The 288358-nt window shown below is 42.8% G+C and overlaps 1 protein-coding gene and 1 long non-coding RNA gene across 5 annotated transcripts; one reads left to right on the forward strand and one right to left on the reverse strand.

The window, feature by feature from the left end:
- Positions 1 to 249: 249 nt before the first annotated feature.
- On the reverse strand, positions 250 to 191562 carry COL8A1 (collagen type VIII alpha 1 chain). 4 transcript variants are annotated; one of them, XM_075542423.1, is made up of 5 exons: positions 191413 to 191560; positions 186357 to 186457; positions 76705 to 76767; positions 6496 to 6826; positions 250 to 2553 (listed from the first exon to the last, which is right to left on the reverse strand). In XM_075542423.1, exons 4-5 carry the CDS (start codon positions 6824 to 6826, stop codon positions 644 to 646), a joined length of 2241 nt encoding a protein of 746 aa, XP_075398538.1. In that variant the 5' UTR covers positions 76705 to 76767; positions 186357 to 186457; positions 191413 to 191560; the 3' UTR covers positions 250 to 643. The 4 variants fall into 4 exon arrangements, with proteins under 4 accessions (XP_075398538.1, XP_075398537.1, XP_075398539.1 ...); XM_075542422.1 differs by having other exon boundaries at positions 76648 to 76767; XM_075542424.1 differs by lacking the exon at positions 186357 to 186457 and having other exon boundaries at positions 191413 to 191562.
- Positions 191563 to 218405: 26843 nt separating this feature from the next.
- LOC142441418 (uncharacterized) lies at positions 218406 to 229909 on the forward strand. The gene is made up of 3 exons (XR_012782900.1): positions 218406 to 218548; positions 224151 to 224291; positions 227183 to 229909. It is a non-coding gene; the product is annotated as an uncharacterized LOC142441418 (long non-coding RNA).
- The last annotated feature ends 58449 nt before the right edge of the window (positions 229910 to 288358 follow it).

Consider the following 288358-nt stretch of genomic DNA (forward strand, 5'->3'; position numbering starts at 1 on the left):
AGCAGTAGCTGAGTGCTTAAATATTTGCACCACCTAAGGACTCTGGAGAGAGACAAAATTTCTGAGCAGGGCTACCTTCATTAACTGACAGTCTCTTGATAAGGGAACAATACCCATTGGATAGTGTCATAGCTCCGGGGCCCTCAGCTTCTGCTGGGTACTCACAGCGATTCCCCCCACCCCCACCCCCACCCCACCTCAGAGAGTCTTCACCAATACCGAGAAAATTGTGTACGTAAATATGGTAGGTAATTGTTCTCATTTACGTATCTTTAAGCCCGGACTTGCAGATACTTGAACGTAAACAAGATGACTGCTCTTCCACACTGAACTGTGCTGACCCATCTGAAGGAGCGGGTTATCATGGGAACCTAAAACATACAGCGGCTAGGAGGATTCCGGTGGGCACCACACACGTGTGTCAGGATACAATACAGAAATCACATCATTTTCAGTTACAAGCTGCTGCGCACAGGGCTGAGCATGCATTTTCATTTTTATTTGTACACGACGGTCCAAATTGCCACTTAAGTAAACGCTTCCAACTTTATAAACATTTTGAAGCAGTTGTGTTTTCATTTGGATTTTTTTAGTGTGCCATCGTCGCTTTGCCCCTCCTCTTGAAGCTATCTCTTTCCTCCCTTCACATGGGATATAGTAAATATCCAGAGAAGGAGGAGTGCACGTACTGGCCGGCGTACAGCCCGGCCGCCTGCTCCGAGGGCATCTGCAGGAAGACGCGGTCCCCGGGCCGCAGCAGCAGCACCGCGCTCCCAGACGCCTGGTCCAGAAAGCCTTTCTTGTACTCGTCGTACGTGTACATCACGGGCTCGTTGTTCTGGAAGAGCGCCACCCACACGTTGCCCCCCTTGCAGTGCACGTGGTAGGCAAAGTAGTAGACGCCAGGGACCTCGCAAGTGAAGATGCCCGTCTGTGGGTTGTAATTCTGCCTGCCGTTGTACAGGAGCTTGTCAAACTTCACGGGCGCCCCCACGGGGGGGAAGGGCGAGGTCAGCTCCGCGGTGAAGGCGGGCATCTCGTAGGCCGGTCCTCCGTTCTTGCCTTTCTTGGCCCCGTAGGCATGGGGCGTTTTCACGCCATCGATGCCCAGCCCCATGTCTGGCAGATACTCTCCGTGAGGTGGTGGCGTCGGGGGCATCGCAGCCGGGGGCCCTGGGGGTCCTGGAGGGCCTGGGGGTCCCGGAAGACCAGGCTGGCCTTGAGGTCCTAGGGCACCAGGCTTCCCTGGGGGGCCATGAAGTCCTGCCATGCCGGGTTTCCCTACTCCCGGGAAACCTGGAGGCCCTGGGAGACCCGGTTCCCCTTTGGGGCCTGGAATGCCGGGTGGTCCAATGGGGCCACTGGAGCCTGTAATCCCTGGGATCCCTGGGGGCCCCTGTAAACCCTGTTCCCCTGGGATTCCTGGTTCTCCCTTAGGTCCCAGCAGTCCTGGTGCTCCAGGGAGCCCGGGTAAGCCTTTATGGCCTGCCTCCCCCTTGGGTCCTAGGGGGCCTGGCAAACCTCTCATACCTGGGGGCCCCACTTCACCAAGGAAACCTGGCTTTCCCGGGAAGCCTTGAAGCCCGGGCTCACCCTTGGGGCCTGATGGTCCCTGAGGCCCCACAACCCCGCCTTCTCCTTTAGGTCCAGGAAAACCTATAACACCTGGGGGGCCCATAGGACCTGGGATGCCAGGTAGGCCTGGTTCTCCTGGAGGGCCTCCCATCCCAGGGGGACCGGCTGGTCCTTTCTCCCCTCTTGGCCCCAGGACCCCAGGGATTCCCCCTATGCCACGGTCCCCTTTGACTCCCGGGAAGCCTGGCTTCCCCATCCCTGGAAGGCCTGGGGGGCCGGGCAGCCCTGGCAGCCCTTGCTCACCTTTGCCACCTGGAAATCCGGGCTGGCCAGGGATTCCATCCTGGCCTGGTTTCCCAACACCAGGTATCCCAGGAGGCCCTTGAATCCCGGGGACCCCAGCAGGGCCTTGTGGTCCAGACTCTCCTGGAGGGCCTGGCTTTCCCAGGGGGCCCTGGGGTCCCGGAAAGCCCGTCACTCCTGGCTTGCCCACTCCCGGCAGTCCAACGGGGCCCGGTGGGCCGTGCGCCCCTGGAGGGCCTTTCAGCCCAGGCAGTCCTGGCATCCCGAAGCCCTTCTCACCTTTAGGACCCTGAAGGCCTGGGGGTCCTGGCGGCCCTTTGGGTCCGCGTTCACCCTTTGCTCCGGATGGCCCTGGCAACCCTGGCCCTCCCTGCTTTCCAATGCCAGGAAGTCCGTGGGGCCCCGGAGGTCCCTGTGGTCCTGGGATTCCCATGGGCCCACTCTCCCCCTTGGGTCCAATATCACCTTTAGCCCCAGGCATTCCCATGGCTCCTGGCTTTCCTGGCATTCCAGGCATCCCTGGCTTTCCAATTCCTGGATATCCCTGTGGCCCTGGTTTTCCTTTGATCCCAGGTATTCCATGGCCTGGTAAACCAGGGGGGCCAGGGGGACCTCTTGGACCAGGCTCTCCACGGGGACCTTGCTCCCCACGTAAGTTGGCTAATGGTATTTCTCCTGCAGAAGAGAAAGAAAGGGACAGGGAGGCAGAAAAATCATACCGATTAGTTCAATGAAGGTATGGCATTCATGACTTAGTTCTGATGCATGCGCCTCTTTAGCAAGAAGAAAGATTGGGAACAATGTGGGGATCTTCCAGGATTGAATAAGGATTTAAAGGACAACCAAGCCGGCGTTCCTCTGACATCACTGGGGTATGGTGAGAAATAATACGATACAGCTGCGTTCTTCAGTGATAGCCAAGTAAAAAAGCAACAAAGCAGCATTTCCCCAAGTATATACTCGGGGATATTAGGGTATGTTGACATGCAAATTTTGGAAAATTCATAGTAGCATAAAGAAAAATAATGCTATCATTCCACTACTCATTTATAAAAACTTCACGCTTATATGAATTTCCATCTAGTGGATTTTAGATGTTTGTGTATATACATGTGTATTTTAACCAATGTTGGAGTCCTTCCCATTTAAATTTTTTCTCTGCTTAATGGTATAATTTTTGGCTAAGTAATGTTTTCTCACACGCTGAAAGCTAGAGTGACGTGGATGATGATGTTCTGTGATCTCAGGGAAGTGCGTTAATTTGAAAGTGCGTTATTTTGTTTGTAGTTTAATCACATCAATCCACATCCGTCTTCCAGAGTCAAAGAGATTTGCTTACATTCTTTAATGTGCTATAGGATTTCATGAATCTCAAATATGAATCATATAATAAGAGATTATTTCTCATTTACAGATTTGGCTTCTACATAGGACAGTTGCATATGCTCTTTTAGGATGACAAAGTGTGTGGGTAAGGAAGAGAGCCGGATGTTGGAGCAGGGAGAGCTGACTTCTCTTCCTGGCCTTGACATGAGACCTTGAGGTTGTCCTTCAGCTACTGGCAGCTCTACTTTCGTGTGTGTGCAGTGAGAACAGTGCACCCCTCCCACGAGATTAGGTCATGCAAATGAAAGGAAGTGTGCTTTTCTGAATCATTATTGGAAGTACTAAGCACCTGAGGTTAATTATGATCTGCCCTGCAGATGAACATCACTCTGTATATCCCATGCTACTAGGAGTTCAGGATAGCATGCAGAAGTGAAGTTTCTCTAGAAGCAGGAAATCCGAGTTCTGACTGGAGACTATGTTTTACTGTGCGCTGTGTCATTGGCGACGTTTTTGTAACCCACCCTGTGCTTTGATGTACTTGCTTAATAAATTAACACATAATGCCCTCTATAAACCACTTTCACTGCCTCTTCTTCACAGTTTCTTCCCTATAATGTTTGGGTATTGGTGCCCAATTTGAATGGTCTCTACTCACAATGCATATATTGTTTTATTGTTAAAAAAAGAATAGAAAATTCTAGTGGCAAATCTAGTGCCAATGGTATGATTTTAACCAGTAGTAGAATCTTAGTTTGGACCACTGTATTTTTTTAAGCTACTGGCATTCTTCCCATTTGCTCCCTAGGACCCATCTGAATAAGAGAAGCAAGCCCCGAAACCAGACAAGCCATTCATAAAAGGATGGAGAGCAAATAAGCTCTCAAATCCCCTAAGTGAAATATTAGGCTGTCAGTAGAATAAAATTGGGAATACTCCTTATATGATTCTTGGATGCTGTTGTGTGCCTTCAAGTCAATTCTGACTCACAGCAGCCCGATGTGACAGAGTAGAACTACTCCATAGGGTCCCGAGGCTATAATCTATACGGGTCTTTTATTCGGTAGCGTCTCTGGCGGGGTTTGAGCCATCAACCTTTTGATTACTAGCTAAACACTTAACCAAGTGCCAACAGAATTCCTTCTTTTATGTTCAAGTCGTTATTATAGTGCGATTCGGGCATGTTCTTTCTAACCAGAAAATTGCAACTATGCTTTATAGAGGGAACATCTGGGGCAGCCACCAATTGTCCAATCCAACCATAGTAGTTTCTATTGCCTCACAAGCATGGGAATGCTGGACAATCTGCAAGGGAGAGCAGAGAAGCACTGATGCCTTTGTATGATGGTGCTGGCGAAGGATCCTCCTATCGAATGTGCCATGAGCTGCTAGGCGAAAGCACACATTGTCTTGGAACAAGGAGGTTCAGAATGCTCCTTAGACATGAGGTCGTGAGCCCTGGTCTCACACCCATGGGACACGTCATCAGGAGAGACCAGTCTCTGGAAAAGGGCATCCTGTTTCGGGAAGTAGAGGGTCAGGGAAACAGAAAGGCCCTGAACAAGATGACTGGCACCGTGGCTGCCCAATGGCTCAAACAGGATGGCGATTGTGAGGCTGGCACAAACCCAGGCAGTGTGTGTTTTGTTCTGTTGCACACAGTGTCATTAGGAACCCGAACCAACTCAACAGCACCTAATAACAACAAACACATCTGTCTTATTCTTTAAGATCGTGCCTTACTCTTTATGAATCCCTGGGGTCCAGGATGGTGCCTAGACCCTGCTCTTTTCTTCCTGGGAGTACCTGGAAAGCTGTTAAAGAACTTAGGGTGCTTTAGCATGTATTCAGCATTTTTTGTTTATCTTATGTCGATTCTCTGGGCAACCTTATTTTGCAGGTGAAGAAAGGTAGGCTCAGAGAATTTGTTTCTAACATTCTCATTCCTGACATCTAGTGCTTCTTTGCTAATTCCAGGGGTTCTCCAGAGTTGGAGCTGCCGGCTTGAAGCTGTGGCCTCTCTTTCCTGCAGGAGGATTGCTTACTCTGATATAGCTACCTGCCTACAGGTGTTCTGAGCAACCGCATGCATTCTCTTCTTCCCTTTTAAAGACATCAGGTCTTTGCAGCATTGTTCTCCTAGTTCAGAAGACTGACCTGTCAGTTTTGGAGATTTTGGTGTGGTTTTTTTTTTTCTCACTGCTCTCTCCCTCAGAACCTGGCCCAGAGTCTAGCCCCTGAATCAATGCTCATTCAGTTATTGCTGAACATTTGAACAAATGAATACTGAGGAAATAAATTATTTGTTATTAAAATATTTTGTTTCATTGGATACAATTGAAATTTCATGGCAAAACTAAAATAATAATTCCATCTTTTTTTTTCTTTAGGGTTTGAACAGAGCAGTAGTGTCAGGTCAGTGGTAGAATTCTTATGTTCCTTTTTCTTTTCTTTCTTTTTCTTTTTCCCCCCTTGTGTTTCTTAAGGGAGAACATGGTTCCATTCTGTGGTGGTTAGATTTTATGTCAACTTGAACCTGTGTGGAAAGTGTATGGGTGGACTCAACCCTGTCAGTCAGGTAATGCCCACATGGGGGTGTAGTCTTTTTATCAGAGAGACAGTGAGACATTTTCTCTCTCACCTTTCACCTTCTTCTTCCACTAGGACTCTGTGTCCACCTCCAGGGGTGGCCCCTTGTGGGCCAATGACCTGGAGTGCTGTCCGTGTCCTGCCATCTTCCTACGGACCTTGGATCCATGTGACTCTGAGCCTACCCCGCTCCTGCTTCCCACTTCAACTTTCTGTATCATTGACCTGCAGCTATGTGAGTCTGACCCATGGACTTGAGATGGACTGGGCTGGGAGGCCTTCTGAATATAAAGTTATTTCATATGTACAAATATGTATGTGTGTGTATATATGTATATATATGTATGTGTATATATACATACATACATACACATATGTCACTGGTTTAGTTTTCCAGACAACCAGCCTAACACAGTTTCGGACTATGCACCTCATGCACAGCCATTCATTTGCTAGTCAAGGCATGTGTGTGTTGCTGTGATACAAGACAGGTTTCAGCATAACAATATGATTCACATGTACTTGGGGCCCTCACGGGGCCACCCTGAAGGCCGTTAAGAATAGCAAAGCCTTTGATAGTCTACTCAGAAATAGCAGCAACAAGTGCTGAAGTGAAATTTTCCACAATTTAGGTCCCTCCTTTGATCTCGTAATTTAAGATTTTGGAAAACGGAGCTTTTAAACAAAACAGGACTATGTTACCTTTGCCTTTCTTGGGTGCCACTTCCTTGCCCATTCTTGGCACCGGCGGAAGTTCCTTCATGTACTGGGGAAGGTGGGGATACTCTTTGCCATACTGCATGTGGGGCAGCTCCTTGCCCATGGCAAGGCCATCTTTGCCCAAAGGCCTGTGAGGCGCTTGCTGACCCAGAGGCTGATACTGCGGAATCTGTGGTGGCATCTGAGGAGGAATTTGAGGTGGCAGTGGCTTGAGGCCATAGTAGGCACCAGCCTGAATGAGCCGGATGCAGCCCAGGGCAATGGTAAACAGTGCTCCCAACAGAGGCAGAGGGGTGGGCGGGCCAGCCATCATCTGTGGGAAAAAGGAAAGCAACCGTGTGGTGAAGACCTGTAGGCCAAGTGAGCAGAGTTTATTTAGAGGCAAAGGGGAGAACAGGCGGGCAATGGTCTATTCTGTAAAAACTTCACAGATGAAAATAAGTGAAAATGAAGATGCTGCTTTTCATTAGTACCGACCCCTACCACCACCTCCCCTCCCCACACACAATCTCATCTAATCAAACAGGCCAGGAAAAAGCGCAGGATGTGGGGATGTGGCAATATAGACTATAAGAAAGACTGCTAGCTGCCCGGAACGTCCATGCTGCCCGTCTTCTGTCCTGCTGGAGGCACTGGTTAACAGCTGGGACGAAGCAGCCCAGGGTGAAGATGATGTTTCTGCTTAGCGTGACCACATGACAAAATGTGGTCCGATGGGATGTCATTATAATGTGTGCAATTTCCAAGAAGAGGAAGTCCTCCCCTGCCTGCCTCGTTTCCTCCTTCCGGTGGGCCGGCAAGTGGACATATTATCTGGGATTGGGCCAGAGATCTTGGATCACACAGTGAGCGCTGAGCCTGGCTGAACACGGAGGCTCGAGAGCCGTGGAGTATCAAACTGCTGACCTTGGGGAGGCAGCCCAGCCTGTCACCACTACACAACCAGGGTTCCTGTCCATAAAGACTACAGCCTTAGGAACCCTACAAGACAGTGCTACTCCATATCATAGGGTGGCTATGAGTTGGAATGATCTCTAAGGCAGTGAGTTTGGCTTTGGATTTTTATCAGTTTATAAAATGTGGTTTGAGAAGGCCTCCGTCTGGAAATGGTCAAGGCTGGGAGCTCAAGGCAATGCAGCGTCATCAAATGCCCACTAGAGGGCAAGTGCGGTTCACACAAGTTGGCTCAGTCCCGCCCAGTGTGGTGCTAATACTGGGAATGCAGGAGCCTTGCTTGCATACCTCCTCAAGGGACTTAATGAAAATCAGAACCTCAGCGAAGGGTCACGATGCTGCCTGTCGCTCAGAGAGAGAAACGGCAAGTCTCTCACAACATTTAATGTGTCTTCTGGGAAGGTCTGGCAACACTGTCTATAAATAATTTAATTTCCATTCTCCTGGGAGTTATTTTTTCTCCTGGTTCTGCCTTACTTTATTTTAGACCACATTTTTCCACTCTTCAGAGCATGTGCATTGACTTTGTGACATCCTATTCACGAGTAAAGCCAGGTGTGTGACCAGGCTGCGGAAGGATTGATTCATAAGAAACACCTGAGAAAATATTTAATATAAGTCCCTACCACAAAATGCACTGCTTTGCAATTTTCCTAAATATATTTTTCACCCCTTTGGGGAAAAATGAAGACGCATTTGTCAGCATATGAGAATGATAAAGTGCTCTCTGTTTCCTGAATCTGAATAGGTCAGGGAGTGTTTATTTTAAGGGCGCTCTAAATGATCGTTGTACTAGCAAAATGGAGGACGGTAGGGAGCTGTTATTTTCTGGCCTTCGAAGAATGATTACCAGGTGATGCAACAGCTACTCTGTGGGAGAAAGGTGAGGCTCTCTGATTCCTGTGTCTTGAAAACTACAGGGTCACCATGAGTTGATGGCAGGGGATGCTTTTTTTGGTAAGAAAGAGACATGGTCACAAACCAGTTGGAAAAAGCCACGAATTAATATTAGCCTATACTCATTAAGAGTAAAATTAGTTTTCAATGGAAAGAGAACACATCATAAGTATGCACACAACAAACTGAGAGCTTCCCAGGCACAATGCTCAGCCCAGGGCTGGCAGAGATGGATGTGCTATGTGAAGCGAATGTGATGATGCATATAAGATGGTCAGTAGAGCCTGCCCTCAAGTGGCTTGCACTCTCTTAGTAGAAACGGCAACTTAATGAGTAGCAGAGAATGCCCAGAAAGAAGCCCATTTCGGAACATCAGTTAGTTTGAAGCAATTACTTTTCTTGTTTATTCTCCATGGATAAACAGAGCACTCTTAAGAATTCACTGTCATCCAGGTGATAAATGCCAACTCACAGCAACTGAGCAGAGCCACTGAGCAGAACCGCTCCTGTGCGCTTCTGAGGCTGCAAACCTTTACTGAAGCAGAAAGTCTTATCTTTCTCTAGCTGGGGAATCTGACCTGCCGCCCCAGTAGATTTCCCAGAGCCCCTTCACAGAGACAGTCTCGGAATACGCAAACATGTTCCTCTAACATCCCACCTGGCTTTACCTTGCGTCTCTCACTCGGACATCCAGAATTGCTTCCCTCATTCTCATGTTGGAAAGATCTCTTCAACTTCATTCGTTTTAAAAAAAAACACACAAAAAAGAGGACGCAGGAAAGTCCTCGTTGTTCCTCATATCCCATCTAGCTCAGACATCTGATGTGTCCATGGGGGTCACTCGTGCTGACAGTGTTACTGCACCCCAGTAACACTGGGGCGATAGGGGTTGTTGCAGATGTTTTACCTTTGGGGATGAATACAGCTAATGACTGAGCCCCAAACTAGGGGTGATGTCTTTCACAAGAAACTCGTATGGTTGCCTCTTCAGCTTTCCATTGATTCACCGATGCGTTGGATTATATTTAACCGTCAGAATCAGGACCAGCTAACGAATACTGGAAAGCTGGAAGGAGGCTGAGTGCCTGGAAGAGGACCAGTGAATACCAACCCCCAGTGGAATCCTGCCTCATTACAATGATTTCCTCTGACAGCCTTGTCTTTTCTTTTCCCAAAACCACCTTGGAAGGTGCCATTTCTTTGTCTCTTTGTTTACACAAATGTTGTTCAGTTTAACTTGAATGTTTATGTAGGGTCCCTGGTTAGAATTTACCCTACTAATTTCTTTCCTGTACCCGAGGATATTTTTGGTGGTCAATATGGTATGGTGCAGCTTCCCAAATTGCTTGAAAGAAAATCAGATTTGTGTAACACTGTACCAGCACAGTTGTGTGAGTGTGTGTGTGGGGGGGTGGTGGTGCTTTGAAACTCCCATTGAGAAGAGAGTGTGGTAATTGGCTTTCTGCTCTGTTTGATTCTTTTTCTGAAGACATAAAACACAACAATGTTGTGGGTCCTGTTTGATGCCCCCTTAGATTTCTCATGGTCACTGGACACGTGTGTGTGCATGCAAGCTCGTGTGCACATGCATACATGTGAGTCTGTGTGAACTCAGTGCCTGGACCCTGACTCTTTGGTAGCCATCCTGGTTTAGTGATGGCATCATGTCATATGGTAAAAGCATCATAGGAGAAGCAAAGAGACCTGGGTTTGAACTTTAGCTCTGCCATTCAACCTGGTTTTGACCTTGGAAGAACCCCTTAGCTTTGCTGAGCCTTGGTTTCCTCATTTGTAAGACAGAAATGCGAATCGTCACCTATCCCACAGAGCGGTGTGCCCTCATGGAGGGGCAGATGATAGCACGGATTCTTTAGAAGCGGAAAATCACCATTCAAATTCAAGTTACTATTAATGGAGCTTGACCAGAAAGACAAATCAAAACCAACTGAAATGTGAAAGACGTTCACAGAAGGATAGTCGCCAAAGTAAATGTGAGGCCAACTGCAAAAACGATAAACCTAACATGAATGAAACAATAATGGCCATTAAAACGTACTTGCACAAATTGGCAAAAGAATGGCCGGACCAAGTCAGTGATCACCAACGGGGATCATTTTGAACAGGCCTGATGGCTTCCTCTACTTGGGCCAGACTGTGCAGCTTTTTAGTTTCCACATCTGAGCTGTAATATATATAATAGAGTGATGTGATCTTTATTTTTTTAGATGCTCCTTATTATTGATTTAGATGCTTTATTATTTTAGATGCATCTATTTGAATGTTTATTTGTTTGAGGAGGTGGCTTGCTGTCCCAAAGAATGTGTAAGTATTTAAACTCCAATCCTTTTGAATATGCCCTAAACCCAAATTTCCCCATTACATAAGGCTAACCCAGCATGTCCGTGTGCGCGCACGTATATGTATGTGTGTATGTGGTGTATACAAGTGTCTTATGTTCTCTGGGGCTGCTCCTCCCCGGTGCCCGTTATATGTCCCCTGAACAAGCTTTGCAGTTTCTCACCAGCCTCATCCACACCACCCTCTGAAATGAGGGAAAGTCAGGCAGAAACCTCCTACATGAGTCACCAGGATTGCCTTCTTGACATTTTCTTCGCAAAGAAAATTCTCTCCTAAGTACATTTCCTTGGGCAATTCACTCACTAGATATAGATATTTATTGGGCACATACTAATTGTTAGTAATCATTCTGGGTTTTGGGGTGACTGTGGTGCATAAGAGAGATGGAATCCCTGATCTCAATAAACTCATAATCCAGCAAAAGCAGAAAAAACGTTAAGATAAATGTTAAAATTTCAGTTATGAGTGCTATGGAGTAAGAAAACCACTGTCAAAGGCTAGAATGGCTTGAAGCAGAAGGATCTGAACCGTCAACCTGTCAACAGGGATCCTTTGTTATAGAATATAATGACAAATTCCCTCCTTCAACTCCTCAAAATGAAAATCTCCACAACGCCCAATCTTTTTGCAGGATTGGGCTATTTTAGGGCAGGGAGAAGCATAGTTCAGGGCTGACTGTTGTTGGGAAAACTTAGTGACCGCATGTGACAAAACTGGAGCCAGCAATGGTTGCGGTAGAGGAGCAGGTTGGGAGAGAGTACCACCTAAGTAAAAAAAAAAAAAAAAAGTTACATTTTTGAGCACTTACTTTGTCCCAGAGCCATGAACATATGTGAAATATGTGATTGTATCAATCTCGAGGCCCGATGGCACAGTGGTTACATGCTTAGCTGCCAATCAAAAGGTTGGCAGTTCAAACCCGCCAGTCACATTGCAGAGAAACATGTCATCTTGTTTCTGTCAAGATTTATAGCCTCATTAGAAACCCTATGAGGCAATTCTACTCTGTCCTAGGGGGTCTCTATGAGTGAAAATCAACTAGATGGCAGTGGGCTTGTTTCCCCATCCGATATTTATATGAGATGATATTACCAAGATTCAAGACTAGGGTTTTATTTCTGTTACATCTCAAGTTAGACATTGAAAATTGTGATGTCAGTACTTTTAAGAACTGTCATCCAATGCAGTCACACATCTTTCCCCTTTCTTTTCTTTTTTTTTTTTTAACATTTTATTAGGGACTCATACAACTCTTATCACAATCCACACGTGCAACAATTGTGTAAAGCACATGTGTACATTTTTTTGCCTTCATCATTTTCAAAGCATTTGCTCTCTACTTAAGCCCTTTGCATCAGGTCCTCTTTTTTTCCCCATCTCTCCCCATTCCCCCCTCCGTCATGAGCCCTTGATAATTTATAAATTATTATTTTGTCATATCTTGCCCTGTCCAGCGTCTCCCTTCACCCCTTTCTCTGTTGTCCGTCCCCCAGGGAGGAGGTCACATGTAGATCCTTGTAATCAGTTCCCTCTTTCCAACCCACTCACCCTCTACCCTCCCAGTATCGCCTCTCACACCCCTGGTCCTGAAGGTATCATTCGCCCTGAATTCCCTGTGCCTCCAACTCCCTTGTGTACCAGTGTACATCTTCTGCTCTATTCAGACTTGCAAGTTAGAATTTGTAGTGTGTGTGTGTGTGTGTGTGTGTGTGTGTGTGTGTGTGGCAGGAGGTGGGGCGGGGAAGGAAGTATTTAAGAACTGGAGGAAAGCTGTATTCTTCATCGGTGCTACATCGCACCCTGACTGACTCATCTCCTCCCCTAGACCCCTCTGCAAGGGAATCTCCAATGGCCGACAAATGGGCTTTGGGTCTCCACTCTGCACTTCCCCCTTCATTCACTATGGTAAGGTTTTTTTTGTTTTTCTGATGATGCCTTATACCTGATCCCTTCCACACCTCCTGATGGCCTCGTTGTTTTCTAAGGTAACGATTTAACTGCACTGTCACCGTTCTCCATCTTGCTCCCCAATGATCAAAGTTGCCTTTTGTTTGAAACAAATTATTTCTCTGATACATAGGATGAAAATCTGGATTAAATCCTTTACTGTTTGTGTGCTAGGGATTAAAAGGCTTAAAAGCCGTTAATAAGGTGAACCTGCTGAAACACGGTCAAAAGAAATTCATCAGATGTTCATCAGCCAATCCCATAGAAGCAGTGGGCAGGACCATCTAATAAACATCCATTGGTCTTGGCTAACTTTCCTGTCTACACCTCTCAGATCTGATGTAAATGCACAAAGGGGGCAGAATTATAGACTTCACTCATGAATCCTGAGCTCTACTGTATTGAACAGCAACCAACAATCTCACTATGGCTTCATGAAACCATAGGAACTTGCGATGTCAGTTAGACTGTGCCCCAGTTTTAGAGATGGGCCACACACATAGCACAGCACCTGCCCCCCCACCCCCACCCCAACAATCAGATAGCCTACCACCACATTCCACAAGTTCTTTGGAGAAGGAGATTGAGCATTCCATAGTAACCAGTTTCAGGGGTTCACAGACATAAATTTCTTAATATCTAATCTGAATCTCTCCTGTTGAACTTTAAGCTTATTTCCTCTTTTTCTAGTCTCGGAGGAGGTGGGAAACATCTGGAGAGCATTTTCCTTAAAATAATAGCTTACATATTTGAAGTCTGCCATTAACTCCTTTTGCTTCTCCAACTGGAATAGTGTCAGCTGCTAAATAGTTTTAAAAACACTTGAGAAAACAAACCCAAACCAACACCCCCTCTACCCCCTATTGCTGACAAGTCTATGCCTACCACAGCAACCCTATAGGACAGAGTAGAATTGCAGCCTCATTTTTCTCAGAGTAGCTTGCAAATTTGAACTGCCAACCTGACAGCAGCCCAGCACATAAGCCACAGCGTCACCAGGGATGCTTACCTACTTGTTAGGAGCACTAAAAGAGAAGCTTGTAAAAGAAAATCATTTTACCACTCACTGTCGGAGAATATTCTGGTTCTCTTAGTGTCGAGTATGGAAGTTCTAGATGTGATGTAAGCAAGTCATTGTCAAGGCTGCGCATCATGGCTACAGAGTGGGGACACTGGTTAGATGCTGTCACAGTCACATCTATTTTTAAAATGTCCTAGGAACTGTGAACATGAAGAGCGTGACCGAGTGTTATAGATAAACTAACTCATGTGAGTAAGTACTTAAGCCTTTGGATGTTAGAAAGACAAATCTTGCACTTCTAATTACTTTTCAATATTTCACTCTCCTTTCTCACGATTATGCATGCAACAAGGAAAGCCTGACCAAGTCCCCTGTCATACTCCTCTGGTGTATCTGACCAGAAATCAAAGGAAGAATTGAAAAATAAAACACATTTCAAGGGTTGAATAAAAGTGTGAAGCTTTACGGTGCAATCTTTAAAAAGTGGTTACAAATGATGAAAAGCTTCCTTCGATGGGTGGGTTCACTAAGTCACCTCGGGGCCATCCAGCAAGTGTTGGTGTTGTGACTCCTACTGAAACCCACACGAAGGCTGAACATGATAGTGGGACAAGAGGAAAGTAAAAGGAAATAGAGGAAAGAACTGGGAGGTAAAGGGTATTTATAGAGGTCTAAATACAGGTATGTACATATGTAAATATACTTATTTAGGATGGTGGGGAAATAGATCTATGTGCATGTATTTATAGGTTTAGAATTTCAGTAGCAGATGGACATTGGGCCTCCATTTAAGGACTCCCTCAGTGCAAGAACACTTTGTTCTATTAAATTGGCATTCCATGATGCTCACCTTCCCGACACGATCGCTTAAGAAAAAGTGGGTGCATAAGCAAATATGGTGAAGAAAGTTGATGGTTCCCGGCTATCAAAAGATATAGTGTCTGGGGTCTAAAGGCTTGAAGGTAAACAAGTGGCCATCTAGCTGAGAAGCAATAAAGCCCACATGGAAGAAACACACCAGCCTGTGTGATCATGAGGTTTTGAAGGGATCAGGCATCAGGCATCAAGGGAAAAAAATATCATTGTGGATGAGGGGAAGTGTATATTGGTGGCCCATGTGTGGGCAACTGGACATTCCCTTACAGAAGGGTCACAGGGAGGAGATGAGCTAGTCAGGTTACAGCTTAGCAATGAAGAAACATACAACTTTCCTCTAGTTCTTAAATGCTTCATCCTCCACCCCACTCCCACTATCATGATCCCAATTCTACCTTACAAATCAGGCTACACCAGAGGATGTACACTAATCCAAATAGGAACTGGAAACACAGGGAATCTAGGAAAGATAAACCCCTCAGGACCAGTGGCGAAAGTGGCGATACTGAGAGGGTGGGCTAGAAAGGGGGAACCAATTACAAGGATCTACATATAACCTCCTCCCTGGGTGATAGAAAACAGAAAAATGAGTGAAGGGAGATTTGAACAGTGTAAGATATGACAAAATAATCATTTATAAATGATCAAGGGTTCATGAAGGGAGGGTGGGTAGAAGAAATGGGTTTTGAATAATAGTGTTTTAGGAACTACAACCATTTTTGTCTTGAATAGAGAACAGAGGCTCTAAAATCAGGACGCTGCTCTACAGTAAAGCAAAGGAGGCAACGTTGAGAGTTTCTCGAGATGTGGTCCTCCCGAACTCATGGCCCCACGGCTCTCACTGGTCTGCCCCAAGTGGATGTTGCTAGGATCCTGGGAGGTACATGACCAGTATTTCAAGGGTCAACAAGGCAACCCATGGTGAACTGGCTTCAGTAGAAAGAATGTCCAGGCTAAAATAGATTAGCAAGAAAAGCCTGATGATGTACCTCTGAAAATTAGCTGTGTTTGACCAGAGAAACAAATCTAGACACACTCATATGTGTATAAGAGAGAGCTTTATATCAAAGAGTAGTTGTACATTGAGAAAACATCCCTGGCCAGTTCAGAGCAAGGTCATAAGTCAGATAATAGCCCATATGTTTGATATCAGTCTATACATTCTTCTTCAGACTCATGCTACACATGCAATAATACTGAATGCAGGAAGTTCACAGGCTAGTGGGTGATACGTCTTGTGGATCCAGTGGTGGTGGAAGCATATCAGAGCTGGCGTGGGTCTCCACGTGTCTTCTCCAGCTCCAAGGCTCTGCCTCTATCAGCTTAGCTTCATAGCTTGTCAACAGGAATGTCAAGCAGGGAGAGTGTATATCCTGCCTCCAGGGAGGAAGACAGGAGTTCCCAGAATCCTCAGGAGAAGGCCATGCCCTCACAGAATCATCATTGACAGGCTAGCCTCCACTCCTTCACTCAAGTTGACAGGAGATTATGTAACTGCCATAAACTCTATGGATTACAACCAAATATCCTCTTTTATAATGTGGACAGGTGAGTCTCTACTTTGAAAAGCACTCCATAGCACAGTGGCCCAACCCACTGACTCCACACTCCAGTACTTGTGACGACAGCACTGGATCCAGTCACATTTCCTTCTACTGTAAGTGGGTCACTCTGCGGCAGAACTAATGACATGGCAACTGCCAACTCACAACAAGAGAGTGGGCCCAGGGCAGCGTGTAGTTGTGGGAAGAAGGTACGGAAGGAGAGAGGGTTTGCTCGCAGACCCAGACTCTTCCTGAGCAAGGCCATCAGAGGAGAAACTGGCTGTTGCTGTTTTCTGTAACTTTGCGTGCTTTGTAGGTACCTGACCGATGAGCTCACTGAAGATCAGATGGAAGTCAACTTAGTTGTTTCCCCCACTTCTTTCCTGGCACGGTGGTGCAGGCAGATGGAAGAGCATGGGAGGTTCTCTTTCCTCTGCTCCATTCTGTTTGCTACTTTTAACTTTACACGCATATTCAGAAGATTAAGTGAGTAAATCACCTTTCTGGGTGACTTCTGTTAACAAGCTAGTAATGTCATAGGTGATTAATTTTTGTATATTTATAAGGAACTAAAATAAGCAAGCATTCTCTGAACCAAGAAATAAGTGATAGCCTAATTCATCTATCCAAAACACCCAAACATTTAGACAATGCATTCCATTCATTGAAAATACAATGGATTAAATAACTGTGTGCATGCATGTGTGTCTCTGTCGGTTGAGAAGTAGGTGGAAGGGGCAAGAAGCAGCCAACAGTTCACCCATTTTCCACATTTGAGCTGGTTATTTTGGAGTCAAAGTGTTGCGCTTTCATTTTACCTAGATTATTTTAAGCCACTGGATATTAAAAGTCAAGCCCTGAACTTAATTCTAGCCCTAATTTAAGAACAATTAGTTTTTATGACATGGTCCTGCTTGATGCTCATTCTCATGAAGAGATCACTGAGGATATATGCTGGTTAGAGCAAAGTGTGGTGAAAAACTAGATGGTGCCTAGCTATCAGAAAGCATAGCAACTGGGGTCTTAAAGGCTGGTCTTCAAACATGCATCCACATAAGTGAGGCATAAACTAAATCCACAGGGAAGAAGCCCAACAGTCAGTGGGATCCAAGGATTGTAAAGATATAAACCATTGTAAAGGAGGGAGCAGCATCTTAGCTTAAATTGCGAACACCTGGTTTTCAGGAGTCTAGGAATGACAATGGAGCCCAAACCATTTGCAGGGCCACCACATGGACTAAAGCCTCCTGTGAATCCGCTCAGATTATAGTTGAGGGGTAGGAATAACCCTGTTATCAGACAGAGAGCAGTGGAAAGTCAATTATGCTAGATGTAGTAAGCTTAAAATGTAAGATCTGATCATTTAATCTTCCTTTTGGCCCATTTTAAAACAGTTTCAGGTGTTTTTTTTTTTAATTGAAGGGTAAAGACACATGGATTAAGTCCCTGGTGAGTCCCCTCTGACCATAGAATAGGATGTGAATAGTCCAGGTGAGTCCCCTCTGACCATGGAGTAGGGATGTGAATAGTCCAGGTGAGTCCCCTCTGACCATGGAGTAGGGGTGTGAATAGTCCAGGTGAGTCCCCTCTGACCAGGGAGTAGGATGTGAATAGTCCAGGTGAGTCCCCTCTGACCATGGAGTAGGATATGAATAGTTCAGGTGAGTATCCTTCTGACCAGGGAGCAGGATGTGAATAGCCCAGGTGAGTCCCCTCTGGCCATGGAGTAGGATGTGAATAGTCCTGTTAGCAGGCAGACTGCATTGGAGAGTGGATCGTCTCAGATGCAATGAGTTTAAAATTTAGCATCCTATCATTTAATCTCCCTTATGGTCCCTTCAAATTTGTTCTAGTTTAGGATATTTTCTGTTTTCTATTTGATTGAGGTTTTTATATATTTTAGTTTGTTACTCTTGTTAGTTTTTCTGTATATGAAATGAACAATACTTCCCTGCACATGAAATCCAACATAGGTAAATCTCTCGAGACAGAAACTGGATTAATGGTTACCCGAGGGGATGGCAGGAGACGCTGGGGGAACACGGACAGGTCATGATGATGAGTATAAGAATGAAGACAAAGCTGTAAAGCTGGTCATGGTTATGATTGTACAATTCTTCTTGATGTGATTTAACTAAAGAATTGTAGGATATATGAATTATATACCAATAAAATTGTTGGGGGGGGGGAACCCAAAGCACTAAGCCCCAATGCAAAGCATGTGAAATGAAATCAATGGTACTTGGGAAATAGCCACTTTCTTTAAAAGTCCATTCCCTTCACTCATCCACAAAGCTAATCCCCATCGGAATAGCACTCCAATTAAAGTTACAATGTTTAAGTCCTAGAAACTCCTGAGGAAGAAAAGAACCACAGCAAAACTCTAACAATTTCTTAGTCACTGAAATGTGAATTTTCTCTTTCTCTGACATATCTCAAAGTAGCAAGTATTAGTCCACAGAACTATCCTCAAAATTGAATTTAAATGATTTTCTTTAAAGTCCTGAAGATGGGGCTGAGCCTAAAACACTACATTTTGATAAATTGTCAGCTACAGAGAGGACGACCACCGAAATCCACCTCTTTTCAACCACAGGTCCGTCTAAATAACGAGCCTGTGTGGTAACATCCTGCCCTTTGAGCATCAGCGAGGTCCAGAGAGGAACGCGACCACAGCTATCTCGGCATGGAAAGCTTCGTTTATTTAAGGGGTGGAATTTATTCTGAGGGAGAGAAAGATGGATGTGCTGTTTGGGAGGAAAAATCATAAGGTTTTCACAGTTAATCCACTACTCATTTTTCAGAGAAAATTGAAGTGGAGAAAGGACAAAGGATTATGTAATAAATGCCAGCTCTTTGAAAAAATAGTTTTGTTGGTGCCCGCTTCACATATAATACAATCGAATCATTCAATTATATTAAGAGCTGTGCAGTCATCGCCACAGTCAGGGAGTTTCTTCTCCTCTTCCTTGTTGTTAGTTTCTTATTTCCCCTATCCTCTCCTCCACTGCCCCTGAGCAATTATGGATCCAGTTACCATCTCTATAGAGCTACTGATCCGGGATTTCATACAAAACACCAACAGGAAGAAAACAAACGAAAAACAATCCACCACATGACTAGAAAAGCAAAGAAATCTCCCAACAGAAAGGAAAGCATATTAAAAAGCGATATACCATCCGACAAATGTGCTTGACACATAGATGGATGTATGGATTGTGATAAGAGCTGTATGAGGCCCCAATAAAATGATTAAAAAACAAACAAACAGATAACAGCGGCAATTCCTGGGGAGGGGAAATGAGATGGAACAGTGGTTATGAGGGACTTTAATTGTTTAATTTTTATAGTGACAATATATTCATGCAATACTTATATAATTAAAAAGAAATGAAATTAAATTTTAAAAAGATAATACTTTAAAATGGGTCAGAAGGGAGATCAAATGATCAGGTATTACATTTTAACCTACCACCATCTGCTATAATGAACTTTACAATGCTTTCCGTCCGGTAGCAAGATTATTCATCTCCGTGGACTATGTTCAAAGGGGACTCACTGGAGGCTTCATCCAGGGGGGGTTCCGGCAAATAGATTTCTAGGTTTCCATAGCCTCTGCAAACCAAGTGTTCACAAGTTCTGCTAGGAGCACGGAACACATGATTAAATGGTAATCTGAAAGAACTGAAGACAAATTTCAAGCCTTGAGCTGAAATATTGAAAGCTTCTATGGGCAAAATAGTGGATGATGCAGGAAGCATAAAAAGAAGATGGAAGCATACACAGAGTCACTGTATCAAAATGAACTGGTCAATATTCCGCTCCAGGCAGTAGCATGTGAGCAAGAGCCAATGGTACAGAAAGAAGTATAAACTGCACTGAAAGCATTAGCCCAAAACCAAAGTTCCAGGAATTGATGGAATGCCAATCGAAATGTTTCAACAAGCTGATGAAGCGCTGGAAGCACTTCCTCGCTTATGCCAGGAAACTTGGAAGAGAGCTGCTTGGCTAACTGCCTGGAAGAAATCCATATGTGCACCATTCCAAAGAAAGGAGACCCATTAGGATGGTCAAATTATAGAACAATGTCATTGATATCACAGGCCAGTAACATTGTGCTGAAGTTCATCATCCAACAAGTCACAGCAGTATATTGACAAGAGGTTCAGGCTGGATTCAGAAGAGGACGCGGAAAAAGGGATATCCTTGCTGATGTCAGGTGGAGCTTGGCTAAAACCAGAGAATATCAGAAAGATGTTAACTTGTGTTTTAATGACCATGCCAAAGAATTCCACTGTGTGGATCGTGACAACCTATAGATAACCTTGAGAAGAACGGGAATTCCAGAACATTTAATTATACTCCCGAGGAACATGTGCATGGGTCAGGAGGCAGTGTGTGAACAGAACAAGGGAATACGGCATAGTTTAAAACCAGGAATGGTGTGCGTCACTGTTGTGTCCTCTCACCATATTTACTCCGTCTCTGTGCTGAGCAAATCGTCAGAGAAGCTGGACTCCATGAACGCGAATGCCTCGTAAGGGTCGAAGGAAGGCTTAAAACAACCTGAGATACGCAGATGACACAACCTTGCTTATTGAGAGTGAGAAGGAATCAAAGTACTTGGTGACAAAGATCAATGATTGCAGCCTTCTCTATGGATTACAACCCAGTTGTGACCCGAATCCTCACAACTGGGCCTCACAATAAATGGAGAAAAAGTGGAAGTCAAGGATTTTGTCTTACGTACTTTGAACTTGTTGTCAGGAGACCAGTCCCTGAAGAAAGACACCGTGCTTGGTAAAAAAGAAGGGACAGTGAGAAAGAGGAAGGCCCTCAGTGAGATGGATTGACATTGTGGCTGCAACTATGGGCTCAGACAAAGGAATAATTCTGAGAATGGTGCAGGATCAGGCAGTGGTTCCTTCTGATGTGCATAGGGTTGATATAGGTCAGGGTTGCTCCGGGTCAGGACCGACTTGCTGGCGTCTAACAGCAACAGAAGCCTTGATGGCATAGTGTTTATGAGTTGGGCTGGTAGCCTCAAGATCATCAGTTCAAAACCATCAGTCACTCTGTGTGGGAAAGATAAGGCTTTCAGCTCCAATAAAGAGTTACAATCTCAGAAACCTTCAGGGGCAGGTCTACCCTGTTTTTATAGGGTTGCTATGAGTTGGAATCAACTCACTAACAGTGAGTTATGAGCTTTGCCAATCCCTCCTTTGGATTTTGATTTTATTATTTACAATCTTAGGATCACATGGGCTGGTGTGCTTCTTCCATGTGGACTTAGTTGAGCCTTAGATGGCTTCTTGTTTTAAGGCAAATCTTTAACTCCCCCAGATGCTGTTCTTTCTGATAGCTGGGCACCATCTGGTTTCTTCAACGTATTTTGTTATTGCACCCATATCTTCAGTGAATTCTTTATGAGAATTCATTATTAAGGAACATAACATCCTTCATAGGCCACATCAGAAGGATTTGATGTGGAAACACCACTAAGTGAACTGGGCTTTACCTCAAAATCACTTGTAGCAGATTTAAGGAACTGACATACTCCACTGGAGTTAGGACTACACTGTATAATATGAGAAGAAGCAGATGGCTACTATTCCACTATGAAATGGGGGGCCATTGGACTTTGTTTTGGATCTCTTGCGTTAAGGATGCCCAATGAATGGTGGCTAGGACTACTATATATTTACTATTTTAATGCCCTCCTTACTTTCTTATGACATCTCTTAGTCTGGTAGGTAAGGTTCTGCCTTTGTGAATGAATGTTTTTGAGAATTTTACCTAATTAGCAGTCCCACAGCTCGTGTAAGTTGTGTTGAGTTTAATGTGTACAAGTCAACAATTCATATATTACAGTTCATAGCTTGTCTGATTTTCCTTTCTCAATAGTGTTTTAAGTTCTATATGATTGGCTGAATTAATGACACTATCAATAGAATTAGGTTAAGCCCGGGGGGGGTGATTTATAATTTTCTCTACTATAAAATGAAAATGTGAACCAGAGACATATGTAAACCATAGAATAGATTTTGGATCACACTTAATCCTAGTCCCCATCCAAGAACAATTCATTTTTTCTGACTCACTCTCATGAAGAGGTTATTGAAAATATGGGTGCTATAGCAAAGTGTGGTGAAGAAATCAGATGGTGTTCGGCTATCAGAAATAATAGTGTCTGTGGTCTTAAAGGCTTGTCTTTAAACTAGCGCCATCTAAGGGAGGCATCAACAAAGTCCACATGGATGATAGACATCAGCTTGTGTGATCTAAGGATTGTAAATAAAAAAATCCAGATCCGAAAGAGGGAATAGTATCAGAGTGTAAATTGTGAATAGCCGGTTTTCAGAAGGCTAGGGATGACAGTGGAAGCCCTAAATCCACTTGCATGGTACACATTTGGATTAAACACCAGTTCATATGGACGTATCAATTAAGGCAGATGGGGATGTGTAAAAGATTTTTCATTTCAGGAGGTAAGCACCAAAATTCATATAAACACATGGACCTCCACTGGTAAACATGCTTCACAAATTGGGACTAAGAATGTAAATGGAAAGCTGAATTGAGATGGCAGACTTAGATTGAAGTCACTTTTCTGTCACTCTGTACTTAGGCACGTTCCAAGTCCTCCTCTTCCTCGGCTCTAAAGTGAGGGGAGTGAGATAAATTGAGGCAAGAAGTCCCCCAAAGCTTAGAAGAAGCAGGAAAGGCATTTGCATCTCATTGAAGGATCCACGTTTGCAGTTGTTAAAGATTAAGTTGAAACTCTAAACTCACTGCCATTGAGTCAGTTCTGACTCACAGTTACCCTCTAGGATGCAGAAGACCGGCTTCTGTGGGTTTCTGAGACTATAACTCTACCATAGAGGGAGGAGAAAGACTCCTTTCTCTTGAGGAGCAGCAGGTGGTTTTGAACTGGTGACCATCATCAAAGCTCCTAAAGATTAAGTTAGATTTCCCTAAGATACATGGTGGAAATACCCTTTGATTTTATCCTTTTTGGATACCCTTACCAAATACCCTTTGATTTTATCCTTTTTGGATCTAGGAATTTGTTTGTTGTGTTAACAAGGCCATTTCAATTGTAGAGTGTGCCCTAAGCCTAAATAGCTCTGAGCTATAGTATAAGGAATTTACTAGTAGCTCAAGGGGTGGGGTGGTGGCAATCTACTTCACTAAAGATTACAGCCTTATAAACTCTCTGGAGTAGTTGTACTCTATTGTCTGGAGTTGCTATGAGTCAGAATTTCCTTGATGGCAATGGGCTTATTTTGTTTTTTATTATTATTTGCTTGTTTTGTTTTTTAAAACTTTTATAGATGCAATGAGAATCAATCACATCCGTGGGAAATAGAGTGCCTTCTGATGACAGAGGGGAGATAGGTCTATAAACCCAGATGTATTGGCTATTAGAAGTTTAAATAAATAAAGGAAGGGTCTCTGTCTAGACCTCCACTCTGAATTTTGGATTCTGATCTCCTAAACTGTGAAAAAATAAATGCCTATTCTTTAAAGTCACCCATCTGTGGTATTTCTGTTACAGCACTAGGGAACCAAGACAGTGGTGAGCTGGCGAGTCCTACCTCACTTCCCATTGATCTTAGCAATGTGTGTCTAGTGTGGGCAAATCTTCCAACTTTTCAAGAGGAGGCCGAAATGTAAACATTTTGGAGAATCTCTCCATTTATGAATTCTGGCACAATTTTTATTTTAACACTGTCTAGTGAAAGAGAAAAAAAAAGTCCCTCTGTGGGTAGGATCCAGATCTTTGTACCAGATGGTTCCTAGCATTTCTCTACTTGAAAACACGTAGGGGATTTCCTATGTCTTTATTTGCTTCGGTGACAATGTCCTGGCACTATTTCTCACAACTCTGTCAGTTGGTTCATCTATTTAACTAATTCTACATTCTCATATGTTAGTGGTTGGAAATCGACTTTTAAAAGTGGGGGTGATGTAAGGACCTACTCTTAAGGAGTCTCCAGCCAACATTACAGGTTAAGATTTTAGTCTAGTAGGATCCATGCTTCAATACAGACAAGACAGACTTTAACCTGGATGGGGTTGGGAGTTTGGAATCGATCAGGGGGAGTACCAGAACAAAGGCTTGAAGGATACATGGAAACTATCCAGTGAAGGGAGGACAGGAATTGATTGTATCTTAAATCATCTAGGGTAGCCAAATTGGCTAATGATCAACTCTGAGTGACATTCCCTGAATTAAATCCTAATTCTATCACTTACTAGCTCTGATTTTAAGCAAGTTTCTTAACTTCTCTGTGCCTCAGTTTCCTTACCATACATTGGAGATAATGATAACATTCTCTGTCTCATGGGATTTATGATAATTAAGCAACCAATATAGGTAGAGTGCTTAGGAGAGTTCCTAGACATAGAAATACCAACTCAAAGTAAATTCACTGCCATCGAATTGATGCTGACTCATAGCAACCTTATAGGACAGGGCAGAACTGTCCCTTTGAGTTTCCCAAGACTGTAATTCTTTAGGGGAGTAATTTTGAACTGCTGACCTTGAGATTCGAAGTGCAACTCATAAACACTGTGCCACCAGGCTCCAAGCAGGCAACGAATGCTGCTATTTTTGAAGTAAAAGAAGAAGGGATAGTGAACACATATTCCACAGCACATTGCTTTAGTTTAGGCTTGTTTTGAGGATTTAAAAGATGGTTTTTGTTCTGTTCCAGACCTATTATGAAAATTAGGGTAGCCAATTGTCCACTCACCTGACATTCCAAAGATAGACAAAGCAGAGACAAGTATCCCTATGGGTTGAATTGTGTCCCCCCAAATATATTTAATCCTAATCTGTGGGTGTAATCCTGTTTGGAAATTGTGTTTATGATGTTAATTTGAGAGACCATTCACTGGAGAAGGACATCCTGCTTGGTAAAGAAGAAGGGCATCAGGGGGATGAATAACAGACATGTGGGTGGAGGGAGCCAATGGACAATGTAAGACATGAAACAATAGTAATGTATAAATGATCAAGGATTCATGAAGGTGGCGGGGGTGGGATGGGATGGGAGGGGAGGGGAAAAAAGAGGAGCTGATACCAAAGGCTCAAGTAGAAAGAAAAGGTTTTGGAAGTGTTGATGGCAACATGTGTACAAGTGTGCTTAATACAATTGAATGTTGGATTGTTATAAGATTTGTAAGTGTCCCCCCTCCCTCCCAGTAAAATGATAAATAAATAAATACATGTACTTAGGAACCTGCTATTGAAAAATATTGAATAAAGTATATGGGTGATGAAAGAGGAAGAAGAAGAAGAAGAAGAAGAAGAAGAAGAAGAAGAAGAAGAAGAAAGAGAAGGAGGAGGAGGAGGGGAAAAAGAAGGAGGAGGAGGAGGAGAAGGAGGAGGAGGAGGAGGAGGAGGAGGAGGAGGAGGAGGAGGAGGAGGAGGAGGAGAAGAGCAGTGATGACTTTCACCAGAGAGATCGACACGGTGGCTGCAACAATGGGCTCGAACATAAGATCAATTGTGAGGATGGAGTAGGACCAGGCAGACTCAGTGCCACCTAACTACAACAATTTGATGATGCCCAAATACAGAAGATGCTAAATCTGCACTGAGACACCTACAGACAGGGTAAGGGAGGGAGAGACGTCTTGTGAGGCTTGTCTACAAACCATGGAACCAAGGAATGCCCGCTCAGCACTACCTGCATAGTAGGTAATGTGTTGGGATGCTAACTGCAAGGTCCACAGTTGGAAACCACCAACTCTGCTGTGAAAGATGAGGCTCTTTTACTCCCGTAAAGAGTTCCAGTCTCAGAAACCCACCAGAGCAGCTCTACAGGGTCCTATAGTGTTGCCATGAATCAGAATCAACTTGATGGTAGTGAGTTTGGTTTTATTTTACCTACAAGGAAGGAACGACATGGTTGGGCACTTGGTTTCGATTATAAACACTTCTGATTGTGAGAAGTAAATTTGTGTTCTTTAAAGTCACTTACTTGTGTTATTTCTGCTACAGTAAACTAAGATTAAACAAACAAACAAAGCAAACGCACTGCCATTGGGTCAACCCCCACTCAGAGTGACCCCATAGGGCAGAGTAGAACTGTTCCTTTGGGTTTCTGAGACTTGAACTCTTTTTTATTTTTATTTTAATTTTTATTTATTTATTTTTTTGACTTGAACTCTTTATAGGAGGAGAGAGCCTCATCTTTTTCTCTCAAGGAGTGGCTGGTAGATTTGAACAACCTACCTTCCAGTTAGCAGTTCAACCCTTAACCCACAGCACCATCAGGACTCCTTGAAATTAAGATCATTTTAATAAATATAGTTCTAATAAATATATCTGCTTCCCACCGCCTTCTCTGCAGCCTGCCCCCACTGTTTGCCATATGCAAACACAAGCTCAAATGCTGGTTTCTTTGTCATTCACTTGCGTCAGCAAGGACTGGTCAATTCACATGTATAAGACACGAAATAACCTCTTCGGATTTTGGATGTTGAATCTTTGGCTTTTTGGTTTGGCCCTGAAATGTAGAGAACGGAAGACATTTCTGTGAGGTGATAGTGACAGGATGGTCTTGTGGAAGTGAATGTGTGATTTGGCTGACATTTTTATGTCAACAGAAATAAAATTAGCAAGCAATACTACCTATAAACATATTAAGTCAGAACAACAGTCAACATAGAATCACTTTTTAAGAGATTGTTTTTGCTACCTTTACTTTTAACATACATAAAAAGAAGCAATACTTTAATTGTAACTCCGCCAATACCCTTCTCTAGAGACATGATACCTTATTTGTATCTTAGATATTTTTTAATCCTCTAAAAAGGATTTGTTTGTTTGTTTTCCTGATTGAGTCAGAATATTGTATTCCTCCTTGTCAAATACTCATGGCTTTGAGACTTTGAATTGGTAAATATTGATGATGTGCAGGGAATAAAACCCCACATGAATCCATACTGTGTGAGCGCAACCACCTAAAATCCTATCACTCAGAAGTTTATGAACATGCATAGGATGTAGAACCTGTAGCTGCCACGTCAAACTGTAACTATCAAATCATCCAAAGCATTTTGATGCTTTTTGTGCTCTTGCCTTTCAGGTTTCTATAACACACAAAAAAGCTTGAAGAGAAACAAAAGTATGGACTCCTTCATTGTCTGTAGAATAAGGTTAGCTTGCTGACACCTCAAAAAAAATCACTCTTAGATGCTAGATTGACTTATGTCATTTTTGAGGACTTGAGTAATAAGAGTATTGCTAGTTTACTACTAATATCGCCAGCTATGTAGTGTTTAGTAAGCTGTCAGTCTGTCAGAACGATTCACCTGTTACTCTTCATAGACCTCTGCAATTCAGTCTAGACTAAAATTTGTATATGAAGAAATACAGCCCCAGATATTTAAATTCAATATACTGGTATTTCATAGTAAGTGCAAAGCAAAGATTCATAGCTGTTGATTGAATTCATACTCAGAGTGAGCTTATAGGACAGAGTAGAACTGCCCATTTGGGTCGGGGCATAAATCTATGTAAGCAGACAGCTCTATTTTTCTTCTGAAAAGTGCCTGATGGATTTGAACCCCTGACATTTTAGTTAGCTGCTTAGTGTTTAACAACCACATCAATGGGGCTCCTTAATTCAATGTAGTATTCGCAGTCAAAAATACCAAATGAATGACAAACTGTAGTTAGTCAGTCACTGGCATTTATTTAAATACAAAATGCTAATTTCCAAATAATGAAGCGATTTGGTAATGGACTGTATTTTGTAAAAGGAATTATTGAACATAAATTCTAGGATCAGATTATGGGGAAGAGAGCCCCATTAAGAGTTCCCTGATGTGCCTGGAGGTTTAGAATCAGGTCTTCATCTTGGGGAATTTTCTTTGCATCTAGTTCCTAACTGTGAATAAAGTAGGTATTATAAATGCTTGCCAAATGAAGATAGACATGGCACCATGCTTTCATCTTGTCTCCTCTCCCTTGTTCCGAAGGTTAAATCAAGCTCTTGGGAGGTCTGCTGACTACGAGAGCAGCCTGGCTCCGCACACTTCATCAACATCATTTTTTCTCGTCCAACCACTTTCATTCCCACTGCCCTGATTTTGTATCTTGGTGCCAGCTATTGGTGCACAAATCTCAGTGGAACATCTTAGACTTCCTTAGAAACTGATAAATTGAAATTTTCTTGAGAGGTTAATCAAGAGTATTATTTGACTTCAAAACATCTGTAAAGAACAGGGAGATTTTGATTAACAGTAAAATGATCCTGAGTTTGGGGACAGTTTGTATCCACTTCCAGGGAGGTAATAAGATTCTCTCCATGACTGGACTGGACTGGAATTGAGAGATGGGATCAGGGGTGTGTGTGTGGGGGGGGGATATTTTCCAGGCTCTATCTCCAGGTTACTTAGCACTGAAGACCCCTGGGAATATCTCTGAAGTCTTGTCTTTGGCAAAAATAATCTCCAGAGTCCCTGCTTCTCAGGAAAAATGAAAGTATTGGGCTAGAGTTATTTTCAGATCTAAAAACTCCACTGCCTTTGGCCCATTTGGGAGCCCTTTTAGGAGAATCAGAATTGTTCCCATTGCACCATGGCCTGGAGAGAGTTGGGCACTAAACTGCAGAGGTGAGTATTGAAATGAATGTGGAGGGCGGTGCGGAAAGGGAGATCCAGCATTGCCTTATTCCACACAAGTGTGAACTCTCTAACGGCACTTTGCAAAGTTCCACGATTGCTTGTTTTGTGGGCCGCATTCTTGCCACGAATTCCCGTCTCTTTGCTGTGGAAACCATCCAAGGACACATGATTGACCACCTGCTCACTTTCTTCCACAAGGCGACTCCCCAGACTTATTTTCTTTGCTTTCTCCTCCTGCTGGTTTATGGCTTTCCCTTATGTAGCAATAAAACTCTTGGGGAGTCCTCTTAAGGATGAATGAATGCCACTTCAGTATATTTCTGTTAGCTGCCCTTTGATGGCTATGTTTAAAAATAAAGGGGGAGTTGGGGCAGCTTGGTGCTTATTGAAATTTTCCTTTCCTCTGCTTTCAAGTTAGCAGGCTTCAGAAACTCTAAGTTACACCCCACGAGAGCTTTGCAAACAATTCTAAAATGTCTGGGAAACACTGTCAGAAGAGAAATGCCCCATCGGGCAGTCATTTTTTTTCCCACTGGGAAAGGATTGATGTTCTAAGAGACCCACCGTCGCCTGCGTGAGCTTTCCCTGCATTTAAGTACCAGACAGACAGTGTATCTGGACTCCCAGAGAGCAGAACACAAGCTTGTTCCCCGCCCACCCCCGTACTCACAGAGGAAGGATCTATTGTCTCGACTCCATGTCTACTTCGTGTTGTCTGTGATGCATGTTGCCTTTCCCCACTTTCTACGTTGCAACAAGCCATCTGCATTCATATTTAATGTATGTCACCTCTGGGACAGAACATCCTAGGAGTGACGGTCCCCTTCACTCTTTGTGAAGTCTTAGGCCCGGGAATTGGACAATAAGAATCTAGCTACTTGGTGGGAGGGAAAAGTGGGGGTGTGTGTGCCTGGCTGTTTCTTTCAAGATTTATAGCTTTGGACACCCTATGGGTAGTCCTACTTTGTCCTCATGAAATCCACTTGACCTTGAGTATGAGATCCTGAGCTTGACACTGGCCTCTCGGTGACCTTGGGGAAGCCCCCCACCTTCTCCAAGCTCCTGGTTTGATCACACGATTGTGGCACCTGGATGTCAAGGAGACATTTTCCCAAGGAGAGGTCCTTACTGATTTTAGGAACCAATAGAAGGAGCGACTTTCTGTCAGTCTTTCTTTTGTCCATTTGAAAAATGAAGCTAGCCAGATGCAGTGCCCTCCGGATTGGGAGAGTGTCACTATGACCCGCTCCGCTGAGCTCATTAGCACATTCCATTTTAGTTTCCCAGTTTGTTCCATTCAGCGAATGGCTTGTGAATTGTTGTGCCAGGAACTACAGAGGGTTTAAGCATGACTGGGGTGCCACCCCAGCTGCAATGGAAAGCCAAGGCGGAGAGGTTGTCGTTTTTGTTGCCGCAGAGTCAATTCCGACCCTGTGACCCCGTGGGTGCCGACATAGTGCAGGGCATTCCGTACGATGGCCCTTCCAGCTGTCTGAGTCCCATCAAAGGACTAGGAGGTGCTGCGCCCGTGAGACGTGTGTGGCTCACCAGGTGGCTGGGGTAGCTGTCAATCATGACGCTGAGTTGCACAGCCTTCTTGTGGAGGTGGGCCCACACAAACAAGATGTACGGAACCCCGATGAGGGGATACTCCATCTTTGTCCTCCTGCTATGCTTTACATGAGTCATTTCAGAGGAAGAATGTGTGTGTGTGTGTGTGTGTGTGTGACATGCGCACCAAGAAAGATAAACCAGGAATGGATTGTGCCCTTTGCACTCTGGATCTGCATTTAAAACAAAACAAACACCATCCACCCCTCATATCCTGTCTGACCTCTCGTGACCCTCTAGCACAGAATAGAATTGCCTCTGTGGGTTTCCAAGAATGTCCGTTTTTAAGACAGCGCAGAGTCTTATGTTTCTCCAGTGGATTGGCTGGTGGTTTTGAACCGCTGACTTTGCAATTGACAGCCCAAATCAGGGGTCCTTAAACTTTTTACACAGGGGGCCAATTCACTGTCCCTCAGGCCCACTGGAGGGCTGAACTATAGTTTTAAAACAAACTATGAACAAATACCTATGCACACTGTACATACCTTATTTTGAAGTAAAAAAATCTAAATGGGGCAAAAACACCCGGCGGGCTGGATAAATGTCCTCGGTGGGCCGCAAATGGCCCACGGGCAGTAGTTTAAGGACGCCTGGCCCAAAGCATAACCACCCCTCCAGCAGAGCGCCCTCATTCCAGGGGTCAGATAGCTGTGACCCCAGAGATGGCGAGGGGCCGCAGCAGAAAAACAGTGGCAGCGGAGGCAGCAGAAGCAAGAGAGGAGCAGGAGAGAGAGAGTGGTGGGCTTCTCAGCCCACAGAGTGAGAAAGCTTAAGGCAGGCGGCTTGCTGGAGGAGTGGCATGTTTACGACCAGAGTGGGATGCCTCTAGGCACTTAAAGGCAGAGCTAACAGGCAGAGAGCGGTCATGTTGCTGAGGGCCAGAGAGAGTCATGGCTGAGAAGAGGCTGTCCTGAACAAAGAACTGTATTCCGAGCCATTTTAGACCCTCACTATCACCTGCACTCCCCTTGTACACTGATAGTCTTGAACTTCACCGGGTCAAAGTCAGAGCCAGTGAAAAGGTTGGATGGAGGGTGGAGGCATGTCCGACCGTCACCTCATCGGCTGTTAATCTTGACTCTTCTCCCCTTTGGTGACGTTAGAAGAAGTCAGGTGACTCTACCAGGCCATTCGCACAACAGAGTGGAACTGCTCCACCGGGGTTTCAAGTTTATGACCATTAGGAAGCAGATGGCTAGGCTCGCCTTCCAAGGCATCACCGAGTGTAGTTGAACCAGCAACCCTTCAGCTACTAATTGCTCGCTTCACTTTCGTACCCTCCCCGCGTCTGGGCAAAGACAGACACATCGACCAAATGCAAAGGCACTGCTCCGGCTTCCTTTCCCACGCTGCCTTTCAGTTTCCTTCTTTGCCTGCAAGCCGCTTCTTTCCTTCCATCATCCTCCCCACCGTCCGTCCATCTCGAGCACCTTTGATCCTCTCCCCAGGTCTCTGACCTTAGGTTCAAATCAACCCTAATGCTCTTCAGAATCATCGTGGGTCAAAGAACGAAACCGAGGCCCACATGGACACAGAAAACTCACCAAGACCACTGAGCACTATAAAATGTCCCCCACAGCAGGTTAAAAAAAAAGAATGTGGAGACATGATGACCAGGTAGGTTAATGGATTCTCCTCGGTGAACCAGGCATCTGTTAACCAAAAAAAATAGCTCCAAGTTTACCGGAAGACATAAACTTCCCATGGTTCCTTTGCTTTCTGAAAGATAACTCTTGAAAATTCCCTGAATAATTAAGCTATCCTTATTATTGAGAAACCTCCAACTAGGTCTGGAGATTTGTGCAAATGAATGCATGAGCCAGCCAGGCCTTGTCATTGGATAGCAGATCATCTTGGGAAGAGGGGCATGGGTCACTCAATCACATTCAAATGAGCTAAAAGTTAATTTTCAATTCTGTTTCCTCCTCATTAAAGTCTTGATTACAGCTCGTTTGCTTTGAGTCAATTACTTTTTAAGAAGCTGAATGGTGTCCCTGTAAGCAAGTGGATTAACTGGTCCTATAAACGATATACTTTAATATCATTGTGTTTTGATTCATGTTTGACACATGGGATCCAAGCATCATAACTGTGCAGCCACCGAAGCCCCTGAATTCTGAAGGAGACTTGGATGCAAGGAGTAGGTGCCCATGTGGAATGACTGCTGGACTATCCTTGTAAGTTGGCAGTGACTTGGTTCCTACTCGTGGTGACCTTACTATGTAAGAGAACCAAACACTGCCCAGTTTCCCACCATCCGCATGATCTTTGATTTATGGTGGTATGATAATGGTGTGATTCAGGCAGCATTTAAAAGCATCTGTCCCTTACCTGGAACCGGAAGACCATCAATGAGATGGATTGACCCCATGGCTGTAGCAATGGGCTCAAATATAGCAATAATGGTGAGGACGGCAAAGGACAGGGCAGGGTTTTGTGCTTTTGTATATCAGGGTCTCTGTAGCCAGGACCAACATGACTTCACGCAACTACAACAAGGGTCTCCTCTGTGAGTGACATTTCTCTGAAAGGCCTAGAATCAGAAAGAGCCAAACATTGGGAGATTTTTAAGACGGGTGAACAGCCCATATGGAAAAGAGGTATGGGACTCAGGGCATTTAGGAGCATGGGACTTTGTGTACTCTAGGAGACCTGAATGGGTTGTCCTGGTTGAGAATGGGCAGAGCGTAAAGCCCAAGGTAACAAGTGTTTTACAACTTGCAGAGGCATGAGATAAAGGGACGCTTGCCAGGAAGCCTCTCCAGCAATTCCAGGGGAAGAGGCAGGCCCTGAGCTGTGGTGAGCTTCTATCTCCCACAACCACTGTGAACCAGGGTGACTGACTGTGTTCACAGGCGAGCCTTGGCAGGCTAGCCTTCCAGAATAGGGAACCTCTCATACAGTTCAATGGATTTCCTGGCTATCACCCAAGCCTGTGCTTATGATGAATTATCCAGGTTCTCTTCAAGGGTAGGGCTCAGCCCTCCCTCCCCTCATACCAGGAGAGAAGATGGTGCTTCTCACACACGCGGATTGGAGGAGGAAAGGCTACCACGAGAGGACCACCCATACAACTAGAGTCGAAAGGCTTGGACAGCAACATGATACATGAGTGGCCCTCATAGGGCTGGGGTCAAGGTTCTGCTGGGTTACCTCGCTGTTCTACTTGAGCTTCTGCTCCAATGAGGGGAAGAGTTAATGCTCTCTAGTCACATGCAGTTTAAAAGTCTGACAGTATTTAGACTTCTATAAGTATCCTTTGCCTCCTAGTTCTTTCCTCTATTTCCTTTTACTTTCATCTTGTCCCATTATCATGTTCAGCCTTCATTCGGGTTCCATTGCCCTTGATTAAGCCCTACCAGACATTCTACACCCTTTTTGCCATTGATTTTAGATCACTTGTTGTTTCTTTGTCCCTGGGTTTGTTGGGTCCCCACTACCTTTCCCCTGCCTCCTCCTATCCCATGTCCCCCCAGAACTGCTGGTCCCGTTGTTTTCTCCTCTGTTTCTCCCTCAACACAAAAACACTTTGTTCTAATAATCTCGCATTCTGTGATGCTCACCTTACCAATATGATTGCTGAAGACTAAATGGGTGCCTAAGCTAATGTGGTAAAGAAAGCTGATGGTGCCCTGCTATCAAAAGATATAGCATTTGGGTTCTTAAAGGCTTGAAGATAAGCAAGCAGCCACCTAGCTGAGAAGCAACAAAGCCCACATGGAAGAAGCACACCAGCCTGTGTGATCATGAGGGGTCCATGGGATCAGGTATCAGGCATCAAAGACCCAGAACAAAAAACCGTATTAATGTGAATGATGGGGAACTCAGAGTGGAGACCCCAAACCCATCTGTAGACAATTGGACATTCTCTCACAGAAGGGTCACAAGGAAGAGACGAGCCAGTCAGGGTGCAGTATAGCACCGATGAAACATACAACTTTCCTCTAGTTCTTAAATGCTCACTATCATGACCTCAGTTCTACCTTACAAATCTGGTTAGACCATATATGTACACTGTTACAGATAAGAACCTGAAACACAGGGAATCCAGGACAGATAAATCCCTCAGGACCAATAATGAGAATAGAGATACCAGGAGGGTAAGGGGCAGGTGGGGGGGAGAAAGCGGGAGTCGATCACATTGATCTACATATAATCTCCTCCTGGGGGACGGACAACAGAAAAGTGGATGAAAGGAGACAGCGGTCGATGTAAGCCATGGGGGGAAATGTATAAATTATCAAGGGGTTCATAAGGGAGGGAGGGTGGAGGAGGGAAAAATGAGGAGCTGATATCAAGGGCTCAAGTAGACAGAAAATGTTGAATATGATGATGGCAACATATGTACGAATGTGCTTGACACAATGGATGCAAGTATGGATTGTGATAAGAGCTGTAAGAGCTCCCAATAAAATGGTTAAAAAAAATTATGCCAGGCAAGGGGGCAGGTCTTCTCCTGGAGTCTGACTTCCAAACCTACTATCTTTTTTTCTGGACCATCCTAGTCTGCAATGTTCCAAGGGGAACACAATTCAGATGTCACCTCAGTGCTTTACTTGGGGATTGAAAGACTGCAGAGAAATGTTCTTCCCCATTAACTGATGATTTCATTCAAGCTTATTCAGAATGTATCAAGTGCCACACACTGTGCAAGGTGTTAGAGTCACAAAGGTGTCAGCGAGTTAGGGAATGAGGCTCCTGTCCCGGAACGACTCAGTCTCGAGGGGCTGTCCTGTTGAGGAGCTGACTGCTCCCTCCCTCCCTATGTCCCCGCCTGTGGGAGTTATATCATCTCCTGTCAACTTGAGCGAAGGGGTGCAGTCTGTCCAGCCAATCAGGTCACAGACAATGAGGCCTCTGTGTGGGCATGGCCTTTTCCTGAGGATTCTGGGAACTCCTGTCTTCCTCCAGGGAGGTGGGAAACACAGTCTCTCTGATACACATTCCCATTGACAAGCCACTTGGAGCTATGCTGATGGCAGCTAGAGCCCTGGAGCTGGAGGAATCACGTGGAGACTCATGCCAGCGCTGAGATGCTTCCACCACCACTGGATCCACAAGACTCTCCGCCCTCTGACCCTTGATCTTCCTGCATTTGCCATCATTGCATATGTGTGTGAGCCTGAAGAGGAATTAATAGACTGGTATCGGACATATGGGCTAATATTGGACTTATGGACTTGATTTGGACTGGCCAGGGCTGTTTTCTAAATATACAATTACCCTTTGATATAAATCTCTCTTGCACACATATTGGTGTCTCTGGATTTGTTTCTCTAGTCAACCCAGACTAACCACTGACTTGGATGGGAACTGCAGAGTTGTACATACAACCTCACGCTGGCTCCCCTCCATTTCCCAGTGCGCAGCGTGGTCAGGCTTACTTCATCTCTACTCCAGGCCTTGATGTGTGTCCACCAAAAACAAGCTCATTTTACTATCTGTCTGAACAACACTGGCAAAGAATGCAAATACAAGACATCGCCGAGCAAATATAAATAACCTTTGAATTATCTCCCTGAATGCCTGGACTTAGAAGCACCCCACAGGAAAGAATGAGATGTCTAGAAAGACGCTGAGGCTGGAAAAAAATAACTGTTTGGCACAGAAAGATATTCTAACCTTCAAGAGGGATTCTAGTCGCCGTTATTTTGAAAGCCAAACTCTGTTGATTGTTGTTTCTACCCAAATCAAAGGACCCCCGACTTTGCGAAGAAAATGACTGTTTATGGGTCTGCCGTCCACTTGGAGGCCTGGTGGTGCTGCTGGTAAGGCATTGGGCTGCTCCCTGCAAGGGCAGAAGTTCAAACCTACTCCGGAGAAAGATGCGGTTATCTACTCCTGTAACAATTTACAGGATCAGAAACCGAAGGAGTCTGAATCAACTCAATTACAGGTTTTGGGTTTTCTCATTCACCCGTTTTATGTACTCATATATTTATTCATGTTTCAATCTATTACTTCCCTCCCCATCTACCTATCAATGTGGGCATATTGGTACACACACACACATACACACACACACACACACACACACACACACACCAGTTCTATCAAGCTGATTCTGATTCATGGCAACTGGTGTGTGTCAAAGTAGAACTGGGCTTCATCCAGTTCTCAATAGCTGATTCTTCTGGAGTAGATTGGTAACTCTTTATTCTAAGGTACCGCAGGGTGGACTTCAACCTCCAACCTTTAGTTTAGCATCTGAGCACATTAAATAAAGGTTAATTATCTGCTTGGGCTTCTGTTCCAGCTGGCTTAGAAAAGGGAATTTAAGTGGCTGAAATGGTTCTTTTCGATCAAACACATAACACATCAAACATATAGTTTATAATTCAGATGACATTCTTTTTTTCAAGAGCTCAAATTACTGTAAAATTACCTTTAGAATAAGGGTCCTACATAAATAGAAATTATAGTTGTATGAATTTCAATTTATTTTGTGTCTTGTCAGACAGATGGGATACAGACGGGCACATAACTTCAGAGCAGGAACACCATACTAATGAACAACGCAGTCTTGTCAGATAAAGGTTTGTCTCCTTTCTGGCCAGCACGGCCTGTAAGAGCTGGGCCTCCTGCTTTCTGTGATAGGAAGGCCAGGCCTTTCCTGCAGCCCTCGATTGTGGCACTGCTGCTGTAAAATCAGTTGATTTTAGACTCATAGCAAATCCACAGTACAGAGACACAGTACAGACACAGTACAGACACAGTACAAATCACAGTACAGAGACAAATTGCCTCTGAGGTTTCCAGGCTGGACTCTTTCGGGAAGCTGAGTACCACAGCTTTTTCTGGGACCTGCTGGGTGCTAAGCACCAACTTTCTAGCTAGCTGCTGAATTCCTCTTAATCACCGGTGGCAACCAGGGCTCCTTCAATGGACACTTGTGGGTTCATTGAAGTCCTGTTATTACTAAGGACTTATGGATTGAATTGTGTGTCCCCAACAGAATTCCTACCCCTTACACTTGTGGTGGTAAAGAGCCGTGGTAGTGTCATGACTAAGCGCTTGCCTGCTCACCAGGCAACGTTGCAGGTTGGCTGTTTGCCAGAGTTGAGAGCTTCATCTTTCTTCCAAGGAGCAGCTGGTGATTTTGAACTGGTGACCTTCTGGTTAGCAGCCCAACAGGTTATGCACTACTGCACCAGGGCTTTCCCTAAAGGCCTATCAGGTAGTTTTATGCTGTCCTGTAGGGTCGCCACGACTTAACTCTCTTGGATAGCAATGGGTTTGTGTATCTTGAGTCCACCTGCTAGAAAAGAGCAGACTGAGTCCAGATGAAACATAGAGTAAGAGATGACAGAAGACAGGCCACGCCATGCAATGCGAAGGTCACCAAGGAGACAAGAAGCAGAAGCTGAAGAGAGATAAGGACCATCCCTTAGGACAGAGCGTCTTCGCCACCGAATGCTGTGCTGAACTCAGAATTTTCACTCATGAGCTGGGAGTTAATTCCTGTTAATGAAGGCCACCTACCCGTGGTCTGTTGCAGCCACGCCAGTGAACCAAGACAGAGGCTTAGATTGTGTTTAGCACTGCTGGACTCTGTGGAAGGAGCCCTGGTGACACCGTGGGTGACTAACCACAGGGTGGCTGCTCACCACCAAGGCAGCAGTTCAAACCCAACAGCTGCCCCAATGGAAGACGATGAAGCTCGCTGCTCCCATGAAGGAAGCCGGGAATGCGGTGAGTCGGACGCGCCTGGATGGCAGGGAGTTTTTGAAGACTCTGGTGGGGACACAGGTGGTTTAGGAGTAGAATCCCCACCTTCCATGCTTGTCTTTCGGCCTAGGTGGTCTTTCCCCAGCTCTGCCTGGGGCTGCTCTGTGTCATGTCATGAAGATCTCCCCTAAACCTGAGACCACTGCCTCAGCGAAGCTCTTCATGGACAAGGCCCCGCTTCCTCTCTAGCACATTGCTTCATTCATAGCCATTCTCAAGTGTGGCAAGGGTCCTGCTGTATAACTTATTCAGGGCAGATACCTTCTACGGGAGAAATTCTGGGTGAGCTGCTTCTGGCAGATGGGCAGGTGTCATCGAGTTCAACCAAGCACAGAGATCCTCTGTACAGCAGAAGAGAAACACTGCCTGGTCCTGCCCGCCCCCCCACCCCCAACTGCTCGTGTGTCTGAGCCCATTGGCACAGCCTCTGTGTCAATCCATCTTGTGGAGGGACTACCTCTTTTAAGCCGCCCCTGGGCTTTACCAAGCACGGCGTCCTCCCAGGACCGGCCTCTCCTGACAACATGCCCACAGTGCATAAAGTCTGTAAAGACTGCAGCCTAGGCAGCCCTGTGGGGACAGCTCTCCTGTATCACAGGGGCAGCTAGTGGTTGAAATGGAGTCAATGACACCCAACACCAGTATCTTCCCAGCTGTGACTATAAACTCTATCAAAGAAGAGACCTGGCCTCTCACACTGACTGTGCTGTTGTTCCCTCATTGCCTGACACATGGTAAGCACACAGGCAAAAATGTGTAAAATGAATGATTGCATGATGATACCGTGGATGGGAAGCCATGGTTCTAGAAGTAGGCCTATTCCTTGCAGGTGCACATGCTCTCCGCTAGGGGGAAGCCACCCCTGCTACCAGGTAGCCCAGGGCACTTCACTGGCTTCCCTCCCCTCCATCCCCCTCCTGCATTCACCAGGGTTTACCACAACATCTAGCAGTAGTTATTGGATACGTATTGAGTGAGTGGGCAAGACAGCAGGCAATGGTGACAAGTCTTTTTGAAAAGCAGGTGGGGCCATTTGGGCACATAATCTAGCCTCACATCAAGATTATAAACGAAGTGGCAGCGGCATTCCAAAGTCTACGCTGGCCAGGCCTCCTTTTCCGGCAAGTGCGCAAATGGGATGTCAGCTGCCAAGGAAGCAGAGAGCAGAATGGCTTCCCTGCTACTATCCACAAGGGCAAACATAGCCAATCTAGTTTCCCTGGCAACAGGACAGTCCATGCCACCCAGTTCTGGTGGGCTAGAAAGTGCTGGCATGCACAGCATGCCTCCCAGGCACTGAGTTAGGTGCTGGTGTCCATCATCTTATTTGATTGTGCTAGATGGGAAGACGCAGCCCATTTCCCCTTAAAAACAGAGGCGCTGGCCATTGTGTTACATGGCCTACTTCATGCCATGCGGCTACTGGACAGAACTAGGATGTCAACTTCTTTCCTATTCCAAAGATGAAGCGTTTTACACTAGACCAGCCACCAAAACAACCAGGACAGAACAAAATCCCCTCCTAAACTATGCCTGTAGGTAATCAGCTCTCTGTTGACATGCAAACACCTTCTCATAAGGTTAAACTACAAAGGAGTCTCACAGGGGTAATTAACTTTTAACAGAGGGCTCTTGGGTAGTACAAAGCCTTAGGGAGTTTAGCTGATAACCAACAGGTTGGCAGTTCCCCAGAGGCCACTTGGAAGAAAGAACTGGAGATGTACTCCCCCACCCCCCCCTCCGTCCCCCCTCCCGCCCCCCCGCCCCCCCCCCCCCCCCGCCAAATTGGTAGAACATATCTACTCTGACACTCATGGATTTCCATAAGTCCAAAGCACCTAGTGGTGGGATTCTCCAATAGAGATACTTATTCTAGTGAGCAGGAACAACAAGTTGGAACGGATGGCGGGGCAGTCGCAGGCAGAGCATTTCTGGGGGTCTGACATCTCCGGAGAGGCTCAGGATTAAGCTTTGCTGATAAGAAAGAGCATAGCTAGGTGGTGACATATGTGGAATCTAGATCAGACCCTTCCATCTCAAAGCCGCCTCCCCTATTCACGTTCTATGTGACTTGGGCCAAGTTCTTCACCTCCTGCACATCATCCTCTTAGCTAAAAGGGTGATACCATTAATATGTATCTCCCCTGCGTGGTGTCAGGGGCAAACTTAATCCATATGCAATGCCTGGTCTCTTGTTGTTCTGAGTTATTCAATTGGCTCTGACTCATCACGATCTACATCACAGAACAAAACCCCACCTGCTCCTGCGCGCTCCTCCTGATTGCAGGTATATGTGAGCCCACAGTGCCAGGCTGGCAGTTGGGTCCCTAACCTGGTAGATAGGGAGTCCTAAGTCCATGCCATCAAGAGATGCAAGCTCCGAGTCTCATGTGGTTCTCTTCGTATGTGTGAAATGAGCCCGGAGGACTTGATGCTTGATGGCGGGGAGAACTTGGCAAACAGAACAGAACATAAACACTGTATTTTTTTTTACTATAACAGACCCATGTACATAACATACACGTGCATATAACATGCCCAGCACACATAGGAAACAAGCAGGCGGGGGTATCCGGAGGTTTTCAGAAACACAGTAGTCTCTTTTTTTTCTGCTTGCTTGAGCTTTCTAGAGTTTGGGTTTGCGAGGCTCCAATGTCCTTTCTGGTCAATGGGAACATTCATTTTGCCCTTAACACAGTGCATGGACGTCAGCATTGATATTTTAATGAATAACATTCACCTCTTCGTACACTTTTGCTATGCATAGGTAATGGCAACGATCTCTAATGGAAACACCTTCCCGGGTTTCGGAATTGGAAATGACTCTCCTAGCACTCGTTTCTCAAGTGAACTCGCCCTGAGAACTCCGACTCATGATCTACTCTTCACTCACTCCTTCCCGTTAGGGCGTCTGCTTGTCTATTTTCAGATCCTGCCCCTCCGTTCCTCACCCGTGCGTGGTGGCTCAGCGTGTCTGTCGCCGGGTGCAGTCTATACGGAACTGCTTTCTGATAATCAATCGGAAGGGCGATGAGGGGCTGCGGTGTGTTTGTGTGGGAGCCAAACTTCCATCGCAGAGAAATTGGACTTCATGAAAGAAAGGCTCCTCCCTCCTCCCCTGGTCTGAGCCAGGCCTTCTCAGGCAAGGGGAGGATGTTGAGGGTGCTTTCTTCCTGGCCCACCAGTTGCTACCAAGAGCATTAATAAAAATATTGTTGGCTCAGAGTGACTGCTGTACCTGAAGAAAAGAGAAATGTAGGCATTTTTAAACCTGGACTTACAGGGGGCTCAAAATTATTGCTGTAGCATTCTCCTGGCTCCCTTTCCATTAAACATTTCCAAGCGTTGGGCTGGAGATTCTTAGACCTGTCTCTGTGCCAACATTAAATATTAAATGGAAACCTCGTGCCAGTGGAGTTCTAGAATGAATAAAATCAGGTGAAAGAGTTCAGATATCCAGTTATCAGTGGAAGAGACCACTGAAGGATGAGACAGTCCATCATAAGATGTGTCACCGACAAAATACACAGGGAAAGGACAGACCAGCGCTTTTTTTGAGTTTAAAGGAGACACCAGCTCTTGGAAGGCACGACGGTATTACAGCTCAAATGATTCATATGCCTGGCTATTAACAGAAAGGCTGGGGGTCAAGTCCACAAGTTCAAGTGCCCTGGAAAACAAGGCCTGGCCATCCGCCCTGAAGAGTTCGCCATTGAAAGTCCCTGGAGCGCAGTTCTCTTCTGACACACACGGACAGCCACGTGTCACCATCCCTCAATGGCCACGAGTTTCCGCACATGAAAAAACAAAGGAGCCAAACCAACCCGTGAGGACACCGGCCTTTACTTATTAGCATCACTGACTTCTGAAAGTCAAGTCCAATCGTTTTAGTGCATATGCATTTTAATAGCACCGTATTTTCCTGTGACGTTGATTACTTTTTTTCTGGAGAAAAACACGGAGTGAGGTATTGTTGAAGGATTGGTCAATGGACCAGGAATGGAGAGGTTTTGTTTTGCCTTCTCCGACAACTGCAGTGATGATCTGCTGCCAGCCTTTGACGTGTGCAGCTGGTTGTGTTCTGTTGCTCCGTGGAGTGTGCGAAAGGCAGGCTGCGGACAGGCAAAAGCCTCCGGACTGGTTAGCAGTTTGGGTTTAGATCCCGGTGCTGTCACGTCCTGGCTGCATTGCCCAGGAACCTCCATTTCTTAGCCTGCCCAAGGGGCACAGTAAGCTTGTGGAGATCATGTCTCATAACCAGTGACTGATAGTTGCAGACACTCCAGAAAGAGTAGCCGTGACGATTAGCTCCATGTAAGAAAGAAAGCTAAGTCCTTACAACGAACCGTGAGACAAATGATTGAAGTTGTCAAGGATTTCATTTTACTTGGATCCACAGTCAATGCTCATGGAAGCCAAACCACACCCAACTCCACCCTACCCCACACCCCACCCCACCCCACCCCACACCCCACCACATAAACTCACTATCATTAAGTTGATGTCGACCCACACTGACCCTATAGGACACATAGAACTGTCCCTGCAGGGTTTTTTGAGAATACAACTCTTTACAGGAGTAGAACGCTCCATCTTTCTCCCATGAAGCGACTGGTGGTTTTTGAACTACTGACCTTGTGGTTAGCAGCCCAACATGTAAACATTGCTTCTTCTCAGGGAAGCAGAAGCCATGAAATCAAAGCCCGTATGACTCTGGGCACATCTGGTGCATAAGACCTCTTTAAAGTATTAAGTAGCAAAAATAACATTTTGAGGACTAAGGTGCACTTGATCCAAATCATGGTATTTTTTAGTCACCTCATATATGTGTGAAAGCTGGACAATGAAATGGAAGACTACACAGGAGCTAATGTGTTTGGGTTGAAGAACATCACACAAGCAAATCTGTTTTCAGAAGGTGCATTGAAAAGCGAATTTCTTTGCCTCAAGAATGGCAAGGTTTCGTCTCAAGTACTTTGGACATGGTATCTGGAGGGACCAGGAGGAAAGAGACATTATGCTTGGTAAGGTAGGTCAATGAAAATGAGGACGATCCTCCATGAGACAAATTGACGCAGTGGCTGCCACCACAGGCTTAAACATAACGGCAATCGTGAGGCTGGTGCAAGACTGGGCAGTGTGTGGCTCTGTTGCACACAGGGATGCTAGCAGCCAGAACCAACTCGATGGCACACAACAACAACAACAACAACAACAACAGCAGCAGCAGCAGCATCTATTCCTTTCTGTGGTGCATATTGCTCCTAGAATTTCTATCATGTGAACCTATTTTTTTCTTTACTTTTTACCTTCTTCCCTCAAAAGTTCTTTCCTATTGGGTGTTGGTATTTCAACACTACCTAACCACCACCACCACCACCACATTGTGATGAGCAAATTGTTTGTAAAAGACATCTTTGGAGTGCTCCCAGGCAAAGACGTCATTTTGAGGACTAGAAACGGGCCAGGCCCAAGCCGTGGTATTTACACTCAGCTCGCATGCAAGCAAAAGCTGGACGATGAAGAAAAAAGAATGGACCATTTTGGAGAAGAGTATGACGCACACCACAGATTGGCAGAAAAACAAACAAATCTGTGTTGGAAGAAGTAGTCAGAATGCTCCTGAGAAGTGAGGGCAGGGAGACTTCATCTCCCATGCCTGGGACATGTCATCCGGAGGGGCCAGTCCCCAGAGATGGACAACATGTCTGGTAAAGTCAGCGAAGGCAAAGGACCCTCAGTGAGATGGCTGTGCCAAACCTAGGCACGACTGTGAGATGGTGCAGTCGCTGTGCAGAAGGTTGCCGAGTTGGAGTCAAGTTGGAGACATTGAACAGCAGCAGCATTATGAGAAGCACCCCAGGCCTCTGCATTCTTGCTACTACAATGGTTCTCCCGACACACACACACACACACACACACACACACACACACACACACACACACACACAAATCCAAACCAAATTCATTGCCAATGAGTTGACGCCAACTCATAGGAACCCTATAGGGCAGAGTAGGACTGTTCCTGCGAGTTTCTGAGACTGTAACACTTTAAAGGAGTAGAATGGCCCACCATGGTTCCAGGAGGATCCAAAATCCCAATCAGTTGAGTTGACACGGACTCAGGGAGACATCGTGTGTGTAAGAGTAAACTGTGCCCAGTTGGGTTTCAATGGCTGAGTTTCCAGAAGTGGATCATCAGGCCTTTTCCCCCTGAGGCACATCTGGGTGAAGTCAAACCTCCAAACTTTCAACCTTTCAATTAGAAGTGAAATGCTTAACCATTTCCATCACTCAGGGATTCCTCCAGGATCCAATAGGATAGCACAGTACTTTTTAACCAACCAATTATGGCGTCTCAAAAACATACTGCCATTGAGTCAATTCTAACCCCCTAGTGACCCTGTTGGACAGGGTAGATCTGCCCCTCTGGGGTTCTGAGACTGAAGTCTTTTCAGGAGCAGGAAGCTTCATTTGTCTCCCTTGTGGCTGATAGATTGAACGGTTGACTTTGTGATTAGCAGTTCAGCGGGTAAACCACTGCACCATCAGACCTCCTTCTAGAAGCAAAATTATTCTTAAAGGAAATAATCTGCCCTGACTGTGTTCTGCTAGCGTATGCTGAATAGAGAATACTTGTGCTCATAGTTACTTCACCTTGCATTGAAATGATGCTTGAAACACGGTCCTGGAATAAAAATGTGATTTTTTGGAATTTTTAGAGACGTGTCAGTGGAGTAATTTGTTCTGTTGGGGAATAGAAAGTTCTTAAGTAGATCTGGTGGAAATAAGAGGAAATGTTAGTAACCGTAGGGTAAATAATACCATGCTAATAAGACCTTGTGGAGAAATATACAAAGGCAGGAGGAGGAAACTATGAGATGTTCTTGGACTGCAGGTCAAGAACATGGATGGGACCTAAAAGGAGTTAAGGGACCAACTCAAACTTGCTGTCGTTACAGTGCCAGCAAGGGACCCTGCCTGACACTAATGATGTTACAGTGAGAATCCCACAAGTCAATCAAACAAGAAGCCACGTGTTTTTGTGTGCTGTCTAGTGGGCTCAAACTCACAGTGACCCTACAGGACAGTGTAGAACTTCCCCAGAGGATTTCCACAGCTAGGATCTTTCCAGACTGCCACATCTTTCTCCCGTGGAGCAGCCGGTGGGCTCAAACTGCCAGTCTCTTGGTTGTCAGCTGCCTGAATAACCTCTGTGCCACAAGGGTGCCAAGCAGCAGCGAGGTGGTGCAAACAGTTAACATGCTTGCCTGCTAACCAAAGCTACAAGTGCAAGTCCACCTGAAGGACCTTGGAAGAAAGGCCTGGGATCTACTTCCAAGTAACCAGTCATTTAAAAATCCATGCTGATACACATGGGATCACCCTGAATCAAAATCCACTCAATGGCTACTAGTTAGAGACAGTAAAAATGTTGCAAGCTTCACTTTGAAAAAAGGCCTGTGAAGGATTTTTAGAGCAAAAGTTAAGAGCACAAGGGAAGGAATTTAGGCTCCCAAAGGGTTTTAAACTGTCTGGGTCACATCAACACAGTCTGGATGCTGTAGTCCGGTGGGGAGATATAATTGTGTGTATTTGTGGAGGACTGTCCTATTACCTATTCCACCCAATTCTCGTTTAGGAATGAATGAGCTACTAATTTGAGACTGGTGAACTTTTTCCTCTTGCTGTGTGTTTGTGAGTTGGCAGCAGACAAAGGCTAGGATGGATGTCCCTGCTACTTGTTATTTTCATGAAGGTGAGAGAGGAAGCTAGTGATTCACCTAACACTATTATAGCCCAGACCCTGTCTTTGAGATGCACCCCCCGCCGCCCCGCCCGTAGCTCGCTACATTGGCAATGCTCAGTGGCTAATGTAGCACTGAGAGTATTCTGCTGTCCCTGGTTACATGCTCTTAACTATGATTAGCGAATGTCTTCTGAATAAGCATAAGAGAAGATATAGTTAGCTATGTTGTCATTCTCTTAAAAATGCAGCGAGTTTCATATCATCGTAAATGTGGGCGAGTGCAGAGTGGAGACTCAAAGCCCATCGGTAGCCAACTGGGACACCCTCTTACTGAAGGGTTGTGGGGAAGAGATGAGCCAGTCAGGGTGCAGGGTAGCAACGATGAAACATATAACTTTCCTCTAGTTCTTAAATACTCCCTCCCCCCCCCCCATCATGATCCCAATTCTACCTTACAAGTCTGGCTAGACCAGGGAATTTACATTGGTACAGATAGGAACTGGAAACACAGGAAATCCAGGACAGACGACTCCTTCAGGACCAGTGGTGAGAGTGGCGATGCCTGGAGGGTGGAGGGAATATGGGGTGGAAAGGGGGAACCGATTACAAGATTCTACGGATAGCCTGCTCCCTGGGGGATGGACAGCAGAGAAGAGGGTGGAGGGAGATGTCGGATAGTGTAATATATGATAAAATAATAATAATGAATTATGAAGGGTTCATGAGGTACGGGGGAGTGGGGAGGGAAGGGGAAAATGAGCAGCCAATTTTAAGGGCTCAAGTAAAAGGCAAATGCTTTGAGAATGATGATGGCAACAAATGTACATATGCGCTTGACACAATGGATGGATGTATGGATTGTGATAAGAGTTGTACGAGCCCCCAATAAAATGATTTAAAAATGCAGTGATTTTATATGCTGAATGATGACATATTTATGCTTAAATTATGAGATGTTTGACATGACAGCTAACATTCAGAGAGGGCCTATTAACAGGCATCGTTCAAAGTACTACATATTGATTAATCCTGTTAACCACTTTATATTGATTGAATCATTTAAACTTCAGGAATTTCCCCTCTGGAATGGAAGTTAGTGTAAAAAAGAGGCCCAAAGTGTTTAAATAACATGGTAAAGTCTCATTCCCAGTAAGTGTCATGGAATTTGTCTGCAAGGGCTAGTCACTTAAGTAACACACACTATCACTTCCGTAAATAGAAGCTTTAAATCTGGATCCTCATATAGCTATACTTTACATATTCATGGCCATAAACAATGAGTAGATGTGAAATTTTTCTAGAAGTACTGAGCTCTTTATAATCATTCAACTGCCAGATTAGGACAGTACTGGAAGATATGGTCAACCTTCATTTATACATCAATGTTCATTTTTGAATATCCCTTATATGCAAAGAACTCTACTAGGAGTTGGGATTAAGAAAAAGACAAGACTAATATAATTTTGGGGAAAACGTTAAAGGCAAGAGGCTAAGTGAATCCCCTCGCACAAAGCTCCTCCTAAAAGACCAGCTAGAAGCAGAGAGAACGTCGGAGCGCTGGTGGCAGGCCTCGGGCTGTCCACCTCCAGGCAAACTGTTCGAACCCACCAGCTGCTCCTCATGAGACAAATGAGGCTTTCTGCCCCTGGAAAAACGACAGGTTCTTGAACACTCACAGAGGCAGTTCTACTTTGCCCTATAGGGTCCCTGTGAGTTGGAATCGACTCGATGGCAGTGAGCCATGGTAACTGGGCCTGAGAAGGAGGAAGTTGTGCTCATCTCAAGGGAGAAAGAAAGTCCCAGGTGAGCAAAAAACGACAACTACTCTTTCGGTCGAGCCTCCAGCTAGTAGGAGCTAGAGCTCCATTACTTGGACAGCAGGCAGAGTGAAGAGTGATCAAGTGGCTGAGCTGGGTGATCCCTGGGTGACAGATCATATGAACAAGCAACAGAACTTGTTGCTTGGCACAGCCTCTACCACAAACTGTCCTGAGTTCAAATCCCAGTATTGGATTCTATTACTTATGTGACCTTGTATGACTGACATGAGGGCCAGGTCTGACCTCTTCCGACTTCATCATGGGACAGGGGACTCGAATGCCACATCAGCCCAAGGCCCATTCCTATGAGGTGGAAGTTGGACCTGTTAAATTTTTTACCAGTTCTGACACCGGTCAGCCTTCCCAAGGGGCTCTGCTGCACGCTGGGTTAGAACACTCAGTGCAGAGGCCACACAGAACTCACGGGCCACCCTCATGATTATGGGGCTTATTAGGGAAGTTTATAGGTTACACTGCAGGTCCAAGAATGTTCAGGATCTGGGTCTTTGGTCCGCAGTGCCTCTTCACAGCCGTGCCCAGGCATGTTCTCTCTGGTTCTCAGTCTCTCAGCCATTGGGTTCTGCCTTGCTCAGGCAGTGTTCCCAAACTCTTATGGCTCTCAATAAATATGCTAGCCCAAAGGTTCTCAGCTGTAGGTTGTGAGTTGGCAAACTTAGCCCCCGATTAAGTGCATGGAAGTATCTACCCACTGCATGAGCGCACCTCCTGCCTGAAGGCATTCGACCGTACATGCTCTCTGTCCCGGAAAGCCCATCACTCTGGCTTCTCCCACTATTCGAATGTCACATTTGTCTCCTGGATCACGGAGGTTCAGTGTGAGGGGATCTTGGTGCCCAGGGGACACGTAGCATTCCTGGCTCCTCTTTTGTGGTATCTCTCACTCCTGCTTCTGAGATAGCTTCACTTAATGCCCAGTGGGATGGCAAAACTGGCCATTTTCCATGTAACAGTTTCATATGCCCCAACTGCATGGGGCCAACTCAGTTATTTGGTGGAAGTTACAAAGACAATGGCTCCAAAACTCACTGCCATTATCCTGCAGGACGTAGAATTGTTCCTGTGGGTTTCTGAGAGTGGAAATCTTTATGGAAGTAGAAAGCATAATTTTTCTCTGGAAGCAGAGAAATCGCAAACAATTCACTGAATCATAGACCTTCACATCAAAAACGACAAAAACAAGTGCCTTCAATTCAATTCAGACCTATGTGTGGAGTGTCCTTAAGGCTAGCAAGACTTGACTGCCAGGCCTTTCCTCGGAGGTGTTTCTGGGTGGGCTTGAACGCCTAGCCTTTCAGTTAGTCAAGTGCTCAACACGCTGCCAGAGATGCCTATACAAGTGCATGATTCAGGCACTGTGATATGGAGTTAGCCTACGTTAGCCCAATACCCTCTCTCAGCAGGGCTTTAACAAATTAGTACCAGGACATCCCTTTGCAGAAGGATACTGTGTGGGGGGTGGTGGTGGTGGAGGGAGACGAGCCAGTCAGGGTACAGGGCTCCAACGATGAACCATAAATTTTCCTCTCCTTTTTAAGTGCTTCCGCTCCCCACTATCATGATCCCATTCTACCTTACAAATCTGGCTAGAGCAGGAAACTTACACTGGTACAGATAGGAACTGGAAATACAGGGAATCCAGGACTGATGATCTCATAAGGACCAGTGGTGAGAGTGGGAGGGTGGAGGGAGGGTGGTACAGAAAGGTGGAATCGATTATAAGCATCTACATATAACCTCCTCCCTGAGGGACAGTCAATGGAAAAGTGGGTGAAGGGAGATCTCAGACAATGTAAGACATGACAAAATAATAATTTATAAATTATCAAGGGTTCGTGAGGAGGGGGTGGTGGGAGGAAGGGGAAAAATAAGGAGCTGATACCAAGGGCTCAAGTGGAAAGCAAATGTTTCGAGAATGATAAGGGCAACAAATATACAAATGTGCTTGACACAATGGATGTATGGATTGTGATGAGTTGTACGAGCTCCCAATAAAATGTTTAATTATTAAAAAAAATGAGTACCAGGTGCTAATCAAAGACAATATAAATAGAAAATCATTATATTTCAGGGGGATGATCGATAAGATTCTCCACCATAAAGGGAGCCAAAGGCAGATTAAAAAACAAAACAAAACAATACAAAACAAAAATTCAGGAATGGGTTTGGGGCTTGCACTAGATCCTAGCTTAAATGTAAACTCCAAAACTCTGCCCTTTCTCCCTGTCTTTTCGAACTCATTTCTCTGCCTCCTGCAGGTTCCTTCTTCTAAGGAAATTTATGACGTGCGCTTGTATTCCTGCCTCTTAATTAAAATTATTTCCATGTTAGATAATAATTCATTGTTCACAATGAGTACTCCTTCAGAGCATTTAAAAGACTCCACTTCTTCTTTGGCTTTGGATCCCTGGAAACTGGGACAGGAAACCAGACAACTGGATGTGCAATTCAAAGGCCAATTGCATCACCCTGGTGATAGTGAGATACAGATGCCGAACTCTGGGGGAAGCGATGTGTTTTGAGCCTCTGGCTATAAATTTGCTTCTGAGATCCCTCTCGTGTTCTTTCTTTATTGTGAATTAGATGGAGATTTATGTATCAGATTACCATTTTTACATGAACTCTTGCTCTAGTTCCCTCCTCCATTTCTTTCTGCATGGCCCCCCACCCTCCATCTTCCTCTGTGTGAGTACATTATCTTCCCCTTTACCAACGTTATACGTCTACCTTCCAGCCCATTGCTTCTATGAATAGCAATTACTGTCATGAAGAGTGCTATATTGAACACGAGGGTGCATATTCGCTTGTTATGTTCTTTCTTTATTTAAGGTAAACGCCAAGCAGTGCAGCGGAAGGTAGTTCACTGCAAATCAAAACAATGATGGGACACCACCTCACCCCAGCATTCCCCCATAGGAAACCAAACTCACTGCCTTCGAGTAGAAGCCGACTCACATCAACCCTTTAGGACGGAGTAGAACTGCCCCTGTGGGTTTCTGAGACTGTACCTCTTTACAGGAGTAGAAAGCTCCGTCTTTCTCCCTCAAAGTGGTGGGTGATTCTGAACTGCTGTCTTTGCAGTTAGTGGCCTAGCACGTAAGCACTAGGCCACTAGGGCTCCTTCCGAGCAAAATTCAAATGATATTTCTATGCCCAATTGTCTGAAGGCGCACCACGTGGATTTTCACAATGGTTATACGCACCGGGGGTCCCACCAGCAGTCTACGAGGGCTCCCATCTCTCCACACTCCCTCCTGCCTGGGCTGTCTCCTGCTGCATTTTTTAACTGGGCTATCAAAGCTGGGCGAGTTGGTATCTCATTGTTATTTTGATTTGCAGTGAGATACCTGTCACTGCTAACTGGTAACTATGTATGAGAGGTGCCCAGTGAGTAAGGTGAATTCTCACTTAAACATGTTAAAAAACCAAAGACTCCCTGCTGATGAGTTGATTCTGATTCATAGGGACCCTCTAAGAGCACAAGAGCTGTATAGGGTTTCTGAGCCTGACATCATTGATAGAAACAGACTGCTACATCTCTCTCTCAGGGAGCATCTTTGCGAGTTTGAGCTGTGGATGGACCTTTCTCTTAGAAGCTGAGCTCCGGAGCTCCTGCTGAGAACTCATCTATGAAAGGCCCGATTCAAATGAGCTTGAGCCTTTTTCAGAGCCTGGAAGACCTTCTTCCAGGGCCTGGTGCTCTGAGATGGGCTGTACCAGTGAGGTATGCACTGTTGGGCTCAACATGGGGCCAGAGAGCTGGTGTCTGAGGCCCAATGTGAATGGAGGTGGGCTGTCCGGACCAGGTGTTCACGTGCATGGCTATGCATGGCTATGCAGTGTGATGCTCTTCAGGGCAAAGGGTGGGAACAAAAGATCCAGGGGACGGGCTGATGCCCCCCTTGCACATCTGCATTCTGGGGATAAAACTCCAAGGAATCTGAGAAAGCTAAACTCACAACTGATTTTCCAAGTTGTTATCAAGTTAAGTTTGCCAAGGCAGAGAAATAGAGCATGTTTTATTGGACCATTTATTATCTCAAGTTACACATTTAAAATATTGAGATGTTGCGGAGACAGGGCTGACCACCCACACCCTGCTAAAGTGCCCAGGATTTTCTTAATGGGCACTCCAGCGTCCAGGGGACAGAGAACAGGATTCAGAAGCAAGAGCAGAGGCAAGCTGACCAAACACTCCGGGCGATGCTACTTCCATCTGCACTCTTTCCTCGTCTGCACTCAATCCTTATCTAAATCCAAATGCCATTTCTGAGGAGGACCATCTGAGCATCATTAAGAAATCAAAACCAATCATGGGACTGTTTCGCTGCATGGGAAAAAAAGCTGAAAAGGTGGTGGGGGGAGGGGGGAGGTTTCCCAGAGATCGTCTATACCAAACATGGTATGTATCTGTTCTCTGTCAGCCAAGGCTGTGGTGTCTGGGAATCGTCGCTGGAATATCTGGAATGCTTAATAAAAATTCCAGGAAACCTGGGGGCTTCTGGGCAGAACTCACTGAATTAAGAGGAAAGAAATATTTCATCTTCCTTAAAAGGCACGAGGACAAAGAACAAGGTGCTAAAAAGGCTGCAGCTAGGCATGGCAGGACGGAGAGTGTAGGCTTGCCTTCCTTAGGCTCTGAATCTCTGAAGCGGAGTGAAACCCCGTTCTCCTCTCGAGAGCCCTGGGGTTTGCCTCGATGCTGTACCCACCGTGGGGAACCGTGGTTTTCCCAGCATGCTCCAAGTTGCCAACGACACCTGTCCTGGTGGCTGCAGCTGGAGCATCAGCTGCCAAGTTACTCCGGTGACAGGGTATTGGAGCCCTGGTGGTGTAGTTGGCTACGAATTGGGCTGCTACCTTCAAGGTCAGCAGTTTGAAACCACCAGCTGCTCTGAAGGAGAAAGAGAGGGCTTTCTCTTCCCGTAAAGAGTTACAGTTTCAGAAACTCCCAGGAATAGGTCTGTGCTGTCCTATAGAATCATTATGAGTCGACATGGCCTCAGCTGGCATTGAGTTTGGGTTTTGGTTTGGTTAAGGTCAAGGTGAGATCAGGAGCCAGGGAAAGGATACTTAATCTTAGAAATCCGCTTCATTGCATTTGGATTTCAATGACCAGGGATCCATTTTGGATACGTAGCTCCTCCCCTCTCCATTTACAATCACTGTGCTCTCTGTCCGATCACTGGATCTCAGTGCACCTCAGCTTGTCTAGCTGCTTCATGAGAACCACCACAAGGCACCTCAAACAGCCAGACAACGCCCCTGGCTCACAAAGGGGCGATCTCATTGTAATGGGGTACTCCTGTGTCCAGGGCTGATTTCATGGCAGCTCATAGTAACTGAGAGACTGACCAGGGAGGTGGAGGGTGGAGTGGGGGAGGGGATACTGGTGCTTCTGCCGTACAGTTTTTGTTTTCGATATGGGAGACCTGGTTCAATTCTTAGCCAATGCATCTCACACTCAGCCACCACTCATTGGGCCTGTGAGCTTGTGTGCAACTACAATGCTGTTCAGGTGTCGGCCGAACTTCCAGATGAGGGTGGACTAGGAAGAAAGGCCTGGAAATCTGCTTTTGAGGATCAGCCAATACAAACACGATGGCTCACTCCATATGATTGTGGAGATGGCACAAGACCAGCCAGCATTGTGTTCTGTTGTGCCTGCAGATGCCAGGAGCCAGGAGCTGAAGCCACAGCAGCACACACCAGCCATAACCTCAGAGAGTGGATACAAACGCTGCCGCACAGTCCCTGGTTCACGGCACAGAGCTGCCAAGTGTGGTGCCACCGCTCCCCAAATGGTTGCAGTATACTTAAAAGAGATCAGTGTGCATTTAAATTAGACCTAAAGTTTCATTTGTAAAAATCTGAATTAAAAAAAAAAAGTCTACCCTTGCGCCTCCCCAAGCATATCCAAGCCATGCCTCTACGTACGTGTTGGGGGCGTTGTTTGGAGAGGCGCTCTATGGGAGCGCGAAATGAAAGCAAAGGATATTGTTGGACTGTTTTCTGCCTCCGTTCCAGGAACTCCCGAGTCTGAAATTCATCTGGCTCCCATTTCCTGCAGAATTCTGCTTATTTGAAATGTTCAAGGAATCAATTGATCTGACTTTCAACAGACTGGGCTTAGCTGGTGGTGTAAAAAGCCCACAGCCCAGGCGGTGTCACTCCCAAGTCTGCACTTCACAGGCGGGCGGTGCCCTTCATATGGTCCCCGAGGACTTCCCTTTGGCTGCTCACCCCGGGTCCCAAGCCAAGTGGCAGGCTGGGAACAGAGGCAATAAATCTCTGTGAGGCTTCATAGTTGGAATTTCTCCGGTGGCTTCTGATAAGGAAATGACAGAGTATCTCAGCTCGACACATGAACCTCATAGAGACACTTGTAATCCAAATCATGTTTTGCTCATAAATGTGAGAACATAAAGTGCTAGGCCTGGCTTTGAGTTCACCCAGACAAGTTTGAGGGCGTAGGTAAGGGCGGTAGTTAACGGTCTTTGTTCCTGACCAGATTGCACTCAGAATTCTCTAGAATGGAAACAGATTCCTCTTTGGGAACATTTTAAAATGTTCTGATGAAATCTCTCCCCTTCTATCCCTGGGTCGAAGCTTCTCTGAGGGAAACATTGTCTACCTGCTGTGCATGAAGGAGACCCTCTCCCCCGTGATGTCACGTTTCCGTTCGCTACTCCACCCACCCTCACGACCCACGATGAGGAACGGGAACGGTGGTCAGCAATTCCTCCCAACGTGGAAAGTGGAATGTTGTCCACGACCCGCACACCGTTCGGAGAGAAGACTAAGGACGCTAACTTGAGTCTGACCAACCCTCTCAGGAGCTCAGCGTAAAGACCATCGTTAAAACAAAACAGGGAAGGCAACTGAAAAAAAAAAAAAAGGTTCTAGAAGATTGTGTTTTTCAGAACATCAGCTACAGATATCACCTACAACACTCACTGTCTGGAATTTTAGTGCAAGTGATACAATTATCCAGGAACAAAGTCATGTCATTCCGCAGCAGTTCCTTGGCCCTGGGGCTTCTTTGCCCAAAGCCCATGAGTAAACGGAGGAGTGTGCCAGGGTCATCCCAGGGATAGTATGGGGTCAACTAGCAGTGGTCCCTCAAACAAAATGATGAATTTTGAACCTGCCATTGAAAACTCAACCCCATTGAGTCAAATCCAACTCACAGCAAGCCTTTATAGGATTTCCAAGACTGTAAACCTTTACTGAGAGCAACAGCCTCATTCCCCCTCTCCCCAAGAGCAACGGGTAGGTTTGAATCACTGACCTTGAAATTAGCAGCCCAATGCATATGAGAAACCCCTTTAAAATAATTTCTTTCTCTTTCCTAACTCTGGTTGTGTTGGCAGGGATAACACAATCAATGATTCCATACATTCATCATTTGGAGAGAACTCCAAAATTGATGGTTTTCTTTTTTGTGCCTTTGAAAAAATGGACTCGACTTACATTGCTCCAGCTACCCCTTCTGATGCTAGGTGCATACAGCCTTTTGAACTAGTAAAGCAGTATCATTGTATGAGTAATAGAAAGACTGGATAATCTAAAAATCATGTATGTTTGGGTTTGAATGTGCTTTTTACTTACATTCAGAACACGGGTGTGTCTGATGTCCTGAAAGTTCATTTCAAACAAAACACTGAAGCCAGAGAGTGGAAAATGTATGCCGAGTTTCCATTGTAACCTGTAGCTAGTGCCTCCTTTTCTCACGCATATGTAAATGTTTTGTCTCGGGACAAAGTAGATATGGAGGGCATTTTTGGGTTACGAGTGTTTGTTTGGTTTCTTACACTTTTAATACAATATGGAGATCTAAGAACTTCTATAGCAAGTCCAACTCCTTCACTGTATGTCTTCTATGCATCTGTTAGTGCATTCATTTAACTATATGTGAGATGATCTCATATCTACGAGAGTCAGGGACTACAGATGTACCACGTCTATGAGAGTCAGGGACTACAGAAGTACCAGCAAGTAAGACCTGCAACCTTCTGGTTCTCATGGAGTTGATATTTCAGTGGAGGGAGCCCGGCGATCAACAAAATGAAGTCATTTTCGAGAGGAAAGCACTATACACAAGAGGAAAAGGGCCATGTGAAAGTGCAAGGATTGATGTTACTTTAGCTGGAAAACCAGGGAAGGTGTCCAGAGGAGGTGACAGCTGAATGCGGCAAAGAAGCCAGCCATCTGAAACTCCAGAGCACCTAGTAAGTGCCAAGCCTAATAACCTGGCTGACAACTAACCTGAAAGTTGGTGGTTCAAACCCAACCAGCGGCACCAGCAAAGAGAGGCCTGGGGATCTCCTTGTGTCGAGAAAATTCAATGGAGCAGTTCCACTGGATAAGACTCATGCAATCACCGAGAGTTGGAATTCATTCAATGGCAGTGTGTTGGTTTTTTTTTTTTTTAATTGTGAGAGTTAAATACAGCATCAGGATTGGAAGAAGGCTTACTAACGGACTTTGGCAGCCAGATGAACCAACTTTGCTTGCTGAAAGTGAGGAGGACTTGAAGTTCTTGTGGATAGAAGATCAAGGATTATACGTTTATTATGGATTTTGACTCAATGTAAAGACAACCCAAGTCATCACAACTGTACCAATAAGTAACACTGTGATAAATGGAGAAACCATTTCAAGTTGTCCAGGAGTTTAACCATTTAAAGTTGTCCAGGAGTTACCTTGCTTGAATCTACAACCACTGTTCACAGAAGCAGCAGGCAAGAGAGCAAATGCATCACATTGGGTGAATCTGCCACCCAAGACCTCTTTCCAGTGTTGAACAGCAAGGGGGTTACTTTGAGGGCTAAGGTTGAGCTTGACCCAAGTCATGATATTTTCAATTTGCTTCATATGCGTGTGAAAGCTAGACACTGAGTGAGGAAGACAGAAGAAAAACGGATGCATTTGGATTATGGTGCTGGCAAAGAATATTGGAAGTACCAGGGACTGCCAGCAAACAAACAAATCCATCTTGGAAGAAGTCTAGCCAGGATGCTCCTTAGAAGACGCACGGACTTTGAACGTGCTGGCCAGAGAGACCAGTCCCCGGGAAAGGACATCATGCTCTGCGACGCAGAGGGGCAGTGAAAAGAGGAAGGTCCTCGACAAGATGGATGGACACAGTGACGGCCACAGTGGGCTCACATATATGAGCAATTGGGAGGGGGAGCGCAGGACCGGCAGTGCTTTGTTCTGTTTTACAGACGGTCTCCATGGTTGGAACCATCTCGATGGCATGTAACAACAACCACCACCACAAATGAGCTTATATATGCTGAATTCTTTTTTGTAATTTACATCAATTTATTGGCAGCTCTTCCAGTTATCATAACAATCTATAAATCAATTATATCAAACAAATTTGTACATATGGTGCCATCAACATTTTCAAGACATTATCTTTCTACTTGAACCCTTATTATTAGCTAGCAAAATTCTTAGAACGGTACTTAGTATTCATAAGTGCCAACTTCCCTTCGTTCATTGGCTATCTCCCAAATTCCAGCTTCAGTGTTAGGTCCCAGGAATCCAGAGTTCAATAGACAGAGTGCTGGCCTCAGCGGTTCACCCCAGACTCTAGCGCCATGTTTCTCAATTATGTGGTTTACAGACCATGTGCACAGAGTCGCTGGTCTTCAATAATAATAATAATAATAAATCAGAAAAGCGCTGGTCCCTATCTTCCTCCCCAGGGGATTTAGGAGAAGGCCATGAGTAGACCAGAAATCTAAACTCTCTACAAGCTTTTCCAGTTGATTCTGATTCTCCTTAAAATCTGATGGCCACTGTTGTAATCGATACATTGCGAGTGAAATTGTGTTTCTGTTCACTACCGCACTAAATGTAAGCAACTGCTCCCCTACAAGCACTGTAGAATACCCAGGAGAGGCACTCTCTAGTCCACGAAACCATAAATATCACAGAAGTATGTGTCACCACGAATATCCTGCAATCCTTGGGCCTGACTTGTTCGTTGGTCTTGAACTGGCTGAGGATGGTGTGTGTTTTGGATTAACCGGCTTTTTTTGGTTATGGCTTGGAAGATCTGCCTGATACTTGTGTCATTTAAAACCTGCCAAATGGGGAGGTGGGAAACAAAGCTTACACCTTTTAGGAAGAAGTTGCCAATCAGTGTTTGCCAAAGCCGCTTGCGTCCAGAGGAAATTCTACTGGTTAGTAGATTAGTTTGACTGGAATTGCTCCCTCGGGCCCCTCCCAATACCCGTTTTTAAAGTATAAGGTCACCCAAAAGGGAGATAGGAAAGACTGATTTTATTCTCTCGCCTTGGCTTTCCCTTTGGGCGCATCTGATTCATTTTCTCACTCTAGCGTGACGCAGACACATTTCTAGACAGCCATAAATCCAAAGATCTGCAGGAGTGTTGGGAACCGGGACAGAGTTATGAGGACGCGTGACAATCCCCTGTAACGTCTAGACTGGACCCCAGGCCAGCTTCTGCAGTGTCACGACGGGGCTGCTGTTTCCCCACAGATGCCTTGAACTTGGTCTGTTGTGCGTTTCATCTGAGCTCCGTCTCCGGTGACTGGTTTCTATCCATAGCCACCCAGTCGCAAAGGACAGCAAGCTTGGTAGTGCTGAGCGTGAGGCCAGCACAGATGAATGAGCTGATGACGTAAGTTTAAGACAAGCTGTGTTTTTAGAGGCAAATCTTAGAATTTTAGGCTGAAAAGAGAAGTCCCGAGAAGCCAAGTTTCGGAGGTAGCAGTTTATCAATTCTTTGTGTGTTTGCTAACCGCTTCAGGTTGGCAGCCTCTTTCAATAAAGAGCATGGAGCATGGATGAGACATGCAGATCATGTAGAAATTGGTGGAAGCTAAGATGGAGATCTACTGATGCTCCATCGATGAATGACATTAATATGTAAGGCACCGGGGAAAATGGCGAAATACCAACTATCAGGGAAACTGGAGAACGCTGATGTGTTAGATGCAAACTATTCCCTGACCATTAAGAAAAAGGAGTTTCTTGGAATTTCATTAGGTTGCACTTGACAGCATGGCTTCTTATAAACAACAACACACAGAGAGAAGGGAAAGATTCCTTTCCATATCCTAAATTTTCTCTTTGATGGAAGCAGTCTAGTCGAGCTTTTCTTTACTCATTCATTCAACAAAGCTTTGCAGAGAATTAAGTAAGTCCCTGGCATAGTTCCAATTGCGGAAGACACAGCGCTAAGCAGCAGAGAGGCCCTTGCTCGTGTAAGCGTTTACATCCCATTAGAATTGGGTTTCTTGGTCATAGCTAATTCGTCATCATCAAATTAAGCTAAAACGTGGTGCAGGCGGCCTTCATTACAAATGTAGGGTGAACGGAGAGGCCACATTTCCCTGGAATTTGCTCTGCCTTCAGATTTCTCTGCGTGAGTCAAATAACTAATTTCTGCGTCCATTGCTGCCATTTACGTAGTTCTGGCTCTGTCCCTCATTTGCTGGGGATTTGGGCTCAGTCTTCATGTCCCCTATCCCCTTCCTCTTATCAGTCAAACATGGGTGGTGACGGCATGTCCCCAAGTCTTTGAGGCCAAGCATTGTAGCTCAGCACAACGTCATTTTCTGGAGTTCAAGATTTCAAGGCCCAGGAAAGGGCCGCTGGTTCTCAAACCAGCTCATTTCTACTTCATGCCCACTGTCACGTTTCTCCCTCAAGAGCACAAATCCCACGCAGATGCTCAACGCTCCTTTGCCGTGAGCCATGGGCTTTCACCTTGCCCTTCTCCACAGAGTAGAGTTCAGGCATCCATTATTCATCTTTGCAGCATGTCCTCAAGAGAAGGCACGCTTTTTTTGTGTTTGTTAAAGAAAAGTGCTTTAGTCACGGGTCTCTGAGATTACTTTACATAAGCACCGCTGGAAATATCCCGCCAGCCAGGCTGACCGTCGGGGTTCCTTTTCAGAGTGGGCACCGTGAGGAGGCAGCGCATCACGACTGATGTCTGTGCATGCCTTTCCCTCACAGCCGTCGGGGTGCGGCAAAAAGCTGTTTGAATTCGACTTTCTGTTCCAGTTCATTCCCCGAGTCTGAAATAAAATCACTTGTTATTATCACAGCATTACACACTTCAGGAAAACCAATTGTACGCCCTGTTCTCTCATCCTGGCACATAGCATCACTGTTTATCCATTTGCTCAGGCTAAACGTCAAGGAGACATTCCTCCTAGATTTCTCTCACACCCCCAATGCGTTCAAAAGTCCTCTCCTGTTAAAATCGTCTCCTCAATCACCGGCCCTCTGCCCCCATCACTTTTTCCTGAACCACCGTCATCGATCATCGACCCTTGACTGGATGCTTACCTTCATTCTTGCCCCCAGTCTAGTCTCCCAGAACAGCCAAAGAGACCTTTAAAAGAGGGAGATCGGGCCCTGCCGCTCCTCTGCCGACAGCTCCCGAGGGTACCTGCTCCCATTTGTGGGCTGGCAGTGGCAGCAGGCCCTCTTTTGTGGCCATCTCCCTAAGCACTGTGCTTCAGCCACCTTGGCCTTTCATCCCCTGAACAAGTCACACTGGCTCCTAGCCACGGGCCTTCACACTTTTGGAGCTCGCTCGGCCTGAACCACCTTCCAGAACCTCACACGGCTCGGCCTCCTTCAGGCTCGTTACAGAGGGCTGCGCTGCCGTCCAGTTGAGAACCTCCCTTATCATCGTCTGCTGTGTATGACTTGGTGTTTCTTCCCGCTCAGACCTTTTTGTTGCATATTGACTTGCTTCCTTGTCTATTGTCTTCTTCCCAACGAAACAGAACGAACGTGAGTTCTGATAGAACAATGCCATTTGGGCTCTGTTCACAGCACAAGACTCACCAGAACCTAAGACAGGGCCAGGCACATAGTTCATTCTCAGTTAATACGTATTTGCATGAGTTAGTAGAGAGTTTTGATTATCTTCGCAGTCCACTTGACCTTTCACTTGACGTACAACTGCTTTCTTCCTAACTCCAGCATGGAGGGCAGCCATGGGGTAGGATGGTTTTCTTGTTAAATGATCTTTGTGGTACGATCACAGGCTTAATAACTAGGAGTCTCCGTTATTCACTAAATTGCTTAATTTTTTTTTTTACAGTATCTGTGCTTCACTTTCCTTCATTTGTCAAATAGAATTGACCACAAAACTTTCTAGCCTGATAGTTGACATCGGGATGATTAAATACCAGTGCATAATGAAGCTGCTGAAAATGGGGTGTTGATACTTCACTCTCCTCTATTCTAATTCCTCCCCTTTTCCCTGGAAGCGAGCGGTATGTGCTTAGTTTCCATCCTTAGCACGAATGTTGCTCCCACCAGGTCTGGGCCCGTTGGATCCGCACATATGCTAAGAAACCTTGAGTGCTTTGGTCTGCTAGCCCTTTCCCCGGCTCTGGTTGGCTTCTGAACAAGCTTATGGAGGCGAACAGTGCCTCGGTAGCTGAGAAGTTTCAGATAGCTAACGGAGTTATCTGGGAACTGCTTTTTAAATTCCCGGAAAGCCCTGATACAAAAGGCTGGGGTACAGGAGATCACGTAAGGAACCCCCCAAGCGGTACGTTTCTTCCTGGAGGAGCCTTTCCTGAGGACTTTTGTGAGGCGTGCGTGGGAACGGACTCCCTGGCAGGGAGCTGGGTTTGGCTCTTGGGAGGCGGAGAGCAGGCAGGGGTGCTGGCTGAGGAAGAGGGCTCACGGGTGGATTTCCCGGGTTGAGTTCTTTCCTTCCATGCTCTTTCCTTGTATGAGTCACATGCAAATGACCCATGTTACTGTTTACAGCTATCACTGCTGGGCAATCATAGATTTAGGATCGAAGCTGCAGGTAGCTTGGTAACGTCTTTGTACTGGCAGGAGAGTTTGGGAAAATTAGTGACCTTCCGGCCCATTCTCTCCCAGTCTGCTCTCAGGATAACATTCAACGGGGAACTCCCAGCAAGGGCTCTAGAACTGAACAGGGTCTTCGCGACCTACCCGATCACGTAAACTCTTTATCTCCTAGCTGAAGAACGTGGTGCCCAGAGAGGTGACATGACTTGTGCAGAGGCAGGATCAGCTGGAGCCTGATTCCAAGCCTGTGTGAGTCCCAGTCAGGCGCCCCTTTGGCTTCATGCAGATCAACGCACTTTTCCTTTGATGGCACGGGAGCATCCTTCATTTGAAGAATCAGAAAAGTATGCATGGCCTCAGTCTGCAGTTTGTAACATTTACGGATCCATCTCGGGGAAACGATGACCCTTTACAGGTATCCATTGCTTTAGCAGCTATATTTTAATTTTAATAAGAGAGGCAGCTAAGTTCAAATCCCAGCCATATGTCACTTTATTAGCTGTCTAACTTTAGACAAGTTTCTTTGTATTTATCCAGCCAACCACGATGTAGCTTTGCAGTTAATATTTCTTGTCTTGAAAATGGGGATAAAGGTCCTTGGGTGTGCAAATGGTTTCCTCTCGAAAGGTTGAAGGTTTGAACCCACCCAGTTAGCCCGTAGGAGAAAGGTCTGGCGATCTCCTACCAGAAGAGTACAGCCCAGAAAACCGTGTGGAACTCAGTTCTAGATGAGGTCTCCCCAGGTCAGAGTTGACTTGACGAAAACGAGCTTATTTTTGTATTTTACCCTGCATTGTTGTGAATAACACCATATATCATGTTTGAGAACTGGAACCCGTATTAAGTATTATATATTTCACAGTACTGAGATACCATTGCGGATGCGAGGATGTTAGCAGTTAGTCTTAGGGTACCTCATTTTGAACAGCTTTGTGGAAAAGAGTTTTCCAAACAAGCATTGCTTCTTTCAGTAGCCTGTCGCGGCACTAATAGAAAGTCACCACTAGATGGCAGTTGTGATCCATGCTACTTCGGTCGCAGTAGGTCTTACCAGAGGGCTCAAAGCACAGATGTATTTTGACATCAATGTGAGTGGGATTCAACTTGATGGCACCTGGTTTATTAACCGATTCAATCTAAGGACAGCTTTGTGAGCATGTAGTCTTCTCCCCAAGGATCCCTGGTTCCACAATAGGTTAATCACTGCTTATCTGCTAAATACAAGGCTGGCTGTTCAAACCCACGAGTTGCTCTGAAGGAGAAAGACGAGGCTCTCAGCTCCCATAAGGAATTATAGTCTTGGAGATTCTATACAGGGCCGCTATGAATTGGGGCGACTACATGGCAGTGGGCATTTCCCCCATCTCCTCTTTTGGTCTTTCATTCCACCGAGTCCCAGTGGCGCCTTGGTTAAGCCCCTAGCTGCTACATAACATGGTCACTCGGCAGGAGAAATACGTGTGAACCGGTCTCCATAAATATCACAGCCGTGGAAGCCCTGTTCTGTCCTATGGGGTTATTCTGATTTGGAATCAACCTGATGGGACATGACAAAACTTTCGGCCTAGTTCACAGATTATTTTAGGAGGGCCAGGCAGGAAATCCTGCTATAAAATCACAGACACTGTTCTTAAAACAGAGATTGAAGTGGAAGCCACTGGACCTTCCTCGAGGCTCTCTTTAGATCAGTGGTTTGCAACCTGTGGGTCACGACCCCTTCGGGGGTCGCCCGATTCATACAAAATCATAGTGATGAAGGAGCAATGAAAATAATTTTATGGTTGGGGGGTCACCGCAATATGAGGAACTGTATGAAAGGGTCGCAGTGGGAGGAAAGTTGGGAACCACTGCTGTAGATGGACATACATTCCTAGGGGATGTTTCCATCTCTCTAACCACTCTCTGAAGAGTTCAGCGCACTTCAATCTACACACACCAACGTGATCGATCATTTTGGCATACTCCAGTGGGGGGGCGCAGAAACCATGATCCTTTTCCATGTTGGGAAGCATAAGAAGCTTGGAGGGGCTGTCAAGGCTGTCGAGTGGATGGGGCCAGGCTTTCCAGTGGCCGTCTCATGGGACAGCGCCTGCTGTTCTTGATGAAGGAGCAGTGCGGGTCAGGATGGGAGATAAGCTCTGGGCACGACTTCCCTGGCCCTTGCCTCATCCGTGCGGCGCTCCAGTTTCTCAACGTGCCCTTGCCATCAGGCCCAGTGAAGGTCCTTCAAGAACATCGATCCGATGACCTTGGGCGTTAGGGTGGTTACAACCAGTCCTAACCTGCTGAGCTGATCTCTCTACCTTGGCTTGAATTGGCCCAGCAGATCCTGCCCGTCAGAAGCTTCTGTTTCGATTGGACTTTGTCTTTTAAAGCAGCGTAGGAAGACGAAGCCAAGTGCACCATGGAGAGAACTGTCTGCTGGCCGCCACCACTGGCAGAGACAGGATGAAACACACCTGTGCATGCCCGAGCACTTTGGCCTGCCCCTGGGAGACACGCATACGCCTTGCTGTTTGCGTTAAAATCAAGGGCCCCATTTCTACTTCTTACACAGAAAAAAGAGCTTTCTAGATTCACTTGCATATGTTGAGGTAAGCATGCCACTGTGGAGGACGAGGAAGATGTCCTTAGCACATTTTCTATTCTAAGCAATTTTCCTGCATGTCAGGGAGATTATTATATCTTTTTTCCCCCTTAACATACGTTTTGTTCAATTATTGTTCGGTCCATCAGCAATTTTGAAAATAGCCACTTGCTCATGATAATAGATGCTTTGTGTCTGAGAAGGCCAGGGAGGCCCATGTCAAAGATCAGCTCACTGCAATGGGGAAGCTGAGGATGAAGCCTGTGCTTTCGGCATATTTGTCATATACTTTCGTGAATGTGCTTTTACAGGCAATGTCAATGCCCTTTCTTCCTGTCGGAGGAGCACCTGAAACCCAGGTACAAGCTCGTGTGATCCCTGAGGGTCCGTTCAGGTTTTGCCCCTAGCCCCTCCTAGGTCAGCTTGTAGATTCTTTGGGATCGTTTTGAGTGATTTCATTTTCTTCAGATTGAATCATTTTTAAATCCCATGCTGCGGTAGTTCATTGTGCCAGCCTGGCCGATAAACACAAGTAGGATTAACTGAAGGGCAGAGGGATAAATGGCTCGGTGAGCCTCGCCTTGCTTGTTCTGTGCCTCAGTTTAAAGGGGCACACTACCTGTGGGATGCCTAGCCTGTGGACTGTGTCGCTGTAAGTTGAGGTCCCTTTAATCCCACACGATTGGAATGTTCGTCTCTGGAGCTGGGGACCGACAGTTGGTGACAGTTCGGGACCTGCCTTGCTGTTTGCTGCCTGGATATATATAGCCCAGCTCTCTCTACAGAAGGGGGCTGGCAACTGGCGGCTCTCAAGCCTTAAAGGACTGCTAGTGTCTCACTGCTTTATAATTTAACTGTTAATTTCTTGTATTATCTATCTGTATATAATTTAACGGTTCATTTCTTGTATTTTATATCTATCTTTATAAATATATTTATATATAATTACTAGCAATCTGGTCTTGTCTCTCTAGAGAACCCTGTCCAACACACATGGTGTTCTCATCTCCAAAATATCTGCACTGGTTGAGATAATCTAGAAGGCTCCGTTTAGCTCCGGCAATCTGTGAATTTATGGCTTCTTGATTTAATGGTGTAAAGAACTCGGCTCTGATGTTTCTCTGTACAGAGTTTTATGTTGTTTTTCTAAAACAAGTCATCAGAACAAGCACCTCTCCCGCCTTTTAAAACAATGGTATTCCAGAAGTAGCATTTTCTTTTCTTTTCAGGTTCAAGAAGACTCTACCCAATTCACAGTTGTGATTAATTGAGGGTAACAAACAATTCGCTATTAGGGTTCTGGTTCTACAACAAAGCACATGTAAGCATGTTTTTGTGATCAGTGGATGACTGCAGCTATGCCCTCTTAGAGATGCACTTTCTTTAGTCTTGTTAAGGTGCCTTTTAAACAAGGTCCAAGGAAAACACTAGCTTCTGCGGGGATCTGCTGGGCCAGTTAAATTCAAGGCAGACATCATATGGGGACTATTCGTAAGGACTCTGAAGGGGCTGTCTGGATAGATGGACTCAAAGTTGGCAGGACAGTCACAGGAGCTTGTTATGAAGAAGCGTTATGAAAACTGAAAACTGCACCAGTGAGAGAAAAAAGGTCAGGAAAGTTGTGCTGGGGATTCCACCCCCTTTTCCTCACACCCCACTGGCATTTTGAGAGTAACAAGGGCAGTCCAATGAAGATTTCCTTGGGAAACCGTACCCTAGTCTCTCTATCGCCCTGATCTTGCTCCTTCAAACGTGTCTGTTCTCAGGACTCAGACCATACTTAAAAGGAACACAAGTTGAGGTCCACAATAATGCCAAGACTACTGTTTGGATGTGGAGTAAGGCAGGAAGCCCAGAATTATTTGAGAAAATATTAGAGATGGGGAGAGACCCTGCCTTCAGAAGTGGATAGACTTAAATGGAAGATATGCCGACAGTCGATAGCTTCACATTTTGATATTTTTATCTAATGAAAGCTTCTATAATTTATCGCAATCCTTTCTGATTTGCCCTTGTATGGCCTGATGGGACATGGCATTTCACACATCCAGGTAAGCACAGACGTTAAGGATGTGGCAACACATTGTCTATTTTATTTTGAACTATCCTCTTAAAATTAATTAACCTAGATTTTTAAAAAATCTCTACTGTCAAAGGTAAGAGGCTCTGGCCTGCAGCACGACAGCTCAGTGCTTGGCCGTGAACCAAAAGGCTGGTGGCTCAAGCCCACCCAGCAACGTTGAGGGAGATCGGCTTGGGCATCTGCTCCTGAAACGACTCATATTTTGTGCTCCCTGGAAAACCCTGGGGGCAGCTCCAGGTGAGTACCTGGGATTCCTACGCACTGAAAGTCGACTTGACAGCAGCCACTTTCGAAAACGACCTATTATTATTATCATTAGATACAAAGTGATGAAATGCTGTAAGTATTCATTACATTTCCTAGTCTTCCTTACTAAGTCAAAATGCGACTTTGACTTAGGTCCTCTTTGTTTTCATAGCTTCTGATTCCTGAAAATTCTGAAAGGAATTCCTGGCCACTCTTATTTATTTATTTATCCATCTATTCATCTATCTATCTATCTATCTATCTATCTATTCATTCATTCATGCATCCATCCATCCATTCATTCAAAGAGGGTCTACTTCACCGATAAAAACAAACTTCTAAAATGTATTCTATACAGTATCTTTTAAAATATGAGACCTTTGCTTAATCAACAATAAGAAAGGCTTAACACCCGGGGGAAGTGCTGGAAAGATCTCTACTGGGACAGGAAGCTCCCTTAGGAAATCCCGTTTATGTAGTTTTCTTTAGAAGATGCATGTTCAAATGTATGTTCATAATCCACCCACTAGGACATGCCTGAGACAGAGCTTCTGTTTTACTGCTCAGCATTCCCGCAATCTCTAGGCTTGCTTCTGGACCATCACCTGTGTTGAGTTCAAATAGGTGAATAAAATGGAATAGATACCGAATATCCTAACTCTGTCCTGGTAGGATGCATTATGATTCAAATTGTAATGCGCTAAGAGGAAGAGGTGATGAAGAACTGCAGGACTAAAGTTCATCATCATTACTTCTTATCACATTACCATTAGTCCCACACCTGGTTGCTTTTTAAAGCCCTTCAAAGATAAGAGAGGGTATGTTGGTATAACTCTTAACATAGTGTTTAAGTGACAGATTAAATACTAGACAAGTATTACCTTTTATTGGTTTGGGTATAAAATATATATATATATTTGAATAAGAAACCAGTCTTCCTGAGGAATTTTAGATCCACCACACCATCAAAAAAAAGAATAATGTCCTATTTTAGGAATTATGAATAAAATATATTAGAGGGTTGGTAAGAGCAAAACATTTCCCATATAGTCTGATGAAATTGCATCGCCCAACCACAACGAACGCTTTGTCCTAGTGTCTTGGCTTTTAGGCCTGTCCTGGGGGCTGTCCGGGGCACTGAGTCAGAGGACCGCATTGGACAGACCGCTGTTCAAGGGGAACGTTTCACACGTAAGGTTGGCTCCAAGCGTTTTTTCTCCTAACGTTTCTCTTCAGAGGTTCTGTGCACAGGCTGACAAACTGGGCCATCTTATAACAAACTTGGAGCATTTTAATGTTCATAAAGGAGTTTGAGCCCATTTTGGGTTCAGACATTGGAATATGTATTTATTGTACCCAACTCCCTACCAGTCAGTCGATTCTCACTCACTGACCCTGTGGCACAGAGTGGAACTTTCATGGGCATTCCTTAGATGGTAAAGCTTTAGGGGAGCAGAGTCTCATCTTTCTCCTGCAGAGCAACCATGGGGCTCGAATAGCTGACCTCGTGGTTAGCGGTCAAATACATATCCAATATGCCGTCAGGGACTCTATTTATTGTACAGTCACTCTTATTTCTGCATCCTTTTTATTATTTTTTAAATGTTTTATTAGGGGCCCATACAACTCTTATCCCAATCCATACATACATCAATTGTGTAAAGCACATCTGTACACCCATTGTCCTCATCATTTTCAAAACATTTGCTCTTCACTTAAGCCTTTGGCATCAGGTCTTATTTTTGTCCCCCTGTCCCCGCTCCCCACTCCCTCGTGAGCCCTTGATAATTTATAAATCATTATTTTGTCCTATCTTGCCCCTTTTAAAGACAACACAGTGGACCTGTTTGTTCCTCAGTTCCTCATAATGGTGAAGTGATATATGGGGGAAATTTAAAGTTCATACAATTTGCACTGTTCAAAAATATAGTTGGAACAAAGGACACCATGTGAAGTATAACTTGATCTAAATATTTAGTACAACCCAGACTACTTTAAATAAAGCCAATGTATACTTCTTCTTTCTCAGGCTAGCTAACATGACATTCATTATTCTGATTTTTTTTAACAGAGTGAGGAGTAGTATATGGTATAAGTTCTGTATCTCAAAAACTAGAGCTGAAATTTTTGGAATCAGCAGGTCCAACATACCAGAAATAAGTCTAACATTTGAGGCACCCATTTCTCTATTGGCCAGTATTATAATTATTTTACTTGGCCTAACAGACCATGTCTATAGAAAGTGACAATGGAGAAGCTCAATATTACCAGTTAGACGAAGGCCAGTGGCTGATAGCCATCAATTGCTCCTTTGCAAGTTCAAGTTGAAGCTGAAGAAAATTAAAATAAGGCCATAAGAGACTTGAGTATGTTTCAATTGAATTTAGATACCTTTCTTAGGAGGAATAGATTGGATACTTTGATCACTAATTACTGAAGACCAGATTAGTTGTGATATGACACCAAGGACATCATGCATGAAGAAACCAAATCCCATTAAAAAAAATGACAGGGTAGAAAGAAGTCACCATCATGGATGTCAGCGAGATTCCGAAACCTGCTGTTGAATGTAGAGTAGCTAAAGCAAATGGAAGAGATGACGAAGTAAAAGAGTTGAAGATTTCAAAGATAGGCACTAGGAATCAACGTATCGTAAAGATGGGCACCAGGCCTGGAGTTTGAAAACCGAAAGGGAAGAACATGCCTGGCATTTCTCAACCTGAAAGGACCGAAGAGAAAGAGAGAGAACTAGCATTGGCTTGCCATGTTGAAGGATTCCAGAGGGAAAATGGAGACACAGGAAGGGAAGCATCGGAAGACAACAGAAGAAATACAGTGAGTCACGGTACCAAAGCTATTTGGTTGACATTCCATTTCAAAAGGTAACGTCTTAAAAGACAAATAAACTGAAGAAACATGTCCAAGCGCGCTGAAGACACTGGGGGAAGCTCCAGCACTCAACAGAGGCCTGCTGAGATGCTTCAACCAACTGATGCCATTGTGATGCGCTCACTCGGGCAAGAAGTGCTCGCTGCCTCTGTCATGGGAGACGGTCGGTTACCTAGCTAACCAGTTGGAAGAAGTTCATATTCATTTCCCTCCCAAAGAAAGGTGATCCAACAGAATGCGGAAATTATTGAACAATATCATCAATATCACATGCAAGTAAAATTTTGCTAAAGATAATTTAAAAGTGGTTTTCACAGTCCATTGACAGGGAGCTGCCAGAAATTCAAACTGTTTTCAGAAGAGGAGCTGGAACTAGTGAGCTCATTGCTGCTAATGGATAGATCTTGGCTGAAAGCAGAGATTATCAGAAAGATGTTTACCTATATTTTATTGATTCTGATTATTGACTTATTAAATGCATTCAACTGTGCGGATCCTCACAAATTACGGATAGCATTGCAAAGAATGAGATTTCCAGATCACTCGAACCTGTGGATAGACCAAGAAGCAGTCAATTGAACAGAGATAGGGGATACTGCACTGTTAAAAGGCAGGAAAGGCTCGTGTCAGGTGTGAATCCTTTCACCATACTCACTCAATCTATAGACTGAGCAATAACCCAGGAAACTGGATTATATGGAGAACCACGGCATCGGGATTGGAGAAAGACTCCTTAACAACCCACAATGTGCAAATCACACAACTTTGCTTCATAATAATGAAAAGATCTGATGTATCAGCATGGCATACATATTAATGTAAAGAAAACAAAAGTCAAGCCAACTGGACAAATAAGCAAATAGACAGAGAAAAGACAGAAAGGATTTAAGTTTTCTTGGATCCACAATCAGCACTCATGGAAGCAGAGTGAAAAGAAATGAAAAGCAAAGCAAGCAATGCACTGCATTAGACAAATCCACTGAAAAAGACTGCTTTAAAGTGTTAAAAAGTACAGATGTCCCTGTGAGGCCTAAGGTGAACCCGATGAACCCAGGGTATTTTCCATGGCTTTCTGTGCGTGCAGAAGCTGGACCAGGAATAAGGACGACTAAAGAAAAGGGGTGTATTTGAAGTATGGTGTTGGTGAGGAAAGTGGAATATGGCACCGACTGCCAGAAGAAGGAAGACTTCTATTCTGGAGAAATTACTACCACCAGAATGAGTCCGAGAAGGGAGGCTGATGAGACTTCACCTTCTTTATTTTGGACAGATTATCAAATGGGACCAGTTCCTGCAGAAGAGCATCCTGCTTGGTAGAGGGCTAATGAAAAAGAGAAAAACCTAAGGGCTCGAAGATAAACAAGCAGCCATTTACCCGAGAAGCAACAAAGCCCACATGGAAGAAGCACACCAGCCTGTGTGATCATGAGGTGTCAAAGGGATCAGTTATCAGGCATCAAAGACCCAGAACCAAAAAAATCATATCAATGTGAATGAGGGAGAGTGCGGAGTAGAGACCCCAAACCCATCTATAGGCAACTGGACATCCACTTATAGAAGGGACACAAGGAAGGGACAAGCCAGTCAGTGTGCAGTATAGCACCACTGAAACATACGCCTTTCCTCTAGTTCTTTAATGCTTCCTGCCCCCTACTATCATCATCCCAATTGTACCTTACAAATCCGGATAGACCAGAGCATGTACATGGGTACAGATAAGAGCTGGAAACACAGGAAATCCAGGACAGATAAACCCCTCGGGAACAATAATGAGAGAAGCGATACCAGGAGGGGAAGGGAAAGGTGGGAGGAGAGAGGGGGGACCTATTACAATGATCTACCTATAACCCTCTCCCAAGGGGAGACAGACAACAGAAAAGTGGGTGAAGGGAGACATCAGTCAGTGTAAGACATGAAAATAATAATTTATAAATTATCAAGGGTTTGTGAGGGAGGGAAGGTGGGGGAGAGGGGAAAAATGAGGAGCTGATACCAAGGGCTCAAGTAGAAAGACAATGTTTTGCAAATGATGATGACAACAAATGTACAAATGTGCTGACACAATGGATGGATGGATGGAATGTGAAAAGAGCTGTCTGAGCCGCCAATAAAATGATTTAAAAAAGAAAAGGAGAGAGCCCCTCAATGTGATGGATCAACGGGCTGGAACAGCAACGATTGTTACGGTGGTCCAGAACTGGGTGTCGTGCTGTTCTGTGTATATAGTGACAGTGTAAACAGGAACTGTCTAGGTGGCACCTAAAAACAGCAATCAGTCCATCATCGTCCCGTGAAAATAAAATAGGAGCTGCAAATGAGTAGCCTACCTATGAGTAACCCTACCTTTCCTTTTTGCTGTACTCTTGTGTGCCACTGAGATATTCTGACGCGGAGCAAAGCTCTGTGAGAGTAGAATGCTCAACATGGCCTCCTAGGCTGTTTCTTTATGGAAACTGATGAACCGTTTTTGGTTTTTTCCCCCACCCTGGCAGCTGCTAGTGGATTTGAACTGCAGAGCTTTCTGTTTACAGACAGGCCTCTAGCTATTGTACCACCAGGGGTGCTTATATTTTCTAGCGCCCACATTTCAGAAAAGAAAAACAAAGGAGGGAAAAATGTATAATACATTATTTATCTCAGCATATTAAAATATATTATTTTCATGCCAGCTTGTGTGAGCCAAGGATTATACATAATATAATTCAAATCTGAAGAAGGGAATGGTGTCAGGATTTAAATTGTGAAGCCCTGGTTTGCAGAAGGCAGTGGGTGACAGTGGAAGTCCCAAATCCACGTGCCGGCCCACACATGGATTCAGCCTCGCTGAGCGGTGAGCCGACTGAGAGCCTGGTCCAGTCCGTGATGGTGGATGTAAATAGGTTACAATGTAATATCTCATGTTTGATCTCCCTTTGACACCGTTTTAAGCTGTTTCAGTTCAAAAAAGGTGTGGAGAAACAGCTGTGGATGAAGCCTCTGGCAGGTCCCCTCTGACCACGGACCAGAGACACGGACAGCGGAGTATCAGCCAGAGGGCATCGCAAAGTGGGCTGCAGATGCAGTCCGGTTAAAAGTTGACGCCTTGTCATTTTCTCTCCCTTTTGACCCATTTTTAAATTGCTCTAGTTTTTAACATTTTCCACTTTCAGATTGAAGTTTTTCTCTGTTCGGCTTTGCTAATTTTTGCTTTTGTTATTGTTGTGGTTTTGTTTGTTTTCCTGTATATGAAATCCAGGATGGTGCTCAAGCTTCCTCACGCCGCGACCCTTTCATATAGTCCCTCATGTGGTGGTGACCCCCCAACCATCAAACTATTCTCATTGCTACTCATCACTGTCATTTTGCTACTGTTATGAATCGAGTGACCCCTGTGAAAGGGTCGTTCGGCCCCCAAAGGGGTCGTGACCCACAAGTTGAGAACCGCCGCTGTAACTGGATAAATGGTTTCTTGGGGGGATGGCAAGGGAGGTTGGGGGTGGGGGGAATGGGGAGCACCAGAAAGAAGAAAATGTTCTAAGGCTGACTGTGATACAGCTCATTTTAATATGATTGACTCACTGAATTGTGTGCTATGTAAATTACATGCCCATAACATTATTAAAGTAAAATAAAGTATGATTTCAATACGCAGTCAATATAAAGAGTGCTAATGAGATATCTTACACTAAAAAGGTTCTGGAAATATGGCTTGTATTTTACACTCACAGCGCATCTTCACTGGGCCTAGTCATGTTTCCATTGCGCAACACTCCCTGTGTTTCGTGGCTACGATACTGGACAGCATGGCTCCAGTCTATCCCAGTTTGCCTCTAGTGTAGTCTCCAGAGGGTGGCGGACTGGTGTCGGGAAAAGAAGAGAAAGGCCCGTCCAGCTCTGACATGTGATGTTTTATGTGACCGTAAGCAAATGATTCAATTTACTTGGTTCTTCGGTTTCTGCTCTTTAGCATGAGGGTTGCTAATATCGCCATCCTCCGCTCTGGAAGAGTAAGATATTGTTCGTGAAAGTACACTGTTAGATCATAAAGCACTATACACATGCGAGGCATTATTACTCTTTTTGATGTAGATTTACTCTCATGACTTGCCCAAGGTCATATTCCAAGTTAGTAGAAGAATCAAGGATAGAATCTGGGCCTTCTGACTTCCTGCCATCTGCTTCAACTAAAGGCTGCTGCTACCAACCTAGTGCTACAACAGAAGAAAAGAAGAGAAAAAAAGGCTTGTCTTTAAAAATAAAAAGTTAAATTTATGGAGGGAGAGAGTGATACATTTCAGATGAAAAATTGGAGTCTCCTTGGTCACATTCATAACAGTCATCAGTGAAACTGTACATGTGGACTACTTGGATATCCATGGCTCAGAATCATAGCCATCATGGATTGGACTTGATTGCTGCCATAGAGTATAAAACCTCACATTTTTCAAAGTTTCACACAACTTCTAAACTGCACTGTGGTTTCACTAGGTATATTTATCTCCAAAATATAGTACAACCACAAGAAAGTCCTTCCGTAGTGTATTTGATTAATAAAACAGATATGCATCAATTCAGCAGGTTTTCCATGGGTATTTTTGGTTACAGATGTGGCTCATTAATTCACATGTGTGAAACACCACCTCTCCAGTGTGAATCCAAGAGAGCACATTAATCTTTGAATGGAGAGTGGGGAGAATTCATTTCTATCTATAGTTCCTGTGTCTACTGTGTATAAGGCATGCTGGCTATTTTAATGGACAGAAGGAATACGTGTCTTTGTACTATTACTTAGAGATATATGTTACTCAGCTTGAGAAAAATAGAGGGTCTGTCCAATAAAATATCTGATATACATATGACTCCCGTGCCTAGATTTTCAGAAGGTAAACAGATGATAAATAAACCCTAGAGTTTATTTTCAGAAAATAAACTCTAGAGTCTTAAAAAAAAGTTATTTCCATTTCCATAATTTTATATGTATCATGGTTTTTATCCGTAAGTGTTGTTACTCTATACATTTATTTCAGATGAATTTCTTCATGGAATTCCAAACCATGCAAAAAATTTAGAAATTAAGCAGATGCCAAAATCATTTTCACCGAGAAAAAGACATATATCCCCAAAGTTAATTTTTTCCAATTAAAATTCCTCCTTAAAAATGGTTTTCAGCTAGTTATTTTTATTAGGAAATGATCACACAATATATGCCCCAGACTCTTCTGAACTGACAACCATACTGAAGAGAAGTCATTTATATTTTCACATACTCAATCATTGCTGTTGACCACGGAATGAAACATTTTACTGTGTACCTTTATGTTTTATTGCTTTTGCACCCTAGTTTAAAAACAAAGAGCTTAATTTTTTTTAAGTCCAATAAAGTATATTTTTGAGATTTCCACTATAACTTTCCAAGCAGTTCCTCTCCTCTGCCTTGTACTAATTACTTTCTGCATTTTTATGATTTAGTTTAACATTATTACTTCAAGTTTTTTACTGGGTGAACCCATCGATGACCTTGGCAGCAAGATTTCGTCTTAAGAAATCCAGAAGCTGAAGCTGCCGTTGGTTGTAGCAATTATAAAGTTTCTCTGGATTGGATTCAGAGCCTTACCTGGCGTTATGAATGCAGCCCGAGGCATGCCTTCTCCAAAATCCGTTACCAACTGACCTGCTACTTAACTGAGCACATACTTTTCATTCATGGTTTTGAATTAGAAGCATGCCATTTGGTTAATATCCAGTTTGGATGGAACCCAGTCCAAATCACTACTGGTATCTGTGCTGCGGTGGTGCAGTGGGTTGTGTCGTGACTGCTCACCTGGAGGTCAGCAGTTTGGAACCCCAGGGGTCCACGGGACAAAGAGGAGGCATTCTACTGCTGTACAGATTTCCAATCTTGGAACCCCACAGGGGCAGTTCGACTCTGTCTGTCCCATAGAATCACAAAGAGGTGGAGTCTCCTCGATGGCAGTGAGAAGGAAAGGAAGGGATAGTTTTGGAAAAATCAACCCAGAAGCTCCGGTGGCTCTGTCAGCTAAATGGTGGGCTGCTAACCACAAGATTGGTAGTTCGAGCCACTAGTGGCTCCCTGCAGCCTCCGAAACCCTATTCAGGGTCTCCGTGAGATAGAATTGACTGAATGGCAGTGGTTGGCTGTAGTCAAAATATGATACCCTTGGAAAATCACTGGCATATTTACATTTCTTCGGGAACTTAAAGCGAATTCATGCTAGATAGAGTGGCCCACTTTTGTTCAGGTCCAGTTTCTCCAAGAACTGAGAAACCCAAAGGAACCTGAGCAGTCATTTCTTTCAATCACTAGTAAAATTAAAGAGACTATAAAAAGCCATTGATAGTATTATTGCATACTAGGAAATACTGAGTTGCATGTCCAAAAGTCACACTTAAGACCAGGATATAGTAATAAGTTTAGGAGGAGTGTGGATACTATGAGATAATGTCTACTTGTCAGAAATGCATGGTAGGATTTTTTTTCCATCGGAGTTCAGAAGTTAATGACGTACTCTATATTTTTATGGCTTCTAGTGAGAACAATCAAGCAATGAAAGGGACGTTGGCATGCTGTTATGATTATATTTTACTGTGGATATATTCAATATCATGCGAGTAAAACCATATCTGTTACATGCCTCTCTGTTTCATCCATCATAGACTGCCTTTAGGAAACTTTCGTGCATGTCACTTCAGTCATCTGAAAGGAATCATTTCTTCATTACAGCACATAACTTAAAACTATAAAATATCAGCCAGAAAAAAAATTTTGGCCCAATTAAGAGAAACATGATAACAGCAGAAAAGCACATATAGACATGACCGGGAGATAAAAGATTATTTTAATAATTTTTCCATTTGCACTCGATTTATTTATTTTACAAATCTCCAGATCTTTTATTACTGAAAACCCTCTGTGGAATCATGAGAAGAAGCTTAGGTCAGCAGTTTCCCGCGGCAGAGTCAGCTGCTAGCATGTGGCGAACACGTGGATGCCCTAGTGCAGTCCCGTGGAAATGATTACTCAGCATGTCTGGGCCTAACAATCAGCCGCGATCGCACTCTGCACATGGATTCTACCCCCAGGATGGAAAACCTGGAATCAGCACCACTGCTCTCCAGGCGTTTGCTGAGGTCGAGATGGGAGGGAAGATAAGCTGCGCAGGCAGGCCCAAGACGTGAGTATGTGCCAGCCCGCTGCCATGCTCCCTTGCTGCCTGGCGGGCCAGGAAAAGCCACAGAGATCCACCTCTCGGTGTCTGAGGCCCTACGCTTGTGGACCAGCCAGTAGCCGCTGCCACGACCCTGCCCTCCGTTGCTTATTATACTCACATTTAGACTTGGCTGGTCTGCAGGTCAAGGAGGACCACAGTCTCTGTTCGGGCCTACCTGCGCACACCTGGGGCTGGGGCTGTCTCCTCACCCGTTACTCCTCCGCTTCCGGAACTGCTCCTGAAGCAGAACAAAGAGAACACTTGCCACTCAATTGGGAAAACATTAAGGTGCTGAATTACTGTAGAAGTGTGTCGTTTTGGGATCATCGGAGAAATGGCATCACAAGAATGTAGCCAAAACACACTTCCGTATTAAATAAAATTATTAGCCAATATAAAAGGATGCATTTATAGGATATTATATGCTGATAACAAAAGAGAATTTTTTTGTTTCTGTATTTGTGGGTATGCATTGATTTACTTTAATGTATGTACTATATCTAATTTAAATTCAACTAAACAATGCATTGTTATCATTACAGCATGTGCTAAGATATTATTAGTGCAACTTTTATAAATAAAGATTTGAGATAATAAAGAAATTGGGGATTTCCTATAGAGAAAAATGTTATGTTCAGTAAATTCAGGAGGGAAAATAGCTCAGAGAGAAGAGTTAGGGGTATGTAACAAAAGTGAATTCTTTGAGTAATATATTTCTCATCCAAATTGTCCTCAATAATATTTGAATTAGGAATTATTCTTAATTATTTATCGAATTGGGCGCTATAGAACTTTGGCAACACTTTTAGGCTTTTGGAAATTTTGGTAAAATTTAGTGAGTTGAATATTTTTTATAACTCATTTGCAATTTAGGCTTTCTTAAATCATATCCTATGTTTGATTAAGAAAGAGCTACTGGAGAGGAATAGTGAGAGGACCATGAATTGCTAAAAGGCCAAACCGATCTGTTTAGAAGCAGCATGGCCAGAGTGTTCCTTAGAGGCAAGGATGACAAGACTGCGTCTAAAATATTTTAGACGTGTTGTCAGGAAAGACCAGTCCCTGGGAAAGGACATCATGTGTGGTGAGGTGGAAGGGGAGAGGGACAGAAGCAGACCCTCAACGAAGTGGATTGACACAGTGGGTGCAGCAAGGGCTCGGATACAATTGTAAGGATGCTGCGGGATCGTGCAGTGCTTCTTTCTGCTGTGTGTGCATAGAGTCCCGGTGGGTCAGAATCAACTCACTGGCACCTAACAACAACAACAACAACAACAACAACAACAACAATATATATAATTTCATGTAGGAGTATTACTATCAATCAGATGGGCTTCGTCCAGGAAGAAAAACTGAATTTCAGAAACTGAACTGTTTTGGTAAGTCAATACTCTCTGTTTTGTTTCGGACTTAGCATATATTACCTATATGTTCTGTTCCATAAAGATTTAAAGAAGAGCAACCTCAGACCTTTGGGTAAATCGTATCATTTGCTAGACAGGACACTTGATTAGCAAATAAGTGAAGGAGCTTCTGCAATGTCAAACAAGGGTTGTACTTATGAGCTGCCAGGTTGACAGAAGTTCCTGTGATGACAATTTACCGAGATAATCGATCACCCACATTTGCGCTGCTCAAGACGCCAACCATTAGCCACACTGCCACTGAGCATTCAGTGCCTTGAGTGACTGTGAAATTGAACTTTGAGTTTCATTTAGTTTTAATCTATTTGAATTTAGCTACTTGTGGCCACTGCCCATCTGTTGGAGAGTGCACTGCTACAGCTTATCTGTATCTAGTATTTAACAATGACTTGAAAACAAATCCTTGAATATCCTTAGGCTGCGGAACGTCTATAAAATAGGTGTTTCTTCTCTATGGAGCCTGCACTGTTTAAGCTTTGATTCAACTAGTAGAGCTTCCTACATCAATGAAGTTTGGCTCAGCTGGAGGTGATGTGAGAACCCTTTTGTCTAGGGAAAGCATGGGATCCCGAATTCTTCTATAGCAGTAAAAGTCAATGAAGATAGATGGACTCAAGGGCTTGGCTGGGCCAGTCTGGTGCTCCTGGGGTTTCGCTTCTTGAAGAAGACTGACAAGTCGCAGAGACGGGCATTACGGAGATTCTACTCCGGGTAGCTGACTCTGAGAAACATTCCGCTTCAGACTGCATAGCAGTAACAGGCTGATCAATAGATCCGTGTCTCTCCCCATGTCAGTATTTCAGAAATACTCATCAAATACCTACTATGTGCAAGGCATGATTCTTTTTGTTGGGGATACAATGTTGAAGACAGTTTAATGTATTAGACTATACATCTTTTGCTTTCCAATATCTCCTTCCAAAATTGATCCCTGACCCCACCCCTGCCCCGCCACGTGGTGAAATAAGATAGTAGAAAGAAACACAGAGAGAACAGAAATGATAGCGATCATGATTCTGTGCACCACACATTTTATTCCATTTACTTCCCTTCTCACAACATCCAACTACCCACATCCGGGTAGATGACGAAGCAATGAAATGCAATGGTGGAGGGTGAGAAAATGTCACTTTTAAAATAGAAGATGAACAGTGCTAACTGGACAGTTACTAAGCACTGATTTATTGTTTGCTCTAGGCACTAGAAGTATCTTCTTTAAGACAATTATTGAGCAAAAGATTTCTTTTGTTGCTAGTATGAAATGATACTTTATAAAATGTTTGCCATTCAGAACACTGTAAGAAAGAATGTACGACCACCATTTAGGAAGCAGTCAAACGACCCGATCTGCAAGCACCATTGCAGGACACGTAGGGAACTGTTAGCACCAGGCCATGTGTAGTTTTCTTTCAATTCGTTCTGAAAGAATGAGCCAGAAACATGGGAAATTACTCAATCAGACTTTAGTCAGATTCTTCTATCTAGAACTGCCTAATTCAATGTCTGATCTAATCCGAACTTGTTAGTTAAACGTTCAGATGTGCCACTACTATGGAAATGTGAAGATAAAGAAAATAAGTAATTAAATGTATCACACACAGGATTGTACCTGAAAACTATAAAGCCATTTTTTTCTGACGACATGAATGGATGTTGTCCATAATTTAGCAGCCAGGCAATGTGAATGAAGATCATTAAAAAGTACGTGTTATAGAGTAACAGAAAAATCTAAAACTAAAAATTTACTTTTATATAAATAAGAAATTCAAACTCAATGCTCTCAAGTCGTTGCCGACTCATAGTTGCCCTACAGGACAGGGTCTGCTGGCCCTGTGGGTTTCCGAAACTGCAACTCTTGATGGGAATAGAAAGCTTCCTCTTTCTCCACCAGAGCAGCCGGTGGTTTCAAACTGCTGACCTTGTGATTAGCAACCCAACGCATAAACAAGGTGGAAAAGCGAAGCCGAGTTTGGTTTCTTTATAACTCACAGGGGTTTTGAAGGAGCACCGTGCACATCGTGCTAACCAACTCCTCTGCTCACCAAAAGGGGAGCAGTTCTAACCCACCAACCACTGCAAGGGAGAAAGAGGTGGCTGTCCGCTTCCACAACAATCGACAGACTTGGAGAGCCTCTGGGGCAGTTCTCTCCTGTCCTGTAGGCTTGCTATGGGTTGAAATTCGTTCAGTGGCAGAAGATGATCCAGGGTATAAGGAGTCCAGGTTTTGCAAATGTTGTAACTGGCAGCTGATGGAAAGTCTGGCTATTTTAGCTCACCCAGTAATTCCTTCAGCGAAAGGCCAGACCACCTGATTCTGTAAAGATTATATTGAAGAAAATATAATGAAGCAGTTCTACTCTGCTCCCTGGGGGTGCTCTGAGTCAGAATCTACTCCATTGCACCCCCAAACAACCATCGCACATGCAGAATAAACCACCACACACACATTACAATACAGATGCACATTCTTTGATCATTGTCTGCGTTCCCGCTCCTTGGGCTAGACTGGCACGATTGCGCGGTGGGAGGGGACTATGTAACTTCTGTGGTGGTTCATGAAAGGCTGTCATACTGGATAGAACAAGAACATTGTCATCTTCATCAACCTATTTCATCAAAAGGGTAGAAAGGGAAGCCACAGAATAGGGGGAATAATTGCCAAAGATATACCTGACAAGGGACTCATCTCAAACTCTATAGAAAACACACACACACACACACACACACACACATACAGAAAACAACAACACTTCAACAAGGAAAAGTTGAACGATCCAATTGAAAATGGGCAGAGGACATGAACAGACAGCTTACCAAAGAAGTTACCGAGGCAGCCAAGAAACATATGGAAAAGTGTATGAAATCATTAGCTTTTTAAAACAACAATGAGCTACCACCTTACACCAGCATTAATAGCAATGTGACAACCAAACTAACCACAGAAAATAACCAATGCAGGAGTGGGTATGGAGAGATTGGCACCCTGTGCAGCTATACAACACCTGGGAATCGAAATGCTCTCTTTTGCCAGGTAACCCCCAACCAAATTCACTGCCATCTAGTGGGTTCTGATTTGTAACCTCCCTCTGGGTCAGGGTAGAACTGCCACTGTGGGTTTCTAAGACCGTATATCTTTATGGGAGTAGAAAGTTTCATCTTTCTCCCTTGGAGGGGCTGTTTGTCTTGAACTGCTGACCGTGTACTAGTTATTTAACGAACTGTGAATTCAAAATGAATGGAAAATTTGGTCCTCAATTTGGTGAAGATTGGAAAATTTGGTCCTCAATTTGGTGAAGATTAAAAAGTAATACTTATTTTGGATTAAATTGGTGTATCAAAGGTCAAATTTTGGGGAAAATAAGCTCAGATGAAATAAGATCATACATGTGCAACTTTCAAAATATTCATATTCTTTGACTTTTCTAGGTATCTAGGAATTCAGTTAAGAAAATAATTAAAAATGAGGAAAAGTAATATATAAATTTTCATGACAATTCTATTTACAGAAGAAAAAATACAGAAATCATCTGAATGTCAATCAATACAGATAACGTGTGTATTTTGTACTGGGAATTATTTTAATATTTACAATGACAATTTTGAGATGTCTTACTTGTGAATTCTGAATTTCAGATACCATACCAGAGTAGAAAGAGTTGGAACTTTATGGGCAAACATAGCTGACTTGGATCCTGGCTTTGCTATTTACTGCTGCTGGGGAAATGTGGTCTGAATTCTAGTTTCCACATGAGGAAAATTGAGCTGGTGATAAATAAAGTGTAATTTGGTCATACAACAGAATATCACTCCGCCATAAAAAGAATGCAACATTGATAAACCCTGAAAACACAATGCTCAGTGAAATAAATAGTCTTGAAGACCATATAGTACAGGTTCAAATTTACACAAAATCTCCCCAATAGGCAGACCCGTAGCGACAGTAGGCTGAAAGGTAGTTGTCAGGGGTTGAAAGGAGGACACAATAGGAGTGAGTACTAATTAGACACAAGGCTTCCTTTTGGGCCGATAAGAATGTTCTGGAGCTAGATGGTCGTGATGGTTGCATAGCATTACCCAGATGCTGATTACCACTAGATCGTACACTTTATAATGGTGCACTCCGGAATTTGCTATCTGTGTCTCTCACCAGGATAAAATTAACTGGATTAGCCCATTCTCTCTCTCTCGCAGCCCTTTGAAATGCATCTGCTCTTGTCTGACCCTGCACACAGCAGAGGAGGCGCCCTTTCAGGAACGTCAATCAGATCGTGCCGGTCTTCTGCCCCATTCTCTTCTCTCCTCATCACAACAAGTAGACCCCATCCAAACTTCTTTTCTGGCTTCCTCTTGCGTCTATTCCAGGCCTTTCTTTATCTCCTCCTCTCTACTCTGCAGCCACACTTTTTCATTTGCCAGGGACCACATGCTGCCCTCTCCACTTTGGGTCTCTGCTATGCCTCTGCCCTTCACCATTTACATCCAACTTGAATTTCACCTTCTCAGGGTGCTTGCCCAGCCAATCTAAAGTCAGCCACTCATAGCTACATTTCTCCAATGCAATGTACTTTAATTCTGTCCTGGGAGTTGTATCTTACTTGCCTATTTGTATGTTTTATTCCTTTATATTTTGCCTCAAAACCAACCCTTCCTCCTTTCTAGCCCCTCCTTGAGAACAGGAAAGTTAGCTTGGTTTGTTTGCTTTAATATCCCCCACAACCAGAGCCACGGCTGGCACATGGGAGGGGATTAAATATTGACTGGATGTCTTGCAAATACTTTCTGTATTCCTAAATTACAGAACTCAGCAGTGTAGATGAGACAACACTAGACATTATGTCAAAAACAGAATCTGTAAATCATACAGGCATCCTTAATGACGTTGATGGTTCTAATTAGAGTTATGTATGTTGCTTCATTAAAAAAAAACCCAAGACACAACTGCAACAATATAAAATTATTTCCAGAGTGTGATGAGAGCTCTCCCATCAATCCAGATACTTTAAAAACTATGCCACCACTCAACAGATTCCTTGCTTTGAAAAGAATAATGCTCCCCTCTCAGATCATTTTCATTGCTGCTGGACATGTGACTTATTTACTGGCTACGGAATAAGCCTCAGTAAGAGACTTCCCCTTTCGGCACTGGAAGTGTTGAAAACAGGACTTGTATTTGGTAGGCTGGCTGAATACAGTCCTCAAAAGGAAGACATGGCTTAATTACCTCGTGGTGTTGGGGGTGGGGGGAGTTTGAATCTGTTCCTTTTGATGTCATCCACTCTGTGGAGTGCTGGAACCTTAGGGGTTGGCAGATATGACCACATGCCTTTACATAATGAGGTCTGTTGCTACAAGGCTTATGGGAAAATCTAAAGTGTTAGTTATACATATCCTGTAACATTTATAAATATATAGCTCACAGATCCTCATGCATGAGATTATTTGCTTTCAACATAGCCTACTCCTATCACTTCTGAATTTCCTCTACAACACAGGTTGGACACATTCCCATGATTCTTGAAGAAAAAGGAAATGCATACTTGTGAAATGTATGTGTGACCTGCACTGTCTCATTTAGTCCTCACAATTGTGCCATGAACAATAACGGCAATGCAAGGGCAGCTTTTACTCCTTCATAAGTTCAAAGAGAGTATTGGTGAGCATGCAGGAACTACTCTTAGACCATTGTTTTCCAAGGATTAGTTTCAAGTTTATTCAAGGCACCCCCTCCCATTTTATTTTCCTGGTTCATGGCAGATGTCTGAGGAGCCCTGTGATCATGAGCTGGGCTGTTATGAGCGATCCACAAGATCAGCTGTTCAAAACCACTGGCGACTCCTAGGGAAAAAGATGGGGCTTTCTACTCCTGTGAAGAGTTACAGCTCCAGAAGCCCACAGGGGCAGTTCTACCCTTACCTACAGGGTCACTACGAGTCAGTACTGGCTGGATGGCAGTGAGTCTGAGTTTCGTTTGAGAGGCAGATGCATGAAGCATGACAAATGTTTGTTGATCAACAATACTATTAAATTGGGCCAGGATTTACCCAGAAACTGCACACTTGAGATTTTAGAAAAGCCAGAGTTAGAAAAATAACAATTGGATGAGATATTTTGAAGTTCCTGGAAGCTACTTTTCACAGAGCCGTACATCTGATTTGGTTCCATTACTACTTCTACTTCTTCTTCTTTTGTTTTATAAATAATTTTATTGGGGGCTCTTAGTTACACAACCCATGCATCAATTGTATCAAGCATATTTTTACATATGTGGCCATCATCATTTCCAACACATTTTCTTTTTACTTGAGCCCTTGGTATCAGCTCCTCTTCCCACACCCATCCTCCCTTCCTCACTCTTCCAGCCTTGTGAACCCTTGAGAAATGATAAATTATTATTATTTTCATATCTTGTACTGTCTGCTGTCTCCTTTTACCCATGTTCCTGTTGTTTGTCCCCCTGTGTTATATGTGGATCATTGCGATCAGTTCCCCCTTTCTCCCTGTTCTCTCCCGACCCTCATGGTATCCATACTCCCCTTTTTGTTCCTGAGGGGTGTATCTGTCCTTGATTCCATGTGTCGAGAGCTCTTATCTGTACCAGTCAGTGAACATGCTCGGGTCTGGGCAGCTTTGTAAGGTAGAACTGGGGTCATGATAGTGGTGGTGGTAGGGGGGGGGATATTAAAGAGCTAGAGGAATGTTGTGTGTATACTGCTTGAGAGCTGGAGGGATGAGGGAAAGAGCTGCTCTCTCCCCCTTTTCATCCATCAGAAAGAATTCTTTAACCCTCCAGTTAATTTTCATGAAAACTCTACACCGTCCATTCTAGAAAAAAAAAAACAACCTCGAGGATTCTGTGAAATTCATTTCTACTGAAGTAAGATCGATTTTGAATTAGCAACTTAATTCTGATAAATTAGAAGAGAAAAACACGCTAACCCATCAAAAACTCTAACCCATTAAAGATAATTGAGAAATGAGCAGCAGTCAGCCCTCACGCTCAAGCTGCTTTCAGGTTAATGGATCTGGAGTTGATCAATGACCTGTGAAGCAGGTTCTGGGTAATTAAAAATAAAATGCGTGGGTGCATAAAATTTCACTCATTTTACCTCTGTTGAAAGTTGACTTAGTCGTGTTTAAGGTTAGTCAGTGATACAGGCTCCTTAAGAGCTAACTTGCTAGCATGCGACTCTGAAATAATCATGTTATATACTTGAGAAGCAGTGTGAGACATTTCAAGTGCATCTTTGCAGTCACTTGCCCCGTGGGATAGCCACGAGGGCAGAACAAGGTGGAGATGGAGGAAGGAAGAAACACTGCTCTGTGTGCTTAGGAGACTGACTGGGAATTTGAAAACTCCAGAACCCTGCTGGGACATGAGGGCCTGGCTGAGCTCCGTGTGTGTGTGTGTGTGTGTGTGTGTGTGTGTGTGTGTGTGTGTGTGTGAAGATAATGATTTCTTCAATGTCATAGGTGCCAGATTTTGGTTTCTCTATTTGAATTTGGTTTCCCCTCCCTGTCCCACCCTTCCTGTAAACGATCGAACTATATCAACTCAATCCAAGGTAACATTTGCTTTTCCGAGAAAACTCTGAGTAAAAAAAAAAAAAAAGCCCTATTACTTGTTGAGTGTTTCTTGAGTGAGCGGCTCCATGCTTATACTTCATATATATCATCTTAGGTGACTGTGACCACAACCTACCATAAAGCATTCTTATATTTGATCCTGCTGCCATTACATTGATTCTACTCACAGTGACCCCAAAGATGGCAGAGTAGAACTCTGCTCCACTGGGTTTTCCATGGGTGATTTTTCAGGTTGATGGCCAGGCTTTTCTTCTGAGGCACCTTAGGGTGGTCTTGACGTTTTGGTTAGCAGCTGAGTGCTCTAACCATTTGTACCATTCACGAATTCTTCTCAAATGTAAGATCGTTTTAGAAAACCTTACGTTAGCTCAAAACACACACACACACGGGGTCTTCAAATGTGTTTGGACACATGGAATGAAAAGATAATGGTTTTTTCCCATGAACTTTTTGAAGTGTGTGTATCTATCTATGTTATATATGACACACATACATACATGCACTTTTTGAAGATTAAATCCATATCTTGCTCTGTGCGTTCTCTGACCTTCACCGTGAGTGGTTCATAATTGGTGCGTAGAAAGGGCTAGACGGACTAAATGAAGTATCAGTTCATATAGTTATCCCTAGGGGAAAAATGTCATCAGTTGTTTTGTCCTTAAAAACCTCACTTTGAAGACACCAAGGGTGCCCCAGTGGTTCCGTACTTGCTTTCTAACAGAAGGATGAGCTGCTTGCAGTCACAGGCTCAATCGGGCGGAAGGGGTGGCAGTCAGGTTTTGCAAAGATTACAGACTTATAAACCTTGTGGAACATCTCTACTCTGTTCTCCATGGTGACACTGTGGAGTCACTAAGAGTTGAAATTGACTGGATGAATAAGCATTGCAAACTTATAACTCATTAAGAAATATGGATTGACTCATCTCTGCGATCTCAGATCATCGAGGAAGAATGGGTCAAGGAAGGAAGGCTGGAGGAGTTGTGTGAGGATTGGTGGGCAGAAAGAATGATGAATTCTGGTGAAAATGACTGTGCTGCCTTTGAGCTATAAAGATAAAGAAACATGAAAGCCACGACACTGTGAACTTGACAGTCCTCTCTGGGGTGTTGAGCTATAACAACTTCAAAGGGCAGTAGATGTGGATGAGGAATGGACCCGCGATACTGGGAGCTGAGGGCTCACATACAAGGGTTGGAGGGCAGACCCCTAAAGAGCCTTGTTTTCGGTGCACCCGAAGCTCTAGTTGATTGGATTTTCCAGTTGATGGTAGGACCATGCTTGTCCACACTGCTCATTTTCCTTACACCTCCACCTCTCCATTCTGGCTTTGATGTGCTGTGTATAGGATCATGCAGTCCTCTCTCTGCAGCTTTGATTACTCTATGGACTTATTTAGGTTTTTTTTTAGCGTCCAGTCATGTCAGATCCTCACCGTCAAACCATCACACAGGTCCACCTGTGTGTGTACATGAAGTGATGTGTACAGCCAGTGAAACAGGCTTCGTTCCTCCCCTCCAGGAGTTCACACACACAAAAAGCCAGATCCTAAATGGGGCAGACAGACGCACAGCTGTACAAACAGAACTGCACAACCAATTGGAGACTCTTGGGATAAGCTGTTAGCGTATGTGCTGTTTGTGTGCTGGGAATAAAGAGGATTCTGCTGGCTGCAGGGAACTTGCTGGAGTCAGTGTGGGGGCAAAAAGGGTCTGATGGAGGTTGAGGTAGTTAGTTTATTGTGCCAACCTGGCCGATAAACACAGGTGGGGTTAATTGAAGGGTGGAGGGATCCGTGGCTCGGTGAGCCTCGCCTTTCTAGTTCTCAGGTCTCTTGCTTTCTGATGGTCGCACCAGGGTGCAGCTGCCTTGGCCAGTTCCCTGCTTCAGCTTGCAAGACATCCCTGTTGAGAAGCCGCATGGACCTACCCCGATGCAGCCCTGGGTGCTGGGGCAGCCATGTGGAGACCCCTGCCAGCGCTGAGATGCTTACACACTCACTGACTTGGCTTTCCCCATGTAGTCGGCATCATTGCGTCTGTTTTGTGAGACTAGGGAGCACTTTGTGGACTGGTGTTGGACTTACAGGTTAATGGGTTAATGTTGGACTTGTGGGCTTGGGCAGCACTGGGTTGGGATGTTTTCTTGATGCGCACTTAACCTTTATATAAAACTCTCTCTTATACATGAGTTTCTGTGGATTTGTTTCTCTAAAGTACCCAGACTAACACAGAGGTGGTGGGATCATTCTGTTTCTTTCAAGAAAGAGGGAAAGGAACTTTCTGGAATGGGGAGAGAGGGATAGTTCTGTTCACAGACACCTCACGTTGAGGGCACAGGTATTGTCACCTAATTCTAGGCTCTTTGTAAGAGCCTTTGGTTGTAACCAACTTAGAGAAGGCAAACCAAACCAAAAAAAAAAGTATTGGGTAGGACATAGTCTGCCAGAGAGATTTCATAAGCTTTCTTTCCACTGGAAACCAGGCTAAAAGGAAAATAAAAACCAGAATGCATTATAATTGTATGTTCCACTTACAACCAACTAGCAAATGCCAATTGAATTTCCAAGGAAATGATTACTTTGAGTTTTTCTTTCTTTCTTTTGAAGAGGCAACATTTATTACCATTGCCTAGCACTGACTGCCTTTGACATCCTGACCATTGTCAGAAATTAATCTGCAATCAGAGAATTCAGCTGAAAGGGAATTCCAGGCAGGTCTCTCTACATCAGCCACCATGGCTGATCATTATCGCTCTTCTTTTTAAATATGTCCAGATAGGGAATGTGAAAACCTCCCCTGGAATCCTTTCCAGGCTTTATAAAACCTTCACCGGCAATAAGATCTTTCCATCTGACTGAACTTTCTTTGGTTGTAGTTTAAATTCATTTCCTCTTCTTTTTTCCTCATTAGAGAGGAGGGACCTTATCCTAGTGGTAGCTATTCCTTCACATGCAGCGGTCCAACACACATCCCGGACACACACGACTTCCATTAAGGGTGACATCTACTTCCCTCCTTTCTTCATTTTCGCCTCTCCTTTTTGCTCAAGCTAAAACAGCCTGCTAAAGCACACTGCCCTCAAGTCCATGTTGACTCGTGGCACTCCTATGGGGTCTCTGAGCCCATATATCCCCATGGGAGTAGAAAGCCTCAGTTTTATCCTTTGGAATAGCTGGTGGTTTTGAACCGCTGACCGTTGGGGTAGCAGTCCAACAGGTACTCTGCTACACAACCACGTAACCTGCTACGACTTCCTTAGATTGTGCTTTCCATCATGGATTTCATGTAGCTCATTCTAAGACTATTGACATGCCAGCACGTTGCGTTTCTTGGGCTCCCTCTAGTCCTGTTTACTGAGCCATAGAGAATCTAAAAGCAGCCAGCAATTTGTGCTCTGTGCTTTCTTGTAGCCATCCTGAGGTGATAGTCACAAGATTGTTACAGCCGCTTCCTACTTCCGAACAGCTTGGACACACAATTTATTTCTAGATATGAAAATGATACAAATGCCTGTTTTTCTTTATTTTTTAAAATCTGCTTTAATTTTTTTTCCTTTTTTGGTTTTGTTTTTAAACATTTTATTAGGGGCTCATACAACTCTTATCACAATCCATACATATACATACATCAATTGTATAAAGCACATCCGTACATTCTTTGCCCTCATCATTGTCAAAGCAGTCTTGTTTTTCTTAAACATAAAATGAAGGCACGGACAAAGTAATTTGAAGATGTTTCTCTGCCTTCAAGATATTGGGCTGCTACCTGCAAGGTCAGCAATTTGAAATTACCAACCGCTCTGTGGGAGAAAGAGAAAGCTTTCTACTCCGAGAAGGAGTCTCAGAAACCCACAGGGCGGTTCTGCCCTGTCCTGTAGGGTAGCTATGAGCAGGCATTGGCTCCATGGCAGTGAGACGGAATTTTAGTATCCAGCAGTTCTATGAATATGTTCTGAATAATCCTTTGGCCCCAAAGAGTAGCTCTTTTCCCTTCACTACCCATATTTTACTGAATGATATCTATCACCATGTTAATCTGCGTCATCCCACTACTCGGTTTTGATGGAAGCCGCTTTATATTTGAATCTTTCAAAGTGGAGGTGCAACACACGTTTAACCGAAGACCTCTCAGTGGCCTACTTTTGCTGAGTATGCTACATTAATGTCACAGGACCGGAGCTTACGACTCTGGAGTTTTACACATGCAAAATCATTTTTCATTTTATGATTGCTTGTATGTTTGGCAAGGCCCCTGATATCGCACCTGAGCGTTTTTTATTAAGTAGCGTTTAGTCTCCTGGCAGATACTCTGCAATTCTCACTCTCCTCTCCATCTTTCATGCCCTGGGATCTTTAAGAACACATATTACCAAAGTAGGATGACACCTAATTTCCCGGAGTAGACCATTCCTTCACTGAAAGCACTCCAGTAGCATTGAATTGAAAGACCCCCCCTCCACCACACACACACACACACACACAGCAAGCAGAGCGTGCCGGAAGCCAGTACTGGAAGTGCTTTTGGAGGGTGCATCGGTTTCTCCTATGATTATCTATTGAGCGATCAATGCCCACCTCCTTCCCTTTGAACTTCTGTTGAACTCTGCAAGGAGCATCAGTGGGCATGAGCGTAAACCTCATTCTTGCTGAAACAGCCGCACAGCGGGTGTCCTGCCCGTGGCTCTTCCCTTCTGCTCGCCTGCCTTTGCCTGCATCAGCCTGGCCTTCCCTTGCCCCTCCATTCAAAGACACGCCTTTCCTTCATTTTCTGCTTGGCTTCCAAAATGTACTTCATCAGGTCTAATAGCTCATTAGAGAGGAGACGACTGAATGTAGTCACACTCCAGCTACCAAAGCGGGATGAAAAGCTGTAGAAAGTTGAGACGCTCTGTTTTTGAACTAGGTGGCCAGACCTTTGTTTTCTGCTTCATACAACAAATCTCCCTGATTTAGAGGCTGCCTCCCCCCACCCCATGCAGTGACCACCTCATCTGGTTCTTGCATGGCTTCCCTCCGGTGGGCACCAGCGTCTTCCCTTCTTTCTCAGCCCTGCCCGTCCAGACCAAGCAGGGAGCAAGTGCTCTGGGCGCCCTGGCTGACTGATTTGCCTGTTTATCGGTCAGCTGATGTTTCTTTTGTTTCTTTTCATACTTTGGCTCTATCTTCCCTGACACACCTCACATGTCCCCGGGTAACATTTGCACTTTTCCACCAACAGGAGGGCCTTGTGGTTGTCGATCAACTTGGCACTTGGCGCAGGAGCTGGTGGCGGGCAGCCAGGATGCCCCTCCCTACATTCTGAATGACTTAGGAAATGCTCTCTGCCACTCCTTTCATCTTCCCATGCCATTTCTCTGTGGCTCCTTCTGTTCTCTCTCCCCACGCCTCTCACTCTCGGGAAAGCACAAACACAACAAAGGGATGCAGGGGGTAGGGGATCATTAGGAGGATCCCCCCCTTCCCCACATTTGCTTTGGTTCTGAGAACTTTCTTCCTATTCATCTAATCTCTTAGCTTGAATCATGTTTTTTGTTTATTTTTTCAGTTTTAATGTAAACATAGTTTACTTTTTCTCAGCTTATAGTCGGTTGTTACGGAGTCCTGGTGGGGTAGTGGTTACCTGGTGGCCTGCTAATTGCAAGGTTAGCAGTTCAAATCCACCTGTCTTACTTCAGGAGAAAGACAGGGCTTTCTACTTCGGTAAAGAGTTACAGTCTTGGAAACCCACAGGGCAGTCAGAATGGACTCAATGGTAGGTTCTGGTTCAATCCATGGGTGGCTTCTCACTGCATTTTACTGTGTCTGAACCCTTGATCTGCTTTGTTTTCAAATTTTTCCATGAAAGTTAGATTTATGGGGAAAAAAAAGAAGATTTGATGTCAACGTGAATTTGTGTGAAAGTGCAGGAGTGGCTTCCAGCCTGTCAATCAAGTCACAGCCAAAAGATGCCTCCTGGGAGGTGTAACTTTTTTATAAGAGAGGCACTGGGACGCCGCCCTCTGTCTGCCCCCTTGCCTGCCTTCTTTCTGGGACTCTATGCCTGCCTTTAGGGGTGGCCCCACGTGGGCTGCCTGACCCTGAGAACTGTTGGCACCTTGACATGTTTCCAATGACCTTGAATCCTGAAGTCTCAAGGGGGCTCTGGCTAGCATTGGACCCATGAACTTAATTTGGAGTAGCCTGCCATGCCTCCATGATAAAAGGTTACTTCTTGATATAAACCTCTTTTTTTTCTTTTTATAAATAATTTTTATTGGGCCCTCTTACAACAATCCATACAGTAATTTTATCAAGCATGTTTGTTCATAGGTTGCAATCATCATTTTCAAAACATTTTCTTTCTACCTGAGCCCTTGGTATCAGCTCCTCTTTTGTCCCCTCCCTCTGCCTACCCTTCTAACCCTTGTGACTCCTTGAGAAATTATAAATTGTTATTATTTAAACATCTTATATCATCTGCTGTCTCCTTTCACCCATGTTTCTGTTGTTCATCCCCAGGGGTGGGGATGGGGCAATATGTCAATCCTAGTGATTGGTTCCCCCTATCTCCCCATTCTCCCCCCACCTACCCTCCACCCTCATCACTACTCCCATTACTGTTCCTGGGGGGGGGGTTATCTGAACTGGATTCCATGTGTTGAGAGCTCTTGTCTGTGACAGTGTACATGCTCTGGTCTAGCTGGATTTGTAAGATACAACTGGGGTCATGATAGTGGGGGTGGGGGCAGGAAGTATTAAAGTACTAGAGGAATGTTGTGTGTTTTGTCGGTGCTATACTGCACCCTGGCTGGCTCATCCCTTCCTTGTGACCCTTCTGTGAGGGGATGTCTAATTTTCTACAGATGGGCTTTGGGCCTCCACTTATTCACATCAATATGATTGTTTATTTTGGGTCTTCTGATACCTGATCCTGTCAACACCTCTAATGATCACACAGAATGATGTGCTTCTTCCATGTGCTTCTCTGCTAGATGGCTGCAAGTTTAACTTCAAGCCTGTAAGACCCCAGATGCTATATTTTCTAATAGCTGGGCACTATCAGCTTTCTTCACCACATTTACTTATGTACCCATTTTGACTTGAGTGATCATGTCAGGAAGGTTAGCACCACTGAATGCCAGGTTGTTAGAACAGTGTTCTTGCATTGAGGGAGAATTTGAGTAGAGACCCAATGTCTGTTTGCTACCTTGATAGTTAACATAAATATATGTACATAGATCTATATCTCTATCATTGTATATTAATATATTTATATATATGTACATGCCTATATTTATACCTCTATAAATGGTTGTTGCTTCCTAGTTCTTGCCTCTATTTCCTATTACTTTCCTTCTGTCCCACTATCATTTGGGATCTTCATTTGGTCTCTCAGTAATTCCTCTTGGCTACATTGCACTTGATCAAACCCAACCAGGCTTTCTACACCCTCCTCACCATCGATTTTAGATCTCTTGTTGTTCCCTTGTCCCTGGATTTATCGGTTTCCTTCCTCCCTTTTCCCCACCCTCCCTTCTCCCCTGTCCTCCCAGAAGTGTTGGTCCCATTATTTTCTCCTCAGGATTGTTTATCTTGCCTATCTTACATAGACATGAGGAACCTCTTTCTTAAACATATCTGAGAGTGTCACTGGATTAATTGCTCTAGACAACCTAACCTAACAAATTTCTCAACATCCTAACCACTTAGTAGATAATTCTGCATTGATAAATAAATTCACACCTGATTCAGAAAGACGGAAGAGATTGCTTCAAATTCGGTAAGGAGTCATTATAATCTTGGAAACACTATATAAGATCACGATAGGTCAGAACTGACTAGCTGGCGGTGGGTTGGGGTTTGGTTTGGCCAAGTGCTTATGCTGGCTTACATTGCACATTTATGTGAAAGGGCTGCTTTTGCCGAGTGTGATTCCCTCAAACTCCTTTGCTGAAGGTCACGATTATCCTTATTTAATGTTTATCTTAATTCTGAGACAGAAATTTCAGGTAGGTTGAGTAAGTGAAATCACCCATAGTAATATAGTATGAGTTTACATGAAAATTTAGCATTACGAACATGTTAAAAGGGAGGTCTATAGAAATCTAAAGCATTCTTCTTGTTCTTCCTTTTTTGCAATCTTGGTCGACTACTTTCTCTTAAAAATGTCTATCTGTCATTTCAAATTAGAAAGTAATATAAAATAAAATATACTCATTCTGACACTAACCTTACCATGAACAAAAAGTTAATTGCTTCCTTTGGTATAACCTTAGCAGAGAGAGATCTATTGTACTGGTTAAATCATAAGATGTTATCGAGGACTCAAGCCAATGAGAATGTCTAAGCACCTTTACCTGCTATAAGAACTACCTACTCACAAACTTTGGGTCCATAATGTTCAGGATAACTTTGATATTAGCGATGTGCTGTCCCAAATATAGGTCTGAATCTGAAAGCCATATGTGACTATAATTGCACAAATATGCAAGTGAATCCTGCAGTTTCGCTCCTCAATACCAATGTTAGAATTCTGAGAACCCTGTGGGAGGGAGGAAACTCCTGCCGCTCACCTGGCATAAGTCACTAAAATGACCCCGTTGTCATTAGGACCAAGCTCCGGTCCCCAGGACTACAGTGTAGCTTTACTTCAGCGCTCTCTCCTTTTCCACGTCAGTTCTTCAGAACTACATGCAGTTAAAGGAGCTCACCAAGCATTCTTACTTTCTGGATTTTTCATATTCTATTATCTCTCATTTTTCAGGCTCTCAAAAAAATGACCACTAAAATTTATAATAACCACTAACATTTATCACAGGAGCCCTGATAGTGGAGTGGTTATGCATTGGGCTGCAATCGACCAGGTGGATAGTTTGAAACCAGCAACTGCTGCTCTGGAGAAAGACGGGGCTTTCTACTCCCAGAAGGAATTGCAGTCTTGGAAACTCACCGAGGCAGTTCTACCCTGCACTCTAGGGTCACTCTCAGTTGGCATCGACTCGATGGCAGCGAGCACTGCTTTTGGGCATTTAATAACAGAGTCATAATGCTCCTTCGAAGTGAGGATGAGGAGAGGCCTGTGGGATCTAGCAGAGTCGTAGAGTGCCACAGGAGGGACAATTGGAGTCAGAACATGACAAGAAAGGACAGAGGGTGCAGGCATGTCTGACCTCTGCCTTCTGGTAATTGTCCTTGGGCTGGTGTCGAATTGGACCTCCCTTCCTCTTTAGGTAGCCCAAAGAGGTCAGACATGCCCTCATGTCATTTTCTCACTACCTAAATTGGAAAATACCATAAAAAACAAATGACCTAACCCTGATTCCATCACTAGTTTTTGTTTTTCATTCTGGCCATGTCAATTTTTCTGAAGGGTCGCCACTCGGTAGAAATAATAAAAACCATTTTGATTTTAAACCTAATTGAGACTTGGGACTTTTTTTTTATATTAACTCATCACTAAATTGCATGACCTTCTTAAAGTTACTTGAGTGAGTTGGCCTTTTGTTTTCATATCTATAAATTATAGAGTTTGAATAATTTGGTTGTGCAAAGCCCACTGAGCTCAAAGATTTAAAATTTTATGATTCCCTTTGTAATTTTTTGGCAGGCATATGACTGTTTATTATGAATGAGCTAGGATGACCTACAGACTAAATTCAATGAGACTAAATTCAATGAACAATTTAGATTTTTTAAAAAATGGATGATTCTAAGTGGTATGTTAGATGTACATTCCTGTGTGCCACAAACAGTCAAATCATAAGATCAAAGAGCTTAAGGTTAAAATAAGCCTTGTCATCTGGCTGAGATGGAAACTAGTGCTCTGTCAGTTGTTACCTTTACATAAATGCAATGCTGTGGCTGCTGCTAATCGAGAATGTGCTCATTTACTGAATGCTTACCTTGTGCCAGGTATTTCACAGGTAGAAGACGTATTGTCTGTAGAATAGATCTGCATGTAAATATTTCATTCTACTTGTAGTTCAAGAAGCAGAGGTTTCCCTCAACTCACCTAACTCACTAGTGTCAGGGCAGAGGGCTAGTTCAAGGTCTATTCAAGCACAAACCTTTGTGTTCTCCATCATGAACGATGCCTCCTACTTCGATGAAGGATTCGTCAGCAGAGATTTGCTAAAACTTGATTCCATATGAAGCTAGTAAAATTCTTAGAATATAGTAAAGGCTGATGAATTAGGTCCATTGAAAATAATTAGGACTTCACATTCCCTATTATACGTAGACCAAGGTCAAACACCAATTTAAAAGAAACGGAATAATCTTATGACTAAGCATAGTATTTGTAGTCATGATTTTGAGACAAAAAAAGGGGCAAAGAGCAAGTTTTAAGGTAAGACATTTAGTATCAAGGAGTTAGCAAAATACTTTTTGCTAGATTCAAATGTCATGCAAAGGAGAGGATTGACTACAGGCATGGCTTTGACCATTCGTCTGGGCTTCTACTCTGTTCCACACAGTTGGCTAGAAGTGTTGATTATAACTCTTATTTCATATGCTTTTCCCATCATTCATTTTAGAACATGCATATAAAAATGCCACTGCTAATTCTATTGATTGGATTTATGCGCTGTCTTTGAGGAATCAGTGAGTTTGCTTTTTTGGTCTCAATATTTCTGGTGAAATGTTTGTATTAGAAGTAACTTTTTCCAGTGCAATTCCCTGAGTGCATGTTCAAGATGCTGGTTTGATGAATGAGCTGTCACGTGCTGTGGAAATGCAGAGAAGCTGGGTGCTTCCTAAGTAACACGATAGTTACAATGCTTCCAAGAAAAGTCATTTGTGTATATTCATGCACCGATAAATTATAGTTCATAAACTTAATAAGAGAAACTATTGTCCTTTATACGAGGCAAGGAATGTTTTTATACCAGGTAACTTCTGGTTCTATACTGACCATCCTGTGGATGGTATTTAAGATACAACTATTGGTCTTTTTTCCATTCAGAGGAAGAAGGAATGTGGTAAATAGGAAAAACATATGGGAACAATTAGTCCAGAGGAGTGATGTGCCGTGTAAACATCAGACACCACAATCCCGAGGCCAGAAGAACTAGACGGTGCCTGGCTACCATTACCTCCAATTCTGAAAAGATATCACATTAAAAGGTTTGGGATAGAGGGGAAGAAAAAATGTGGAACAAAATGCAAAATCATAAAATAGACCAGGATCACTGATCACACAGAGGAGGGCGGACGCCTCCTGGTCTATCTGACCAGTCCTCCCCTTAGTCACTCATCAGGCCTGAGACTGCACTTACCCCTGTGTTAGAATAATTTACTGCTTAAGGTCAAAAGGGCAGCATTTACTCAAGGAAAAAAGCTCAGAGAGTTAGGAAAGAAACAGCAAACACAGGGAGGAAGTGACCTAGGAGATGGTTCATTGAGGAGACTGTAGGGATGAGTTGAAGCAACATGAGTATGAATTGATGAACGTGAAACGGATGATCTGCTCTGTAAACTGTCACCGACTTCACAAAGCAGCATTAAAAATATGGCGTAAAAAACTCACCAAGAAAACCGCACCAAAGAAACAAAATTAAAAACACAGTGTGGCAACTGGAGATGTGGCACAACAGAGCTTAATTCCATCTCAAATGGGCATTACATAGCGAGCAGTCTGCTGATCACACTGTCCTCCCCTCTTTAGCTGGAAGGAGTTGTCCTAGTGTAAGCTGTCATGATTTGAATAAAGCAGTCTGAGACGGACCCAATAGCGGACGCGTAAGACCTTTTCATTCTCTATCACAAGCTCCAAGGAATAAACAATCAAATAGATTGTGCCAGAGATGCCATCTCCAGAAGTTCACTAATGTTTGCAGGTAATGGTCTAAAAGAGTAAATAGTTTAGGCCCTCATGCCAACCAAATTGTACCTTTCAAGAGGAGGATTGTGAAATTAAAATGCATGCCTTTGCTGGGATTTAGTTAGCTTCTTTCATGTTCAGAAACCCTGGGATAAAACAGAGACCAGTACCAAGACTTGTTTTACCTACATGGATTTGGACTATGAGGGAGGACTTGTTCTATTTGGTTTAAAGATTTATATTCATGGAAGCAGCGGTCAAGAAAGCAACTACTGCATTAGAGTGGACACATCTGTTGCAAATTACCTTTTTAAAGTTTTCAAAAATAAAGATGTCCCTTTGAGGACTAAGGTGCTCCTGTCCCAAGCACTGATCTTTTAAATCTCCTCATCTATAGGCAAAAGCTGGATAACGACAAAGGAAGACGAAAGAAGAATTGATGTATTTAAACTGTGGTGTTGGCAAAGAATATTGAATGAACCACGAAAGACAAGGAAAGCAAACCGATCTCAGAGGAAAACAATCAGACTGCCCTTTAAAAGCAAGGACACACCATCTCAGCTTGCTTTCACTGGGACCTGCCATAGGGCATGGCCAAATGGTAGGAAAGGATGTCGTGTCTGTTAAAGTAGAGGGCCAACCAGATCGAGGGCACCCTCGCTGAGATGCAGCAGAACCATCACTGCAATAAGAGACTCAAACATCCTCCTGATCAGGAGGCGGCGGCAGGGCGGGGCACTGGTTTGTTCTGTGTAATGGTGTCCAGGAGTTGAAGCTGATTATAACTGAATAGGAACAACCAAAGTCTCAGGAAATAAGCCCAAAATCTTAGTGTTATTTTTGAATCCTCTCTTCTCTCACTCCTCACATCGAATGCATCAGTAAGACCCATTTCTTCTACCATCAGCATGAATCCATAATATAATCACTGGTATGTTTCACTGCTTCTACGTCAACAATCTCCTGACTGCTACTCCTTGAGACTACTCCTGTATCCCATCTCACCCCCGCTCCATCTCACCTGATGGTTCATTCTCTACCCAACTTCTGGATGGATTCATTACAATTATAAATCAGATCACACCATCATCTTGAACCCCTAAGCCTCCAATAGATTTCCGATGCACATCAAATAAAACACAAACCCGCCTTAGCCTAGAAAACCCTGCATGAACCATCCAATTTCATCGGTACCCAGCCAAACTGTCCTCATTTTCCTACAACCACAATAACTTGGTGTTCCTGGTCTATTCCAAGCTTACGATGGCCCCAAGACATTTGTGTTTATTGCTCCCGTGTCCTGCAATAAGCCTCTTGCCGTTAAAGAAATAACTCAGTCTCAGCTCAGAAGTCATTTTAGCTGAGGGGCCTCCCCTATGTGCAGTGGTTTCTTCTTTACCCTCTTCACTTTCTATGACACCCTCCCTGCTTATTTATTCACCTGCCGCTTGTCATCTGAGTAAACTTTATTTACCCCCTTTCTCGTCTGTGGTCTGTCTCTGTATGAGCTTCATTAGCATAAAACACTTGTCTGTTCTTTGTTGTATGCACAGAGCCTGAACTCACACCTCACAGAGCTAGCGGGCGAAAGCATGGGGCGGATGGTGGAGAGACGGATGGAGAACCATTCCTGGGATGAGTGCCAACGACTATAAGTGGAACTGCTCACAGGTGGCCTGTCAGATACAGAGGAGCATTTAAGTCACGATAGCTCCCGAATAGAGGGCAGCTTCTCGGAGATTCCAGTTTGCTAATACTGCTGTTGAAATTTCAGAAGCAGTAGAAATAGCTAAAGCAAGCACTTCGTGAGTCATTTGTTTCCTTGAGCCTCTGGAAATTTTATGGGATCGGCTTTAGAAACTGCTTCTTTCCAGACAGCTGGCCCTCCCCCTTCTGCTTTACTTTCAGAGTAGAAGGTGCCCTTGGGGTAAATAGAATATAATATTCCGGTCCTGACTTTGAGGTGGGTCAACCTTGAAGAAGTCCAGTAGAGCACTAATTCAAAAACATATGGTCTGGATACAAAAAAAAGATAGAGCTACTTAAATTACAGCTACAATTGTGCGGTGGTGGTCTCGGGCCCATTACTCATAAAAACATGTGCTTTTCAGACATGTCCAGGGATAGATATGTCAGGGCTCTCATTTACAAAGTGAAAGTCTGAACTTGTCATCCGAGTGCATCTATGGCTAGGCTCCTGGTTGGATGTGTTTTCCATTTGCCCAGATTTTCAGTGTTTCTCTGGAGTTAGGTCCAGACTTCCTTTCTCCTCCCCACTGACCAGAGCCACAAGCTGCCCACATTCCATTGTCATGCAGGGGTCAAATGAAGAAAAACTACATCCTCCAATCATTAAGATCCTTGCTCAGTCACAGGCCTTGCATTTTAAAAGAGCAGCGTGACAATGTCTTTGCACTGTATTTTCTTCGTAAATCCACTCCCAGAGCCTGTAATCCTCTTAAATTGTAAACCAAGCAATTACAGTGGCGATTTCATTCAGACACTGTGCCTGTTTCTTGGGAGAGGGATTAAGCGGGGCTACGGCAGCCGTCTGGCAGAGCGCTTAATTCACAAGGGCTTACACTGTGCTCAGGATCAGAGGTTGAAAGAATGCTTTAGACAGAAGCTATTGAAGGTCTTAACTGATGCAGGTCTCAAGCAGCCTTGTAAGGGCTCACAGCTTTATTCCATAGAAGCTCGGGGATTCTGTTTTAGGAGGTGCTAAACCAATCGCCATTTAACAAGCCTTAACTTCACTGGTTTCTCTCTGCTTCAGTCAGTTCCTGAGGGCTTGTCTAACAAGTTCCTGGGGTACCTGCAAAGTAGAAATGTGTTCTGCGCTAATTCCATCTCAACACTTAAGGAGTGTACACAAGGGCCACCAGAAGACTGAGTGGTGGAAGGGGCTCTTGGTTGAGTTCAGTGCACTTCATGAATATTTATTTCAGCATTATTCTTACGATTTGAGTAGCATTGGGTAGTTACAAGACTCTCTTTCCTCAGTCCCCTCAATGGTAAAAGAGGGACAATAATAAGCAACCCTCAGCAATCACAGTCAGGATGGACTGACATAACGTTTGTAAAACCCCTAGCAAAGGCCTGGCACAATACAAAACCTCACTCATGTGCCAAATCATAGTGATCTGATAGGACAGGGTGGGACCATGCCTGTGAGTTTCTGAGAGTAACTCTTAAGGGAGTAGATAGTCTCCTTTTTCTCCGGAGGAGCAGCTAGTGGTTTTGAACTGCTGACCTAGTGGGCAGCAGCTCGTTGCACAACCACTATACCATCAGGACTCCTGGCATAAAACAAGGGTTGTGTAAATGTCACCTGCTATCATCAGGACTATTTTCACCTCTACTTAGGTCGGACAAGTTGCTTTCAATAGCACAACTTTTCTTTTGCAACAGCTGAGCTACAAACGCATCCACCACCACCAGTTTGGATGCCCAACACCTAGGGATTCCTAGGGATCCTGAATTTTTAGTTCTAAACCATGGAGTGATCCAGTCAGTCTTGTTTTGGAATAGGGTCCCAGACCTGATTCCCAGTTGTACGAGTTCTTCCTTAGATTAAGTCAGTCCTTCGGAAAACGGTCACTTCAAAGGTGATTTGAAATTCACCTAGTGTTTGAAAAATCCTTAGATCTCTCCACCTACATCATCTCTGCAGACATGGGACCCAAAGCAGGGCTATTTTTCACATGCCAAAAGACAACAGCTTTCTTTGGGTATCCTAGGCTGCTTGCTTTTCAAGTCAGGGCTTATAAACCATGGGCGCGGGTGTCCGGCAGGCTGGGAGGTGGACCATGGAAAGGAATGAGGATAAACTGAAATGACTTTTGCCATTGGCTTGGCCAGTGCATCTTGCCAAGTGGTTTTCCCTCAATTTTAAACAGATCAGTGTTATACCGGGAAATGTACTCCATATGTTGCTGTGGCCTTTATCCTCGATTCACAAAAATGTCATCTTCTTAGAGAGGTAGGGTTTCCAGGAATTGTTTGGAATCTTTGTTTTCTGGAATCTTCTCAAGAACGTACCACATGAATAGTGACAAATAACTCAGTGGTCTTCTTAGTCCTTGGTGGGGAAAATCCATTCTGATCTGGGTTTCCACCTAAAATGGCCCTTAAGTGGATCCTCTCCTGACCTTTTAACACCTCTCATTCCAAAATGTGACTTTATCCCTTTCCAAAGAGTATAGGTTTTCTGTTTGATTCGCTTCCAAGTTTACCTGAATTTAATAGAAGCCAACAGAAACCCAAAAGACGCAAGTATTTTTATTAGTGGAAAAAACGTCACAAACTGAGAGTCTAACTTCTATTGACTGACTGCAGAAAATGCCCTTTTTATGCTTTCCTTGTTTAAAGTCTCAGGAGGCCATTAGATACATAGAAACAATTATCCCCACCTTCCTCATTTTTCTCCTTGGAAAAATGTTCTATTACATAAAATAAAAACATTTTTAAAAAGAGAGGAAGAGAAACAGAAGGAAAAAGAGCCCCTGTTCTTTAGCTTAATTCTATAATTCTCACTATCCCATATCCTCTTTCTTTATTCAGAAAGTAAAAATCACCTGTTTTTCCATGGCCCCATCAGTTTGCTCTGGAGGCCTGACATTGTTTGACTTGTCAGTGCTCCGAGGACCTGAACTCCTTCGCCATTCATCAGGTCTCCCCCAGGTATTAGGTCACTTCTATTTGCTTGTCTGGTGAGAACCGGCTTCTTTTTCTGAGGCTGGAAGCCAGATTGGTTCAACACTAGAAAAGGAACCTGGAACGGACATTGGTTTTGCAGATGTGCAAGAGAATCCCGAGAGTCTTTTTCTGGGGGGAAAAAGAAACACTAATGGGGGGAATGGGTTTTGAAAAGAAAATATAAACTCTGAAAACAAAACAATGAATCATATTGTGACCACTACACTTGTTCCTATTGAGAGTGAATCACTTTCCCTGCATTTTCGGACTATCGTTTAATTTCATTTTTATGTACCTACTAAATAAGCAATCACATTGCTTCTTTACTTTCTGTGTTTCTTTTTCATGGTTGCCTCTCCAATTTAGAGCCTCCTGACCTTGAAGCCAGCAAAGGAAGTGATAGCCTGCATGAGCTAAAAAGGTGGGAAGGCAGCGCCTGAGCACGGCAGAGATTTCCGACTGGGGTGGAACGTCTAGAAAAGAGTCTGGGCAGCCACACTCTCTCAGGCCCCTCCCATCAGCCCGTTGGTGGGGGGGGGGGGGTCATGCATTTACCATTAATAAGCAGAAGGAGTTCCAAATGTTGAATTTCATCTCCTTATCCATAAGGCCCTGGAGTGGGGCCAAAACTTATATTAAGAAAATATATCCCCCCCCACAAAAAAAAAGTAGCATGGAAGAAACACCAGCCTGTGTGGTCATGAGGTGTCAATGGGATCAGGTATCAGGCCAGCATCAGAAGACCCAAAATAAACAGATTGATTTGAATGAGGGGGGTTGGCTTGGAGATCCAAAGTCCATCTGTAGACAACTGGACGTCCCCTTACAGAAGGGTTACCACGAAGGGATGAGTCTGTCAGGGTGCAGTATAGCACTGCTAAAACACACAACATTCCTCTAGTTCTTTAATGCTGACTCTCCCCCACTATCATGACCCCAGTTCTACCTTACAAATCTGGCTAGACCAGAGCATGTGCACTGGTACAGATAAGAGCTCTCAACACACGGAATCCAGAACAAATAAACCCCTCAGGACCAATAATGACAGTTTAAGATATGAAAATAAACATAATTTATAATTTCTCAAGGGTTCACGAGGGTAGGGGAGGGAGGGAAAAAAGAGCAGCTGATACCAAGGGCTCAAGTAGAAAGAAAATGTTTTGAAAATGATGATGGCAACACACATGTACAGCTTGATACAATTGAGGTATGGATTGTTATAAGAGTTATAAGAGCTGTAAGAGCCCCCAATAAAATGATTTTGAAAAATCACATTTGCCCAGCTCATCTAGCAATTGTGACTTAACAGCAAAGAATCCCCCAGATTCTCAGAGTGCAGGGACCATGAGTCTGAACTGTGGACTAGTTACTTATCTTCTTTACTAGGGATGACAATCATACTATCACCACTAAACACTTGTATCTGATAACAAGTTTCTTGCACAGAAATGACGATTGCAAGTTAACAGACTGGCCATTTCCTTGTGATAATTAATCAATGAAAACCTCTCCTGTTAAGCATCGGTATCTTCAACTACTGTTCCTTCAGTGTTACTTGAAACTTGAGACACTGGAATTACTCTGCTCCTAAGTGGCATTCCTTAAAATAGATGCATTTTTATTATTTCTTCTGTAGTCAGTTCTCCTAGTGAGTGAAGCACAGAGAAGAACTGGACTGAGACAGCAGTGCAGGCTGACGATATATATTACTACTCCTAATGCTTTGTTGCACACTACAAAGTAAAGCCCCTGGGTTATCAGGAACCGTGAATTTTTAATATGCAGTAATAGTCCTTATGGGGTATTCACAGTGCCAGCCTGCTTCTCCCCCTGGGATGCCACTGCTCTTGAGGGGAGTGGTGGGGGAGGAGAGAGAATGGTTGGGAAGTGGCCTGGTCTGACAGCAAGAAGTATCTCAGTCCTGCTGACAACAGGGGTGGTGTTTCACTCCGGTTTTCCTGGGTCATGTTTGTTTGTTTGTTTTTAAGGTGGTAAGGATAAAATCATAATTCTATAAAGACAATACAAATAACGTGTAAGCAGGGAAAGATCCCCATCAACTTTCAAAAAGCCAGGGAAGAAATTTCTGTCATGGAACAAGTAAGAGATACTTGCACCCAGAACGAAGTCAGGTCGTGTCTACAGGGAGGTCAACTGGCCAAATACTGAGTTCGAGCCAGGAGAATCAAGATTAGCATGAGGCTGCTGCAGGACCCTTGCCTGTGGCTAGAGTGGATCTGCCAGTGGCTCAGTCTGACCAGAGGTTCTGCAGATGGATTTTGGGCTCCCACTGTCTGCCATAGCCTTCCAAAAATTGGGTGTTCATCATTCTAGCCCCGACACTTTACTCTTCACCATATTCAAATTTTGTAATTGTCATCTTTGGATCACACAAGCTGGTATACTTCTTCTGTGTGGACTTAAACAAATCCTCATTTAGATGGCTACTTGTTTGAATAAGCCTTTAAGCTAGGTCATTTTGTTAAGTTAACATACAACCCAGAATTGTTTCTGCCACATAACCTTTTTAGCAAGTTACATGGACACACAAGCAGACATATATATGTTCTCCACAAAGCACAGTGAGGTCAACTGTCTCAAAGTGGTTGTTGCATAAACACCATGTCTCTTGTGTTTCTTCCCATCTCCCACAAAAATGAAACCCCAAGAGCCAGGACCGTCTCACATATGTGAAGAAGGCAGTTGAGTGGGTGATTAAAAAGAATTATCTTGTTGGCCACTGGAGATCCCCTCATAGAGGGGTTTAGGAGAGGAGATGGGTCAGTCAGGGTGCGATGTAGCACCAATAAAGAACACAGCTTTCCCCCAGATCCTGGATGCTTCTCCCCCCTCCCCCCCACGCAACTACCATGATCTGAATTCTACCTTGCAAGTCTGGATAGAGCAGAGGTTGTACACTGGTACATATGGGAGCTGGAGGCACAGGGAATCCAGGGTGGATGATACCTTCAGGACCAGGGGTGTGAGGGGCGATATTGGGAGAGTAAGAGGGTGAGTGGGTTAGAAAGGGGGAACTGATTACAAGGATCCACATGTGACCTCCTCCCTGGGAGACAGACAGCAGAGAAGGGGGTGAAGGGAGACTCTGGATGGGGCAAGATATGACAAAATAACAATCTATAAATTATCAAGGGCTCATGAGGGAGAGGGGAGCGGGGAGGGAGGGGGGAAAAAAAGAGGACCTGATACAAAGGGCTTAAGTGGAGAGCAAATGCTTTGAAAATGATTAGGGGAAAGAATGTACAGATGTGCTTTATACAATTGATGCATGTGTATGTATCGATTGTGGTAAGAGTTGTATGAGCCCCTAATAAAATGTTAAAAAAATGATCTTATGCATCATGGTCTTTCTTTCGATGAATTGTGATATGCAAATTCCCTATGCTTCCAAATTAGCTACTAAACTTTTTTTTCTCAAAAAACATAATCCATGGCTCATCTTTGGACAAAATTAAAATTTCACCATGACCATCTTTGTTGCTATTCTGAGTGGTGATGGTGAGCACACAGGTCAGATATCATTTACTTCCAACACAGAAAGACACCGAGCATTCTGTGAATTCAGTTTTACTTTCTTTCCTCTTTTTAAAAAAGATTAAATTCCTATTATACACTCGTGTTGGTTGAATTAGACTAGCTCCTTAAATGGAAGGTTAAAAATGTTTGTTATAGACAGCTATAATAAGATTAATTGGATTCCATTGTGCTTAACAACTATTTACTAGACTGAAAACTCGGCTATGCCAATAAACCTGTACCCACACTGCTGGGGCGGGTGGTCTGGTGGGGAAGAGAGATGATAAAAAACCAGTTGCCTGTGCAACAGGGTAGGCTAGGGGGAGCAGGGCCCACGGGAAGGTGCTGTTGTTAGTTATTGTCCAGCCAGCTGTGATTCATGGTGCTCCGTGAACAAGAGAACGCAGGTGCTGTCTAGTTCTGCACCATCTTCCTATGCATTGAATACTCACATCCAGTCAACCTAGGAGACCCACCCCCCAGCACAATATCCGTCAATAAATCTGCCGTGATGGAGAGGGTTTTCATCAACCATCTTGGAAGTCGATTGCTGACCTGTCTGAACCTGGGAGCTCCTCCCAAACCATAGGTTGGTGTCTGAAATACCTGTGGCCGGAGCTTTCAGAATCACGGCCACACGAAAGCCACTCCAGTAGGCCGCACTGCCAGCTGGTGGATGGATGGGAGCACGAAGCCTGGGCTGTAACTCTGTACATGGCGGAGGTCCTCAGACTGTCACGCACAGAGGGCTCTCCCGGGGACTTGTTGCAGTTCGGGCTTTAGTGTCCCGGCTCATTCTGGTGCAAGTGGTCCCTAACCGCAGTCGGGAACACTGGTCGGGGTGGACTGCCTTGGGAAGTGGAAGATAACCGAGTCTGCAGGACAAGAGGAGGCTGCCTTTCAAAGTGACGGCTGGAGGAAGCGCGGTCATAAGGAGAACAGGAAGAAACGTGTTAGAGACAAGACAGAGGAAGTGCTGGATGATTCGTTTAAAGGCCCTCAATTTAGCTGGCCCAGGGAAGAGTCCTGGTTCCAGTGCTTCCTAGTGCTAGTCTCAGAAAGTGAACATTTCTGTCAGCGTTGATATTTCAGGTGAGCATTTGGAAACCAAGGTGTAGTTTTCAGGCTGTATAGTCACAAGCTGCAGCAAATAATGCTTATTTAGGCAACATCTGGTCACAATAACAAAGCAGGGCTACTTTGAGATATGACTGGATTATCATGCCTCAAATTTTGGGTGTATAGATGTGATTCTGTAATGTTATTTATGCATAGAAAGGTACTTAATCCAAACAAAACCCACTGGTATGGAGTGGGGTTTTCTAACTCACTGGGACACTATTTAGGGTTTCCGAGGCTGTAAATCTCATCTTTCTCCTTTTGAGTGGCTCGTGGGTTTGAACCGCCCATCTTGTGTGTATCAGTCCTGTGATTACCTGACAGCACCACGAAAGTGCAGTGTATACCAAACACTGAAACAAACATTTCCCTACCTGAAGCAGACACTACCTAACTCTGTAAACTTATATACAAATTCTATCTAGGAACTTGTTCATAATCTAAGGACCGCCTGTGTATGCTGTGTTGTTCCCACTGCATTCAAGCCACACCACCTCCTATTTCATAGCCCGCCCTGCATGTGAAGCAGGATGTGGCCGTTCTTAACAGTACCACAAAGGGGGGAGAAAGAAGTTAGCAAGAAAAGGCAGGAAAGTATGCGCCCTGGGTCTAATTTCACTCTCAGACGATTCCCACCACTGGGAACAGTGGTTGGAAAATGCCTTCATAAGCAGAATTTGGTGGTATAATTAGAAAATTATCTCTTCCTAGAACATTTTGTGAAATTCGGCCGTGAGGTGTCAACAGGTCCTGGGGCGGGTGGGGGGGGGGGTTCTAGCCAGCAGAGATCGACTGACATGTAAAATACGTCGGAGGTCCAAAAAAGACACCGTAAAATGTCAAGTATGTGGGCGGAGCTTGGTGGGCTTGCCAGTCTGGTTTCTCCAAAAAAAGAAAAATTCTGCTGAGCGAGATCAAAGAAGGGTGGAGGAAGTGGGCTCCAACCTCAGGCGGAAGGGTTTATCATCAGAATAATTCGACCTGGTGATGTTCTGGCAGGCCGAGCCAACTGGGCAGCCTAGTTAGAAGAGGGGGTAGCTGCGTCTCCGAGGCAGCGCTGTGGGTAACACGCTCAACCACTAACCAAAGGGTTTGGTGGTTTGGGTGTTCAGTAGCCAACGGTGTGGCAGCTGACGGCCTGGGAATGGCTGGGAGGCCCTTCTGCCCCATCCTGCATGCTCGCTGTGACTTTGAATCAACTCGATGGTAATGAGTTTGGTGTTGAGGTGGGACAAAGGGCAACGGAGGGCCCACTGTTGAAGAAGAAATGAGGCATGAAGAGCCACAGGTCCCCTCAAGTCACACGTCTGACCACACGCTGTCTTCATGCACTTGACAGCTTCTCGTGGCTCCTGGTCTAGAACAGAACTGTCTCAGCGCATCCGCAAGTCCCTGTCCACCGTGGGTCACAAACGGAAGTGTCATTGGGAAGAGGCTTGCCAAGCTTGTGCGGATTGCAAAAGCAACCTTGAGCTTTCCCACCCCTCCGTGATGGCAGGTGCCACCGACTCACAGTGACAGAATGAGACACCTGCCTGGCCCCGCACCATCCTCCTAATTATCCTTATGCTCCAGCCCCTTGTGGCCACCACTGAGCCAAGCCATCTTTGTGGGAAACAGAGGACCGGGAAGAGAGTGCATGCGGACAAATTCTTTCTTCTCATATTTAAGAAGGCTGGAGGCCAGGGTTCTGGGTGGAAGGAGGCCATCCCACTTGTGAGCTAGAGATGAGTACCAATCACATTGTCATAATTAAGATGAATCCCCACAGCATCCTCCCATAATAGTGCTACCTTAAAGTTTCTCCTACACGAACAAGGCTGATTGCTCTCCAGCGGCAGCCTTAGCTGTTGGAGTCAGATGTGTTGTAATTGCTCTCCCTGCTTAGGGGTCGGTCACTCCCCCTTTCCTGGCCCCCAGCACTGGTGTTAAGTTACTCCTCCAATGAGCTCAGGGACCCTTATGGTTAGGATACAGCCCACTTTGTTAAGGATACCTTTGTTACGGATAATTGGGGAGGGGAGGGTGTATGCCCTGGGACTATATTAAGTTGATGTAAGAATACATTTTCTCTCTCTCCTGTTTGTACCTGCTTCCAGATACCATGGAGGCCAGCACCCCAAAACTCTTGTCTGTCTCTTCATTTCTTCCCTTCAATTACACAACTATCCCTTAAGGCCCATCGGATGTGGGCTGGATCCTTGTAGAGGTTCTTCCTCTTTTTTGCTGCCCCTGAACTTGACCAAACATGGTGTCCTTCTCCAGGGACTGGCTTCTCCTGAGAACATGTCCAATATATATGAGATGTCTCAGCATCCTTGCTTCTAAGGGGCATCTGGTTGCACACATTTATTTGTTCTTTTGCCAGTTCATGGTAGTTTCAATAATATTCACCAACATCATGTTTTGTTTGTTTGTTATTATTGTTGTAATTGAAGGGACAATGAGGCCAAAATATGAGGTGGGTGTGTTAAAGGGCGAAATATGAGCAGTTTTAGAGTTCACTACCTAGGACAGGCATTCTGGTACAGGACTCCTATACTTACAAGTCTGACCTTACTACCTACTACCTACGAAATTTAAGAGGAGTTGCTTAATTCCCCCATGACTCAGTTTCTCCTCTGCTAAACAAATAATAGCATCGCCCTCATAGCATTACTGGGAGGATTAAATGTAAATATTTCCAAATAGGAATGCCTGGTTCTTAGGTTTGAGTTCACCCAAAAGCAACAGGAAAAAAACCCCAGGACATTTACTTCTGAGAGTGGCAATACCTGGCGAGTGGAGGGAAGGTGGGGTCGAAAGGGGGAACTGATTACAAGGATCTACATATAACCTTCTCCCTGAGGGACGGACAACAAAAGTGGGGAAAGGAGACGTTGGACAGTGTAAGATATGACAAAATAATAATATGTTATAAATTAACAAGGGTTCATGAGGGAAGGGGAGTAGGGAAGGAGGGGGAAATGAGGAGCTGATATTAAGGGCTCAAGTAGAAAGCAAATGTTTTGAGAATGATGAGGGCAACAAATGTACAAATGTGCTTGACACAAAGGATGTATGTATGGATTGTGATAAGAATTGTACGAGCTCCCAATAAAATGATTAAAAAAAAGAAAAAGAAAAACAAGTCACCAAAAATCCTCCATCAGTTAACCTTGCACATGCATAAGGACATCGTGAGCTGAAATGACTTAATGGGGAAAAATAAGTACTTTATGAAATCTCTGGGTAGTGCGAATGGTCAACACAAGGGGCTGCTAAGCAAAAGGTAAGAGGTTTGACTCCACCCAGAGATGCCTTGGAACAAAGACTGGGGGATGGACTTCTGAACCAAGCAGCCGCGGGAAAACCTGTGGAGTGTGGTTTCACTTCCATACAATCAGATCCCCAGGAGTCTATGTCAATGTGGGAAGGAATGGTTTTATTAAGTAAAAACGGATACTGACTAGTAGGCTTACTATTTATTATTTGATTTGATATCTTTATGGCACTCCCTCCCCCGCCCCCCCCTTCCAATTTTCTTTTTTTGGACCTACCCCCCAAAGTGAAGGCCAATTAGGAGGATTTTATGACTGTGCTAAGTCCACATCTAATGGACGAGGCCCAAGGGCAGCCCGGTGACCTCTTCCCAAGCACACTTCCCGGGTTTGCCAGGGAGAAGGGAGCACTTGTACTCACTGGGAATGATGCACAGTTCCAGGCAGGAGCAAGGAGGAGAGTGCTCCGCTGGCTGAGATTTGGACTGCTTGGCTTTCACCACTAATATAACGTACGGAGATGGTGCAATACGCGGGTTTGTACGGCAGATAGTGCCATCCACCTTGGATACAACACTGAGCCAGGACTTGGTGCTCATGGAGACTTGTTACTCTTCTCATACCAGCACCGTTCAGCCTCCACAGTGTCAGCGTTGGCTGTGCCCCTTGTGAGCAGTCAGTTAGGCACGCAGGTGTGACCCCTTTTCACATGGCCTGCCAGCAAGCCCTATCTGTAACTGGCTCCTTGCAAAGTATAGCATGTCGTGATATATCGTCAGGGTTTCCCCTTTCTCAATGCTCCATTTTACTGGCCTCCCCTCCCTCCATGGATCTTCTTCACTTGTTTTTAATCTACTTTATTTTATTGCATTGTCCGCTATTTTATTTGATTACATTATCAGCTTGCCATACTGTGGAAGCTCACGTGCTTTTATGACTCAGGAAGCTGTGCTTCTAGTATGTGAGAGACTAACGGCTCATCCGTGGTGGACAGCTTTCAGTAGCGCTTCCAGACAAAGGCAGACTAGGGATAAGGGCTTCATGATCTCCTTCTGACAATTAGCCACTGAAAAAAATCCTATGGATCACAATAGAACGTTCCTCATTGTCCATGGAAGTCACGAAGTCACCTGATGTCCTGCACTGGGCAAACTTGCTGTGACAGCCATCTTTATGTCCCATGCCAAAGCAAACTGTCACCCGAACCATTGCCTGGTTTTACCTGGTGGGCTTACGGCACTGAAGTGGGTTGCGCAATGAAAAAAAAAATCAGTCATCTTTAAAGTTTTAAAAAGCAAAGATGCTACATGGGTAACTAGGTTGCATCTGACTAAAATTTAGATTTTTTTCCATCACCTCATATGCAAAAGCTGGAGACTGAAAAAGAAGGGCATAAGAAGAATGAATGTCTTTCAATTGTGTTGTCAGTGAAGAACACTGACTATCCCGTGGACTGCAAGAACAATGGACAAAGCTGTAGACGAACCAACCAGGGTGTCCCATTGATCTGAGGAGGGTGAGCCTGAAACGCACTGCCTTTGGACATCTCATTGGAGAAGCTCAGTCTCTAGAAAGGGAGTAAACTAAGTGGGCAAAGATTGCAAAGCGGACTTAAGTGCCATTGTGAGGATGGTGCAGGGCCAACCGGTGTTTGATTCTGGTTTGCTGTGCACTGAAGCCAACCAAGGACCAAGGAAAGGGAGAGAATCCCTTCGTGAGGTGGATTGACCCAACAGCTGCAACAATGGACTCAGACATAGCAATGCTCATGAAGATAGCGCTGATATTTCATTCTTGTAGAAATAAAGGAGCTATGAGTTGGAAACCACTCAGTGAGAACTAAGGACGTAACACCGGCTGCATCATTTTAAGGTGACCCAGATCTTTAGGGAATGGAAGCTAATTGTATATACAGAAATTGTATATATATACAATTGTATATACAGAAATATAAAATTTATATATACATACAAAATTCACATGTACTTATTTTAGTTAATTAAAGTAATCAAACTATAATTGTTTCAATATTATATATACTATATATTGTATATATTTAGGTGTTTTAGCTTCCATTCCAATATATATCAATTAGAAGCCCTGGTCACCCCACAAGATTGATGTAGCTCTGGCAGCTCCATATATAAACTTAGTTCTCTTCCTTGATAGCTTAGATGAGCAGGCCACTTTTTCAGCAAATTCAGGAAAACCCAATATCACTCACAAACCATATAGTTCATATATCTTTCTTCACTAATTGTGAAATCTACCATGGCAGAGCTACACAGTCAAGTCTGAATTAATTAACCAGGTATGACAAGGCAAAATGCACATCAAGGGTATTGCACTGATGTAACATGTTCTGTAGTGATAGAAGCTGACAAACTCCAGTATTAGTCCTAACCAGCTAATGCATCAGAAAGGTTGATCATAATCAGACATAAAGGGCATTTGGTAAGAGGAGGCCCTTAGCCTGAAAGCATGCAGAAAGTTTCAGAATGATATCCCTGGGCTCCTACCACTGGGATTCTGTACACGTTTAATAAGCTTTGTTTGGGGGGGAAGAATGACTATGTCAGTGTGGTTTAGATACTTCTATTGAGGAAAATGGAGCCAGGTAAGTGTTTAACTGCTGGCCAAGGGTTTGGGGTTGGGAGCCATCTAGAGGCGTGTCGGCAGACAGGCCTGGTGTTTGGCTTCTGCAAGGCCCTGGCCTTCAAAGCTGTCGGGAGGCCAGGTGCTTTCTGACACCCATGGGGTTGCTCTGAGTTGGAATAAATGCAATGATTTGAACTTTAAACACTTCCTATAGAGGTTCTAGGTCAGGGAAGGCATGTCTGGATGTCACAGATGGTTACATGAGCAGGTACTAACTGAAAGGTGAATGGTTTTAACTCACCTAGAAGTGCCTTAGAAGATGGGCCAGCCAATCTGATTCTGAAAGGTCTTGAAAACCCTATGAAGCAGTTCTACCCTGACATGCCCAGGGGCACCACGAAGCAGGACCAACTAGATGGCGACTGTTTTGTTTTTCCAGTAAGAAAAAAAAGAAGAAAACTATATGTACTAGTCACACAGTTGGTTTTAAATGAGAAAACTTTCCTTGTTCTTTCAAATATGATTGTGTTAGAAAAACAAGAGACCTGAACCAAAGATTAACATCCTTTCTGATGGTCACCAGTGGACCAGGACTGATGAAGGCAGGTGCCAGCACAGGTCTGCATGGGATTGGCAGGGTGGCTGGGGGTGTGGAGAGGGCAAGGCTATGCTGACCTTTTGTTTTCCAAAGTGTGTACTGAGGTTACCCATTTTCCCTTATCTGACAATAATGAACTAATTTAGTACTCAGTCCACTGTCAGGATAATCACAGATTATATAGCACGGATATTTCTTCCCAACTGCCTAAAATGTTTATCAAACAATAGAAGAGAGAGGCAGAAAAATAATGTGTAAGAAAGAAATACATTGCCATTTGCCAACAACTATTATTATTTTTCATCATCTTTTTTTTCTCTGCAATCAAGACATCTACATTGGATGAACTGAGTTAATTGACTAATTAGTCATCTTTTATCTTGTTCATTGTAGGCATTTTCTATCCCCTAAGTTGGAAGACAAACACCTGCCTCTTACAAGTAAGTGCATTTTTGATTTCTTGTTTTAGAATAAAAAAACCTATGGACTGTGATAAGAATTGTACAAGCCCCCAATAAAATGATTATTAAAAAAAAGAATAAAAAACCACATGCCCTTTATCTACTCACTGTTATGTAAATCAAATTACCTACCGTGAATGATAGATTTTGTGATAGATCTCTCTCTTGGAACCTTTATAAAAATGCTGTCTCATGTGTATTTCCCAACATGCAGCTACAGTAAAGCACAATAAAGGAGGTGGGGGGAGGGGGGGATGGATACAGGCTACAATTTCTGTTCTGTGACATGCATGTGGTACTTAAAAGAAGGAGACAGTCTCCTGCAAACTCTAATAAAGAAAGAGCACAAGAACCCCCTTTTAAAGGGACCCTGGTGGTGTTGCGGGTTACACATTGGGCCCCCACCACAAGAACTCCCCTTTTCACCAGAGAAAGAGTTTCTTCCCAATGCCCTGAATCAGGTTCGTGAAAGGCTGGAGACTGGGCTCCCAGATACTCCTCAGAATAAAAAACCTCTAACTCACTGCCATTGAGTCGTTGCTGATTCACAGAAGCCCTGTGAGCAACTGAGAGCCCTCAGACCCCAGAGGTCCTCTAAATGCACAACCAGCGCTCACTGAGTTTGTTAAATGACTGCATAAACTCGAAGAAAATCCCAAATCTGGTGTGCATCCAAACCACCTGGGAATTCCTTGTGGAACCACATGACTCGTTAGCTTGTGTCGTGGGAGCTGAAGGCAGTATGACAAGGAGACCAGCAGCTGAGCAATTCATAAAATTCATAAAAATAACCCTCCCCCAGGTATCGGGCACTGCCCATCTGTCCTGCTATGAGTCAGAACCAACTTGACGGCACCTCTCCACAACATAATTTTGACCCATCAAAAGCATGGCTAGTTATGTCTGTGATTGGATTTTCCAGAGATGGAAAGTCAGCGGGGAGGAGGGAAAACGAGGAGAGCTGATACCACGGGCTCAACCAGCACGAATATGTTTAGAAAGTGATGATGGCAACATATGTACAAATATGCTCGATACAGTTGATGTATGGAATGTTATCAGAACAGTAAGAACCCCCAATAAAATAAAAATAAAATAAAATAATAAAAATATTCTGGGAAGTCAACACCAATGGCTGTAAGAAGGAAGAAAATGCTCCAGAGCTGACTGTGGTGGTGACTGCAGAATCCTTCTTAATATGATTGAATTGTATGATGTGTTGATTATAGCTCAGTAAGATTAATTTTTAAAAAGATGCCATGATATAATTTTCTCTTGGAACTTCAGTCAGCCTGATGTTTAATTTTTAAAACTGTAGAGGAGAAGTAGCAGGATTACAAGTATAATTTTATGAAGATTTTCTGCGCAAGTCTTCAGTAATTAGAGCGTTGTGGGCTGTCTGGGACTGAAGACCGAGACTGAGCGACGGACTGACCACTGAAAGGGATTTCAAGTCCTTTTGCGGCTCCTCTGATCCTGTGCCGGGCGGGAAGCTCTAAGGCCCTCTTCCTGCATTGCACTTAACAGGTTTGGTAATGGCTATAAAGTCAGTATTAGGTTCTGCTTGGGAATCATTTTTTAAAAATCATTTTATTGGGAACTCTTAAAGCTCTCATAACATTCCATACATCAATTGTATGATACATATGTGTACATAGGTTGTCATCATTAGTTTCTAAACATTTACTATCTTTTTGAGCCCTTGGGACTGTAACTTAAAATTTTTTTAATTTAAATCATTTTATTGGGGCTCGTATAACTCTTATGCAATCCATCCATCCATCCATTGTGTCAAGCACATTTGTACATGTGTTGCCATCATCATTCTCAAAACATTTGCTTTCCACTTGAGCCCTTGGAATCAGCTCCTCATTTTCCCCTCCCTCCCCACACCCTCTCCCTCATGAAACCTTGATAATTTATTATTATTATTTTGTCATGTCTTACACTGTCTGATATCGCCTTTCACCCACTTTCCTGTTGTCCGTCCCTCAGGGAGGAGGTTATATGTAGACCCTTATAATTGGTTCTCCCTTTCTACCCCACCCACCCTCCACCTTCCTGGTATCGCCACTTTCACCACTGGTCCCAAGGGGATCATCTGTCCTGGATTCCCTGTGTTTCCAGTTCCTATCTGCACCACTGTGCATCCTCGGGTCCTGCTAGTGAATCCTATAGCCTGACTTGTACCAGACTCCTCCTCTTTTGGACAATGTGACAATGCCAGATATTTCTGACTCATTTTCTACAATGTGCATCACAGCCCGTGAACTAATGGAAAAGGGATGAAGGGACGTGATTCCTCTTTCTCCTAATTAGAATGACCCTTAGTCATCTCTGTTCAATGACATTTGCACCCATTTTCTTGCCTCGGCATTTGATATCTTTCTAGAGAAGTGATATGGCATGCAGGTTAAAAGTGAGAGCTCTGGAGCCAGGCTAAGGAGCTGTTAACATTCTCTGGGATCTACTATCTCTGAGACGTTTTGGTCTCATTTTTTGGTCACTTATAAAATAGGAAAGTAACAGTTCAAATGTCATTATTACCAGGGTTTAACAGATTTAGCCCAAGCTTGTAACCCCGTCTTCTTAAATCTAATCCAACAGAGCAGGCAGAGAGAGCGAACTTTTTCAAACATCTGTCCCATAATAACACTCGTCTATTCAGCACCCCTAGCAAATTCTCCATCTCCATTAGCGTAACAGCCCCCGGTTCGAATGATGGTTCTGGAGCCTGCAGGTTGGGCGGTCCTGACATCCCTCTGGCTGGTCTGGTTCCTCTGGTTTCTTGCTTTCTCTCAAACACATCAACCACGTTCCTTGCTCAGGATAGGTGCGCCTGTTGTTCTCTCTGCTTGAGAATCACTTCTCTAGAACGCTTCATAGCTCACTCTGCAATTTCCTTTAGGTCTCGGGTCAATGTGATCTGTATTCAGAGCTCCTCCCTGACATTGCCTCTAAAAATAAAGTAACTGCATTTGTTCCCCTTATCTACTGTGTTTTTTCTGCAGCACCGTAAAATAACTGGCATTGTGGGTAGCATCTCCTTAATTGTTATCTGTCTCCTCTCTAAAATGCAAGTTTCATGAGGATAAGAGTTTGCTGTTTTTATTTCACCACAGAGCCCCCAGAATTGGAGGCAGTGAGTGTTTGTTGAATGAACGAAAGAGTGGAAGGTCTTAGAGCAGCACCATGCACATCAGACACTGTTATCATCATCATCATCCTCCTCCTCCTCCTCCTCTCATATGAACTGAAATCTCCCCTAGATCATCTCTGAAATATTAGGAAAAAAGAGAAATGTGTCTTTTACCTGGAAAAACTAACTTATCTTCATTCATTTTCCCTTTAGCATTAGTCATTATTGAGCTATTGTTACTAGAGGCTACTGACGCTTACATTAATTTTGCCCACGTATATTATGGAACCCTGGTGGGGTAGTTAGTAAAGCGTTAGACTGCTAACCATAAGCTCAGTATTTTGAATCTACTGCTGCTCCTTAGGAGAAAGCTAGAGTTGCTTGCACCCATAAAGATTTATAGTCTCAGAAACTGACAGTGGGAAGAACTACTTGGTCTCACAGGGTTACTTTGAGGCTGGGATCCATTTGATGGCAGAGAGTTTGGCTTTTGATGGATTTGGATTAAGGACTATCAAGATGTTTATGATAATCAAGGCATAGGCTAAGCAAAAGGAATGCCAATTAAGTTTGGCATGCCCCATCTCTCATTTCTGCACTGTCTCCTCTTCTCTGATCTCCCTGTCACCCAAACCCAGGAGCAAGGTAGTCTTATAAAAACAATTTAGAGTCAGCTGTTAAAGTAGCATCCCTCTGGTTCTTGTTGGGTTGCTGTCAAGTCAGTTCTGAGTTGCAGTCATCCTATGTACAACAGAAGGGCCACTGCCCAGTCCCACACCATCCTCCCAATGTGATCCCATTGTTGCAGCCACGTGTCAATCCATCTCCTTGAAGATCATCTCTCGGTGGAACGCTGGCTTGAGGAAAAGGACACTAGGGAGAGGCAGTGACGATTTCGTCTGAAGTTCAGAGTCTCTAGTGGTGAACCGTGGACACACGTGTGCTGGGACTGGGGAAGTGGGAGAGCTCATGGCTTTGTTTTATAGTAGTGGTAGGAGGTAGCCCTGGAGTCACTTTTAGATATGTGTTGGACTATTACCTACAAGGTCAGCGATTCAAGCCTGTCAGGCGAGATGTCTGTCCCTGTAAAGATTCACAGTCTAGAAACCCCATAGGGGGAACTGGCTCCAGGGCAGCGGGTATGGTTTGTGGTTACTTCACTTCCTCCTTCATTTATGGTCTCATTCTTCATGCAGAACTGACGGAGGAAGCAATCAGAGACCATAGGAGGCTTCAGTAATAGCCAAGAGCTAGGGAATTTTTATCTTTGTATCATTAGTTTCTCTTCACCACTTAACTTCGATGTTTTAATTGTTTTTGTTGGGGTTTCCCTTTTGTGAAGCACAGGAGTGGATGCATAGAGATAATAACTGATGCAGGGTTTATAGGGGATGTACAGGTGGGAGTGAGAGACAGGGAGGGGGAGGGGGGCTGGGGAGTCAGCAATGAAGGCAGGTGAGGGGAGGGAGCCTTAGAACTGATTGTGATTACACAACTCATTTTAAAGGTGATTTAACTACTGGAGGTGGAAGGGGATGTTCTAAAATTGATTGATACTTATTGTACAATTATTCTTGATAGGATTGAATGATTCAACTATTGAAATACATGCTATGTGGATTAGGTGCCAATAAAAATGTAAAAAAAAGACTGCTTTCACCCTTTCTTGTAAAGCAGGTGTAGTCAAAAGGGTCTGTGAATTAGGAGCCATGGCCTTGCCTCTGATCAATATTGACATTGGTCTGAAAACGTCTTCCGTCACATTGCGTGGACACATCTTCACTGACTCTGGATCTATTACTCAATCTACACTTCAAAGGGAATATGCTTTGCGTATGCAGGTAGTGGGGATAGAACTCTGAGAGAGAGTGAACAAAACCAAACTCAAACAACCAACCATCGAGGATGGAGAAAGCCCTTTGCTCAGCCCCTTGTGGGCAGGTGTTTAGTCTGTAGTAGAAAAATCGCTGAGGGAACACTTCTCTGAAAAATCCATTTGAGAAGATAAAATTAAGTCCAGGAAACTGTCTATAAGGAGTCTCTGATTTTAAACTCTAGGGACATTTTCATTAGAATTACCTGGAAAGCACAATCAAATTCGATTCAAATAAAATGACTTTTGAATGCGCTCTCAAGCACAGGCTACGGAAGGGAAGGGACGGAAGTAGCACAGGATGCCCCAGTGAGAGAATGACGATTAGAGATCATGGGGACAATTGGGTCCCTGCCAGTTCCTCACTGCGCAGATGAGAAGACTGAGTCACAGAGAGCTGTGATTGGACTATCTGGGATCATACAGATAACCCAAAGGCAGGGTCGTGACTAGAAAGTATTGGAAGCTACATTGGGACACTTAGGGGGCTGTTGCAGTGATCCAAGACAATGTTAAAAAGTGTGTGGCCAAGATGGTGGCACTTTAAGTAAAGGAGAGAATAGAGGGATGTCCAGTTGCCTACAGATGGGCCTTGGGTTCCCATCCCTGCACTCCCCCTCATTCACGATGACATGTTTTTTTTTTTGTATATAAATAATTTATTGGGGACTCTTATAGCTCTTATAACATCAATTGTATCAATCACATTTGTACATATGTTGCCATCATTATTTGCAAAACATTTTTCTACTTGAACCCTTAGTATCAGCTCCTCTTTTTCCCCCTTCCTCCTCTACCGTTCCATTCTCATGAACCCTTGGAAAATTATAAATTATTATTATTTTCATATCTTACACCCACATTTCTGTTGTTCCTCCCCCTTGGGAGGATGATATTTTCTTTTTGAATCTATACTACCTGAATTTCTTTTTTTTTCTTTTTTAACAATTTATTGGGGCTCATACAATTCTTATCACAGTTCATACATATACATACATCAATTGTATAAAGCACATCTGTACAGTCTTTGCCCTAATCATTTTTTTCTCCTCTTTTCTTTTTTTACATTTTATTAGGGACTCATACAACTCTTATCACAATCCATACATATACATACATCAATTGTATAAAGCACATCCATACATTCCCTGCCCCAATCATTCTCAAAGCATTTGCTCTCCACTTAAGCCCCTTGCATCAGGTCCTCTTTTTTTTCCCCCTCCCTCCCCTTTCCCCCCTCGATGACATGGTTTTTTGTTCTTTGGTGCTTGATCCCATCGACACCTCATGATCACACAGGCAGGTGTGCTTCTTCCATGTGGGCTTGGTTGCTTCTGGGCTAGATGGCTGCTTGTTTACCTTCAAGCCTTTAAGACCCCAGAAGCTACATCTCTAGATAGCCAGGCGCCATCAGCCTTCTTCACCATACTTTCTTATGCACAATTTCTCATCAGCATTTGTATGGGGCACGTGAGCACACAATGATTTGAGGGGGAGTGGGGAGGAGACAAGTCACTTGGTGCAGTGTAGCATCGATGAAACACACAACTTTCCTCTAGTTCCTAAATGCTTCCTCCCCACCCCACTATCATGATCCAAATTCTACCTTACAAATCTGGCCAGACACTGGTGCAGATAGGAACTGGAAACACAGGGAATCCAGGACAGATGATCCCTTCAGTGGTAAGAGTGGTGATATCGGAGGGTGGAGGGAAGGTGGGGTAGAAAGAGGGAACCGATTACAAGGACCTATATATAACCTCCTCCTTGGGGGATGGACAACAGTAAAGTGGGTGAAGGGGGTGTTGGGCAGTGTAAAATATGACAAAATAATAATAAAATTTATAAATTATCAAGGGTTCATGAGGGAGCAGGGAGTGGGGAGGGAGGAGGGAAAATGAGGCGCTGTTATTACGGGCTCAAGTAGAAAGCAAATGTTTTGAGAATGATGAGGGCAACAGATGTACAAATGTGCTTGACACAATGGATATATGTATGGATTGCGATAAGAGTTGTACAAACCCCCAATAAAATGATTTGATAAAAAGAGAGAGAGCATAGAGATGGGAGAGAAACAGAGCCAGAAGAGTCATTCGAACTTGAAAACTCTCAGTCTGAAAGGTAATGAATGGAAAGAGAGGTTTCTTAGATGGCTGTGGAATTATGGGCGCATGAGAATGATATTTTCAATGGAAGCAAAGGGCAGGATCTTGTTTTGAACCTTTCTCAAAAGAAGAAACTCAGTAGACAACTATATTACCAGTAACGCCTATTCTACTTTTCCCATTCCGTCTCAGATGGACAATGATCCTGTTTTCACGTCTCTGAGTGTTACTCAACATCTGGCTTCACCTGGTCAAGCAGTCCTCTTTGAAGAGGGGACCTCCTCTATGCTTCCACCTCACTTGTGGAGTTCATATTGTATCCGTCACTTAACAAAGCGTAGCAGTAAGTGCTCTACGTATTCATCACCATTAGCATTGTCGTTCAATAACAGTAAGAGTGGTATTAGTCGAATGTATTACACTCATTCACCGAAGGCTGATGGAGAGCCTACTATGTGCCGGGCACTATTCTAGGCACAGTCTCTGTCCACGGAGCATACATTTTAGTGCAGTGGCTCTCAATCTTCCTAATGCGCGACCCTTTACGACAGCTCCAACAGTGTTCCCCCCAACCATACGATTATTTCAGTTGCGACTTCCTTTTTTTTTTTTTTTTTATCTTTTTCATTTTCGTTTCTTTTTTTTATTATTTTTTATTTTTTAACAAATTATTGGGGCTGATACAATTCTTTTCACAGTTCATACATATACATACATCAATTGTATAAAGCACATCTGTACAGTCTTTGCCCTAATCATTTTTTTCTCCTCTTTTCTTCTTTTACATTTTATTAGGGACTCCAACAACTCTTACCACAATCCATACATATACATACATCAATTGTATAAAGCACATCCATACATTCCCTGTCCCAATCATTCTCAAGGCATTTGCTCTTCACTTAAGCCCCTTGCATCAGGTCCTCTTTTTTTCCCCCCCCCTCCCTCCCTTTTCCCCCCTCCCTCATATGCCCTTGGTAATTTATACCTCGTTATTTTGTCATATCTTGCCCTATTCGGGGTCTCCCTTCCCCCCTTCTCTGCTGTCCCTCTCCCAGGGAAGAGGTCACATGTGGCTCCTTGTAATCAGTTCCCCCTTTCCAACCCACTCACCCTCCACTCTCCCAGCATCGTCCCTCACGCCCTTGGTCCTGGAGGTATCATCCACCCTGGATTCCCTGTATCTCCAACCCTCATATGTACCAGTGCACAACCTCTGTCCTATCCAGCCCTGCAAGGTAGAATTCGGATCATGGTAGTTGGGGGGAGGAAGCATCCAGGATCTGGGGGAAAGCTGTGTTCTTCATCGATACTACCTCACACCCTAATTAACCCATCTCCTTTCCTAAGCCCCTCTATGAGGGGATCTCCATTGGCCGACACTTGGGCCTTGGGTCTCCACTCTGCACTTCCCCCTTCATTTAATATAATATATATATACGCATACATATATACATATACACATAAATACACATACATACACACACTTATATCTTTTTTTTTTTTTTTTGCATGATGCCTTATATCTGGTCCCTTGGGCACCTCGTGATCGCACTGGCCGGTGTGCTTCTTCCATGCGACTTCCTAATTGTCATTTTGCTACTGCTAAGAATTGGGCAACCCCTGTGAAAGGGTCATTTGACCCCCAGAGGGGTCATGACCCACAGGTTGAGAACCATTCTTCTGGCGGGCCAGACACTCCGTTCACGGTAAATAAGTAAACATTCAAATTAACTTCAGCTAGTGACAAGCACTATAAATAAAATATAACAAAGCAGGGTGGCCTGAAAGAAACTGAGGCTACCCTTGTCCCTCAGTTCACCAAGGGGCTTATCTCCTGACTGTGTGGGCTCTGTCTTACCATCTAGAATGTACTTCCTTCCGGAAGGCATTGTCTTGCATTGTTTTAGCATGCCTCAAAATACAAAGAGGCTTCCTGATAACTTAGTAAGGGCTTATCAAAAATATTTTTGAATGCGTAATTGGCAGTTGAGTGCATATTTATAAATGATGGTATTTCCCTTATACTCATGTCTGCATTCTGAGCTGGTCATTTAGCTGTCAGTGTGTGTGTTTTGGGGGGGGGAAGCTACAGTGGCATTGCAGGGGTTTTATGTTAGGAAATGAAGATGAACACCGACAGGCTTGTATCCACACATCCCCCTGAAAAACTGGCCGACCAGATGTAAGCAGGGCACAGACTCTTGAGGCACATAAGTCCCTCTGACTCTGTTTGTAGTAAAAATGTATAGCTGTCATAATTAGCATTGTGTGTTTTTCAAGGTCGAGCCCCTCCCAGCGCCAAAAGATTCTCAAACCACCTCTCTAGTGCAAAGCATTCTCAGTTCACTCCCTAATACATGCTTTTTTGAATTTCAGTTTTCTCAACCTCTTTAGGAGATGCTAGTATTTTATAATAACTTGTTTTCCATTTAACTTCCGAATATGACTAATTGAATTATGAGTCATAAACTTATAAAGTTTATGAGCAGATGTAATCACACAAGAGATGTCGTTACAGCAGCTACTTTTGAGTGTCTCATGTAGTCAGCAGGAAACATTTTAAATGTCTAATAAATGTCCATTTTAATTTTTGGTGTGTTACTGTAAGTTTTTGTATATGCCAGTCAAGGAGTAGAGCAAGCTGAAATAATGATTACATATTAAACACTTTTAATACCAAAACAAACAAAGAAAGAAATAGGTGTGCGAGAGGGATGACGGTGAAAGTATATCAAAATAGATCCAAATCTGTCAGAATTCCAAGACTCGTTATCACAGCTTCTGTGGGTCTACCAATAGCTAACCCAGGTCGTCGATAACCGAGAGCCCGGACGGCACAGAGTGTTACACTCTGGCTCGCTAACCACAAGGTGAGGCGTTTGAAACCACCAGCAGCTCTGAGGGACAAGGCTGCAACTTTCTGCCCCCGTGAAGCTTGGCAACCCTGCAGGGGCAGTTGTGCTTGTGCTGGACTCGCCGGAGTCATCACTGATGGGAAGGCACGGAGCTGGGTTTGTCAGAAAGGTGCTTCAAACAGGCCTGAGGTCTACTTGTGACAAAGCCTTGAACATGCTCGGGGTAAAGCTTTATTCCGACACAGGGTGGCCATGAGGCGCACCTGTCTTGACAGGAACTTAGAAAATACACATGCATCCTAGTCACCGTTTCAATGGCTGGGAGTTAAAATCTGGTGAGTTTCTGGTGTAGTTTCGGCCTGCTGGTTCATTAACTACGTGTCCTGGGTTCTGATGGGAAGCTGCTCTGTGTCTCTGGGCAAAGTATGCCCCCTGCCAAATCGCTTCTGGTTCAGAGGGTGGGATATGGACAAACGCTAAATCTTGCTAATCGGGAGGACACTTGGCAGGACATAGTTACTGTTAAACTTCCAGGAATGGAAGGTGCTACAGAAGTTCGTATGGTTGGCATGTTTGCCCTCTACCCTTTGTTCAATTCCGATGTGAGTGTAAACAATATTTAGAATTTTCGTGCATATTTGGAATAAAAAGAAGCCCTGGATCTGCAGCAGTTAAGCATTCAGCAGCTAACGGAAAAGCTGGAACCCGCTACGCAATCTGTGCGAGAAAGTCTGTCTCTGAAAGACTTGCAGTCTGAGAAACCTGCCGAGGCAGTTCTGCTCTGTACTATAAGGTCCCTCTGAGTGGGATTCGGCTAGAGGACAACGGGTTATTTTTCAGGAAAGCAAATAAACAAATTTTATTAATTCCTAACTGATGCGTCTTCATTTTTTAAAAAGCAAATATTGAAGGAGTAGCATATTACCACCAGGATTTCAGATACTAAGATACAATGGTGAGCAAGACATATGGTCCCAGGCCTCATGGAGCTTACATCCAAGTGGGAGACATTTGGAAAAGAAGGAAGCAACAAATGAGGAAAAGAACTACAAATTGTTGGGCGATGGAGAATGAGAGCGAGCACACCGGAGACAAGGAAAGATAGGTGTGTGACAGAGACTCCTTAGCTGGTCTACGGATTTTTTGCCCTCCCCCAATTTGAGAAATATGACCACAAACTGCAAATCTCACCGAAAGACAAATAAGTAACTGTCAACAAGACTTAAAAAGGACAACAACAATTTACTTTGGGGTGCACTGATGCTGAGCAAGCATCAGTATGGCCTGATGACCTCCGGGCCGTGCTGCGTTAGTGTGCAGAGTGGCTTTCGTGGGACTGCTTACAGCCCTTTCCGTTCTTCTTTGCATTCTGTCCATGTCCTCCTCCACAGACTGCAAGGCGGCTAGGCTTTGCGGACAAGGCTATGACTACATTAACCCAGCTGCCGACATTCAGACTGTTGGCATGCTGATTCGGAACGGCATCGATAGTTATTACGACACACACCTGTCATAAATTTCTACACACACAGTGTATAAGCAACGGACTGCCTCGCTGCTAGTTTATGAATGCAGGGGACATATGCTGTCCCTCTGGTAGCCGCTAGACATATGAGGCTTTCGAGCATCTATTGATTACATGTAGAAGTCCTAACATTCCAGGTACATTGGGCTAAATCTATATTACTTTTGCCTGCTTCATTTTACTTTTTATAGAAATTTTGGGAAGACATAGTAAGCTCTTGTTATATTTCCACTGAACAGCTCTATTACAGAATCTTGGTATGAAAGGTCATTAATTACTTGGATGGATTGTGGTTCGAGAAATGAACCCTTAAGAACCATTGCTGGATAAAAATGACACATAATTTGGCTGGAGAAGATGTTCATCATATCCCCTAGTTTCTTCGTTTTATAAGAATTCATTGCAGTTTTTACTTCTGCCAATAGTAGAGATTTTTTTGATAACAGGGACGGGTATTTTGCACTACCCTTAATTTCCTATCTACATGCTAGATATTTAATCTTTATTATTTGTCTGGTGATTTCAACATTAGTAACCTCCCTGGATAGGTCATAGTCAAGACTGCCAACTGGTCAAAACAACAATAAAACTGTTACTTTGTATATAAAAAAAGAGATTAAAAATAAAGAACACCCTCCCCCCCCAAACACACACAAATTAATAAAGATTCACAGGTAACAAGAATAGAAAAGTGAAGAAGGTCTTTTAGATCGATCGGACATAAAGAAATGTTGAAATGATAATTTGGTTTGGCTATTTGGTTGGCCAATTTTCAAGTGATAATTATATTAACTCGTTAGAAGGAAGAAGGAAAATGAAAACAAACATCATTCTTCGAAAGGTAACCACTGCACTAGAAAACTATGTTTCCTCCTTGTTTAAAATATGGAGCCTCTGTCTTATTCCAGCAAAAATCCAGGCGAACGGAAGAATGTATCTGACTGGTGGAAGCCAGAGAGTAGGCTCAATTGTTCTTTCAAAGGACGTGTTCCTTTGCCTGACTTGGCCAGTAGTCGCTCCTTTGCCCCCAGGGCACCGCTCACTTGGGAAGCACAGAGGAGGGAGAGGAGCATGAGAAGCCTCGTCCAAGGTGAGAGGCACGCCTTGTCACCCGGGAATTGCCCAGCGGTCCAAGAGGCGCGATTTTGTTAAGCATCGGTAGACGTGGTTTAAAGGTGGCCATCGAATCGTGTCTTGACTTTTATCCATTCATCTTTCCAGTGGCTGCCTGAGATATATTTGGTTTTCAAAGTACAGAAAGGAGGCTGCAGTTGCTTTGGACAAGGGACCTGCTGGCTGCCGCAGGGGTTACTGATTAAAAGTGGACTTGGGAGCATCCTGGCCCAGGCACTCCTGTGGTTTCTGCCCTCATTTGTAATTGAATTAGACGTGGTGGAGGTGGTGGGGGTATGTGTGTGTGGGGGGGGGGGGCTTGGGGGGTGAGAGAGGGAGGAAAAGGGAGAGTAAGCATCTGGCCTGAGTATAGAGACTTTCCCACCGCCTGGAAGAGGAATGAGACACCCTGTAACCCGATTCTTCTCTAAGTACCTCCAGGAATAACATAATTTCATTAAAACGCAGTCATTTTTAAACTTACCAAAAAAAAAAAAAGTTTTCCACGAGAAGAAAGACATTGCTGTTCATTTGTTGTAACATTAACACTTGGCCATTTAGTCCGACTACTTTGGTCACATGCTCGCGAGGCAGGACAATCAAGCGCACTGGAAAAACTAATAATGAAATCTGGGTTCTGCAGTTAATTAGCTGTGTGCTTCCGAAGATCCGCGCTAGCTCTCTGGGCCTCAGATTCTATTATCTGTCAGAAGAGAGAGTTCCAATGATGAGGCCTTCAAACACACTTCCTTAGGTTGAATGCTCCCCTGAGGTCTTTCAGCTAGGAGGAGGGCTGGGGAAAGATCTCAGGACAGAGGTTGCTAGGTACCTGGTTCACAAGCCATTGCATGGACTTTAATGTACGCAGGACCACCTGGGGGTGGGGTATGTGAAAATGTGGATTCTGCTCAGTCAGTCTGCAGTGAGATTTGAGTTTCTGGTTCACCGTTGGTCCATGATGGTCCCTCCTCTACACTGTGGGCAAGCAGATGCTCGATGATTTTATTGGTTTACTCATTTCATAGATGAAATTGAGTCCTAGAAAAGCAGAGTGATTTCCCCAGCTCACTCCATTCAAGCACACTCCATTCAAGAATTCCTGGGCTTATGGGGGTCAGTTTTTCAGCGCATCACTTTTCCATTATCTTTCATTTCCTTTCCAATGCCCAAACTCCCTTGTTTCATAATATTTTGTGGCTCAACCTTTGCAGGCGGCACTCAGAGTTCAGTGTTTGGTCACACCAACCCATATGTAACAGAGTCAAGAACATTAAACTTGACAAATTAACTAACTTTCAATGTGTGGCACTTATCTCCATGGCAAATGACCTATGCTTGTTTGCAGAGTGCACAGAGGGGAAGTGAGAGGCACCCTGGGACAATAACCTGTGGCTGAATCCATGGGTTTTAACCAATCCGATTCCAAACTCACTGCCATTGAGTGATGCCAACTGATAGCGAGTCTATAGGATAGCATAGAACCGTCCCTGTGAATTTCCAAGACAGAATTCTGTACAGGAGTAGAAAACACTCTCAGCAATCCATTTGTGGCCACATAGGTGAGAACCATTTTGGCCAAGATTGGTTTGTAGGCAATCAAGGATCACAAGTGGCCTTTTGTGAGTTAAGATAAAAAGATGTTAATCACGTTTCACAAAGCCAAGAGGTGGGTAGCCACCACAAACCAGGAAAGCAATTTACAGCCAATAACGGATTTCCACATGGTCTTTTATGTTTATTTATCATCCTTATCCAAGAATATTTCTTGAGCCCCCGAGGGTGCAGGCAGAGGTGAAGAAACTGAATCTAGGAAGACAAGCGGGCCCTCCAGATGCTTGCTTCTTAAAACCAAAATGACATGCACTTAAAAACAGCACTCATCGCATTTATGGAGGTGTAGACAAAGACATGTACGTGCAAATATATATAGGAGGATGGGTAAATATATCTATGTGTCTATATTTATAGGTTAAGTATTAAGGTGGTGGAAGGACCTTGGACCTCTACTCAAACACTCCCTCAATGCATGAATACTTTCTTTTATTAAATTGGAACTCTATGATGCTCACTCTCCCGACACAACTGCTGAAGCTAAAGTGGGTGAACAAGTAAATGTGGTGAAGAAAGCTGATGGTGCCCGACCATCAAAAGAGATAGTGACTGGGGTCTTAAAGGCTTGAAGATAAATAAGTGGCCATCTAGCTCAGAAGCAACAAAGTCCACATGGAAGAACACACCAGCTTGTGTGATCGAGTGGTCCCGAAGGGATCAGTTATCAGGCATCAAAGAACAAAAAATCATATCATTGGCTGCACACCTCCATGATAGGATCACTGAAGACAAATGGGTGCATAAGCAAATGTGGTGAAGAAAGCTGATGGTGCCCGGCTATCAAAAGAGATAGTGTCTGGGTCTTAAAGGCTTGAAGGTGAACAAGCGGCCATGTAGCTCAGAAGCAAAAAAGCCCACATGGAAGAAGCACACCAGCCAGTGCGATCACGAGGTGCCAAAGGGACGAGGTAGAAGGCATCATGCAAAAAAAAAAAAAGATATGTGTATATGTATATATATGTATGTATATGTGTGTGTGTATTATATATATATATATATATATATATATATATATATATATATATATATATATATATACCATATTGAATGAAGGGGGAAGTGCAGAGTGGAGACCCAAGGCCCAAGTGTCGGCCAATGGAGATTCCCTCATAGAGGGGTTTAGGAGAGGAGATGGGTCAATCAGGGTGCTAGGTAGTACCGATGAAGAACACAGCTTTCCCCCAGATCCTGGATGCTTCCTCCCCCCAACTACCATGATCCGAATTCTACCTTGCAGGGCTGGATAGGGCAGAGGTTGTACACTGGTACATATGAGGGCTGGAGGCACAGGGAATCCAGGGTGGATGATACCTTCAGGACCAAGGGTGTGAGGGGCGATGCTGGGAGAGTAGAGGGTGAGTGGGTTGGAAAGGGGGAACTGATTACAAGGATCCACATGTGACCTCCTCCCTGGGAGAGGGAGGGCAGAGAAGGAGGGGGAAGGGAGACTCCGGATAGGGCAAGATATGACAAAATAATAATCTATAAATTACCAAGGGCACATGAGGGAGGGGGGAAAGGGGAGGGAGGGAAAAAAAAGAGGACCTGATGCAAAGGGCTTAAGTGGAGAGCAAATGCTTTGAGAATGATTGGGGCAGGGAATGTATGGATGTGCTTTATACAATTGATGTATGTATATGTATGGATTGTGATAAGAATTGTATGAGCCCCTAATAAAATGTAAAAAAAGAAGAGGAGAAAAAGAAAGAAAATGATTAGGGCAAAGAATGTACAGGTGTGCTTTATACAATTGATGTACATATATGTATGGACTGTGATAAGAGTTGTATGAGCCCCTAATAAAATGTTTAAAAAAAAACAAAAAGCAAATAAAACAGCCCTTATCTCCAAGTTTGTCCTTCTTAGTTTGAGGGAAATCATTTCTTCTCCAATTGAGCCACATCAGTAGTGTGTGTGTGTGTGTGTGTGTGTGTGTGTGTGTGTGTGTGTGTGTGATTTTGTCCTTATATATAGGATAGACTGCTTAACATCTATTTTGCCTTGAAGTTTTAAAAAGCAAGTAGGATCTACATAAATCTCCTCCCTGGGGACAGACAACAGAAAAGTGGGTGAAAGGAGATGTCGGACAGTGTAAGACATGACAAAATAATAATAATTTATAAATTATCAAGGGTTCATGAGGGAGGTGGGAGCGGTGAGGGAGGGGAAAATGAGGAGCTGATACCAAGGACTCAAGTAGAAAGCAACTCTTTTGAGAATGGTGATGGCAACAAATGTACAAATGTGCTTGACACAATGGCTGTATGTGTGGATTGTGATGAGTTGTACGAACCCCCAATAAAATGATTAAAAATAAATAAAAAGCAAGTAGAGCATTAACATCTCTGAGAAGTTTTAGAATAAATGAATCTGCTTAAATTTGCTTAGCAGGATTTCCCCAAATTATTTGAGGTAAAAAATGCACTACCATCCCTAGCCTCCCCCCTCCCCGCTGCCTGCCGCCCCACATACACACCCCAACTCCTCAGCTACAAAACAAATTGTCTGTGACTTCCTTCTGGGAAATGCCAGTCTAGATTATTTCCCCCAATTTATTTTTAACTTGCTTAATCTGTGGTTATCTGACTTGTGTCTTATATTAAACAAGTAAATGCAAATGTTTTAGACTGTTATTAATGGCATGTATTTTAACCATGATCTATTTTAAAGAAAACAATAACACACACACAAGGAGGAAAGCTTTCAGAGACGAGTGGGTAAATAAACAGTAGCCCTCTGCTTGGGACGGTTTTCTGCATCTCCCTGTGAGCAGCTCCTTTGCCTGCACTTTGTGGTTCCCTAATCCGTTAGGTAGTTGAATAGACGGGAATGTCACTCAGCGTTAAGAGTAAATGTCAGGCTTTTGCTGCTGTGGTGGCCTCCAGGGCCGTGTTTCACAAAGTGTGGCAGGTGCATCTACCGGTGAGATATTTTTAAATGGCACATGGACAGCATTTAGAGTTACGTATCCAATTTAATGTGCTTTTGAAAAAATAGCATAACATTCTAAACACATGGTTCTACGCATATTACTTAAAGTAGTATTCATTTTTTTTAAAAAAAGCTCAAAGACAAATGTTAAGTAAATAATGGCCAAATAGAGGCACCGTCCATGTGCATATGTGCATGCACAGTGCAAAGTGTGACCAAAGGGTGGGAAGAACTACCCCAGGTCTGGGACTTCAGAATTCTAAGGTCTGTTCTGGCTCCTTTCAGAAACCCTATCGTCTCAGTGCTGGAGAATCCTCGGAGCACAGCGGAAAAGCGGCTCCTTTCCGATGGAAGAGATTATGTTCTGGAGAAACAAAGAGGAGAAGATAAGACGCCCACAAAGCCAGCTGAAGGCTGCGCATGAAGAAGTCAAGACTCTCAATTTAAGGCAAAGACTTAAAAGCCTCCTGGGCTACCCTGCACTTGTTAAATGTCACATGGATGACCTAGTATCCATGAATAAAATCCAACTCTTAAAAAAATTGGAAAATAAAATCAGTAGTGAATTTAGTCTATAAATCTGAGATAAATGACTCACATTTGCCCTCTGAAGGTTAGTCATTAATTAATACCAGCACATTAGCTGCCTTCTGTGAGTTGACTGCCCTTAAAAAGGTCACTTTAATAACTCAGCGGCTTTCACTGCATCAGAGCTTGTTCACTGAGGCGGACTCAGAGGCCATCTGGTGATGTGTGGAGACATTTTTGGTTGTCACATGGGGGTGGGGGAGGGTAGTGGTGATGGTGATATTTACTAAAGAAAGAATATTTAAAAAAAAAAAAAGAATATTTTAAAAAATCCTGCCATGCACAGAACACCTCCCTACAGCAACGAAATCTGTAGCCCAAAATGCCAGTGGTGATGAGAAACAACACATGGACCGTGAGAGACTGAATGTTAGACTGGTATAAAAAGAAGCCCCCAACCAAGCCCACGGCCATTGAGTTGATTCTAACTCTTAGTGAATCTGTAGATCTTAGTCCCAGGCTGTAGCGCTTTACAGGAGCAGACAACAGCTGCTGAGTTTGAACCACTGAACTTGCAATTAGCAGCACAATGGTTACCGGGCCCCAGCACCATGATTCGTTTTACACTGATAAAGCGTGGAAGAATTAGACCACAAAGTTCAGTCTCACAGGCTCGTTTACACTTTCATTGTATGCACTCTTTCTCCCAGAGAAGAACTAATGATAAAACAGCAAGGTATTTGTCACAAACTAAATCACAGCCACCCGAATTTATCTGGTCTTCCACCTCTTTTCAGAAAAAAAAAAATTCTTAGCGCTCTCCAGCGATGAAAACAATTGGTACTGTAGCTATAACCCAGGATAAAGTGTAGGTATCTGTTCTGCAGCCCCCCTGGATCATTCTACCACCAACATGGGGCAGTGTCACCCGCTTTGGGAAACATTGCACTAAATAATGGTACCCACAATGTCTATGTCCTAATCCCTGGAATCTTCAAATATGTGATTAAATTAATAAATTCGAGATGGGAAAATTGCACTGGATTTTCCATCTGCATCCAATGCAATCTCAAAGATCCCTATAAGAGGGTAACTGGGTACGAAATGAAGAAGCGAGGAAGTAAGGAAGTGCTGATGCGATGAACTCTCATGATAGGAGAGGGGTCATAGGACAAGGAATGGAGGCAGCTTCTAGAAGTCAGAAAAGGCAAGAACAGGTTTTCCCTGGAGCCCCCAGAAGGAACACAGTTTCACCGACACCTTTATTTGAGTCTGTAAAACCAGATGATTAATTTGTGTTGTTAAAAGCCACTAACTTTAGAATTAGTTGTTAGAGCAGTAACAGGAAGCTATTATGATTAGGCATGGTTTCAGAGTGGATCTGGATATCCAAATATAGCATAACTTGTGTGGCAGTTACATCATCTCCTATCAACTTGAGTGAAGGGTTGGAATCTAGCCTGTCAATCAGGTCATAGCCAATGAGGCCTCTGTGGGCATGACCTTCTCTTGAGGATTCTGGGAGCTCCTATCTTCCTCCCTGGAGGTGGGACACAGACTCTCTCTGCTTCACATTCTGTTGACAAGTTACATGGAATTATGCTGATGGCAGAGCCCTGGAGCTAGAGAAGCCACTCGGAGACCCACACCAGCTCTGAGATGTTTCCACCGTCACTGGATCCACATGACTTTTCACCCACTGATCTGTGATTTTCCTGCATTCGGCATCATTGCATATGTTCCAGGAGTCTGTAAAAGAATTTATAGACTGGTATTGGACATATGGGCTAGTAACAGACTTATGGACTTGACCTGAACTGGGCTGGGATGTTTTCTTAATATGAAATTACTCTTTGATATAAAGGTCTCTCTTACACAGACATGAGTGATCCTGGATTTGGTTTTTGAGTCAACCTGGACTAACACAACTTGTTTTCATACTTTCACTGCATTAAATAAAACACAGCTAAACCTTTTACTATTTTGAATGTGTTTTGTTTTTCCCTGTGCGGGCATGGGAGTTACTTGGATGTTTTCTTTTTTTCTTCAGAGCCTCAGTCATGATTATGAACGTCCGCGATCGTGGGTGTTCCAGCCTTTTCTTTGCTGCCTTTTTCCTGGCAATTTATGGGTAAAGCAATCCATTCACAAGCGTGTTAAAAGATGCAAGGAACCACGGTGACACTGGCTGCGCAATCATTCACAAATATCACCGGAAGCCAAGTGAGAACAGAACCTATCAACGGACTCATTCCTCTTACAACAACCCTTTTAAGTTAGTGGTGATTATAAAATGAGAAATGCCAAGGTTCACTGGCAGGGCAGCTTTTGATTTAAATCCTGAAGAAAGATGGAGCCAGGTGTTTTTTTGTGTGTCCCCCTCCCCCTGATTCCTATTTAGGATATTTGTAAGCATGGAGGTGGCAGCCAGAGTGCAGCATGGGGTCACAACTGCTAACACCCAGTGCACGTATCCACACAGGTGCAGGTGTGCACTCTTGTAGCCTCCTGTCGAGCAGAACGCTCCACATCCAGCCTCGGCACGTGGAGTAAGGTTCCTTAATCTGACCCTCGACTCGTGATGACTGCTGAAACATTCTTAGTCCACCTCAATGCTACCTATCAAACCACACACAGCCAGATAAGGACACCTGTCATTTACATTGCATCTAATAGCCCACAAATGCTTTTCATCTTCATTGCTTTTTAATCTTTGTAGCACAGACAATTTTATTATCAATGTTTTATAGATTAGGAAATAGTAGCTAAAAGATTTTCAGGAACTAGTCTAAGGCAGTCGAATCTCCCCTGACTGCAAACCCACTCGCCTTTCTGCTGCTGGATGGCTTCATATTGTCTTTGGGCTGTAAAGGACTGAAGTTAAAGAGCTCGGCCAAGGTCATCGTTATGATTGATAGAATACTTCCAGCAAGAGGGCCCCACCGTAGAGAACAATAGGCTTACTCATTAAGGCCCTCTTGTTCTTGACTTAATTCCCCTTCCTATGGGAACTTCTTGGTCCTTGGGGATCTCCTCTGGAACCTTCTCTGTGCTCCCTTATTGTTGGTGTCTTCAGTTGCTGTCAAGTTGGGTCCTGACTCATGAGAACCTCATGCGCAGCAAAGCTAAATGCGGTCTGCATGACCTGTTGCAGGTTGGAGAGCTGTGGTCCATAGAGATCTCATTGACTACTTTTTGGAATCAGTTGGTCAGGTTTTTCTTCCTAGAAACCTGGTCAGCATCCTAACAATCTCAAGGCTCCAAGGACAGCTGCTCCTGAGGGACAGGTGGTGGCTGAAAATGAGGTGCATTGGCAGGGTTCCCCATCAATGCCCCCAGAATGTCTCTGTAAAGTAAGGTTAAAAAAAAGGCATTTCTCTGTCTTTTGGCTTTATTGTCTGAGGGGCTTTCAAAACATTTGTGGAAAAATGAAATGAAAAGATAACGGAATTTTTCAGTGAACTTTTAAAAGCCTCCTCCTAGTCTTCTCCCCAAGATCCTGGCTGGTAACTTTATAGACCTTTCTAGGGATTGACTCTTTGAGTCTCTCCATTCAATGCCCTAGCATAAAGGCAATCAAGTAATTGCTTACTCCCTTGTTCTTTTTTCTTTATTTCCAGACACAGCAAAAAGCTGTACATAATATTGGGTGAGGTGTATTATTAATGTTAGAGTGGTATTTTGATAAATTCTATTAAGAGACTGGTTAAAAATATAAAAGTAGTGATCTTTGGGAGTTTCTGTTTCAATATTTGATAAAGAAGCATGATAATATTAAAGTATTTATTAGAAACAAAACCACTTTATGTGATATTGAAAAAACAACACCCAGTACACCTTATATGAGAAGGTAGCCTGACTATTATAACCATATTTTCAATCACAGATAACCCTGATACTGCATAAACTAAAACTTTCATCAAGAACTTATTTTGGGGGCAGTAGAGGACGGACTCAGGAACTGGATAGGATATGAAATGCGTAGTTAATTGCCTTCCTGAACAACTATCCCCTTTGTCATGAGACCAGAGGGACTGGATGTTACCAGGCTACTACAATTGAACATGTTGGTCAAAGAATCTCTCAGTGAATCTTGACCAAAAGAGAGAAAATGATCAAAATACTCACAAAATACACAATTTCTGGAGATGTCAAGGCTGGGTGAACCCCAAATACCGCCTCGAGGTCATCTTCAAGCTTCAATCTAGAACTACCTCTTGAAGTCTTTCTTAAACCAAACATCAGTTTACTCTCAATTAGTAAAGAATGCTTCGTGTATTGTGCTCTTTTGAAGAACCATGTATGGGGTCAAGCTGGCAGTAACAGCTCAAGGTCAAACAGCTTCAGGCACAGTTAGCTTATGCTCACGGGAGAGGCACAGTCTGGACCAGCAGGACGAGAATGCGGGTACACCTTGAAGGATGTAATTGATGTACATGCGACACACACGGAAGTGCTGGGTGCCCTGCTTTTATATTTCTGGCACCACCAACAAAACTGAAACAAAGTACTAAACAGTTCATTGCATTTACTATCAGATTTTACACTTATATGAGCAAAGTCAACCTAACTTGACTATCCACTTTGAGGACCCAGAGATCAAGTCGACATATCGGATTGAAAACCAAATATTTTGCTGTCTGTGGAAATTCATCAGAAAGAGAATTATAAATAGAAAAAAATCATAGGAAAGTTAAAAAATCTGTAATCTTCAACATAAAAAGAGTTTTAAAATACACATTGACCTAGAATATAGTGTAGACATCAGAAAGGGTTTTCATTCCTTAACACTGACAAGTTTTGATTTGACAACTTTTTTTAAGTTCACACAGAATCTTAGAAAGACACCAAGTTTAACAAGGAATTAATAAACATTCTATTGCCTGTGGGAGAGACATGTGGCTTCCCACACTCTAACCTCTTCCAGCTTCGGCAACCCGCAGTGCCAGTCTCTTCTCTCTCACGGGGTCGCTATGAGCCAGAGTCTACACAAAAGCAGTGTTAGTTTTAGAATTTTCTTGTCCAACAGAATGGGACATAATAACTTGATAAGTAAAATTTAAATCAGAAATTAAACTGGAAGAAATTTGGAAGATATTAATAATTTGGCCAGACAGAAGGCATATGAGTTCTTACTCCTCAATTCTTTTGATGAGTGTGAGTATGACTATGTTCGGCATTATTCTGTTCCTCGGATGTCAGTTATCGACTTCATATCCATTGCATTTGTCTTCCTACTGCATACGTTTTAATTTTAGTTGCTTGATGTGATCCCCCCGTCCCCAGAAATTTTACTACACTAAGAATACATTTATTTATCCTTCAGAGGGAGGCGCTGAACTAGGATATATTTTTAAAAGATCTCTAAACCTGCCAAGTGCTCAGAAGGATTTTCTTTTAGTTTTAGGTACTAATGGACAAAGCTGGGAGAGGAGCTATGCCTCTTATTCTCTGCTTCAGGTGTAATTATAGCAACAAACACATTGCAATCCGGTCCAAAACAACCCACCATTTGTTTAGCAGCAAGAACTTGACATTCACTTAAATTCTTGCACTGCCTCCCCCATCTTCGTGCCTTTACAATTCTGGAAACTTTTCTGCCATTCAGTAATAAAAGCACAATTGCTGTTCAGAGAATTATTCTATAAGGTGTAAAATACAGGCACTTTAAAAAGAAAAATATATCTACTTTAAAGCGATTCTACTGTTAAAATAACCACTGACAGTTTACAAAACCTACAGTTCAATAGGAAAAAAGACGTACAAGTGATTTGAACCACCTGATAAACTCTTATTAAAGGACCACACACATTCATAACCCACAGCTCACCTGGGCTTCTTTCATGAGCGTTCCCTGTGTTAAATCTCTTCCCGAGGTGGTCTCTACTTTCAGGAACCATTTGACCCTTCTCCAGAGGTCATTTAGTCCAAATCACATTAAAAAAAATCATTCCGGTCCTTAATCCCCAACTTTTTTTTTTTCACAAAGTGCTCATGTGTTAAGCCTGTATTTTTGGACTCATGAATTTAAAAACATTCGTTCTATAACCTGGGGGACAGAGAAGAGGGCTGAAAATGATTGACCTGGAATACTGCACAGATAACCGGAAAAGGGACACTTCAATCCTTTTTCAGAACTATGCCTTTTTCAGAACTACGCCAGATTTCCACTTGGCAATGTTTTTAAGTTCATAAAAAATCTTAGAAAGATGATAAGATTAACAAGGAAATATATCCTAATTTTATGAAATAAATATTCTAATTTTATGTCTGTGGAAGAAAGATCAGGCTTTCCAGTCCCTACTTACCAGCTCTCATAGCACTTGAGCTTAGCTGCAAGCAGAGTGTCTGCCTGCCTATGCACAGCCGAATGGTCTACCATGTGACAATATTGGGTTAAAGGTTAGGGCTGTTCTTTCCATGCAAGCTTGTTTTCTGCACATTCAGTGTCACTGGAAAGAATCATTTGACGGGAAGGGTTCCCAAGGTTTCACTCAGAATCACTGAGTCACTGAAGCTCAGGCTGCAAGAAATCACGTGGCCCTCTCCACCTGCTTCCCGGCAGGACCACCCACTCCCTTTCACAAATCCGAATTCACCCTGCCCAGGAGGAAGTTCTGGAGGCTTCAGCCACCGTGGGCCCAGTTCCTGCTCTTCCCACATCCAAACAAAACGCAAAGCCATTTCTGTTTCAGTGGTTTATCAGATTTAGACTGTGAACCAAGTTCTAATGAATATCTACATTCCTGGGATATTTTTTTCTCTCCTCTTCTCTTCTAACAGAGACTATTCATTCATTCCCTCCACCCCTCTAATTCATTCAACAACTATTTTAAGCGTGTCTCTTACTTTAGTATGGCAGGCCTGGGACTCGATTCGAATGCGTGTGAATCCCGAAATGAGCAAAGAATAGACTCTGTGTTCTACAATCCAGAGACTCTAGGGGGAGCAAAGAATGTAAAAGAATAATGAACATACAATCAGCACGGTTATAAAATCCACGGTCGAATGTCAGAAGAGACCCTGAAACTTGTTCTTAATTCTAGTGGCTAAAGCAAATGGAAGGAAGGTTGAAGTCCAAGAGTGGAACAGAAGATTTCAAAGGGCAGCTGAATGAGACAAAGTCAAATATTAGAGTGAACTGTTCCAAGACCTAGAGTTTAGAAAACCAGAAAAGAAGAGCACGCTCAACGCGATGGGGGTGGGGGAGAGGGAGGCAGGACGTGACTTGAAGACACCAACGATAGGAGCCTCCTCGACGGGGTCCCGGGTGCTGTGGATAATCTCCCCGAGTGACTTACTTCAGAGGTACAAACGGGGATTTCTTCGTGGCTCCTAGCCCAGAGTGCCACCTGCTGCTGCCATTGAAAGCCATCTCCTGGGGTCTCATCTCCAAGGAAACGTAAAGCAGCTAATCGTTATAATTCTTTCCCTTTTTTGGGTGACTGTTGATAACTCACCCTTCAGAGTGCTCATTTCCAGACTAAATACACATCCCAACCAGAAACTCTTTCCACCGCCTTCAAACGTTGCTCACACGTCTTTTTCTCGTTCAAATCGCTCACACACAAGACCACTGGTGTGAACATTGTACAGACTTGAAAGGCCTAAGAGCTCTTCTCAGACAATAAATAGGGTCTACCCTGGTCAACCGAATGTTACTGGGAAATCTCAACAAGGAACAGATGAATAAATAAGAGTTGTGAATGACGTAACTCAGGGGCAGAACTTTCTCTGGATATTAAAAGTACATCAAGATCCATATTTATGTATCTTTTAGTCACAGTAATTACTCTTGTTGACGTCTTGACCTGCTCTCCTCCCTACGCCAAATAGAAATTCTGACTTGCCCCTTGCCATTGCAGAAATAGATTGAACTTTTTCTATGACTATAAACCAATTTGGAAAAGGAAGTTGAATTGTTATTCTGGAAAGGTCTGTGGGGATAATTTGTCTCATATGGCAGACGAGGCAGGCAAGGCTTAGCCAGGTTAAGTGATGTGGTCAAGGTCAGACACTGAGTGAGTGGAAGTGGACAATGTTCTGACTTTCATGTCCAAACTCTAAATTTGATCGTGAGAACAGCCTTTCGTGTTGATGTCACCAACACATTGACATTGACATTGAAGTCTCATGATAAGCTCAAACTATAATGAAAACACAGAGGTGGGGTGGGAAACGTTTCCCACAACTCACTGACTGATACAACTTTCCTCTTTTCTAAGTTTATAGAGAAAGGGGAGATCCCTGGTGGTGTAGTGGGTTCTACATTGGGCTGCTAACTGCAAGTTCAGCAGTTCAAAGCCACCAATGCCTTCACGGGAGAAAGGCGAGGCTTTCTACTTCCAGAAAGAGTTCCAGCCTGGGAAACCCACAGAGGCATTTGTACCCTGTCCAACAGGGTCCCCATGAATCAGTATCAACTTGATGGCAGTGAGTGAGAGAGACAGCAACCCTGGTGGCGCTATTGGGTAAAACGTTATACTGCTAACTCAAGGTTGGCAGTTCAACCCCACCAGGGGTTCTGTGGGAGAAAGATGAGTCAATCTGCTTCCAAAAGGACATGCAGCCTGCGAGACCCTACAGAGGGTCACTACAAGCAGGAATGGACTTGCTGGCAGCGGTTTGTTTCTAGATAACAGAGAGTCATAATAAAACCCTACAAAAAGCACCTAGGTGGGAAGGTTGGTCCTTTCCACTCCTTTCCTTTGCCATCTGTCACTTCCACGTGGCCAGTTTCCATCTGGAGTGAACACAGGGAAGGGTCATCAGTAGACACATTATTTCGTTTTCTTAAACGGACCTCCCTGGCTTTTACAATGACCTAATGACTATTCGCAAGCCCTTTTTGGACTCAGAAGATTGCAACTTTGGCGGAAAATGGAGCCGCTTTATTCCGCAGGCGCTTTTCTCAAGCTCCGAAAGCTTTTATAAAATTACACATTATTATACCACATATGGTGCTCATCTCAGATGATGGCTAGAAGCTGCCATGTTCTAGAAAAGCTATTCATGTGGGTAGCATGAGGATGCATGACAACATATACATGGAAGACGCTTCAGCGCACTTTGTCCCTCATAATGTGGAACATATTTATCCCTGGGGCGAGAAGAAAGAATATAAACCTAGTTTTAAGCAGAGAAGAATCGAACAAGAGTCCCAAGGGACAGACTTTTAAAATAAATTGTCTTGTGTTTCTCAATGTGAAAAATACTAACCTGTACATTTTTGTTCCTAAATTATTATCTTTATAAATTATCCCACCACAACATTCTAATGATAAGTGTCTGTGTTTTGACAGGGAATTTAAGCATTCCTGCTGGGGCTTTATTTATTTTTTTAAAATAAATATCTATAAGGGAGAAATGAAGCAAATCTTGAAAGGCACCCTCTAAAATTCAAGCAAACTCACTGCCATCGAATTGATTCTGACTCACAGTGGGCCGATAGGGTAAAGTAGTCCTGCCCCTGTGAGTTACCGTGATTGTAACTCTTTGAGGGAATAGAAAGTTCTGTCTGTCCATCCTGGAGAGACTGGTGGTTTTGAACTGCAGACCTTGTGATTATTACTCCACCTGGATTCCAGAGCTGCCAGGGATAAGGAAGGATGGGGAAACACAGAAGGATGGTGAGCTAGTTTATTCACTGGAAGAGCTTCTGGATGCCCACTGTGTGGCTTTTTCCTGGTCTCCCATCTTCTCCTCTGGATGAGAATAAGCTCAAACCATTGCCATCTAGGCTACATCAACTCGTAGGGACCCGTGTGAGGTTTCCAAGACCGCCAGTCCTTGTGGGAGCAGATAACCTCACTCATGCCACAGTGCCGCCAAGGGCACTTAATTCGATAGCAAGACAGCCGCTGGGACTCAGAGGAGCGATGGGCTTGTAAAATATCCTGGTGCAAAAGTGAAAAAATGCCTCCACTTTCACATTGATAGTCTTCTTTCCCCTTTGGAAAAGCTGCCTCCTGACCAATAAGAAAAGTTTCATCCCGGACACCTACATTCTATGGTGCATGGTGTCCAAGTCAGTACAGCCAAGCAATGGTTGAGAAACAAACCAGTAATTGTTTGAGAATTATCACTGGCCAATGACTCAGTGCCCGACATTTCAGACAAGTTGTTTTGAGAACTGCGTGGCCTCAACTGGGGAAAGGAAAACTTGTTCCCTCACAGATTGAGAGGTCAGGAAGCAAGAAAAGATGCTCATTTGTTCCCCCATACAAATGCCTTCCACCCACTCTTAGCCACAAGTGGGAGTGAATGAGGGAGATTTTGGTCTAAAGTGTTTGCTCATCCCCATCCCCTGGTTCCCTTGTACGGAGCAGTGAGATCATGTCTATGAAGTGGATTGACTGGAATGTGCTCATGTTGTCCAATGTGAATTATGAGAGATTAAAAAATTTTCCCTATTATTTTCTCAGAATTCTCACAAACCATTGGCAACCTGTGAAGATATTGCTCCATCTCCTTAAGTTCAAGTCCCTGTGCCAACCCACTCTGGGTCATTCATTTGTGGTCTGCGCCTACATAGCCAAATCCTCTTTGTCTTAAGACGTCTTCCCATAGACAGCTGGAGCTGTTCAAGCCGAGGCGCTGCATGGAAAAATCTACAGGAGTCTGACAGATGATTTGAAGTTGGCCTTGGGGGCGGAGGGAGGGTTGTCTAGCAAATTCATCACAAAGTCACATAATATTGGAACACTCTCAACTTTGCCTAAAGTAGTCTTCAGAATGTCTTTAGTAATTCAAATTTGTTCTTCTAGAGACCTGGCATAGTATCAGGGGATCTACTGTAAGATGTTCTGCATGAAGAAGTTATCTGAGTTCATGTAGGATTTTGCTGTTAAAAGAACTAGAAGGGCATTTGATTATAACGCATTCATCTGCTCTCTTTTTGCACTCTCTTGCCAAGACACATAACCATTTAAAAGACGTAGCACCTCCGGAAAGTTTCCCATAGGCTATTCTAAGTAGCTGATGTTAATAGGGAATCACCAGTATGTTTGGAAATAGATGTGAGATCTTGCTTTTGAGAAAAGTAGCCACTGAAAAACAGTAAAAAGGGAGAGCAGAACCTTGGCTTTGGAAAGTGATAATTAAAAATTAGCTATATTTGGGGAATGTATCAAAACTGTAACAATAATGATTTCTCTTGGTGTTTGTTCTTTCTGTTACTTTCCTAATGCCAGATCAAATGTTTTTGATGTCGGTGTCAATAGTATTATTGTTAAAAATCTTCAACCCCTACTTGTGATTTGTAGTAGAAATACAATTAGTTTTTGAATATTGACCCTGTATTCTGGGAACTTGATAATTACTACTAATTCTATGAATTAAAAGCATACATTTTCCTTTCCAATCTTTACACCTTTAATTAATTTTTCTTGACTTGCTAGGCTATCACTATACTTTGAATGAAAGGGTGATAGTAGGCATTCTTGTATTATCCAGAAGCCGAAATAAAATACAATGTGTGTTGCAGAGTTTTGTGTGCACCTTATCAATTAAGTGTGTCACCTTCATTTTGCTGAGCACTTCTTAGCGTGAATGAACATTGAATTCCATCAAATGCTTTTCCTGAATCTACTGAATTTATTATTTTCTCTCTTTTATCTTGTTAATATGATGAATTATACTGATTGATTTTTCAACCATAAACCACAGCTGGATTCCTAAAACAACAAATAAACCAAAAACTCAGTTGGTCGTGCGAATACTGGTGTGTTTCCCTTGTCACCAACGTACTTGCAACATTCCACTGTTAAATATTCTTGTTAGGTTTATGAATCAAGATCTTGCCACCCCCACCCCCTGTCATTTTCTGTGTTTGCATTTTTATTTAAATTCCGGATGAATTCACTGCTGAAGCTATCTGGATGTGAAATTTTGTTTGTGGAAAGGTTTATAAGAGAGTCAATTAATTTAACACTACAGAATCATCCAGAGTTTTAATTTTTTTAATTTTAGGTGACTAACTATACTTTTATGTAAATTGTCACAGTTATTTTCATAATGTTTTTCACAATGTTTTATATTTATCTTTTTAATGTAAGCTGATAATTTACAAATGCTTACCATCTCTACCACCAACAATAATTCTAAATATTATCACATTTTAAAAGTTTTGTCAAACCGTTTTATGTGACCACATTTATTTATCCCATTAAACGAGATTAAAAAATACGAATGTTAGCCAGACATTCGTTTTTATCTCTGTGACTAAAGCTTCCACTAATGGGGAAGCACTTATCCAGCAAGAGAAGGGCCCAGCCACTTGATGTACTTGTGTTTGGAGGCCTGTGGTCTGGGTGAACTGAGTCACAGGGCCAATGCCTCAGTGGTGTTTCAAAGGACACATGTCAACTGCCTTTTGTTCTTGGGATGATTCCAATGATGAGGGGGTGGACATGTGAACTCTCTGGATGAAAAGTAGGATCTTCAACAAAGATGCTACAAGTGGTTTTAAGCAAGCTATATCTGGTGCTAGGCCTTTTGAATGGAAGCAGCATCCTTAGCCTCTTCATTCTGCTGCAGAAACAGAACTTCCCAAGGTTCATCCTAACCTGCTGGGTGACTCGGGCAGATACCCCAGCTGTCTTGGTTGTTCTTTCTCAGTATATGGAGTGGAGGATGATGTTTTATAAGAACTTAATATGACTTTTCCCTTGGTTCCATCACTAGGACTTTTTGAATATTGTCCTGTAGTACCTTTGCCTCCAGGGGACAGCTTGAAAGAATCCCCTAATCTATGAACTTGCTAGAGGTGCCAGATCTTATTTGTAAAGCGTTTTCTTAAGGCCAAAAATAAGGCAGGAAAAGTTGCAAGAGGAAAAGATGCCTGAAGGAGCTTCAACACCTCAGTTTACCAGAGCTGCCACTCACTACTGCATGTCGACCAAGTCACAGGACATACCTACAGCCGTGCAAGAAACCAATGATGGCAGCACACACCCCATCAGACTAGGCATGGAATCAGGAAATCAGAAAGCACAACCCAACAGGACAACGGGCCTTTAATTCCTAGATTCTCTTAAGAGATGGCGAATTCTGACCTTTAGCAGCCTAAGGATGACAGAAGTCACTGGGTCTGGCGCTCTCACATTCTCCCACAGAAAACTCAGAAGGCTAAGTGATGCTTAGAAACATTCTCTCAGAGATAACTATGGTGGACAAACTAAGGCTAACGGTGTGTATCTTGCTTGAAGGGGACCGATTCCAAAACTCCAAGTCTGAGATGCATGAACCAAGTAGTCACTATTGTTTTACAAAAGAATGTTACCATTTGATAAGTGTCCTTCTGCAGCTTCATGAAGAAGTAGCAACTTCCAAATGCATTGAAGAGGTGAATTTAAAAAAAAGACGTGAATCAATTTACAGACCTTTGATTTTCACCAACCCATGTGTTGAGGAAAGCAAGGTGTGGTGACATTGTTTCTGTGACTGGTCATTGTATGCTCAGCCGCATACCTGGGTGCTTGCCAGGGTACACAGGCCTAGAAACAATTTCTGGCACTTTCCCAAATGGTGGGATATGTGAATATTGTTGCTTTTACAAGAAAAGAAAAGAGAAAAGAGCCGGTGCTGTCCAGCCAGACGAGAGAGGGTGGGCTATGACCTGGGGCTGGGGAGCCTTTCAGGGGTGAAGCAGTGGCAGGGGATTATTTTCCTTCTTGTCAGCCACACCTTCAAGACGTTTTGAAAATGCATACAATGCATTTTATCACGGAGGTATTATGAAAAATGGAACAGGAGCTGGGTGGAGCAGCAGTATCACAATCCAAAACGTTCACCCCAGAGTTGACCGGGGTGGTGGTGGTGGGGGGGTGAGTAAGGAGTCACTCTTTACCAAACATGGTTGTCTCGGCCTGCAGCTCAGTGGAGCGTGTTGAACATTTTCTCTGACCATCCATCTACAAGGCTCTTCTTTGGCCCCAACTCACTCCATGCCCACGCCGTCCCCTTAAGCGATCTCAATGAAGACTTTTGTTTGCTTATCCTTTGACAGCATTCATTTATGAAAAATACAAGAGATCCTGCAAAGCCACAACATGGAGTTATTTGTGCATGTGTTTTACAACACAGAGCCATGATTCTGCCCCTCCCTCCCCCAAACCATGAACACATTAGGTTAAGTTATGGGTAGAAACATTCTCTCTTGATGCCTATGCAAAACACCTCATGGAAATTTGAAGAATAATAATAATTCCTAGCAGATGCTGAGGGATGAACTACGTGCTTTATTTGCATTATATCTCATTTGATCTCTGGAACAACCATACACAGTATTATAATATCATAATCTCCTTGGTCTGGATGTGAAAAGTGAGGCAAGCAGATGAGGTGAAAGTTTAGAAGAATTAGTAGAAGCTGGTGGAGGCTAAATTTGAACTCGGTCTGGTAAGAGAACTAGCAATCTTAACCTTTATGCTGGCATACTTCCTTAAAATGACAGATACCATGAGATTTGAAAAGAAATGCTTGAAGATCAACGCTTGTCTTAAAATCAGAATGAAATAACAGTAGGAAAACAAAATCATATTGACAACAAGGCAAATGATATACTCTCCATTGATACTGCTTTTCAACATTTACTTCTTTGCGAGAGTTAACTAATAATAGGAAATGTTTAAATACTGTGAACAATAAGCCCAGATTCTTCAAGAAAATTTTAATACACAGACATATAAATAATCAAGCTTTGAATATATAAAGAGATATAACTTTGAATATATAAAGAGATATAAAGTACGCTAGACAGATTTGTGGACAGCAGTATCACACTGGGTTTTGGAGGGAGGCCGTATATTCCTAACAGCTGAGGCTGGAGGGTCGCTTCGATGCTCTCTGGCTAGAAAATTCAAGGATATTAAGTCCTTCCAGAAGGGCAACCAAATCCTTCCTTCTCATCTCTTGTGACAAAATATGTGATGCTAAGCTGTGTCCACTAATCACATGCGGCAATTAAACTCTTAAAAATAGTGTTAATTGACATATCGTTCATACGCCATACATTTCAATGATTTAAATATACTAAAGAAAGAGTTACGCAATCATCACCACCACCCTTTTTGGAATATTTTCTTTTTTCTACTACTCATTACTAGCTTCCTATTTCTCCTCAACCTCCCTTGATTAATCTATTATCTCTATAGGTTTACCTATCCTGTATTTCATATGAATATCACAGTCCACCTGACCACAGCCCCTAAAACCAACAACAACAAAACCACAAAAACCTCAATCCAAAAGAAAGCAGAAAAGAATACAAATTAGAACACATTCAAAATGGGTCAAAAGGGAAAACAAATGATAAGGTGTTAAATTTTAACCCAACTACGTCTTGATCAATGATCAGAGGGGATTCACAAAAGGTCAAATCTATGTGGGGACGATGCAAATGACGTGCGGCCTTTCACTGTTCTCTATAGCCTTCTGCAAATTGAGGGCTGAGAGTTTAAACACAGACACAATTTCCTTATCCAGGCTTGGATTAGTTACCATCCTTGGATCATACAAGCGGGTGTGTTTTTTCTGTGTCAACTTAGCTGAGGACAGACACCTCACTTGTTTTAAGACAAGGTTTTAAGACCCGAAATACCATCTGGTAGCTGATATCCAGGCACCATCAGATTTCTTCACACATATCATGTGTGAAGTTTTGATGGCCTGACCTGGTATCATTTTTCACTGCAAAGGGTTCTTTAAGTGTTAAAAATAATTACCCACAAGAAATGACAGAATGAGCAGAGATGAAAGTTTGATCATTCAAAGAAATGAGTCTACTTCTTCCTTGTGATGTACTACTTCAACAAAGCATTTGTCTGGGAAAGTTCCCAAATGTAATGTACTCAGCTCCAAAAAGTTTCTGGTTTCTGAGATGGTTGTATCACTAAGCAGATGTAGGAAACATTTCTTCTCATTTGAAGTCCATAGTAGTGTCAGGTGAAACATATCAAAATAGCTACTTTTGAGCAACAAGGCTGAATTAGAACGTCCGAAATGGAAATCTCAATATACCAGGAGCTTCAGGGAATTTACGTCACTGTAATGAGTAATGGTGAAGGGCAGGTATGTAAAGGGTATCAACATGAATGATGCAGCAGAAACGAATGTATCTGTACTGTGGAGACCCCCAACTGGAAATGATGTCCTGCTAGCTCTAGTGAGTCAATGCCAACTGCTGACACCATAGGTACACAGCAGAACTTCTCCATAGGGTTTTCACATCTGTGACCAGTTGGAAGTAGACCACCAGGCCTGTCTTCTAACAAGCTCATTTAGGTGGTCTCAGATGGACAGTTTTCCAGATATTTTGGTCTATTCTCCTCCCCCCTAAAACAACAACAACAAATTCACTGCCAGTGAGTTGTGCCAGCTCATAGCAATCTGTGAGTTTCTGAGGTGGTAGCTCTGTACAGGAAAGGAAACTGGTGGTTTCAAACTGCTGACCTTGTGGTTGCAGTCTAATGGGGAACCACGATGACACCGGGGGTCCTGGTATGGTTCTACCCAGGGAGCCCATCTCTGGAAACAGTCCCCGTTTATGAAGGGCGCTGGAAACTCTGGCAGGAGAGAGGTCTGGAATAGAGCAATGGAGATGTGGCATGAAAACAGACCATTTACCCAGGGTTGTGCATGTAGGTGTTTCCAAATGTCGGTTGCTTGAGAAACCTGGATCTGCCCACACAGTGCAGAAACACCACCCCAGAGCCCGAGGCTGAAACTGGTGATGTCTTAGTGCTTAGCACTGATGCACCACTTCAATGCGAGTCTTCAAGCTTCGGGTACAAGGAGTATGTAGATGAGAAACAACTCTTTGAAGAGGGGCTCACAGCCTAAAAATTCCAAAGCACAAATTCAATCTCACTACTAGAGAGGTGGTTGATGCCACGAACGAAATAACTCTCCCAGACAAATCAAACCATTGATGGTACAAGAGAGACATACAACACACCCACTAAGAATGATCAGATACGATGTCAGGAATAAAAGGTAAAAAGGGGGGTTATTAAGAAAAGGCAGATTTGAAAGAAAGAGCCTAATATAAATTCAGGAAATTAGATATTAATTAAAATTTTAAAAACTCAAGAGATGGGTTTAGAAAAAGGATTAGATTAGCTGAAAACATAAGAGAAAGCACTCAACGTGTCCTCCAAAGAGAGAAGGAGATGACAAAAGGGATTTTTTTAAAGAAGGAAATTAGGAAAGGAATGAGTAGCTAGTGGTTTATGAATCAAAGTAACAGTCCTCTACCTGTCCGTTTATCTGCTCTCTAAGAGATTCACATGAAGAAACGGAGAATCGGTGTGACACTTCTCTTTCCAATTATTTTCTCCTGAAAATATGGCAGTTATTAGAAACTGTTCTGCTCTGAGGTATAGAGACTCCAAATGGGCTAGTGCTGTGTTTACCCCTGTGGGGTCTGGCAGGGTTCAGCTGTTCTAGACGGCTTCCGTCTTTCCTCTGTGTGATGGATAACTCAGCATTATTCTGTAGTAGTGGTTTATCGATAGCACTCTACGAGAGACTTAAAAATAAATGTTACACCGAATGAAATCAAATAAGTTGCCACAAATCCTAACCTCATCAGCGCTGTGCTGCAAATTTGAGAGATCATCCAGATAATTGAATACTTAAGATTTTTATTTCCTTCAAAATTAGATGTACACAATCAAGAGCTTTCAGTTATCGTCCTTCAACTTCTCCCATCAAATGAATAAAAAAATTAAAAACTTGTGTGTCTTAAAGAATCCAAAGATTGTTCTTCCTACTCTCCAAGACTCATATTGCTGTTTTTGTTGTCTGGCGCCCTCTGGTCTGGGCCAAGCGCTAGCGAAGCCATGCACAAAAGAGGAAACATTGCCCAGTCCTGCGCCGTCCTCACAATTGTTCCTGTGCCTGAACCTATTGTTGCAGCTGCTGTGTCCATCGACCTTGTGGAGGGCCTTCCTCTTGGTTCTTGCCTCTCCATTTTACCACACATGATGTCCCTTCTGACAGCATGTCCAAATATGTAAGATGAAGCCTTGCCAGGCTTGCCTCTAAGAAACTCTCTGGCTGTGCTTTTTCCAACACAGAATGGTTTGTTCTTTTGGCAGTCCATAGAGGAATATTTTCAATATTCTTCTCCAGCACCACAGTTTCCATTATTGTTCTTCAGCACCACAATCCAAATGCATCAATTCTTATTCAGTCTTCTTTATTCAATGTCCAACTTTCACATGCATACGAGCCAATTGAAGATACCCTGGCTTGGGTGAGGCACCTCAGTCCTCCACATAATCTCCTCACTTTTCAATACTCAAACGAGATCTTGCGTAGCAGATTGAACTAATGAAACAGGTATTTTGATCTCTTACTGATGCTTCCATGAGCATTCATTGTGGATCCAAGCAAGACAACATCCTTAACAACGTCAACCTTTTCTCCATTTATTATGATGTTACCTATTGATCCAGTTGTGAGGATTTTGGTCTTCTGTGTATTGGTTTGTCATCTATACTGAAGGCTGCAATCCTTGATCTTCATCAGCAAGTGCTTCAAGTCCGCCTCACTTTCATCAAGCAAGGTTGTGTCATCTGCATGTCACAGGTTGTCAATAAGCCTTCCTCCACTACTGATTTTTCATTCTTCTTCATATAAGCCAGCTTCTCTGGATGATTTGCTCAGCATAGAGACTGAACAAATATGGTGAAAGGCTACAACCCTAAGGCACATCTTTCCTGATTTGAAACTATACGGTATTCCCTTGATCTGTTTCCATAACTGCCCCTTGGTCCAGGTACAAGTTCCACATGAGCACACTCAAGTGTTCCGGAACTCCCATGCCTCTCAAGGGTATCCACAGTTTGTTATGATCCACACAACTGAACGCCTTGGCGTAGTCACCAAAACAGGAGTAAACATAGTTCTGGTCCATCTGACATCAACAATGATATCCCTTGCCCCAAGTTCTCTTCTGAGTCCTATCTGAACCGCGGGTAGTTCTCTATGAATGAACTGTGGCGAATGCTGGGGGATGATGATCCTCTTGAAAGATTGCAAGTTGAGGCTGGATTGATTTAGCGCTTTCAATTTCTTATGTTGAGCATGTTCTTTTTGGCTTTCTAACTCGAGGTCTTTGCACATTTAATTATATTTGACATCGTCTTCTCAAGCTGTCCTTTGAAATGTTCTATTAAGTGGTATGACTTCATCCTTTCTCTCATTTGCTCTAGTTACTCTACAATTAAAAGCAAGTTTCGGGGTCTCTTCAGATAGCCACTCTGGTCATTTCTTTGATTCTTTGCTTTCTTCATTTATGATGTTCTTGATAGTCTCCCACAACTCATCCAATCTTTTTCTCTCGTTGGTGTTCAGTGAGTGAAATCTGTTCTTGAGGTGATCTCAAAATTGGTATAGACTCAAGGTCATATTTTTGCTCTTGTGGCTTATTTTAATTTTCTTCAGCTTTAACCCGATCTTACATATGAGCAACCGATGGCCTGTTGCACCGTCAAACCCTGGCCTGGTTTTGGATCTTGATATTGAGCTTCTCCACTGTCTCTTTCCACAGATGTAGTCCATTTGATTTCTGTGTAATTTCTTCTAGACAAGCGCAGGTGCTTTTTTAAAAAAGTATTTTTAATGACCAAGTCATTGGCTCTGCGAATCCTATCGTGCGATCACCACCGTTGTTTGTATCACCAAGTCCATATTTCCCAGCAATTGTTTCACTTTGTTTCCAACTTGTTTTTCCTTGAAGAATTAGAAATATAATCCTATCACAGACAGCACTGTACTTCCGATGGATTTTTCAATGTCATTTTTGACAATGAATGCCACGCAATTCTTCTTGATTGTGTTATTCCCGGCATAGTAAATCATTTAGATTTTCTGACTCAAAAGAGCCAATACCAATCTAGTTTTGCTCACTAATGCCTGGGATTTAGATCTTAATGCATTCCATATCATTTTTGATTGACCTCATATCGCCCTAATTATTTCCTCTATTCCTCTGAAATCATCTTGCTTCACACTGATTTGTTTTCCATGTCCTTTAGCAGTTTTTCCCCAAGGGAAATTGTAGAGAATTAGCAGAAGGGAATTTAAAACTTTAAGCATTGCTCCTCTACTCTCACCATGCTTCACCCTACCCACCCCCCAACTCCACACAGACACCAGCAGAGACTGAGTACAACCACAAAAATAGAGGAGACATCAAACAATTCAAGAGCCAAAGAAACAACTGACTAATGAACTGCCTCTTAAGGCAGTGAAAACAGGCTATTTTCACTAGTTGACTCTCACAGGCCTCTGTTATCTTTCCAAATGGGCTTACCCTTCACCTTAAGTTAACAGGATGCCTAAATTTGGCTAATATGAGGTTTGACCTATGAGTGAAGAATCATGCATAGGTACTTCCATTCAATATATTTAATTCATTTATATCTAATATGCAAGAAGAGATATGGCCATGTCAATGCAAATTCACTTTTGATTCACTAATCTCCCACAGTTGTTATATATCTTTGCTTTAAACTTCTTACTATGAATTAGATGAAGGTTTATAGAGCAGATCAGTTTTCTTCACATTGTTTCATTTCATTCACTGCAAGCCCGTCAATGGAACCTCACTTTCTCCACATTATTTGCTATTTTCTTTTACTCTTTCTTTGCTAAACCTTCTGAAGTTTGTCTTTGGGTAAATATTGCCCTGATGATCTCAAGGGACTGGTTATTCCCAGGTGTGCAGACCTCCCTACTGTTTCTGTTCTCTTTGTACTGAAACCAAACCCACTCCCTTCAAGTCAATTTGGAGGCACGGCAACCTATGGACAGACTAGAATAGTTCCTGTAGTTTCTGCGGCCATAAATATTTATGGGAACAGAGAGCCCCATCTTTCCCCCCAGGGTGACTGGGGGGTTCAAACGGTGCTTAGCAGCCCAACAGGTAACCCACTAAGTGACTGGGGTTTCTTGTTCCCTGTATAGGCCCATTTATTATTTGGATGAAAATTGAGCCATGGGGATGAGTTCATTTTCAGACCTGTAGAGTAAGGACCATAATCTCAGGGGTGTCACTCGACTCAACCAGTTATTCTGGCCTTTTTTTTTTTTCATTGAGTTTGAGTTTTGTTCCACATTTATCTCCCTCTTTCTCCAGGTCCTTCTAATGTGATCTTTCAGAGCATTTGGTAGTGGTGGCTGGGCACCATCTATTTCTTCTGGTCTCAAGTTCTTTGTGTTTACCTCTGTGGGGTCCTACACATTTTATCCATGATCACTGATGTTCACGTGGCTCATTAATCCATTGGACTAATTGTTTTCACGTGCCTTCAATTTTCTCTACTCCTCTCCTCCCTTTAGGGGGAGATTAATACTTGTACTTTAGATGGTTGATCATTAACTTTTAAGGCTCCTCCACTCCTGACCAAGGTAGAATGTAGAACATTGCCTTTGTGGACTGTGTTCTCCAACACTTTTTATGACTTTAAAAATAACTATCATCAAAAGTGATATAACTTTGCTTTAATCTCATTTTCAAATTAGTCTCTTATTTTGCAATTCTTATGCAGTGAGTAAAAAAATGCAATTACTATTAGAGTTTCAGTTCATACATAAATGAATCTATTTCCAAACAGAACACATTCAAATATAGCTCCATGGTCAGTATATGGCTGCGGACACATTAACACATTTGGAGTCTCATTAGAGTGCCTTCAGAGAGAAAGCCCAATCAAAGTAGCAGTTTATAAGGGGACCTATACGGCCAGTTAATGTCAAGGCAGAGAGGGCAGTTCAGGAGGGATGACAACTGTTTGTTGGGACTCCTAAGGGGTGAGCTTGATAGATATTCTTGATGGACACAGGATGATCATATGGGTTTAATCGGAAAAAGTTTCAAGAAAATTGAAAAATGTCTTGGGGAGGAAAAGGCCAGGGAAGTTGTGCCGAGAAATCTATCTATTCATTCCTATGAGAATTTTGTTGGGCCACCACTCCATCCACCCTACACCCTGATCTTGCCCCTTCCAGACTTCTTTTTGTTTCCCAAACTCAAAGAGCACTGAACAGGAACACGAGCTGAGCGAGTACCCTTATGCGCCATTTGGCCCAAAGAGCCATTTGGACATGGTGTCAATGGAAGAGTGGAGGGTTCTTTGAAGGAAGGTTAAAACCACTGCTGGGGACCTGATTCTGACTCAGAGTGACCCTCTACATGCTGTAAAACCTGTAAAGCTTTATAGGAGCAGAAATCCAAGTCTTTCTCTCAAGCATCGGCTAATGGATTTGAACTGCTGACCCCGCAGTTAGAAGCCCAATGCATAACCCACTCTGAGAGACAGAAACACTATAGACAGAAGTATATAATCCTAAGTGGAGATATACCAAGAAACAGTAGCTTCATATTTTCCTATTTTTGTTTATTAAGGTTTATGTGATTTTATAGCAATACTTTTGGACTCATCATCATGGATACTTTCTAAGGTAACAAATGTTAAGTCAGGTAGACATATGTGTAATATAAATAATTTCAGGCTTGGGAGACTAGATGAGTAGGAATTTGGACAGGGTTTGGGAGAGCTCAAGAAGGGTCTAATAAACCTCCCCCCCACCCCGCCCTCCGGCCCCACCCCTGGAATAGAGTGAAAAAACTAGTCATAAAACTTTCATTATAACTTTCATTATATGCCCATAAAGCATTGCCTCTCAGAGAATCAGGCATGTACCACAGCCATTCCCTCATTGATCTTAATTTTTATGAAGAGTAGATATTAAAACAGAAACTTGAACTTCCTTTTTGCCCATCAGGTTATGACTGTTTCTAGATTGCTTCATCGTGGAACAGAAAGATATGGCAATCAGCTTGCCAAAAGAATACAGCCTTGGAAAGCCCATGGGGCAGTTCTCTGTCTTCTAGAGCTGCTATGAATCAGAATTGACTTGATGACAAGGTTTTGTTGTGTAAATGTGAGCTATGGGAGTGAAATCTCATTTCTAGTGTTACTGTAGCACTTCATTCATGCATGCATGCAGGCGTGCATTCTTCCAACACTTAATGAATACCCTGCATGCAGTATACTGGCCATGTGACAGGCTAATCTCCGACTCTTAGTGTCTACAACTAACATTTGCTGACCTCCAGCAGGCAGAGTTCCCTGCTAGTCTCAGCTGTTGCGCTATTTCAATTCAACCATGAGATCATTAGGGGTGTTGTAATTTTTAATCCCCCTGTGCATTTGCAGATCCTGCTCCTGCCTGGACTTGCCGTTTTTTCTTTAATCTCATCTTTGAGAATTCAATTCAAATCACCCACCTTGTTAGTTTAAAGATGATTTCCTAGGCTTCTGCTTTCAGAGCATTTATTAAATTTTATAATAACTTTCTGGGGGTGGGTGAACTCTAAAAGAGCCCCCAATCATCTCTACCTCCTTACATTTAAAGCTGATGTGGGTGCCTCCATCTGAATGTGGGGAGGGCCTGCTACGTATGCCCAACTAAGAGAATATGGCAAAGACGAAGCTGTCCCTTCGGTGACAATGTTACCAATGCCGGTGACTTCAAGGTGGCAAAGCACCGAGGGTGGTCTCTAATCTAAAGGCAGCAAGAAACGGAGGCCCTCAGTCGACAACAAATAAAAATGAAACCCAAGCTCACCATAGAGTTGATTTTGACTCACAACAACCCTATAGAACAGGGGAGAACTGCCCCATGTGGGTTTCCAAGACTGTAACTCTTTATTGAGGGAACAGAAAGTCCATCTGTCTCCCTCAGTCCACAGACGGCAATTGTGTCCTGACAAGACCCATGTGAGCTTGCAAGCAGATCCTTCACCAGATGAGACCGTAGCCCAGGTGGACATGTGGATGGATGGCTGCTCAACTGAGTCATGCACAGAGTTCAGACTCGAAGCAATGAGATGAAGTATGGAATCGTAAGCAGCTAAATTTGTAAGCTATTTGTTCTGCAGAAATTTATGCACAGTCTACTTTTTTATCTTGCCCTTCCAGTTGGATTGTAAACTTCTTCAGACCTTACAACCCATCGTATTCATCTTTGTGTCACTCGCCTTGGCATATAAACTCAAAACCAATCTCATTGCCATTGGGTGGGTGCTGACTCAGAGTCACTCGACAGGACAGGGTAGAACTGTCCCAGTGAGTTTCTGAGACTGGAACTTTCCCGGAGGAGAAAGCCTCCTCTTTTTCCATCAGAAATGCTGGTGGTTTCAAACCACCAAACACGGGGTTAGCAGCCCAACATATAACCACCACACCACGAGAGGGGCTTCCCGAAGCTTGTGGGGAAATTCCATTATCTTTTAAATTAATATCTCCTTGAGAGGCTTCTCACACACACACACACACACAAACACACACACACACACACAAAACAATAATGTAGCTGTGAAATGAACTTACTGGATTTGTAGATAAGAAATCAGCTTTTTATAATCTATTTTATGACTGTCAGCTAGTCACAGGTTATGAGTCTCAGTTTTTTTCCTGTGTAGAGTTAATATAACTTAACACTCAGTTCCAGTGATTTCCATCTATCAGTTTGCACTGAAAAAGCAAGTATTAGTGACATGTATGAGAGCACGCTGTGTCGGAAGAGGTGATAGGATCTTCAGTGTATTTTTACGTTTTGATCTCTCTTCAACTCTGATGTGAAAAACCTAGTTATGGCAACAGAGTATATCTTTGACTTTAAAAAATAATGACTCTACTTAAAAGAAATCCCCAACGGATTAAATAACAGGAACACAAAAACTAGAATGAGCTCATGAAAAATGGAAATCAGCTTTCAAAAGGGCATTTGATGACACGCAGCATGACATTTAACAGCTTTCTTAATTAAGTGGAGTAAAAACCAGATAACACAATTTTAGACAGGAATTTCTTTTTCCATGCTGACAGGAAACATTTGTTTTGTTTTAGCCAGACAGTTTTTTAAAAATGCTATTTATAATAGCATTGCCAAATTTTAAAAAAGTCTACAAATTCTCATTCATTTCTATTTTTTTAAATTGCTCTGTTATTTTTTCAAACGTTTCTTTCCTTTTACTGAGTGTTTGGCTGATAAGAACATCGTGATTCATTCCCTCAAAGACTGACGGGCATTTTCTCTTTTCTGAGGCAGCACATATGGAGAGGACAACTCTTATTAAGCATAGTAGATGATTCCTGACGAAATCAGATGCCTATCTGTGGGAGCGACCTTTCTACATTCCTCCTCATGTGCTGTTTCGGCAAGGAAAAACATAGGCACTGATGGCGCTGAAGTTTGGTTATTTAAAGGAGAGTAGATCATGAAGTAGATTTTCTTTCTTTTCTTTCTCCTTTTACTTACTACTTGGGTTCCTCATCTCGCCATCTTAGGGAATTTTATTTCTTCTCTTTTTAATCCATGCAAGTAGCCCGCCCCCGAAACACTGACTGCCAGAGGGAATTAGCAGTCCTTGCAGTGTCCCGGTACATTTTCTCAATCCCCAAACTTCTCCTGTGCTAATGTTTCCCATCATAAGAAAGGGGAAACATTGTCCAAATTCACTCTTGAGGTTCTGAAAATAAGTGACACTAGAGAGGAACCCTATCAGACCCAGAACTCCTTTCCCAGGAGGAAGCAGCAGTGAACGGGCTGAGGGAGGCTGTCCCCTCTCTTAAAACACGAATACAACTATGTATTTAGGTAAAGTATTTGGGGAACCAAAGGTCAAGGAAGATTCATTTTCTTAAAATTTTTTTTAATCTCCACAAATCGCAACACAAAAGTAGCTACAGAAGTCAAGACATGCCATCATTATTTTGAGTACAGAACCAGTAATAATAACTAATGGATAATGCCTCTTCATAAGATGAAACACTCGTGACACTTAGAATACGGGGCCCCTAAGCCCGGGTTCGGACTTGCAGTGTTTGTTTAGGATAGTAGAATACTGCAGCCATTGAGACCAAGGGCTTAGGAACTAAATAAATGACAGCGGAACTCAAGTTCTCTCCTAGCCGGGCCACATGCCATGTCAATGACTCGACCTTCCTCAATGTGCTTTTTCATCGACAAAATTATGGATCCTTTTTAATAAAATTATTCTGAGCATAAGATAAGCTAATAATATAGGATGACTGCTTTTTACAGAACTTGGCACAGAATAAACAAATAAACAAACGAAAAGGACAATGGATTTGCCAAGGGGTGAACTGGGCATGAGAAAATAAAAGGGTGATTCACTTCATCAATGTAAGGTATGATTTTACAGCTGTTCTTCTACTCAATTGGCCTAGAATTTGTGTGACAAAGGTAGATATTGCACCTTATTACTGAGAAACAAGAGAGAGTACAGAGAGGGCCATTGGGTTACGCAAGTTTATTAAAAAGGAGGAAATAATTGAAATTAGGTGAATCTCTCCCCATGACATAACTTTTCCACACTCATCTGAACTTGAACTCATCCAAACTCCATGGCAAGGCGCACGCTGGAAAGTAAAGAGCGTGCACATCCAGCTGTTGGTGGGAAAGGAGAAAGATTTGGGTGGAATGGAGGTTGACGTTTTCAACTGGAAGGAACCTTGAATTGCTGAAAATGACCTACAAATTACAGAATCTGCTCCAGCTATCAGTAGAGGACACTGAACAATGGTTCAGGGGAGTCAGTTTGAACGCTGTGGTTGGAAAAAAGCAACCCTGTAACCTGAAATCATTCAACAAATAGTAGAGAGCCAACTCTTTGCTTGGCAGTGTTCCAAGCCTTGGGGCTACAGCAGCGAGGGACACGAACTCACTGTTTTCAGAGCTTACTTCTATTGCAGAAAGACCAACGAGCCGCAATTGACCAATCACGTAGTTGTACTCAGAGTTCTGTATAACTGAATCTTTCAGATGACAGAAGTACACTTACAGAATTCTTTGAAAGGACTAGAATTCTGCTTCAGTCACAGGCTTCAGTTCTGAGGGTTCCATGCCGAGAGAACACTCAGTAATTGGGGTTGACTTTTCCTTGTAGCTGGCCCTTCTACCTCAAAAACTCAACACATTGTCTTCCAGTGTCCATTGTACTCAGAGATTTGTGAAGAGAGAGTTGATATAATTGGGTCAGGACACAACTTGCTGAAATGATAGTTTAATGAACCAAGGAGGGTTTGGGTTAGGAAACAAGCTCTGTATTTTATTTAGATTCATTTGGACAAATGTAAAAGCTCTCTGTGTTTTTTAAATCCACAGAAACCCAGCTTCAATCGGGAAGGCAGGTGCCCCACCGTCTCTCAGGAGGAGTGTGCGTGTGTATGTGCGCGTCACCTCAGCTCTTTCCTGCCACGCTTACTTCCTCCAATAGAGATTTCTCATGATTTTAGAGGGCAATAAAATTTTTTAAATGAAAATGAGCATTGTTGAAACAATAATCTTCAAGGTGAAAAAGCCAGGTATTAGCATACATTAGGATTCAGTAAAGTTATAGTGTTGATTGTGCTGGGGGACAAAAACAACAACCAAACCAAACAAAAAACAACCCAACCACCACGACTTTGATTTGCGATCCTTTTCTTTTTAAACCGACTATTTGCTCACTGGCCCAGTGGTGATGGGGTGATGGGGTGGGCTGCCCACGGCAAGGTCACCGTTAGAAACCACCAGCCACTGTGGGGGAAAGGATGAGCCTTTCTGCTCCATACAGGTGGACTGTCTTGGGAACTCCCAGAGGCAGTTCATCCCTATCCTAGGGGTCGCCATGAGTCAAAATCAACTGGAGGGTAGGGAGTGTTTGCTTGGTAGGTGTTGACTCTGTTGGTGAATGAATACATATCCCTTCTGCTTTTTGGGCTTTGTGGTTAAATATCTTAAATCCACACTTTCACAGAGCGAGTTCTCCTAACTAGAGGCTACGCATGACACCTGCCAGGAAGCTGCGAGAAGGGACCTAATCAGAGGCGCCTTGGTTCCCTTCTTTGTGCCGCAGAGCCACTCAACTTACTGCTCCCCGCAGGAGCCACCGAACACGCCACAGGAAGCGCAGCCTTGGCGGACCAAGTTACGTATTCCCAATTTTGAGGCACAATCAATGCAACTCTGTGAAGAAAAGAAAGCTCTGGAAAATCTTCAAATTCCAAATAGGGATTCCTAACTAAGAAGGCCCATTCTCTTCACCCACCTCCAATACACCATAAGTCCTTTACTAAGCACCATTTTACATTGCCTTATAATTCCGTGTGTGTGTGTGTGTGTGTGTGTGTGCGCGTGTGTCACCTAAGGGCTTAACCTTGCTGAACTGAATAGGGACTTGGCTTATTTGGCTGAAAAAGGAATCCTCAGGGCTTGGTTTGGCACTGACTCATCAAATTTACAAAAACAAAATTCTATGTGTGCTAGAGTAGAACAGTGTTCCATCGGGTTTCAGTGGTCGACTTTCTGGCAGCAGAATGCCAGACCTTTCTTCCCAGGCACCCCTGAGCACACATGCACGAATGACTTGTGGTTCATCTTATTCCTGCCATCAAGTCGATTCCAACTCAGAGCAAGTCCATAGGACACAGTAGAAGTGTTCCTGTGGGATTCTGAGACTGGTTTTTCACAGGAGTAGACAGCCTCATTGTGCCCCTGTGGAGAGGCCCCTGGAACTGTTGACCTCGTGCTTAGCAGCCCAACCCATAACCCACTTCACCAGGGCTCTTCTACTCTTTGCCCATAGTAGATGCTTAATATTCGTTACCAGATAACGTGAAGGAATGAAGGAAGGTCTGGTGGGGGGGTGGGGGGGGGCGGATAAGCTTTGTGGCGGTCACTCTGCACAGGGGTCAGAAGTGGATTGTTCTTTGTGAAGTGGAGGACAACCGAGTAAAGGTGGAGAGAAAGAATCGGTAGCCTTATCAAACGATGCTGCTCTGCTGGACTTTAGTGCACTGTGCAGGCCAGTGGCTCTGCGTTCCCATCTTTATCTGGGAGAAGTGACACTGTCTATTTTAGGCAACAAAGGCAAATTTCACTGTGACGTACATCACAGACCAGGAATAGACACAGACCAGGAGGCTGCATATCTGAAATTCAGAGCAATTTTTCAAGATTAAAATTCATGTGTGGTGATGAACCTAAGGTTACATGTCCAACCAGTGCCAGATATGGATTCCATCTGGATCCCTGGATTCCAAATTCAGTGTTATTTCCACTCTGCTACCGGCCCTCAAGCCACATAGAAAATGCTGTTCAGCTCATTGGTATCTGGAAAGTATTTCAACAATGCTGAATCCCCCAATTGCTGTAGTTAGCCCTTCTCTCTAAGGCAGCCTTCTTATCTACCTTGATGGACTCCTATCAGGCACTTTAGGAAGCTTTGCATTTCCCACTTAAACTTGTAACCTTTATACACTGCTTGCTAGACATTTTGAAATCAATTCAAAAAAATGTGGCAATAAAAGTAGCGATTTTTAGCCATTTGTTAGGGGTAACCCAGGATAGCAGCTTCCAGACCTTTATACATATTCATATTCACACAAGCATGTATATGAACACAGCATTTCTTTGTTTTCCTTACCCTCACCTCCCCCTATCCCAAGTCTCTCCGGAACAGTTTTTTGTTTCCCTCCAGATAGTTCATCCAGCCTATCTTATTTAGACAGACCTGTGGAGATAATAACATGCACAAAACAAGACAGAGCAAAACCAAGCAACAATATACAACAAAACAACAACAACAAACCACTGACAAAGAACAAAACAAAACACATCAAGAAAGAAAAGCTTGTAGTTCGTTCAGGGATCGTTTGTTGGCCTTTAGGCGTGTTTTCCAGTCCAGTCTGTCGGGGCACCACGCCCTGGCCCCAAAGTCCACTTTCAGCATTCCCTGGGGACCTTGCCACTCCATTCCCTTGCTGTTCCGCTGCACTCCCCCCTAGTGCCTTGCCTCAGTGAACACAGCATTTCTAATAAAAATACGATCATCCTAGGCGTATTGTTAAGAAAAATGCTTTCTAACTCAAAATATGTACCATGTTCATCTTTCCTTGTTAATACTCAAAACCAAACACAGTGCCATTGAGTCCACTCCGCTACAAAGCAGCCCGATTTGACGTTTCTGAAACCGTCAGCCTTCGTAGGGGCAGACAGCCTCATCTTCCTCTCACAGGTTAGGACATGGGTATGTAAAGCATCACTGTAAGCGGTGGAATTCCATGCAATGACTATTTCCCATGTGAACGACTTGCATGCTTTCCCTGTTAGGAACACAATCACTCTTCCATCCTAAGACATACATGTGAGTGTACCCCCACATGCCCCAGCTCCTTTGCCTTGCCAGCACTGCATAAGAGATGCCTTTTTAAAATTAACATTGACACGGAAAAGGCTAATTTTATACACAGCCACTCTGTTGTGCAAACTGTAAAAGCTTGTTGTATCATGGTCAGCTATTAAACAAGCACGGATCAAGTCGTGGTGCCTGAAACTTAACATGTACATAGCATTAAGACGTGTAACTCAGAAAGTGGTTCTGCTCCCCTTGTCCGGGTAAAAAACTTGTACTTCGTTTTTTACTAAAAGCTCAGTAATTAGTTATTTCCCCTCAAGTTACTACTTTAAAGCATGGTGCCATTTTATAAATTGAGTGAATAAACCCACTTCAATTCATCGCTAGAGAAGTGGTCAGAGAAATCAGTGAACCCAATGATTCCTTGTATGTCCTGGGTCTCTTATCCCCGGACTGCTTCTTCCCATCGCCAGCCCTGCAGGGCCTCTACAGACTCCAAGTTTCAGGTACTGCAAAGGCCAGGCAGGCTGAAGATCTGACACAAGGATGAAGGACAAAGATGCCTGACAGTCACGACAATTGAGAAAAGCCTGGCCCAGGAGTGTATTTCCTATGTGGTTACATTTTTTTTTAAAAGTACTTATTCACATTTTCAGATCTTGGAACAAGAGGGAGGTGTGGTAAAGCCACGAAGTTCTCCCCTTTACCTATCACATGTTTAAAGGCAGCTGCAGTACCCCCACTGGAATTAAGGAGCTTCTCAGCAGCCAAGTGCCCTTACCTATCTGCTCTCCTTTCCCCGCGGGACTTCTTGTCCAGAGCACTCCTGATGCACCACACTTGCTTGTCCCCTTGCCTAGTTCCAGGTTGGAACCTTTTTTTTTTTTTTTAACTGTTCCTGAGTTCCTCTCCATTGCAGTCTATTCAAACGCAAAGCAGTGGGGCCTGGTGCTTCCATATGGCTCTTTTAGCTTATTGGCTCTATTTGCTTGTGAAAAGATGTTTCCAATTACACTTAAAACCTTTGATTCAAAGGACTTTGGGAAAGTCGAGATGTATTGTTTTCCTGCCCACATTGCATGTGTTCTGGTTTCCAGAGGACTTACGGGCAACGCACTGAAGTCCAATGACCAATGACAGACCAGTCTCGGGAGGAAGGTGCAGAATAGCCCTCAACTATAAATAACTGAAGAGTAACCGAAAGTGAATGTTTACTCTGGACTCACTCTGAGCATGACCATACATGACAAAACTATATGTAAAGTCCAAAAGGGAAGAATGAGACTGCTTGGAATACAAGATCAAAACTGGAAACGGTGGTTTGAGGTGAATGTCTTTTGCTCAGATAGAACGTTTTGGATGCTTTTTGTCAGTCAGCCATATCTAATTACTTTATTTTGACAATAATGCTAGATTGGCAAGGGCTTTAAAACCACAGGCTCCGAGGGGCTAATAGGGGCATTTTTGTTCTCCTCAGAGGAGGAATAGCATACAATGAATTCATGGTTATTATTATTAGTTCTTTGTCCAGATCCAAGACAAGGGGATTTTGTTTGGTTTGAATGCTGGTTAAAGTTCATCTGTTCAGGCACAATGGGCAGACGGTTTATACTGGAGTGGTGACTAAAGAGCCGTGAAAGAACTGATCCCCTCCCCAGCAATGAACCTTTGGCACTTCTTAGGGCCCACTCAGCATTAAGTCATCCGAGACTGAACAGGAAAAGGCCATCCTTACCCATGAGTCACATAATACACATTTGTTGCCTCCTTTCCTTGTTCTCTCTGCTAAGCCAGATATTGTAATTTCCCCTACTCTTCCATTAGGAATGAAAGTACAAGGGGATACCCCCCACCCCCAATGGAGAAAAACTGCTGGGCAGAGCTTTCCTAATATGCATTCCCCCCTCCTTCACCCCAGGTGAGCATGAAGCAATTTGCCCTGAGTTAGTGCACCCAGTGGCGTCACTTGGGAAGGTTCTCCCTTGGTCACAGTGAATTTTTCATAAAAAACATTACACTGGAACCTCGCTTTTTCTGATGGCCGATTTAAGAGAACAGCATGTGGCTGTGAAATTTTGTTTTCTGCTCAGGAAAAATGCCACAGAAACGGTTTTGATGTTGACCACAACTTACAAGGGGAAAACTTAAGTGTGTGCGTGGTTTTCTTTTTTTAAAAAGGGTGAAATGTCGATTTTTTACAAACTTTGTTCTGGACATATGTCAACTTCCTGAAAGGACAAAAATGTCAACATGATTCACATACTTGTGATTGAAGACTGACATTGACGGACCATTGAAGAACGGGGGAAGTTATCTGGACTATCTTGGAGCTCAGTTCAGCGAATTTTCACAGATTTGGGAATGAGAAGGGTCGCTAGGAAATTTTGCCTTGGGTTCTGACAGAACAGGAAAAAGCATCGCATGGAAACGTGCCATGGTTTGAAAAAAATAGTTCCTAACTGACCCAAACTTTTTTTTCCCAATGTCATTACTGGTGACAAGATATGGTGCTAGTCTTAAAACCACTGGAAAGCCAACATCAATCAAGCCAGTGGAAGACGGTGCCGTCACTTTGCTAAAAAAAACTCAAGTGAAATCAAAGATCAAGATGATGCTCAGTTGTTTCCTTGATGTGAGGGGGATAGTGCACTTGGACTTCATTCCACCATGTCAGACTGTTCACCAAGCTGAAAAGATTGTGTATCAGTGTGCAACAAAAAAGGCCTGATTTTTGACAGACGGGGGACTGGTTTTGCCACCACGACAATGTACTTGCTCATGTAGCCATCTCAGTGCAACAGTTTTGGGCAAAAAGTAGAATGTCCCTCTTACCCCATGTACCTTACTCACCTGACCTCACTCCATGCAACTTCTTTTTGTTTCCACAAATGAAGAGGGACATAAAATGACAACGATTTGATGACTTAGAAGAGACAAAGGAAAAAATGAGGGAGGTGCTGTCAGCCATCCAAACAAATGAGTTTGAAAAAATGTTTCCAAGAGCGGCTTAGCAGATTTGACAAATGTATTAAGTGTGAGTCCTTAGAAGGTGATAAAGATTTTTTTGTAAAAAAAAAAAATGAAAGAAAGAATTTAATTTATAGCTCTGAAAAAAATTCATTTTTGGGGGGTGGGGTGTTACTCCCTCATACATCCAAATCTCCCTGGATGTTGGTTCAAAATGTATATATTTGATTCACAGCCCTGAGATTCTTATTCAATACGCTGTTTGGGCATACAGAGTCATGATACAAGTAGCCTTCGGACCACTGAGAAACCCTCTGGGGAGCTTATCCAGGATGAGGATGAGGGAAGAGCAACAGCCAACTCTGGATGTTGCAGTCACCAGTTGCTAAGATCCTGTCTTAGACCCTCTCCTCATGCCTCACACTGGTGGTTGCCTCTGGATGTGGGTTTTTATCTTACTTCTAGAACCCTCATTAACAGCTGAACCTGAGGCTTTGCTTCTAATATCTCTGCTCCTCTCATTGGAATGTCCTCCATTTAATCTTTCATTCCACCTGCATTGAACAGCTCCATTTAGAGATTGACAACCTATCGCAAAACAGATTCAATCCATGCCATACTGGGGTTGATGGCCCAGTAGGGAGATTGTCAAGTAGCCCCGACAGCTCTCAAGACTAAATGTTTGGCCGTGAACTGCAAAGTTGGTGATTTTTCTGTACCAATGTGTGTACTCTGGTCTAGCTGGATTTGTAAGGTAGAACTGAGTCATGGTAGTGCGAGGAGTGGGGAGGAAGTATACAGGAACTAGAGGAAAGATGTGTGTTTTGTCGCTGCTGGTTGAATTGTCCCTTCCTTGTAACCCTTCTGTGGGGGGATGTCCAATTTTCTACCGATGGGCTTTGGGTCTCCACTACAACCCCCTCTTTGACATTGATGTAATACCTGATCCTGTCAACACCTCATGATCACACAGACTGGTGCGCTTCTTCTATGTGGGCTTATTTACTTCCCTGCTAGATGACTGTTTGTTTAACTTCAAGCCTTTACGGCCCCAGATGCTACATCTTTTGATAGTCAGGCACCATCTACTCTCTTCACATTTGCTTACGCACCCATTTTGTCTTCAGCAACTGTGTCAGGAAGGTGAGTATCAAAGAGTGCCAGGTTATCAGAACAAAGTGTTCTTGTGTTAAGGGAGGCCTTGAGTAGAGGCCCAGAGTCTGTCTGCTACCTTAACACTTAACATATAAATGCATGTACATTGGCCTCTACCCCTTTCATTAAACGGTATATGCTTGTATAAAAGCTGAGTTTTTCAGCACATTTTTAATGTGGTTTCTGTGGTAAAATTTGGTGCCTTGGCTGATATTTGGGTCAGCTTATACGCGAGTATATAGGGTAAGTTAATATATTACATATATACATGCCTATAGCTATACCTCTATAAAAAACTGCCTCCTACTTCTTTGCTCTATTTCCTTTCACCTTCCTTCTAGCCTAGTATCATGTTCACCCTCCTTTCAGCTCTCAGTAATTCCTCTTGGATACGTTGCACTTGATCAAACCCCACCAGGCATTATATGCTCTCCTCACCATCCATTTTAGATCTCTATGGTTCCCTTATCCCTGAGTTTGTTGGCTCCCCACTCCCCCTTCCTGCCTCCCGCCTTTCCCATGTCCCCCCAAACTGCCAGTCCCACTGTTTATGCCTCAGAATTGTTTGTCCTGCCTATCTTTTATAGAGAGCATAGGGCAAAGGAAAACTCAAAACCAAACCAAAAAGAAGAAGAAAATACTCGATAGTTGCAGGTTTGTCTGTGACCCTTACGTACGTTTCAGATCAAGTCTGATGAGGCGCCAAGCCCTGTCCCTGAGTCAGAAGTCTATTTTCAGGATTCCACGGGTTACTTCGCTCCCCTTGCTAGAGGGTTTTCTTATAGAAATTTCCTTCCAGGCAGTTAACAGTGAAGAACCTCATGAATCGTCTATTAGAGCGCTTGAGGTAGTGATATTTGTGGGAACCAGAGGACTAGGAAGAGAGTGTGTGCAAATGAAATCTTTAATCTCACATTTGAAGAATTCTGGCAGGCCAGGCTTCTGGGTAGAGGGGGGGTCTTCACACTTGTGAGGTAGAGACGAGGTCCAATCACATCTTCATCATTCATATTGATCCCCACAGTACCCTCCCATAATAGTGCTGCCTTAAAATGACCTCTTACAAGCACGTGGCTGATGGCGATCTGGCCCGCAGCTTTGTCTATAGGAGCAGACTTGCTGCAATTGTGCTCCCTGCTCAGGGGACAGTCACTCCCCCTGACTTGCCCCCAGCACTGGTGTTAGGACACTCATCCAGTGAACTCAGGGACCTTTAGGAGTAGGGTATGGCCCACTTTGTTACATGCGTGGTTACCTAGAATTAGGGGTTTGCATGCCCTGAGAGTATGTAATTGGTGAGGAGAATACAATCTCCCTCTGCAAGGACCTGGCTCCTGAAGTGATGGCGGAGGTGAAAACCCCCAAACTTTTGTCTGCCTCTTAACTTCTCCCTGTAATTATACAACCGTCCCTCAGGACCCTTCTGGGTGTGATGCTGGGCTTCACAGATATTTCAATACTGAAATAAATCATTCTATTGGGTGCTATGTAGTATAGACCAGCTGCTCACTCTTATCAGCCAAAGAAATGACACTAGTCCGTTTAAAAATGTACTACAACTGCATATAAATGCTTTGTACTGTGAGTTTACTTTAACATGTTTTAAAAGAAGCAAGCTAAAGAAATCTTAAGAACTCAAGGTGTACGCCCTTATTCTATGACTGTGTTAGATTATGATAGACTTGAACACCTAGAACCCAAAGATACATCTGCATCTGTAGGGATGGAATTGAGTATGAGAAATCTCTCTGTAAGCAGCTCCGGGTCTCCGAACCACTTAGACATTTTCCCGCTGAACAGGGGAGGAGGCAACTTTTACAGGCACAGAGCGACCTTCGCCACTTTCCTGTTTGTCCTCAAAGTAGGTTGAAACTGAGAAATTCTTCTACGGTTTGAATGAGTGAGGTCTGAAGAAATACTCCAGATCCCACTGAAAGGCAAAATTCAGCCCCTGCTTTGCTCAGAGTTCTGACAACAGAAAAGAACGTCAGTGGGGGCGACATAGCCACGTGGACTTTTCTCACAAATACATAAGAATGGACAGACAGATTGGGAATGTGTCAGTTCTTTCTGCTGAAGATGTTTTTTCCAAAACCAAGAGTTCAAAGCCTCACTACTCCCCGCCCTTTTTTTTTTCTAACAGCAGAAGCAAATTGGCCACAGCACGATTAGAAAAAGACGTGAGTCCGTGGATTTGGCTCTGTTTCTTAGTTGTGTTCTTTGGAAAGGAAAGATTGCAGGGAAAGAAAAGCAGAGAGAGAAAGACGGCCTTCCTTTGCTTTATTTTTTTGGCTTGGGGATGTTTGCTTTAAAACAAACAGCTCAAACCAGACTGCTATTGGGATTTCTATTAAGCATTTCCAAGGTTAAAACAGGAACAAAATCTACCAGACCCCCTGTGAGGCAAGCTTTTGTTTTTCTCATTATCCAAACAGATAGAGGCAGGCAGCAGTGAGGTCAGTGCCCTGTCTCCCTGCCTGGTGAGCCTGCGGGTTTGGATTCCAGGTAGCCACGTTGACCTGGCTTTCACTGGAAGTCCATCAGACTACCTGCTAGAGAGAAGAGGTTTGCGCACTGAGCAGGAGTTTACTGGATATGATGTATATGCATATGTACACAGGTGCATGTCTGTGCACTGACATATTAACTAATCTCAATTTTTTCCGGAACCCTTAGAGACTGAGACATTTCAGATAAGTAAGATTTTCCCTAATGACTGATCATTTACATCTTCAAGGGTCAGAATATGCTCGTTTTGATAGTTTCCTTAATTTTACAAGCGAGGCTAATTGATATGTCAGGGAGCCCCTCCCGGGCATCAACAGATACTCAAACTACTTCTGGCCAAAGGGCTGGACGGTTGAACTTACCCAGAAGCCCCTTCGAGGGCTGACTGCTTCTGAAAGGTCACAACCTTTAACACCCTTTGGAGCAGTCGCTCAGTAACACACACGGGTCACCATAAGTCAGAATCAACTCGATGACAAGGAACCACAAGAACAGCTTCATGACAATGAGCCACAAGAAACCACAAGATTCAGTGATTCTCTCAGGACTTCCTCTGGCGGTGCCACTATTTGTCTCCACAGCATGCGATCATGCTTTTAAGATCATTATCTTTCCCTAACTGCTCGCGCTCTTCCTTCGCGGTCAGGCTTCCATACTTCCATGTGTAGCTGCCACAGTGCACTGACTGGATGCGTGATGTTTCCCTTGTCTAGATTGGTGCTTCAAACCCACCATGATCTGTGAAGCCCAAGAAGCACGTTTGTTAGAATGATTTGTCAATCGCAGTAGACAGACTCACGGCGAGGACTCCACGCCATTCCTTATTAATACAAACCCTGATGAGGAGCACGGTCTTATCCCCAGAATACTTGGGGCTTACTTTTTGTTCTCGTTTGTGTTTTGCCGAGTTAAAATGTTCAGAAATTGGGCTTGTAGATAAATGAAATGCTTTATAAATATATTTTACTTCGGAAACTCAATTGCGAGTGATTTAACCCTCCTCCCCCTGGCCCTCTGCTGGCAGTGATTCCAACAAGCATTTGCTGAGTGCTTGAGTGCCAGGATCTCAGATCACTAAGTGCTTTGGGGTCACCGGGGAGGCCATCAACGTTCTTTGACGGCATAAGAATTTTAGTTGAAAGAATACCAGACGGAATCTATTGTACTCTTTTGCCAATTTATTTATAAGTGTTATGTATTGGATGCAAGCCTTTTTCCTGGGTGGGGCTGGACATGCCGCAAGGGGACACTGCCCAAGGGAACACCCTAACTAGTGTGGGAATTGTACACCCCCCTACAAAAAACAACCACTCCTTTGAAGATAAAGAGGGAAAGGGGGGATTCTGACATTCTCCGGTGTGTTATGTTTCCAGCGATGTTCACCTTTCAGCCCATGGTGGCTCTGCTGGTTAAACACTTGGTCCCACCGGCTGCTCTATAGGAGAAAGAGGTGGTAGCCTGCTTTTGCAAGGATCACAGACTTGGAGACCCTATGGGGCAGTTCTCCTCTCTCCCAAGGGTCATTCTGAGCTGGAATGGACTCATGACCATGGAAACAGGTCCACCTTTCAGCTGCAAACCGTGGGTGCAAATGGACTAATCCTTGATGGTGTCCCGCACCAGGTCTTCCACACGGTCTAGTGAAGGTTGACTGAATGAAATAGTGATGGCTGAAATCCTCATCAAACAAAATTGGGAGCTTGAAGGGTGAAGTTTTTTTTAAAGTGCTCATGTACCTTCTCCCTTTGCCATTACGAGCGACAGTCCCTTCCACCCCACTGGTGATGTTCCCTCTTCTAGCCCGATCTACAGATGGCATGGTAATTAGGGCACAAGAGGAATTAGATGCTAACTTTTTAACAGAAACACAGCACTTATGTAAGGTAGGATTCTGTTGCGCTGACATGGAACGTTGTTGAGCGAGTGCGTGGCTGAAGAAGGGTATATTATTGCACCAAAATCTAGGGACCAGGATGCATTTGAGACACCAGCCATCTCAGCTGTTGGTGCAGCACAGCAGAGTAAGCTCCAGGAGCCCAGGTGATGAGGCGAGAGCTTCCGGCAGACCTGGGGGAGCCATCTCTTTGATCAGGGCTGTGCTGTTACTGCTTATCTGCCACGCATGCTGCCCCGATGATTGGGAAGCGATTGCGCAATCATGGAAAGGTCCTTGGCTGGGGAATTGGTGGGGAGACTGAAGTCATGCTACATAGTGCAAACAAACTAAGAAATACAACATCACCTCACCTCTCTCAGGAAAACACACACACACACACAGAGGACTTTTTAACTATTTAAAATAAATTGTTCTCACTACCACCCTGGCCAGGTCATAGCACCCTGAAAAGAGAGAGAGAGAGAGAGCGAGTGTATGTGTGTGTATGTAGGGGTAGTGGTGGTGGTCCAGATTCCATTAAATGAGTTGCAAGGCTGAGAGAAACTAAGGGCACTAATTTGTAATATGTAGTGTGTAGGGATCAATACTTGAAGCTCCCACTGACCTACGTGCCTGCCATGTTGGCCCTTAGGTAAGCCTCCAATAATTACGGATCTTTGTTATGAAACTGACTGGTGTGCAAAGGGTTGACATGCTCGGCTATTTTATACTTTCTCCACAAATGGCATGTATTTGAGCATCAATTAAAAGAAGTATTTTGAAAATCCATACTAACACCTATGGGCCAGTTTTAAAATGGATGGATTGTCCTTTAAAAAATGATAAACTATCCAGAGGGCGCACTACAAAATGTGTCTGCCCAAGTTATCAGTGCCATTTCTTAAGTTGTTGGTCTTTCTGCGACTTTGCGTCTACTCACCCATAGATTCTTATAGGAGCCTGTGAATGACTCTTTGGGACAAACGTGTCACTGATGCAACAGTGAAAGAGAAGCACCCGACAGTCTGCTCTACGGGGTCTTTACTTAGAGCTGTGTAATCTTGAGGAAGTTGCTTCTCCTATCTCACCTAGTCTCCTGTCTTAACTATCATCAGGATACATGAAACGCTCTAGACATTCTGCCTGGCTGCCACAGGGTTAAAATGTCAATGTTTGGTGACATTCGTGGGAGACAGAATGCCTTGTTTCCAGGGGTCTTGCAAGTTACCACCCATTCCCCACCAGCCCTGTCTTGGATGGCCACAGTGCAGTGTTTTTCTCTTGCTTGTTTTAGTAGAAAGTATTTGAGTTTCCCTGTGCTGCTAAATTTCTGCCGTCTAAAGGATGTGCCTGTCGCAGGCTTTAGTGAATTGGAATAGTTGACAGTTTCGATTCGATTCTCAACCACCGAATATGTTTCCTGAGTAATCCTTGTATGTCACGGTGACCTTTTCACGTGCAGATTCTCGGTATGCTGCCAGGCTGTGGTGAGCCATCCCTGGCTGTGATACTGCTAAGGTTCGGTGTGGGTTAGTGGAAAGATGACTTCCAGAAGGTAAGGATTCTGCTCCAATGTTCATTAGCCAAAGAATGTCGGACAGTTTACTTACTCTTTGAGCCTCTTAAGTTTCTTGTGTACAAAATATAGATAGAGTCCATCTCTACCTAGTTCACAAGTAAAAAAAACATGCGGTGGACTGCCATTTTCTCTATTAAGGTTAATTATTAGTTATAGGTTATGTTCTCAATTACTAGTTCCTAGAGTAAGGCCCTGGTAATACAGCTCGTATGATATAGGAGCCCTGGTGGAGCTGTTGGCTAAGCATTGGACTGCTAACCACAAGGTCAGCAGTTCAAATCCACCCAGTGCTCTGAGGGAGAACAAGGGCACATCTGTGCCCATACAGATTTACAGCATCAGAAAAAAATCTCTATAGGGTCGCCAAGGTGGCAACCACACCCGCGACTACACAAACACAAGCCTCCAAGCATCTTCATTGTGCTCGCTGTGTTGCTAAGGCGTCCTGGACTCTGGAACTGCTGGCTCAGGTCTACCGAGGAGCAGCTTATTTATACGTATGTACGTATGATTTCAGGGTGATTATTTTGTGGCTAGGTATTTTTAAAAATTTTACAAGTTAAAAGTTATTGCTATCTTTACAATGGACTCTAGGCCTTGCCTAGGCCACAACTTTATAAATATTTTACAAGGCAGGGAAAAGGACACACCCATAAATATTTCTTGACATCTGGCTCATGATACCAGAGGGGAGGCGGTGGTTCTTTTTTATACTTTAAGACATTTTCATTGAAGGATTTTCCAGTCACTCGGAATAAACTTCGCTATGAATGGAAAAGATACCGCTAATTCCCTGGGTGTCTCAAGTGCTGTTTGTGCCCTTTCCCCGATCTTTGCTGAGTCAGGAGCAAGGCATGTGGAGCGGCTAGCCTCTGAAACCATTCAACATCTCCTGCAAACGGTTTCTGCTGGAGACTCCGCTTGGCTTATTTTCTAAAGTCTTATTATCCAGGAGGAAGCTAATCTGTGGCCAGACGGTGGGCTGCTTTTGGCTTTGCCAGGCACGGGGTTGTGTTGCTGGTTGGCCTGCTGGCATGATGACCCCCGAAACGCTGTCAGCTGTCAGGTTAGAGGGCAGGAGTGGGCGCACCTCGTTGTTAAATTTCAGAGACATGCTACCTCCCGCGACTTTCCTGCTGAGGATTTCTCCACTCCGTTCTAACAGCCATCGAATCCATTCAGACTCATGGTGGGCCCAACATGAGGTTACTCACTGGGCTGCTAACCGAGGGTCAGTCGTTCTAAACTGCCAGTGACAATGTGGAAGAAATATGAGGTTTTCTTCTCCCATCAAGAAGTTGCAGTCTTGGAAGCACAAGGGGGCGTTCTACACTGTCCTGTAGGGTTACAGAGGGGTTAGCTCCCTTCAGACTGCTGCAGGTTGTCTGATGCAGAACACATCAGGAGAGAGGAAATTAGCTCAGGGAGAATCGGTCACCAACAACTGTCTTCATTCAGGAAGTGGTCACACTTCAGGGGGGAAGTAAAGATGTTAGCTGAGCTTATTTCCAGTCCCCAGGGATAATATTTCTCTGTAGAAATAGTCTTATTGAAGAATGAAATGATTCCTTGTCTCCACAAATACTTGAAACATACTTTTCCCCCAAAAGGGAAAACAGGAGAGGCAGCAATGAATATTTGTGTGTGTGTGTGTGTGTGTGTGTGTGTGTGTGTGTGTGTGTGTGTGAGAGAGAGAGAGAGAGAGAGAGAGAGAGAGAGAGAGAGAGAGAGAGAGAGAGAGAGAGAGAGAGAGAGAGAGAAGTTCAGGCCTCATTTCATATTACTTGTACAATTTACTAAAGGACCCAGGTAATGATTTAGTGCCATTCCGGGTACTACGTAAGCTCCTATGTATGCCCTGTCTGAGTTTCTCATAGGTGGTGGCTTATGTACCATGATTAGGCTGAAAGCTATGCCATTCATTTTTCAAATACCAACAGGGTCATCCATGGTGGACTGGTCCAGACCAAGGAAGACTCGAAGAGAGGCCTGGAAGGTCTATTCCTGAAAATTAGTCAATTAAAACCATATGCATCACAGCCTATGAGTGGAAGGTACTCAAAATACAGAGTGGTCAGAGTGGTGAACTCAAGCCTACCCATCATGGTGAAGATGACGCAGGGCTGGGTCACATATCTTTCTATTGTACACGGCATCTCCATGAGTTGGTGCTGATTGAGCGACAATACACGACAAGGACTTACAGACTGAGGGTACAGGACTCCTTGGATAGAACAAAAGAGATAGAGACCTGGCAATTAAGCAATGTGTTGAAGAGCCATTTAACCATCACTACCGTAGTGGTACCATTCATTGGAATACAAAGGAACATATCTTACTTGATTTAACTAACAGTTTGTCTTTTCACTAAGGGACACAAAGTATAGCATACAACAAGTTAAGTGATCTAGGTTGACCCCATACAATAGGCATAAGCCACCATGTAGCTATTTAATTTTAAATTTAAATAGATTAATATATGAAGAATTCAGTACTTCTGTTATACTAGCCTCACCTAAAGTGTTCGGCAGATGTAAGTGACTGATAACCACTATGCTGAACAGCTTGGATATAGAACATTCCTATCACTGCAGAAAATTCTATTGGGAAATCCTGACTTAATCAATACAGTGCAGAGACTACATGATACTGTACAATTACAAAGAGAGTAGTTGCTTAACCATTGAAAAGAGGGAAAGACCGCTGTGGGCTTCAAGATTTAGAAAGATTTTATACTACCTTGGATTATGGTGATTTCAACAGGTAAAGAGAATGGGAAGATTTTCAGCAGATGAAAGGAAAAGGACTATTTGGGAGACTATACCATTTAGCTTAGGTAAAATTCCTGTTATAAACTCACTCACTCACTCACTCACTCACTCACTCACTCACTCACTCACTCACTCACTGTCACTCACTACCATCGAGTTAATTCTGACTCATAGCAATCTTAGGAGATAGGCTAAAACTGCCCCTTTGAGTTCCCATTCTTTATGGGAATAGAAAGCCCTATCTTTCTCCAGAGGAGAGCCCGGTGTTTTCAAACTGCTGACCTTTCAGTCAGCAACTCAAGAAGTAGCCACGATGTCACCAGGGCATTATGGACTACTGGGGACTAAAGACGGGAAGTGAGCTAGGCTGAGAGAATTGGCTGTCAGGCTGGTGTCAGCCTTGCCCAATATCCTACCTATGCTGCTGCTGAATAGTGAGCAGGGTCGTGACACTGCTGGGACAGTATGACACCATCCCAAAGTAAGTTTTCTCAATGTCGTTTGGCAGAGAAGGCCATTATTTAATATTAACACTCTATTCCTACTCACCTTCCCTTAAACATACCTTTAGTAGCATATACTTCACACATCGTATGAGTTCATCATTCTATCGCAAGCGATTTCTGAACATTTCCTTCCTGTACTCTTTGCTGCTACCTGCTGATCTCCCTTGGTTCTCTCCATCCACACCCCTAGCCAAATGCCCATCCAGTTACTATTTTCTTGGACCTACTTTTCCCGGACTTCATTTACAGAAACTCATACAAAGAACTTTGAAATGAATCAAGATGGAAATCAAACGATAACATATTACATTTTAACCTAAGTCTGCTATTGTTGACTTTACAATGCCCTCTGGCTAACAGAAAGGCTGTTCACATCCCTCAACTGTGGTCCAAGGGGACTTACCAGAGACAAAATCTGTGTGGGGCCCTTTCAAATGGATTTTGGGCTTTCACTGTCATCCACAGTCTTCTGCACATTGGGTGTTCACAAGTTAAGCTCTGATGCCATTCCCTCCCTAGAATTTGGATTTTATTATTGAATCCTTGGATCACACAGGCTGGTGTGCTTCTTCCATGTGGACTTAGTTGATGGCTCACTTACATGGCTGCTTGTTTTAAGACAAGTCTTTAAGAGTCCAGATACTCTTCTGATTGCTGGGCACCATCTGGCTTCTTCACCAAACTTTGCTATAGCACCCGCATCTTCAGTTTTCTTCATGAGGGTAAGCATCGAGCAGGACTATGTCATAAGAATTGTTTTTAAATTGGGGCTAGCATTAAGTGTGAGCCCAAAATATTGGAGTTCATCTTGTACCCATGGTTACTAAAGCATCTAGTCAAATCTGTGAATACCATGTGTGTGTGTGTGTGTGTGTGTGTGTGTGTGTGTGTGTGTGTGAGTGAATGCATGTGGCTGTGGCTTGGTAGCTCGATTACTGGAGGGGAAATATGAAAACTTAGTTCTAAGTCATCTTGAAAAGCCACAAAAAACATCAGTTTTTGGTCACCTCAAGAAGCCATAGACAGATCAAGGTATTCTAAGTTCGATTCAGAACTTTGTTTCTTTCTCTATATTCCTGAGTGTTCATTTTGGACAGACAGCTTTCCAGAATAGAAACAGGTTTCTAGCATGTTTTGAGATCTAGATTATACCACGACTTCATAAGTAGACTTAGGTCAAACTGTGTCTTCTTCGAACATAGAGATAGAGGGGATACATAAAGGCATAATTAGGGCCTTTCCTTCATTTTCACTCCATTTCACTCCCTGCCCCTATTTTTTTCCTTTGTGCCTGTTTACATACTAGGCCCTTATTGCTAAAGGAGTTTCTGAGTGCAACAAATTGTTAATGCAGTTGGCTGCTACTTTACAGATTGGTTGTTCAAGTCTACCCAGAGGCACCTTGGAAGAAAGGCTTGAAGATCTACTTCCAAGAAATCAGTCCCTGAAAACATTCTGGAGTGCAGTTCTGCTCTGACACACATGGGTTACCCTGAACCGGAACTCACTCAACAGCAAATGGCTTTAAAAATTGTTCTGTGGTATTTATATAATCTTGTGTCAATTTTAGGATATTAAGAGGGAATGAGTGGAGTTTGGCCAGTCAATCAGATCACAGCCTGATGACGCCTTCTTGTGGGCATGGCCTTCTCATGAGGATCCGGGGAACTTGCCCTCTCTCTCTGCTATTGAGGAACCATCTCAGAAAGCTGAGGAGGAGCCACTGTAGAGACCTGCACCAGTGCTGATCCAGTGCCACTGGATCCACAAGACTTTTTACCCACCGGCCTGTGATCTTGCTGCATTTTGCATCATAGCATGTGCTTCATGAGTCTGAGGAGGAATTCATGGGCTAATATCAGACATATGGGCTAAGATCAGTCTTATGAACTTGATCTGGACTGGTCTTACAATACAGTTACTCTTTGATATAAAGCTCTCTCTTATACACAAATACGTGAGTGTTTCTGGATTTGTTTCTCTAGTCAGACTGGTCTAACACATATTCCAAGCCCCACTGCTGAAGAGGCGAATAAGACACGATATACTCTTCCAGGACCTCACTGTTTTATATGGAGATAGAAAAATACATCAAGCCAATACCATTAGAGTGGAAATGCCGGTAATGGGGCTGTGTATAGAGAATTATGGGAGAAGAGAATCCAGTAAAACTTCATGAACTCGGGGGAGCTGGTGCCGAGAAAGGGAAGTCACTTGATCTGAATCTGAGAGGAAAAGCACAGGTCTAAGAAATGAAGTGGGGACCACATGCGCAGAGTCGAAGAAGAAAGGCAGTGTGTATGGAGAAAAGTGGTCATGGAAAAAGACCTCAATTTTGCTTCCTTGCCTGGCTTTGGTATGGCACAAAGGAAGGGTTCTTGTTCTACTTATTGCTATCTATATCTTTACTGCAGGTTAAACAGCAGACGTGGAGAGTGTGGTTGCTTGTCTAGGTGCCTCCCATGGAATGGGGAAATCATTGAGCTGTCTTGACTCTCACTCGCTGGATGTGGCTTACAGTCAAGCCATGCCAAAGAGCATTCAGTTCGTTTAATACTGGGCCATAGTGCCTTTGCTATGGGTGGTTTCTCATAGGATCATGGTAACTTCTGCTGCCTAAGGAACAGCATGTGAGGCGGTCACTCTCTTTACCAGACTGAGGCCAACTTGTGATCACGTGGGGAAAGTTTATGGGGGAAACCTTACCCCTTGTTAATTACCCTTGGGAGAAATGATAGCTTTTTAATTTTATTTTTCTAGTTACACAGCCCTTACTTTTGGGGCTTTGAAATGACAGCATGATTTTAGGGGGAAAAATACAAAAAAAAAAAAAAGAAGAAGAAGAAATTAAAATGACCACAGCCAACAAGAAACAGAGCCAGACTGCAGTGTTCCGAAATATCGCCACTGGAATTCACTCACTCTCGGTGTGAGTCAGAGTCAGGTCATACAGAGTGAATGGTTTCGCTCACCTCATGGTAGGACAAGACAGGAAAACTTACGGACTTTGAAATGTGAGGTGGATGGTAATATTGTATCAACAACGGTAACATTATTGTCACTTCTAGTGATGTGATTGAATGTCCCCCTTCTCTCCACTTGAGAAAAATACAAGATGCTCAGTTTGGCTTCTTTTGGGACTTTAACTTCCGGGAATTATTTTTGCGAAGGAGAATGATATTCCCCAGAGCAGGGCTTCAAAAGACATTTAAATTTTATTGAAGAGATGAACTCTGAGTATTACAGAGGCAAGGCTAAGCAAAAGTATTGTTTCAAAATAACAGAAACTTTAACCAGACATGGGGCTGCTGCGTATGAGACAGAAGCAACTGCAGAGCAGAGCACTGGGTTACTGTTTCTTGGCATCTCTTCCTAGGCCCATACACTTCAGAAGCTGGTACTTCCATCCCTCGGCCCCTTCTCTAAATGATTCTGATCTTTTCCAGTGAAACCCTGACATTGAAATGGCATTCTTGAGGGATTCAAACCATAATTGCTTTGAAATATCTGAGTTCGGGGAACAAAAAGTGTTTGAAGGGAAAAGATCAGAGCTGTGGAGGGGATGAGGCAGTTTTCCAATGGAATTATCTTAGGACAGCCTTTGCTAAGTCCCAAGAATAAGCAGTTACCATACCATGCTCAAAAAAATCTCCATGCAATTTTTCTGACCTTTACTTCAACGATGCATTTTTTGAATTTTCGTAACCAATTTTAGTAGGAAGCCCCCATGATCACCTTGTGTCCTTGGAGAATAAAACCTATTAAAATTATCTCTTTGGAATCCTTCCCCTAAATCCAGTCACCACCATATTCTTCTGAACTGACACCTCGGACTTGGATTTGACTGGCCCAGCACATGCCCTCAGCAGTCATTGCTTTGTTTGGACTTTGATCTCTAGGGTATATGTGTAAATTCACGACTTGTCCCTTATTACCATGCATCTTTATGAGCTTTCATCTGGTTTAATAATAGTGATCAATGAGTAGATGCTTGGATCGACAGGCAGGCTGAACAGGTGTGAGAGGGAGAATGGTAGTATGCCCATGAGTGTATATAGGCTTGACAGGAGATATCTGTATATGCCTGTTTCCCTTTGCTGCAAACAAATCCATGAATGTGGTAGAGCACACGGGGGGTAGCGTTAAGAACACTTCTTAGGTATAACCAGAGGGAATGAGCCTCTGAGCCTGGGGGCTCAAAATCATAATCTGAGGCAACAACTGGATCGGTTGCCATCACAAAGTTCACAATGATGGTGTTCTGTATCCCAATTTGGTGAGTGGTGACTGAGTTCTTAAAAACTTATGAGAAACTATTTAGGGTGCAGATATTGGTTCCTTCTTATCTGGAGGAAATGAGATTGATGACAATGAAGGGCATTTGGGGATGATTGGTCCAATGGATTACAGTCAGCAGGAGCATTGGTCTCTGAAACCCTGAGACCAGAAGAATTAGATGGTGCCCCGTTGCCACTGCCAAAGATCATACAGGAGAATCCTAGACGGAGTGAGAGAAGGATGTGGAACGGAACTCAGAATTGTATTAGATGCCAGGTTTATTGCCCATATGGAGATTGGTGTGACCTCCAAACCTAGGGCCTCTTGTGACATCTTCCATTCTTGAATTGAACTTTATCCCATGCTACAATATCAGCTATTTAAGTTCAAGGCAGCAGGATGTACCTAAGGAAAGGGGGTTGAGAGAGTGAGGAAGGAATGGAAGGTGAGAGACACTGGGAGGATGTGGACTAAAGAGGGGGCACGGAGGGGATTTGATGGATGAGTTGGAGCTCAGTGTATGTGTTTTGTTGGATGTCAAGCTCATGACCTCTTCTGGACCCTCACCTGAGTCACAGTAAAAAGTTCAGGGGAAAAAGGACGGGTGGAGAGATCAGCTCTTTGAGTTAACTATTCTTTAAGCAATACTTTTGGAACTAATTGAGCTGAAAACTTTCTGAAGTCAAGATGTTGGCTTGAAAAGGCAAATCCCAAACCATCTGAGGGTCCAACTGAAAGAACAGTCACATCCGTGATAATTCTGTGGTCACCATCCAGCAATTTCTTCGTCAGGATTGATGGTCTCTCCTCTTTTGGCTCATCTTTGAGATATTCCTGACTTTTCTTAAAATGCTTGATACATCAAAAACTTGGTTGTTTTTTTTAGGGGGGGGTTGTCTATTCCTGTAGCAAACTTGTTGCAAAGTTTCAATGACTTAGGACAATGACCTTGTGAGTTCCGACATTAGCCCTGACTTCAAAATCATTTTTTGCCCACGGCACAAAAAAGTATCATATTTTTTTCCTGAAGAAAAGTACTGAGGCTGAGAAAAAGGTATTATTGAGAAAAACTTGTCTGTAATCACCCACTGATCCCCAGAGAAATGCTTCAGCACATTTTGTTTGGAATACATGTATGCATACATGAGCTGGAGCCCCAGTATCAACACTTTTTGACTTATGCGTATACCCAATGCTCTTTGATGCAGTCAGATGTGTTAGGAAATCAGTACATGAATTCCTGTTATGGGAATTAACTCCCTATAGATGGTGGGAATGGACAGAATGAGGGAAGATGCTTAGCTAATGAGCTAGGTTAATTAATGATGGTAAAGATAAACAGGATTAGCTGCTCAAGGATTGATGAACTTGCTCATGGAATTGTCTAAACTTCTTGTTTATTGAACTTATTGCTCATCACTGGCTATTTCTCTGTTTATAGCACAATATCCAGAGACTGGGGAAAAAAGAGAGCATTTCAATCTGTCAAACATTTGAATGATTAAAAAAAATTAAAATAGAAGTCGAAGAAAGGGCGAGTGAGAGAATGAGAAGGAAAAGGAGGGAAGGGAGGACTCTGGAAATGCATAAATAATTCTGGCATTTCTGCTATTATTGTAAAGATCTGAGCCATCCATGGGCAATTCCTATGTTATGGCTTGACACAGCACATGATCTATACTGGGATTAGTGTGTATTACATAACAATTAGTAATGCTGAAAACATTGTGTTCCAGTGATTTCTTAGCTGTTCCCAAACTGTTCCTTTTAAAATCAACCCCAAGAGAGGCACTCAGATAAAGGAGATCTGTCATAAAATAAGTTTAAAGGGACAATTTATTCTAATTGCTTTGGAGAATGAAAATATATGGATCTCTATGGAGTCTTGTAATGGATAAAGCGATTTAATATTTTCACTAATATATAATATATATGTATATTCTTTCATTGAGTATTTATAAAACTCGTTTGGCCACCGAACTTTTGTTAGCTGTTTTTTCATGTTTTATAAACACCTGTTAAAATCCTAGTCATATTGTTTCAACCACCCCCTGTATGCCAGTGTTGTTTTATTGTGGCAACTTGTGTGTTGTGATGCTGGAAGCTATACTACTGGTATTTCCAATACCAGTAGAGTCATTTATGGTATGCAGGTTTTAGCAGAATTTCCATGCCAGGGTAGATGAGGAAGAAAGACCTGGTGATCTACTTCTGAAAAAAAGCCCACATAGACCTTAGGGATCACAACAGAATATTGTTCAATATAATACAGGAAGGCTGGTACCTTACAGTTGAAGGCAGTAAAAATACAGAGTGACTCCAATGGTCAAAGGTATCACAGAGCCAGACAGCAGTGCTTTCTCCTGTACACGAGTCACCTTGCATGGGATCTGACTTGAAGGCAACTAACAGCAGCTTTCTAACTAACATCCTTTGGAAGGGGGAGGCACGGATCTTACATAATATTAAAAATACCCAAAACCCGTCTCCTTTCATTATAATAGAATCCTTGCTGTCAAAAACCTTGTTCTAATTGTGAGGAATTCCCTTTTGACTGACTTCAAACATGGGAAGGGGACTTCCCTTGACATTGCTTGACCTCTGGACTCATGTGATATTGCTTAACCTCTGGACTGTGTCTGCATTCTAAGAAGCAAGCATGTTCTTGCTTTATCTTGGAAAGTTATATGAGCCCCCTTGGAATTTGACTCCATTTTGACCTGGTTCCGTGTAAATTCCATTCACCATTCCCAGCTGTCCATTGGTATCCATTCACCATACTCAACTACAGTAATCATTCACCCACTCAAGGCCATTGAGTCAATGTCTACTCATAGCGACCCTATAGGACAGGGTAGTAAGGCCCCTGTGGGTTTCTGAGTCTGTAACTCTTGACACGAGTAAAAGAAAGCCTTGTCTTTCTCCCGCATGACCTCGGGTGTCTCTATGTGGTAAAGAAAATGTCTACTTAAGAACTTTTTTACAAAAAAGTTACAAAAAGGCACAACAATGATTAGCAACCTTCTAGTGGTCCAAGATTCAAGATCTCTAGATTCTTCTAGGGACGCAAGGTGTTGGTGAGATTAGAACCTTGAAGATCTCCTGGACTGGCTGATTCTCAGGCAAATGGAAATAGCTTTAGAGAGAAGATTGCTGGTCGCTGTGAACGTCATAAGTTTACAAAGCAAACAAGCATTCTCTGGTGGGTCAGGGATTTTCTTTCGCTCTTGTGTTCTGTTTGTTGTGTGGCCCTCAATGATCTCTAGCCCCTCCAAGCTCTGAATGATGCCAAGTGTCTCAAGTCTTAACAAGCCAGGCCCGCACAGCTGTGCAATGGAAACGGTCAACCGAAAGGCATTCACTTTGGTTCAGCGAGGTCTTGACTGCTCTCTGGAGAGAGGTGGATTCAACAGGGCAAGTCCCCATACCGTATTGTCTAAAGAAACTGGATGGGCCCATTTCTGCCTCATCTTTTCCCCCCAGCTCTTTCCCCTCGTTGGCAGGGAGAGCATGGTCGTGGAACGCTACCAGCACGTCCCTCCTGCACCCATTAGATCTTATCCCTGGACTCTTGCGCTGCTTGGCACTCAATGAGTTGGTTTATTGCTGAATTGAACTTTCAGGTTTCAGACTTGGCCGGTGGTAGCCACGGTAGGACCCTTTTCTAGGATGGCTTTGGTTTTCTTTCAATTAACTCCGACAAGTCCTGACATTTCCAGAGCTGTTGCAATCTGGAAGACGTATTCCTAAAGGTTTAAATTAACTCACAGCCATCTAGTGGATCCGGCCCCATATCGACCCGAAAACATAGAGTAGAGAGCCTGTTGGGGGTTTCTGAGACTGTACATCTTTACAGGGGTAGAGAGCCTCATCTTTCTCTCACAGAGCGCCTGGTGGTTTCGAACTGCTGACCTTGTTGGTTAGCAGGATATAACCAACAATGTGGTGTGCTACCATGCTGTATGGTAGGCGCTGGTTCCAAATGACCATGTTTTTCTTGCTTTTGATCAGGAACATGCAATTCTAAATGTCCTCTCTTGAAACTGCAACCTTTGAGTCTAATACACTCAACCCCATGGCTCCCTCTACTGGCCAGGGGCCTCCTTCCCCACCCATTTGGGCACCAGGGGATTGGAATACACCAGAGCTAGGAGCGGGAACAGAAATACGGCTACGCCAGGAATTGTGGACCCAATCACATAGTTTTGCTTCCAATCCCCTTTCTTCCCTCAGTCTCCTAACCTCATCTACCTTGGCCAACTCAGCCACAAATTCTTAGCTCCACCTAGTGTCTCCCTTCATGTATTTCTTGGCCATATCTGATACCTGACTTTTAAACTACAGTCTGCTTGTTTGGGTTTAGGACACTGAGGATCTCTGTGGCCGCCCTGGACTTCACAGCTGGGCAGTTCCTCAGGAGAGAGCTTTGAAGAAAGATCAGCATGCACTGTTATCACTTTTCATTTGTGAACCAAGTTTGGGGTTATTGTCGAGTGGACCTGGCACGGTCGTTGGAGGAATGCACTACCTGGGATGACGGCTGGTAAAAGGTTTCTCATGTGCCCACAATAAAGCTCTCTAGTCAAAACTCAAGGTTTCAGTATTCTCCCATTGACCCAAACGTAGAGGTGGCTCGGCTCCTGCTGCTTGGTAGCCAAGTTGATGTATAAACCAGCCCCTGTTGGTCCAGCCCATGGCGCTTCTATGGTGGCCGCCATTGGCTCAGACTTCCAGAAAAGAACGGAACGGTTTTAGCTCTCTAATAGAGGAGCTGGGGAAACCCTGCAACAGGCGGAAGCATTGCATTTCCCAGGGGAGCCAGCAGCTGACACCCACACCCAGGCTGATTCAATTAGATTTGGAGAAGGAGCATGAACAAGGAGTCATTAATTAGCTTTAATCTCAACACATCCAGCGGGCGCTTAAATATCCTGTGATGTAAATACATCAGTAGAGAGCTTAAGAGAGGCAGCCTTCAAGGAAACCTTACTTAAAATGATGTTTTCACAGGATGCTTAGTCACAGACCACGTACAGTTTAACACCGAATAAATCAATTTCAGCAACACAATTGCCTCTTCAAAGATATGCAAACCATTGTCAAGCAGCGGGCCTTACAGGAAAGGGAAGATGCTTGTGGGGTAATGTCTATTCATTAGCCGGTTTCAAGAAATGATACAAGAATATCCGTTTTTCCCCTTTGTCACTTTCTAGGCGGCAACAGCTTTGCATGCCGAAATAATTTTGTTGTGGTTTAGCACGGAAAATTTCTATGCCTGGACATCCACGGGCTTACTCTTCCACGGCCAGAACCCCTTCTCAAATGAGGGCAAGAGGCTTTTCCCAGCTGAAGTCCAGTTAGAGGGTTAGAAGAATTTTAATCGATGGAATGCTGATGAAACCTTGACCCATCTGCCCCGGTCCTGAAGTGGTAGTGTACTGAAACAAGCCTGACACAAAGAGAAATTCATCTCCCAAACACTTGAGACTGTGTGCTCACATAATCATATTAAATCCCCGCGCTTTTGTTAGCATCTTGAAATCTGGTGGAGCATAAACTGTCTAGGTGCATTGGCTCGTCTCTTGGAAAGGACCACAACCACAAACAAACAAACAAACAAACAAACAAACAAACTCACCGCCGTTGAGTTGACTCCAGCTCCTAACAACCCTATAGGGCAGGGCACAACTTCCCCGGTGGATTTACAAGACGGTCACTCATAATAGAATTAGAAAGCCTCATCTTTTTCCCCAAGGAGCTGCTTCTGGCTTCGAACTGCTGACCTTACTATGGGAGAATTCCTCGACCACGCCCTTCCTCTGACCCACCACAATTCATGCACCAGTCCACCCCCCGGCCACTGGGACCCTCAGTGTCCAGTCTTGCTTGCTAATGACTTTACTTTCTTCCCTTTTCCCTCATTCAAACCACTGTAGGTAGGTGTGTGGTGGTTAAATTGGACACACATGGTCTGTTGGGTGGGAGAATAAGAGAGTTACGCTATAAACCATCACACCAGAATACATTTGTCCTGTCACATAAATACTGGAGCTAGTGTTGAAGCCTGAGATAATAAATAATATAATTTCTAGAACACAGGAAAATCTGGGAAGAATTATTGAAAATATTTAAGTCAGAGATGCCATTGATAAGGAAAATGTATTCTCCTAAGCTTCCGGAAGCAAAGGAGAATCTAAAATCTGACTCATTTGAACAATTAAGGCCTGTGAGTCCCATCCAAAAAACAAAGCAAAATGAAACAAAAATCCAGAATGTTCAAGTTCCCCGCCACTGAGTTGATTCTGATTCATAGGGACCCTGCAGGACAGAGTAGAATTGCCCTAGGCTCTTCTCAGACTTGGAATCTTTAAGTGAGGAGCAGACAGCCTCGTCTTTCTTCCCAGGAATGGAGCGGCTGGAGTGTTTGACCCACTTACTCTTCAGTTTGAACTGCTGGTGCCACTATGAGCCTCCCTAAAAGTTCCCCAAGATTCCTTAAAACAGCAATTAGACACACACAGAGCCTACTGGTGGGCTGGAACCACTAACATTTCAGTTCACGGCCGAGCAATTAGCCATAGCATCACTAGGGAGCATATATACATACATACATATCGCTACACTGTACAATCGCGCGCTCTCTCTCTCTAGACATCCACACACACACATTATCTATGTAGGTAATATATTAAAAAGGGGGTCTTAGAGGCACAGTGGAGGCCTGATGGCATTGGTTATGCTTTCAGCTGGAACTTGAAACCACCAGCTGCTCCAAAGCAGACACATGAGACTTTCTACTCCTGTCAACAATTACAGTCTCGGAAACCCACAGGGCAGTTCTACCCGGTCCTACAAGGGTTGCTGTGAGTCAGCATTGACTCAGTGGCCGTGAGTTTAGTGTTGGTGGCACAATGGTGAAAGTGCTGGCTAATCAAAAGATCAGTGGTTCAAACCCACCAGCTGCTTCAAGGGCAAACGATTTTGCAGTCTACTTTCATGAAGATGCAACCTTATGGAGTACTTCTACTCTGACCTACACAATTGCTAGGAGTTAGAATTAACTTGGCAATGGGTTTATTTTAGACTAATAATAAAATAAACGAGTAAAAATCAAACCACTTGCCATTGAGTTCATGCCGATTCAAGGTGGACACCACGTGTGCAGAATACAAATTGCATTCCGTAGTGTTGTTAAGGCACTGACCTTTCAGAAGCAGATTGCCAGGCCTTTCTTCTGCGATGCTTCTGGGTGGCTTGGCTGTCTTCCTTTTAGTCAGTAGTCTAGTGCTGACTCATTCGCACCACCTAGGGACATCAGTTCCTTATAGGGATTTATTTATGTTGAAGGACTTAAGAAAAATGTGTAACTAATCTTAACTTCCTTCTCATTCCCCCAATCATTCACCTATTCAACCCAGATTTACTGGGAATGTCGTGGCGTGGAGAAAACCAGACAGTGGTCTTGTGATGGTGAAGATTGGTGACTTCACACTGTCTCTCTATTCCATACACATCCTGTAATACAAGGATAGCTGTCACATCAAACCTCTACTGGGCTTTGGCTTTTGACAACTCTCAACCCATGCCATCTTCTTATGTTAGGTCCTACAGAATGCACCATACAGTCTGAGGCATCTGAGGTTCACACCGTCTGGGCAGACACTTTGTGGTTGTTCAAGAGTGAGTACTGACCGGGGAGTTTGGCTCCCTAAACTCCAGCCGCAATTCTGGGTGACCTGGGCCAACACTGTAACAGCTCTGGCCCTTCCGTATTTGTTAAATTAACTTTAAGTTAAAATTAACTCTACGAGCCTTTCTGGCCTTTGCATTTTGTCTTTCTCTGTGTTTTGTTTGTTTGTTTGTTTGTTTTTCCTTCTTCAAATTCCCAAGAAGTTAGAATTGGGTCTAGGTAATTGAAAGTGCATAAAAACCTCACTTCCAGAGTCCCTTGTAGGCCAGGGAACAATTTTAAATTACCTTTATTTTAGGTTTACGTATTAAGGGTTAGAAAAATGTGAAACCATTTAATTTGATGAAGTGAAAATGTACATCCTACTTAAGAGAAATACGAGGCAGCCTTTGGTAATGAGAAAAGCGGCAATCTGAGTGGCACTCGGGAAACCTGATCTTATAAGAAGGGTAAAGAGTAAGATTTTTCCCCATTGAAAAAAAAGAGCAGGGGGTGGGGCGGGGGCTGCACAGAGGGGCTGTGACTGTATCGGCAAACACTGGGAAGTTTGTGCCATGGGAGAGAAAGGATGCTTTTGTTTCCCAAGATGGACAATGGAATTTAGCCCCCAATTCAAGAGAGGCGCCTTAAGGTGACCCATCAAGAGGGCTTCAATATATTATATAATCAGCTATAATACCTGGGAGTTACTTTTGTCTCTGAACTACAGATAAGGAGTCAGAACTTCTTATCTTTCAAACTGACTACCCCACGACTGGTTTTGTGGGGAATGTGTTCATTTTATTCACTTTTAGCTGTGTTTGATGCCATTTTTATGGCTTCGTGGATCTGCATATACATTTCCCTACATTCCGACCTTGTGTGACTCCGTTTAACACCCTCACTTCAAATCTACTTGCTTGAGGAGAGGTTATAATGGAGCCTCCTTCTTCCAGCAGCAAACAATTATGAAACTGATGGTGGAGCCGCTGGCTGTTGGTGCTGAAATGTGGTTCCCTCGCTGCTCAACTCGCTGGAAATGGGGAAGTTTAACAGAGCTGCAATCTGGCCTGGTCGGTTTAAACTGATGTTATGAGTACCAGTTGATGGAAAGACCGCTTTCATTCAATCCTAACATGTTGCCCTTACTTGCGACAGATCCTGAACTTATTCCCAGATTAGTAAGGGCTCCTTTGCACCTAGTGCTGACCTGAACCTGTCTCTAAATTCCCAGGAACATCCTCCTTTGGTCTTGCTTTCTCTCAGATGGTACAGCAGCACCTGTCCTTAAGACGGCACTCTGGCCCCACATCTCCACTTCACTTTGTACCCTACATGAATCAGGTCCAAGGGGCATTGGTGGAAGACAAAGAGCTTTCCCCTCCACCCACTCCCTGGAAGTGATGCCAATCATTAATAGGCTTAGCAGCAAGCTGAAAGTTTGGAGGTGGCAATCCACCCAGAAGGGCCGCAGATGAAAGACCTGGTGCTTCATGTGCCCAGACAGGAAGCCGGTGGAAACCCTATGGTAGAGCGCAGACACAAACGGGATGAGGAACCCGAGCAGAAGGTTTGAGAACTAGGGTTGAGAGAAAGGGAGTGCCGGGAGGATGACAGACCTGGTTTTCAGAGGGCTCAAAGTGGCTGGGTCTCAGGGATGCTGGAAGTTGTTAAAGCCAGGTGGGTGACCCGTGATAAGCAGTGACTGACTGCTTCTAACAGGCACAGTCACCTGGCATTGCATCCTTGGAAAGAGTTAGGACTTGTTTGGTTGACACGAACGACCATTAGTTAAGACCTATGTTCTGAGGATTTTGTACCCACAAGACAGCTTTCCACATGAGAACGGCTCCAATCCTGTGGGTTTCATGTGGGGGCAGACTTGAAGCCAGCCTGTCTTCTCAGGCTTCTGTTGAAGGCGAGGGCAGCAGGGATGGATTTCAACTTAATACTACTGATACTCTGATTTGAACAATAGAGAAGAAATGGATTTTTCATTTCCTCTTCTTCGCCTTCTCCTTTTTCTGCACATCCATGAGTTCAATGAGCTGTTTCTGCTCCAGAGAGCCTAGTCTTTCTTCTCCCCTAGGGTACTGCTGTGATTTCCCCCTAACTTCCCTGGACAGGCCCCACCAAATCCCCATCCTCCTCTCCCAATGATTCTGTCACAGATGACAATAAAATGGGGACAGACTTTGTGATCCTAGGGAGAATGTCACTTTGTGATTGTGATTGCAGTAGAAAATGCGTGTTTTCCCTCAGAGAGCAGGGCATCAATAAGAACCGAGTGCCCTACCAGAGTCCCTGGGGAACAGCAGCCCCTCTCCTGTCTTCTTAAATACCTGAGAGCCATTGAAAGCTTTATGCTGCGAAAGCTCAGGCATGCCCATAAGCCCAATCCAAAGGTGTCTATGTAGGAGCATAGAGAGACTGGCGCCAGATTTCCACACCCTGTGCAAAAGGGCTGGGGAAAACATCGCGGTATTTCTCCACTATTGATTCTCTTTTAAAAACTAAGGGAAGTGTCATCTTCTCTGATATGTGCCCTAAGGGAAAACATTAGTGGCTGGTAAAGACCCCTACGAGAATTAGATCATGACAAATTTATGATCTCATCCAATTATTTAGCTGGTTGGCGGTCACTGTTGAACACTTTGTAGCTGGTGTAACTGCCTGGAGAGGCGGAAGCAGCTTGCTAGAGAAGACATCTTATTTCACAAATTTAGGAATACCAGGGAGCTCTTTTACACTCGGAGCTCCCCACCTCCCCTCCCCCCAAAAAAGATAACTTCTCTCTAGGGAATCTGGTGACTGAACCAGTGTATGTTCATCCTGGTGATACGGTGGGTCAGGCACTACCATCAGAGAAGAATGATTCTGTACACACCAGACACTTGGCTGTCTCACACCTATGTTCCTGTCATGGCTGATTACCCACTTACATCAGATATGAACTAAACAGTCTACGCTGTGGGACCAGATGAAAGATATTTTAATATGTTCTGGTCACATATTATCTGAAAGAAACAGCCATCATAGAGGAAGCTGCACTTCTTTATATATATATATTTTTTTAATTGAATTTTTTTTTTCAATGAAGCAAAATTTCACCTGACAGGAATTTTGGCTCCCAGCTCTTTCCCCAGAAAGATAGCAGCGAATCCCCTCCAGACTGTGAGATGCAAAAGACAGAGATGGTTAGGGAGACGCTCAGTTCAATTCTAATGACCCGAGTTTTTCGAGGAGGTAAGATGTTTTGACTGCTTCTGTGAGTTTTTCCTTTTCCTGCGAAACCATGTGAACACATTTTTTTAAAAGAGTGCACCGTTCCCCTTCCTGCCTTAAGACCCTAAAGGGCTGAAAGAGTGGCTTAGTCTCCTGACTGGCAGCTTCGGTTGGCCTTCTCTAGGAGGTCTTGTTCAATCCCCTGGAGAGGAAGCATTTGAAGAGGGCTTTTCTCCCACATGAGAGAGCTTCATTCCACACAACCCACAGAATTTGATGCCAGATTTCATGGACTAAGTGTCTGTTTTTTCAGAACTAACTGTGCAGGGTGTTTTTCCTCTCACAGGTGCACAAGGCTCATTCCTGGGTCTCAGACATAAGAAACTAGACCTTGGGTCGTTGTCAAAGATGGGAGGGTAATCGCTGGATCTCCCTCTATGAGAAGGCAGGCCTATAGGTTTAATTTGCTAAAAGAAGAGAAAGGGGTGGCGGGCAGAGTTGCAACTCCCAAAGCCTTTCTAGCTGAGTGCTCCTTACAGCAGCCGGCTGGGGTACACAGGAGTACTGTATAATCTGGCCTGCATTTTTTTCTTGCTGTGAGACATATTGAAACGCTTTAATGTTTAGGTGTGTGGATAGAAATTCATGAAGTTGTTTTACACACTTTCTTAGTTCCAACACAATGCTCCTTTCGGACGTCTTGAAAAGATAACTCGGCACATCCTGGCTCCAACTTGTCACTGGACCTATTCTCTCCTCTCTACCTGATGATCGCTCCTATGCAAAGGGTCCCGTCCTCACTGTTTTTTCCACACGCTTAAACCTGGAAAGACATTTTTCTAAAGGACTCACTGAGCTGACTTGTGGGTGGGGGTGGGGGCAGTTAGGGGGGGTGGTTGAAAGACATCACAACATTGCCAGCAGATCTTTTGATTGTGCTATTTTTAGGAAGCTATTTGTGTTCTTTCAAAGTTCAGTTTTGACAAATGCGACCAAGTTTTCCTTTTGCCCTTACTGACCTGTGAACTATTTACAATGAAACACATTAGCAAAGCACCCCCCCCCAAAAAAAAACCATTTTTAACTTCCACAACAGTCAGCACCTGGGGACAGTGGGGGGAAGAGTGGAGGAGAAGTTTAAAAAAAGAATAGCGTGTTGCCATATTTTCTGCTACTGCTTCTGGCCAAAAGGAGCTTGGATTTTACCGTTCGGACAGAATTTTGTTTTCAAACCAGTTAGTAGTCAAAGGAAGCGGCTGAGCGAGCATCCATAAAAGTCAGCGCAGAGCAAACAGCGCGGAGCCCAGACCTGCCTCCTTCCCGGGCAGCTACCCCTCTGGGTCGGTGCCTGCCGGTGGTACCTTACCTTGAGCATGCAGGACTTCGTCCAGAGGCTGGGGCGCCCGCAGGGGAGGACCGGCGGAGTGCTCTGGTCGGCGGCGGGTACCACGCACTTGGCTTTTATGTGCAGGTGGGCGGAGCTGCTCCGCATAGTAGGTGGGCAGAGAGGGAGAGGCGGTGGGCAGCCCCCGGGAGGAGCTGGCCTACCTCCTCTGGGGAGGGGCGGAGACGGCTGCGCTGGGAGCCGGCGGGGAGGGAGGCGGGAGCGGAGGGGAGGGAAGGAAATGGAGGTGGGGGGAGAGGGAAGGGTAGGGAAGGCGAAGGAAGGAAAGGGAAGAAGGGGGACAGAAGGGAGGGGGAAGGGAGAGACTGGGAAAGAGGCAAGGAAGGGGGAGGTGAGGAAAGAGTGGGGAGGGAAAGAAAGGGGGTGAGGTCGGGAGGGGGGGCGGTTGACCGGGACTGGAGGCCGGTCAGAGCCTAGGAAGCAGTGGTCATTGGGATGGAGGGGATGGGGCAGTTGGGGTGGGGGGAGGAGGCGGGTGGGAAGGAAGAGAGCGGAGAAAGATCTAGACCCCTGGCGGGGGAAAAGTGGGCGAGAAACGGCATGGGACACAGAGACACACAGGCACAGGACGGGGACGGGAGGGCACGAAGTGGATCATTTCAGTTGTTCGCAGGCCTTTTGACAGGAGGAGCGGGGGCCCGGGGCTGCAGTACCAAAGGTGTTTGCTGTGACTTGGAAACAGCTGTCTGGAATTAAAAAAACAAGGAACACAACCTAAACCGGGAGGGGTTGCTAGCATGGCCCCGGGTGGCGAGCCTGAGGTCCGAGTGGCAGCCCGCAGGGCACTGAGGCCCGCCGCGACGGGGGCCAGACCCGCGCATCCCCGTGCCGCCCCCCTGCGGCTGCAGGTAGCGCAGCGCCGGGGGCCCCTGGCGCCACCACACTTGGGGAGGATCAGGTGCCCAGGGCTCCAGGAGGCAGGAGCCCCAGGGGCAGCCGAGGTCGGCCAGCATCTGCTTATGTAACGTAGGGTTTCAGCGCGCTCAGCCCTTCAGTTGGTTATTTTTCAGTATTGGAAAACAAAGGAACACCTCTGATTCCTAAATATACGTCAAGGATTTTGATGCCACAGCCCCCTCGCAGTGGGTCTTAAACTGGAAGAAAGGTTAGAGATCAGACTGAAATTCCTAAGAAATACATTAAGAGAAATAAAAACAAGCTCTTCTCGCTGCCTAGTGGTGACTCACTTTCCAGCCCCATCTTGATTTTTGCCATCAAAGGAATTAAGAAGTATTTTAAAAGAGAGAACCTGAAATTCAAAGTGAGGACCCCTAGGGGGGAGGAAGGGCAGGGCCTGGGTGGGTGTGGCTCCGGAAAAGAATAAGAGTACTGGCATTTCAAACTGCTGAGTGGTAACTAGCCAAAGGCTGAGAAAGGATAGGGTACTAATATTTTAATATTTAATGCCAGTGAAAAGCTAGATATATTCTTAAAAATGTGTGTGTGTGTGTGTGTTGAGGGAGTTTCAAAAATTCACGGGGAAAACATTCATTAGTTTTGCATTTCATTTTTCCAGGGAATGTGTGAAACCCCTTTGAAGTTAGTTTACCAGATAAAAATGAGGCTGGTGTGCTCCCTTAAAGATGTATGGTCTTGTACACAAAACCTCAGGAGCAATTCTACTTTGTCTTAGATAGCTGCTGTGAGTCGACTTTTGTGACAGGGTTTGGGTGTTTCTGTTTGAGGTAGTTTATTGTGCCAACCTGGCCAGTAAACATATGTGGGGCTAATTGGAGGGCGGAGAGATAAATGACTCGGTGAGCCTCGCCCTTCTAGTTTCCGGTCTCTTGCTTTCCAGTGGTCAGACAGATCAGGGTGCAGCTGCCTTAGCCAGTTCCCTGCTTTAGCTGGCAAGGCTCACTTCCTCCAAGACATCCCTGAGGAGAAGCCACATGGACCTACCCTGATGCAGCCCTGGGTGCTGGAGCAGGCCTGTGGAGACTCCTGCCAGCATTGAGATGCTTACACAATTACTGACTCGGCTTTCCTCCTGCAGTCAGCATCATTGCGTCCGTTTTGTGAGATGGAGGAGGACTTTGTGGATTGGTGTTGTACATATGGGTTAATGTTGGACTTGTGGACTTGGGTAACACTGGGTTGGGATGTTTTCTTGATGCAATTTAACCTTTATATAAAACTCTCATACATGAGTTTCTGTGGATTTGTTTCTCTTAAATACCAAGACTAATACACAATTTGTTGTATATAAACCTTATTTAATGCTCACCACAACCTCATGATCCACATTGTCCAGCTTTAAAAAAAAAAGACACTCCCCAAAGGGTTTAAGCTTGGAGCTTAAGCTACCAGAGGGGTGGGAGTGGGCTACACAGAGCTTTCGAAGCTTTTGTAGTCTATGCATTGAGCTGCTGCCAATAGCAGACATAGCCTCATCTCAACATAGCTCCTGATGCCTTTGAATTAGAGCAGGCTCCAAGAGAACAAAGAACCATGGTAGATAGTGGGATTTCTCACCTTGTGCACTGTAGATTTTGGACCTGAGAATTCTTTGCTGTGGAGGGGCTGTTCTGTGTTTTGTAGAATATTGAAGAGCATCATTGGTCTCTACTCACTAGATGCAAGTGAATATCACCAGCTCCTTCAGTCCCAAAGATGATCATTAAAAGTATCTCTAGACTTAACCAAATGCTTCCAAAAACTTTGGAGGCCCAATTGCCTTCCTCCCACCTATTGAGAATCACTGGCCTAGATAATGTCTGAAGGCGTCAAAAGCATTTTAAAGAGATCCAACAAGACAGTGTTCAACTGTGCCATTTGGATAATAATATTCGTAGCCATTGCTTTTGTTTTGCTGCCCATCTTATTTTCAATTGTAGAGTCAACAAAACAGAACCCTTGGTGGTGTAGCAGGCCATGCATACATCAGGATGCTAACCACAAGGTTAGAATTCAAAATTACCAGTCCCCCTCCCACTAGAGAAAAATAAGGGCTTCTATTTTGGTCAACATTCCAGTCTCCGAAACCCACAGGGACAGTTCTGACCCATCCTATGGGGTCACTTTGAGTTGGAATGGACTCAATGGCAGTGAGCTACTTTTAGTGTTTGAAGGAAGACTGATGAATGAAAAAATTCAAAGATCATGAACATAAACCCAAATTGGACATAAAATGACTCTTCAAATGTTATTCACACTGTTTTGTCACATTTACTTACTTATCTAAATATTAGTAATCTTTCATCGACATTCCCCTGTCATGGGTTGAGTTTTGTCTCCCTAAAATAGGTAATCTCATTTGGGATAGCTTTTTGTTGCTGTTTTCAAGCGACCATATCAGTGCAGACTGGTTCTTAACGAATCCTTTTGGAGATAGAAAAGCAGCAGATGCAGCAAGGGGGAATCAAGCACACATGGAGGAAGTTAGCTGCCTGGCCATGTGGAGATCTCTAAGAAGCAGGAACTAAAAAGAGACAAGACCTGGTCCTGAAGTCTTCCCTTGAAAGCAGCACCCTGAAAAGTTGTAACCTCCTGAACTGTCAGGGATTTTCTGTTTGTTAAGTCCATCCTCTTTGTGGTATTGTGGTTATACCAATAGTAAGAAACTATTTCCCTAATCAGCTTGTATGGGAAGTTATAACTAGTGGTTTTCTAGATAGCAGAAAATAAATGTTCAATAAAGACAGTTAGCTGGACTGATTAAATAAATGATGCCACGGAGCACTAAGGCCAAGAAGATTGTACTTCCCCCTCTCCAAAACCAAAACACCAACTCTGTCTTGGAAGAAGTACAACTTGAATGCTCCTTTGAAGCAAGGATACCTAGACTTCATCTCATATACTTTGGACATGCTCTCCAGAGAGATCAGTTCCCAGAAAAGGCCATCATGCTTGGTAAAGTAGCAGGGCAGCAAGAAAAGAGAAAGACCTTAGATGGCATGGACTGACACAGTGGTTACAAAGATGGGCTCAGACTAGTGGCAACTGCGAGGATGGCAAAGGACCGGGCAGCGTTTCATCCTGTTTACATATGGCTGCTATGGATCAGGGCAGACTGCGCCAACAACAACAACAATTAAGCATTGAAACATAGAGAATGGCTAGCAGTTGCATAAATTAATAAAATAATTAATGAATGCTGAGAAACAAAAACTTCTAACACCATTTTTTACCTGTTTATTTGATATTTGGTTTTATTCTTTCCTTACTCTCCGTAACTCAATTCTCTTCTTTCCAAATAGTATATTTGTCTTTTGAGGATGTAGGCCAAACTCATGAAGCAAAGTCTACGAAATGAAAAAAAAAACCATGTTGCTGGAGTGCATTCTTGTTCTGCGGTTGAACTCTGATATCAAATATGATTTTTCAGGCTGGGCACTACGTCAGGCACTTTTTAACTTAGCGAAAGAGTACGATGCGAGCAAACCCAGCAGAGGCCCATTAGAAGGTGGTGATAGAGCATGTTCATTCGTGGGCTTTTCGGATTTCAACAAATCAACTTCTGAATCCTGAATTATTGCCTCCCAAACATTCCAGTTGCATCACATAGTTGGGAAAAATAGAAATGGAGGAGACAAGTTAAGTACACGAAGGAAAGCATTGATGGCTATATTTTTCTTCCTTTTCACCCTTCATCCTCTCCTTTCAAATATACCTAGCTGTCCAGCATAAAGAAAGAGGTCCTTTCACTTTGCCTCAGCTGGGGCTAATGCTTAGTTAATTTCTCCATTTCATACTTGCCTGAGTCTGGTTCAGTAGCAGGTTTAAATAGCAGGTCAGGTATCTAGGAATATGATCTCTTGCCAACTCAGCCTGGCCTTTCTACAATCTGAAGGTGACAGATTTGTACTGACGATAAAGGAGTCTAATGACATATTAGTTGTGCTGAGTTTTCCATTGGGTATATATAAGAAGAGGTACAGATGATTGACAGAGTGCCTGTAATACCACCAGGAGTCCTGAGGATGGTGCAGAATCAGAACTATTTTGTTCTGTTGGCACAGGATCGCCAGAGATCAGAAGTGACTGGGTGGCACCTGATCACAACAGTGCAGATGGTTACCTTATTTTCAGGAGCTTGGGATGTACGGTGCAGATTTAATTTTACTTATTTAGAACTGATAACAATAAATATATTTTGATCATGGATGCCAGGCAGTAAGAGGCATTCAAAGCAGAGGAAGATAGGAATGTAGATCTGGTTTCAAGGGGGAAGATAAAGATTCATATGAAATTCTGTTCATTGGATGCATAATCCACCCCCCAACCCACCCCCACACCCTCCTCTTTGTCCTCCCCCCGCCCGCAGATGAACAGCAGAAATGTGGGTAAAGGGAGACAGCTGTCCATGTGAGCTATGAAAATCATAATAATTTATAATTTATCAAGGTGTCGTGAGGGTGGGAGGAGAGGATGAGGGAAAAAAGGGGAGCTGATACCAAAGGCTCAAATAGAAAGCAAATGTTTAGAAAATGATGGTGGCAGCATATATACAAATATGCTTGATACAATTGATATTATAATTGATGTTATAAGAGCTGTAGGAGCCCCCAATAAAATGATGTAAAAAAAATTCCATTCATTGTATAGTAAAGAAACTTCAGTGAGTGGCATGTAAACTAGGCCATGGAGTGTGGTACTTGGATATATGACTGAAGGCCAGGAGCATATTCCAAGTAAGAGAGAGAATGTGTGGGCAGAACCCAACTATGAGCACAGTACTGTTCACGGGACAGAGAGGTGACCCGCATGTCTGAAGGGGAGGGTCCATGTTACAGAAAAAGCAGACTGAAGACAAGGAAGGAGAGGAGGAATCAGCCTCTGGAAGGCCTTAAATGCCACATCAGGAGTTGAGATTGTGTTCTCTAGGCCACAGGGAGTCGGTGAGGAATTCTGAATAGTAGAATGAAGTGATAAACATGACGTATTGTCAAGATTACACTTTGCCGTGAATAGGCTTTATAAAACAGTGGGGTTGCCATGTCCAGGGTCATGCCGGCCCCAAGAAATCGAGGAGATTATTAGAGGCGTGTAAAGGGGCAGAAACTGGTGGTTCTAGTTTGGGGTGTGTCTACCGTTCCAGCAGTAGCCAGGAGAAGAAAAAATCAGACAGGAGGACTCTCCCAGGGTGGAAATAGGAGGGCAGATGGCATTGATAAGAACAATGTTATCAGCTCAAACTGTCAGAGGAGCCTGGTTGCTTCTACACTTGCAATCCTGTAAGGATCCCTGGTTGGTGTCGTGGGTGACGCGTTGAGTTGCCCACGCCATGCCCAGCAGCTCTGCTCCAGAGGAGAAAGATGAGGCTTTTGAGTCCTTTATAGAGTTAGAGTCTCAGAAACCCACAAGGGCAATTTGACTCTGTCCAGAGGGTCCTTATGAATCGGAATCAACTTGATGGCAGGTGATATGCGTGATGGATGAGACTTTTGAATTTTCAGTGGTTTCTGAAATATCCAACAAGGGAATCTGGCGGTAAAAGCCATCTACCCACATCTATGTTTTCAAAAGAGCTAACCTTCCATTATTTTGTATGTGTTTTATACTGGGCACATTTCAACTCCTGAATCTTCCTGCCACTTCTCCAACCTTCAAAACACAAACGATTGTGATTTGGGGTCGAGGCACAGTCCCAAGCACGTGTGCGCCCTTGAAGTGATTCCGGCCATTTGAACTATGGATGTAAAAACGTTTGCTAGCCACCTAGCAAATGGCTCATCAGTCAGTCAGTTTAATCCTGCGCTGAGCATCACCAAGTATGTATGACCTTGGCCTGTGGCTCACGTAACATTGCCAGCTCTCCGCGGGCATTTAAAATAGCGTTTTATTTACAAAAAATTCAGACACTTTCAGCACAGAAGAAAGGCACACCTCTCCTGCATGCCAAGGGAACGCTGGGTTTTGTGAGTCACTGGTTTCCCGTTGGCCCGGATGGCCGAGGCGGACTGACGCAGGTGACCCCACGGACGACTGCCACACACCTCCCACTGGCTTCATCAAGAGCCCTGGACGGAGTCGGGAAACGTCGGGGTTTAGTTCCAGCTCGGCCACTAACTAACTAACAGCTTTTGAAAACTGGGGCAGATATTTTATCCTTTTTGGATTCAATGTCCGTTTTTGTAAAATAAGGACATTTAACCAGACACTCTTGAAAGTTCTTTCCACCTTTCAGATGCCTGCTGCCTGCCAGTAGCTGGATGCTCAGTGTAACAGACCCGTGAAGGCCATCCAACATCCAGTGGTACCTGGGCGCTATGACAGGCTTGGGAAGTCGTACTCCAACGTGATAGTGTGGTGGTTACTACGAGCAGATTCTACTTGCACGTTAAGCCTTGTCACCCCCATTCCTTCTATACTTTACCACACTTTATTATAGGGATTCTCTCACGGAGGCAGTGCAGTAGAGGTGGGTGAATATCGTGCAGGGATTTTTTTTTTCTCACTCAGAAGGAGGGGGGAGATACACATCTTCCAGAACATTACAGAAATACAGTTCACTTTGTAGCCCCTAGGTGGGGGACAGAGTTAAAGGGTTTGGTTGCTAACCTCCACGTGGTTACTACCTCAGAGACCACTTAGAAGAAAGACCTAGTGAATCTATATTTGAACAATCAGCCACTGAAAAATCTTCTGTAGCACAGCTGCATTTTTCCTTAAAGTATTTTTTTAATTGTGAATTGGTTGAACATTTACAGAGAAGACCACCAGGTTTACATTCAATAATTCATACACACTTTGTTTCATCTCATTGGTGTCAATACCCTCCATTGTGTGACACCGTGTATCCTACTTTCCCCCGGTCCTTCCTGTTTCCATTCCTCTTTTCCCAACACTTTTGAATTTTATCCTTGGGTAAATACGGCCCTTTTCATCTTAAATGGTTGATTGGCTTAAGGTGTGCATGCCTCCCTAATGTTGCCATTTACTTAAAGGCCTGTCTATTGTTTGGCTGAAAATTGAGTGATGGAAGTGGGAGGTGGGTGGGGCTTTCAGTTCCAGAACTGAAGGGTGACTCAGTGCTATTGTCTTGGGTTCTCCAGCCTCCATCTGACCAGTTAGCCTGGTCTCCTTTATGATTCTGAGTTTTATTCCATATTTTTCTCCCACTTTATTCAAGACATTCTAATATGATCCCTTTCAAAGGATTTAGTAGTGGTAGCTGGGCACCATCTCATTCTTTTAGGCTCGGGGTTGTGGAGATAGATGTTTTTGTGGTTTATTGGCCAATTGCAGATTGTTTCCATTTAGCTTCAATTTTCATCTCTTTCCTGCATCATCTTAGCAGATTTGTTCAATATATATGACTTACATAAAGAAAAAAGTGGCATCAAGATTGGAGGAAGACTTATAAACACCCTAAGATATACAGGTGACACAATATGATTGCTGAAAGTGAGGAGGACTTGGAGCACTGGCTGACGAAGATCAAGGATTGACGCTTTCAGTATGGATTACCATTCAGTGTAAAGAAGACCCAAATCTTCACCACTGGACTAATAGGTAACATCATGATGAACATGAAAAGGTTGAAAATTGTCCAGGATTTTGTCTTATTTGGATCCACAATCCATGCTCATGAAAGTCTCAGTCAAGAGATCGAAAGATGCATTGAGTTAGGTAAATCTGCTGCACAAAACTTGTTTAGAGTATTTAAAAGCAAAGCACACCTTGATATTTTCAGTTGCATCATATGCATGAAAGTTGGACATTGAATAAGGAAGACCCAAGAAGGATCAATGCATTTGAATTGTGGTGCTAGAGAGAAATATTGAAAGTACTCTGAGTTGGTAAAAGAACAAACAGATCTATCTTAGAAGAAGGATCACATGACTTTGTCTTCTGTGCTTTGGATACATCATCAGCAGAGACCAGTCCCTGGACAAGGACGTCATGATTGGTAAAGTAGAGGGGCAATGGAAAAGAAAAAGGCCCTCCATGAGACGGATTGAACAGTGGCTGCAACAATGGCCTCAGGCCCAGAAACAATTGTACGAAAGGCACAGGACTGATTCGATGGTACCTAACAGCAACAGATGATAAGTTTTCCCTTGTGTGGCATCAGTCTTTCTTGACTAATCTTTATAAAATCCTCCATTTTCCAAATCTCTTCTTTATGATATCTGATTTAGAAAGAACCAATGAGGATATCAAATCCTGTTTCACCTTCCATCAGTAAAAACTATCTAAGGGACCATGTATTGGGTGATAGAGAAAGCCAATATCAGTTCAAAGTCGGACCGGAGATAGCCTACATTAATAGGATAATGCTGTGGAGATCTAGAAGAACTCATCAGTTCAGTAGCAGAAGCTAGTTGTTTCTGGTCCTTGTTCATCATTGTTTGTCAAGCTTCAAAATACAAGAGGCTTCAGATGTGGACTATTCTCCATAGCAATCACATTGCCACTGTAGTGGTCCTGCTTCTGGTTTCTATTTATGTCATGGGACTCTTTTAACAAGTGTAACTTGTGGAAGTTTGCTCATGAATTGCATGTTGGCTTCAAAACCTTTTGGTAAGGTAGAATACGCGTCTTGATTGTCTAGAGAAGAGACTATAAATGTCTGGGTTATGATGGGATTGGCCATGCCCACACTTCATTTGTCACCAACTCATTAAGTCAATTTCCAACAAGGAATTGTCAAACTTCTTGGCATACACACCCATCCTTCATGAATGGAAATCATTAGACTATGTAAATGCTGCCTTTTTGTAGTCATCTGTGCTCACTGGGTGGAGTTATTCAGTAATATAAATAAATCACAGACACAGTTCTAGACAAAGAGTTCTTTGGAGTAAGAAATAATATGCGTGTTAAAAATGTGTTTGTTGCTTCCATATGAGTTTTTGTTTATGTGTTGGATTAAAGCGATTGCCATAATTTTATACAAGTCAGAAAGAAATTAAGTCGGGTGTTGCTCACAGGGGTGGTGATTTATTAGAGGTTTCAGTTTTTACTACATCATATTGAATCAAGTGGTCCCAGCATCAGCATACCTCCACCAGCAAGATCTAAGGCATACATTTTTAAGAACATTGTTAAGACATGGACTTCCCTATTTTGATTTATTTAATAATGAAATCTCCTGTATAAGTTGTTCTATTCTATTAATTAAAACTGCCTCCATTTCTTCTCACAAATATATTAATTTTTGATTTCTCAAAAGGCATTTGACCAATAATTCTTCTCTAGATACATGGTTAATAGAATTTATTTCTCTGGTTTATTCTGGTTTACCAGTATACTAACCCTTTGCCTTGCAAAAGATTAAAACCGGACACTTAACAGTGACTTTTTCAGATTATAGTTGGGAAGATATTACATCTAACCAGTGTCTTTGTACCTCTCCCAGACGCTTATTGACAGCACATTATTTATTATTATCATTATTTTCTCAATTTTACTTTTTTCATCCAGACTGTGAACAACCCCTGTTTATTTGACATCTCACTCACCTATCCATCAATTTTAAATATAAACTAAAATCAAACTCACTGCTATTGAGTCGACTCTGCCTCATAATGACCCTGTTAGAAAGAATAGAACTACACCTGTAGGCTTCTGAGTATGTAACTCTTTATGGGAGTAGGAAGCCTCATGTTTCTCTCTTGGAGTGGCTGGTGGTTTTGAACTGCTGATCTTGAACTTAGTAGCCCAACTCATAACCACTATGCCACTTAATTTACTGATCCCCTCCCTACCTTGTCACCACCACTTGTCTCTCAGTTTGTTGTACTGTGGTGGTTGTGTGTTGCTGTGAAATGGGAAGATTTTTCCTCAGTATGCAAATGCCAACAGGGTCACCCAAGGTGAACGGCTTTCGGGAGAGCTTCCGGGCTAAGAATAGACTGCTAAGAAGGCATATGCTATTATCCACTTCTGAAGAATCAGCCCCCAAAACCTTATGGACAGAATTAAAACAGTGTTGGATACCGAAAACCTCCCGGGAAGAAGCAGAGAATTGGCAGACATAGTTCCAGAAGATTTTCTAGTTTTGAGTTGTGAGAAGAGACTCAACATACGACTGAGAAAGAGCTGCCTTAGGAAGGTAGAGTCAAACATGATGGCGTGGACGCAATAAAGCCCAGGGAGTACAGCCTTCCGGACCTTCATGTGCTGACGGAGCATGACCCAAAATGAGAGGAAATAGGCGCAAACCTCAATTAATAATCAGAATTTTGAATTTATGAAATGTCGATCTAAGAATACTGGACGTTATGAAAAATATATGGAATGCATTAAATAGACATTCTAAGCATTAGTGAGCCAAAATGGACTAGTATTGGCAATTTTGCATCTGAACTCATGGTTTACTGTACTAGGAATGAAGTAATCAAGAGGAATGGTGTGGCATTCATCTTCAAAAAGGGCATCTTTAGATATATCTTGTTGTCTGTAGTAGTATTATATCTATCTGAGTTCAAGGAACTCAGGACACTGTGGCTGCAACAATGGGCTCAGACTCAGGAACAATTGTAAGAAAGGCACAGGACTTTGCAGAGTTTTGTTCTGCATAATCGTTTTTGAATAACTATTATTCAAATTTATGCCCTGACCACTAAGCTAGTGATAAAGCAATTGAAGAATTCTCCCCCTGTCTTCAGTCTGAAATTGATCAAGCATGCAATAGAGATACATTGATAATTATTACTGATTAGAATGCAAAAGCTGGAAACCAAGAGGAATGAACACGTGTTGGAAAAGATTGCCTCAGTGATAGAAGTGAAGCTGGAGGTGACATGATAGAATTTTGCATGACCAATTACTTCATTTTGAATACCTTTTTACAACATAAAAGGAAATGTATGGATTGTGAAAAGAGATGTGTGGGATTATAAAGAGACTTTCCCCCAGCTTTGTCTCCCCAAAGGACATGCCAAACATTAGAGGCTATGTGCCAGCACCAGCACATGGTGGGAAGTCAGATGATTAGAGACATCCTCCCTGAAGGCATTCAGTTGCCAGACTACTGTCTGGTCCCACCACAAGTAGGGCCTGCTCCCTACTGTTAACGACAATGGGCTACTTCTCCCTAAAGGTTTGTGATCATCAGTCTGGTCCCTGAAGATGAGGTTTACACCCAACTGATAATGATTTCTATAGTGAGCCAGAGAACAGGTCAAACCTGCTCAGTGACATACAAAGTTAGGCCTCCATCATGAATCTAGGGCCTGCCCATCTTGTCACATGTATACCCTTATTCCCTCCTCTTCCAATAGCAGATGTTACTGTATTACTTATAGCACAACCCTTTCCTGTGATGCATGTCTTCACTAGTAATTAGGGGACTTGCATGTCCCCAGAGATTTATTGGTTAGCAATAAATCTTTCTCTCTCTTTCCACATGAACCACCAAGTGAGGCTGAGGTGAGCATTGCTACCATGAAATGCATCTGACTCCATTATTTCAATATCTCTTCTATCTCTCATGCTCTCTATGACTTTACTATAATCTTTACTTATTATCGCTGTAAATTGTGCCTACTGGACCTGTGATGGTGTGTTAAGGGCTTGTCTCCTCTGACAGAGATGTAAGAGCTCCCAATAAAAGTATTTTTTTTAAATAACAAAATAAAAATATTTTTAAAGGCGACTATACATGTGAATGTCTCCAGATGGAATGCACAGAAATTAAATTTTTCTACATCCTGGGAATAGATGCTGGAGAAGATCAATATCTGCCAAAATCAGGCCAGGTCTGAATCTGGAACAGACTATCAATTGCTCATATGTAAATTCAGGTTAAAATGGAAGAAAATTAAAGCAAATCCATGAGATTCAAAATGTGACCTTGAGTCTATCCCATCTGAATTTCAAGAACATCTCAAGAACAGATTAGACACATGGAACACTAATGACAGAAGACCTGATGGACTGTGGTCTGTCATCAAGAACATCATTCATGAAAAATGCAAAAGGTCATTTTAAAAAGAAAGAAAAGGTCAAAGTGGTTGTCAGAAGAGACTCCAAAACTTGCTCTTAATCGTAAAGTAGGTAAGTAACATGGAAAAAAAGTACAAAGTCAAAGAACGGAAAGGAATATTTCAAAAGGCAGCTTGAGATGACAGAATCAAATATTATGATGAAATGTGCAAAGACCCAGAGTTAGAAAATCCAAAAAGAAGAACATGTTCAGCATATCTTAAACTGAATGAACTAAAGAAAAAATTCATGCCTGGACATGTAATATTGTAACTTTCTATGAGCAAGGCATTTGACTATGTCAATCATCACAAACTATGGATATCCTTGAGAAGAATGGGAATTCCAGAACACTTTACTGTGCTCATGAAGAACTTGTACATGGATGAAGAGGCAGTTATATGAACAGAAGAAGGGTTTAAAATCAGGAAAGGTGTGTGAAAGGGTTGTGTCCTCTCACTATACCTATTGAGTCTGCATGCTGAGCAAGCAATCTTAGTGAAAATTCAAGACTGGAGTTTAAATATTTAAAAATTATTTGGGCAAAATATTCACGTAGGAAGCATCAAAAGAAGATAGGAGGAATTCACAAAGTCACGGTACCACCAAGAACTAGTCAACCTCGCACCATTCCAAGTGGTAGCATATGATCCAGAATCAATGGTACTGAAGGAAAAAGCCCAAGTTGCACTAAAAGCATTAGCCCAACTCAAGGCTCTATATACTGACAGAATTCCGATCAAAATGTTTAAGCAAACTGAGGAAACCCTGGAAGCACTCATTCACCATGCCAGGAAATGTAGAAGGTAACTAACTGATCAGCCGACTGGAAGAGATCCATATTTGTACCCATTCCAAAGAAAGGTGACCCAACATAATGTTGAAATTATAGGAAACTATCATTAATATCACATGCAAGTAAATTTTTGTTGATGATCTTTCAACAATGGCTGCAGCAATCATTTGGAAAGAAGCAACAATAAATCAAAAAGAATTTCAATAAATTGAAATTCAAGCTGGATTCTGAAGAAGTTTTACCACAAGTGATATCATAGTTGATATCAAATGGGTCTTGACTGAGAGCAGAAAATACCCGAAAAATACTGGCCTAGGTTACTATGAGTTGGAATTGACTTGATGACCCCTAATGAGAATAACTTACCTTTGCTGCAAAAACATCCACAAGTATGAGGGAGCATACAATGGGCAAAGTTATGAAAAATCTTGCTATTGTTAGGAGCTGTCCAGTTGGTTCCAATCCTGTATACTGCCTTGTCCTGTGACATTCTCATAGTTATTTTCACCCCCAATTATTGTCGCCACTGTGTCAATCCAGCTTGTTGAAGGTCTTTCTGTTTTTCACTGACCCTCTGCTTCACCCAGCTTGATTCCCTTTGCAAGGGAATGGTCCCTTCTAGTAACGTGTCCAAAATCCTACAGGCAAAGTGCTACCATCCTCAATTCCAAGGTGGAGTCTTACTGTACTTCTTCCAAGATGGGTATTTTTCTTCTGACTTGGTATTTTTAAGTCCATGTATTTTCAATATTCTTTTGGTACTTTCATGGTACTTTCAATATTCCAGCACCATAATGGAAATTCATCAGTTATTCTGTGGTCTTCCTTATTTATTGTCCAACTTTCACATGCACATGAGGGGATTGGAAATACTATACCTTTGATCAGGTGCACTTTAACCTTCAAAATGACAACTGTGTTCTTTAATGCTTCAAAAAAGTTTGTGCAGCAGATTTGCCCAATGCAATAATACATTGTTTGGTTTTCCTTACTACTTCTATATGTGAATCAAAGTAAAACGACATCTTTGAGAAATTCAATCTTTTCTATTTAGTATGATACTGTTTATTTGTCTAGTTGTGAGGACTTTTTAATGTTGAGTTGTAATTCACTCTGTGGTTTCCATCAGAAAGTGCTTCAAATCCTCATTGCTTTCAGCAAGCAAGGTTGTATCACTTTCAAATTGCAAGTTATTAATAAGCCTTCCTCCAATCCTGATGCTTCATTTATCTTTACACAGTCCAGATGCTCACATTGTTTACGCAACATAAAAAGTGAAAAGTTTGGTGAAAGGATACAAGTTTGGATGCACACCTTTCCTGATTTTCAAAGATGTGGTATGTCCTTCTTTAGCTTGAATCATGGTCTCTTGATCTCTACATAGGTTCTACATGAGCACATTGAAGTGTTCTAGAATTCCACTCATTACATTGTTATTTATAATTTGCTAGGATCCATAAAGTCCAATGAGTTTACATAGTTAATAAAAACAAACATCTTTACAGGTGCATAGTGAAAAAGTTTATTTATGACAGATTTCAAAAATGAAGAGAAAACAGATGCACAAAAGCATCACAAGCACAAGTAAATATTTCCTCTATTTTCCTGCTTTTAGATAAGATCTGTCCGACATCGACAAGGATATCCTTTGTTCCACACCCTTTTTTGAATCCAGTTGGAATTTCTGCCAACACTTCTTGTCAATGTACTCCACAGTCATTAAAAAAATTGTCATCAGCTAAATTTTACATGCATGTGATAATAATGGTATTGCCTGATAATTTGTGCATTCCGTTGGGTTACCTTTCTTTGCATAGACGCAGTTGTGGCTGTCTTCCTATTTTTTTGTCCAGGTCGTTTGTTTTCCAAAATTCTTGGCATAAACTAATGACGGCTCCAGGGCTTCATCAGCTTGTTGAAAACATTTCAGCTGCTTACAGGTAACCAAACACCTTGGGGGAATGAGTGATAGCACCTGGGGATTGAGGACCATTGTCTAAAGGACACCAAGGTCAATTGGAATAACACAATCCACATGACTATATGCTACATGCAGCTTTGGTGAGTAGTAACTCAGGTCGTCAAAACCTGTAACAGTGCTTCTCAACCTTCCTCATGCCGTGACCCTTTCATACAGTTCCTCATGTTGTGGTGACCCCCCAACCATAAAATTATTTTCGTTGCTACTTCATAACTCTCATTTTGCTACTGGTATGAATCGGGTGACCCCTGTAAAAGGGTTGTTTGACTCCCAAAGGGGTCACGACCCACAGGTTGAGAACCACTGACCTATAAGCAGCCATTTAAGGTATTTGCCTCTCCTCATGCTGAAAAGAGAAGAGTCATGAAATAGAAGGGCATATGGAGATAATTAGTTCAAGGAGCTAATGGACCACATGAACCTTAGTCTCCACAACTGAGAGAGCAGAACTACTTGGTGCCTGGGTACCACTCCTAACTGCTGTGAAAGGGATCATATTTGAAGGTCCTGCATACAGTGGGAGGCAAATGTGGAACAAAACTTAAAATCATATAAAAGATCAGGCTTCCTGGTCTGATAAGAGAATGGTGGAACCATCAAGTCTGGAACCGAACTCTCCTCTGTGACTCAGTTTTCAGACAAACAATAGTAATGGGGAACAAAAACACTACGGAGGTATGCAAATCTTAGCATAATCGACCACTCAAAATAAAAAAAAGGCAGCGTGTGCCTAAGGACCAAGTTTGGAAAAGTTAGGAACGAAGGAAGAATGGAAACCCAAAGCACAGGGAGGAAATGGAATACCGGTGAAGTGATGGTACATCTGGGGCTTACAAGAAAGGCGACGGAACAAAGAGTATATGGTTGTTGACTATAAAATGCATGGTCATCCCACAACACAGGGATCCAGGATAGAGAAACCTCTCAGGACCAAGAGGTACTAGGAGGAGAAGGGGAAGGTGGGGGGAGAAAGGGGGAATCGATCACAAGGATCAACATATAACCACCCTCCCAGGGGGATGAACAACAGAAAAGTGGGCGAAGGGAGACAGAGGATGATGTAAGATATGAAAATGATAACCTAGAGTTTATCAAGTGTTCGTGAGGGAGGGAGGGTGGGGGCGGGAGGGGGAAATGAGGAGCTGATATCAAGGGCTCAAGTAGGAACACAGTGGTTTGAAAATGATGATGGCAACATAGGTACCAATGTGCTTGACAGAATGGATGAATTATGGATTGTGATAAGAGCTGTAACAGCCCCCAATAAAAGTATATAATAATAATAATAATAAAACAAACTGACGGCCTATTCTGTAACCTTTTACTCAATTCACAAGGGAAAAATTAAATGTTCAATAATTTATAGTCAAATGCTTTGGGAACTAAAATAGTGTCTCTTCCTGGAAAGATCAAACCCATTGGCATTGAGTCCATTTTGATCCTCCAAGGGAGCAGACACCCTTACCTTTCTTTAGGGAGTGGCTGGTGGCTTTGAACTACAGGTGAGCAGCCCCGTGTTGATTGCACAATCGCACAGGCTTCTTTAGGTGTAGAAAATGGCCCTGTGCTAAACTGCTCTCCTCAACCTTGGCAGTGATGAAAGAGGTGGTTGGGAAATAATGGGACAAATAAGAGAGGGCATTGTACAATCATTTCCCCCATGCCATTTGAATATTTTTGTCTTTGAAGGAAAGTTTTGTCTAGTTTACTTCCCCAAATCTGGAGGCATTTTCAAAATATTGACTTTCAGGGAACCTGAAAACGATTTAAAGCAGTATTATGATAAAGTGGGGTGAATGCAATACTTTGGAAGTAGACATATCTAAACCGGATTCCAGGTCTGTCTTATCTTTGAGACTTAGCTTTCTCATCAGTAAAATTTCCAAATATTAATTTTTAAAAAGCCAACCCCCAAACAGAGAACACACTTTTCACTGGACATGGAAATAAGCAAACATTTATATCTGATGATCCTCATATCACAGGACACAATAGGTCCTAATAGTCCACTCCACCTTGGACCAAGTCTACATAGAATCATCCAGGTCATTTGTTCTACAGGATTTTTATTTTGCATAGCTTTCACGCTTCTAAGTAATTTCCTTTCTTTTTTTTGGAGGGGGTAGCAAATTTGTCAAACTATTCACATATTATGAAACTCGCCCTTTTCATATGAACAAGCCAGAGACATTTAGTATATTCACAAGATTATATAACCACCACTCCTGATTCCATGACCTTTTTCACCACCCCCAAACCGCTAGCAGTATTTCCTCATTCCCCCTGCTTCCCACCTGCAGGTCACCACTAATCTTCTTTCTGCCTCTATGAGTTTGCTAATTCTTGAAATTTTCATAAATGAAGTCATTCAATATGTGCCCTTTGGTGCCTGACTTGTTTCACTTAGCACAGAGTTTTCAAGGTCCAGCCATGCTATCGATACTGTACATCATCCTGTTTTATTGCCAAACACTGCGTTATTTTTATCCATTCATCAAGGGATATGTTTTTGTGTTGCTTGCGATTTGGGGAAATTATGAAAATGGCTGCTATGAACATTCCTGTACAGGTGTTTGGGCGGTCACATTTTCAGTTCTCATAGATCCATGTTCAGGAGTTGGGTTTCCCTGTTATACGGTAAACCTATGTTTAACTTTTTTAAGGATGTGCGAAACTGTTGCACTGTGGCTGCATCATTCCAAAGCCGCATGTTTGCGGTTCACATTTCTCTACACGTGCCATTGCCCATTAGTTTTATTATAGTCATCCTGGTAGGTAGTAAGTGAAAATTTACCTGAGCATTCTGTTGGGCCACCTATCTTTGGAATGGGCACAAATATAGATTTTTTCCAGTGATTTGGTCAGGTAGCTGTCTTCCAAATTTCCTGGCTTAGACAAGTGGGTGCTTCCAGTGCGTCTTCAGTTTTCTGAAGCATTTCAGTGGGTGGTTCTTCAGTTCCTGGAGCCTTGTTTGTTGGCGAATGCGTTGAGTACAGCTTGTACTTCTTCTTCAGCACCATTGGTTCTTGTTTATATGCCACCTCCAGAAATGGTGGATTGTCCACTCGTTTTTGGTACAGTGAAACTGCATCTGCTTTCCATCTTCTCTGGATGCCTTGTGCATCATTCAATATTTTGCCTGTAGAATCCTTCAAAATTGCAATTTGAAGCATGATTTTTTTAGTCCTTTCAGTTTCAGACCTGCTTAAGCAGATCTTTTAGTTTTCCATTGCACATTTTGCTATCATACTTAGCTTTGTCTGCCTGAGCTGCCCTTGGAAGTGTTCTGCTTAGCTCGTTTCTTCTGTTTGCTTTAGCTGCTGTGCAGTGATTGACAGCATGTTTCAGAGTGGCCTCTGACATTTACTTTGATCTTTTCTTTCTTCCCTGCCTTTTTAATGACCTTTTGCTTTCTTCCTGAATGATGGTCCTGATGTCTTCCTACAGCTCATGGGGTCTTCTGTCAGCAGGGTTCACTATGTCAGAGTTGTTCTGGAGGTGTTTTCAAAATTCACGTGGGATAGACTGAAGATCATATTTTGGCTCCTGTACACTTGTTTAAACTACTTACATGTGAGCACTGGATGACCAGTTCCACACTTTGTCTCTGGCTTGGTTTAGCTGCTGATCTTGGGCTTCTTTATCGTCTCTTCCCACAGATGTCAATTTGATTTCTGTGTATTCCATCTAGGAAAGCCCATGTGTATGTCGCCTTTCATATTGTTGAAAAAAGTATTTGCTATGAACAAGTTGTTGGTTTTGTAAAATTCTGTCATGCAAACTCCAACTTGATTTCTATCACCAAGTCCGTATTTTCGCAGAGAGCATTGTACTTCATGGTGAATTTAGCAAGATCCTTTCTTCTGTCAATGAATATTTAACCAGTCCTTTTAATTGTGCTATTCCCAGCATAGTAAATCATGATCTTCTGATTAAAAAAGACTAATCCCAGTCCATTTCAGGCATCTAATGCCTAAGATATTAATCTTCATGTGTTCTATTTCATTTTGACCACTCGCAACTTTCCTAAATTCATTCTTCTCATATTCAAACTTCTGGTCATTAGAAGATCTTTGCAGCTGTTTCTCTTTACCTGGAGTCGTGCCCCATCAACAAATGAAGACCCTGGAGGCTCCACTCCCACATGCTTCACCTGACACTCAGGTCACACACACTCACGACTCTCCTCCAACAACTTAGCTCCTCTTCAGTAACATTTCAAGTACCCTCTGACTTGAGGGGCCCAGCTGCCAGCAATATCTCTGACTGTTGTGTTTCCTTTGTTTAGACTTTCAGTACTTGAAAATGCTTCCAAGGTAGGCATTCAACAATGGCTATAGCAGTAAATTGATAGGGAACTGCACAGTGTTCAAGCCGAATTCAGAAGAGGACAAGGAAGAAGGAGTATCATTACTGATGTCAGATGGATCTTGGCTCAAAGTAGAGCATACTAGAAAGATGTTTACTTGTGTTTAATTGACTCTTCAAAGGCATTTAACTGCATAGACCATAATAAATGGCAGATAACCTTGTACATGGATCAGGAGACAGTTGTGCAAACAGAACAGGGGTTTAAAATCAGGAAAGGTGGTCAGGATTATATACTGTCATCATACTTGTTCAATCTATATGCTAAACGAATAATCAGAGACACTGGAATATATGAAGAAGAGTGTGACATCAGGATAGGAGGAAGGCTTATTAACAATTTCAGGCATGTAGATGACACAACTTTGCTTGCTGAAAGTGAGGAAGACTTGAAGCACATGTTGATGAAGATCAAGGATTGGAGCCTTCAGTATGGATTATAACTCAATGTAAGGAAGCCCGAAATCCTTACCACTGGATCAACAGGTAGCATAATGATAAATGGAGAAAAGGGTGCCAAAGGTTTTGTCTTACTTGGATCCACAGTCAATGCTCATGGAAGCAACAGTCTAACAATCAAAAGATGTATCACATAAGGAAAATCTACAACACAAAACTTCTTTAGAATAAGGTGCTCCTTTTTAAAAAAATTAATCATTTTATTAGGGGCTCATACAACTCTTATCACAATCCATACATACATCAGTTGTGTAAAGCACATCTGTACATTTATTTCCCTCATCATTCTCAAAACATTTGCTTTCCACTTAAGCCCCTGTCATCAGGTCCTCATTTTCCCCCTCCCTCCTTGCTCCCCGCTCCCTCATGAGTCCTTGATAATTTATACATTATTATTTTGTCATATCTTGCCCTGTCCAAAGTCTCCCTTCACTGACTTTTCTGTTGTCCATCCCCCATGGAGGAGGTCACATGTAGATCCTTGTAATCGGTTCCCTCTTTCCAACCCGTTTCCCCTCTACACTCCCAGTATTGCCACTCACATCACTGGTCCTGAAGGGATCATCCGCCCTGGATTCCCTGTGTTTCTGGTTGCTATCTGTACCAGTGTACATCCTCTGGTGTAGCTGGACTTGCAAGGTAGAATTTGGATCATGATTGCCGGGGCAGCATTTAGGAACTAGAGGAAAGTTGTATTTTTCATCATTGCTACATCGCACCTTGACTGGCTCATCTCCTCCCCTAGACCCCTCAGCAAGGGATGTCCAGTGGCCTACAAATGGGCTTTGGGTCTCCACTCTGAACTCCCCACCTCATTCACTGTGGTAAGATTTTTTTGTTCTGATGATGTCTTATACCTGATCCCTTCGACACCTTGTAATTGCACAGGCTGGTGTGCTTCCTCCATGTGGGCTTTGTTGTTTCTGAGCTAGATGTCCGCTTGTTTACCTTCAAGCCTTTAAGATCCCAGAAGCGATACCTTTTGATAGCCGGGCACCATCAGCTTTCTTCGCCACATTTGCTTATGCACCCATTTGTCTTCAGCGATCGTATCATGGAAGTGTAAGGTGCTCCTTTTCCAAGCCACGGCATGGCATTCTCCATTGCATCATATTTAGGTGAAAGTTGGACATTGACTAAGAAAGACCATAGAAGAATCAATGCATTTGAATCGTGGCGCTGGAGAAGAATATTGAAAGTACCATGCACTGCTAAAAGGAAACACTGGTCTGTATTGGATGATGAAAGGTCCGAGTGCTCCTTAAAGGCAAGATGTCAAGATTTATTCTTATATATTTTGGGCATATGGTCAGGAGCGACCAATCCCTGGAGAAGGACATCGTGTTTGGTTAATTGGAAGGGTGGCAAACATGAGGAAGGCCCTGGATGAGATGGCCTGACATAGTGACTGAATCAATGGGCTCGGGCATAGGAACAATTGTAAGGCTGATGCAGGACCATGCAGTGTTGAGTTCTGTTTGCATATGGTGGCTATGGGTTGGACTCAACTCAATGGCACCTAACAACAAAACAGTAGGGATGCTTCCTGATTGTAGTGACTCTATAGGACAGGGTAGAACTGCCCCTGTGGGTTCAGGAGACTGTAACACTTTACAGGAGTAGATAGCCTCATCTCTCTCCTAAGGACAGACTGGTGGTTTCAAACTGCTGACCTTGAGGTTAACAACCTAAGGTGTAACCGAGTCAGAATTAACTCAATAACAGTTAGGTTTGGTTTTTAGAGTAGATATGAAAAAGTATCTCATCATTTTTATGTGCATTTTCCTTTTGACTAATTATTTTAAGTATCATTATTTAGTAAAAAATGATTTATTGTGAATTGGGTGAAGATTTCCAGATGATCATCAGTTTTATATCCAATAATTTAAAAACATTTGATCCTATCTTCTTCACTGCAACCCCCAGTGTACTATTATCACTTACACAACTTTCTCCTTCTCCTTTCCATTTCTACTTTCCTAACCCTTCTGACCTTTGTTCCATGGGGAACTGCTTCTCGGTTGATGTTAGATGATTGATTATTCTAAGGTGTACATACCTCTCTTTGTTCCTCTTAAAAATCTGGCTCTTCTTTGGTGGAGAACTGAGACAAGGACACAAGTTTAGTTCCAGATCTTAAGAGATGTTGCTTATTGGCTGGTAGTATGGATCCTTTGGAGAAATGGATACTCAAATCTGTTTGTTTCACTTTGCACTATATCCTAAACTTTGATCTTATTATAGTGCTAAACTTTCTGATAGTTCCTAAAGAGACACACCTGAAGGTGCAATGAGGTATCTGTCCTTTAATAAAAACCCAGATCTACTGTACAAAACCCTGAACTATGAGTCTGACATCTGAAGCTTCATCATGTTTCTGCCGCAACTTGTCTGTGAGGTCTAGGGTAAATAGCTGTGAGCCTCTGTTTCCTCATCAAGATGACAGGAAACATCATCCAGGACTATTCGTCTTAATCCAGAAAGCACAGTCCTGTGCAGCTGCTTTGTAGCAGGTGGAGCACGAGGCCTTTGGACCATAAATAATGAGGCTTGGTTGGCTTATCTGATGTTCCTTGATATCTAGACATATCAAAGTGAGTGACTCAATATAACAAGGTGAAGCTAGTTATAGGAAAGAGAACCAAATTACTGTGGAAATCCCTACAAGGGAGCAACGTGCTCCGCCTAACCTATATCAAGTGACTTCAGGGAAGAGGGTTTCTGAATGTCTTCCTTAATTTTTTGAACAGAAGATCCTCTGCCTTCTTAGTGTGACTACTGTATTGTGGTGAGTGAGATTATATTATGCATTACCCAAGTCTTAACACTACACATTTTCTTTTATTGTTTTTTGCTTGTTCATATTGGGGTTTCTCTCAGATGTGTTATGTCATTGAAGCATACCCTCTTGAATTTGTGTTATATGTTTTTCTGGTTTTCAGAATATGAAACCCATGATTGATGAACCTAGAGGAACAGCCAATACGGTAAGGGTTTCTGGTGGCGGTGGCGGTGGTGGTGGGGTACAGGTGTGGTTGTGCTGAGGGTGTGTTGTCAAGGGAGTTGATGTCAAGGAGTCCAGGAAGGAAAAGAATGCTTGGAAACTGGTTGTGGTAGCAATTGTATAATACCACTTGAACTATGGAATTTTATATATATATATATATATATATATATATATATATATATATATATATATTCTCAATGAAAAACAAAACAAAAAATTACAAGTTGTCAGATCCCCATACTATAAGCTTCTCAATGGTCAAGAACTGTATTTTCTCCATGCCATGAAAGTTTTCTAAGGTGTTGGATAGCACTCTGTATCCTGTGGAGTCCTCAGCATCCTTTATTTTATGTTGCTGATGAGACCTAAAAAATAACCCCAGGTCATCTAGCTGAGAAGCATCAAAGCCCACATGGAAGAAGCAAACAAGCCTGTCTGACCGCAAGGTGCAGAAGGGACCAGTTATCCAACATCAAAGAGCTAAAAACCATATCAGTGGGTGCCCACCTCCCTGATACCATCAATGAAGCCAAATGTGTGCATAAGCAAATGTGGTGAAGAAAGCAGATGGTGTCCAGCTATCAAAAGATATAGCATCTGAGGTCTTAAAGGCTTGAAGATAAACAAGTGGCTATATAGCTCAGAAGCAACAAAGCCCACATGGAAGAAACACACCAACCTGTGTGACCACGAGCTGTTGAAGGGAGCAGGTATCAAGCATCAAGGAACAAAATATCATATCATTGAAAATGTGGGTGAGTGCAGAGTGGAGACTCAAAGCCCAATAGTAGCCAAACGGACAGCCCTTGCTGAGGGAGTGTGGGGAGGAGATAAACCAGGCAGGGTGCAGGGTAGCAACGATGAAACATATAACTTTCCTCTAGTTCTTAAATACTTCCTCCCCCCTCCCCCACTATCATAATCCCAATTCTATCTTGCAAATCTGGCTAGACCAGAGGATGTACATTGGTACAGATAGCAACTGGAATCACAAGGAATCCAGGACAGATGACTCCTCCAGAACCAGTGATGAGAGTGGCGATGCCTGGAGGGTGGAGAGAATGTGGGGTAGAAAGGGGGAACTGATTACAAGAATCTACATATAGCCTCCTCCCTGGGGGAGGGACAACAGAGAAGAGGGCAGGGTGAGACGTCAGACAGTGTAATATATGACAAAATAATAATAATCTATGAATGATGAAGGGTTCATGAGGTAGCGGGGAGTGGGGAGGGAGAGGGAAAATGAGCAGCAGATAGTAAGGGCTCAAGTAGAAAGCAAATGTTTTTAGAATGATGATGGCAACAAATGTACATGTGTTCTTGACACAATGGATGTATGTATAGATTGTGATAAGAATTGTACAAGCCCACAATAAAATGATTGAAAAAATAATCCCATAAAAATCTATTAAAAAAATCTATTTTTGCTCAGAAGCCAAAAAGCCCACATGGAACAAGCTCACCGGCCAGTGCGATCATGAGGTGCCAAAGGGACCAGGTATAAGGCATCATGCAAAAAAAACCCACCAAGATATATGTGTGTATGTGTATATATATACCATATTGAATGAAGGGGGAAGTGCAGAGTGGAGACCCAAGACCCAAGTGTCGGCCAATGGAGATCCCCTCATAGAGGGGTTTAGGAGAGGAGATGGGTTAATTAGGGTGTGAGGTAGTACCGATGAAGAACACAGTTTTCCCCCAGATCCTGGATGCTTCCTCCCCCCAACTAGCATGATCCGAATTCTATCTTGCAGGGCTGGATAGGGGAGAGGTTGTACACTGGTACATATGAGGGCTGAAGGCACAGGGAGTCCAGGGTGGATGATACCTTCGGGACCAAAGGTGTGAGGGATGATGCTGGGAGAGTGGAGGCTGAGTGGGTTGGAAAGGGGGAACTGATTACAAGGATCCACATGTGACCTCCTCCCTGGGAGAGGGACGGCAGAGAAGGGGGGGAAGGGAGACTCCAGATGGGGCAAGATATGACAAAATAACGATGTATAAATTACCAAGGGCACATGAGAGTGGGGGGAGCGGGGAGGGAGGGGAAAAAAAAGAGGACCTGATGCAAAGGGCTTAAGTGGAGAGCAAATGCTTTGAGAATGATTGGGGCAGGGAATGTATGGATGTGCTTTATACAATTGATGTATGTATATGTATGGATGGTGATAAGACTTGTATGAGCCCCTAATAAATTGTTTTTTAAAAATCTATTAAAATGTGGCAAAACTAAAAAAAAAAAGAGGGAGAGAAAGAAATGCATCTCCAAAACTATTTAGGTTTATTGAGTTGACTAGAAAAACTGTTGTTGACTTCTTGACTTCTGGGATTGGGATCAAGCATTTTCTTTTGTTTGCATCCCAACCCCTAGTGTAGGATGGAGAAAGGTTGACAGAACAGAAATTACAAACTATACTTTTGAGGGTACCAGTGTAATTCCTCTTTTCATACTCAATCACCAAATAATATCTTCTTTTAAACTACTTTAATCTGGATAAGAAAAACATCAGCTTTCTGGTTTATTTTTAATGGAGTTTGATAGTGCTCTTAGTTAGCAGGCACTCGTCCTTCCTTCTGCTCAGCAGAACAGGTTTTGAATACCCAGCCAAACTGATTGCATATGTGTTCTTTTCCCCCAATATTATAAGGTTTATTTAAATGTGAAGATTTGGAGAATTCTACAGATCTAACAGAATTCTAAATGCCAATCATTATAAAAGGGAAATCGAGTAACCGTTATGTCAAATAATTTTCACAAATCTTGCCAAAATCTGGGTATTCTGTCTCCCACATAACGGTCTTCCTTCCTCTTCCATACCTTACCCCACCCACCCCGCTCCTTTTATTTCTTCACAGCCGTAGTGGCTTAGTGGGTTACATGTCGGACTGCTAACCACAAGTTCAAGAGTTTAACTGCACCAGAGGCTCTGTAGAAGAGAGACAAGACTTCCTACAGTCTCAGGTGGGGGTGGGGATGGGAGCAGTTCTATTCTATCTTACAAGTTTGGTATGAGTTTGAGTCAACTCAATGGAAGTAAGTAGTTTGTCTTTTGCCTAGAAATTAAAAAGATTAAATAAGTGGTCTGAACAAGAATGAACGATTTTGTAATATACCTTATATTGACTTGAGGTGTCCAAGAAACTATTTGAGTTCCACAAATTCTTGGAGAGGCTTTAAAAAAGTCTTTCCAAGGCAAATATATGTGCTCTTCAGTTTAACATTTTCCTCTTTGCTTCATTTTCTACCTTACTCATAGGGGAGATCTGTATTTTGAATAGTGCCTTTCCTTTTGGGGGGCCTAAGAAATATTGTGTTTGCGGGCACGTGTGTGTCATGACTGAAATGCATCATACCATTCCTAAACCAAAGTTTAAATGTTGTTTCCAACCACCCATCAAAGCTCTGATAAATGACCTTGGAATTTATGTCCAACTTTAAGATTTTTGTGATTCGCAGTAGAATACTGATGGGCTTGACTCTTCCCTCCATTTCCCTACTGAGCACCCTTGATGGAATTAATCGCAATGGAGCCCACACTTCAGATGCAAGCAGCAGGGAAGCACAAGGACTGGTGGCCAGGGATCTGGGAAACCCACCCTTCAAACCGTGAGTCTTCTGTATTATTTGTAATGGTCAATATGTAAGGACGATTTGGGACTTTTAATAAACTAGCATGAAAAAGAGAAGATGCTACTGCCACCCAAATAGTACATGGGTAACAAAGTGAAAATAACAGAAAGAGCGACACAGGCACGACTTTCAATTAACAGGGATTGCTAATACTATTTATTATATTTATTCAATAGTTTTATAATGGAAAGGAAAACTATCATCTTTAAAGCAGATACTATAGCTTGCTTCCCCCCGCCCCCCTCCGAAGTAGGTATCTATTATCTCTGGGATAATAGATCTGAGAACTCCGGGGGAAGAAAAGGTCTATTGTAGACATCTTTATCACCCCTGTTATCTGATACAGTGTCTGTCACAGTGTGCTATACAGTGGCTGTTGGATGAATGAATGTGTGACTATAGCTGAATATATGTTGTAAAAACAGCAGGGGAGTGGTGTCTAACCTCCCATCACTTTACCAGGGATGAGAAACAGAATCCTTACCAATTCCTAGGAGACGAAGGTCAGATATGTCTCCACACTCCAACTTTTTCACCAATTCTGACATCAGCCATCCCATGCACAGCACTCTACTTGTCTACTGGTTTGGTGAATTTGTTTCAGTGGCCACACAGAACTCACAGACTGGACTCACAATGTTGGGGTTCAGATTAGAAAAGTGTTGTGGGGCTCCAATTTATAGGAACCATTTGTGCAACCGTACCAAATGCCACTGGGTCCTGTGTTACCTTCAAAGTTGTAACATTTGAGTCCAGGATTTGAGTCCACTGGGTCAATCTATCTTGTGAAGGTACTTCCTCTCTTTCTCTGACCATCCACTTCACCAAGCATGACGCCCTTCTCCAGGAATTTGTTCCATCTTATTAATTATAGTAAAGCAACAGGTCACAGTTGAAGTGCAGGAACACTCCGGATTCTGTGGTTCAAACAGGATAGCAATGCCTCTCTCAGCAATGCTCCGAGGCACATGCCTGCCCAGTCCAGTCTCTCATGCAGCCCTTTGCCCCTGCCCTGCTTGAGCAAGTGTTACCAAGCTCTTGAACTCTGCCCATAAAACCTCAAAAGGAGCCCACTCCACTAGTAAGCTCCAGCCAGCACGTACTCAACTCAAGTTCCTAGGATTGGAAAACAAATGCCTGGGAGACACCCTCCTCAGTCGACAAGCCTCCTGCCTGAAGGCACACCATTTTCTCATTCTATTGACTGAGAAACCCACCTCTCTGTCTCACACCCCCTCTGTAACCGCTGCTGCTTTGAATGTTCTGCCACTGCTTCCCTGACCCTTTCTGGCACCCCTGAGATCGCAGATTTCTAGCTCTTGGCTCTAGCAGGTCCAGAACAGGGCTATCAAGATAGATTTCACTCCTGGCTCTTCTTTCCGAATGATTGTTAGTTGTGTTAGTCTGGGTAGACTAGAGAAACAAATTCATAGAGACGCATATGTGTATAAGAAAGGGGTTTATATACAAGAGCAATTGAATATTGAGAAAACATCGCAGCCCAGTCCAGATCAAGTCCATAAGTCTGATATTAACCAATATGTCCAATACCAATCTATAAAATCCTCGTCATACTCATGAAACACATGCAGGCATGCAGGAAGATCACAGGCCAGTGGGTTGGAAGTCTTCTGGATCCAGTGGCATTGTAAGCATCTCAGCGCTGGCAGGAGTCTCTACATGCTTCTCATGCTCCAGAGTTCTGGTTGCATCAGGGTAGGTCCATGTGGCTTCTCCAGTTACCAGGGCATAGCGCCATGTGTCTTGTCAGTAGAGCATCATCTCAGGGAGTGAGTGTTGTCAGCAGAGAGTCTCCAAGGGAGTGAACTGAGAGAGGAGAGGTGTCTCTGCCTCCAAGGAGGAAAATGCAGGAGTTCCCAAAATTCTCAGGAGGCCATGCCCACACAGAAACCTCATTGGTTATATCCAGATTGACAGGCCAGACTCCACCCCTTCACTCATAATCCTCTAAAATCAATACCAGATTACATAATACCACAACAATGATATTTCCCCTTGCTGTATCTGAATCGGCTCATTTTTTTAATCTACGTGGATGGCAAAACTGACCATTTCCCATGGTAGAGCCCCATACTCTTAGGGTACCATGTACCTTATTAGCATTATTACCAAGCTATCCAATCCCCCTTTGGAGTCACAGATGCCTCATTTGCATTTTATTTGCATAGGGACTAGAATGATTCTAGCTAGAAGGGGTGTATCAAGTAATTCATTACACTGCATGTGGGCTACTTATTTCCTGTATTTATGTTTCACCTTTTCTTTCTGTGTGTGTATTTTATGAACTTTATTGAATTGAAATTGACTACAATAACCATGTGTATTTAAAGTGCACAATTAAATAAGGCTGATATGTGTGAAGGTAGCAATCGTATAAATCATACCAAGAAGTTGCCTTGAGCTCTTTTGTAGTTCCTTCCTCCTGCCCCTCCACATGTGTGCCCTCCCCAGACAACCACTATTATTTCGGTCACAATTGATTCCTTTTAATTTTATAAAGTTTTGTAGAACAAAAATGCTTCCTTTTGTAGCCTTACTTTTAAAAGAAATCTTTCTGTTTTCATTGGCATAATTCTTTAGAAATCCAACCATGTTTTGTTATTATGTGTCTCAGTCATTCATGTCTGCTGCACAAGATCTCTTAAAGTGTTGAAAAACTAGGATGTTACTTTGAGGACTGAGGTGCGCCTGACTCAAGCCATGGCATTTTCAATCACCTCCTATGCATATCTGCCTGTGAGAGTTGGAGAGGTTGAATAAAGAAGAGTGGAGAAGAATGGATGCATCAGAATGATGGGACTGACTGGAGATCCTCTTCCAGAGGGGTCTCTGGGGGGACATGAGCCAGACAGGGTGTGATGTAGCAACGATGAAAATTACAACTTTCCTCTAGTTCCTAAATGCTCCCCCTCCCCCCAATATCATGATCTGAATTCTACCTTGCATGTCTGGCTTGATCAGAGGATGCACACTGGTACAGATAGGAACTGGACACACAGGGAATCCAGGGCGAATGATCCCTTTAGGACCAGTGGTGTGAGTGGCAATACTGGGAGGGTAGAAGGAGAGTGGGTTGGAAAGAGGGAACCAATTACTTGGATCTACATGTGACCTCCTCCATGGGGGATGGACAACAGAAAAGTGGGTGAAGGGAGACTTTGGACAGGGCAAGATATGACAAAATAGGAATTTATAAATTATCAAGGGCTAATGAGGGAGGGGGGAGTGGGAAGGGAGGGGAAAATGAGGACCTGATGCCAGGGGCTTAAGTGGAGAGCAAACATTTTGAGAATCATGAGGGCAATGAATGTCCAGATGTGCTTTACAAAATTGATGTATGTATGGATTGTGATAGGAGTTGTATGAGCCCCTAATAAAATGATTTTAAAAATTATGGGGCTGTTAAAGAATATTGGAAGGACCATGGACTGCTTAAAGAGCAAACCGTCTTGGAAGCAGTACAGTCAGAATGCTCCTATGAAGCAATGAAGGCGAGACTTCATTTCATGCACTTGCATATTTTAATCGCAGTTTTGGAGCAAACGAATCCTATGAATGTGGCCCATCTGACAAGCTTGTCAGGAAGTTTACACCATTCCCATTAGAGCTGCTGGAGATTTCATTAACATTATTTAGATGAAAAGACTGGGATTTAGAAGTTTTCATGCTTTCTAAACCGGAGACAAAATTGTGAAAACTTTCAGGAAGCCGATTTAGGAGTAGCCTCACTCACTTCCCCTTCAATGCAGTGTTTCTAAGAAGCATTTCAATGAATGGCCCGCGTGTGCAAAACGCCGCCCTGCTATGATCAGATTTGCTAATATCGTCTAGAACTCCACATGTCAACACTGTCGCTAGCTTGATAATTATATGCCTTACTAAAATGGCCACTATGCATTTCTTAAGATAGCTAATGACCATGGTTATAGTTTCTGACTTGTAACAAATATGTGTGGACCTCACATATGCAGCTATATGCATGTAAATGCACCTTGTTCATAATATAATAATGTGCTCATATGGACATATAATTTATATCTATGTTATATATGTCACAGTGACTTGATAATAATGGTTGGTATCTGGCCAAACACTCACCTGAAATTCTTTGAGAACTTAAAACCATGATTTGTGGCTCAACCCATTGTGCATTATGCTGTATTTGTGTGTATGTCTTATCAACCCTGAATGAGTGAGAGCTGTGCCTTATTTCTCCTCTTTCATTTTAGAGTTCTGGTACATTTTAGATACTGCCTAGATATTAGTTTAAAACAAAAGCAAACACCCTAGGACATATTTCTGTCCTCAGAAATGTAGTGTGACTTGCAACTTGTGCTATCGCTTAATCTCTAAGGCAGATACATATTCCCTCTAGGGTTTGCAAATCTTTTTTTTCTGCTGTTGAAAATGAAATTGGGTCAAGGATTGTGGAATTGTGCCTTGAATACCAGGTACCAAATCACAGCTCAAGTGAACTTAACCTTGGTGTTAAGCTAGCGGGCCACGGTCATTCAGTTTCTCCTTGCGGGGCACACTATTTATGGTCTTCCTTCCACATCTGTAGAATTCCTTTTAACGTCAATGGGATTTGCAGACTTTTAGCACAGTGCAGAGGCCTTGTGAGACTTTATTTTGTGCTCTTCTTCTCTGTTTTTTTCAGAGGACAGGGTTAATATTTAGTTGATCGACAAATAATGTTATAAAATCCACATAATCAACCACCTTTTCACAGTTGGAAGGGACTTTAAAAGTCATCCAGTTGAAGGAACATCTACCCATTCCTATTTTACCCACGAGAGAACTGAAGCTTAGAGACTTTAAGTTACTTGGTCAAGTACATTTACATGTAAGGAGAGGAGTAGAATTTTCATCTCAGCGCAGGTATATTTTAGGTATATTTTAGTTGACGTGCAGTTCTCAATATAAAAACAATTTAATGAATCAGGTCATAGTGTATCTCCACTGTACTTGATGTTGAAAAATACCCATTAGGTGGAATGTTTCCTAACATTCCTAACAGTTTTTGCTGATTTAAGGATCAAACTTTTAGTGTTGGAGATGATCCTAATATATACCAATATATATGTCACTCAGTTTTCTGAGACAACGTTTAACCAGTGGTTGACAAGTATTATTAGTCTAGGATCATCATTCCAAGATTCTTGAGTAGCAGTCATAGAACCATGGGCTCAGGCATAGGAACAATGGTGAGGAGGTGGCAGACCAGGCAGTGTTTGGCTCTGTTGTGTGTAGGATCACTATGGGTCAGAACGGACTCAATGGAAGCTGACAACAACAACATACATAGAATGTAAGAGATCATTCTTCTGTACTGACCCCAGGACATGTAGCTAGGAAAATATTTTTAATCCAAAATTCCTTGCATTAATTTGTTAATGACTTTTTATTTTTCTGACAAAAAGCTTGGAACATGTTGGGCCTGATCTGGTTTTTGACATTTCATGTGTGTGTGTGTTTTCATATTGCGGTTTATCTCAGATGCATTTTTATTGGGGTAACCCCCTTGAATTTTGGTTATATGTTTTCTGTTTTTCAGTATATGAAGCCCAGGATTGATGAACCTATAGAGGCAGCAAGAAGATGAAGGGTTCCTGGAGGATACAGTGGGGAAGAGGGGATAAAGGGAGCTGATGTCAAGGAGTTCAAGAAGGAAGAGAATGCTTTGAAACTGATTGTGGTAGCAATTGTACACTACTGCTTGATGTGATTAAACTGTGGGATGGTATATTTGAATTAGCTTCTGATAAAATGGGTTTTTTGGGGAAAATGTGTTACTTAAAGAGTATAATTAAGTAGTTTCTGCTATGTGAAGAAAGTCTAAATCTTAATGAATCACTTTTGATAACTTATTAATGATCCAGAGAAATTTATCCAGAGCTTGCTTCTGGTGTGCAGTGTCACTTTTCTAAATTGTTGGGTCATATCTATTTAACCTTGATGGAATTTTTCTAATGTTGAGTCATGTCTACTTAACCTCTTGTTATATAACTCTCGGCTTAGGTCAAGGAGCTCTATTGTCTGATCCTGCACAAATGCTTCAGCCTCAAAGGCTTCTCAGCTTCCTGGCTTTGATCGGATATCCATAAAGTCTCTGTCCCTTACTTACTGGCTTTCACCAAAGAGCTCTGATTGTTCTCGCTGGGGTTCCCCTACAGCACCCTTGACTTTCCACTAAAAACAAAGGACAGGTAAATGGGTCCAAAGAATAGCAACCTCACTCAGCTTAAGAAAAATAAGAAGACATTTGGAGTCAAGTGTGCTCTTACGTCTTCTTCCCAACGCCTGGGAACTGTCTGATCTTGCTCTACCTAAGGTAGGACATTTAGGTGAAGGTAAATCCGTTTGAAGGCTAGGTGAGATGATGTTTAATCCAGAGTCGACGCTGCAGTTTCTTCAAGTCCTTGTCTGCATTGTACATTGCACGTATTCCACAGGACAATTCTCACTAAGGGAGGCAAACACATCCATGGACCCTTTCACACACAGACTTCTGCTGGAGAGATTCTGGGTCAGACGTGAGACACACGTGTTTAGTAGTGAATAGATGAGTTTGGATAAAAGATCTGGACAAATCTGCATGCTTTAATATTAAATTGAATTTACCAAATGAGTTATTTGCCAGAGTAAGATTGATATACAAAAGAGTTTCAAAAGTCCTTATAGTTGTAGGGGTTTCAAAAAGTTTGTGGAAATTGTTCTGTATCTTTTCATTCCCCCTTTTCCATAAATTTGTGAGCCTCCCTGTATTCCCCCCATCCCTCACCGCTGCCTTGTATGGCTGCTATCAAGCAACCACCTCACAGACTTCCTGTCAAATGCAGCTCTGCTTTCGCTGAAGGCACTGGTGACCCGGTGTTGCATTCCAACTCTTGTGACCCACTTGATAGGGAAGATTTTCCATGACACGTGAGGGAAGGGGCAGTTTAACAATGAAAAGAATAAACTGTCCCAACACTTCTCTTCAGAGTTTGTGTGTGAAGCCTCAGTGACGACGAGACAGCCAGATGCCTCTTCCAGCAGGACAGACCTTGTTAACAAGGACCACGGGAGTGGACATGGACGGCGATTTGAGGTTAAAATGTGAGGGAATTAAGTTGTCATTGCAAACAAACTGGAAGGCTCATGAACATGTGACAGCCTATGAAATGCGATGAGACGATTTCCTTCAATTTCCATGACAAGACTATAGGGTAACTGAAGACAACGACTTTACCTTTTCGGATCTGAAGAGTTGGAGACATGAAATATTTGCATTAAAACCCAAAGACTTTCCAACCCTCGAATGCTCTTTTTTTATATTTTGTTTTTCTCATAGTTTTGAAATACAATGGTAATGATTGGACCTGAGTGGTTCTGAGGGAGAACCCTGATCCCAGAGGTTGGATAAAGGAGAAGGGCGAATAAACCTACACATTGAACATCTCCCTAAATGTATTCCATAAAGATGATCTAGAATCTTGGTGTCTGAAAGCACCTGTAAGTGTTTTGACAAGTGGAATTGCTGCTGATAAAAGCAGCATGCCAACAGCTAAGGGAGTGCAGAAGAGCTGTCCCTAACACCGGAGGAAGTTCCTCTAACTGAGGGAAGCAAGGTCACCGGGAAGCGCATGGGAATCACCTGGAGTTAGGTCCCATCTACAGAATGTTCCCAGCACAGGTGTAGGAGATTGCGCTGGAGTTGGCAGAGAAAGCATTTACTCCCTGGATGAGAAGAGCCAGCGAGAGCAATGGAAAGAGGCCTGATAAAAGTAATGGAACTTTCCCAAAAGTTGGAAAGACTGGTACGCTCATGAAGCAAAAACGGATTCTTTCCCACTACTTTAAAAAACATTACCATACTTTCTCTTTTTTCTCCCCCCCCCCCAATCACTTCCTTTTTTTCACTCTTTGTCTTCCTGTCACTTCTTGAAGGGAGAGACTTAGGCTATCAACTCTGTTTACCAACACAAAACCTTGGACTTGAATCATAAGTTGGAAGACTTACGCAGAGGTCCCTCCCTGAGAGATCCTCAGAGCAGAACTGCTTCTGGGGACTTTGAAATGACCGGTCCCTTTGATATCCTAGGGAAAGTCACCACAGCAAAGGCCCCGAGGTCAGAGCTCAGTTGTACACTGAACAAGAAATTGCAAATTTTGACTTTTTGGTGGGTTCACAGAGAGGTCACCAGGACTGGTTCCTACACACATTGCCAGTAACAACAGACTTGTCCACAATGCAAAAAATGAGGGGGAAAGTGTGTGGGGGGGTGGGAGTGGGGGTGGGGGAGGCGGCGGGGATGAGGGAGCCCTGGATATTGTTGCAAAGTCTCTGTGGATGCATTAAAAAACTTGATGAAATGATTGATCCACTGGCTGTAAAACTTGATGAAACAGATGAAAGAGTGGGCTGGAGTGTAACAGCGAATTCACACACTTGGGTGCTGGAAGGAAAGATTTTTCATTTCAATGATTTTTGCAATATTAAACCCCAAGTCTTGTTATTTTTCAAGGAGAGGTACCATTTTTTGGAAGCCTTCTCTGACACTGACTGTGATTTGATGTGCTTCTTTTCTTTCGACTCTCTTTCAGACTTCCCTGGGATTGCAGGCGCTGGCCTCAAAGAACCTTGGGAACCAGGGCTAAGCCTGCACAGACAGACTGTCTGCGAAGCTCGCCACGTCGCGGAACGTGCAGGTCACCATCAAGCAGGAGAGCCTCTCTTGATCTGGCAAAGCCTCACATCTCCAGCCCTCTGTTTGGAGAGCCCGGGATGTCTGCAAAGAAACATTTTCTATGTAAAGAGCTTTGTTCAAAGCACTCTCCTTGGACAGATTGTAGCAGGGGTTGCTAGAACTTTTCAACTATGGTAACATTGAGGGTGGGCATTTCATAGGTATGACAATTAAGGTTTCGCCCAAAAAACCAGTCACCAGTTTCTGTGTGTCAATTCCCACTCACGATGACTCTATGTCACCGTGGGACTGTGGGGCATAGAGCTTGTAATGGTTTATTTTTTAGAAATAGATTACCCGGCCTGTCTTCTGAGGCACCTCCTGCCTCTTGGGGGATTCAAACTTCCTATTAGGTAGCAGAGTGTGTTAACTCTTTGTACCACCCGGGGCTCCGCCACCCAAGAAGGAAGATCACAGCTTCGCAGCAACGAGGCACACCTGACACACACCGAGAAGTCCTTTAATTTAAATACAAGCGGCAAGTATATTATGCTGGATTGGGAGAACTTTCCAAAGTGAAATGTATCCCTCATCTTAGATTGCAAAATGAATTAACCATAAAAGGTTAAACAAAAAAGGGCCCAATCCCGATTGGATGGAAAGTTCCTCAACTATCCCAGTCATTTAATATATGTGGAGAAAAATACTTGGCTTTTGACCTGCGTTTTCAGGGCTTGTGTTTTAATATAGCACTGTTTTGAATGCAAACATATCAAAAATATTTAGACTCCATTGGCGTCCCGGGAGCCGGAAGCTCATTTTTTTTATCAGTTAGGAACCTCGGGCTGTGACTCCGTGCTTTTGCCATTCCTTTTGTTGGAGCAGAAAGAAGCTGTTTTCTGTAGTTTGGGCTTTGGGAGTCAGCCTCTGAACTCAGCGTCCACTGGCCCTTGTGTTCTTCTGGGAAGCATGGCCGAATAATGCTTTGGAAGGGGGGAAGGCACAAGCCTGCTGAGAACCCCCAGGCAGCCCTTTCGAGGGTGTTTGGAAGAAGCCACACACACCAAAAAAGGGTGAGGGTTAATGACTTCATGAGGCTCGCTGGCAGGGGGACTTTACCTCAAATGGAAATTTCAGAAGGTACTGCGCTGCTCACTGGAGCATTCCTGGAGGTGAGCGATACAAAGCCGGGCCAAGCAAAATGGAGTGAGTGCTGAACAGAGCCCTGTCTCCAGGAACTCATCATCATCAACAAACAGCACTTAAGAAAAGCCCACACACATATGGTGCAGAAAAAAACCACATTAAACAAGCATGACTGGGCTGCTGGCTCTCTGGAGAGCCACAATTTAAAACACTGAAAACGAACTCTTGCTTCTGTTAGTCTTTCTTCCTACCATTCATGAGCACTAAAAAATCAAAATAAAGGGTGGAGGGGGGCCGTGGGGCGTGAACTACATTACAACTGAAAGAAATAAAAATAACAATACTTCAAATCTATGATTTTGGTCATATTAACTAGAGCTAGCTTCTTCACGTGGCAATAAAGGCTTCGAGAAATAAATTGATTTGTCGATGAATACAAAGCTTGTAGGTAGCAGAACCAGGACTTGAACTCAGGTTTATTTAAACCTGAAGACCACCCTAGGTCACATTGCCGGTTGTCTTTAGGGTCGACAGTTGATTACTGGGTGGGTTACTTAAATAGTCATATTTACGATATGATTATTTTTATAGTTCTCATCGACCACCCATCTGCCAGCTTGTTGTACTGTGGTGACTTGTGTTTGCAGTGATTCTGGATGCTATGCCATCGCTACTTCAACCACCAGCAGAGTCGGTCCGTCCCGCAGGGTGTACAGCTTCCAATGGAGCTTCCAGTCTAAGGCAAAGAAGAAAAATCCGGTGATCGAATTCTGAAAGTTGGCCATTGAAAATCCCAGGGAATTGCAACACACGGTTATCTAATCCAATGCTGAAAGTTGGGGCCCCGCGTTTGGAAGGCACTTAGAAATACACCGTGACTGCAAGGGTGAGCTCAAGCATGCCTAGGAGCTTCACCAAGGTGCGGGGGTCGGTGTTTTGTGCTGCTGTGCACGGACGGGGTCACCTTGAGGTGGAGCTAACTGGACAAGTCTCATGACAATAGCAGCACAGTTTATGACCTTATTGAAGTCCACAAACGACCTCACTTGATTCTCTTTATTTGAAACTGCACTTTACATGAAGGAGTCAAGGACTTCTCTGACATGGCCAATGGGAACTGTGAGATTGGTAAATTCTAGGGTTCTACAGTTTTGGGGGTTTCTTTTTAAAGGATTTTTAATAATCATGTTTTGTGCCTTAGTTTTGCTGAAATGCTGATTTTTCATGTCTGGAATTATCGACATAACAGAATGGCTACAGAGTCTCTTCTTTGGAGGAAAGGGTATCTATACAAGAGTTGGCATACTCTATTGGCTCAGGCTCATCAATTGCATACAATCTCTTCATAGGAAGAAAGCACAATGGGTTAATATTATTTATGGTACATTTATGATAATGACTCAGGAAATTTGAGATTTTTCTTTACTTACTTAAAATGTCACAATTATTTAAAGAGTAAAAATTTATTACATCCAGTCGCAAGTATTAATTCTTGTTCTGTTCAAATGGCTAAGAAGAGGCATTTACTCCTGTTTCCTCTGTACTCATGATATTTCTGAAACACACACACATTCACAACACACACTCAAACACACACGACTTAAAAAAGCATATATTAAAGGATAAGAAAGTATAAATAAAAATGTATGAAAATGATCTCTATACAGAACTCACCGAGTGTGCCTATGGCTTTGATGTGAGGGAGCAAGTTACAAAAGGTAAAATAGGATTTTTTTTTTCTGTTTTGAAGTTAATGAGAAAGGATGGCATATGCTTTTGACAGAAGAGCAAGGGCCTGTGATATATTTTTAAAAAGTCATTAGTATCTTGATAATACACCCCCCCCCCCTTATTGACAGTACTCATGTTTGGCTCATTGACCCCATCTTCTAGTTTCCATTGAGAGGATTGTCATTGGTGTTTATCAGACCTTTAGCTTAGCAGGTTTATGATCCTGTGATCTTAGTGGGCAGCTTCTTTTCTAAAACTCAAATATTTGTACCAGAATACTTTTATATAAACGAACCATTTATTTGAATGACCCGCAATTTGGATTGCAGATTTCAAAACCAAAAAAACCCACACAAACTCACTGCCATCGAGTGGCTTCTGATGCCTAATGACCCTTGAGGACAGAGTACAACTTCTCCTCAGGGTTTCAGAGCCTGCGCGTCTTCACAGGAGCAGGAGCAGACGGCCTCCCCTAAGTGTCCTTGGGTTTGAGCTCCTGACTATTCGCACTGCAGCCTACCACCCACCCGGGCTTCTTATTCAACAGAGGGTAAAACATTTTGCTTTCACATTCTTTGATTTGGATGCATTCTTGAATAATCCAGATAACCCTTTGCCATTGGAAAATATCTTTTAAATGGATTATTCGCTGAGAAAGAACTTGTTCTGAAATTCATTGCCAGGTACACAGCACCTTATACCTCCGCTGTAACAAGTATTGCTGAAGGGAAGGGGAGTGTGTCTCTGACTTTGGATTTTGATTTCTATTGCTGTTCTTTTTGCTGGCTTACGCTGAACACCGAGAAAACCATTGTTTTCTTTTATGCCTTTTTCTCATTCTACTTTATAGGATAATTTTCGAGAGAGAAAATATCTCCAAAGTTTGGAAGGGATAAAAAGAAATACCAATTCCTTTGTACTCATTGCAGTTACTGTTGCTGTAAAAATTAATAAAATAACCTTTGAATTGAAATATAGGGATACTTAGCAGTCAACCACAAAACCAAAGAATCCTCAAAATTCAATCTCTTCCTGTCATTATTCCAACTTCTCGTTCTAGGGGATGAAAATGCCAAGATATTGGGCATTCTCTCTTTGTTTTCTTTTTGCTTTTCCTCAAGATAGACGTGTCTGCTTAAATATTTTGTTGGGAGTTGACTTCAGCTTCCACTTTGGCCTGCGCTCTAGGCAGTAGTCCTGCTTCAGACTACCAGGTGGCCATCATCCTCTGGGTGGGAAAATCAAAGAAAGAAGCGGACATCCCTGGGAGTCTCTGTGCAGTTGTAAGAAGAGGGTTTCTCCTCCATTATTTCTACTGCAGCTTAGTGAGTTCCTCCATCCAGGCCAGCTTGGAAGCATTTTGTGGCTCTCTTATTGTGTACTTGATTTATGTTGACTTGAGGGGCATGCTGAAGTTTTTTTTAAAAAAAATTGTTTTTCTACTGACTGGTTGAGTGTTTCCAAATTTTACTGTCAGAATTTTCATGCGGCTCCAGCCAAGGATTTTTGGTCGTATTGGCTTTTGATTTCATTCATGCCAATTAGAGGGAAGCCAGCAGTCGATTTCTTATTGTTCAATGTAGTTAGTTGGTTGTCAGAGTTCTGATCGTGCCTGAAGCGAGGTCTACCGAAGCAGCTCTAGAAAACTTAGAGCAAAAGGAATTTGGAAACATGAGCTTGTGCTGGAATGGATCGCTGAAGGCTCTTCAGCCAAGTATCCCCTTCTTCCTCGATTTTTCCATCTGGGACATGGGGATGTGGTACAATATAGGAATGATGGTGTGACGGACCATAAGCTTTTATACTGTTGCAAGGTCTCAGGAAGTCCTTCAGGGACCCTTGATTAAGTTGCACAGTTGAAGTTTTAATTAAGAAAAATTTATTTTCAAAGATAGTCCTTGAATAAAATGTCACTTTGTAATCTTCACCAATCACCATGCCTAAAACATTGTTCTAAGACAGCTAATGGTAAACTGCATAAAAAAATATTTTCCAGGAGCACACATGTGGAGAAATCTCCTCAGACCCACTAAATTAAGTTGCAGATGGACATGTACAATCTTGGTATGTGGGGAGATTTAAATGTTAGGTGTTCCTATTTATTAATTCAAAAGGAGGTATTTTGTGGCTAAAATTTCCATGGGTTTGACTTAGCGGAGACACACAATACCTATGTAACTCTGTTTTTCCGATGTTTCTAATAAGCATTTGAGTTCTTTGATAGGAGCAGAAGTATATTAAGTTTGGAGCTGGAAATTCGGGCCTCCTGTTGTGTAGAATTCTTTATAGGAGCCCCGGTACTCTTCTGGCAGCGTTTTGCATGTGCTTTGGTTTCACAAGCCTTCCCGCGACTTGATCTGACCTTTTTGGTTCAGCATGAAACTGCCAGAGTTTCTCGTGTGTATTCGGAACATTTTTCAGAGCGAGCATATGGATTTTATAGTAAGTCTTTATAACACCATTTTGACTCTTGGGGAACTTTTCTCAACCTTCACTTTGCCTTCTATTGAATCATGTATCTTTTGCTGAGCCAGGATGGGATTAGGGTATAATATGGAGAATGTGTTTTCAAGTCATGTATGCTGAAAATGAGAACCTGGATGGGAGCCATCACAGTCTAGCCATTGACTGGCAGGATACCTAATGTACAGCACTGGCAGCGAGCGTCATTTGAAATGATTTAATAGAAAGAATAAACATCTATACTGCAATCTAAAGGGCAAAGGATTCATTTTCATAAGAGTTTTCTGGAATTCAAGTCAGGAACATTGGTATTTATGTATATTCTTATAGCATAATCAAACCTTTATTGCACCATTCAATTTGAGCTCTGCAAAAGTAAAGTCATAGACAATTCCCAGTGAAATATGACTGTAGCTAAAAGACTTACAGAAAGAACATTATGACTTACCCCTTAATTTCTATCTATGAAAATAACCTAGAATCCTAATTACTCGGAGAATTGTTAGGATTTGATTTTTCATCAGTTCATTCATTTTCCACCTAATTCTGGGTTCAGCTATAGAAATGGTGCCCCAAAACTGGACCGTGGTCAGGTCAGAACCACTTGACTTTTGTATGTTTAGTGCAATTCCAACACAGCTCATCACCAAAGTCATTTTGAGGACTAAGGTGGTCTTGAACCAAGCAATGGCCTTTTCAATCACCTCATATGTATGTAAAAGCAGGGCAATGCGTAAGGAAAACTAAAGACTACTTAATGTGTTTGCATTGTCGTGTTAATGAAGATTGCTCAAAGTACACGGACTGTCCGAAGAACAACAACTAAGTCTCGGGTGTTGTACAGTCCGAACACTCCTTAGAAGCGAGCGTAGCATCACTTCATCTCACATACTTCAGGCATGCGATCAGGAAGGATTCTTCCTTGGAAAAGACCCTAAGGATTGGTAAAGTAGAAGCTCATTGCGAATGAGAAGGATTATTGAGATAGGCCGACACAATTGCTGCATCAATGGACTTACCCCTAACAATGATTGTGAGGATAGGATGGGACCGACAGTGTTTTGTCTTGTTCAACATTACCATCAGTTGAAATGACTTGAAGACATCTAACAACAACAGCAGCATACATCTACAAGGTAGGCTAGTTATTCAAATTCATACACCAACCACTTAGCTCAAAGATGAAAAAATTATGCTTTTATCAACTTTTACACAATCAAGATACAGTGATAATAAGTGGCGTAAGAATTCAAAAGTTAGAAAGAAAGAAAGTTCAATAGCAGGGAATATAACCTTGGCAATAAAAATGGTTCCAGAGATACAATAATAGACTTTACCAACCTGCTCATTGAAAATACCGTTTTCAAACAGCCTAAACAGTGGATTTACACATAGACCTTACCAGATGAAATATACTGGAACCCAACTGATTGCATATATGGAGGGAGATGATGGAGAAAGTAATTACCCTCCTCCAAACGAGGCCAGGGTCTGACTGAGGAATTGTAAATTTCTCATATTCAGTATCAGGTTGATACTGAAGAATATTAAAACAAGCCCACGAGAGCAAAGTACAACCTTGAGTAGATCTTATCTTTATTTCCTGACCATCTCGAGAATAGATTGGAAAGCTAATGATAGACGGCAATTTGAGTAGTGGGACGTCACCCAGGACATCAGACGTGAAGAAAGTTCACCGAAATTAGCACTGCATTCCATAAAATCTCCTATGGTGCCTCATCATTTATAAAACGATTTCAAATCCATTTTCTGCATGGAGCCTCACAAAAACCCTTCGGCCTAGGACTGGTGGTAAGAGATCCCAATTTCATAAGTGGGGGATTCAGACTCAGAGAGACTAAGTCATTTGTCCAAATTTTCTAGCCAATAAATGGTAGCTGGCCTTTAATTATTGGTCTTAAGACTCCAAATCCAATGCGGGGCCTCCATGGCCTAGTCCTGCAATCAGGAGGAGGGCCACTTCTTTGCTAGTTTGTACTTCAAAACAGACTGAAATGCTTTGGGCCATCATCACCCTATCACAACCTTCCTAATGCCGCGACCCTTCAATACAGTACCTCAGATTGTGGTGACCCCCAACCATAAAATCATGTTTGTTGCTACTTCATAACTGTAATTTTGCTACTGTTGTGAATCATAATGTAAATATCTGACATGCAAGATGTATTTTCATTGTTACAAATTGAACGTAATGAAAGCATAGTGATTAGTCACAAAACAATATGCAATTATATATTGTGAAATATTTATTTCTACACTTGATCTTAGCCAAAAGGCTGAGAAGCAATGAAATATTTATTTTCTAAATACAAATAAATGAAATTTCATCTTGAAGCACGGTGCAGCATGGTAATAGTCTTCATGGCAGGTACTCCTTACATGTGGGCAGACCCACCTGGAGACAGACAGAGGAGTGGTGTCTCAGTTCCCAAGACCATTGGAAATATGTGTTTTCCCATGATCTTAGGCGACCCCTGTGAAAGGGTCATTCAACCCCCCCAAAGGGATCATGACCCACAGGTTGAGAACCACTGCCCTATCATGACTGGATTGCTTTCTGATTTGGATTTATTTTTGTGTGTGATGTTCTGTAATGGAAGCATGCTGGGAACAGGGGAAACCATTGAGCTTGTATTGATTTCAATACAATTAAATGGGCTCACATATGTCTCAAGTGGACTCTGGTGGTAGGATCCGTGGGGTGAGGCTCATTTCTTCACATTGCGTAGTTATACAGGTTCCCCGTCATGTGGCAGTATGTACTTCAATGGGTTAGCAGATTCCTAAGACACCTGAGAGCCTGAAAATATAAGTGGTTAAAATATGTCATGTGGGTCATGCAAAGGTTAATAACTGAAATAACAATGTTAAAAGCTTTCTTTGGCGTTGTCTATTGATGTGGCTACTTGTGCTTTTGTCTGGGGAATAGAAAAGAGTTTTCAATAGCTGAGGTTTAACACCGAATATGCTAAGAAAACCGTATGATGACTTAAACATACGGGAATGCAGTTCTTCCCAGGGGAAAATTGTTCCCATTGGGTTTGTCTTTAATAAGGATAATGGTTACTTGATTAATTAAGGGAATATATAAACGAGGAGCAAAATAGTTGATACAGAAAATGTTCAGCGCCTTCTCTCTACCTATCCTGCCTCTTGTCTTATCAGTTCCTTTCCCAAACTGAGGAGGAAACCAAACAGATCAATTAGCAAAGGATGCTATGGAGCCAGGATCGCTCCCCAGAAGGAGACCACGATTACCAGTGCCTTAGATTCAAATGCCTTCACATTCTTCCTAAATTTTGATTCCTTCCCATGACAACTTTGACTCCCACCCCAGACTATTGTCCGTGGCATTGAAGACGGCCTCTTGAAGCTCAAGTAGGCCTGTAAATGGAATTCGATCTTTACTTTACTTCCTCTGCTAAGATTTTTCTCCCATTTACTGTTTCACTGGCCCAGAACACCCCAGAGTTTTGGCTCGATGATGGAATTACTGGGGAGCACACAGCTGCTGACTGCAAAGTTGGCAATTTGAGCCTGCCGAGAAGGTCCTCAAAGGAAAGTCTAGGGACCTACTTCTGAAAGGTCACTGCCAGGAAAGCTCTGGAGTGAAGTTCACCTCCACATGCGGGAGGTTGCCTCGAGTTGGAATCAACTTGATGGAACCTGGTTGGGTGTTTTTTTTGTTTGATCCAATGCGAAAGGGAAATCCCCAGAAAGACTTGCCATAAGAGAGTAAGCCAAGTAAGTGTAAAGAGAAAGAAAATTGAAAAATGACTTTAAATGGAGTCAGAGTAAAAATAAACAACTAACACATCTTTTCATGTGTGTGGTGTCACATCGATTATTTGATGGCAGAAATAAAAAAGAATAAATATTCCATTTAGAAATGGCGATGCATTTTGTTTAATGAAAAAAATCATTGTGATGTTTGATCTTTGAATAGCTAGGCCATTAATTAAAATTAAAAGGTAGTTATAATGGGTGGACTTATGGCCCCCTCAAAGATATAGTCATGTCCTAACCTTTGGCAACATTTAAGACAAATTGAGACTCAACGACATGCGAGCCTAATGCAAACCTAAAGACCGTAGAGAAACAAAACGGGGCTTGACAAAGAAGAACAAGATTTGGAGTTTCTTAGGTTATGTGAAAGGGTGAGCCCTTGACTCCTAGGGAAAAGTTGGAGGTTCTAAGGCACTCAGAAGTGCCCAGGAAGAAAGCTCTGCACATACGAGACAGAATCAACGATGACGGCATCACCGAATGTTAGGACAATTTATGGTATACGGTAAGAACACGTCTCCCAAGTAAAAGATCTTGATCTCTAGTAAAGTTTGTGAAATTGACCAAAGAGAGCCATTTTACTAATCTTATTGGATTTTGAACTCTACTTTTCCTTCCATTTTTTTTTCTTTAAAAATATCATTTTTATTGGGGGATCTTACAATTCTTATCACAATCCATTTATACATCCATTGTGTCGAGCACATTTGTACATTTGTTGCCATCGTCATTCTCAAATCATTTGCTTTCCATTTGAGCCCTTGGTATTAGTTCCTCATTTTTCCCTCCCTCCCCATTCCCCTCTCCCTCATGAACCCTTGATAATTTATAAATTATTATTTTGTCATATCTTACACTGTGTGACATCTCCCTTCACCCACTTTTCTGTTGTCCATCCCCCAGGGAAGAGGTTATCCGTAGACCCTTTCTACCACACGTTCCCTCAACCCTCTTGGTATCACCACTCTCACCACTGGTCCAGAAGGAATCACCTGTCCTGGATTTCCTGTGTTTCCAGTTCCTATCTGTACCCATGCACATCCTCTGGTCTAGCTGTATTTGTAAGGTAGAATTGGGATCATGATAGTGTGTGTGAGTGTGTGGGAGGCAGTATTTAAGAACTGGAGGAAAGTTGTGTTTCCTTATTGCTACCCTGTACCCTGACTGGCTGGTCTCTTCCCTGAGTCCCTTCTGTAAGGGGATGTCCAGTTGCCTACAGATGAGTTTTGGGTCCCCAAGCTGTACTCTCCCTCCTGCACAATGATATGAATTTGACACCTCGTGATCACACAGGCAGGTGTGCTTCTTCCATGTGGGCTTTGTTGCTTCTGAGCTAGATGGCTGCTTGTTTATGTTCAAGCCTTTAAGACCCCAGACATTGTATCTTCTGATAGCCGGGCACCATCATCTTTCTTCACCACATTTGCTTATGCACATTTGTCTTCAGTGATCGTGTGGGGAAGGTGTGCATCATGGAATGCCAGTTTAATAGAGCAAAGTGTTCTTGCATTGAGGGAGTACTTGAATGGAGGCCCAATGTCCATCTGCTACCTTAATACTAAACCTATAAATATGTGCACATAGATCTATTTCACCATTATCATATCTAAATATATTTACATATGTATATGTTCTTTCTTCTATTTCCTTTTAGTTTCCTGTTTTCTCACTATCATGATCAGCCTTCATTTGGGTTTTAGTAATTCCTCTCATTTACATTTCCCTGATCAATCCCTACCAGGCCTCTTACACCCTCCTTGCCACTGATTTTGGATCACTTGTTGTTCCCTTGTCCCTGGTTGGTTAACATCACTTCCTTTCCCCCACTGCCCCTTCTTTCATGTCCCCCCAGAACCATCAGTCCCGTTGTTTTTTGCTTCTATTTTTGTAACAACTATTTTCAAAGAAGGATAATTATTTGAGGTGCCTGAAATGTACTCGTAGAGAAGGGCTATACCTTCCACTTAACTGGATTCCTGAATCAATCCAGTGGGAGTTTCTGCCAGGCAGCAGACAGAGGCCTCTGAAAGGTCAAGTTGGGTAAGTTATTGATTAGATGAGTATCAAGGAGCTATGTCTGGGGTCTGATTCTTTAGTGAATTCCTGTCAGAATTCATGCTAGGGTTCCTGGAATCAATTAGATGCCACTAATACAACTGAAGACATCTGGCCCCATGAAAAGCAGAGTCTTTCTCTAGTAAGCTTTTGCTTACATTGTATAGGCTGTTTCAGTGCAAACAGGGGCATCCTGCCAGTTGGGAAGACATCTTCAAGATTAGGGTGCTCCCTATACCCTTCAGCTAACAATTTAACAAAATATTTTTAAAAATAGCATACCTGATAAGAAATTAATTGAATCAATTCAGTTAATCAACTTCATATATCTGGAAGTTAAAAAAATGATTTATCATTAGACTCTTTATTTTGTTTCCTAAGTGGTTAATTAGCTGCTAGAGACTTCGTAGTGCTTAAAATGTTGTTGTTAATTTTAAGGAATTTCCTCTGGGTGGTTATTTTACATATACACACACACAACTCAAACAAAAAGATAAACAACAAAAACCATGACTGTCTTCAAGCAAAAAAAATGGTAAATAGTAGGACAATTAGAATTATTTTTCATTTCTTAAATCTTAGCTTTGCAAGCCTGACATCAATGGTAACTAGAAGTCTCTCTTTCTGTCTGTCTCTGTCTTTGTACCTCATCTATGCTCCCACAGTTTCTTATACGAATGGAAATCTTGTCAAATAGCTACAGAAGACAATGTTAGGAAGATTATTGTTCTTTTGGGGTGTTGGAGGGATACACACACAGTAGTGTGTTATATAAATAAAAGAAATGCTTTAGCCCAATGGTTTTGCTGCTGCCTGCTCTGCCCCAGAGAAACCGAAGACTTCCTGAGAGCAAACCTATTTTATGGGAAGGAGTGGGGTCTTTGTAGAAAAAACAGTGGAAAGAATGGGATACTAGGAAAGTACATATTTTAAATTGAACAAAGACAGCTGACTCATTTTTTTCCCTTCCTGCCAAGCGATTTCCACTTAGGACTCACCAAACCACAGTTTGATATTGGATTTAAAACAAAAATTTCAAAAAGACACGAACAAGAAACATGCGTGGAATTCTCACTGATGGTAATAGAAGGCCCCCAACTGTGGAGATTCAGCTCTCAGTGTAGTCTTTTCTTCAGGCATAACAGACAACCTCAGAGTAGTGTATCTTAGTACACACCATTGTGGTGGGAGATTGTAAGCTACTTGAGGATAGGTACTTGATTGACTTCTCTTGTTTTCTTTTATAGCAATTTGGTAAGTTGTTTTGATGGCAGTTTCAAACAAACCAACCAACAAACAAGGTGACAGTTTCAGTGAGACTGTTAGGGATGGTGTTAGGGTAGGTTTACCAAAAGCAAACGCCAAGTCAGAATGAAGCTTGCAAAAGTCTCAGTTGGGCAAATGCCCGTGAAGAGCACCATGGGGAGGGTGTTGGGGAAAGCTGTCAGATTATAATGAAAGTCTTATCCCACATGAGGGAAAGAAGGGTTTGGGGAAACATCTTAGACCCAAAGGCAGACCTAACAAGTTTGATAAGCCCCACTCCTTTCAGGAAAAGGCGTGACTTGGTGACCCTGAGGCATTCCATCAGTGGCTGGGAGCAGAAGCTGGTGGCAGGTTTGACCACCGGGGCTGAAGAGAGATGACATTTTGGAGCGAATCCTCTGGTATGTTAGTTCATTACACTTCCAGCAAAGGGAAATCGGAGAGGTGTATCCTTACGGCCACCACACAGTTCTTGATCCAAGGTTGAGCATCTTTCCAGTGACAGGAAGTTATCTCTCTTGGATAAGATCCATTAGTGGGCTCTGAGGTGCTTAGCCCAACACATCGGGCATCGGCAGTGAGCAGGAGGAAGGTCTCTTTGTTGTCATTCCTGTATGCTGAAATTCAATAGATGCCAAGTACCATGGTGGGCATTGTATATACCAGATGGACTGGAAAGACCTAAGCTCAAAAGCGAGATAGGGCACTTACTAGCTGTGCGACCACTCCGGGCATATTATTATTTTAAAAATCATTTTATTGGGGTTTATAGAACTCTTATCATTATCCATCCATCCATGTGTCAAGCCCATTTGAACATTTGGCGCCATCACCATTCTCAAAACTTTGGGCATATTATTAAATGCCTCTGTGCCTCAGTTTCTACATCTGTCAGATAGAGAACAATATCTGTTAGAGAAGGGTCAGCAGAAGTAAAGTACACTAGTGTCTGCAACAGAACGAGGAATGCCCAAGTGCCTTGGTTATGATCATCCCTGTCCATCACAGGAGCACAACACAGTGGTCGATCCTGAAAGGCTGACTTATGTGGATTCGATCCACAGGGCTCCCCAAGCTCTCAGGCTTCCTTTTGGTTCCTGCTACCTCTTCCTTGCATGAGACTGTGACAAACGGAAAAAAGTGAAATCTGGTGTATACCCCATGGCTCCTCCCCTGTGGTACCCCCTCTGTCCCATGACCAAAAGGCACTGTTTTGTATAAGACAGCAAACTCCATCCAATTCTATCTCCGTCTGAATTCGCCTTGCCTCAACCCCATGGGTGGTAAAAAAAAAACTTCATCTGCCCTTGCCATCTTCATGTTATTAGAGTAGGCTGTGTGATTCTCTCACACCTGCCACCTGTGACTCTTTTGCCTGAAATACACCCTTTCTGAATTATCCTCTTTGGAATTTTTCTATTGGGCTCTAGATGGGCTTAGTCTTTCACCTCAGCTATATACCCTCTTTTCCCAAAATGAATAAACATTAGATTCTATCTTAATTAAAACACCAACATTGTAAAAACAAAAACAACATAAAAAAACCAAACTAATTGTCAATGAGTCAATTCTAACTCATAGTGACCCTGTGGAACAGGGTAGAACTGCCCCTGTGGGTTTGTAAGCCTCTTTTGGTGAGTATCAAGCCTCATCTTTCTCCTATGCAGCAGCTGGTGGTTTCAAACTGCTGACTTTGCTGTAAGCAACCCAACGCATAACCACTCTATCCCCAGGGTTCCTAATCTTTAAAATGGAGAAAAACAAAGCCTAAAGTGAAGTCGTTCTGTATTTAGGATCAGACACCCTGAGAACTGGTTTGATTTAAGAAAAAGTTACAGGCTTTTTGAAAAACATAGCATTTCAGAACAACCATGGTAAGGCTGTGGGAAAGTAGTGTGGACAACAAACGCCACTCTTGAATGCCTTGGATAATTTTAGGCATTTTCCTTAAAGTAGAGTGTAGATAAAATGTGACTGGGACCAATCCAGTCCCAATCTGTTGGGCGGTAACAATACTGATCAACAAAGAGAAATTCCATTTTTTGGTGTTTGGAATGACACTCTAAAATTCTTGGGCAAAGGACAAACATGTCAGGGCAGATGAGTTTGTCTTTGGTGTGTGTTTGGATTCCACTTGGGAAGGTTTTCTGGCTGGAAAGGCGGACGTTTTCAGGCAAGATCACCGTGACCCCTGCTGAGCCCTTTAGAGGTGGGGGGTGGGAGGGGAAGTCTGATGCCCAGGAAAGGTTGTGGTCCTGCTTTTCCATTGGGATGAAGCCTAACACTCCCGGAATAAAATAGTTTCAAAGCGAGGTCCCCAGGTAGAAAAACATTGTTAAATGGAAAATCAGACACCATCCGTGTGAATGTGAAAATCCCAGCCAGCAGACAGTTTCAAAGAGATTCGCAGAGGCTCTTTTCAAGAGCGACACAGATGGGATTGTGCGTTTTCTTGGGCCTCAAAGATCAGTCGTGGGACCCATATGATACCCATAGCATTGGGACAGATGCCCTGTTCTCAGCCTCTGCTTTCTGGCTGTGAGAAGAAGCAAGCAGGACTCTCTCCCTGCATGGGAGATGTTACCATGGTTAAAGGAGAAGTTTTGGCTTCTGCTTTCGAAGTGGCCACACACCACCCAATTACTTATGTTTTAAAAGACGTGAGTGAAACATAATGGAAAAGACATTGGATTGGCCTTACTTTTTTCTTGGGCAGGAAACTCAAAGTGCTGAGCAGCTGACACAATAGATACCCAGGTCTGTATAAGAGTCACTCTGACGCCTCACTCGGAGGTGTTGAGTTGGGCGGGTTTTTCTTACTTTCTCCTGTACCCCCAGCCAGCTCCAGGCCCTGCTGTCTTTAGCACATCATTTAAACACTCTTGGTGGCTTTCCTTCTTGATGCTACTCATCTTTCTGGGAAAGAACTGCAGGGCACCACTCCCCTTTTCATCACCACCACTCCCAGGACTCTTTAATCTCAGGGGTCAAGAGCACGGGGTACTTTCTGAGAAATACAAAATCTAGTTGGGAGGGGCAGTGGAGTGGGGATGAGGGGCTGTGGAGGTGGAGGATCCTTTCCCGGGAAGGTTGTCTTTAATAGAAGAAATATAGGATTGGGGTCAGATACTCTGATTCAGCACTTACTGGCTATGTTCCTTTGGGCAAATCTGTATGTCTCTGAGGCTTGATTACCTCAGCTACAAAATGCGGTTGTTCAGCTGCATTTGTTCTAGGTGCAAGCCTTTCCTGCTTGTTCCATGACGGAAAATTCTTTGCTGACTTTTTAAATGTTGATGTCGGTCTTTTCTTGCTTACTCATTATTCGTATGTTTACCTTTATATTAGTATTATTTTATACTTACCACTTTATTGTGGTTTTGTTTTTTATTGCTTCTGTCGGGTTTCCCAGTTTGTGAAGCACAGAAGGAGTGGGTGCATAGGGATAATAATTGAGGGGAGGATTTGTAGGGGAGGTAGGGGTGGAGGTGGGTGATAGGGAAGGTGAGGGGATTTGGGGAACAAACAATGAATGTGGAAGAGGGAAGGAACACCAGAAGTGATTATGATTATATAACTAATTTTAAAAGTGATTTAACCATGGGAGTACATAATAAGTGAATATTTTATCGAGAGAAAAAAAACAAAAAGGAAAGGAAAAAGAAAACCATGGGAGGGTGGGGCGAAGAAACCAAACTTGACCAATGGTGAAGGGGAAAGAGTTGTTGCTTAGAGGCCATTGAGTTTATGTCGATGGTGGTGGAATAATCTGGAAAAGGATGTCAATATTGGCTGTACAGCCCAAAGAGTATAATCAGTGATACTGACTGACACGAGTAGAAGCTGTGGAATTGGTGAATGTTCTGTTGGGTATATTTTCATCACAATTAGAAAAAAAATTACATGAGTAACAATGACGACAAAGAAGAAGAAACTGTTCTAGAAGTGAATATGATGACAATTTTACAACTCTTCTTAATATGATTGAATTATTGAATGATATGACACGTGGATAATGTGCTAAGACAACAGTTTAAAAACACATAACATAAAATGCGGTTTTGCTTAAACTCACCTCGAAGAATTGTCACAGGTAATAAATGAGTAAATTGTAATTTACTAGGTAAAGGTAAATTGTTATCAACCCGACTCACATCAGAAAAACACCCTTCAGTTGGTCTTTTTACACGATGGCAATGACTTTCAGGAATTTACCCATCTGCCTTGTATCCTTTCATATCCTCTCTGTTTTGTGCGATACCTTGTGCTGAATGTTAAGAAAGACAGAGAGGAACAGCTCATGGGTCCTGCCCCCTGGGTCCTAAAACCTAGTCTGGACTCTAGGACACTAAACATTGACTACTAATGAAATAGATAGTCATGCTTAGTTTTTTGGGTTTTTTTCACCACTTTCTCCCCAACGCACCTAATGTTCTTCACCATTTCACCTGGTGTTTATGAAGCAGCGAGCATGTAGTTCTTTTGCCCCTCTCCCCTTTCTCTATCCAGCCTATCAATTAGAGTTCTTTATTAGAAGCAAAATAAAAGAGTTATAGCTGAGTTGGGTGTAAGTGGGACTTTGGCTATCGGATGATTACAGAGTGAACAGGGAGTGTCTTCCAGACCCCGCAAGCAGAGTCTGAGGCACCTACGCAAAGCATTTTTCTGTGGGTTTTCCGTGGATCACTGATCCGGGAAAGCAGAAGGAAATAAGCCTGCAGTAGGTGACATAGAAGGGGGTAGCAGAATGGAGGGATTGAAGCAAGAAATGAAGACTGAGGTCCGGTGATGTTTTCAAGGATTTATTTCTCTATCCATGATGAAGGCACAGTCACTCCTTCACTTCCTTACTAGTTTATGGAGTCCCTTTTGGCTTAAACTATCTGGGACAGATCTCCATGGATTTGTAATCAAATAAGTATCATTGGCAGATTTTCACCACCTGGTGTTACTCCTGCGACTATTTCATATTACATGGGGAAAAAGGACTTTGTAGTATAATTAGGGTTACTAATTGAGTGTTTAAATAGGGAAATACTTGGGATTATCCAGTTGACCTAATCAAATTACATGAGCCTTTCTGAGCAGAATTGTTTCCAAAGTTGGCAGCAGAAAGGGAAGTCAGGGATTCAAAGTGCTGATATTGTGCATTTGAAGACGAAGGAAGACACTGGGCAAGAAAGTGAGGACATCAGTCCTTGAACTGCAAGGAGCAGCATTGTAGCGCAGAGTGGGCTCTTCCCTTGATATGAACCGAGCCCAGAGGGCACGGTGGTTTCTGGCCCAGGAACCCTGAGCAAAGGAGCTAACTGTGGCAAGTTCGACCAAGATTTCTGACCCACAGAAACGGTGATATGACAAATTGGTGCCATTTGGTATCATGTAACATCGGCAAACCAACCCTGATAATTGAGCCAAATGTGATAATTTTTCCTTTAATTTCTGGCGCCCATGCTGTGTGTCCAGAGGTCTACTGGAACAAACTGTAGAAATACAGAGAGAGGCAGGGTGTATACTTTAAAGCCACATAGGCCCAAAGACTGAAAAACTTCTAAAAATAATTACACAGTGTTCTTCTCTGAGACTTTACAGCCTTACTAAAAGAGAGTTTATTTATGGTTCAAGGCAAGGAACATGTCTTCTCTTCTCTTCTGGGCACCTGTCCTGCACACAATAGTTGCTCAGCTTCTGTTTGTCCTACTAAACTGATTAAGCTTTATAATACTTAAGGCTAGGGGCTAAAGAGGAAAGGACTTTAATGTGGATTGGAAATTATAACCCAGGGAATGCTTTCTGGTTCTAGGACTGGTTTTCTATCTATAGATTAAAAGTAGGCGGGGGGAGCATCCATTAAATGCTTAATATTTTTTGTTTTCTTTTCCCTTTTAATAGGGCTTCCCAAGCTCCACAAGATCTTCTATTGTAGCTCTTGTTTAACTATAAGCACTTACGACTTGTGACTCACATGCCCTGACCATCAGCACATTGACAGCCTAATTTTATAAATGTAGCAATTACCTTATGCCTGTGTCATGAAAGTTTAAAGTGATTATATTTCCTTTTATCTTGGGGAAGAATGCTTGTTTGCGGGTTGGTTAGCAATAACAGCCCTTGTGTAACTATTTCAGATTGTACAGCATATTTGTGTCATTTCTTTGCATTTTTATACTCGAGTACATAGTTCCCCTAGATAACAGTCTTCCTCTTTCCCTACTTTGACTCCTATCAACCCTAGTTATTAGTTCCATTCCTGGGATTTATATACTTTCCATGAACTCCAAACTTCCTCCAGGTTGGCGTACTTTTCCATTATTTACTGCCCATCTCTTGGTGGAAAACGGAATACATCTTAAATGGTAGACCTTGGTCCACGACCTTTGCTATTTCTGTGCTTCAACAGAAAGACTCAATATTCTTAAAAATTTTTATTCTTCTGTTGGCTGGATTTCCTATCTGTGATTGTTTGCATTTCAGATCTATGGTGGTTTAAGTTGCCAACAAAACTTTGATCTATACAAACTATCTTGTCTAAAGCAAGCAAACACCAACAACCATTCAATCAAAACTGACTCTGTTCTACAGATGTGATATGCCTTCGTTGAAGTACTACTGTCCTTGAAATCCTATCCTCACATTTGAAGATGGATAGCAGTATTAAGTAACAGTTTGCGTCTTGAAAAGCATTAAATGTTGTCATTATCTTGACAGTTCAAAGCTAGTCATGTGGTTGATGTTTTACCCATGAGATAAATGTGGAAAATGTCACTCTCCCTTTAATGGGTTCTGTCAGTACAAACTTGGCAAGAGATAATAGTAAAGAGATATTGGCCTTTAGGAATGTTCAATTTTACTTTTATGATTTAAGATGATGATGACTTTCATGGGCAGTATCCTCACAGTGACCTTGTCTGGTTTAGAAGTTCTGAAATGATTGGGTCAGACCGACTTCCCCTTCCTGCAGACAGCGGCAGCAACACTTACCAAACTCTGCCGCCACGTAATCATGAAAAACATCTTCTTTTATATTAGCCAGTTGATATCTATGCTTTGTGTTTTAAAAAAAACCAGCCTTTTCATATTCTTTTGTAGGGACAGAGTTTGCTGTAAAGTTTGATCTGTGTTTTTATTTTTATTTATTTTGTCCTGACTCTTCACTACATTGGCAGGACTGAGTTATTGTTTCTGAACCTAAAATAGAGAGAACAGTTTTCTTTCTTGTCGTGTTATGAGAGTCTTGGAACACATGTATGGCCATGACTTTTTACTTTTCTGGTTCAAATTACTAGAATTTAGAATGTAGCCTTGGCATTCTATTAATAGAAAATCCAATGAAGAATTAGTTCCTTACTATGTAACATGCTTTTAAAATTTTCTTTTCTTTCTTTCTTTTTTTTCATTTTCATTATATGACATTGGCATGAACAATAGACTTAAGAGAGAGACAAGTTGGTTAGGCTAGGAAAGTAAGCTAAGAGAATATCTTCTATTTATTGAATATCTAGTCTGTCCAAATGAGGCCTGGTGGTGCAATGGGTAAATTGTTCAGCTGGTAAAGGAAAGCTTGGTAGTTCAAACTCGCCAACCACCGGAGGAGAAAATACCTGCCCAAACACTCCAGGGAAATTGTCCTCTGTACTATGGGGCTGCTATGACTCCCGATCAACTTGACAGTGCACAACAACCACAGTCTGTACTTATGTGAAGAATTTCACTTTTGATAATATTATGAGCCAGGCTGTCAGACAAACCCTCCAACTAAAACTACTAAATGTGTTATATGTGTTACTTAGAAATATAAAAATACTAGGATGAAAGATGTGGTGATCTATTTCTTGAAAGCAGTCATTGAAAACCCTTTGGATCAATCCCGTAAGAGTTGAGTTACGAGGCAAGGGTCAACTCACTCGTAGCTAATAAGAACAGCATAAAACGTGTCACAGAGGTGACAGCAAAATAAGAAACGGTGAGCTTAAATTATAGCTAGATGAAAACAGCAATCAGGTGAACTAAGTTATCCCTGAATTGTGCTTTCATCCTGAGGACATTTCTTGAACTTCCTAGCATTCACTTTGAGCTTCCTCATGGAGCACGAGACACGAAACAAGCCCAGGAGGAGCTCATAAGAGAAGAATCTCCCTCCAGAAAGCTGAGGCCTAAGCACTTTATCATTGGCTTGTATCCCAGTTCCTTTTGATGGTTTCTCCTTTACTCAGAGAGATAAATACAAAGTATGAAAAAGAAGATCAAAGGAGAAAGTGAAATCTCTTACATAAATATAATTTTTATTTCATGTTCTTGTTATTGAGAGTATTTCTGAGGGAGCTAACAAAAAAGAATGAGAAAAGTATATATTCTGAGATGAGGGCTGAAAATGTACCCAAATTATTGAAAGATAAGAACTCTTCAATACACAATTCCTCAGGAATCCAAATCAGATATATAAAAACGTCTTCCCCACAACACACAAGTTTTTAACTACAGAGCACCAAAGACAAGAAAATATTTTAAAGAGCAATCGAAAGAATAAAATGGCCTCCGACAAAGAAAAGATTGACAGCTAGTTTCTCATAACAATGATGAAAACCAGAAACCAGTGAAATAACATTTTCAGTATGCCATGAGAAAATAGTTTTCAGTTCAGTTTGTTTAACCCAGGAAAACATTCTACTAAAAATAAGGCAAACTGAGTTTTGTCCTTAAAGTACTTTTTAAGGATGTATTTCTATAGGATATTTTTCAGACAGAATAAAATGATCCTAGATTTAAAATATGAAAAGGATTGGGGAATAAGATATAGAGTTTAAGTAAAGCCTTGGAGAACAGTAGCATTTAAGTTGAAAATAAAAGGTAAATTAAAATTGTATGGTTTGAGAGGAAGATAAAGTCAAAGATTTTTGTGGTACTCTATAATTTATAGAAAGATTACAGAAAGAATACAAAAAAATACACAATTTCAGAAACAGAGAGGGAAAAAGTAAATAAGTTGAAAAGAACACAAGAAATGTGAGAAAAATAAATAAGAAATAGACAGTTTGAATTAAAAAAACATCATTTGAGATGGAGGATATAAATAAACATATCAACAGCTTTCAAAAAAAGTAAATAGGGCATTGCTGAATAACTTGTAAAGGATTTGTCAAATGGGAACGTACTTTACTATGTAAACTTTTCTGAAACAAAATATCTTTTGAAAAATAATGGAGGAAATGAAACTTCATTAGCAAGGAGATGAGGGATAATAAACACGGGGATATCTCCTCAGCACCTACCGAAGAGGGAAATCCTGCACTCTGGACAACAAGAAATTTCACTTACCAGCTAAGGAGACCCAGGTTTCTTAAAGTGGGAGGGCAGTGCCCCGGCACACTCCCCTTTACCATCGACCAGTGGCATTGTTATTATGATATCTGCCCCTCCTAGGCATGGCTGTGTATTCTAGGCCTCTGAGGCAACTGGCCAGCCCGAATGCTTGTCTCCCTGGCCTCTTGGGGCCCTGGTCTGAAGAGATCCTATGGCCAGGTGGGTGCAGACATCCTCAGTCCCCAAGCTTCCCTTGTGCCATTTTCCCCCTTCCTCCTTTCCCGAATTGCTCTCTGGCTGCCTCCTGCCTCGGCATGTCCCTCCATCCCCACTAAGCAAACATATGAAGGGGTACCCCCCAAACTCAGAGTTGTGCTGGGCAGAGTGGAGCTTGTAGACTACACATTTTCCCTGCTAGGCGAGCATGGAACAACTCACTCTGCAATGCACCCAGTGGTGTCACCTCACAGTGGATATTTTTGTAAAAGCAGTTTCATTGAACCTCGTTTTTGGTGATAGCTGATTTAAGAGAACAGCACGTGGCTGTGAAATTTGGTTTCCTGCTTGGGAAAAGGGTCGCAAAAGCTGTTGTGATGTTGAACACAGCTTACAAGGACAGTGCCATGGGAAAAGCTCAAGTGTGGAAGCGTTTTTCTAAAAAGATGAAATATCAGTTGAAGACAAACTTTGTTTTGGACGTCTGTCCACTTCCCAAATGAATGAACATGCCGACTCATAGTGCATTTGGAGTTTGTTCCACCAGATCAGACAGTTTAACAAGCTTTCTATGTAAAGATTCTGAAAAAATTGCATAACAGTTTACAACAAAAAAAGTCCTGGCTGTGGCAGACAGGGGACTGGTTTTACCACCACAACAATGCCCCTGCTCACACAGCTATCTTAGTGTGCCAGAGATTTTTTTTGGGGGGGGTGGTGGAAAAAAACAGCATGCCTCACTTGCCCTACACATCTTACATTGCTCCATGCAACTTCTTTTTGTTTCCACAAATGTAGAGAGACACGAAAAACAAGGGAGGTGCTATTAGCCATCCAAACAGATCAGTTTGAAAAATGTTTCCAAGAATAGAATAGCAGATTTGACAAATGTATCAAGAGTCATGGAGAGAATACTTTGAAGGTGATAAGGTTGTTTTGTAAAAAAAAAAAAAATTCAAATACATAGCTTCGATTAAAAACATTCACTACCAATGGAGCAGGATCTGCCGCCCCCCCAACAAGGCAGTTGCATTTTGTATTAATTACATAATTTTGAGTCAACTTGAAGATATAAGAGTGTAGGGGTGGGGTCAATCACCTGATTGAGCATGTCAGTCAGGTCACAACCTAATGGTACCTCCTGGAGGGTCTGGCCTTCTCATAAGGAGGATCCTGGGAACCTTCCCTTTCCCTCTGCCTCCACCTTCATGTGGTTGAGCCACGTGGAGGCCTGCATTAACCTGTGATTATTCCACCACCATTAAATCCACAAGATTTTTACCCACTGGCTTATGATTTTCTTGCATTTTGCATCACTGCTTGTGGCTGTGTGAGTCTGAAGAGCAATTTATGAACCCGTGTTGGACTGATGGACTTGATCTGGACTAGACTCAGATGTTTTTCTGATACATAATTACTTTTTGCTATAAAGCTCTTTCTTACACATATATGAATGTCTCTGGATTTGTTTCCCTAGTCAACCTGGCCGAACACACATTTTTCACTTTATTTTATTTCCTTGTTTTTTAGTACTGTTGCTCTTTGTTTATGATTTTTTTTTCTAGTTCACATCCACTTCCTCTTGCAGTATTATTCCAACCTCTTGAGAATACACATTCCCCTCAGAGGAAAAAAGACATGCCTGTAGATTCTGGCAAACCCTTCCAAAGAAGATACTTATTTATTTTTTCTTCTGAGTGCATAGACATACCACATTCATGCTGCCATAGCATCCACACCCAAATTTTTTGTCTCTTCTGTCCCTCCTTTTCCTGGAACAGCCACCTATTATCTCTCTCTGTGCTCTCACTGTCTCTTCCTGAAATATTTTCATGAAGCCTTTGATTCTCTTAAAATACATTTTTCTATTATTTAAAAATCTGTTGCCCTATTAAGAGAGCTGCTTATTATTACTACCATTATTTTTATCTATTCTCCCCCTTACCCACTTTTCCCACTTACTAATTTTTCTCAGATTTTCTTCATTTTACCACCATAGGTTTTCCAGTTATTAGACCTAGCCCATGCCACTAGCAGGAGTCAATTGCCTATACAGTCAATTGCCCGAGATTCATACACCATTAATACCACAATACCAAGGAAACAGTAATCAGCCACAATAAACCCAAAAAGTCAAGAAAAACAAACACACACAACTGAAAATCACTCAAACCCAATGGAGTATTCTGAAAAAGTGGCTCTGGAATGTCCAGAAACAGAGTCCAGCAGAATGATGTTTAGGTCTTTTCAAGAGATGTGGGTAACGCTTGAGAATAACGGAAGTAACTTAAAACTAAAATCCTTAAGCCAAAAGGAATCAATGACAAGCAATGATATAACAGAATTAGGCAGCATATTAAAAGATCTGAGGAATAGAATGGAAGAAAGTAAAATCAAATTAGTGAGATCATGGGAGAAATAGACCTATGTACATACATTTCATATATTTATAGGTTCAGTAGTAGGGTAGCAGGTGGACATTGGGTCTCCTCATGCGCACTCCTTCAATACAATAGCACCTTGCTCAGCAAAACGCTCATTTCATGATACTCACCTTCCCCACATAAACGATGAAGACAGACGTGTGCATAAGTCAGTGAAGAAGGCTGATGGTTCCCGGCTATGGAGAGATATAGCATCTGGGGACTTAAAGGCTTGAAAATAAACAAGCGGCCATCTAGCCCAGAAGCAACAAAGCCCACATGGAAGCAGCACACCAACATGTGTGATCATGAAGGGCTGAGGGGACCAGGTTTCAAGCAACAAAGGCGGGGGGGGAAATCATATGATCATGAATGAGGGGAGTGCATGATGGGAACCCAATGTCAATCTATAGAGACATCTGGACATCCCTTACAGAGAGGTAATGGGGAGGAGATGAGTCACTCAGGGTTCAGTGTAGCAATAATGAAACTCACAACCTTCCTCTAGTTCTTAAATGTTTCCTCCCCCCCAACTATCATGATCCAAATTCTACCTTGCAAACCTGGTTAGACCAGAGGATGCACAGTGGTATAGTTGGGATCTGGAAACACAGGAACTTTAGGACAGATTAACCCCTCAGAACCAATAGTGAGAGTGGCGATATCATGAGAGAAGGGTGGGTAGAAAGGGGGAACAGATCTCGGGGATCTACATATAACCTCCTCTCTGGGGGATGGGCAACAGGAAAGTGGGTAAAGGGAGATGCCGGGCAGTGTAAGATAAGAAAAAATAATACATTATAAATTATTAAGGGTTCACGAGGGAGGGGGGAAAGGGGAGGGAGGGGGAGAGAAAAAAGGAAAATGAGCTGATTCCAGGAACACAAGTGGAAGGCGAGCTTTGAGAATGATGAGGGCAATGAATATATAAGGGTGCTTTACTCAATTGATGTATGTATGGATTGTGATAAGAGTTGTATGAGCCCCAAGAAAATGATTAAAAAATAAAATAAAGAGGAAAATGGATAAACACACACAAAAATTAGTGAGATCAAAGAAAAATCACTCTTGCTACAATTGATGAGAGAAACAATCAATAAAAAGTGTGAAGGAATCAGGAGAAAGCCTGAGAATAATGTGGGACACGATGAAGAGAAATAGCCTGCGTCTCACCAGGATCAAAACAAGAAGGAATGAAAAAAGTTACAGAGAAAACAGTATGAGAAATTATGGAAGAAAATTTCCCCAACAACACAAAGGAGGAGAAAATAAGTATTGATGAAACAGAGAACCCGAAACAGCATAGACCCCCAAAGAACATCATGACCCCAAATTTCAAGGAGAAGGAGAAAATCCTAAGGGAAACCAGAAAAACAAAAACCAAACCACTCATCTACATAGGAAAACAGATAAGGATACACTTAGACTTCTCAGTAGAATCTGTGTAGGCAAGAACAAAATGGAGTGACAGATATAAAATCATGTAAAGAAACCAACTAAGAATTTTATATCTGGTAAAATTATGTTTCAAATACAAAGAAGAAATTAAGTTATTTTTCAGACAAGGAATAGTTAAGGAATTTGTAAAAATAAGACTAGCACTGAAAAAAATATTAATGGAATCACTATGGACAGATTTTCAATAACAACATCAGACAAACCGAGCACCACATAGTAAAAGACCCTGAAATCAATACAAGTAATGCAGCACTCAAAACAACCGAGAAAAAGAAGAGGAACAAAGACACCAATAAAATAATCAAAATTAAAATAAAAGGAAAAAGAAGACACAGCAAAGTGAGAGCCACAAGTCTGTATATATTAATAATGGCACAGAATGTCAATAGCTTAAATGCACCGGTCCCAAAACAAAGAGCAGCAGACTGGACTAGAAAACAAGATCCATCTATATGCTGCCTATAAGAGACACACTGTAAACTCAAAGACAAACACGGACTAAAAATCTAAGGATAGTGGAAACACGACCAAGCCCTAAAAAGGCAAGCGTGGCAATATTAATCTGTGATAAAATAGAATTCAAGTCATACAACACAATGAGACTCAAGAATGGACATTACATGTGATTAAAGAAACAATACACCAGAAACACATAATCTTAATAAACACGCACACACCTAATGAAAGACCCGTAAAGTACATCAACCAGAAAGAAACAGCAGGGCCTTAATAGTATGAGAGCTCAACATATCACTCTCAAAGAAAGAAACCAATAAAGAAACAGGAGAGAGAAACAACACAACCAAGCAGCTCAAACTCCTAACACATACAGAGCACTCTACCCGACAACCTCACAGTACACATTCTTCTCCCACATATTGTTGCATCCTTTAGAATAGATCACTTTAGGCCACAAATCAAGTCCCAACAAATTATAAACGAGATTCTAAAATCTATTTTTTCAGATCACAATGCTTAAAATTGGAAATCAACAGTAGAAAGAACAGGAACATACAGCCAAATAGATAAAAACTAAACCTCAGACTACTTAAAAATGTCTGGGTAATGTCTCAGATAGAGGGTGAAATTAGGTTCTTTGAACTAAATGATAATGATAACACATCATACCCAAACCTTGGGGACCTGGCGAAAGCAGTTGTCAGAGGGCAATTTAGAACAGTCAACTCAAACATGTAAAAAAGAGGGAAAATCCACAGTCAACACCTGAACACAATATCTGCAACAAGGGCAACAATATAAACCCTCCCCTGGAAGAAATTACATGATGAACATTAGAGGGCAAATAAAGGAACTAGAAAACAGAAAAACAATGGAATATCAATAAGATAAGAAATTAGATTTTTGAAAGGACTAACAAAATTATCAGGCCACTCGCAAACTTAACAAAGAAAAAGATGATGCAAGTATTTGACAGTATCTAACACAAAATTCTAATAAAAACCCTTGATAAAGTAGGAATAGTAGGGAAATTCAACAACATAGTAAAGGCCATATATGAAAATCCAATGGGAAATATCATGCTCAGTGAGGAAAAACCGAAAGCATTTCTACTGAAAGTGGAAATAAGACAAGCATGTCCCTTATCACCATGCTTATGCTTCATAATGCTGGAATTCTTAGCCAGAATCATTAGACAACAACAAAAGTCAAAGGAATGAATTGGGTAAAGAAGAAATGAAGTTCTATTTGCACATGATTTTATTTTATATATTGAAAACCCCAAGGAGATCCCAAAATACTGTTGGAATCAATTGAAGGATTTGGTAAAGTAGCAGGATACAAGAATAACAAGTAGAAATCAATAATATTGATATATACCAGCCAAGAGAGCTCCAAAAAGATATCAAAGATACAATACCATTTATAGTAGCCACACAAAACATGAAGTAGCTGGGAATAAATTAACCAAAGAAACTAAATACTTGCGCAAAGAAAACTACAGCACATTATTACAAGAAACCGAGAGAGCTAAACAAATAGAATAAAGGAGGACAATCTTGTAAAATGTCAATGCTATCTAAACAATGTATAATTACAATGCAATTTCAATTCAAATCACAACTTTATTCTTTAAAGTAGAAAAACTAATTACCAACTTCATAGAGGGACAGAAGGAACCTAGGACAAGTAAAGAACTTATCAAAAAGAACAAAGTAGGAGGTCTTTCATTACCAACCTCAAAACCTAATGCATAACCAAAGCAGTCAAAACAGACTGGTACTGATAATGATAGATATATAGACCAACGGAACAGAATAATTAAAAAAACAACTCAGAAATAAAAGTATCCATCTATAATGAGTCAAAAAACCAAACCAACCAAGCAAACAACAAAAAAGCATTCAGTGGGAAAGGAAAACCTTCAAACAAATGATACTTGAAAAACTGGATCTTCACCTGAATAAGAATGAAATGGGAGGCAAAGGATATTTATAGAGGCCTAAATACAGGCATGTGCATATGTTTGTATATAATGAGAGGGGAATAGATCTATGTACTTATATCTATCTGTTAAGAATTAAGGTTGCAGATGAACATTGGGCCTCCACTCAAGTACTTCCTCAATTCAAGAATACTTTGTTCTAATAATCTGGCATTCTGTGATGCTCACCTTCTTGATATGACTGCTGAAGACAAAATGGGTGCATAAGCAAATATGGCAAAGAAAGCTCATGGTGTCTGGCTATCAAAGATATAGCATCTGGAATCTTAAAGGCTTGAAGCTAAACAAGTGGCCATCTAGTGAGAAGCAACAAAGCCCACGTGGAAGAAGCACACCAGCCTGTGTGATCATGAGGTGTCAATGGGATCAGGTATCAGGCATCTAAGACTCAGAACAACAACAACAAAAATCTATGTGACTGAGGGGGAGGGTGGAGTGGAGACCCAAACCCCATCTGTAGAAAATTGGACATCTCCTCACAGGAGGGTCAGAAGGAAGAGATGAGCTAGTCAGGGTGCTGTACAGCACTGATTAAACACACAACTTTCCTCTAGTTCTTTAATGCTTCTTTCCCCCTACTATCATGACCTCAATTCTACCTTCCAAATTGGATTAAACCAGAACATGCACACTGCTACAGATAAGAGTCTGCAACACAGGGAATCCAGGATATATAAACCCCTCAGGGTCAACAATGAAAATAGAGATATCAGGAGGATAGGGGAAGGTGGGTGGAAAGGGGGAATTGATCTCAAGGATCAATGTATAACCCCCTCCTAGGGGGATGAACAACAGAAAAGTGGGTGAGGAGCAATGGAGGATGATGTAAGATATGAAAATAATAATCTGTAATTTATCATGGGTTCATGAGGTGGGCAGGCGGGGGGAGGAGGGGGAAAATGAGGAGCTGATATCAAGGGCTCAAGCAGAAAGAAAATGCTTTGAAGATGATGATGTCAGCATATGTATCAATGTGCTTAGCACAATGGATGCATGTATGGATTGTGATAAGAGACGGAAGAGCCACCAATAAAAGTAGTTAATTTTTTTAAAAAAAGAAAGAAATGGACCCACACCTCAGCTGGGGTACACAAACAAACTCAAGATGAGTTAGAAACCTACATGTAAACTCCAGAGCTATAAGGATCATTGATGAGCATTGGGACACACTTAAAGGTTCTATTGCCAGGTATTCACAGAATACCAAATCTAATAAAGGCAGCACACACAGTGGAAGTGAAAATAGATGACAGACTCACTAAATATAAAGTATTCATGTACATCAAAAGACTTTATAAAAAATAAACAAGTGCTCATGGATTGAGAGAAAGGTCTTTAGCAATCACATAAAGGACAGAGGATTAATTATTAAAATCTGTAGAATTATGCAGCACCTCAATTAGAAAAAAACAAACAAATAATCCAATTAAAAGGTGGGCAATGAACACAAATAGACAATTGACAAGAGATGACACTCAAATGGCTAACAAACACACGAGGATCACTAGCCATCTGTGATCTACCCACAGTGATAGTTCAATTAAAAAAATCAGAACAATAAACACTGGAGGATGAGGAGACACCTGAACTCTTGTACATTGTGCATGTGATTTAAATATATTGATTGGAAAAGTGATGTGATGTTACCAAAACAATTGAGAAAACAAATTACCACATGACTGACTGATACTTTTACTGGGCACATATCCCAAAGAAATACGAGACGGAACACAAATCAATGTATTCTTTCCCATGTTTATTGTAGTACAGTTCACAGCAGTAAGAAGCAAGAAATGTGTGTTCTAGTCTACTGGAACTTTTGAGGCACACAGCGTCCTTCAGAGTGCACAAAGAAAGGATTTAATGTAGAAACCCCACTAGTTTAACTCAGTTTATCTCAAACTCACCTAGAGCAGACTTAAGAAAACAGCATACTCCCATGGATTTGAGGCTGAACTGTCCTAATGTGAGAAGGATATGATGGTTATCCTAAGGTTATGGAAGTGGTAGTTATAGACTTTGGATGGGAAGTCTTGCTTCAAGGATGTCCAATGAAGGGTGGTCTGGGACTTCCCTATAAGAACGATTTGATGCTCTCCTTTAATAACATATATTAGTCTGGCAGGCAAGGTTCTGCCTTTGTTATTGTTATTAAATTGTTTTACCATCTCACCAACCCTATTTGTGTAACGGTCCTGTCATTTAAAAATTTAATGTGTGTAAGTCAACATTTCATGCATTGCAGTCTGAAACTGACCTATATTTCTATAGCCTCCCTTCTTCAACTGTGTTATAAATTTGGTGCCACAGGCCACCACTTTTCTGTCAGTTTGTCATACCGTGGTGGTTTATATGTTGCTGTGACGCTGAAAGCTCTGCCATCAATATTTCAAAGGCCAGCAGGGTCATCCAGACTGAACAGATTTGATCAGACAAATCTGTCTTGGACGAAATATAGCCAGATTGTTCCTTAGAAGCATGGATGGCAAAGCTTCCTCTTATACACTTTGGACATGTTGTCAGGAGAGACCAATCCCTGGTGAAGGACATCATGTTTGGTAAAGTGGAGGGGCAATGAAAAGAGGAAGGCTCTTTTCGAGATGGATTGCAACAATATGTAGGCTCAGGCATAGGAACATTGGTGAGTATGGCACAGGGCTGAGCATTCTTTCCTTCTGTTGGGCATAGGGTCACTATGGGTCAGGAACAACCCAATGGCAGGTCCATCCACTTCTGAAAGTGGTGTTTCTATGTTCCTTTCCCCACTACGTGTCTGTTAGCTTATTGTACTGAGGTATCTTGCATGTTTCATGAAAGCTACGTCACAGCTATTTATTTTATTTTATTATTTAAAAATCATTTTATTGGGGCTCACAGAACTCTTACCACAATTCATACATACATACATCAGTTGTATAAAGCACATGTGTACATTCATTACCCTCATCATTCTCAAAACATTTGCTCTCCACTTAAGCCCCTGGCATCAGCTCCTCATTTCCCTCACTGCCTCCACACTCCCCACTTCCTCATCAACCCCTGATAATTTTTAAATTATTATTTTGTCATATCTTTCGGTGTCTGATGTCTCCCTTCACCCACTTTTTTGTTGTCCGTCCCGCAGGGAGGAGGATATATGTAGATCCTTATAATCGGTTCCCTCTTTCCAACCCACCCTCCCTCCACCCTTCCAGTATCACCACTCACACCACTGGTCCTGAAGGGATCATCCACCTTGGATTCCCTGTGTTCCCATTTCCTATCTGTACCAGTGTACATCCTCTGGTCTAGCTAGATTTGTAAGGTAGAATTGGGATCCTGACAGTGGGTGGGTAGGAAGCATTTAGGAACTAGAAGAAAGTTGTATGTTTCATTGTTGCTATACTGCACCCTGACTGGCTCATCTCCTCCCTGTGACTAGTCTGTAAGGAGATGTTCAGTTGCCTACAGATGGACTTTCGGTCCCCACTTCACACTCCCCCTCATTCACAATGATATGATTTTTTGTTCTTTGATGCCTGATAACTGATCCCTTCGGCACCTCATAATCACACAAGCTGGTGTACTTCTTCCATGTGGGTTTTGTTGCTTCTGAGCTAGATGGCCACTTGTTTACCTGGAAGCCTTTAAGACCCCAGATGTTATATCTTTTGATACCAAGGCTCCAGCAGCTTTCTTCACCACATTTGCTTATGCACCCACTTTGCCTTCGGTGATTGTGTCAGGAAGGTGAGCATCATGGAATGCCAGTTTAATAGAACACAGTATTCTTGCACTGAGGGAGTACATGAGTGGAGGCCCAATGTCCATCTGCTACCTTAATACTAAACCTATAAATATATGCACATAAATCTATTTCCCCATCCTCACATATAAATATATTTACATATGTACATGCCTTTATTTAGGCATCTATAAATACCCTTTGCTTCTAGTTCTTTCCTTTATTTCCTTTGACCTTCCTCTTGTTCCACTATCATGCTCAGCCTTCATTTGGGTTACAGAAATTCCTCTCGGTTCATTACCCTTGATCACATCCTACCAGGCCTCCTATACCCTCCTCACCACTGATTTGGATCACTTGTTGTTCCCTTGTCCCTGGGTTTGTGAACACCACGTCCTTTCTCCATACCTCCCCCTCTTTTATGTCCCCCCCAGAACTTTTGGTCCCATTGTTTTCTCCTAAAGATTGTTCATCCAGCCTATCTTATTTAGACAGACCTGTGGAGATAACAACTTACACACAAAGAAGAAGAGAAAAACCAAGCAACAAAAGACAACAAACAATGACAAAAAACTAAACAAAAAAACACAATACAACAATAACAAAAAAAGAAAAGCTTGTAGTTAGTTGAAGGAGTGTTTTCCGGTTGAGTCTGATGGAGTGCCAAGCCCTGGCCATGAAGTCTATTTTTGGTATTCCTTGGGGACATTTTTACTCTGTTCCCCTTGCTGTTCTGCTGTACAGCCGTAGTGTTTCACCTCAGTGTGTTGGGATCAGATCGAGGGCAATTCCCACACTGAGTTTCCAGTGTTGTCCCCCATAGGGCTATGGGTCTGTGAGGGATAGTGTGTCTCATCGTCGGGCCGGCCATATGGCCTTCTCTGTGGATTGGTTGCTCTGAGTGGGAATAACATCATCAAGGCTTGGTGAGTCAGGATGTGCTCCACTCTCTCTTCCTCCCCCTTCATTTTCTTCCTTGTGCTCTGATCAGCCATGTCCCTCCCCCTGAGCTGCAGCTTCAGTGCTGTCCTCTAAAGTAAATTCTTCTGTGGGGAGGGGCAGCTGTCCAGGTAGTTGGGATTGGGGCTGGCCCCTCAGACCTCTCCATTGGTTCCCTAATCCATGCTGACATGCTGCATTCACATCTTGGAGCACCAGGTTGAAGTCTGGTCCCTCTAGCAGCAGGATCACCCAAGGTGAACATGTTTCAGAGGATCTTCTAGATTAAGAGACTGCACAGAAGAAATAGACTGTCCACCTCTGAGGGATTAGCTATTGAAATCACGGCGCATAGCTGTGGAACATTGTTAGATATAGTGCCATAACTCTTTAGGTTGAAAGGTGCTCAAAATGCTACTGGGGAGGATATGCCTTTCAAAGAAGAGTTGACCATAATGATGTGGAAGGAATAAAGCTTTCTAGACTTTTATTTGTCGATAAGATTGGGCTCAAAATGAGAGGAAACAATTGCAATCATCCATTAAAAATCAGAGCATGCAGTGTGTGAATTATAAATCTAGAAAAATTGAAAGTCGTCTAAAATACAATGGACCTCAAAAACATTAATATGCTAGACATTGCCAACCCATCTTGTTTGAGGCCTTCCTTCCACTTTACCAGATGTGATGTCCTTCTTCATGGACTGGTCTCTTCTGGCAACCTGTCGAAAATATGTAAGACAAAGTCCCACCATAGTTGCCTCCAAGGAGCAGTTTGGTCATAGTTCACTAATCCTAGGCTTTCGTGAACTGAAATGAATTGGTCGTGGTCATTTTAAATTAGCCAATCCTATGGAATGCTGTTCCAGGAACAACAAATTCAAGAGGAAGGGCGTCACACTCATCATCACAGAGAACATTTCCAGATTTTTCTGGAAATATAATGGTATCTGTGGTAGGATAACATCTATACACCTAACAGGAAGTCCAGCTAAACAATCTGAGCAAACAACCTGAGAAGCTTGAGTGTATTATGCATTTATACACCAATCACTAAAGCTAGTGATGAAGAAATTGAAGAATTATACCAAGTCTTCAGTCTGAAATTGATCAAGCATAAATCCAAACACATTGAACACTATGTGCAATTGGCATGTAAAGTTGAAAACCAAAAAGAAGGATCAGTAGTGAGAAGACATGGCCTCCGTGACAGAAATGAAGCTGGAGATCACATGGTAGAATTTTGAAAGGCCAGTTACTTCTTCATAGCAAAATGACTAATCTTAAATCTTCATCAGAAATGCTTTAAGTCCTGCTCACTTACAGTAAGCAAGGCTATGCTATCTGCATATCAGAAGTTGTTAATAAGCCTCTCTCTGATCCTAATGTCATTAGTGTTCAATGTACCATTAGTGTTCTTCTTCATATACTCCATTTTCTCAGATTACTTTTTCAGCACACAGATTGAATATGGACAGTGAAAGGTTACAATCTGACCAGAAACCTTTCTTGATTTTAAACCATGTACTAGTCCCTTATTCTATTTGTATGACTGCCTCTTGTTCCATGTCAAGGTCCCATTTGAGCCCAATGAAGTGTCCTAGAATCCCTACTACTCTCAATGTCATCCATTTTTTTAAATTATCCACACAGTTGAATGCAGCTGAATAGTCAAGAAAACACAAATAAACATCTCTGATATTCTCTACTTTCAACCCAAAGCCTTCACCATTTATATCTCTCATACCACATCCTCTTCAGAATCTGGCTTGAATTTCTAGCAGCTCTTGTTGATGGATGCATTGCTGAAATAATTGCTAAAATATCTTCAACAAAATTTTATTTGCATATGATATCAATTATATTTTCCTATAATCATAGCATTCTGCTGAGTCATCTTTCTTTGGAATGTGAGCTTTCTTAAGTAGTTGGCCAGCTTGCCTTCAAATTTCTTAACATAGATGAATGAGTGCTTTTGGTTCTTCATCATCATATTCAAAAATTGCAATGGTATTCCATCAATTCCTGGAGGCCTGGACTTTGCTAATGCCTTCAATTCAATTTGAGCATCTTTTCTTCAGCACCATTGGCTCATTTTAATATGCCCTCTCTTGCAATGGCTGAATATCAACCAATTCTTTTTGGTAGAGTAACTGTTTGTTCCTTTTTATCTTCTTTTGATGCTACCTGCATCATTCAGTATTTCACTGTATAATCCTTCAATATTGAAAGTCAAGCTTTGAATTTTTTAGTTCTTTCAGCTTGAAATATGTTGTATGTGTTCATCTCTTTTGTTTTCCTAATTCCAGATCTTTGTACATGTTATTATAGTACTCTTATCTTCTCCACTGTTTTTTAGGATTTTCTTCATCATATTTCCAATTTGTTTTAGCTACTCTATATGCAAGATCAAATGTCAGAGTCCCTTTTGACATCCATTTTGATGTTTTCTTTCCTAGCTATTTAATGACCTTTTCTTTCTTCATGAATAATGTTCTGGATGTCATCCCATTGCTCATCGGGGCTCTTTTCATTAGTGTTCCATGTGTCAAGTGTGTTCTTGTGATGATCTTGAAATTCATGGGGATATATTCAAGGTCACATTTTGTCTACCATAGACTTGTTTTAATTTTCTTCAACTTCAACCTTAAATTTCTTTTTTTTCTATGTTTAATTTCTTTTAAAAATCATTTTATTGGGGGCTGTACATCTCTTATTACAATACATACAATCCATTGTTCAAGCACATTGGTACATTTGTTGCCATCATTCTCAAAACATTTGCTTTCTACTTGAGTCCTTGGTATCAGCTCCTCATTTCCCCCCTCCCTTCCCTTTCTGTCCCCCATGAACCCTTTATCATCTATAAATTATTATTACTTTGCAATGTCTTAAACTGTCCAATATCTCCCTTCACCCTTCACCCACTTTTCTGTTGTCCATCCCCCAGGGAGGGGCTTATATATAGATCCTTGTGATCCTTTCTACCCCATCTTCCCTCCACCCTCCTGATATCACTACTCTCATTATTGGTCTTGAGGGATTTATCTGTCCTGGATTTCCTGTGTTTCCAGCTCTTATCTGTACCAGTGCACATCCTCTGGTCTAGCTAGACTTGTAAGATAGAATTGGGATCATGCTAGTGGGTGGGGGGAGGACGCATTAAAGAACTAGAGAAAAGTTGTATGTTTCATCGTTGCTATACAGCGTCCTGATTGGCTCAACCTGAACTTTCATAAGAGCAATTTCATGGATGGTCTGCTCCACAGTTGAACCCTGGACTTGTTTTGGCTGCTGATCTTGAGCTTCTCCATCATCAATTCCTACAGATGTAGTCGATTTGATTTCTGTGTGTTCTTTCTAGTGTGGTCCATTTGTACAGTCACTTTTTATATTGGTGAAAAAAGTATTTGCAATGAAAAAAATGCTGGTCTTGCAAAATTGTACCATGCAGTCCCCAGCTTCTTTTATATCATTAGGGCCATATTATCAAATTAGTGTTCCTGCCTCATTCTTTCCAACATTTGCATTGATAATCCAGGCAAGGAAGATAATATACACTTTATTTTCATTCATGGTGTTTTTCTCTTTGAGAAAACATGCTTGCATTTCCACATGCAATGCCTTCTTTGATCTTGAAACTTTGATTTGGACACTGCTGGGGCCAGAACATAAATCTTATTGCTGCACATGCATTAGAAAACTTTAAAAACATAACAATCAAACAAAGTTTTTGGTTGCAGGGTGTGTGCTGATTTAACCTGAAGATACTAACTGTGGACAGCTGTGAGTTGCACTTGCTTAAATATTCCAAGATAAAATACTCTGGAAATAAACATAAAAGAGAAAACAACTAGGAAAGCTTGTGAAGACTTGCGACAACCTTGAAGGTGTGATCCAAAAATCCAAGAAATAGCAAGTGCTGCTTTCATTCCTCTATGATGTTATAAAATATTTTCGCCATTACTAAAAAGGAGTAATTTGAAGACACTTAGACAGTGTTGAAAATGCAAGAACAGTTATGTTGCCAAGAATTCATTTAGTTCCTTTTAATTTTATAGTATTTCTAGGAGGCCAACTGATCTTCCTAGCTTTTTCACTTGGTAGTCATAACACAATTATTTCTACAATTACTGCCAAACTGACTGAGAATTTAGTGGATTTCAAAGTCACTGAAAAGAAACATTAAAATCATGCTCTCCAAACCCAGATGGTTAGATTGTTAAAATTAAGAGACGTTGTTTATTCATTTTCCAGATAATTGTTGTACAATCCCTAAGGAGCACCTCTATGTGCTCAAATAATAATGGAATTACAAGATGCTTTGACTATTTTACTTAGTAACAACTATTAATGTTATCCACCACTTGCCTGTCAGTTTGTCTTATTCTGGTGATGTGTTTGTTGTCATGATGCTGGATGCTTTGCCACAATATTTCAAATATGCATGGTAAGGCAGGTTGCAGTGAGACTTCTGGATTAAGACACTAGGAAAAAGGGGGTTAGGTGTTCCACTTCATTCATTAACAAAAAGAACATTAAAAGCTCTATCTTGTAGTACAATGGTGTCTGTGATAGGATGATATCCAGAAGACCAATTAGTACAGCTAGTACTTAAAATTTATGAACCAACCACTAAAACCAATGATGAAGCCAGAAATTGAAGAATACAACCAATTGGTTCAGTCTGGTCAATAGATCAAGGAGTTTTAGGAGAGGAGATGGGTCAGTCAGGGTGCGAGGTAGTACCTATGAAGAACACAGTTTTCCCCCAGATCCTGGATGCTTCCTCCCCCCAACTACCATGATCCGAATTCTACCTTGCAGGGCTGGATAGGGCAGAGGTTGTACACTGGTGCATATGGGGGCTGGAGGCACAGGGAACCCAGAGTGGACAATACCTTTAGGACCATGTGTGTGAGGGGCAATGCTGGGAGAGTGGAGGGTGAGTGGATTGGAAAGGGGGAACAGATTACAAGGATCCACATGTGACCTCCTCCCTGGGAGATGGACGGCAGAGATGCGGGGGAAGGAAGGCTCCGGATAGGGCAAGATATGACAAAATAACAATGTATAAATTACCAAGGGCACATGAGGGAGGGGGAAGTGGGGAGGGAGGGGGAAAAAAGAGGACCTGATGCAAAGGGCTTAAGTGGAGAGCAAATGCTTTGAGAATGATTGGGGCAGGGAATGTGCGATGTGCTTTATACAATTGATGTATGTATATGTATGGATTGTGATAAGAGTTGTATGAGCCCCTAATAAAATGTAAAAAAAGAAAAGCGAAAAAAAAGAAAATGATTAGGGCAAAGAATGTACAGATGTGTTTTATACAATTCATGTATGTATATGTATGGATTGTGATAAGAGTTGTATGAGCCCCTAATGAAATGTTTTAAAAAGTGCCTAGAACACACACACACACAAAAAGAATATATACTCAACTAGTTGTTAGTCTCAAGAGGAGGTCAAAGGACACAGAACAGAACCGCCCAGCCACATTAGTCTAACCTCTAACCAACCTGCAATGCTAGAGTTAAATAAGTACTTAATTAAGCATACCACTGAGGATTTGTGGGGGTTTGTTATGTGGCAATAGTTGAGAGAAAGCCCTCAAATCCACTTGTGTTTTTCAGGAAATGTTTGAGTCTTGTTAGATTTCAGAAGCGAATTTGTGTCTTATGAAGTAAATAATAAGTTAAACTTGAACTTTGATTTTATTATTAAACTCTAGTTCCACAGACCCTCTCTGGGGCTTTTAGGAACTCTAAAGATCAAATCCATCAGGGTGCAACTTATAAATTATCGACTACACACTAAATCAGGATCAAGTCAGTTCTAACTCATGGATATACCATTTATGACACTTTATGCCTGTACTCAGTGGGTTGTCAATGGCTGATTCTTTAGAACTGGATCGCCAGTTGTTTCTCTTAAGGTGCCTCTGGGTGGAGTGCATGGCTGATGTTGTGCCAAACTAGCCTTCCCCTGTAGAGCTGGGTGAGTGGGTGGGACAGGTGGGGTGAGCAGCGTGTACTACGCCTGCATAGCTAGTAATCACTCAGGTAGGTGTTCAGGTGGAAGGGGTGGGACAAATATCTTGTGCCCTACTTAAGCAGCCTATGAGGTCATCAGGCAGGAGACAGGAAGGATGAAGGAGAATAGCATTCAGGGATGAGAAGAATGAGGTCATTATACGGGTTCCTGGTTGTTGAGGCTATAGGGATGAAGGAATTTACAAGGGGGTGCCCCACCCCTGCAAAGCAGATTTTTTTCCCCAAAGGCATGCATTTACTTTTCTTTTTATTTTTTTTAACAAAACAACCTTATCACTTTCAAAGTATTCTCTATTACATTTAATATATTTGTCAAACCTGAAATTCCATTTTTGGAAACATTTTTCAAACTCATCAGTTTGGATGGCTGACAGCACTTTCCTCATTTTTTGTTCCTTTTCCCCACCTCTTCTACGTTGTCAAATCACTGTCTTTTCACTTGTGGGAACAAAAAAGAAGTTTCATGGAGTTAGGAGAGGTGAGTAAGGTATGTGGGGCAAGAGAGGCATGCTGTTTTTTGGCCCAAAAGCGGCACACTGACCCCTTGTCTGCCACAAATTGGGCCTGTTTTGTTACACACTGTTATGCAATCTTTTCAGAATCTCTAAATAGAAAGCTTGATGAACAGTCTGACCTGGTGGCATGAACTTCAAGTGCACCACCCCCATTCACATCACAAAAACAACTGAGCATGATCTTTTTTTTTTTTTTGTAATACTTCCCTAATTTCTTTTTTTTTTAAACGTTTTATTAGGGGCTCATACAACTCTTATCACAGTCCATACATATACATACATCAATTGTATAAAGCACATCCATACATTCCCCGCCCCAATCATTCTCAAAGCGTTTGCTCTCCACTTAAGCCCTTTGCATCAGGTCCTCTTTTTTTTTTCCCCTCCCTCCCCTCTCCCCCCTCCCTCATGTGCCCTTTGTAATTTATACATCGTTATTTTGTCATATCTTGCTCTATCCGGAGTCTCCCTTCCCCCCCTTCTCTGTCATCCCTCTCCCAGGGAGGAGGTCACAAGTGGATCCCTGTAATCAGATCCCCCTTTCCAACCCACTCACCCTACGCTCTCCCAGCATCGCACCTCATACCCTTGGTCCTGAAAGTATCGTCCACCCTGGGTTCCCTGTGCCTCCAGCCCTCATATGTACCAGTGTACAGCCTCTGTCCTATCCAGCCCTGCAAGGTAGAATTCGGATCATGGTAGTTGGGGGAAGGAAGCATCCAGGATTTGGGGGAAAGCTGTGCTCTTCGTCAGTACTACCTTGCACCCTGACTGACCCATCTCCTCTCCTAAGCCCCTCTATGAGGGGATCTCCAGTGGCCGGCTCTTGGGCCTTGGGTCTCCACTTTGTACTTCCCCCTTCATTCAATGTGGTATATATATATATATATACACATACACACACACATATTCTTTTTTTTTTTTTTTTTTGCATGATGCCTTATACCTGGTCCCTTTGACACCTCGTGATCGCACTGGCTGGTGTGCTTCTTCCATGTGGGCTTTTTTACTTCTGAGTTAGATGGCCGCTTGTTTATCTTCAAGCCTTTAAGACCCCAGACACTATCTCTTTTGATAGCCGGGCACCATCAGCTTTCTTTATCACATTTGCTTATGCACCCATTTGTCTTCAGTGATCCTATCATGGAGGTGTGCAGCCAATGATATGATGATTTTTTGTTCTTTGATGCCTGATAACTGATCCCTTTGGGATCACTCACTCACTCAGGCTGGTGTGTTCTTCCATGTGGGCTTTGTTGCTTCTGAGCTAGATGGCCGCTTGTTTATCTTCAAGCCTTTAAGACCCCAGTCACTATCTCTTTTGATAGCCGGGCACCATCAGCTTTCTTCACCACATTTACTTGTTCACCCAGTTTGGCTTCAGCAGTTGTGTCGGGAGAGTGAACATCATAGAGTACCAATTTAATAAACGAAAGTATTCATGCATTGAGGGAGTGCTTGAGTAGAGGCCCAAGGTCCTTCTGCCACCTTAATATTAAACCTATAAATGTAGATAATTAGATCTATTTCCCCATCCTCATATATATGTTTGCATGTGCACGTCTTTGTCTAGACCTCCATAAATGTCCCTTGACTCCCAGCTCCTTCCTCCCTCTCCCTTGACTTTCCTCCTGCCCCACCACCATGCTCCATCCCCACCTGGGCTACAGCTATACCTCTTCTCTACGCAACCTTACCCTTGATCGTTCCCCATCAGGCCTGTCACTCCCCCCTCACTACCATTTTGGGTCCCATGTTGTTCCCTTGTCCCTGTGTTTATTAACACCACTTCCTTACCCTCCTCCTCCTCCCCCACCCGGATCTGTCTGTCCCCCCGAACTGTCTGTCCTATTGTTTTTCCTCCAGATAGTTCATCCAGCCTGTCCTATTCAGACAGACCTGTGGAGACACTAACATGCACGAAAACAAGACAGAGGAAAACAAAGCAACAGTATACAACCAGAGAATAAAACAACAAAAAGAAACCACTGACAAAGAACAAAACAAAACACTTCACAAAAGAAAGGCTTGTAGTTAGTTCAAGGATCGTTTGCTGGCCCTTAGGAGCGTTTTCCAGTCCAGTCTGTTGGGGCACAACGCCCTGGCCCCAAAATCCACTTTCAGCATTCCCTGGGGACCTTGCCACTCCATTCCCCTGCTGTTCCACTGCATTCCCCCAGTGCTGAGCATGATCTTGATCTTTGATTTCACTTGAGATATTTTGGGTGAGGTGATGATGGTGTCTTCCACTGACTTGACCGATATTTGCTTTCCAGGGGTTGTAAGAAAAGCACCATGTCTCGTCACCAGTAATGACCTTGGAAAAAAGTCTGGGTTGTTTCAGAACCATTCTTTCCAAGCATGGCATGTTTCCTCTTGATGGTCTTTTTCCTGGTCAGTCAGAAACTAAGGCACAAATTTCACAAGTCCCTTCTCATTCTCAAATCTTCCATTAAAATTTGCTTAATCGAGCTCCAAGAGAGTCTAGATAACTTCCCCATCTCTTTAATGGTCTGTTGTAGGTCTTCGAACACAGGTGCATGAATGGTGTTGGCATTTCCATCCACTGTGGAAGTTCAAGGATGTCCAGAATGAGGTTTGTCTTCAATCAACATTTCCTCTTTTTTTAAATGAGAAAACCACTTGTACATTTGTTTTTCCCATACCACAGTCCTTCTAAGCTCTTAAGATCACAACAGCTTCTTTGGCCTGTTACCCAAGCAGGAAACAAAATTTCACAGCCACAGTCTGTTCTCTTAAATTGGCCAAAAAAAAAAATGAGGTTCCACTGTGATGAGAGAGAACCTTCCCAGGTGACACCACTGGGTGCACTAACTCAGAGCAAGTTGCTGGCTACTCACCCAGCAGGAAAAATGTGTATTGCTGAAAGCTCCACTCAGTGGGACTTTTTCCTGTTTGGGGGCCGGGGTATCCCTTGTAGGTGTTACTCATCAGATGGGATTGAGCAGGAGGAACATGTCCTTTGATCACCAGAAGAGATTGTCTAGGCATTTCCAATTGGGTGCAGCTAGCAACCAGACCTTATTTCTATGAGGATTTGTCTACACAGTTACCCTATTTCCTGCTGAGAATGGTAGGAGGTTGCTTTCTATTCCCCTCATCTGGGACTGCTGCTGTCTTTGTTTCAACATGACCAATGCTGCACTGGTTCATCTGTTAGGGTCCTTCTGCTAAGTGTATTCTAGTTTGTTATTTTCAGTTGGTTTATTCTTCCAGTGAGTGCTTGATCTAGTTATTTTGCCTTTAATTTGATGCCCAGGGTTCCAAGATGGTTATATATATATATTCACTTGCTTTCTTGGGTCTTGCTGTAGGGAAATGAGGTGACAGTCTGACTAAGCTGCCATTTTTCAGGAAGAGATTATTTTAGAGATGGACTAAAAATAAGTAAGATAGTGTCCTACCCGCCTTTCTCAGGAAGACCAATTGTGTTTCTAGTACGAGCATTAGAGGCCAGCATTGGCACATTCTCTAGAAGTATTAGAACAGTATTTCTTTAATTACCAACCTCCCTGGGGCATATTTTATCAGAATATTTGGTATAAAAGCCTACAGTCTTATCAATCAAGTGTTTGGAGCCTTTGAATTGTGTTCTGGATTGCCATGCCAGGCAGTCAGCAAAGAGTCCCGAGAATTTGTTATGGACCAAGCATGCTACGGGATCCAGTGGCATAACAGTAAAGACCTGCGACAAAATGTTAGCCTCAAGGAGCTTATGGTTAAAAGTAAAAGACCCATACAAATTGCCTTGATCCTCCAGGACTGAAAAAAAATCTTTATAGTTCCAGAAGATCATAAAAATGTGTTTCCTTGGTCGATCTAGAGATGATTGAAGAAGCCTGTTCTTACAGCTGGGCTTATATTACTCACAGTCCTGAACCCTTGACCCTGTAATTTTTAGCTACAAACTTACTTAATGCTTTTGAGATGATGCACTTGGCTTCTCACTCTCTGAATTATTCTAAACATGCTCCCTTAACTGACTCCTCTATCACTCAAGAAAAGATCTGTTCACTTAACACTTTCTGGCCTAGTATCAACTGAACATATTGAAACTGAGAACGCAATTTGCTTTAGGGTGTTGATTGCTGACTTCTGCCTAAAATATATAGAAATGCTCAAACCTAACAGAAGAAGTATGAGAAGAAACCTCTAGTGCTTCATTGTTTCAGTAACAAATGGGGAAGGATATGCTTGTAATTCCATGAATACAGGTTTCACCGATTTCACCAAGAGCTAGAACAGCTACCTTGGAAATCTAGTGACTGGTCTATAACAACTCTGTGCTGGAGCGGGGGAAACTTAGAGCTCCAACTTTCCAATCTGCAGCCACACCGAAGAGACAGCTGGTGCCCTCGCTTCCCAGGAAACACTGAGCCCACCAAATATAACAGTCCTGACCTCTTAACTCTTTTCCACCTGAATGCTCTATAGATGCCCAGAAAGTGCATATGTTCTGAGTTCTGAGATGCAAATTCCAGAGACTAAAATCCCAGATAACAAGAAGTCTTCCTGGACATGTGCTCCAATGACATCAGAATTGCACTTCAAGCTCCCAAAGTCTGTCTTAACAGTCAGTCTGTCCTCTTGATAGTTGGTCCAAATATCCACCGAACATGTTATTCGGGATCTAGGGGCAGTGCTACCTTCTAGCATACTCAGCTGAGACAAGGCTGGACTCTCCACTCCCCTCTGTGATTCTAAATGCACAGAAGCATCCACAAGAGATTTTTTAGATTGTCAAATGTTATATGAATACTGACATAGAGGATTATGGTAGAATTGGTTTCTGTGAATGCTTGTTGATTCCATATTTCTACCACTCAGTCTTTGAGATATTTGAACATATGACAGAAGATGCAAGCAATAATCCACCAAACCCTAGTATTAAAAGCCACAATATGGATGAGAGATTGGAGAACCTCTTTCCTACTCATGTGACCGCTGCTGTAAAACCACAACTAGGAACCTGGTGGAGAAGCCCCGGGGAAGGGAGCTGTCCTTAGTTTTGGTGCTGACTGCCCAGAGTTAGTTTGCCCCATAGGGAGCAGGAAGAAGTGTGTGTAAATAGGTAGGTGTTTTTGGTGAATCTCATCTGGAGTTGGCTAATGAGAGGGAAGGGTAGGGTAGGGGAAGAGGGGAGAGGAGAGGTGAGGAGAGGAGAGGAGGGAGATCATGGTCATGGATTTAAACTGGGCAAAACTAGCTGCAGTTTTCTGAGCTTCTTTGGAGGTATACAAGGAAGATGCTCTAAAAGAGTTTGGTTGTATGACAGAAACTTGCTTTCAGGATTATTGGCCTTATATTCAGCAATGAATGAAAAGACCTTTTGAGAAGTGAGAATCGTAGTAAGATGGATTGAATCACAACTTCACAATTTTAGGCTATCTCCAGTTTAAGAAGAGAGGGTAGACCTCCTTGATACGATTGCTGAAGACAAATGGGGGCATAAGAAAATGTGGTGAAGAAAGCTGATGGTGCCCGGCTATCAAAAGATATAGTGTCTGGGGTCTTAAAGGCTTGAAGGTAAACAAGCAGCCATCTAGCTCAGAAGCAAGAAAGCCCACATGGAAGAAGCACACCAGCCTGTGTGATCACCAGGTGTCGAAGGGATCAGTTATCAGGCATTGTCAGAACAAAAAAAATCATATCATTGTGAATGAGGGGAGGAGTGCAGAGTGGAGACTCAAAGCCCATCTGTAGGCCACTGGACAGACCCTTATGGAAGGGTTTCAGGGAGGAGATGAGCCAATCAGGGTGCAGTGTAGCGACGATGAAACATACAACTTTCCTCTAGTTCCTAAATGCTTCCTCCTCCCCCACTATTATGATCCCTATTCTACCTTACAAATCTGGCCAGACTAGAGTATGTACACTGGTACAGATAGGAACTGGAAATGCAAGGAATCTAGGGCAGTTGATCCCATCAGGACCAGTGGCGAGGATGGCGATACCGGGAGGGTGGGGTGGAAAGCGGGAACCGATTACAAGGATCTACATATAACCTCCTACCTGGAGGATGGACAACAGAAAAGTGGGTGAAGAGAGACTTCAGCCAGTGAAATATATGACAAAATAATAATGTATAAATTATATAGGACTCATGAGGGAGGAGGAGTGGGAAGGGAAGGGAAAATGAGGAGCTTGTGCCAGGGGCTTAAGTGGAGAACAGATGTTTTGAGAATGATGAGGGCAATGAATGTACAAATGTGCTTTACACAATTGATGTTTGTATGGATTGTGATAAGAGTTGTATCACCTAATAAGGTGATTTAAAAAAAAGAAGAAAAAGAGAGGGTAGGGATAGTAAAAAATGGTGCGGGGACCCTTTAGTTTTCAAAAACCTAAGCCCCAAACAGTACAATCCTGAGGGTAGAGGGAGTGGGGAGTGACTGTGTAATGAAGATGGGTTTCCTTTTGGGGTGATGAAAATGTTTTGGAACAACATAGCGGGGTGGTTGCACAATGCTGTGAATGCACTATGCAATGCCTCATTGTTTAGTTTAAGTGGTTAGTTTTAATTTATGTGAATTTTGCTTCAATAAAAACATATTTTAAAAATTCATGCTTCTGTTTCATAGAACCATCAAAAAAGAATGTCCTTTTCTTATAACCATCATAGAATCCTGAACCAAGGAAACAAATGAAAACAATTTTTAATGCTGATGAGAGAGTCCTCAAAAAACTCCTGCATTCTGTACAATTGATGGTGCCTTAGAAGGGAGGGCAGCAGCCCTTGCGGTGACCTTTTTCTTAAGATCTTTACAGATGAATTTATTGTGTATGCTCTTCCTCCACTTTGTATACATTTCTCATATAATCCGATCTGTGCATTAGGAACATAATCATTTCATTATCATGGTCCTCATCATAGTCATATCATTATCAAAATCATTAAATCATTGCTAGAACCATTGTTTTTGTTATTACCAATCAATCAGCAACCATTGTTATCACCATTACCATCACCACCACCACCACCACCACCACCACCACCACCACCACCACCACCAATACCATCATCATCAGGGAATGACTTGGAGTTAAGCTACCCTCTCTATTTGTTGAAACTGGAGACAGTTGCAACTGGCAAGCTTTTGCATAACTTAGATGCACCAAGTAATTTCCCCACAAATCTTCCTCAAGAGTTGAGGTGATGAAGGGAGCCTAAGACCATGTATCCTGTAGTTGTAGCCTTACTTGCACATACATACATTGCTTTGAAACTTCATTAAAGCACAGAGGCTACTACATCTTTATTCCTTCTTCTGCTTCAGGGACCTAACCTGTCTGAGGTCCATCTTTGCATGGATGTTACACACATAACAGTTGTTATTGCCTTGTTGGATATTAATGTTGACTTCTACCTGGCATCACTATTGCTATATTTTCCTCTTTTCTTCCTACAGGAAAGCTGTACACATGGTATTCAAATATCAGCAGAGTCATCCATGGTGAAAAGATTTCTGCAGAGCTTCCAGTCTAAGAACAGACTATAAAGAAGGAATAGGTTGTCCTCTTCTGAGGGATTAGCCAGTGAACACCATAGGAATAGTAATGGGACCTTGTCAGTCTAAGTGCAAAGATATGTGCCCCACAGGTAGGAAGGCACTAACATTTGACATGGGAAGGGCTACCTCCTCAGAGTCATCTTTTATAATATGGATGGAACAATGCTGTCAGGTCTTCATTTGTTGATGGAGTTTGGCAAAATAAAAAGAAACAGCTGAAAACATACATTAGTATTCAGAACATGGCAGGCAAAAGTATGAATCCAGGCAAATGAGAATTTGTCAAAAAATGAAGTGGAACATATAAACATTGACATCCTAGACATTCGTGTGCTGAAGTGGACTAGTATTGGATATTTGGAATCCTAAAATCAGGAGAAAAGCTAAAATTGAAATGGACTTGGAGACTTTAGTAACAAACAAGTTCATCTCAAACAAACAACAAAAAGAACCAGAAAACCATATGGTATGCTATGCCAGGAATGTCAAATTCAAGAGTAAGGATGTTGCATTTATCATAAACAAACAAACAAACAAACAAAAACACTTCAAGACCTATCTTGAAGTACAATGCTGTCTTTGACAGGATACTATCTATGTGCCTACAAGAAAATTCAGTGAATACGAATATTATTTAAATGTATCTACCAAGCACTAAAGTGAAGAAATTGAGAATGATACCAAATTATTTTATCTGAAACTGATCAAACACTCAAGGAAGATGTATTAATAGTTGTGTTAGACAGGGTTCTCTAGAAAGACAAGATCAGAATGCTAGTAATTACATATGTATCTATCTTTATATTTATAAAGATGGATATAGAACATAAGAAATGAACTGTTAAATTATGTACAGATAGATAGATATACAATACAAGAAATGAACTGCTAAATTATAAAGCAGTACAAATGGCTCAGTGTAACTCACTTCCGTGAGAGAGTTGTGAGACACTGGAAGTCCTTTAAGTCTTAAGGACTGCCAGTTTCTCCTCTGTAGAGAGAGCTAGGCTATATATACACAGGAAGCAAACAGCAAGGCAGGACATCAACTGTCAGCCAGGTCACCAACCGTCGGTCCCTAGCTCCAGAGATGTACATTCCAATCATGTGGACTTAAAGGCACCTCAACTTACAGCAACACAGTCCACCGGCTAGGCATCCCACAGGTAATGTAGCCTCTAAATTGAGGCACAGAACAAGCAAGGCAGCCGCACAGTGGTCCGATGATCAAAGAGCAAGAGACAAGAAAGGCGAGGCTCACCGAGCCAGCTATCTCTCTGCCCTTCAATTAATCCCACTTGTGTTTATCTGCCAGGCTGGCACAATAAACGAACTATCTCAATAGTTATTGGTAAGTGGAATTTGAATGTTAGAAATATAGAAGGCTAAGTAGTTGGAAAGTGTAGCCTTCGTGATAGAAATGAATCTGGAGATCAAATGATAGAATTTAGCATGAACAAGGACTTCGGCATTGCAAATACCTCTTTTCCACAACATAAATGCAAATAATTTCAATATCATCAGCTAAACCAAGGTTAGCAGATGGCAGTAGAACAGAGTATCAATTTCTCACATGCAAATTAAGGTTGAAGCTAAAGAAAATTAGCACAAGTTCATGAAAGCCACAATAAAACCAGGAGTATATCCCTCCAGGACTTCAGCATATCTTAAGAATGGATTTGACTCACTGAATACTTTACACCAAGAACACTATACATACAGAAAGCCAAACGTCATTCAAGAGATAGGAATAAGAGATCAAAATAGATGTCATAAAAGACTTGAAATTATGCTCTTGACTATAAAGTAGTGTAATAGTAAGCTTAGGTGGGCCAACATTCTTCCATGAGATAATCTAGTGGTTATACCTTCTTGATATGAAATTCTTGGCATGCCATCTTCATATAAAATTATTTCTTGATATAAAGTTTATATATATATATATACATATATAAACGCAACTGGCTTTCTTTCTCTATATAGCCCAGTCTAAAACAGCTGCTAATTGAAAAAAGGAATTGGAACCACCAGCTCCCAATGAGAGAAAGATGTAGCAATCGGCTCCCATAAAGATTATATCATGTAATCCTACAGGACAATTCTACTCTTTCATATGAGGTTGTCACATGAGTATGAATCAACTCCATGGCATTGGGGTTGTTTTTGCTTGCTTGTTTGGTTCTTTAATAAGGGAAGCACTCTGGTGGTACAGTGGGTTACACATTGGCTGCTAATCACAAGGTCGTCAGTTGGAAACCACCAGCTGCTCTGAGGGAGAAAGATGGGACTTTTTATTCCTGTAAAGAGTTACAGTATTAGAAATCCATTGGATCAGTTCTACCCTGTCTTATCGGGTCTCTACGAGTTGTCATTGACTCCATGGCAACTAGTTTAGTGTGGTCAACTCCATAATAGGATCATTTGTGGACTACTCTTAGTATAGACCAACTGCAAGTCTTTTCTTGATATGCACATTATACATACAAGAGTCACGAGTCACTGGTTTTGCTTCTCTTCAGAACCCAGCCTAACACAAGTAGTTAAAGCAAACAGAAGAAATGATGAAATAGAAGAGCTGAACAGAAAATGTCTAAAGGAATTTCAAGAAGACAAATTAGAGTATTATAACAAAATGTTCAAAGACCCGAAGTTTGAAACCAAGATGAAAGAACATGTTAAGCATATCTCAAGCTGAATTGAAGAAAAATTCAAGTCTTGAGTTGTAAAACTGAAGGAATTTATGGGTGAAATATTGAAACATATCAGAAGCATCAAAATAAAGCAGAAGTACTTTATAGTGATCGTGCCCAAACAAACTGACAGGAATTCAGTGACCGTAAGAGGTGGCAGATGATCCAGAACCAATGGTATTGAAGGAAGCTATCTAAGCTACACTGAAGGAACTAACAAAAATAAGGCTCCAGGAATTGATAAAATACCATTTGAAATATTTCAACAAGCTGCTGAAGGACTGGAAAAATCACTGGTTTATGCCAAGAAATTAGAAGACAACTACCTAGTTAATGGATTAAAATAGATTTATATATGTGAGCAATTAAATATTGAGAAAACATCCCAGCACGGTCCAGATCAAGTCCATAAGTCCTATATTAGCCCATATGTCCAATACCAATCTATACATTTCCCTTCAGTCTTATGAAGTATGTGCAATGACACCGAATGCAGGAAGATCACAGGCCAGTGGGTAGAAAGTCTTGTGAATCCAGTGGCAGTGGAAGCATCTCAGTGCTGGCAGGGGTCTCCACATAGCTCCTTCAGCTCCAGGCCTATAGTGAAGCTCCATGTGTCTTGTCCTCAGAAGTGTCTCACAGGGAGTGAGCATGTGTCCTACCTCCAGTGAGCTATTTATCTCCTTACTGCCTCCAAATGAGGTCATTAAGCTAAACTCCATCCCTTCATGCTGAAGTCTCAAATACAACAGATTATGTAACTACCAAACAATGGTTGTAGCACTGCATTGACCGGGAGCTGCCAAAATCTCAAGTCAGCTTCAGAAGAAGGCATGGCATGAGGGGTATCATTGTTGAGGTCAGATGGTTGAAGCAGAGAATACCAGAAAGATGTTTACTTGTTTTTTTATTGATTAAAAAAACATTTGACTGTGTGGGCTATTGAAACTATGGATAACATTGTGAATAATAGGGAATTATAGAATACTTCACAGTACTCAGGTAGAACTGGCATATGGACCAAGATGTTCAAACAGAACAAGGGGATATCATGTGCTTTTAATTCAGGAATGGTGTGCCTCAAGGTTGTCTCATTTCATCATATTTATTCAATCGGTACATTGAGTAAATAGTCTGAGATGCTGGTATATATGAAGAACATGGTATCTGGAATAGAGGAAGGCTTGCTAACAATCTGTGATATGCAGATAACACAACTTCCTTGAATGTGAGGAGAATTTGAAGTACTTGTTGATGAAAATATGACTGTAGTCTTCAGCATGGATCACCATTCATTGTAAATAAACAAAAATCCTAACAGTGAGGACAATAAATATCATGATAAATAAACATAGAAATAAAGTGATCAGGATTTTATTTTACTTGGATCTACAATAAATGGTCTTGGTAGCAGCAGTCAATAAATCAAATTACTTACTCTGTTGAGAAAATCTGCTATAGAGAACTCTATAAAACTATAAAATGTTGAAGAACAAGGATGTCACTTGGAGGACTGTGTTGTGCCTATCTCAGGTTATGATGTACTTCACATGTTGATGTGAATGTTGGACAATGATTAAGGATGACTACAAAATAATTGTTGCACTTGTTTTGTAGTTCTGGTGCAGAATATTAAAAAGTGAACTTTTTAAGGACAAACAAATCTGTCTTGGAAGCAGTACAGACAGTATGCCCTTGAGATGTACTCTTGTGAGACTCCATCGTGTGTCCTTCGGGCATGTTGTCAGGAAAGATTAATCCCTGAAAACGGACAGCAGAGGGTTGGAGGAAAAGGAAAGGCCCTCAGTGAGATGGATTGGCATTACGGCTGCAACAAGGGGTTTCAACAGAACAAGAACTGGGAGGGTGGTGCAGGACCAGACAGTGTTTTACTTCGTTGTACATAGGGCTGATTTGGGTCAGAACTGACTTGATGACACCTAAAACAACTCACAACAACCTCCTAGTATTAGCTCGAGTTTCAACTGAAATTCATTCCCTATCCTAGAAATTGGTCCTACAAAAGCATATTGCATGCCTTATATGTTCACTGCTTTATAACATCATGATTCTCACAAGTATTGGGGTTGTTGTTGTTAGGTGCTATCAAGTCAATTCTGACTCGTCAGGACCTTATGTTTCACAGAACAAAACACTGCCTGGTCCTGTGCCATCCTCACAATTATTCTTATGTTTGGGTCCATCTATGCAGCCACTGTGTCAATCCATCTTGTCAAAGGTCTTCCTCCTTTTGCTGCCCCACTACTTTAGGGATCATGGTCCTTCTCGGGGACTGGTCTCTCCTGACAACATTTTAAACTACATGAGATGAAGTCTCGCCACTCTCGCCTTTAAGGAGCACTCTGGTTGTATGTCTCAGACAGCTTTGTTTGTTCTTTTAGCAGTCCATGACCCTTTGAAAATTCTTTACCAACATCAAAATTCAAAGGCATCCATTCTTCTTTTGTCTTCCATCAATGTCCAACATCCACATGCACTGAGGTAACAGAAAGTACCACAGCTTGGGTTAAGCCTACCTTAGTCCTCAAAGTGCCATCCTTGCTCTCGAACACTGTACAGAGGTCTTCTGCAGCAGGATTACTCATTGTGGTATGTTGTTTGCTGTCTGACTGCCGCTCTCATGAGTATTCATTATGGAACCCAGCAAGATGAAATCCTTAACAGCTTCAATATTTTCTCTAGGCCAGTTGTGAAGATACTTTGGTGTATGGAAATTATTATTATCTTAAATATTTTATTAGGGGCTCATACAACTCTTATTACCATCCATACATATACATACATCAATTGTATAAAGCACATCTGTACATACTTTGTCCTAATCATTTTCAAAACATTTGCTCTCCACTTAAGCCCTTTGCATCAGGTCCTCTTTTTTCCCCCCTCCCTCCCCGATCCCCCCTCCCTTATGAGCCCTTGATAATTTATAGATTATTATTTTGTTATATCTTGCCCTATCCGGCATCGCCGTTCACCCCCTTTTCTGTTGTCCGTCCTCCAGGGAGGAGGTCACATGTAGATCCTTGTAATCAGTTCCCCCTTGTCCACCCACTCACCCTCTACTCTCCCAGTATCATCCCTCTCACCCCTGGTCCTGAAGGTATCATCCACCCTGGATTCCCTGTGCCTCCAGCTCCCATATGCACCAGTGTACAACCTCTGCTCTAGGTGTATGGATATTATTAAGCCTATTTTAGAATTCATCTTATAGAAATGAAACAATATTTTAAAGATTAAATATTCACTAAATAGTGTGTCTAAGATAGACTAAGAAGGAAGGTCTGGTGATATACTTCCTAAAAATGAAAAGAAAATCAGCCAGTGTAAACTGTGTAGATTTCAAGACTCCATCCAACTCTTTTGTGTACAATTGCCATGAATTGGGGCTGTCTTGATGGTGGCCAAATGCAATGACAACAGTAACACATTGTGTGATTACAACTTGAACTTCAAAAGCCAAGGTTTGTTTTCCCTCCAAGCAATCAAAATCTAGGGAAACATATTAGCCAACTAAAAAGGAAGGGGTGGGGGAATTAAAAAAGAAGTGGGTAGTGGGGAAACAGGACACTAACCCACCCAAGGAGAGGGTATTATTTCTATCTCCACAGGGAAAGAGGGACCAGACTTCAACCTGGTGCTCCAAGATGTGAATTTAATAAGCCAGCATGCAGTAGGGAACCAGTGGAGAAGCGAGGGGGCCAGACCCAATCCCAACTACATAGACACCTGGCCCTCTTCTGAGAAGAATTCATTTCAGAGGACAGCACTGAAGCTGCAGCTCAGGGAGAGGGACATATCTGATCAGAGCACATGGGAGCAAATGAAGGGGGAGGAAGAGAGAGTGGAGCACAGCCTGGCCCACCAAGCCTTGATGACAATATTCCCGCTCAGACAGCCAATCCACAGAGAAGACCATATAGCCAGCCCCACTATGAGACACGATATCCCTCACTGACCCATCGCCCTACATGGGACAACACTGGAGACACAGTGTGGGAATTGCACCTGATCTGATCCCACCACACAGAGGCAAAACACTAAGGGTGTGCAACAGAACAGCAAGAGGAACAGAGCAACGAACTCCCCGAGGAATACCAAAAATAGACTTTGGGGCCAGGGCATGGCACCCCATCAGACTCGACCAGAAAACACTCATAAAGGACAACAAACCATCCTTGAAATAATTACAAGCTTTTCTTTTTGTTGTTGTGTTGCGTTTTTTTTTGTCATTGGCATTTTGTTGTTTTGTTTTTTGTTGTTGTTGTTGTTGCTTGGTTTTGCTCTGTCTTGTTTTTGTGCATCTTATTATTTCTGCAGGTCTGTGAAAATAAGATAGACTGGATGAACAATCTGTAGGAGAAAACAACAGGACCCACAGTTCTGGGGGCACATGGGAGAGGGGGAGGTGGGGGGAAATGTAGTGGTGTTAACAAACCCAAGGACAAGGAAACAACAAGTGATCCAAATCGGTGGTGACAAGGGTGTAGGAGGCCTCGTAAGGTGTGATCAAGAGCAAAGTAACCGAGAGGAATTACTGAAACCCAAATAAAGGCTAACCATGATGGTGGGACAAGAGGAAAGTAAAAAGAAATAGAAGATAGAGCTATGAGGCAAAGGGAATTTATAGAGGTCTAAATAAAGATATGTACATGTGTAAATATATTTGTATATGAGGATGGGGAAATAGACTTATGTGCATTTATTTATAGGTTTAGTATTAAGGTAGCAGATGGACATTGGGCCTCCACTCAAGTACTCCCTCAATGCAAGAACACTTTGTTCTATTAAACTGGCATTCCGTGATACTAACCTTCCTGACACAATCGCTGAAGACAAAGTGGGTACATAAGCAAATATGGTGAAGAAAGTTGATGGAGCCTGGTTATCAAAACATATAGTGTCTAGGGCATTAAAGGCTTGAAGGTAAACAAGAGGCCATCTAGCTTAGAAGCAACAAAGCCCACATGGGAGATGCATACCAGCCTGTGTTATCACAAAGTGTAGAAGGGATCCGTTTTCAGGTATCAAAGAAGAAAAAATCATATCAGTGGGTGCTCACTTCCAAGATACAATTGCTGAAGACAAGTGGGTACATAAGCAAATGTGAAGAAAGCTGATGGTGCCTGGTTATCAAAAGATATAGCGTCTGGGGTCTTAAACGCTTGAAGGTAAACAAGCGGCTATCTAGCTCAGAAGCAACAAAGCCCACATAGAAGAAGCACACCAACCTGTGTGATCACTAGGTGTCTAAGGGATGAGGTATCAGGCATCAAAGAACAAAAAGTCATATCATTTTGAATGAGGGGAAGTGCAGAGTGGGCACCCAAAGTCATCTGTAGGCAACTGGACATCCCCTTATGGAAGTGTCACGGGGAGGAGACAGGGTGTAGTGTAGCAATGATGAAACATACAACTTTTGCCTAGTTCCTAAATGTTCCCCCCACTCCCAAGCACTATCATGATCCCAATTCTACCTTACAAATCTCTCTAGACCAGAGGATGTACAATGGTACAGATAGGAACTAGAAACACAGGGTGATCCAGGATGGATGATCCCTTCAAGGCCAGTTGTGAGAGTGGCAAAACCTGGAGGGTGGAGGGAGGGTGGGGTAAAAGGGGGAACCGATGACAAGGATCTACATATAACCTCCTCTTTGGGGGATGGGCAACAGAAAAGTGGTGAGGGTAGACATCGGACAGGGCAAGATATGACAAAATAGGAATTTATAAATTATCAAGGGTTCATGAGGGATGGGGGAGTGGGGAGGGAGGCGGGAAATGGGGAGTTGATGTCAGGGTCTTGTGTGGAGAGCAAATGTTTTGAGAATGATGAGGGTAATGAATGTACAAATGTGCGTTATACAATTGATGTATGTATGGATTGTGATAAGAGTTGTATTAGCCTCCAATAAAATGATCAAAAACCAACCAAACTAACAAAAAAACCCACAATTTATTTTTAAACTGGGTACGACAGATTGCACAAAATAAAGTTTTAGCCTAAATTTTCCTTTAGGCATCTTTTCTGCAGAGTCCGCCACGGTATTAATTAATCACACTAGTGATCTGACCAATATTCATAAAGGACATCATTTGATTGTAGAATGAAGTTTGAGAGCAACAATCTTTCCTTTTTCTTTTTTTTTTTGGTGCTTTCTTAGAAGGTCCTGACAATTCTCAAGCCACATTTATTTCGTGTCCATAATTGTTCCATGACATATTTTCTTCTAAATCTTAGAGCAAGAAAACATTTTATTTATACTTATTCAAAAACAGGGCTGATCCATTCCCCACCTAGTTCTCCTTGAGGGTGGGGGCGGGGGGCGGGGTTGGAGCCAGTGTCTTTCCTCCGTGGGCTCTTCTGCATGAAGGACCAGAGAATGTCCTTTCCTGTGTTCCTCCTGGGGTCCACAGAACGGCACCAATAGCCTTCCCTTCCTCGGAATCTTGATTGGGTATCTAACACTGACTGTTCGTATTTTGAAAGAAGAGCATTTCAAAACGTGGCAGTTTCCTTCACAACATTGCCGAGAAGTTTTTCTTTCCCGGAGCATGCAATTCAAATGTAGCAAGCGAGCTCCAGCCCTCCTTCAGGACTGCGGCTTGTCCTCACCGTATCTGGGCATGAGGAGAACTGTCGCCCACTCTGAGTCAAGAGTATCTTCTTTACTCCATTGTCCCTTTACTCCACCCAAACAAATCCAAATGTGTGTGCAGGGACGTGTCCCCCCACCTCCCACTAGGAACCCAATATGATCATTATCTCAGCCCCAACGTTTAAGAGGGAAAACGAAGGGAAAGTTTTCTTTTGAAAAGCAGTTTTAAACCAATAGGATGTATTAAAGGGAGACGCCGGATAGGGCAAGATATGACAAAATAATAATTTATAAATTACCAAGGGCTCATGAGGGAGGGGGAAATGGGGAGGGAGGGGGAAAAATAAGACCTGATGCAAAGGGCTTAAGTGGAGAGCAAATGCTTTGAAAATGATTAGGGCAAAGAATGTACAGATGTGCTTTGATGTATGTATATGTATGGATGATGATAAGAGTTGTATGAGCCCCTAATAAAATGTTTACAAAAAAAACACCACTTTGAAAACATTTTATTGATACCCGAGTTAGCAAAATACACGCTGCCTCAATGTTTTAATTTTAAAAACTGTCTTTCATTCAGAATAACAACAACAGGTATCTGGTTCTGAGAACACTTCCTTGCAATGAAATCTAAGAACCAGGCAAATACCGGTTTAAATTCACTTCAGTTTGAAAGGAGGCTGCAAGGCTTTTGCTTCTGCATGTGTCTTTTGTTATTCCTCCTCCTTGAACTTGTAAGATGGTGTGCGAACCCAGTTTGAAAACGGGAATGCTATGTTTTCTTCAATCCAAAGCGGGCCAGGTTTGCTATTTCCTTGGGCTGCTCTCTTTGGATCTATTGCTTTGGAGTTTATGTGGCTTTCAAGGTGCCCCAGCAAAAAGGAAGCCCTCAAACTACTCAGTGATTTGGACTTCCCTGTTATCTAACACTTCCAAAGAGAAAGATTTGTAAAACACCCAAAGAAGGAACTTTTCTTTAAAAACGAAAAAGGCATCTGAAAAGAACAACTGTCATAGAGAATAAATAGCTGAACTCTTCAGATTAAATGAACGAAGCTTTCTGGTTCCTATACTCTTTAGTACTCTGAATGAGCACATAATTCTGTTAGTATCACTAATATTCTTCTTGTTTAATTACTTTAGCTGATCAAATGATTAATCCTCTGCCTTGAACAGGAGGCATTGATTAAAGATTTCAATACTCATAGATCTTTAATGTTGTGATTGTGGCTTTAAAGTGTGGCTGTATATTATTTCAGAACAAGTTACCCCAATGATCGGATCAATGCTTTTTAGGTACCAATATTTATATTTTATATTCAGGAAAAAAATACCTGTATTCCTATGGAGAGAATCAGTGATGTGCTACATCTAGATGCTCTCTTTAAAAATTTCAAAGTAGGTGAAAATGGAAGAATATGCCTCTTGCTTTCTGTTTCTGCATCTCTTCTTGGGAGCCTCTCCTCTTTAACTGCCTGCATGTGGCTCCCCAGAGTGCATCTCACACTCTAGCTGATTGGTGAGTGTGTTTAGTGTTCTCTGATGTTCCACTCTATACTGGTGCTGCATAGAATATTTTGTTGGGGATTAATCTCCCAAAGAAGGCCACGCTTTCTCCTCTTTTTAAAATCTCAGATACCCCCTTGACAACTGAACGGATCCACTCAGTGGTTATTTCACTGGGGGAAACACAGTACCAGAGTAGAGCTAGCAACTCAGAGTCAGACTGGTGTCTTCTGTCCTTTCTCCCTTCCAAATTAGCTGCGGCTGCTCGTGGCTAAAGCTGCCCTTGTGCATTGGAGGTCATTTTCATGTCCCCCCTTGCTTTTAATGTTATCCTATTTCTTTCTTACATAATTTCCCCATTTTTTCTTGCCTCTTCTTTTTACCTTAATCACTAATAAACAGGGACATAGTGGGCAAGTTCTCCTATTCAGGATCCTATGTGTCCCCTCAAATATATATTTTGTCAATCCCAACCCCTACCCCGTGCTTGTAATTCACTTAGGAACGGGCTTTCTTTGCTACATTAATAAGGCCCTATTCGCGTAGAATGCTTTTAAACAAAGTTCTTTTAAGATACAAAGGAGCAGGTTAAGCGTGGAAGCAAGCAAACAAAAATGAGGATAGAGGCTAAGCACACTGAGTTCACCAAAGGACCCAGGAACAAAAGCTAAGAAGAGAGGAGGCTCTTCCCCTACTAGAGCAGCAAGTCTTCCCCTACAGCTGGTGGCCAGAGGGGAGACTTCTAGCCTCCTGACCTATGGGAAAACCAACTCGTCTGTTAAAGTCGAACACTGCAGCATTTCTATTACAACAGCAGTAGGTAGATAACTAAGACACCAACTTTATTGGTTACTGTGTAGTAAGAGTTAGCAAAAAATCAATTCCCACCTGGAAACGGGCCCAGTCTTCACTTTCCCACTGTTCCCATCCTTATCATCAACTGACATCAAGTGACAGTCTGTGTCAGACTCCAGCCACCTGGCTGCTATTTTGAAGTTTACACGTTGTCCTTCAAACTGGCTGCCTGTGTAAGACCTTCTCTGACCTCTAGTTGTCCAAAGCTGGGTCAGAATTTACAAGTTTGGATGATGCAGGCCTGCACACTTGTTCGATCTCATCTACCCTGTGAGTTCATGGATTTCTTGGGGCGGTTCCCTCAGTGCAGAAGCAATACTTGTATTCTTTAAAAACACATATTAAATCAACAATAGGAATTAATCAAAGTTTAATATTTGTTTTACAAATCAGAGTAACATCTCACAATTAGAGAATCAAACTTGCTCTAAAATAGAAAGAAGCTTGAAACACTCTTATAACAAATATTATTGGCACTCCTATAAAAATGGGTCAAAAAAAGAAAAGAAAAAATGGATTAACTCTTAGCTGAAAAATTAGTGGTCAAAAAGTATTTCCATAAGACAACGACTTAAGAAATATTTAAAACAATTACTAATGTACTCTAAACATTATTCCCAGTGTGATCTTAGAAGTCTATTTCCCAAAACTAAGTTTTTCAAAAAAGCACAATGCCCAAGACAAAATTGTCTTCTAATTTATCTAAACTATTATTTGACTCACTGTCATTGAGCTCATTCTGATTCACAGTGACCCTAACCACTAGCCACTCCTCATGAGAAACATGAAGCTTTCTACTCCTGTAAAGAGCTACAGTCTTGGAAACCCACAGGGAAAGTTCTAACCTGTCCGATAGGGTTTCTGCGAGTTGAAATCTCCTCTAGGGAGTGAGTTCTTTTAAAATGATTATTTGACTCAAAGGTTACTTTTAGGAATGAGTTTCCTTAAGACTCAAGGTTCAGAAAGACATTAAGGACAAATGACTTGAGTGGATCAACCCAACTCCATGGAGACAGAATTAAAACAGTTTCTTAATGCTTAAAGTCACCTGTTTATTATAAACAGAAAAGATATATACAAAGAGATACACGGGGTAAGGTCTGGGAGAGGTCCTGGGGAAAACTTTCCATTGTCCCCAGGATTTTGGCAAAGGCTTCTAATTCAAGAAGCCCAAGGACTGTTAAAAGTTAAAAAAAAATTTTTCACTGTGAATTAGATGAAGCTTTAGAGAGCCAATCACTTTTCCATCCAATAATTCATACATATTTAGATTTATGTCACTGCTTCCAATCCCTGTAATGCATCATCATTTATCCCACTTTCTCACTGTGTTTCTTGTCTCCATTTCTGATTTTTCGTACTCTTTCTATATGTTTTCCTTGGGTACACGGTACTTTTAAAAAATCTCAAAAGATGTTCATTATTCTAAGGAAGGGGTAGTGGTATTGTTCACATTATAGAACTGTCTATTGTTTGGCTTAAAATCTGGGCATAATGGTGAATTCATTTCCATGTCTGATGGGTAATTAATGGTGCATGTTCCACCAGTCTCTGTCCAACCATTAAGCCTATTCGCTTTTATTTTTTTGAATTCTGTCCCATATCTTTCTCACAATGTATACAGAATCTCCTAATGTAAATCCTTTTAACACAGGTTGGTAGTGGTAGCCGGGCATCACCTAGATTTTCTCATCTCAGATTCATGGAGATGTGTGTTGTTGTTGTTTTTTTCACTTTTCTTTGTTCCAGACAGGCCAGGAATTGTACCGTAAATAACTGCACATGAGATTTTAAGACTATTGTCATGACTCACCAATGTCCTCTTTGTGAACTATGTTATGCAAATTCACCAGTGTCCCCTGAGACAATAGTGATTCGTTCCTTCTAGGTGTCTGTTCATGTCTAAGAAGTTTCATAAATTTTCCCCATGTACATTTAATGGATATATTTGGAGAAAGGTAAGTGTACGTGTAGAAATACCCTGTGTCAAACTGATATATAACCCACACTTCCTCCTACACTGGTTTTAGCCTGCATGTTCACCCGTGCATCTACTGATACACTGCTGTTGAGGGATTGTGCATGCTGCAGCATTGACCGACCTCTGCTTCCTTTAACTCTTGCAGCTCCAGGTATCTGGATTATGGGCTATAGTCCAAAAGTTTTCCATTGTTGCCAGGGAAGCACTGAGTAATTTTTAACCTGCAAAGGAAGCAATAGGCCAAATGAATTTGGAAACTTATGATCTACAGTCACAGAAACTCGCAGGAGGCGGTTCTACCCTCTTCTCTCTGAGGGTTTCTCTAAGCTGGAATGGACCTGAAGGCAGTA

The sequence above is a fragment of the Tenrec ecaudatus genome, chromosome 2 (assembly GCF_050624435.1).
Source record: "Tenrec ecaudatus isolate mTenEca1 chromosome 2, mTenEca1.hap1, whole genome shotgun sequence".
In the NCBI taxonomy this organism is placed as follows: Eukaryota; Metazoa; Chordata; class Mammalia; order Afrosoricida; family Tenrecidae; genus Tenrec; species Tenrec ecaudatus.

What these genes read in the sequence shown, in the direction of transcription:
- COL8A1 (XM_075542424.1), bottom strand. Translation starts at nt 6,826, where the DNA reads ATGATGGCTGGCCCGCCCACCCCTCTGCCTCTGTTGGGAGCACTGTTT. An exon ending in GGCACCCAAGAAAGGCAAAG is followed by an intron (nt 2,554 to 6,495) that starts GTAACATAGTCC and finishes TCTCTTCTGCAG; the next exon opens with GAGAAATACCATTAGCCAAC.